General features: G+C 39.4%; 2 protein-coding genes across 3 annotated transcripts; both read left to right on the top strand.

Moving 5' to 3' along the window:
* Nucleotides 1–85,517: 85,517 nt before the first annotated feature.
* LOC145979800 (alpha-tocopherol transfer protein-like) lies at nucleotides 85,518–241,122 on the top strand. 2 transcript variants are annotated; one of them, XM_083112811.1, is made up of 8 exons: nucleotides 85,518–85,618; nucleotides 178,853–179,015; nucleotides 181,140–181,228; nucleotides 183,789–183,939; nucleotides 187,990–188,183; nucleotides 199,639–199,749; nucleotides 235,977–236,121; nucleotides 239,474–241,122. In XM_083112811.1, exons 1-8 carry the CDS (start codon nucleotides 85,592–85,594, stop codon nucleotides 239,503–239,505), a joined length of 912 nt encoding a protein of 303 aa, XP_082968937.1. In that variant the 5' UTR covers nucleotides 85,518–85,591; the 3' UTR covers nucleotides 239,506–241,122. The 2 variants fall into 2 exon arrangements, with proteins under 2 accessions (XP_082968937.1, XP_082968936.1); XM_083112810.1 differs by lacking the exon at nucleotides 85,518–85,618 and adding an exon at nucleotides 141,401–141,644.
* Nucleotides 241,123–250,783: 9,661 nt separating this feature from the next.
* LOC145979320 (clavesin-1-like) lies at nucleotides 250,784–284,660 on the top strand. The gene is made up of 7 exons (XM_083112169.1): nucleotides 250,784–251,026; nucleotides 258,424–258,515; nucleotides 260,450–260,600; nucleotides 268,209–268,402; nucleotides 273,240–273,350; nucleotides 282,232–282,373; nucleotides 284,420–284,660. Exons 1-7 carry the CDS (start codon nucleotides 250,855–250,857, stop codon nucleotides 284,482–284,484), a joined length of 927 nt encoding a protein of 308 aa, XP_082968295.1. The 5' UTR covers nucleotides 250,784–250,854; the 3' UTR covers nucleotides 284,485–284,660.
* Nucleotides 284,661–288,358: the final 3,698 nt, after the last annotated feature.

Here is a 288,358-nt window from a genome sequence, read left to right as displayed (position 1 = left end):
TATGTCCTGAGGTTGTCAGAAAATAAGTCTACACTTCAAAAACATGAAACGCACTACAGGAAAAATAATACAAACAAATAACTATCAAAAGTGCAGAGAGGAGGGCACGACGGGTCCCCTTTCTGCTACCTACAAAGAAGCCTACGCACGCACACAAAAAACAAAGTCGCCACTAAATTTGCATGAAATAATTCCTAGAAAATTCGCCCTTGCCGATATTCGCCTACTTAATTGCCCTTTACGTTAATCAAATTCGCGCCAAGAAATGAATAACGCAAACTCAAAATACTAAATGTCACAAAAATAATAAAAACGCCACAAGAATACACGTAAACACAAAATACCCAATAAAAGTTTAACCAAAGCAATGAAAAAAATCCTCACGCTATCTATCAATTAAAAAAAATGAAAATGTACTTCCCTCGACGAGGGTAAAAGATAGACCGGTCCCTGATCGGGATGCCAAATTCTCACCCTGGGCCCTTTTTACGCATGAACCTACGTTTGGACACTTAGTCCGGAGACCGAAGTCCCCTTCCTAGGTGTCGGGCCCAGCTAACGGTTTTGATTCCAGGGTACGTGTGACCGGATCGGTATTTACCCCCGACGAATAGCCGACTCGTGCATAAAGTGACGTTGAATAATAATAATAATAATCAATAATAATAATAATTGATGTTAGCCAGCAGAAATGCTTTGCTGTCTTAACGTTGACTAAAAAATAAATACCGATAGTTATGAGGATTAGTATGCTATTTGTATGAACACAAATCATAGTCAAATCATAAATAACAAAAATGTATATTATATAACACACAAAAATAGACAGATTACACAACCCCTCACTATCATTCAAGCATTCACACACTCTCTCATACCGCAGGGGAATAATTACATTAAGATAAATACATTGGCCCTTTTTTAGACACCATGCAATATTTAGTTTTTTCATATGAGTATTAAACTGCGCCCGAAGACGTTAATTTGCTTAGAATTAAAGATACTAAACTTTCATCTGCGCGTGCTCATTACATTCTGCCAACGGGCATGACACGTAAACTTTTATATTTTTGCAATTTATTAAAAACATTTAAATAATTATTGTTTAAATTATTACTAATGCGCCTTGAAACTTCAATAACATTAGGCAGGGCACGCAACTCGTGCAACATAGATATCAACTGCAAGGCATACATGTTTACAGAAAAAATGAAGACACTTATGTATGAATATATATTAAAAATAGCACGCAGTTAATTTACTTCCTCACTTAGCAAACTTGAGGGATGATTTCTGCAATAGATACACGATTTATGCAGTTTTAATCAAATATTACCGAGTAAAGCATATAAGGTGACATAAACAAAAATATTACTCAACAGTTCGGCGCAGAGCGTGGAAAAACAACAGTATGCTGTGAATATATCTTCCGAATTAGCAATTGTCGTGAAATTTAGATGATGTTGGCAAGAAATAATTTAATCAATACCTTTGCGACTTTTAACTTTAAATACAGGTATCTCTTCGTCCGACGGCCGATCTTTGGAGGCTTGGGTAGATGATCACTCACACATATAGAAAATTAACAGTAGTATACTATACCATCTCGGCGTTCTAGACGTTTCAGCGACGTTTACCGTAGTCCTCTAAACGGCGGCGGGACGTCAATGCGCGGTCCTCTTTGCAACACTAACACTTCCCCACGCTACTTCTTTGTAGCGGCACTTCGCAATCTTCTTTGACACACCTTCCTTCACGCTTCAAACATCACGGCGATCATCTTGTCGGCCTCGTAATGGAGCGATTAATTGCTTCGCATCGTCTCTCTCTCTCTTTCTGGGGGGACGGCGAAAAACGGGCGAAGTTCCTTTACCGGGGGTACTCGTGGATTCTCGCTGCTAATCTCACGCGGGACGTCGGCGTCGTCTCAAGACGCAGTAGGTGTCGCTTCATTATCTCAATCTCTCTTCTAGACGGTAGATCTAAGTGTGGGCTGGTGTCGCTTCATCTTCCAATTTCTCTCTCTCTCTCTCCGTAGAATTCTCGTCGGGCGTCGGCGTCTCGACTGGCGGCTCTCGGCGGTATCATTTCATGGCTTCAAATCGGGCTGTGGGCGTCGTTTGTGGCGATGTGTCGTTTGTGGCTTTTGTAGCGCTTGTGGCGGCGTTTTAGTAGTGTGGCGTCGCGACGCTGAGCGATGATCTGCTGCGTTGTCGGCTTCATGTAGGCTAGGAAGACCCGTAGGCCTCCTTCTCTTGATTTTAGCCCGCCATAGTTGTATTAATGTTCCTCGTCACAAAACGAATAACGCGAATCCAGTGCACAGGTCACTAATTAACACTGCGTATTCGTACACCTAGTCACTGTCACTCACTCACGCAGGTTAAAACACACGGCGCGGTAGAAAAAAGACAAAGTCCCGAATCTTTACTCCGACTGTCGCAGAGGTGTTGTCGGTTCAAAAACTGGCGGTAGACTGTAAGTGTTTGTTCGTTCTGCCACTATATAAAGACAGCTTGAAACTTCGAGTACAACGGACTGACTTTTAGGCGCGGGAATCTGGAGTTACGACGTTGGTGGTCAAGCGTCCATTTTTTGCCTGGTCCAGCTTCTTCAAGCACACGCGTTGCGTTAGAATGGGGTGAAAAGAATAGTTCTACCCTCATCCGGTACGTAACATGTTCCTCCAGTAATTGGCCTCCCACGTTGACTTTCCGTCGCCAAATGCACAAAAGTCGCTCAAGAACAGTGAAGGATTTATCACAGCATATTGTTGGTCCCGAGCTCCTACGACCGAAAGGGGGAAAAGTTGACAAAAGCAGAAAAACACAAAAGGTTCAGAAACGTGGTGTTTTTCTACCGAAGCTTCAAGCGGATACGAAGTTACAGAAAAATATAAAATAACGAAAACCTAGGATATAAAAAAGTAGGTGACAAAAACTGATTGTCATAAGCAGTGAATTTTTATATTTAAGTATCTAAGTATTCATACACCACAAAATACAGTATTAATATTTATTAAACGCCCAGGCACCTGACGTCTGTGGTTTACAAACGATTCCGGAATACACAGATTAGTCAGCTTCCGGTGTGAATTTGTTGAGATAGACCAAACTTAGTTCTTAGAGGTTATTTCACAGAGTACTTACGTCTTCGATGTAACTACTTCGGTATTTACTTCACTTGGCGATAAACACGCTGAAAAACACTAACGTTGAACACTTAGGGGGAGTTGGGGGGAAAACACAAATCTTGCTAATACCGAGTTCGACGTCTTCAATCTTCTAATCCTCCTGTCGTTGGTTTATAATAAAAATGTAGCCTCTCTTCTTTAGTAACCTTTTCTCAGGTTCTGGTAGATATACTGCACAGGCCGATAGTTCACTCACAGTTCGTTCCTTAGACACTATATCTCTTTCCGGCTGAGATTATGGCCGATAGTTCACTTACAGTTTGTTCTTTAGTCACTATCTGGCAGAGATCATGGCCGTTAGTTCAATTACAGTTTTTCACAGCCCGCGAAACCAGTAACCAACGCAACACGGATCCTAACCGTATCAATGCTTGAGCCGGACTGTCTTCTCTGCAACGCACATCAATCGTCCCCCAGAAAAGACGTTAACGTCTCTTGCCACCCTTTTTCCCCCAGCGAGGGCGGGTCAACATTTATAAGTGGTGCGTCAAGATCGGTTACAAGTGTTGGAACACCCACCGTATAGCCCTGGTCTATCGCCATGCGACTTTCATATCTTTGGTGCGTTGAAAAAGGGTCGGTGCTTCCACTCGAAGAATGACGTCATGGACAGTGTTCGCAAGTGGTTCCGATCTCAGCCAAAGAAGTTCTACGAGCAGGGTGAAACTGGGACAAGAGCTTGTGTAACTTTGGAGATTACGTTTGAAATAAACCTTGTTGATTTCATTTTGTGGCCCCTGTTCCGTTTTCATTTCATCCACCCTTATATACCAGGTGTCCGAATTGAAACACCCTAATTTCAAATACTTATATTAAACATTATATACAGGCAAGAACAGTGTGGTAGGTGGTATATGGTAGCATAGCTGTGAAAATTTTAAATAGGTAATGAATAGTAAGGATTCGTTTCTTTTGTATCGTTCCAGGGGGTGAATAGTGAAAATGACAACCAATGCTGAAATAGCTCAAAACTGTGTGGTGGTCCGCAGAATTGGGATCCATTATTGCAACAAATCCGTTCGTACACAAAATTTGGGGAGAGCAATCTCACGTGAAGGCGTACGACCGGATTTTTTGGGACTTCGCGCAGATGCATCTGCAATGCGCTGAACGTTTTCCTCTGATGTTGGTGATCGGCCACCACCATGTCTTTTAGCGAAAGATTTTGTCTCTAGAAACGCTGCTTTCCACGCCCTGATTCTCTTGGCATCGGGAGGGTCTCTGTGATACTCTGCATGAAACCGTCGTTGAACTGCAATAATGGATCCCAATTCTGCGTACCTCAACACAGTTTGCGCTTTTTCAGCATTGGTTGTCATTTTCACTTTGCATCCCCTGGAACGATACAAAATAAACGAATCCTTACTATTCATTACCTCTTTAAAATTTCCACAGCTAAGCTACCATATACCACCTACCACACTGTTCTTGCCTGTATATTACGTTTAATATAAGTATTTGAAATTAGGGCGTTTCAATTCGGACACCTTGTATAATTAAGGTGTCTTATTCTTGTCGTACATTTACAGTTTCTAGTTGATGCCTGCCATTGAAGGTTCTGGATTCGAATCACAGCTCTAATGTGAATAATGACGCGAAAAAAATAAGAAACCCGGTAAGGAAATGACTTCCCAAAGCTAATGATTGAATTTTAGAGTTGAAAACATGGTTCAATCAGTACTCTTCCACTATGTTTTTGTTTGTTTAAGTCCACTTTATGCACAGATAGGCTAATGTGAACTGCGCTTACAGTTTAATGTGGGGTCCGAACGACTGTGAAATATGACTCCAAAGAATATCGAACCAGAAGCTCCCTGATTACATGGCAACATCGAACTTTTATGCCAGCGAGAAGGTCTATCTTTCTTTTCTGAATCTTGTACCCATGATTCAAATGGGTACATTTTGTAGCCCAGCACATCATGTAATGCTTATGACTAGGGCCCGGAAGTTGAAGTCCTATAAATTGCCAAAAAAAGACCTATAAAAATACCTAAAAATAAAAAAGGACCTCAAAACGAAAAAAAGAACATATAAATGTGATGCAAATTAATTGATAACTTCAGTTTTAATTACATACTTAATGAATAAAAAAAATAAAAAATTCTGGTGGTATGGAACACCCAGTGCGAAAAAACTGAAAGCTTAAAAACAAGAGAAAGTTGCCACTTACAGCGCGACCTTCCAGACAATTTACGGTTAAAGGACCTTGTACCGTACCTGCTTCAGTCGTCCAAAAATATATTTATTTATTTTTATTTCTTTACTACAGAAAGGATGTTTAAGAGGTGATGAACTGATAATGATTCGAATTGAGAATGGGCAGTAAAAACGTAGTCGAATGAAGGTGAAGTCGCAAAAAAAACCGTTAAGACCTAAAAAGAGGCTAAAAAAGGACCAATAAGCCAAAAAACGCCGAAAAAGGTAAAAACGGACCTTTTTCTGGCCTACAATGACCCAAAATGAACATATATTATGTTGGGCCTCGTCTTCGGACACAACGAAAAAAAATGGATTTTTCCTCAACTTCAGGGCCCTACTTATGACAAATTGTAAAACGTCCACTTTTTCCGAATTCCTTTCTTGTACTTTATCCCTCTGGGTTCCATGGCATACACCAGTGGTATTCCCAGGATGAATTTTTATCCCAGTGTTTCATACGGCAGAAATGTGTGCCAACACCAACTTAATAAATATTATTTACAGCACATACGCTCTATTCAATCTATGCTTATTACTAGGGCTGCGATTTTTATAACCTAAAAATCACCAAAATATGCAAAATAAAATATGCTCTTATGACCTAAACTTGTACATAATATGGACTATAATTTGAAAAATATGCCCTTACAACTGGACCGTCTCAAAAATCAATATCTAAATGCTGAGATATTTTCAGTCGTACTATTTTGCAATAGTTGCTGAGTTGCAATGCACAATGAATACTTTCTGTAAATTTTCAAAGGAAAATGAAAACGATTTTGCTGCAGTCCAAAAAAGAATGAAGATAAAACGAGTGAACGTGGGAGTAAGGATGAATCCACTTCGAAAATGACTGTATATTTCTTGAAAAAGCGAAATATGCTGAATATGACTGAAAATCCATCAAAATATGCTCTATCACGCAGAAATGGCTAATTATGTCAAAATATGCCCTTAAGAAGCACCTTAATTTAATTGGTTTCTTCATAATATGAATTTCTTCTTCTTTAGGGAACACATAACTCTTACCAAAATAAATATATTAAGTCATGAATATCCTAGCCCTAGATGATTTAAACTGGAAGTTGGAGAATACTTTTTAAATCCAAGGAAAAAAATCTCTGGGGTACAAAATGCACCCCCATCAGTAGGTTGTTAGAAGGTACTTTTTAACGTTGTAATCCTTAGCGTCGTCGCCTTGTAATCAAGGGGTCCCGGTTTCGACACCCGGCGGAGGCACAAGTGGTTCGGATGCCACTTTAAACTGTAGGTCCAGTCCCTATTACCCTTAATGTGCACAAAGTGGACTACAAATACCAACTCAACTCAATTACCAGGTTAGGTAATTCTCCATTAGCCTATGCAAGTAAAAGCCGTTGTGGACGTAATTCAAAGAATTCTCACCAGATGTCGCACAATTACAAAATCTTAGGGTTTGCTACTAATGGAATACACTCTACCGAAGCGCCTCACGGTGAACTAAGAAGTTACCAGGATCTGGTAAAGAAACGTGACGTCTACGATGTTTGAGGAATGCCTTGCCATCAAAATAGTATGAAAAACTTATCCTCAAGTAGCCATGTAATCTAGGGGTCCCGCGTTCGATACCCGGTTGAGGCATGTAGTAGTTCGGATACCACTTTAAACTGTAGATCCAGTCCCGATTAGTCTCAAAGTGCGTAAAGTTGACTTAAAACACCAACTCAATCAATCAACAACTTATCCTCAAATTGTTACATGCCAGATATCACGTACACTAAGCGGGACGTATTCCAGCAATGCATATTTCAAGGGTTCTGAACTAAGTGTCTCGGAAATAATAATAATAAAGTTTAAATTAATACATTAATAAAGTTAATAGGTATATTCATAATAATAAGTGAATTCATTAGTTATTATTAGGGCTAGAAAAAATTATGAAATATCATATTTTCTTCTGGGCCTAGAAAGACAATGATGAACCTGATAGTAATCCGTTTCCCTTCAATTAGAACCAAAAAACATAGTTTTTATTTTGCATTTTCTTGCATTTTCCTGCCTTTTTTTCTCTTGCTTTGGGTCATTTTTCAGTACTTTTTGCCGTTTTTGTTTCAGTTTTTAAAATTCTTTTAGATTTCTTTTTTGATCCTTCCCTGTTGTGAACTTTACATGCATTTGCAAACATGACTTACATATTCAAATTTTTCATCATGGTCTTTTTGGCAACTAAGCCAGTAATAGAAAATATTGTCAATGCAAACGCACAATATTATTTTCACTGAAATCTTTGGAAAATAATTAAATAGTTAATTGAGGTAAAAGTATTTCTCCTCCAGAGAACTTCAAATACTTTGAGGTTTCCTTGTTGGCTTCTATTATAGCTTCAATCTGTTGTTTTAAACTAAAATTAGTCACAACACAATAATAATAATAATAATAATAATAATAATAATAATAATAATAATAATCTTATGCACACAAAACAATGCTGTATTTTCAGATTCTGCTGACCTAGTCGGCTGTATCGTGCAAGGCCGACTCTGAAAGGGGGTGAATGACACAGAAAAATATTGCGGATATTTTATGCAGTAAAAAGGGATACAATGGGATCCATGAGTATTACCGTGCAAATTGTTCATGACTATTTTCATTAAGTTTTCTCTTACATCATATGTGTTTTTAAGCTATGAATTTTTATTTATGCTGATGCAGAAGTTGTCAAGAGCTTGTTTTGAGTTTTCTTTTAATTCTTGAAGTTCTTATTGGGTCAAATAAAGTGCACGAACATAGTGATGGACAATTTGCACGGTAATACTAATGGATCCAACTGTACATAGAATAAAATACCACCACTCATCGACCAATGTTGTTACGAGCGATTTTAAAAATGATCATTTCTCGCACCATACATCAAATTGTTTACACATTATAAGAAACTTTGTTAGTATTACATTTCAATATTGATGTTTGACTACAATACATACTAAACCAGATTAATTCCTTGCAACAAGATTGAATTTGTATGACTTTGTGTTCGGAAGTTACATTTCCGGGAAAGATGTAGGATCGCTCATGAATTGTTTCAAAAATGAATTACAATAATATAAGGTTTTTCATACAGCGTGGTGTTGTCAGTGCGCAGATCCTCTATATGCACACAAGTATAACTACCCTTAGTGCTATATGATACGTTTACAGATAACAATATGGTGCGGAGGTATTACGCTTGTCATCATGTGAATTATTATTTTTTATCAACCAAATAACAAACACGTTGTATTTAGATTTGAGGGAAATCTCCAAGAAATAAAGATATGAAAATGTAACTATTTATCTATTTTAACTACTTACATTTTTACATTTTGCTGGATTGGAATAAAGTTAATAATAATATTGCTCAGAAAAAAATATTGCGTAGCAATTCGTAACTCTATTCAAAAATAATATAAATAATTTTATAATAATAATAAGTGCTTTGTTTGTACTATTTCAGACACTAGCAAGGGCAGATTTCTTTATTTATTTCAGGTATAGAGGTTCTTGACCTCGCCCATTCTTGAGAGTATACAATCGTTATCCCTCATTCAACGTTGGCCGAATGGTGGGAGGCTGGGTGAGCCCCAAAGTGACTTATACATAGGCATTAATAGATAAATTCCCCCTGGGTTTACACACCACGGAAACGAACGCAAGTCCCCTACGTGACGATCACAAAAATGGGCCATCACAACACCCTATGCAGATGATTTTTAATACTAAACTTTCATTGACATATTTAAGCTATTCACATTTTCTTATTTTTAGAAGAACTGCACGATAAAATCACTTCCCTAAATATTTCGCGTGACTCTACCGAGTCTATTAGATATTTACACTATTGGTCGGTTGCATGTCCACTAAATTACTCAGTACGTGATTGTTAGGAGCGAAATGGCACACACCAAAGGTTATTGATTGAATTAAGGAAAAGGGAGGGGTATTAAGGGGGGGGCGATTTCCGCAAAAGGAAGGAAAAGTCGTTTATCTCAACTGCACAAAAGGTGGATTATTCAAGACGAAATGGTTGCTTTACTTTGCGAACAAGGAAGTGACCGACATGGCTTCAGATTGGTTTGGTTGAAGAAACGAAGGTGAGTGACATTTTTCTTAAAACACGCTATTTTATTTGTGAAACAAATCCACTGTAAATATTGTGCCGTCTGCATTACTTAGTATCTAGAACATTATCACACACCCTATTAGCGATAACGTGAATATTTGTATATTTTTTGTGAATACGCCAGGCACACACACACACATAAGTCTAAGGACCCCATACATTCTAAATTTTGAGCCCTTTTGTGAAAGTCCTGCGATCAGCACAGCGCTCCGGCCGCCTTAAACTCGTAGTGTTGCCACCATAATCGCCCTCAGAGCCGCACCAAGCAGGGATATGGCTGAAAAAGTCACCACCTCATATCACCCAACCCTGCAATCGAACTCCGTTCTTCCGGGCATCAGTCAGACACCCAACCGACAATCCCCAAGGGGTAGTTTTCCCGTCATTATCTTTCTCACTTTATACATACATCAGTTTTTACTCATTTCACTGTTTTCTCATTGAGGACAAACATAAACACATATCTTAAGCGTAATTCGAATCCGGGGCCCCTGGCCTCGTAGCGCTCTGTGCTAACAAATCCTCAACGCAGTATTGAGTTCTTGAATGAATAGGACATAATTGTGATAATCGTGCAGTTCACTAAAATGTGTTGTGGTGGGATGGTAAACGCGTATTTAGTTTTCTCTGTGCTAACTTCTGATCTCCTTTTCTGCTTTCAAATGTATAATACTCGTATTTAATGTTATTATTCTCAACTGTATCTAAGAAACTAAAAGTTAAAATATACAAAACAGTAATTTTGCCTGTCTTATTATATGGATGCGAAACTTGGTCCCTTACATTGAAAGAGGAACATAAATTAGGAGTATTTGAAAATAAGATCCTTAGGACAGGTGAATGGAGAAGGTTACATAATGTAGAACTACATAGTTTGTATTCATGTTAAGATATTATTAGAAGGATTAATCAAGAAGACTTAGGTGGGCAGGCCATGTGGCACGAATAGGAGAGAAAAGAGGAGTTTACAGGATTCTTGTTGGGAAACCTGATGGTAAGAGACCTGTAGGAAGGCCAAGACGAAGATGGAGGAACAACGTTGAGATGGACCTGAAGCAAATTGGTAGGGATGGAAAAGAGTATATAGATCTTGCTCAGGATAGGGGCAGATGGAAGGCCTGTGTTGCTGCAGCCATGAACCTTCGGGTTTAAAAAGGCTAGATATTTAGTTAGTTTACCAATATTTGCATAATTCCCTAGTACACGCGTGGACTTCCAGGATGATGAGTAAAGTAGGTATTTTTTCAGGGGAGCCAACTTGGCATATTTTGCCCTACAATAGAGTTGCTTCCTGAAGAGAAACACTCCTTCAGTTGGTAGTTATCATGTTGCGGTGGGTGGGAAGGGGGAAGCTTTCATAATATAATACTTAACATATTTCTATCATTATAATGAAATTATTTATACGCCTTCATGGCGTGGTGCAATGCACAGGGGAGCGCTTTACTTTTTTTTATATATAATATGTGAAATATGTACTTTTACAGAACGATACACAGGATATTTTTTAGGGGCGGGCCAGATCCGAAAACGTGACACACAGAAAAGCTCTGAAATTTCAACTCATAGAAGGCACCCTATCCCTCCTCCCTCTTCCCGCGGACCCAACAGACATGAACACCGTGTACAAAAGCTGTTACACGGCGTACAGGTTCGTGCTTATTGCTAAATTTAGTTCTCAGAAGTATTCGAATTGTACTTTATTCCTAAAATTAACCATGTTTGCAAATATCCTTCAATTTTATTTTACCAGCACTACTGAACAGCCATGATAATCCTATGTGTAGAAAATAATATATTTATAAATTAAGTGATACGCTTTAGTAATGATTCTTGTAATGAAGAACATGTCTGAATTCGAGTAAGCAGAAAAAGGACCATATTCGCATCATGACTGCAGTTAGAAATAATTCAGGAGATTGATTAAAAATAATGGGCTGTCCTCACTAAATCGGAACATCTGATAGGCTTGTTATAAAACTTTAGTTATAAAACTAAAATTACCAAATATTGCAGCCTGGAACCTGCCTCTCTCCAGAATCAACCCATTCATTAATGCAAAGACAAAATCGAAATTCTTGCAAAATCTGAAAAAAACGTCCATGCTATTTATGTAGTTTTTAATAGATTCGCATGGAAACGTTTTATAGTTTGAGGAGGCATGCCCCTATTGTCCCCCTGAGTACGGCCCTCTACTTTTAACATAAGCATTCATTTCCCTCTTTCCTCGTATCAGTACATCAATTTATATAAACACCATATGAATTTGGTAACAACTGACTTACAACATTCAATTTTAGTTATTCTTTGCCCCCTCCCTTTCCCAACAACATATTTTAACATGTTATTAAATCTTGAGAGACCTTGGGAACTCGTCTGTATTGTTCATACTATTAGAAGTGCATGAACCACAATCTTGAAATAAACACGTTCTGTGCTTCATACAAACAAGTGGCAAACAACTGACTATCAAGTGACTGCTTTGTAGTTACTCAACTGAGAAATCAGGACACTTCGCTACAAACACAATCATTTATGCACTTCACACCATTTTATATGTGAATTGGACATTAGCCATTGGTTGTGTAAGCTAACATGTTGACCTTACAGTATCTTTCTGGAAAGCTTCGAAAGATACTTTTTGAAAGACATGTTTTGACAAACAAGACAGAAGATGCATCAGAGATTGTTAAACATTGTATTTTACTACCTACTACCTTAACGGTGACATACGAGAACTCCAATAAACTTTCAAGGTTTGTTGGGAAACAGTATTTCAGCTGCAAATGATTTTCCGAGAAACAATGTCACTATGCAAGCCATATCATGTAAACATTATCCGTCGTGAAACTAGCGTTCAGTGTTCTGAGTATTGTTCACTCAAGCAGGTATCAACACGGATTTCCTGCCATGTCACAATCCAATCATGGGTTTTGAGCCCTTTCTCATTCACATATTTCGTTTCCTTATTTCTCTTTGCACTTATTCCTACCGATTTGACTTACTAACTTAAAATATTATTGTAATGTTTATGAATTGTAATCGTACATTTTAAACTTCACCGTTTATCGTTTCACTCAAACCTTCAACAACTTTCGAGAGCCTTTGCATTATTTTTAGCAGAAGTGTCTTCATAATGTCATTTCAAGGTTGAGCAGTTAAATATGTTTTAGCTCTGCAAATTTATACCGTCTAGACATTGACGTTCTAACCTAGAATATTTCAAATCTATAACTTACAAAATTAGAACTTTCATGTGATAGAAAATGAGCTTACGGTGCCACGGAACTACTAGGAATATCTAGACAATTGCGAAACCAAACCACAAGAAAATTTGTGTGACTGTACTAGAAAAAATCCTGAAGAAATGGAATCTGTCAGAATTTGGAATATCAGAGCTCGTTTTCGAGAAAGATAAGAATTTTCGAGAAGACATTCCTGGGTCAGTCCATAGTCTAACGTTGCATAAGTTTCCGGTGTCTAAGCAAAAAGTTTTTTTTTCTGGTTGGACCCAACCTTCGATTAAATTTTAACGTGTTTGAAAATTGTAAGGAAAAAATTGCTCTGAAACAAGACATTTTCAAGGTAGTACCTGTCACTGTGCGCATTTGGACAACATTTTAATTGTAATGTTTGGTGATTCAAAAGTGTCTATTACAATTTTATGCGCCTCGATTTTTTTACAGACAAAGGAATACCCCCCCCCCCCACCCCGTGGCTCGTTGTATAAGATTTAGTGATTCGAAAATGAAAAGTAATATTAGCACATTTTACCGTAAAGTTCCGAAGTCTAGTACTATTTCAAATTCTGTTCCAAACCTGAAGACATTGGCAACAGTGGAACTTCCGGAGCTTCAGTGTAGTTGTAGTTCTGTCCAGAGCCCAAGAGATCGAAGGTGTCTAAAGTGAATATTTCTACATTACCGAATATCGTAACAGTGGCACATTGATTATAAAAAAAAAATTATCTACACAGATCAATTAAAGAACAAGTTTTGAGTGATGGTTTACTTGTGACGAGACTAAATTTAATGCATCCAGTCCGAGCCTTTCCTGGCTTAAAATGGACTTTTCAAGACAACTGATTGAGGATGTGGAACCGACCTGCGTATTCAAGAGTTGATTAAAGTTTAACGTCCACTGAGACGCTGAGAAACGCGGCAACAGAACTTCTGTTGTATGCTTTCATTGGAATCAAATAGTGTAACGCCCACTACAGGGAAACGCACGGAATTTCCATGCCAGAAGTCTGCAGGTTATCGTAAAGGTTAATGCTCAGTGGGCGTTAAGCTGAAGAAGATTTTAAGTTTTGTATTTGATTTGCTGCTGAGCTAGCCGACAAGGACAGTCACCTTATTAAATGTAAAGATGTCGTGGATAAATTCCAAACATACTCAAACAGGCTACCACAAAGAGGCAGCCATTTAGGCCGAACATTTTATCAGAGTTGTTGAAGGTCCAGGAAATTTAAATAAATTCAATTCCGGTCCAGGAGAGAAAGACCGTAAAGAACTTTTTTATCTGTAAAGTATATCAATTCGGTCCAGGAACCTTTTGACCAGATAAATTTAAATACGGTCCAGGAACCTATTCCACACTTAATTTTAATTCGGTCCAGAAACCATTTTTCCGGATCAATTTAAATACGGTCCAGAGACATTTCTCCGGATCAATTTAAATACGTCCCAGGGACCTTTTTTTGGATCAATTTAAATACGATCCAAAAACCTTTTTTCAATTAAACAAAAAGCAACTTGGACCGAATTTAAATTGTGCGAGAAAAAAGTTCCGGTCCTGGACCTTCAACAACCCTGCACTTAATGAATATCGATAAAATAAAGCAATAAGATGTTTCCTGTTTAAGCAACGAGCACAGATTAAGGAATAAACAAGGAAAACGCACAGATTAAAGGGTAAAGAAGAAAACAGATCGCCACTCCCACAGGTTATCGAGACATTTGTCTTCTATAGTCACCACGAGCTGTAGCTTCGACAGTGGTACACCCACTATAAGTCTTGAAGATCCACGTCACAACCGCACAGGCCGGCAGGAACCTTCTCAGTTCCGTTATGTAAATGAAAGTTATGAAAATGTTTGGTGAGCTGAGTAAAAGGGAAAAAAAAGTGTCCCAGAAAAATGAGTCTCCATGGACGTCCGAAAGGAGGTGAGGATACCACGGCCCCGTGTAAATTGAATGTCAACCTAAAATTAAATATTTAACACATATAACTTCAATTCAGTCACAGTAATTTATGTTTAATTATTATAATGACGTTGAACAGATAACTTCACAGGAGTTTTGGAATTTTTTGTGAGTGTAACGCTGTTATGGGGGAAAATGTATCGGTAAATTTCTTGTATCGGACAAACAACTGGAATTTGCTAAGAATTTCAATATTCGTACTTACGTATTCTGCATTGAGAAACATTGCTGAAGCTGGCATTTCGCTTATTTCACGGAAATAAGCTCTATTTGCGACATATCGAGTAAGTTTTCTTCGTTTCTTTTTCCCTTCGATAACACGCAAAACGGCGGTCACAGTTTCACTACCGTACTCGGCATGCAGTGTTTCCACCCCACTACACCCAAAAATACATACGTAGCCTCACAAACCATTGACGCATAGCCCCACAAACAATTGAAACATAGCCCACAAATCATTTGCGGAAACGTACCTTCTTCAGTTACAAAAACACGTGTTTGGAAACACTGACCGGCATTGACCGTGATTACGTCATCACACACAGACAACATCCATCTGAAAGGAAATGGATGCAAGAGCTTTCGTGCATCGGTCACACATTTATATCGAAAAATACATGATTTACCAGCAAAATTCAATGAACGATGCGAGAAAACACTTCCCCGAACTTCCACAACTATAAAGAAACTGCATTCGGTAAGTAATTTCTCCTGTAAATTTGAAGAAATCCGTTTGTCCGATACGAGAAATTTACCAATGTATCTTGTTTGCCAAGACAAGTCGAGAAGAGTCGAGTGGTAAAAAACGTCCCGTTTCCTCGTGTTGAAAAAAAATTATAACCTTATACATATCTATACCCCTATGAAAAGATGTTGCTTACCCCCCCCCCCTCAATCACAGGAGATGCCATTTAACTCTTTTCACCATTTTCAAGTTTCGAAGTACCACCACTGACATTGTAGCTCATAGCTTACAAAGTACCATTTCTCTATGGGATCCCCCCGTATGAAGTGTTAATTATAGTTTGTGTAATTCTAATTTCATTTAGAAAGTCTTACTTAACCCAATACCAGTGTGGTACATACAAATATATTTTTTTAAAAAATTCCAGAGGTGGGATTCTAATATTTTTGAAGTACCAGGACAGTATGTACATTTTATATACCGAAGTTGGGAGGCAGGAAGTGCAAAAATCAGAAGGGGGAATTCCTCCTCAAACCCCTTTTCAAACACCACCCTGCCTATTAGGATGTTACAGACTCAGACTGTATATCCAATTGAATCTGAGTAGTTGATTAAACAAGACTCATGGAAGATTTTATTTATGTTTATGAAATTAATGTACCTATACGTACACTTCGCAACATGTTATTTGACCGCCCTGAAAAATTTCAAAGTCCGGAATTCGTAAATTTGGCAGCATAGCGCTTTAGAGCCAACTAAGAGTAACCAACATTGCAACATTTCTTCCTCCTGAATGAAACCGCTCGTGATTTTTTTCATTCTTTCACATTTCATAAAGTAAAGATACCCTAAAGTAGTAAAAGAACATATGAGTAGACAAAAAAATTTTAAGTAGAAATACGAATGTTGAAAATATTTCAATATTCTTTGTTCTGAATTTGAAAATAGTAAAATGTATGTGCATTGTGAAACACTGAACAGGTTCTCATCCACCTGGAAAGAATTGCGGTCACATCTGAATGCACGAAGGCTAATTTATGATGATTTTATGCGAAATGTTTAGTAAAGATACCTTGCACAACACCAAACGATTCTGCAAAGTGTGTCTTTTTCTTGGTTCTTGGCGAAAAATGGTTCGAAACTCAGGCACAATGTTGCTTCAACTGAGATTAACGTGTTTTACTGAGTTTTCTGTTAGCAATCTCCTGGAGTAGTTGGTTAGATGACAGCACTTTCGTATTTTTACTGTTTTCGTCAAGATCGAAACATCGTAGGTTCAAATCCCACCCTTTCCTTATTATTTTTTTCCTTTTTATTTACCGAGTACGAAGTGTTCTAATAGCGTAATATAATATTATATGATATTACTGTAAATATTTATGCGATGCATGCTCAGTAGCGGCGATTGGGTTTCAAAACTGATGGGGCAAGGTGGGGAGAGGGGGGAGGGCAAGGACAGTTTCCCTTGGTAGATAATGTTTAGCATAGTGCTGGGTCATCTGCCCCTCCACACTCCATAATCGTCGCCACTGTGCATGCCTCAACTAATGGTTCTACTAATGTTTTTAATCTTTCATAGATTGGCTGGATTTTAGGAAATACTTTTCCTTTCATTAAGCTGTTATAAGTTAACACATATTAAGAACTTACGTGTCAACTTTCTGCATCCGGAAATGCTGGACATAAATCGCATAAATATCAACGGAAATATCCAAGAAACGTAGATAAGCATTCTCGTCCAAAGCCGTTTACATCCAGAAAATGATTTTGCAAAGAAGTAGGTTTGAACCCATGACCTTCCATTTTATAAGCAAACGATCCCCCTACACCACACGGTTCACGTTATTTTATGCACTCGGTTCGGATCCCACTTTAAACTGTAGGTCCAGTCCCGATTAGCCTTACTATGCATAAAGTTTACTTAAAACACCAAATCAACCAATTCATCTCCTTTCAGAGTGGGCCTTCTATGATACTGTAGTCGGCCAGCATCCGAAAATACAGTTCTGCTTCGCGTATACCAGAGTGTAATTGCATTTAATATTGTGACTAATTTTACTTTAAAACTACAGATTAAAGCGACAATAGTGTTCAGAAAAAGTAAATGCATTTAAAATGCACGAAACAACAGAGGAGGAGAAAAATAAACCTCAAAAATAAGTAAAAATGCAACAAAAACTATTAAAAATACTGACAAATAAACTAAAAGCCAACAAAGGCCGAAAAATGCAAAAAAAAAAAAATGTATAATAGAAAGTGTTCTCCGGCTCTGACTAAAGGGAAACAGACATGATATCAGGTTTAGCATTGTTTTTAAGGGTCAGAAAAAAAGTTGATTTTTCATCAACTTCCGGATCCTAATTATGACCATTGAAAAAGTTGGAGGTAGCTTTCTTAAAATTTTCTTGCTGAGGGATCGTATCGTCCCATATCTCCACTTCATAATAAAGAAAAACATCAAGTTCATATTTCGAAAATGACTTTGAGTTTTGCACCACGAAAATATGTTTTTCATAGTTTGAAGTTCGTTAGTATTATCTTTCAAGGTTTCCATTGTTTTAATTTCGTACATATTTTATATTTCATACCTTCCCCTCTCTTTTCATACAGTGTTTGGAAAAATGCTGAAGTTTCTTGTCAAACGGGGTCTGGTTGAAATGACTTCTTTTCGCTCTCCTGTTCCTACTTTAAACACACAACAAAATACATCGTAACTAAACGATTGTTTGTTCAAAACACGGAATTTTTACACAATTTACAAAATATGACAAAACGCCAATAGACATGTTCATCATTTTTCCCTTTCAGCGTTTCTCGATTTTATCTGAATACGTTTCCTCATGAAAATTGCCATGAGGAAATTATAGATATGACATTATGTGTGCATGGGTTTCTTCAAACTGGTAGCAAATTTCAACTGGAGCTACCTGGAGAAGAGGTAGCGTCCTTGATTCTTACGAGTAAGGTCGTAGGTTCGATTCTCCACCTGGGCAAGTTTTTTTTCAGGAGTATATCTTTGTGTGTAAAGTTTATCCACAGTGCTAAGAAGTTAACATTGGTCTCTGTATTTCACGAGAGGAAAGGAAATAGCAAGAGAAAGTTATTTCGATGATAGGAGGAAGTCATATGCAACGTTGAATACGCAGAATGAAGTTAGTAGAGCTAAGTCTGTGATGGTGGTTGCGAATATTGCAAAGTTAGTTGGGAAACTTGTTCGATGTGATACTCGTAGTTTCTGTTGAAATAAGACAAACATTTTAGATACACAGCAGTGAGGAATTAACGATCATTATGAGGTTTTGAATTTGTTTGTCACTCACTATATAAATACTTATTAGTAGTTTCTTATCGAATCGGCATTCGTAGCAATAACAATTTATTTATGTTTATTTGCGATTTACTATTAGTTTTAGACGCATGGTAAGATGGTGGTGAGGGGATTGACAACAGTCATTACGAAGGAACGGACATAAAATTACCAATCTTAGCAATTTGAACTCATTAAACGCTCTCCTTCTTTACAGTACTCCACTACATCACTACTTAACATAACTGTATATCTTTGTTTAGTACAGTAGAGCGTCGATTATCCGAACGTCGGTCAACCGAACGACCGCTTAACCGAACTGTGTACTCGCTCACTTTCAGATATCTGTAATGAAAAAAGTACGTGACTTAGCTGCTCGTAAGCGTGTAGGCTTGCTTAGACAGACCAAAATAAAGGATTTTTTTAAACGTTAAATTTGTGTACTGTGTGTATTGTTCATGCAAAATGCGTATGTAATATGTACATAACATAACCCCACAGCTCTACAGCACCTTGGCGGGCCTTGGCCTACCTACCGACTGCTGGTCTCCCTCCCACACTGTTCCGCCGTCACCTGTTATAGCGTGGAGGTCTCAGACCAGTGTTGGGGTGACGGGTGATCAGCCCGACGAACCCCCAGCCGTTGTTGTAGGTCTTCTCGACCGGGTTACGCTCACTCACTCACTCGGAGCTTCCCAATTTCCTCACGATGGTGGGTTGCCACCGGCCCTATACGTAGGCCGAATAAATTCCGACCAGAGCCGGATTCGAACCTACGCCGTCCCGCAGCGAGCGATCTCAAGACGAGTGAACGCCTTAACCCGCTCGACTACGGAGGAGGACGTAATATGTACATATTTTTGTTTAATAAACTGTACCACATACTATATATTCCTACTAAAGTTGCCTTTGTACGTTACTTTGTAATACATACTTAAAGAGATGCCTGTTTTTATGAATAAATTTACTGTACAGTACTTCTTTTTGGCAAATAAACATGTACAGTTCGATTATCCGAACAAACCAGTTTTCCGAACACCCATGTCCCCCAATTACTTCGGATAATCGACGCTCTACTGTATATCGAAATCAAATAATCAATATTTTAGGTGTCAGTGAAGAACACACAATACATAACTTAAATAACATTACATTTTGCATCCTGAATACATATATGTGATTTGTGAATTAATCATGATGTGTGTGTTAACACAACATATGAACAATAACTAAAAAGAAAAGTTTTAACTTTAAATCTTGGAAATCTCCAACTTCTAAGGGGAAATATGCGCAGAAGGGACGTCCCTCAAGTGTGCATCGGATTCATTTTTTAAATATTCTAATATCAACGGTATCTGTTCAGCAAACAAAAAAAAAGAAAAAAAGAAAGAGGAGAGGGTGGGATTTGAACCCGCGACCTTTCACGCTTGATGAAAAATGAGGATAGCAGCGCCTAATCCACTGCTCTACGTTAACTTAACGACGTTATACACTTAAAAACATGTTGACGTTTATGAAGACTCCCGCCTTCCTGTGTTTCAAGCACATTTTCTCGACAAGTCGTGTAAAATATATGTTTTTGAGAACTGTTCGATATTATGCAAGGTATTGTAAATAAAATGTCGCATAAACTCCTCACAAATTTGCTTCTTTCTGCACAAACTTGATGGCAATTTCCTCCAGGTGGATAAAAACACTATTCAGTGTTTCAAACCCCCCAAATTTCAAGTCGAGCAAGCAGAATCGTAAATATCCTTCAAGGTTATGTTTTAAATTTATTATTTCTGTTTGATTGTGTATTATAATAGCTGTTTATAGTTTTTACGTTCATGGAAAGTGTTAAATTGAAAACCTATCACCGCAGCGTTTTTCGTCTAGTGGAAGGACCTACTCAAAGTTGTCTACTCTCACCTGGAGCAGAAGTGCAATGTTGCTAAGTTTACGATTTCGGGACTTAGAATTATTTTGGGGCGGTCAAATAAGATGTTGTGAAGTGTACATATACCGTTACTTACACACTGAACCTAAACAAAATTGAACTGTCTGCTTGAACTCCAAGCAAAGAAAACGATAGAAGTAACTCGTTAGTATCATGAGTGAAAGTTTTCGATTCCTTGACCTGGATGTTGCCATTACAAAGCAAGACGCTGCAATTCCTGTTCTTCACTTGTTTCCTTCGAGCTTGACACGAAGCTACAATTTCATGGTTTTCTGTTTATCTACGAGTACTCCGACGGCAAAACATTCCTCTAATTGACGTAATTACATTTCCTCTTCTTATGTAACTCGTAATGCACATGACCTTTGAAGTCGACTGATTCTTTTTATAGCATCTTCGGTTTCGTTGTTTCTTTGCACATGGCGTAACCAGGACTTAATAAGGCCTAGGTCTAGCCTGGAGTCACTGCCTCGTTCTCCTCTTGGTCTCGAAATAAATATTGGGTTGATGCTTAGCGTTTGTGTTTGGTATGGCAACACTGCGGTGTTAGGAGTTTGTTTATCGATTAATGTTCAACAATTGGAGTGCCATTGTTGTGCTTGTGAATACGCATTGAATTTTACAGATTTGAAGAAAGACGGTGTTATTTATGGACTAAAGAACAATAAGTGTCCAGTGGAAAAGAAACATTTCCGACATATTCTTCTGTCTGACAAGGGAGGTTATCTACCTGCCAAGTTTCATGGAAATCGGAGGGGGACACAGGGGTCAGATTCCCCACTTATATTTGTCCTCATCCTGACATTTGAGAGGGGGTTTTGCCCTCTAAAACAGTTTTTTAGCCGAAACAAAAAACACGTATTTCTTCCTTTGGTCCCCTCTATACACCTGCCACGTTTCATGGAAATCGGAGGGGGACACAGGGGTCAGATCCCCCACTTATATTTGTCCTCATCCTGACATTTGAGAGGGGGTTTTGCCCTCTAAAACAGTTTTTTAGCCGAAACAAAAAAACACGTATTTCTTCCTTTGGTCCCCTCTATACACCTGCCAAGTTTCATGGAAATCGGAAGGGGACACTTAGATAACCTCCCTTGTGAGTTTAACATAGGGACAAAGGCAGCGGAGGTGGCTCCAAACATTTGTACAGTCAACGGCAAAGATAATGGTAGGCAATTTGTCCATCGTTAATTCCATTACATCCTGTGTTGTTTTAAGGAATGAAATTATGTTGGTGCGAAACAGACATTGCCCTCTGCTGATTGACATCTGTATTTCAATTCATTGCCAACACATTGTGTAATTCAGACCGAATGAAAATGGTGATGGACAATTAGCCTACTGATTCTTTTGCCGTTGGGTGTACCTTGTACGGGGAGAATGCCAACGGGGAAAGCACGGCAAGAAAATAGTTTTGTCATTACAAAGAGGGCATTTTTGACTTAAGCGTTGCTCCACGTTCAGGAAGATCATCGGGCTTTAATGAAGACAGTATAAACGCTTTAATCCACGAGGATACACATCAGTCGACTCGAGAATTAGCAGATGTGATTAGAGTGCCACACACGTAAATTTGCCGTTGCGTAGAAACGAATTTTCGTTTCGTCTCCCTCTCTCTTAGCATCATGTGTTCTACCCTGCTCGAAAACATTCGCTATTGTTGCCACATTGTCATTCCATTCCTGGACACACTCGCGCAAACATCATTGAAAACAATTGAATAGCGCTCCAGCTCGCGGTTCCCACCGTTCGGTAGGGACGCTGATGTGGCAATATAGCACGGCGTAGTGCTTGCTTCTTTTATGCAGTGCATGTTCATTGGCTAGCTAGTAACTAGTGTTGCCAACTGTAATAATGAAGCACTATTTCTGTCACGGAAGGGGAAAAGGCAGGTAAAGTGGCGGTGAGTTTTGTTGGATTGGAAGCACCATATTTTTATTTTATACTAAGTATTTGACCGGTTTGACGTTGTGTGCGTGTATTGCGTGTGTGTATGTAAAAGTGTGTGTTTGCTAATGAACGTTAAATTCCATAATGCCTCCAGTTCTGTCGAAGTTGAAATCAAAAACCTTGCATAGCCAAGCTCGGGAAAGTCTAAGCAACGTGCACGAGTTCATGAAGGAGGAAGCCAGTCATGGTGTTAGCATCCCAATAAAGCATTTTGGCAAGAGAGCAGCGAACAGCAGCAACAAATTGTTCATATTTCATAATTTTGGAATTATTCAAAATAAATAAATTATGTGGCTCCAACATCATTTCAACTCTGGCTCGGCACGTGTTCTTGTAGAAATTGCATAGAGGAGGCTGTCATTTTTGCTGCTTAATGCGATACATATTGTTTTCTGTGTTAAAATTGCCATGCTTTGATGGGTGACCAAGTTCATAGCAGGGCCGGCGGAAGGGGAGGGCGAACCGTCCCATCGCCCAGAGCGGCAAAATTTGAAGAGAAGAAAAAAATAAGCCTATTGAAAACTGTGATCGAGCGAGATATTCTTTTGCGCTGAATAGTATTGAAATAGCATAAGAAGTCTCATTATTTATTTTATATTTTGATGTTTTAGTTAGGAATATATTGATTTTCAATTTTCCGTTGCTGCGTAATGACCGGGGGGGGGGGGGGGTCGAAATAGAGCGGCATCTGCCGCCACCTCTCAGGGAGGCAAAATGACTAGCGCCGGCCCTGGTTCATAACAAAAGAAAAAGCCGCGCAGCTTATCGTCTAGTGGCAGTATATGTACTTGTTATTGTTGTGGAAGCCGGTGTAACGGGGAATTTGGACTCCGTAGAAAAGTGACTGTACAGTCAATTTTCTACGCAGTCCAAATTCCCCGTTTTCGTGACGGGGAATCTGGACTCCGTAGAAAAATGACTGTACAGTCAATTTTCTACAGAGAAAAATGACTGCCCTTTTCAGTTCCCGTCAATTAAGCAGGGGGTAAAATATCCCCGTAGAAAAAAGACTGCCTGTCAATTCCCACATAAAGGGGGGGTACAAATTCCCCGTAGAAAAGTAACTGCCTCCTTAAATTCTGCTTATATTAGGAGGGGGTATAATTTCCCCGTAGAAAAGTGACGGCCCCTTTAAATCCTGCTTATATTAGTAGGGGGTATAGTTTCCCCGTAGGAAAGTGACTGCCCCCTTAAATCCTGCTTATATTAGGAGGGGGTATAATTTCCCCGTTGAAAAGTGACTGCCCCTTTAAATCCTGCTAATATGAGAAGGGGGTACAATTTCCCCGTAGAAAGTGACTGCCCTATTAAATCCTACTAATATGAGAAGGGGGTACAATTTCCCCGTAGAAAAGTGACTGCCCCCTTATATCCAGCTTATATTAGGAGGGGGTACAAATTCCCCGTAGAAAAGTGACTGCCCCCTTAAACCCTGCTTATATTAGGAGGGGGTACAATTTCCCCGTAGAAAAGTGACTTCCCCTTTAAATCCTGCTTATATTAGGAAGGGGTATAATTTCCCCGTAGAAAAGTGACTGCCCTTTTATATCCTGCTAATATGAGAAGGGGGTACAATTTCCCCGTAGAAAAGTGACTGCCCCCTTAAATCCTGCTTATATTAGGAGGGGGTATAATTTCCCCGTAGAAAAGTGACTGCCCCTTTAAATCCTGCTTATATTAGGAGGGGGTATAATTTCCCCGTAGAAAAGTGACTGCCCTATTAAATCCTGCTAATATGAGAAGGGGGTACAATTTCCCCGTACAAAAGTGACTGCCCCCTTATATCCAGCTTATATTAGGAGGGGGTACAAATTCCCCGTAGAAAAGTGACTGCTCCTTTAAATCCTGCTTATATTAGGAGGGGGTATAATTTCCCCGCAGAAAAGTGACTGCCCCCTTAAATCCTGCTTATATTAGGAGGGGGTATAATTTCCCCGTAGAAAAGTGACTGCCCCCTTAAATCCTGCTTATATTAGGAGGGGGTATAATTTCCCCGTAGAAAAGTGACTGCCCCTTTAAATCCTGCTTATATTAGGAGGGGGTACAATTTCCCCGTAGAAAAGTGGCTGCCCCCTTAAATCCTGCATATATTAGGAGGGGGTATAATTTCCCCGTAGAAAAGTGACTGCCCGTTAAAATCCTGCTTATATTAAGAGGGGGTATAATTTCCCCGTAGAAAAGTGACTGCCCTATTAAATCCTGCTAATATGAGAAGGGGGTACAATTTCCCCGTAGAAAAGTGACTGCCCCCTTATATCATGCTTATATTAGGAGGGGGTACAAATTCCCCGTAGAAAAGTGACTGCCCCCTTAAACCCTGCTTATATTAGGAGGGGGTAAAATTTCCCCGTAGAAAAGTGACTGCTCCCTTAAATCCTGCTTACATTAGGAGGGGGTATAATTTCCCCGTAGAAAAGTGACTGCCCTATTAAATCCTGCTAATATTAGAAGGGGGTACAATTTCCCCGTAGAAAAGTGACTGCCCCCTTATATCCTGCTTATATTAGGAGGGGGTACAAATTCCCCGTAGAAAGTGACTGCCCCCTTATATCCTGCTTATATTAGGAGGGGGTACAAATTCCCCGTAGAAAAGTGACTGCCCCCTTTATTCCTGCTTATATTAGGAGGGGGTATAATTTCCCCGTAGAAAAGTGACTGCCCCTTTAAATCCTGCTTATATTAGGAGGGGGTATAATTTCCCCGTAGAAAAGTGACTGCCGTATTAAATCCTGCTAATATGAGAAGGGGGTACAATTTCCCCGTAAAAAAGTGACTGCCCCCTTATATCCAGCTTATATTAGGAGGGGGTACAAATTCCCCGTAGAAAAGTGACTGCCCCTTTAAATCCTGCTTATATTAGGAGGGGGTATAATTTCCTCGCAGAAAAGTGACTGCCCCCTTAAATCCTGCTTATATTAGGAGGGGGTATAATTTCTCCGTAGAAAAGTGACTGCCCCCTTAAATCCTGCTTATATTAAGAGGGGGTATAATTTCCCCGTAGAAAAGTGACTGCCCCTTTAAATCCTGCTTATATTAGGAGGGGGTACAATTTCCCCGTAGAAAAGTGACTGCCCCCTTAAATCCTGCTTATATTAGGAGGGGGTATAATTTCCCCGTAGAAAAGTGACTGCCCGTTAAAATCCTGCTTATATTAAGAGGGGGTATAATTTCCCCGTAGAAAAGTGACTGCCCTATTAAATCCTGCTAATATGAGAAGGGGGTACAATTTCCCCGTAGAAAAGTGACTGCCCCCTTATATCATGCTTATATTAGGAGGGGGTACAAATTCCCCGTAGAAAAGTGACTGCCCCCTTAAACCCTGCTTATATTAGGAGGGGGTAAAATTTCCCCGTAGAAAAGTGACTGCCCCCTTAAATCCTGCTTACATTAGGAGGGGGTATAATTTCCCCGTAGAAAAGTGACTGCCCTATTAAATCCTGCTAATATTAGAAGGGGGTACAATTTCCCCGTAGAAAAGTGACTGCCCCCTTATATCCTGCTTATATTAGGAGGGGGTACAAATTTCCCGTAGAAAAGTGACTGCCCCCTTTATTCCTGCTTATATTAGGAGGGGGTATAATTTCCCCGTAGAAAAGTGACTGCCCCTTTAAATCCTGCTTATATTAGGAGGGGGTATAATTTCCCCGTAGAAAAGTGACTGCCCTATTAAATCCTGCTAATATGAGAAGGGGGTACAATTTCCCCGTAGAAAGTGACTGCCCTATTAAATCCTGCTAATATGAGAAGGGGGTACAATTTCCCCGTAGAAAAGTGACTGCCCCCTTATATCCAGCTTATATTAGGAGGGGGTACAAATTCCCCGTAGAAAAGTGACTGCCCCCTTAAACCCTGCTTATATTAGGAGGGGGTACAATTTCCCCGTAGAAAAGTGACTGCCCCTTTAAATCCTGCTTATATTAGGAGGGGGTATAATTTCCACGTAGAAAAGTGACTGCCCTTTTATATCCTGCTAATATGAGAAGGGGGTACAATTTCCCCGTAGAAAAGTGACTGCCCCCTTAAATCCTGCTTATATTAGGAGGGGGTATAATTTCCCCGTAGAAAAGTGACTGCCCCTTTAAATCCTGCTTATATTAGGAGGGGGTATAATTTCCCCGTAGAAAAGTGACTGCCCTATTAAATCCTGCTAATATGAGAAGGGGGTACAATTTCCCCGTAGAAAAGTGACTGCCCCCTTATATCCAGCTTATATTAGGAGGGGGTACAAATTCCCCGTAGAAAAGTGACTGCCCCTTTAAATCCTGCTTATATTAGGAGGGGGTATAATTTCCCCGCAGAAAAGTGACTGCCCCCTTAAATCCTGCTTATATTAGGAGGGGGTATAATTTCCCCGTAGAAAAGTGACTGCCCCCTTAAATCCTGCTTATATTAGGAGGGGGTATAATTTCCCCGTAGAAAAGTGACTGCCCCTTTAAATCCTGCTTATATTAGGAGGGGGTACAATTTCCCCGTAGAAAAGTGACTGCCCCTTAAATCCTACAAATATTAGGGGGGTGTACAATTTCCCCGTATAAAAGTGACTGCCCCTTAAATACTGCTAATATTAGGAGGGGGTACAAATTCCCCTTAGAAAAGTAACTGCCTCCTTAAATTCTGCTTATATTAGGAGGGGGTTTAATTTCCCCGTAGAAAAGTGACGGCCCCTTTAAATCCTGCTTATATTAGTAGGGAGTATAGTTTCCCCGTAGAAAAGTGACTGCCCCCTTAAATCCTGCTTATATTAGGAGGGGGTATAATTTCCCCGTTGAAAAGTGACTGCCCCTTTAAATCCTGCTTATATTAGGAGGGGGTATAATTTCCCCGTAGAAAAGTGACTGCCCTATTAAATCCTGCTAATATGAGAAGGGGGTACAATTTCCCCGTAGAAAGTGACTGCCCTATTAAATCCTGCTAATATGAGAAGGGGGTACAATTTCCCCGTAGAAAAGTGACTGCCCCCTTATATCCAGCTTATATTAGGAGGGGGTACAAATTCCCCGTAGAAAAGTGACTGCCCCCTTAAACCCTGCTTATATTAGGAGGGGGTACAATTTCCCCGTAGAAAAGTGACTGCCCCTTTAAATCCTGCTTATATTAGGAGGGGGTATAATTTCCCCGTAGAAAAGTGACTGCCCTATTAAATCCTGCTAATATGAGAAGGGGGTACAATTTCCCCGTAGAAAAGTGACTGCCCCCTTATATCCAGCTTATATTAGGAGGGGGTACAAATTCCCCGTAGAAAAGTGACTGCCCCTTTAAATACTGCTTATATTAGGAGGGGGTATAATTTCCCCGTAGAAAAGTGACTGCCCCCTTAAATCCTGCTTATATTAGGAGGGGGTATAATTTCCCCGTTGAAAAGTGACTGCCCCTTTAAATCCTGCTTATATTAGGAGGGGGTATAATTTCCCCGTAGAAAAGTGACTGCCCTATTAAATCCTGCTAATATGAGAAGGGGGTACAATTTCCCCGTAGAAAGTGACTGCCCTATTAAATCCTGCTAATATGAGAAGGGGGTACAATTTCCCCGTAGAAAAGTGACTGCCCCCTTATATCCAGCTTATATTAGGAGGGGGTACAAATTCCCCGTAGAAAAGTGACTGCCCCCTTAAACCCTGCTTATATTAGGAGGGGGTACAATTTCCCCGTAGAAAAGTGACTGCCCCTTTAAATCCTGCTTATATTAGGAGGGGGTATAATTTCCCCGTAGAAAAGTGACTGCCCTATTAAATCCTGCTAATATGAGAAGGGGGTACAATTTCCCCGTAGAAAAGTGACTGCCCCCTTATATCCAGCTTATATTAGGAGGGGGTACAAATTCCCCGTAGAAAAGTGACTGCCCCTTTAAATACTGCTTATATTAGGAGGGGGTATAATTTCCCCGCAGAAAAGTGACTGCCCCCTTAAATCCTGCTTATATTAGGAGGGGGTATAATTTCCCCGTAGAAAAGTGACTGCCCCCTTAAATCCTGCTTATATTAGGAGGGGGTATAATTTCCCCGTAGAAAAGTGACTGCCCCTTTAAATCCTGCTTATATTAGGAGGGGGTACAATTTCCCCGTAGAAAAGTGACTGCCCCTTAAATCCTACAAATATTAGGGGGGTGTACAATTTCCCCGTATAAAAGTGACTGCCCCTTAAATACTGCTAATATTAGGAGGGGGTACAAATTCCCCTTAGAAAAGTAACTGCCTCCTTAAATTCTGCTTATATTAGGAGGGGGTTTAATTTCCCCGTAGAAAAGTGACGGCCCCTTTAAATCCTGCTTATATTAGTAGGGGGTATAGTTTCCCCGTAGAAAAGTGACTGCCCCCTTAAATCCTGCTTATATTAGGAGGGGGTATAATTTCCCCGTTGAAAAGTGACTGCCCCTTTAAATCCTGCTTATATTAGGAGGGGGTATAATTTCCCCGTAGAAAAGTGACTGCCCCCTTAAATCCTGCTTATATTAGGAGGGGGTATAATTTCCCCGTTGAAAAGTGACTGCCCCTTTAAATCCTGCTTATATTAGGAGGGGGTATAATTTCCCCGCAGAAAAGTGACTGCCCCCTTAAATCCTGCTTATACTAGGAGGGGGTATAATTTCCCCGTAGAAAAGTGACTGCCCCCTTAAATCCTGCTTATATTAGGAGGGGTTATAATTTCCCCGTAGAAAAGTGACTGCCCCTTTAAATCCTGCTTATATTAGGAGGGGGTACAATTTCCCCGTAGAAAAGTGACTGCCCCTTAAATCCTGCAAATATTAGGGGGGTGTACAATTTCCCCGTATAAAAGTGACTGCCCCTTAAATCCTGCTAATATTAGGAGAGGGTACAAATTCCCCGTAGAAAAGTAAGTGCCTCCTTAAATTCTGCTTATATTAGGAGGGGGTATAATTTCCCCGTAGAAAAGTGACTGCCCCCTTAAATCCTGCTTATATTATAAGGGGGTACAATTTCCCCGTAGAAAAGTGACTGCCCCCTTAAATCCTGCTTATATTAGGAGGGGGTATAATTTCCCCGTAGAAAAGTGACTGCCCCATTAAATCCTGCTAATATTAGAAGGGGGTACAATTTCCCCGTAGAAAAGTGACTGCCCTTTTTATCTTTAATATATATGGAGGGGGTACAAATTTCCCCCTAGAAAAGTTACTGTTCTAATAATTAGTTCTTACATGAGAAATTGCATACAAAATGCTACGGAGAAAAGTTGCTGCTTACTTAATTTACTTCACAAAACAGTAGGGAAGTTAGATGTACTATATTGTCGTATAAAGCCTTTATAACTCTGGTATCTGGCTCATCATTGACTTAATTATTACGTACAACTTTCTCATTTGAATGTTCATCAAATCATTTGAATGAGTCTACCATTTGAGTAGGGTGATAAAGGTGTCCTGGGTTCAATACCCGGTGGAGGCACATAGTAATTCGGATCCAACTTTAAACTGTGGGTCCATTCTTGATTAGACTTAGTGTGCATAAATTAAAACGCTAACTCAATCAATCCATCAATCAAGACATTTGAATTGCATTTTCTTGAAACATTTTGGACAACAAATTTGTACACAATGTGTGTGTGTACTGTCACAAATAAATAGGTTTCTCATCATAAAAATACTTCTTATATAATCTATGCATAACTAACAAAAAGTAAAACACTTTGTCCCTTGTGGTAATTATATTTATTTGAAAAGCACGACGAGAGCCCGTAGAAGCGATATTTTAACATGGAAATATTTTATAACTTGTAAAATATAATTGAAAGTGGTTGCTTCCACATATCCGTAGTAACTCTCGAATTTAAAAATTACATTGATGCATTTTATGATAGAACCTTTGATCAATTTTTAAAATAATCGAATACACACGTTATTCGTGTTATGAGGTTTATAAATCATAATTTTGTTACACAGAAACATATATTACATATAAACATACTTACACACACCAACATATTTATGTACACACTAATCATATTTTCATAGGAACAAATAACAAGATACATCTACACACAGACTATAGTTTTAATTGTAACATTTTGATCAGAATCAATACGATTCAGAAACACCAGGAGTACACAAGTCAAATAAAACAATTGTTTTAACTTCAAAAAAATTGAACAAAAAAATAATATACAATGCATATAGCATGAGAATTATGATTTATCACTTTTCACTAAATATGTATTTCAATAATGCTGTAGTGCATTTTAATATAATATGTGATGTATTTCAATTTATACAAAAACTTTATCAAATACAGACATTTATAATTTCGTTGTGGTTTGCAACTAACCTATTACATATTATTCACCATGTTTAACACATGAAGGAGTCAGTGGATGATATTCTTAAGCCACATGTTTGATTTTTATGTTGTTGTTGTTGAACATACCATCATGCACAATAAGCAACCCACTGTCCAAAAAGTGCGAGACATTGTCATTTTTCTTTTCGAATGGCAGTATAATATGTACATCACTGAAGTTTTTGGCTCTCCAACCAGGTGGTCATCTGTGTAGTGATATAGTCATAAGCCACACTTTCCCGCTACGTAGGCTGTACATGCACCGTTAGAAAACATGGATTTTGGAGACAATAATGAAGGAAGTGACGAGTCACATCTTTTTGATAGTAATAGTGGAAATTTCTGGCACCCGTCAGCTAGCAGTTCAGTGTGGAACTCATCCTTCTGTACGTGTAATTATGAAATAGAGTTGTGGTTATGTTCGCTGTGGCTTGTGACTATCCGTTGAAAGTTTATATGCTGCATAAAACATTGATTACTACAATCCTCTGATCACATTAACTAAATATAAAGTATATTCTCAAAATGCTGAGAGAGTATGTAATATCTGCATTCATCTTGAGACCTGGGTGATTTTAATGAACAGAATGCTAAGCTTATGGCTGCCTGGAAATGACGCCAAAGAAAAGCAAGTGTCACAGAAAGATGGAGAACAAACAATCAACAAGATCAGTAAACTTTTCGTATTATCTACAAGTTCATGACCTTAAACTTTTCAATCCGTAAAGAGGTTATTTTGACTGTCCATGATTTGAGAAGGGGTACAATTTCCCCGTAGAAAAGTGACTGCCCCCTTATATCCTGCTTATATTAGGAGGGGGTATAATTTCCCCGTAGAAAAGTGACTGCCCTATTAAATCCTGCTAATATGAGAAGGGGGTACAACTTCCCCGTAGAAAAGTGACTGCCCCCTTATATCCTGCTTATATTAGAAGGGGGTACAAATTCCCCGTAGAAAAGTGACTGCCCCCTTAAATCCTGCTTATATTAGGAGGGGGTATAATTTCCCCGTAGAAAAGTGACTGCCCTATTAAATCCTGCTAATATGAGAAGGGGGTACAATTTCCCCGTAGAAAAGTGACTGCCCTGTTAAATCCTGATAATATGAGATAATATGTTTGACATACATATTTACTAGCTTGAAAGAAAATATACTTTATATTTAGTTAATGTGATCAGAGGATTGTAGTAATCAATGTTTTATGCAGCATATAAACTTTCAACGGATAGTCACAAGCCACAGCGAACATAACCACAACTCTATTTCATAATTACACGTACAGAAGGATGAGTTCCACACTGAACTGCTAGCTGACGGGTGCCAGAAATTTCCACTATTACTATCAAAAAGATGTGACTCGTCACTTCCTTCATTATTGTCTCCAAAATCCATGTTTTCTAACGGTGCATGTACAGCCTACGTAGCGGGAAAGTGTGGCTTATGACTATATCACTACACAGATGACCACCTGGTTGGAGAGCCAAAAACTTCAGTGATGTACATATTATACTGCCATTCGAAAAGGAAAATGACAATGTCTCGCACTTTTTGGACAGTGGGTTGCTTATTGTGCATGATGGTATGTTCAACAACAACAACATAAAAATCAAACATGTGGCTTAAGAATATCATCCACTGACTCCTTCATGTGTTAAACATGGTGAATAATATGTAATAGGTTAGTTGCAAACCACAACGAAATTATAAATGTCTGTATTTGATAAAGTTTTTGTATAAATTGAAATACATCACATATTATATTAAAATGCACTACAGCATTATTGAAATACATATTTAGTGAAAAGTGATAAATCATAATTCTCATGCTATATGCATTGTATATTATTTTTTTGTTCAATTTTTTTGAAGTTAAAACAATTGTTTTATTTGACTTGTGTACTCCTGGTGTTTCTGAATCGTATTGATTCTGATCAAAATGTTACAATTAAAACTATAGTCTGTGTGTAGATGTATCTTGTTATTTGTTCCTATGAAAATATGATTAGTGTGTACATAAATATGTTGGTGTGTGTAAGTATGTTTATATGTAATATATGTTTCTGTGTAACAAAATTATGATTTATAAACCTCATAACACGAATAACGTGTGTATTCGATTATTTTAAAAATTGATCAAAGGTTCTATCATAAAATGCATCAATGTAATTTTTAAATTCGAGAGTTACTACGGATATGTGGAAGCAACCACTTTCAATTATATTTTACAAGTTATAAAATATTTCCATGTTAAAATATCGCTTCTACGGGCTCTCGTCGTGCTTTTCAAATAAATATAATTACCACAAGGGACAAAGTGTTTTACTTTTTGTTAGTTATGCATAGATTATATAAGAAGTATTTTTATGATGAGAAACCTATTTATTTGTGACAGTACACACACACATTGTGTACAAATTTGTTGTCCAAAATGTTTCAAGAAAATGCAATTCAAATGTCTTGATTGATGGATTGATTGAGTTAGCGTTTTAATTTATGCACACTAAGTCTAATCAAGAATGGACCCCACAGTTTAAAGTTGGATCCGAATTACTATGTGCCTCCACCGGGTATTGAACCCAGGACACCTTTATCACCCTACTCAAATGGTAGACTCATTCAAATGATTTGATGAACATTCAAATGAGAAAGTTGTACGTAATAATTAAGTCAATGATGAGCCAGATACCAGAGTTATAAAGGCTTTATACGACAATATAGTACATCTAACTTCCCTACTGTTTTGTGAAGTAAATTAAGTAAGCAGCAACTTTTCTCCGTAGCATTTTGTATGCAATTTCTCATGTAAGAACTAATTATTAGAACAGTAACTTTTCTAGGGGGAAATTTGTACCCCCTCCATATATATTAAAGATAAAAAGGGCAGTCACTTTTCTACGGGGAAATTGTACCACCTTCTAATATTAGCAGGATTTAATGGGGCAGTCACTTTTCTACGGGGAAATTATACCCCCTCCTAATATAAGCAGGATTTAAGGGGGCAGTCACTTTCTACGGGGAAATTGTACCCCCTTATAATATAAGCAGGATTTAAGGGGGCAGTCACTTTTCTACGGGGAAATTATACCCCCTCCTAATATAAGCAGAATTTAAGGAGGCACTTACTTTTCTACGGGGAATTTGTACCCCCTCCTAATATAAGCAGGATTTAAGGGGCAGTCACTTTTATACGGGGAAATTGTACACCCCCCTAATAATTGCAGGATTTAAGGGGCAGTCACTTTTCTACGGGGAAATTGTACCCCCTCCTACTATAAGCAGGATTTAAAGGGGCAGTCACTTTCTACGGGAAATTATACCCCCTCCTAATATAAGCAGGATTTAAGGGGGCAGTCACTTTTCTACGGGGAAATTATACCCCCTCCTAGTATAAGCAGGATTTAAGGGGGCAGTCACTTTTCTGCGGGGAAATTATACCCCCTCCTAATATAAGCAGGATTTAAAGGGGCAGTCACTTTTCAACGGGGAAATTATACCCCCTCCTAATATAAGCAGGATTTAAGGGGGCAGTCACTTTTCTACGGGGAAATTATACCCCATCCTAATATAAGCAGGATTTAAAGGGGCAGTCACTTTTCAACGGGGAAATTATACCCCCTCCTAATATAAGCAGGATTTAAGGGGCAGTCACTTTCCTACGGGGAAACTATACCCCCTACTAATATAAGCAGGATTTAAAGGGGCCGTCACTTTTCTACGGGGAAATTATACCCCCTCCTAATATAAGCAGAATTTAAGGAGGCAGTTACTTTTCTACGGGGAATTTGTACCCCCTCCTAATATTAGCAGGATTTAAGGGGCAGTCACTTTTATACGGGGAAATTGTACACCCCCCTAATATTTGCAGGATTTAAGGGGCAGTCACTTTTCTACGGGGAAATTGTACCCCCTCCTAATATAAGCAGGATTTAAAGGGGCAGTCACTTTTCTACGGGGAAATTATACCCCCTGCTAATATAAGCAGGATTTAAGGGGGCAGTCACTTTTCTACGGGGAAATTATACCCCCTCCTAATATAAGCAGGATTTAAGGGGGCAGTCACTTTTCTGCGGGGAAATTGTACCCCCTCCTAATATAAGCAGTATTTAAGGGGGCAGTCACTTTTCTACGGAGAATTTGTACCCCCTCCTAATATAAGCAGGATATAAGGGGGCAGTCACTTTTCTACGGGGAAATTATACCCCCTCCTAATATAAGCAGGATTTAAAGGGGCAGTCAATTTTCTACGGGGAAATTATACCCCCTCCTAATATAAGCAGGATTTAAGGGGGCAGTCACTTTTCTACGTGGAATATGTACTCCTCCTAATATAAGCAGGATATAAGGGGGCAGTCACTTTTCTACGGGGAAATTGTACCCCCTTCTAATATTAGCAGGATTTAATAGGGCAGTCACTTTTCTACGGGGAAATTGTACCCCCTTCTCATATTAGCAGGATTTAATAAGGCAGTCACTTTTCTACGGGGAAATTATACCCCCTCCTAATATAAGCAGGATTTCAAGGGGCAGTCACTTTTCTACGGGGAAATTATACCCCCTCCTAATATAAGCAGGATTTAAGAGGGCAGTCACTTTTCTACGGGGAATTTGTACCCCCTCCTAATATAAGCAGGATATAAGGGGGCAGTCACTTTCTACGGGGAAATTATACCCCCTCCTAATATAAGCAGGATTTAAGGGGGCAGTCACTTTTCTACGGGGAAATTATACCCCCTCCTAGTATAAGCAGGATTTAAGGGGGCAGTCACTTTTCTGCGGGGAAATTATACCCCCTCCTAATATAAGCAGGATTTAAAGGGGCAGTCACTTTTCAACGGGGAAATTGTACCCCCTCCTAATATAAGCAGGATTTAAGGGGGCAGTCACTTTTCTACGGGGAAATTATACCCCCTCCTAATATAAGCAGGATTTAAAGGGGCAGTCACTTTTCAACGGGGAAATTATACCCCCTCCTAATATAAGCAGGATTTAAGGGGGCAGTCACTTTCCTACGGGGAAACTATACCCCCTACTAATATAAGCAGGATTTAAAGGGGCCGTCACTTTTCTACGGGGAAATTATACCCCCTCCTAATATAAGCAGAATTTAAGGAGGCAGTTACTTTTCTACGGGGAATTTGTACCCCCTCCTAATATTAGCAGGATTTAAGGGGCAGTCACTTTTATACGGGGAAATTGTACACCCCCCTAATATTTGCAGGATTTAAGGGGCAGTCACTTTTCTACGGGGAAATTGTACCCCCTCCTAATATAAGCAGGATTTAAAGGGGCAGTCACTTTTCTACGGGGAAATTATACCCCCTCCTAATATAAGCAGGATTTAAGGGGGCAGTCACTTTTCTACGGGGAAATTATACCCCCTCCTAATATAAGCAGGATTTAAGGGGGCAGTCACTTTTCTGCGGGGAAATTGTACCCCCTCCTAATATAAGCAGTATTTAAGGGGGCAGTCACTTTTCTACGGGGAATTTGTACCCCCTCCTAATATAAGCAGGATATAAGGGGGCAGTCACTTTTCTACGGGGAAATTATACCCCCTCCTAATATAAGCAGGATTTAAAGGGGCAGTCAATTTTCTACGGGGAAATTATACCCCCTCCTAATATAAGCAGGATTTAAGGGGGCAGTCACTTTTCTACGTGGAATATGTACTCCTCCTAATATAAGCAGGATATAAGGGGGCAGTCACTTTTCTACGGGGAAATTGTACCCCCTTCTAATATTAGCAGGATTTAATAGGGCAGTCACTTTTCTACGGGGAAATTGTACCCCCTTCTCATATTAGCAGGATTTAATAAGGCAGTCACTTTTCTACGGGGAAATTATACCCCCTCCTAATATAAGCAGGATTTCAAGGGGCAGTCACTTTTCTACGGGGAAATTATACCCCCTCCTAATATAAGCAGGATTTAAGAGGGCAGTCACTTTTCTACGGGGAATTTGTACCCCCTCCTAATATAAGCAGGATATAAGGGGGCAGTCACTTTTCTACGGGGAAATTGTACCCCCTCCTAATATAAGCAGGATTTAATAGGGCAGTCACTTTTCTACGGGGAAATTGTACCCCCTTCTCATATTAGCAGGATTTAATAGGGCAGTCACTTTTCTACGGGGAAATTGTACCCCCTTCTCATATTACCAGGATTTAATAGGGCAGTCACTTTTCTACGGGGAAATTATACCCCCTCCTAATATAAGCAGGATTTAAAGGGGCAGTCACTTTTCTACGGGGAAATTATACCCCCTCCTAATATAAGCAGGAATAAAGGGGGCAGTCACTTTTCTACGGGGAATTTGTACCCCCTCCTAATATAAGCAGGATATAAGGGGGCAGTCACTTTTCTACGGGGAAATTGTACCCCCTTCTAATATTAGCAGGATTTAATAGGGCAGTCACTTTTCTACGGGGAAATTTTACCCCCTCCTAATGTAAGCAGGATTTAAGGGGGCAGTCACTTTTCTACGGGGAAATTTTACCCCCTCCTAATATAAGCTGGATTTAAGGGGGCAGTCACTTTTCTACGGGGAATTTGTACCCCCTCCTAATATAAGCAGGATATAAGGGGGCAGTCACTTTTCTACGGGGAAATTGTACCCCCTTCTAATATTAGCATCATTTAATAGGGCAGTCACTTTTATACAGGGAAATTGTACCCCCTCCTAATATAAGCAGGATATAAGGGGACAGTCACTTTTCTACGGGGAAATTGTACCCCCTCCTAATATAAGCAGTATTTAAGGGGGCAGTCACTTTTCTACGGGGAATTTGTACCCCCTCCTAATATAAGCAGGATATAAGGGGGCAGTCAATTTTCTACGGGGAAATTATACCCCCTCCTAATATAAGCAGGATTTAAAGGGGCAGTCAATTTTCTACGGGGAAATTATACCCCCTCCTAATATAAGCAGGATTTAAGGGGGCAGTCACTTTTCTACGTGGAATATGTACCCCTCCTAATATAAGCAGGATATAAGGGGGCAGTCACTTTTCTACGGGGAAATTGTACCCCCTTCTAATATTAGCAGGATTCAATAGGGCAGTCACTTTTCTACGGGGAAATTATACCCCCTCTTAATATAAGCAGGATTTTAAGGGGCAGTCACTTTTCTACGGGGAAATTATACCCCCTCCTAATATAAGCAGGATTTAAGGGGGCAGTCACTTTTCTACGGGGAAATTGTACCCCCTCGTAATATAAGCAGGATTTAATTGGGCAGTCACGTTTCTACGGGGAATTTGTACCCCCTCTTTTAAGTGGGAATTGACAGGCAGTCATTTTTCTACGGGGATATTTTACCCCCTGCTTAATTGACGGGAACTGAAAAGGGCAGTCATTTTTCTCTGTAGAAAATTGACTGTACAGTCATTTTTCTACGGAGTCCAAATTCCCCGTCACGGAAACGGGGAATTTGGACTGCGTAGAAAATTGACTGTACAGTCACTTTTCTACGGAGTCCAAATACCCCGTTACACCGGCATCCTTTGTAAATGTACAACAAAGGCAACCGACTGTCGCCGATCTCAGAGAGGAAATATTAATACTGCTTCAGGAGGAGTGTTATGGTGCAATTGTAGCGGTTTAACACGTTGGCATGTTATTATCTGCCGTTGCAGTTCCATACCAGTGTATACGGGTTTTGGGAGTGAAAAGTTAGAACGCCACCAGTGCATTAATGCAATGAAAAATAATATATATATATTTTTATTTTGTTTGAAATCACTCAAATAAGGAATCGTATGAAGAAGTCTTCTTTGCAGCATTTTTGGTAATTTTACTTATGTGTTAGTTCATATTTTGCGAATTTTTAGTAGCTACATACAAAGCCACTTGTTAGTACATATTAATCCTAGTCCTGGTATAATGCATGACGTTTAAAACTCAACGTTAGATAGACCTGAATTCTCTAATTTTATTGTTGTACGTAACAGCTGTGCATCGGCGCACTGCAGCGATTTTTCTATCTGCTCCATTAGCAACACTGCTTCTTTAGTTGTTTCGCGCATCGCACGGCAGAATTATCTGCGCTGGACTCTAACTGTGAGCATTCAACCATCGTGCGACATTTGCATTCCATGCGTAAGGTTCAGGATACCGCACGCTTTAAATGAAAACAACCAAATCAGCGAGTAGCCAGGAAGACAGCATCAAGTGCTGCGACACGATAATGCACACCCACACTCCGCTAACATGACAAAGCTGCTATCCAAGAGCTTCGTTGGGTAGTTATTCCACAACTCCTTACTTCCCCGATCTTGCGCCCTCGGAATGCTACCTTTTAAGCTCTCTATCCATCAATCTTCAAGGAAACTCCTATGGTGACGAAAATGCTCTTCAAACTTGGCTTGACGACGCTTTTAACCCCGAATCAGCTGATTTCTTCAGGCGTTGAATTGAAAAACTGCCCCAGTGTTTTTAGACAGTCATAGACAATGAGGGAAAATATATTACTGATTAATTTTTGTCTCTTGTTCATCTCAAATTACACAGTGAAAAAACTCAACGTACTTATGCATCAACCAAATAGTATTTGCAACATGTACAGTGCCTTTCACGGTGGCAGTGGAGCGACGGTTAGCGCGCTGGGAAGTAAGAGCGCGTCTGCCGACACACTGGATGAGACATCTGCATAAATGGAACCGCTAGCTATATAATGAAATAAGCTCGCACAAGTACATTGACGGTTACAATTTAAAGTGAGCACGTACCTTGTTACAAGAGGTGTTGGAAATGATGTCTTCCTGAATCCACACCTTTACGGCATTCTTTTAGGAAATTTTCACTAACACGTATCAGTATCTCTTCTGAAATCCCTTCAATTTCTCTCCTGATGTTGTCTTTCAATTCTTCCAATGTATGGCTTCGTGTTTAAAAGCTTGGTAGCTCTCCATGAAGACGTTATAAAAAATGTTTGTTTCTTGTTCAAGACGTTGGAGGGATTTTTGGGGAGTATGTTCCAATCGCGCTCCAACATGGTCTTGTTTCTCCTCAGTAAGCCCACTCATTTTTACCCGTAGCTTCTTATCAAAAACAGACCCTATTTCCCTAAATTTGTTCACAAGTATCCAACCACTGTCTCTGTGTGAAACACGAACATCTGGGAATTCTGCTGCAAAGCGTACTCTAACTTCCCTACAGGAATTCTTAATGACGTAAAGTCGTACATAAGAATTCTTTGTTTTACATTCTACGGACAGCATGGCCTTATTAGACTGTAGAAAAGCACCAGTAATACGTAAACTAAATGAGAACAATCTAAAACACTTGTTAGCACCTTAACACTTCACAAAGAGGTGCACACTGGGCACCAGCTATCTGGATACTGAAGCACTGACGCGAAGGCACTGTATATGCCGTGTTCATTGCATACACTTCCACAGCGTATAGAGGTCATTGAGACAAACTTCTTTCCTTTATAACGTTTTTTTTTGTTTAACTTCTCTTTTTGACCGTACTAACAGTCAAAAACTTATTTTATCCTGTATATGTATGAAACCACACAGCACAGGATTTCTTTCTCTCTTCCTTTCTCTTTCTGAAACCCACCCCAGTACCATTTTCTCCCTTTCTGTTCATTCTTTCTTTTTCATTCTTTCGTTCTTTCTTCCTTCTTTCTTTCTGTACAGAGAGAGAAAGAGAGGAACACTCAGTGCGGGGGCAAAAGTGGCAAAGAGTGGGGGTCAGAAAGAGAGAGAGAAAAGAAGAGAGAAAGAGAGAGAGGGAGAAGGGGGGGTGAAACGAGAGAAGTGGCAAGAAAGAGAAAGTATCCTTTTTTCTCTACTACGCCGGGGTCCCGGATTCGAATCCCCGACATCTCCAAGAAAAAGAGGAAGAGAGAGACGAGGATAGACAAAAACAGAGAGAGAAAGAGAGAGAGAGAGAGAGAGAGAGAGAGAGAGAGAGAGAGATCATAATTGCCAGTGCTGGAATCTAATGACAGAAATAATCATGTAAATAGTTTATGCAGGTCACGTTTTGTTTATTTCTGTAATTAAATGCATACGTGAGTAGGTTAGAGTTAGAAGGTCAGGTTTGGTGCTCTATTATGTAGTTGTAACGCTCTGGGGATACAAACGTTACTTAAAGGAATCTTACTCGCTAGAACATAACACAACAGAGGTAGATTAAATATGGTTTATTATATACTGCTATGAACATTGGTCATGTTGCATCGTACAACAATCTAAAGCATGACTCTAGCTAAATAAATGACCAGTTGTATTAGAGAGAGAAAGGAACGTCGTCTTACTCACTTAAGGTAGAGAGGAATTTATTGAGTTTGAGTTTGAGCGATTTTCACATCGAAAGTACCCCTGAGGGACATTGGTGCATGTACATTACAAAATACAACATGTTGACATCGCACATAATATATATCTATACATCAATTTGGCAGAATTTTTTTTATAATAATATAACATAATATAATAGTAAAACATACATTGACAAATTATTTCTTGAAGTGAACTAGTGCTGTAAAAGTACATATTATATAGTGTATGCAATCTAAATTTATTTTATAAAGTTATTTAATTCTTGAAACTCTTGAACTGAATATAATGTGTATTCCAATAACAATTTTTTCACTTTACTTTTAGAGATTGTGGATTTTTCAAAATTTTTGTAACTTTTTGGTAATACGTATATTGTATAACTGGATACCTGAGTAAAAAGGTCCCGTTTGGTATGCAGTTAGCCGCACTTTGGGAATGTAGAAGTTATATTTTTGTCTGGCATTGTAATTGTGAGTGTCTATGTTCTTTGGATAGTTCGATTTTGTTTCGTGTATGAAAGTAAGTGTTTCAAGTATGTACAAACTTGGAAGTGTTAATATACGGAATTTTTTGAAAAGAGGTTTACATGTATCAGTTTTTTGTGCATTTGCCAAAATACGCAATGCTCTTTTTTGAATTTTAAAAATCCTCTGCGATTGAGCCGAGTTCCCCCAAAATTGGACACCATACCTCAAAATACTTTCGAAGTTTGAGAAATAGATATTTAGCTTACATACTGTATTGAAACTATTTTTTAAGGTTCTTAATTGGTAACATACGGTGTTTAGCCTCTTGCATAAATGATCTATGTGAACTTTCCAGTTTAGACACTCGTCTATAAATATTCCAAGAAATTTTGTATTGTTAGTAGCTGTTATAACGGCATGCCCTACTGTGAAATTATCTTGCTTAATAGAAGAGTTTTTGGCTCTAGATACACCAAATTTTATTATATTCGTTTTTTCGTTGTTCATAGAAAGTTTGTTTGCTGAAAACCAGCTTTGTAGTTCAGTAAGAGCTTCTTCCGTTTTTTGAATTAAAGTTACATCAGTAGACCTAGTGTCCGGGTTCTAAGCCATCAATTGGGGCTCGAATCATCATTTGGGGCTCGATCGCCTTAATGGATTTCTCTCGTAAGGCGCAGTGTTGCCAACTTCTTACCCAAAAAAATCACCAAGGTTGTGGCGCTCGTCGTAGCCTTTTATGATGTATATTTTGAGGGCAGAGTTGACAACACTGTGGGGGCACTGTAGCCTTTTATGAGGGGGGGGGGTTTATTGCCCTCTGTTTACATCTGGCAACACTACCGTAGATTTTTTGACAGTGTTGTTAACCTACTGGGTTTTTTCACTGTAAATTTTTATCAAAGGACCTGAGGGGCCTATGTATTTTTATGTCTGGCAATACTGTTGGGGGCCTAGTGTTGGCGACACTGTGGGTTTACTGTAGCCTTTTATGAGGGGGGTCTATTGGCCCCTTTTTATATTTGGCAATTTTATTGGATGTTTTGTTTGAGGCTTGGGTTTTGCCAACCCATCCGAAGAAAATTCCACTATATGATCTTTCACTGGCTAAGCTAACCTACAAATAGGAATTGGCAACACTGACGAGTCTTGAATTATTATTTGAGGCTCGTCGGTGTTGCCTACCCACTCTATAAAAATTCTACTATATGATATTTTGAAACTTTTGAATGCAACTTATCGTAATTTTCCAACTGTGGGACCAAATGTTTATATATCGTGACTTTTGTAAACCTCTTTCGGGAACAATGTGTCGCACACACACACGTGCGCGCGCGTGCCTGTATTGTGACGCAAGCAAACAAAAAAAAACTTTGCGTGTCATTACAAAAAAAAACTTTGACCGTATTCTTAAATAACTAACAAAAACAATGAATCTTTTTGGCTTCCGCAAACAGATCAACATGGAGACTGCACCACCAAATTCCAATAACCTCTTACCTTCCGTATTATCTAAACTCAATGGTTTACTGATTGTTCATCTCAACAGCATTTGGACGAAACTGAATGACGATGTGGGCAAGATGTTTTATGTTTTTAATAACAATTTACATTTTTACGAAATTCCGATCGACGGGAAACTTCAAATCACCGTGAATCCGGAAAACGCAGGCGAAATCAAAATTTCTACCGGCAAGAATATTTTTCGAATCAAGCACGACAAGATGCTTTCTAACATTACGTACGATGTTTCTGCAGGAGATTATTTTTACATAGAACTTCTCGGAGATTACGACAAACTCATTCCTCTTTTTGTAGAATTACGAATCGTTTATCCTATTATAAATAACCGTTAACCAAAAATGCCTAACGACATTTTCGGCAACACCAAGCGTGTAGACCACGCAGAAGAGATTCTCATGTTGGACATTCGAGTTAAGAAGTTGAGGACCGATTTGATTGCTTTGCAGGAGACCTTAAACAAAAGTTTAGAGTCGGAAATCGCTACGCTCCAAACGCAATGTCTCGACCCCATTCTGAAAATCGATTCCGAACTGAAAACGCTCATAAAAAATTATGTCGACGTACCTTCTTACGACAGCGTTCAAAATATACAGTTGAGCGTGGATTCGCTTCAAAATGATTTGGCCAAATTACAGCAATTTCAATCGAAAAATGAAGATTTGGAAAAATTGAAACTCGAAATCGAAGAACGAACTTCCGCAATAGAAAAGAATTTCTCCGAACTTCAAACCGTGGTGAACGATATAGACGCAGAACGCTTGCACGTCGTCGTTTCCAAATTACAAGAAGAATTCACCGGCACGTTGGAAGAAATTAAATCCAAGTTGCAGACTTTGGAAGATACCATGACGAACCTACCATCGTCGGACGAACTGCAGGTCATCGGTAAAAGCGTCGCGAACATAAAAATTCAATTGGAGGCCTATCAAGATTTCGAACACATTCAAACCACCATCGCTACGCTTCAGGCGTCCTTGGAATTGATCAACGAAGAAATTAAAAATATTCACGCTGAAGCAAGAGCGTTGACGAGCATTCAAGACACGTTGAGCACGGTTCAGCATAAAATCGAATATTTAGAAAATTTGAACGTCGAAACGAATCTCGCTCATTTTCATCACGTACTCGACAACATACAGGGTGACTTGGAATCGTTACGGACGAGCGTACCTTCGAGCGAAGATTTGGAAAAATTGAAAACGGCGGTGACGGCACTATCCGAATCGAGCGACATCAAAAGTTCATTGAGCGATCTCGAGAGTAGGGTGGCCAATCTCCCCACCTCCAAAGAATTGCACGCTTTGAAAAGAAACATATCTCGAATGCTGAAACGACTAGAAACGGAAACGGCGAACGTGGAACAGATTCGAGACGAAATTAGTTCGCTGGTGTCGACGCTGCCCACTTCGCAGAGCGTCGCCGACCTTCACACGCAGTTTACAGAGATGCGAAGCATCGTAAACGATCTTACCGAGAAGAGCTCGAAATTGAATCAAGTCGAGAACCTTCAGAACATCGTCGTCAACATCAGAGATCAAGTCGGAGTGCTGGAATCCACGCAGGAATCGACGCTGGCCTCTTTCGGTGCCAAGTTGCAAGAACTCAACGAAAACTACAAGCAGTTGAACGTGGAAGTGAAAATCAAACCGTCGTTTTCTGCCGTAACGGATACCATAATCGAGCATTTGCTGCCCATCGAAAATAAACTCGGACACGTTCACAGTAATCTGCTCGGCGTCGACACTAAATTCGCCAAATTGTTCACCTTGCAAGCCATCGAAATCAACAGCGTTCCCAATCAACAGAGAATCTCCACGTTCGTCGAAGGTAACAAACTGTACATGTTGCATCCTTATCATCCGTACTACAAGTTTCTCCTCGATGGCACGATTCAGATAAACGAATTTTCGTACTGGTCTCACGGTAGAAAAGCTAGCGTTCCCACCATGACATTGATATCGAATCGTGGTGTCCAGAAAGCAGGAAACATTCCTCTGGCACGTTGGAACGAAACGCGCAACATATATGAAATACACGAAGACGAAGATCTCACCGTTTTCGACGTGAGTGCCGGCGATAAGCTGATCATTCAAAACACGAGCGAAGTGCCACCCTCTTTGAATCCCATCACGCTTGTGCTTCTCTTGAAACGTAATCTCTAAGAAAAAATGTCTAGGCAAGCCATCGTCGAAGAATTGCATAAACCTGCACGCCGTAACTACGAACGTTTGGCTGTGGTAACCAAGGGCATCGACGACCTCTGGCAAAGCGACCTCGTGGAGATGAGTAGCGGCAATTTGAAAAACGTACATAAATTGAACAAGGGCAACAAGTACCTTCTCACCGTCATAGACACATTTTCGAAATTCGCATGGGCTCTACCTTTGAAGGCGAAAACGGGAACATGCGTCACGGAAGCATTCAAATTAATTTTTCGCGAAAGCGGCGGCAGACAACCACGGTTTCTGCAAACGGACAACGGTAAAGAATTTTACAACGCCGTATTCCAAAAATTTATTCAAAAACACAAGATTCAACATTATTCGAGCTTCAGTCACATCAAAGCCAGCATCGTGGAAAGATTCAATCGAACCTTGAAAACACACATGTGGAAACGATTCACGCTTCGGGGAAATTACAAATGGGTCGACATCCTGCCGGAACTCGTCGACACCTATAATGATACGGTACACAGAACAATAGGCATGAAGCCAGCCGACGTTACCAAGTCCGACGAGCAGCGTTTAATTTCTACAGTTTACTGTCCAAAGTACACACCCACGACAAAAAAAGCTAAATACAAAATTGGAGACCTGGTGAGGATCAGCAAATTCAAACGCACCTTCGAGAAGGGATTCACAAAAAATTGGAGCACGGAACTCTTTACGGTGGTTCGAGTTTTACCTGGAAACCGACACACGTATATAATAAAAGATAGTAGCGGCGAGATTTTGAAAGGAAGATTTTACGAAGAGGAACTCTCTAAAACGAAACACCCCGACACGTACCTCATCGAGAAAGTATTGCGTAGGAAAGGTGACAAACTGTTTGTCAAATGGCTGGGACTTCCGGAAAAGAGTTGGATCGAGGCGAACGAAGTGATCTTGTGAGTACGTGGAACGTGGTGAAGCGTCTACCGGATCTGGAAAGTCAAACGAGAAAAAAAAAGAACGGCGAGTTGCTTCCCGACAGCATCCGCTGTCTGATCGTAGGTCCTTCGGGATGTGGGAAAACGACACTGCTCGTGGACAATTTTCTCCTCGCACCGAATTGGTTAGATTGGAAGAACAGGCACCTGTACGTGTTCTCGAAAAGTTTGGAGCAATCCAAATACCAGCAACTGATGAAACTGTACGATGGTCTGGACATTGCAACGTTCGCCTCGGAAATAAAACCACTCGACGATTGTCGTGAAAATTCAGTCGTTGTGTTCGACGACGCCATCCTGGAAAATCAAAATGAAATTCGCAACTTTTTCACGCAAGGTCGTCACAAAGAAATGGATTGCTTTTACCTAGCTCAAACGTTTTCCAAAATTCCAAAACAGTTAGTACGCGACAACGCTAATTTCATATGTTTGTTTCGTCAAGATCACACCAACCTCAAGCACGCGTACGATGACTACGTAGGCGGAGACATGAACTACAATCAATTTTCGGAAGGCTGCTCTACTTGCTGGAACGGTGACGATTTCGGATTCGCGACGATCGACATGACGAGGAAACCCAACGACGGAAAATACAGAAACAAAATCAACGACTTTCTAAACGTTGCAACGTTGTGAGAAACGACGTGTATAAATAACGTCATGACGAAACGAAAAATCGAAGACGAAAATCTCAAGCTTCGCGATAACCTCGCGAAACGCTTCAAAGGTTGGAAATCCGAGAATCGCGGATTCTACGAAGAGAAGAAACGTCAGGATCAACCCGTGATCGATGCCATCAGCAGTCTAGGTAAAGAAATTAAAAGTGTCACGGAACAAAATAAAAATTTGATTAATGAACTCGTACCGCTCGCAGCTAAAAGTTACGCCGTACCCACGCCCATTTCGAGCATTCCTTCGACGCCGTTCGAACTGAAGGATGCACCTGCACGACGTCGAGCCATAGGCAGCACGTCGTCTTCGGATAAAATCGAGTTGGGACCTTTGGCACGAGACTACCTGAGCACGGGGAAATTCGACAAGGATGAAGTGTTCGGATTGTATCCCAGCATGGAAACCAGCGAAGGCGGCGGTGTGGTGTGGAAGATTGGGAAATCGAAGGTGACCTTCGAAGGCAACGACATTAAAGTCAATTTAGGCGACAAGGATAGTTGGAACAGGTATCCGGGTACGGTGGGACTGTGGGAACTCGTCGCCAAAAAGCAGCCGAAAGATTACACCGACGAAGATTACCAAAGTTACAAGGAAATTCTGATCATGACGGATGCCTTGTACCAGAACAACGACGCCTCGCAGAATAGGGTGAAATCGAGCAGCGGCGAGAAGTACAGGAATCTCATCAAACCGATTTGGAACCAGGTCAAAACAGGCAGCGGCGCAAACGCTACAACACGTTACCCAAAGAATTCGTTTGGGTGGACGACGTTAGGAAACTCGTGGACCGATTGTTGGTGATAGCCGGCGAAGAGAATGCAGGCAACCGTAATTTCTACAACGAGAAGGTTGGCATCGTGGACATGATCAGCACGAAACTTTCCAACTTCATCGTGAACGACGACAAGGGCATAGGTTACCTGATCAAAATCATCAACACGCTGCCTCCGAAATTCTGGAACGTGGCCGAAGGAAAAGGACTCGTGAACGACATCATCAACAAGTTACCTTTCGAGATGCATCTACCTGGCTACCAGTACTGCGGACCGGGCACCAAACTCGAGAAAAGATTGGAGAGAGGAGACAAGGGTGTGAATCCGTTGGACGCAGCATGCAAAGATCACGACATAGCCTACAACACCACGCAGACGGATCTGGACGCACGTCACGAAGCAGACAAAAAATTGGAACATGCAGCTTTCGAAAGGTTCGTGAGCAGAGACGCATCGTTGGGTGAACGGGTCGCCGCACTGGGTACCACCATCGCCATGAACACGAAACAAAAATTGGGGTGGGGTATATAAATAACATACCGTAAAAAAAACTACACAAGAAAAAATCTCAGAATATATATATAAATAACATACCGTGAAAATAACACATAGAGCATCAACATGAAGCCCAAGGGTGTCGTGTACCAGATACCATACTCCAATCTTAAAAATCTAGGTGCCCTCGATGGGTTACTCACCAAGAAACAACGCGAGAAGAAACGTTCTTGCTTGTCGAAAGGACACGGAATGAAATTGCTGCTCAGCACACCTCAATTGAAAAGATTGCAGCGTTCGCGGAAACAGCAAAAGATCGGAGGTTTCATATTCAGCATCCCGGCCATCCTGGCAGCATTGGGGGCCGTTGGAAGTTTGGCCGGCGGAAGTGCCGCCATCGCGAAAACCGTCATCGACTCGAAGAAGAACAAGGCCGAGTTGGAAGAACAGAAACGTCACAACCTGGCCATGGAGAAGAAAGGAGGAAAGGGCGTGATGAAGAAGTTTAAAAAAAAGAAACAGAAGCACTCACCAACCGAGACATTGAATCTCTGATCGAACCGTTACAAATCAAACACTTCAGAGGAGTTTTCATGTCCGACTCGTTACCTTCAAGCGTTAAAAAAAGAGAATGCGGAGTAGTCAACTTGGACGGTCAAGAAAATCCAGGCACGCATTGGATATGTTACCACAAAAATGATGATAAAGCATTCGTTTTCGATTCTTTCGGAGGTGTCCCACCTACAAATTTAATTCATTATCTGAAAACGAACAAAACCTCTATATACTACAACGACGAACGCATTCAAGATTTCGGAGACGTGAACTGCGGTCATCTCTGCCTCTCCGTGCTCGCGTTTCTCTCTAAAATAAATAACCCTACGATCGAAGATTTCCAGAAAGCATTGTGGAACCTCAAACAGCATCACTAGGATGGGCGTGTTCCATCTCACGAGCGAATCTTCAATCTTGAAACTCACGCTGCACGACGACATCGTCTATCCTAAATCCGTGGCTCTGCGTGCATTCTACAGCATGTACCTCATACCCAATGTTACGCAGCACAACAACAAAATTAGCGTCGGAAGCGAACACATCGTCGTCACGCCAGGACAATACAATCTTTCCACTTTGCAAGCTCAATTACCCAAAGGCACATACCTTTCTCAAAATTCGGTCACGCACAGAGTGGAAATCCTGTCGGCGACGGAGACCGTGGACCTGGGCACCATGGGAGAACTTTTAGGTTTCGAGAACGACACCAAACTGAAGCTGGCATCAAGCACGTAGCAACCAACATTCCTAAATTCTTGGCCATAGAGACTCTGAACGTACACTGTAACGTGGCCGAAGGTATGATCACGAAATCTTCGGACGGATTGTTAGGAAGTCACAAGCAGACGGGAATCATAGCCACTTTCAAACCAAGTTCCGAGTTCATGGAACCGATCATCTACACGCCCTCTTCGCCGATCTATTTTCCAGTATGTCGCAACAGCATAGACGACATAGAGTTGGTGGTGACGAACGAGAAAGGAGACGTGGTGGATTTCGCAGGTGCCACTACGACGGCCATCGTGGAGATCAACATATAATAAATAACCATACATGTAAAATGGAGCAAATCGAAAGTTACGAATTGCAATCTTTCCCTCCCAACCGTCGCACGTTCGCCAATCTGAACGAAGCGAACAGGGAGATCGAATACGACGTGGACGTAGGCGACGGGTTTATTCATCCTCACAGAGCGGACCTCTACCTTCAATTCGACGTGGTGAAGAAAGAAAGCGGAGACGCGTTTCCCGCAGCAGCAAACTTGATACTCGTGGACAACTTCGTGCCTCACCTGTTCTCGCAGGTGGAGGTGAGGAAACACAACACCGTCATCGACAGAATAGATTATCCAGGCATCACGTCGACGGCGGTGGGAACGTTGAAATTATCCAAAACGGACGCAGCGTACTACCAGGCCGGGGGATTCGAAGCCGGAACCAAAATATCGACGAAAAGTCACACGGTGCTCTTTCCCATGCGTCTGCTGCCTGGTTTCTTCTCGGACTACAAGGAGATCATGTGGAAGGGAGGACTGAGGATCACGTTTCGAAGAGCGGCCAACGACAACGACGCACTGATGCGATACGCTACTTTGGGTCCGGACGGCACCACGCCGATAGCCAACACTTTACCCGAAGCGGCGAAATGTGTCATCCGGAGCATGGAATTGAGAATGCCGGTGGTGGAATACGAAACGAACTACGCCCTCAAGTACAAAGCGGAGATCTTGAAAAGTCCGCAGGTGCCGATTCACTTTCACGGTTACCAGTGCGTGCAGAAGATGGCGTCGGGAAGTCACATGGAATTCGACGTGACGACGCAGTTCAACAACATACAGTTCGACATGCCAGATTTCGTCGTAGTGCTTTTTCAGACCGGACGCGATAACGATCAGGAAAAAGATTCCAGCAAGTTCGACGACTGCAAGATCAAGAACGTTTATCTGAAGAACGGTAGGAACGAAGTGTTCCCGCGCGAGAATTACAACCTCGACGTGACCAAAGACGATTACCTCAAACTTTACGAAGCTTACACGGCTTACAAACGCGTGACCGAGGGAAGCGTGGACGTGTACTACGCGCCCAGCGAATTCAAAGCACGGAGACCCATGACCGTCATCAACACATCTAAGAGAAAAAAGGTGGTGGTCAACGATCGTACCAACATCAAGATTGTATGCGAGTTCCACGATGCCTTGCCTGCAGATACTCTGTGCAGTGTCATTCTTATTGCAGAGAAAACATTTGTGTATGACGTCAAGAATGAAAGAGTAACTGAACAGTTTTAAATAAATAAAAAAAAAAGCACACAATAAGAAATGTGGAATTTTATATATATAAGTACAAATTGCAATTAGCAGTTTCCAGAAGTTCAATTTTGCTGTGCCATGCATGCATGTAATTGAGGAAGTGGAAGTAAATTAAAATTGTTTTTTTTCGCATTGCCTATTACTTTTTGTTACACTCTGGGCAGGCCTTACTAGTTTGGAGGCGATAGTGGCCCCACGGAAGTGTATGGACCCCACATTCAAGAATACACCTCTTGTCGTCGTGTGCATCCAGAGCAACTTTCCTGACAATATTAGTTGTAAGCACATGATCGACGCTTTGGATACGATGCTCTTTTTGTAGAATGGGCGATTTTGTTCTGAGGCACTCGAGGTAATCCTCAAACTTGAGGTGCTCCCGAACCACTTGCCTGCTTACACCCTTTGCCTTTTTTGTTACTGAACCCTCAGCCCGGATCGCATAGGCTTTGGCACGAAGTCCAGCAAACTCCACAATCACATCCCCGTCTTTCTCGTCCTTGAGTTTGCCGGGTATTTTTTTGTTCCGGGGCAGAATTCCATACCGGTTTAGCTGGGGATAGCCCGATGTGTCGAAGAGCTTGACAAGAGCTGGAACTTTGGCTATATCACCATACGCATCGGCCGTGCGAACATGGTATACCAAGCTGTCTGTGTCTGTGTAGAGGAGCGAGATATTGTGGTTGTAGTGTGCACGTAGTATGCCGTAATATGTCTCGAACATGCACAACTTGCTCAGATCCAAAACTGCAGCTCCCACATAGATGGGTTTGTTGAGTAGCACCTTGCCCCGGTTCATGTGAATCAGAGACATCTGTTCGTTGTAAATTGTTCGAGACCTGAACAGCGGGCTTGCAATAAGTCGACGACACTGTGTTTTCTTCGTCACCAACCTCACATGAACGCGATTTCGCACATTCTCCATGGTCTTCCCAAATACCGCATTGTTCATTAATTTGAAAAAATCGCGATCAAGTTCCGAAGTGGCATCAGTGCGATGTTTGGTGTTCAGTTCGATGTACGGCTTCAACCATGGAGACTGCCTGAACAAGAGCACGTGGTAAACTGCTTTGACCGAGACCCCTTGCTGCATTAACCACTGGAGGTTCCGGTAGTGTAGCACATAACGCTTTTTGGGCTCCAAGTCCATGACGAGCTTCGGTTGATCCGAGCCAGGTGGGCACTTCAATTCCGGAGCAGGCGAAAGGTCACAGAATGTATCCTGCAGCTTCTCGGGGAAGTCAAGGTCCACCTCGGCAAAAAACCCAAACTCGTCGCACTCTTTTTCGATGTCGTGGTATAAAGGATCAACCCACTTAAACTGTCCTGTTGGGAGTGGCTGCATCATGGAGTGCCCGTAAAGATTATTCACGTCAGTGTACATGATGTAGCTTGATGGTTGGGAGGGGTCGTAACCAGTGGCCATGTGGTGATTGTTGGCGTGTGCGAAGCGTTGCGACACTTGGACCATGCCGCCCCGGATAGCTCTCTCGATGAAAAGCATGATATCATTATCGGAGATAAGTGAAAGTTTAACTTTAGTCAGCAGGAGCATGGCCGACCATGCCAGTCCAGGAAGGCTGTAAAAATATACAGGGTCCAGGTTGTAAATATTTATCGCAGTCGCCCGAAACGCCTGGAACACATCGGCAAGAAGCGTCATCAAGCTTCAGGTATGCATCGTGGTAATCACCGAAAGTTCGGCAACCCAACTTGACCCACATAGACTGAGCATGCTTGTACTCCTCGTCGGTAATACCTGAACCTCTCAGCTGGCTGTAGAACTTATCCTGGGGAGGCAGCAACTCTTCTTCGAACTTGGAAGGGTCTGTGACGTATTCGTAGGGGTAGACCCCTTTACGTCTGATGAGTGCGACATCTAAGTTCGGGAAACTTGATGTAGTAATGGCTAGTTGGTCGTCTCTGAGCTTCCCAGCAAGAGCATCGAGGCTTGCCTGGAGGAACCTCAGAGAGTCGAGGAACCGAAGCTCGATGCTGCTGCTTGAGTTGGGGATCGGCACCCACTTGCTGATGCTAATATAACGCTCCTCGTTCTGTGCCAGGACATTGATTCTCGCATTGTCGTACCCTAGATGTGTGACCAAGTGATGGAAATCATATCCCGAGCCATTGTGAAAAAAGACCGGTATGAAGCGCGGGTCCCTGGCTCTCAAGTTACATCTGTTGCACCACGGGCCAATGTAGCTTCCGGTCCCATAATGGTCATGGTGGTGGACCTTTTTGTTATCGTCAGTGAAGACCGAGTTGCAAACAGGACAATTTAGAGCTATTTCGTGCTGATGCTTGTCTTCCGGAGACAGAGGCAGCATGGGCTTGGGGGCCAACAGCACCTTCCCTATCTTGATGGCTTCCTGTTGCATTCTCTCCAGGAAGTGTTTGACCGGGTCGGGACCGCGATACACATAGGGCTCGGAGGCAATATGTTGGTCTCGCCACACCACAATATAGGAGTAACTCGAGGCCTCGTGGATTTGGAAAGGAATGGTAGAGGATGTTTCGGGGTTGGGCTCGCAGTTAGACAGAGGTTGAAGAAAGGCCTCGAAGTCTGCTACAATATAGGCAGGATGCTTCACCATAGCACTGTGCATGCGAAAGCACTCTACTGCACCAGGTTCGGGCAGGATAATTCGTGCAGGCTCGTTGGTACCACAATAGAACATGTGGCGAGCTAGCTTCTCAGCAGCAATGTTGGGACCTCTGATGCGCCGGTAACCCTGCTGTTCTCGATTATTAAATATAGACAAGCACCTGCGACACACCTCGACGTGGCGACTATCACTGCTCCGTTGGCTCGAAACAAGCCGAGAGAGGGAACGGATAAGGGTGTAATGGTGATGGGTCTCGTCCTTGATGAGCAGGAGGTTGATTTCTCGTACCTCGTTGTTGTTGCTCACGTTGCTCACCCGGATGGGGTGGACCTCATTTTCGTTCTCGGTGAGACCGTAAACATTGATGGCTAATTGCAGGCCCAACAAGTCACGAGCACGAACCTCAAACTTGCGAATATGCGAGACTTCTACAGGGTAGGCAATCCCGGCCATTGCAACCTCCAGTTCCGACTCATACTGCGTGTAGTGGTTAACACGGCGTGGATTGTTTTCCCTAGGTATAGGGTGCAATGCTGCCAGCACCGACCAGAGGAAGCATTTGGTGTCTTTGTTCTGAATATTGAGAACAGCTTTCCTTGCTTCAACCTCGGGTGGCAGGGCAATATAGCTAGACCCTGCCAGTGGCAGGGACTTGCTAAGTTTCAGACGAAGTTCGTGGGGGTCGCCACACAGCGAACCGCCCGAGCCTTTAGCCTGATGCTCCTCATGCTTTGCCACAAACTCCTCGACAAACTTGTCGTAGATGCTGTCGAGGTCAGTGACATCTGCCTGATGCAGTGTTTTTGCTTTTGTGGCATGGAAGAATTTATATATTTCATCAGACGGTTTCTTATACTTGCAGCATAGCACAGCATAGAATTTAGTGGAGTATGTAGCCAATACATCGTTGAGGATGGATATTATCTTAGCTCGCTCGCTCTCCAGAAAACTACGCACATCGCAGAAGCTGTCTGATGTTATGTTAAAGTCTTCTAATAAATGCTCAAACGCAATTCGGTCTGCTTTCTTCGTCAGCTTGACGCGTTTGGTAGGTGGCGATGCATCGAGGGAGGTTACTTCTACCTTTCGCTTGGAAGATTGCGGTAGAGATGTTCCAGTGCTCTTGCAAGTAAGCTGGTGTCGCTTGAAGTTGTCAATAGATTTATTTTTTCCACACTTAGAGCACAGTTTGGTCGCACATATTCGCTTTCCCGGCACACAAGTACGACAGTGTCTTTGAAAACGTTTACTTGACACAGTAATTTGGCACGTAGGGCAATTTTTTTCAGAACGCATAATGCAGAGATTTTTTGGGGGTATGTTATTTAATACCAAATGCTGTGCAATGCAAAATATAATTGCTCACTTTTTTTTAACTATTTTCTATGACCTTATTTGGGTTTTTTCGCCAAATTATATGCTTCTAGTCTCCTATACAATACAATATACGTACAATATATTGTCAACAGTATTATATTTGAGCAGGTCGCTTGTCACCTAAACATTATAGTTCATAGGTTGGGAAAATCTGACATGAAAGCAGATAATACGCTTATGCCTTATTTATATATAATTTTCACGGGGCGTACAATATTGTCAACGGTATTATATTTGAGCAGGTCGCTTGTCACCTAAACACTACAGCTCACAGGTTGGGAAAATCTGACATGAAAGCAGATAATACGCTTATGCCTTATTTATATATAATTTTCACGGGGCGTACAATATTGTCAACGGTATTATATTTGAGCAGGTCGCTTGTCACCTAAACATTATAGTTCATAGGTTGGGAAAATCTGACATGAAAGCAGATAATACGCTTATGCCTTATTTATATATAATTTTCACGGGGCGTACAATATTGTCAACGGTATTATATTTGAGCAGGTCGCTTGTCACCTAAACACTACAGCTCACAGGTTGGGAAAATCTGACATGAAAGCAGATAATACGCTTATGCCTTATTTATATATATAATTTTCACGGGGCGTACAATATTGTCAACGGTATTATATTTGAGCAGGTCGCTTGTCACCTAAACATTATAGTTCATAGGTTGGTAAAATCTGACATGAAAGCAGATAATACGCTTATGCCTTATTTATATATAATTTTCACGGGGCGTACAATATTGTCAACAGTATTATATTTGAGCAGGTCGTTTGTTATCTAAACATTATAGTTCATAGGTTGGGAAAATCTGACATGAAAGCAGATAATACGCTTATGCCTTATTTATATATAATTTTCACGGGGCGTACAATATTGTCAACGGTATTATATTTGAGCAGGTCGCTTGTCACCTAAACACTACAGCTCACAGGTTGGTAAAATCTGACATGAAAGCAGATAATACGCTTATGCCTTATTTATATATAATTTTCACGGGGCGTAAATATTGTCAACAGTATCATATTTGAGCAGGTCGCTTGTCACCTAAACACTACAGCTCACAGGTTGGTAAAATCTAACATGAAAGCAGATAATACGCTTATGCCTTATTTATATATAATTTTCACGGGCGTACAATATTGTCAACAGTATCATATTTGAGCAGGTCGCTTGTCACCTAAACACTACAGCTCACAGGTTGGTAAAATCTGACATGAAAACAGATAATACGCTTATGCCTTATTTATATATAATTTTCACGGGCGTACAATATTGTTAAGAGCGTCAGTTTCCGTAGAGCTCTCTTTTTCCATCTTCCCTCTATACAGTGAAGCTGTAGAAGACACAATTAGCTAACCTAGCATACAACATACTTTCCTAATTAATATGGATATTGTCACACATTCCTCTTATTTTATACTGTTGTAAATGGAAAAGATTATGTACGGTAAATGTTTTGTACATTATAGGGAAAAAATACAAAATATCCCCCAACTTTAATTCGATCCACCTCTGAATCGAATTTTTTACATATTTTCACGCCGCCATATGTTGTTCTATTTTGCTTCTTTTACTTGCCTTGCTTAATTAACTCTCGCTAATTAGCATTTTGTACACGCAAACATTCACATGTGCTTTTTATTATTTTGTGTTCAGTAAGTACAAGTATATTCTTACATAAATTATTGTTTAATTTAATAAATTGTAAACTCGGAGCCTGCTATACTAACATTCCTTCTGTCTATTGAAAGCAAATGTTGCATACATGCGGAAATAACACAGAAAAAAAAGCGGATGGAAGCAATTTAAAATCAGTGGAGCAAGGTCAGTATTACGAGAGCGTAAAAACATGTGCTTTCATTCAACTTCGAAAAATAAGAATAAATGTGTGCATACAGAACACATATGCTTTCTTTTCACAGTTGTAAAATCATATAAATTGTACATGAAGTAAGTTGCGGGAAGGCTCTCTCTTTTATGTCTGTGTATATGTTGTACAATTAGGTACAAGTTGTTGTACAATTAGGTACAAATTGTTGTACAATTATTTCCCCCAGTTGCCCAGTTGGAGTTGGGGGCACAACACTGGTACTATTTGTAATCACAGTGCTTACTCATGTATTTTGTTTAATATTTTATTTCAAATTCACTGTCAGAAACTAGTGTTGCCAGTTCCTGGATGTAGGTTTACCTACTCTGTTGGTTGTCACTGTCAAGCTTCCAGTATTCGTACAGCATAAAAAAGCTATAACCCCCCTCTCAAAATATATACATTGTATACGCCAAGATGCTCAATAGCCTAGCAACACATCATGAAAAAACATGCCAAGAGAACCCAATGGGTTTATAAGTCAGTGCTGCCAACTCATATTTGAGCAGGTCGCTTGTCACCTAAACACTACAGCTCACAGGTTGGTAAAATCTGACATGAAAGCAGATAATACGCTTAACTCTTCCCTCTCTTTCTCTCCTCTCTCTTTTTTTTTTTTGTAAAAAGCTGTAGGTAGGCTGTCGGTTGTTTAACTCTTCCCTCTCTCTCTCCTCTCTCTTTTTTTTGTAAAAAGCCATGGCAAAAGTACCAGTAGGTTGGCAACCTTGCTTTAGGTTAGGTTAGACAAAAAAAAGCTGTAGGTGGGCTGTCGGTTGTTTAACTCTTCCATCTCTCTCTCTCCTCTCTCTTTTTTGTAAAAAGTTATGGCAAAAATACCAGTAGGTTAGCAACCTTGCTTTATGCACTGTAAGGCAAGCCTCAAGCAAGGTTGCCAGCTCCTTGCTTTAGGCTAGGTTAGGTTAGGGTGGGTTAGGTTAGGTTAGGTTAGGTTAGGTTAGGTTAGAGTAGGTTAGGTTAGGTTAGGTTAGGTTAGGTTTGAGTAGGTTAGGTTAGGTTAGGTTAGAGTAGGTTAGGTTAGGTTAGGTTTGAGTAGGTTAGGTTAGGTTAGGTTAGGTTAGGTTAGGTTAGAGTAGGTTAGGTTAGGTTAGGTTAGGTTAGGGTGGGTTAGGTTAGAGTAGGTTAGGTTAGGTTAGGTTAGGTTAGGTTAGGTTAGGTTAGGTTAGGTTAGGTTAGGTTAGCTTAGCCAGTGAAAGATCATATAGTAGAATTTTTGTAGAGTGGGTTGGCAACACCGACGAGCATCAAATAATGATTTCAAGCCTCAAATAATAATTTCGAGCCTCAAAAAAAGGAACATCCAATAAAATTGCCAAATATAAAAAGGGGGCAATAAACCCCCCCTCATAAAAAGCTACAGTAAACCCACAGTGTCGCCAACACTAGGCCCCCAACAGTATTGCCAGACATAAAAAATACATGGACCCCTCAGGTCCTTTTATGAAAATTTACAGTGAAAAAGCTTTCATTTTTCATGATGTCAAGAGCATCTACCTCTAGCGCAGGTTGCTTGTTGCTGACTTACAGACTGATAAGAGCTTATGCAAGAGCACCCTGCTTGGCGAGCTGTAGAAGCCACAATTACCTAACCTATTTTTTTAAAAATATATTTGTAAAATCCATCTAATGTCTGAATTTAAAAAAAATATATATTATATTTGTTAACTGTTTAAGGAAAATTTTTGCAAAATACCCCGACAACGTTTCAGCTACTAGGACCTCATTACCATGAGCCTAATCCTAGTAAGCCACATACACACCTGTTCTTCGTATCGCATATACTAGTAAGTCAGATGACATACTGGGAGAATCACACTTCCCCCAATGATCCCACCACAACAAACGTCGCACATGCTAGAAGAAACAGGATCAGGATATTTTATGCTAAATTTACGGCTGCCTGTATGCAGTTATAGGCAAATCATTAAAAGAGCGCTCTAATATACAATGATTTCTCCTACCATGTACCCTAACATACAATTTAACATAACAAATAAAATTTCGATTCGTCTATATATACCCAACAAAACAAAACTCAAAAACTGTCATACGCGAGAGCTAATATTTTGCAACAACTGTAATTACCCAACACTAGCAACAAGAACAAAAAAAAATATATCAATTATTTGTATAATATTAATTAGTAACTTTAGATAATATTAATTATTAGTTTTCAGTTGTAATTAATTTTAAAAAACAATTAATAACATGTTAGGTGATGATAACCAAGTGCAAAAAGCATTGCATTTTTTTTTACACACAAACAAAACACCACATAGTTCACAAAACCTCTAACAGATGGCAGATAGTTACATGGTTCTAGTTAGGATGATTTTTGGGTTGTTGGATTGGGGTTGAAGAAGACTATTTGTTGTAGTGACCACAGTATTGTTTTTTTTTGTGTGTGTGTGTTTTCTGTTCTCTTACGAGAATTAATATAGGTTGTCATAGAACCCTCCAATTCATGACTTAGGAAAAATCTGTTTGGTGATTCATCACGTACACCTATATGTGAGAAAAAGTATGAATAGTGGTAGTGTTGCCAGATGTAAACAGAGGACAATAGACCCCCCTCATAAAAGGCTACAGTAAACCCACAGTGTCGCCAACACTAGGCCCCCAACAGTGTTGCCAGACATAAAAAATACATGGACCCCTCAGGTCCTTTGATGAAAATTTACAGTGAAAAACCCAGTAGGTTAACAACACTGTCAAAAAATCTACGGTAGTGTTGCCAGATGTAAACAGAAAGCAATAAACCCCCCCCTCATAAAAGGCTACAGTAAAAACCCACAGTGTTGCCAACTCTGCCCTCAAAATATACATCATAAAAGGCTACGACGAGCGCCACAACCTTGGTGATTTTTTTGGGTAAGAAGTTGGCAACACTGCGCCTTACGAGAGAAATCCATTAAGGCGATCGAGCCCCAAATGATGATTCGAGCCCCAATTGATGGCTTAGAACCCGGACACTAGGTCTACTTACATCGTTTACAGAATCTACTAAAGCCGTAGTATCATCAGCGAAAAGAGTAACTTGGGCGGTTTTAACATTTGCTGGAAGGTCATTTATGAACAATAAAAACAGTAGGGGTCCTAGTATCGATCCTTGGGGGATTCCAATAACCACATCTTTCAATTCGGAGTAATATGTTGTTTGCGTCCCATTATTGGATAAGCTATTTATTGCAACGCTCTGTTTTCTATTCGATAAATAGGATTCTATTAATTTATTTGATAGACCGCGGATTCCGTAGTATTTTAATTTCTCTAGTACTATGTGATGATTCACACAGTCAAACGCTTTTGATAAATCACAAAAACTTCCAACAACAGAATACGTTTTGTTTATGGCGGAAAGAATATAATCAATTACATCAAAAATGGCATTTTTTGTTGTTTTCGATTTCACAAACCCATTTTGTTGCTTTATGAGTATCTTTTTATCTTCTACATACTTTATTATCCTATTATAAATTAATTTTTCGAAATTTTTTGAAAAAATTGACAATAAGGAAATTGGTCTGTAGTTTTCAATCTTTGTTTTATTTCCTTTCTTATATAAGGGTATTACTTTTGATATTTTTAGACAATCTGGAAAGCTGCCATTTTCCATACACTCGTTAATTAATTTAGCCAAAGGCTCGTTAATGTACGTGCAAATCTCTTTGATCACGTTAATCGGCATTGAATCTAGCCCTGTTGACTTTTTGTTTTTCATATTTCGAATTATATTGGAAATTTCTTCGTCTGTAGTAGGGGTCATATAAAAAGAATGCGTGAAAGATCTTTTCACGTTATTTAACTTTCCTTTGTATGTGTCCGTTACGCTGATGTTACGTTGCAGGTTAAGTGCTACATTAACAAAAATATTTATTAAAAGTATTAGCTATTTTTTGCGGATCTGTCTCTATTACATCACTTGCTTCTAATATGATATCTTGATTCGTGGTCGTTTTTTTACCTGTTATATGATTAACTATTTTCCATAGTTCTGCAGTTTTGTTTTCTGAATTATTCAACTTTTTATCAACATATAACTGTTTGCAATGTTTTAATGTTTTCTTGTAATTTTTGTTGAACTGTTTGTAATGATCTTTAAGGGTAGGACTGTTTGCATATTTACTCTGTTTATGCAATGATCGTTTTAATTTGCTAAGATCTTTAATTTCCTTGGTTATCCATAGGCAACTGGTTTTGTTGTGAACTCGTGCTTTTTTAATGGGAAACCATTTATTAAAATGGTATCTTACAGTATCAAGAAATTTTTCGCATTTCGCGATTACGTTTACAGCCATATTGTTTATAAAATCCCATGTTTCTGATTTAAGCGCGTTTCTGAATTTTGAAATGTTCTCATCATTGTTTGTGGGTCTAACAAATCTGAATTTTACGCGTGGTTTATGTTTCCTCTTGTCTTCTATTACGTTTACCTTAATAAGCTGAGAATCATGGTCAGAAAAACCTATGCAAAGTTTCTACTGAATATTTATTAACGTTTATATTGGTAAAAATATTGTCTATTGTACTTTTTGTTATGTTGGTGATTCTAGTTGGAGTTGTAATTGTATGAAACAGACCAAAAGAGTTCTTTACATCCAGAAAACTATTTTTTTCTGCTGTGTCTTTAGATACATCCATGTTAAAATCTGGACAAACAACAATATTCTTTTTGGAGCTTTTTGTTACGAGATCTAGTACTAATGTTAACTTGTTTAAGAATACATCCATATTTCCACTAGGCGTTCTATATATTGATATTACACATAAGTTGTAAATAGCTATTTCAATCGCGGCGCATTCAAAGTCTTGTTCTACAGACAACTCAACAACTTGCTTTATTTCAACTACGTTACTTTTAAGTTCATTCTGAGTGAAAATTAAAGACCCGCCTCTTATTATATTTGGCCTACTGTAACTAGATGCAATACATACATTATCAATATAATTAAACTTTGTTTCATCTTTTACTAACCAGTGTTGAGTGCAACAAAAAATACTAATTTCATTATTGTTTTCTTTTTGTTCCTCGAAAAATATATCTACATCTGACGCTTTTGATGTCAACCCTTGAACGTTGCTATGAAACATGGTGATAGTTTCTAATGCAAGGTCTCTGCTCGACGGATTCATACCTCCCCTTTGTCCCGATCTCCCACTCCACAGAATTCACTTGTAGTAGACTGGCAGCGTCTCGGTGTATCGATGTAGGTGAACTCCACCCCGGGCTGTATGGATTATCAGGACTGCACTCTCGACTCTCTGGACTCTCCGAATGAACTTCTCCCCCGACTGCTCCCCGAATTCTATTTCCTGCCCTTTTTATATTTGTGTATTTCCTTTGTCTCACCCTTAGTTCTTCCTTAGGGACACTTGCACTGAGTGGCTTGTATACTTAGTTAGCCCTTTCTAGGTATTAAGGATGTGCAGGTGCCTTTGCACCTTTTTGAGGAAGTGATGGGTACTTTGGTACTCATCTAGTGCACCCTTCCGAGAACAGATGCACTTATGACATCCTGTTGTCTTCAAAGTTCATTTCCAGAATCGCAAGGGCCATATAGCACTCCTGGAATCGCAAAAGCCACAATAATATCCTGTTTTGTGGTTTTTCCTAGTTCACTTGCACCGACCAAGGGAAGGAGTAAAACATTGGCCAGGTTCCAAGAACTGACGATGAGATAAGTGTACGTATGTGTGTGTCTTAATTGGATACAGTAAATGGAACATGCATTATACCACATATGCTTCTACTCATTAAGTTTTGAACCTTACATAAACATTTAATACCGTTAATACACTTCAACATTTAAACCACTTCAACATGTGCACCCCTGGTAACACGCAAAATATCAAGCCGGAATTCGATCTCTTGCCACACATTCTGCAACATGTCTGGTGTGATTGTGTCAATGGCATCTCTGATGCGTTGTTGCAAGGTCACAATATCAGGAACTGCTGTTTTGTACACAATATCTTTCACATACCCCAAAAGAAAGAAATCTAAGGGGGTAATGTCAGGTGATCTCGGGGGCCATGGAATTGGGCCATCTCTGCCAATCCACCGGTTGGGGAAGGTTTCATTTAGATAATCGCGGACTTCAAGAGCCCAATGTGGGGGAGCTCCACCTTGCTGAAAGATGACAGTGTTTTCTTTCCATAATGGGACCTAAACTTTCGCTGCACAGTAATCGGTGATTTGGTTTCTGCAAGCCACACAACACATTGAGCTTTCTCCTGAGGGGAAGCCATTTTTACGAATAGCTCACACAGCGCTCCTTGTGGCGAAAGTGTTGAATGAGACACACCTGTACAGAAACTTCTTGGGTTCCCAAGTAAACCTGTAATAAAAAACCAATGTTAGAATCATAAATATAATAGTTATATAATCCTGAAATCAGGGTAAACATTTATGGACACGGTATTGCAGTTCATTATTTTTTCTTACTCTGTCACTTATTTATATGGAATCTTGTATACTAGAAGTATTATGCTTCAATACAATTATATGTATATATATATATATATATATATATATATATATATATATATATATATATATATATATGGTTAGTTACATTGCTCTATCGAAATAGTCTTTATGTATTTGAGCGTCTATTATTTTCCATTATTTTTCACTTGAGAGGGTCTTTGCAACAGTGGTCTAACCCTCTCCAACAGGCAAATTGAGATAATGTTGCCATCTGTTGGCAATCGAGGTGAACTATCTTCCTACCATGTAGATTAGACCAATTCACCATGTATATCCTGGTTAGAAGCCACTTATTTTTGTCCCCGAACAAAATTCCGTGTTGTTTGAGTGCAACATTGGTCCAACCTCAAACTGCCAATGAGAGGTCAGTGTAATAACATCAAAGATGGCTGACGTTCAGGGTGAAAGTGATGTCTCGAGTAATGAAAAGGAGGAAAATAATGTTGTGTCAGGTATTGTTATTCAGATGCTATATAGCAAGGTACATATGTGAATATTGTTCAAGGACAAAAGAGTAGGGATAAACACGCTCTTGAACTACAACATATTCAGCTAATACCAAAATATTCTAATCCAAGACCAATAAACCCAAAGAAACTTAAAGATATTCATGACCTTTTGAAATATGTTCCACCCATTCACCATTCATTTTACAATAGTCTGGTATCTCAAAATAGAACTGAGGAAGATGAAAATATAGAACATATGATGGAGGATGATAGTGAAGACATTTTTGACATTCCTGATTATGTGTAGTACTCTGTAATCATGCACAAAACATACTGGAACAGTATGCATAACTGTTATGCTTTTGCTCGTAATGATACAGTTTATACCCAAAAACATTTTATTAATAGAACCACATTGTGTACTATCATAGGCGTAGCTATTGGGTGTGCCGGGTGTGCCTAGGCACACCCTAATGGGCTGTTTTATCAAAGAGAATTAAAGACCAATATTTCAATAAGAGAGAAAATATGCGGCAGTTTGTAAGAAGTTGAAAAAGTCATTACTTGGTACAAACGTGTGCATTATCGCTGATGAAACGGGCGTCTATAGTTTTTCGATATTTTGATGTCATTGGAGAAAGAAGATATTTACTGCATTCTACTCTGTACTGCAGCGCCCTTTTTCTATACCTGTCACAAGCTGCACGTGTGAGAGAGCTTTCTCCAAGCTTACCCAAGTTAAAACTAAATTAAGAGCAACTAAGAAGCAGGATAGATTGGAAGCCCTGCTCTTGCTATTTGTGGAACAGGAAAGAGCTTAGTCTATTGATGAAAATGAATTTATTGACGAGTTTAAGAACATTGTACCTTTTGACAGATGTCTCTTGTTATAGATGACGTGTATTTTGATGTATTTGTTTGTATCATTTATGAACATTTTGTGTGTGTGTAATTTCTATGCAATTTGATTTTTTTGTACTACATATAGGCTATTCAGAAATTTTCAACACTGTCATTATTGAATTTATATTCCATTACAAACATCAGAGCAGTTAAAGAGCCAAGTGATTCTGTTGCAAAATATGCTATTAAAAAGGTACAAGACCTCATTTTTTTATTTGTGCACACCCAAATATAAAGTTCTAGCTACGCCTATGTGTACTATGTAATCACTTTAAATAATATTAAAACTTATAAAGAAAATATTAGGATGGAAATATGTTTCTTTGCACTACATTTCTTCAAATTCTTTTTTCTCATGTACAAACACATGTCAATGTAACAGTGGTCTAACCAAGGAAGGGTGTTGCAGGTTCCTCATAAAAATTACAATATATCTAAAACTACTTAACCAAACACTATATATCATTGTAGTTAAGTTAACCAAGCATCATGGCACACACCACTACCAAAAAAATATGGATTTCCAAATTCCAAGAAAAAACACAATTGTCTAACTTTAACTTGCAGTTTCTCTTTTTTATAAAAATGTGGCTTAGACCACTGTTGCGCTGAACCCCTCACTTGAACTTGTTCATCTTGACCTGGAGTCCACTTCCTCTTCCTGATGTCCATTGGAATGGTGATGCGGTTGGTTTACTTCCGGATCCCCGGAGAGGCTGGCTTCGATATTTATAGTTGTCCCAGGCTCTGAAACTGAAATATCTTTAGCAATTGATATATATGTTATTCTAGAATACTTTCGTAGATTGGGCATCGTGGAGCTTCATAATTAGGTTCCTAGTTCACTTGCACCGACCAGGGGAAGGAGTAAAACTTTGATTAGGTTCCAAGAACTGAGGATGAGATAAGTGTACTTATGTGTGTGTGAACGTGTGTGTCTTTTTCTTGTCTTTCCTTACTTCGAGACAATGCCTGTATTATGTAAATACCAGGTTTCTGTACGTTACATAGTACATATCTCAAAGTCTATGGCCAGCCGCTTGTGTTCGACAGAGCTTTAGTTTGAGTTTCAGTCGGAAGATGGCATAATGAATATTGTGCCTAGATTTAACTCAAATAGAGAAACGGTTTTTTGATTGTCATACCTTAGTAGGTAATGTTAAATTGTAGAAAATATACTTCCAATTATTTTAATATATTTTTAAGTTTTGAAGCTGTTTGTTTCATATTGTATAATTCGCAGGCATGTCTCATGTTAGCATCATATCGATTAATATTAATTAATTACATTTCCATTTCTCCTTTGTACTGTCGTTTCCTTTTATACTTTGTATTTTTGGAGGGAGCTAAGATAGCTACCTCAAAATTTCATTTGTAAATGTAGTTACAATAATTGTTATCCATTATAATCTGCATTCAAATAACCAATTATTTGACATTCCTAAACATACTACTGTAACAATCCTAAATGCCTTAATAATAAAGTTATTGTACTCACGACATCACAGGTCAATGCAATACCTAATATTTCTTAATTTAAAGCTGTTGATTTTCACTTCATTACTCTAGAACCAAAACAAAACTGTATTATTATTATTATTATTATTATTTTATTTTTGGACCTAACAGCTTTTAGTCCATTTTTGTCCATTATAATATGCATATAAAACATATATAATTGCTTTACATTACAAATATCAGTCATCCCCCCTATTTCATAGACATTACATTAAAATAGAAAAACATTCCCCTTTACAATTGTATGTTACACTCTTAAAAAATTTAACAGACTATAACCCATCCGGGTGACAACAAAACTTGTAAAATTGATTGGAAGCTGAACTTTTAAATTATATAAAGTTTTGTATAATGGATTTCTTTCCCTATTATATTTCGAACTTTCCGAGTCTGCACTTTCCCAACTACATTCATATATCTAATTGTTCGTTACTGCAATTCTTAATAATTGTTAGGTTTACCTCGATGATCCAGCCTTTGTTAAAGTTTTAGTTTTGTCTTATGCTCTGGCAGGCTAATCGGGACTGGACTTTCACGAACCAGTGTTGCCACACGAAGCGAAATTATCCTCATCGAAATGAAATTCAGGTAGAATTTTAGTCGAAAAGACAAAATTGAAAATTTTATGAAAAGTATCAAATTTGAAGATATCAGACTCGTATATTACATTGACGCTCTTTTGAAGCTTGAAAACTTGATATTTTTAATCGCGTGATATATTCACCTAATTGTAATCTAATTACGTTTATTTTAGCTTGAGAACAATCAGTAACTTTCCATACCGTGGCACCAAAGCCAAAATCACAAATGTGCAAATTTTGACTTCTTCACTTAGTGCAGTTTCTTACTAACTTTTATTGATGGGTTACTATGCTAAGTTATATGAGCTAATAAAGAGCCATAAATAGGTACATATTTTACAGCCGACGACATTTATCCAAATATCAAACCTATTTTTTATCGGGACTTTGCATATTAAAATGTTTTATCTAAATAGAAAGATTTAGCACGCTCATGGTTTTGGCATTGATGCGACGATATTTTTTAACATTATTGTAACAACACGTTTTTTTAACCTAATGCTAGCAGCGGTCATGAAAAATTGCATAGCTACATGTTTCACGAACTTGATACTATTAGTATAATTTTCTTTTGTAATTCCCTCCTTTCCTTCACTCAGTTAAGTATAGTATTTATGTAAATTAGTGTTTTCTAAAGAATAAATGGGAATAATATAATACAGGGTGATTAAAAATTCCATTAACACCCTTACAAAATGTAAAGGAGTTAGCTGGGTACAAATGGTCATCAGGGGAACCATATTGCTATATGGAGGGGATATGACAAATCAAATCCGGCTAGAATTTCACGAGATATGCAATGGTGGAGTTTTTTTTTTATGCATCTTATAGCAGGAAAACATTATTAATGAATTATTGTACAAATTACCTCGTTTTAGAGGATGACAAGTGTCGCATATTCTGTATATAATTCTGACGTGTTAGATACATTTTAATGCTCTTTTCGCACACCTCGGACACCGCCATATTGAATCATTCATTAGTATATTTTTACTGGTTAAGGATTGGTCGAAAAAACCTTCACCGTTACATTTGTTGTGTCATGCTAGCCTGATTTGATCAACCCCTTCCGATTTAAAAATTTTGAGTTGGATTCAATATGACGGGCACGAATATGGCGGACGTCCTCTTGCAACACACTAGCATGGTTCCCCCTAGGCCCAACCTGTTTCTATTATGGCCATTTGTTGTTTTGTATTATATATTGAAGGCGATTTTTTTGTTGTTGTTATTATTATGATTGTCATCCTCATCATCCTCCTTATGAATTGCCTGTCGGGGGGAGTGTGAAACATCAGTACAAAAAATTGAATAATGTGAAAATAAAATCTTTGGAAAAATATTTGGACAAGAGATGAGGAGACAGGAGAATGGAGAAGGTTACATAATTTAGACCTGCATAATTTGTATTCATGTCCAGATAATATTATAATAATTATATCAAGAAGACTTAGGTGGGCAGGCTATGTGCCACAAATGGGAGAGGAAAGAAGAGTTTACAGGATTCTTGTTGGGAAACCTGATGGTAAGAGACCTGCACGAAGGCCAAGACGAGGATGTAGGGATAACGTTGTGATGGACCTAACGAAAGTCTGTAAGGATGTATAAGATTGGATTGATATTGCCTCTGTTGCTGCAGTCATAAACCTTCGGGTTTAAGAATGCTTGAGAGAGGAAGAGAGGGAAATTTGGTAACTTATTTGTTGGTCACCCTGTATTTTGTTTGTACAGATCACTTCATGTTATTTGTTATAGTTTCAGGTGTTGTGCTTAGCAATAACATGTGTGTCTCTAATTTACATTAAAGCATGCAGGACAACATTTCCTTTGCCTCAGTATCCATTCAATGGACGAGACTTCGTGTGCGCAGTAACCATAAAGTCAGCACATTTCTTACTCTTCACAATATCCGGACAAACGTTTACGATGACCTTGGAATGATACGTTTACTTTGCATTATAAGACATCATTCTAAGATTGTGTGAAAAGAGTTCTGAAAAGGTTTTTACGTAATCTATCTACGCGGGTAAATAAAAACTTAGAATCACTTCTATGCTTCTCTTCAATTCACGACACTCTGAAAATGTGTGAAAATGGTTGCTCCTTGACTTCAGTGAACTTCCCGAAAGCCGAAATCGGTATATAATCAGGAAAAGGTTACTCCTATTTCAAGATGGGCTCTTTACATTCGAGATGTTATGAAAATGTTACTAGCCAGTAAGGTATCTCAAAAAAATTTTTACAGGGTGTCCACAATTAAAGTCCCCTTGCTCAGAACCCTCTGTAGACCGTTCGAAGAAACCAATTGAGCTGAAACTTTACATAGAGGTTATGCAGGCCATGGGGAAGCGAATGCCGACTGAAAAAAAAATAGTTAAAATTTTCGCCACCAGGTGGAAATGTGGCGCTGATATAACGACAACCAGAAGTTGATTCTGTCATATATTCCTTTTCGAGTACGCCTTGCGCTCAATTCCATGCACAGCATGTGGTTCGTGCCTTCAAGGAAGATGATATTTAGAGACCATGTCTTAATGCAAGATGGAACATTCCTTTATGTTGGTCAAGTTGACCTGTTTCGTGTCAACTTTGGCGATGATCTCTAGAGGTTTCCCAGATGCTTGGCCATCCCGTTCTCCGGATTTGAACCGATGTGATTTCTGATTGTGGTAGGTCCTGGCCCTTCAAGGACTGTTGCGCAACGTAGTTTAGTTTAAATTATATTTCTGATTGTTGGGGATTCCTGAAAGATCGTGTTTATCAGGAAGGTGTACGAAAACTGCCAGAACTGAAAGCCAGCAAAACATGGCACGTTGCTACCATTTTCCCAGGAAAACCTTGATGCGGCTATTGATCACGCTGCCTTACGCTTCAGGTTGACGGTGCGCATATTGAACAATGCTGTACAGACATCAACTGAAAATAACGATTTACATGCCCGACTTCTGGTAGGCGTTATTTCAGCGCCACATTTTCACCTGGTAGTAAAAATTGGAACTATTTCTTTTTCACCAGCATTCGCTTCCTCATGTTATCCATAGGCTCTATACCAAGTTTCACAGCAATCCGTTGCTTCGAACTGGCTGCAGATGGCTCTGAGTAGGGGAAATTTAATTATATACACCCGGTACAAAACCGACGAAATTTCAGTGTCTAGATAACATCAAGGTTGACACGTCCTTTCCCATTGCACTAATATTTATTGTTATTAATTATCTTTTCTCTTGTACAAATGTTTATTGTTCTTTAATCTTAATTTCTGTAATTTACCTATCACTGATAATGTCAGGATAGTGACTAACCTATATATACACTTATCTTGTAAGGGCTGTTACCATGGCAATTACGAGTGTCTTTTGTCTTGACTGAAAAGTTCGGGCTCGGTTTTTGGGAAATAGAGTGATCAAGTTGAATTATAAGAAGTTTAATTTCTTTGAGTGACATGGATTATATGTTAGGCATATAAGTATTTAGTTTGCAAAGAAGTAAAATCGACTTCCTTTTTCTTAGTGCAAACTTAACTTTGATTCTTATTTTACGAACTAACAGAGAGATATTACCCCATACCCTGAGAGGCATCACGCGAATGCTTTCGAGTCTTTCATGTGAACTACTGTGAAGCCACCAGTCCTTGGCAATCTGCAGTTTTTATCATGTACTCATACACGCATTGTTGCCACTGTCTCTGTTTCACAAAATACTAAAAGTGGAAAGAGAATCAGGGGTGCCCACGGGGGGGGGGAGGAGGGCGGACTAGCCATCGAAATGTGTCTTTAAACTAATATAAAATTCAACATTTACATATTTTTATAAAACATATGTTAGAAAGTTTACACCTTAGGTGCACCATATGTAATCCATTAGATGAAGGAGAGGGTGTAGTTAGGGTAGGACTGCCTAGGTCAAGAGGGGTTGCTGTGGACCGACGGAACATTATTTTTTAATAAAGACACTGCACGAAACTTCCTATTAAAGGTAAAGTGCTCCCCTGTGCTTTGCACCACGTGATGAAGGCGTATAGTGGGTGTGGAGTTAAGGCTCCACACTTTCTAGATCACGGCCGAAGTTGGGGGTGATGTGATCAGCACCACGCCCCTGGCCGCCTTTACCCCCTTCCTCCTGAGTTTCCTCCAGGTACCCACTTTATATGAAGCTGGGTGGGGGCCGGAGCCGCTTGAGCAGGTGGAAAAACCTCTATTTCAATGCGATCAAGGTCTTGTAGTACTTACTTGCTAAGTTCGTCGCTTTGTTTTGCAGCTCATTGACACTCCAAGATCCTAATGATCTACCTGTCAGGAAACCTTGTATATTTTCCTTGTCCGCACAGCCAAAGTTATATTTCTCTGCTTCATATTCTGACTTCTTCTTTTTTTTAGTTAGTTAGATAGTTAGTTAGTCGTTAGTTTCTATAGCGCCCTAGGGTTTAAATCCTCTAGTCTACCCCACGCTACGGGCTTGAGAAAGTGAAGATGAAAAAGTGACTTTCGGTAATAGAAAAGATAGCAATTAAATACTTAATGGGGATTATGACGTGATCTGCGGTGAAGTAAAGTTCGAGTGCATTCGGAACATATCCAGCTGACTGCGCGAGTCTAGCCAGCGATCCTACGAGCAGTGTACAGCGTGAGCAATAGAGTTAGCTGTAGGCGCAGAGTAGAGATGACGTCAGCGGTTCACTTCTTGATTGGAGGCGTCGGGAGTTATGACTCGCTCCCAATGTGCAAGCGCAGAACGGCCAGAGCTGTTACGGAAATAATCTCACTCTACCATTGGCCTTGTAGGAAATGCGTTATCTGCAAGAATCACACAAATATTCTTCTTTTGCAAATTCATCCTCAGCAGACACTGCACGTGAATTAAAATTAACTTTAACATAATGTAAACTTTGTCCGTGGTATCTGAAAAGTAATTCCTTAAACGTGCATGTGAAATGTAAACTGGTTCACCGGGAAAGGAGGGGTGGAGGCTCAATACAATAGGAATTTATATCTTGAAAATAAAATAAAATTCTCACAATATGGGAATGTTCGCCTACCGCCAGTGCCGAACATTCTATATTCCCAGGAGAAGCTAACGTTACCCCTGTCAAGGGGGTAGGTGAACAGCTGATACGGAATAGTATTGTCAACATAGTGTACGCGAAATGAAAGATAAGGTGTCATACATTCATTCATAGTTCCCCCTACCCATATTTTGAAGAGTGTTCGCCACTGTCCACCACCTTTAGGGCAACCACATCAACAATATCCAGCTGCCGCCAAACCAGAGTTCAGTTCAAGGGTTCCAGATAATTTGCAGGTTTCCATATTAACACCCTCACCTTTGCCATTGGTCACATATTACTTAAGTGGTGATGGTTGTTCAATTCCAAGGGGTATTTTAGTTCGATAGGTATATTTCTAAAGTTCGAAAAATTTGCCTAGCCTAAGCCTAAAGTTGTGTGTGAAATATGTGAGTCTTTATAAAAAGAAACTGAAATTTTCAACTGAAATTAATTTGGAAAATATGACATGGCTGCTAAGGGGACCTGAGAAAACAAATGCATCTAACTTCGTCAAAATCAGAGGATGTGGTTCATGATTTGACATTCACATGGACACACAAAGAAATATATACTTTTATATACGTGTACGTGTGTGTGTGTGTGTGTGTAAGAAACGTGCGCTCTCCTTATAGAAAAACGTCTCACTGCCACTGTTTATATGATTACGTATGCCACATGTGATCTACCGGGTGGCCAGAATTAAGGCTACCCAACTCAGAGCCCTCTGTAGCCTGTTTGAGACATCGTAGAACTCTGAAATTTGGTGAATCCACTATGCAGACCATGGGGAAGAGGATGGCGATAAGAAAAACATAGATCAATTTTCCGCCACCAGGTTGAAATGTGGCGCTGTACTACCACGATGCGTTGTAATAATGACGTAAACTGCTCCAATTGGTTATGGATTTGCCTTTACCTTGCAATCTTGCAATAAACGAGAGATTATTTTCTCGCAACTTCCAGCCACTAACAAATGTCTTTCTAATTAATAACTCAGCTAAATCACTTAACGTGAGTGCCGAACAAAAGTTCGGAAGTGATCACCATGCCATTAAATAAGAATGAACGTGCATTGCTGGTGAAGTGGTTTTATCAGAACGGTAGTAATAGTGCAACTGCACTGCGAGGTTATTGCCATGCGAAAGAACTTCATTATTACAGCGCCACATTTCATCCTGGTGGCTGAAAATTGAACTTTCTTTATTGTCATCCTCTTCCCCATGGTCAGCATAGTGAATTCACCAAATTTCAGTTCTACGATGCCTCAAACAGGCTACAGAGGGCTCTGAATGGTAACTTTAATTCTGGAAACCCGGTATGTCATATCATTTGATAATACCCACAAATATATTAATACATTAACTGTTACAATTGTGTCAATCTCCCCGGTTAGATATCAGGTGGAGGCACATGGAACATTGGTTTTGATCCCATTTTAAACTGTAGGTCCAATCATGATTCGCCTTTCCGTTCATACAATGGACTTAAAACAACAATTCAATCATCCGAACGATCAGTTATGTTAATCATAACCTTTGGCTATCGTTTCGTCGCTTGGTTAGTTCTGACTCGTATCTTTAATCACATTCACGTGTCTCACTTTCAAAGTCACTTCTTCGCAGGGGAGGAAGTCCCAATGGGGCTTGAATGCGTGCACTCGTACACACTGAAAGTAAACGCCGTTTCTTCCAGCACTCGTAGCGTCGGAGCTAGGCACCAATGAAGGAAACATCATTGCGAAAAGTTGATCACCTTGATCTTATCTATGCGTTGTGAAAGGTGGCCGATGCAGTCTTGCAACTAACAATCCATCTTGCATACCCCATGATTACCTCGTTGAAAACTTCAATTTATCAGGACTCTTTGAGCTACCGAGCACCCAAGATCTGGCATGCACTGCCGAATTTTACGGAACATCAAAAATTCAAGCGTTATCGAGGCATGCTCTTTGAATCACTGATCAACGAGCAGAAGCAAGATAAATCAACGCATGAATATTAAAAAATCCGTGTGAGTTGCTAGAAATCATCTCCATATCACTTTTAACTTTTCAAACTTAATTATTATTCTAATTTACTGCTCATATTGTTCTATTGCGTATGGTGTTATTCTTATTGTACGTATTTTATTGTTCTTGCTGTCGTCTATTTTTTCGTAATATTGAATTTTATTTTTATATTTTAATCTGTAATTTTGGGGTAGGTGGTAGACCAGAAACAGATGATGCTCCCCCAGCAACAGTCAATTGAATTCAATTTTACAGTTGCATCTTACGACATTGAAAGCATATGAACATTAAAATAAATAAAAATATCACGATACAAACTACAAGAAAGATTACTAGGCATTTTGATATTCTACTCAGACATTCAGAATAAATTAATCTGCCTCAATAATATCCCTGCAAAGCAAAAGTTTAGAAAGTAAAGTAATACATAAAGGCTTGCATTCAACATTTTAGTGACACAAACATCATATTTTGTATTCTACTCTTTCTACACCCACATAATAAAGAGTATCATAAAATATCATAAAATTAATTTAATTAATTTTATTTATGCTATTTAGCGTCGCTTTTCTGCCATATGGCTAATCGCGACGTTGAAGATGAGTGATGATATGATGAAGTGTATGAAAGGACACTCCAAAAGAACACCCGTGACCAGGCCAGGATTCAAACCAGGGACTCCTGGCGTCGTAGCGTGCTGTGATAACCATTCCGCCGCTACGATCTGAACAATTAATTTAACATAGACCAATTAGAACTAAAACATACGAAAAATGGGATATTATAAGGAATAGCATCTGAAAATTCCTATCAAAGCTACTATCAAGTGTTGCCAAAACCAGTGACCATAATTTAACTTTCATAGGTACAACATTTCACTGTTTCATTCAATTTTTTCCTCCGCCTAAAAAAAATATTGAAATTGGGATCAGAAAATATATATGTTATTATTCCCATCGACTCTTCAGGAAACAACAATTTACAGAAATATTATGTTGACTGGTTGGTTGATTTGGTGTTTGAAGACCACTTTATGCACAGAAAGGCTAATCGGAACTGGACCTACAGTTTAAAGTGGGTTCCGAACCACTATGTGCTTCCACCGGGTATCAAACCCGGGGTTCCTTGATTACAAGGCGACCACGGGGAGAGACAGGAATATTATCTTTAACTGAACAAACGAATTTAGGAGGAAATTATAAAATATAAAATTAATAATATCAAGTTGTACAATTCGCGACAAATATGAAAACTTTCATGACAACTGTTAGCATTACGTTAACATTTACTGTGTTAGTACATTTATGGGAATACATTACTCAATGAAAGTAAGATATAACCTTGAAGGTCAGTGTCCTAATTGTGAACACTTGCTTCCTCAACAGGAATAACCTCGAAGGGCAGTGTCCTAATTGCGAACACTAGCTGCCTCAACAGGAATAACCTCGAAGGGCAGTGTCCTAATTGCCAACACTAGCTGCCTCAACAGGAATAACCTCGAAGGGCAGTGTCCTAATTGTGAACACTTGCTTCCTCAACAGGAATAACCTCGAAGGGCAGTGTCCTAATTGCGAACACTAGCTGCCTCAACAGGAATAACCTCGAAGGGCAGTGTCCTAATTGCGAACACTTGCTGCCTCAACAGGAATAACCTCGAAGGGCAGTGTCCTAATTGCGAACACTAGCTGCCTCAACAGGAATAACCTCGAAGGGCAGAGTCCTAATTGCGAACACATTTTTCTGCTTTGAGACCTACAACTTCTTGTACTTCTTGTGTCTTTCCAGCGAATTTGGAATCTAGAAAATTCGACAATATTAAAGTCGTTGTCGAAGTGTATATAATTTTATAATAATAGTGTGCACAATTCTTTCCTGACAAGAGCTTTGTCAATTAACAATAATACAATTATTAACTTTTGCCTAAATTTCAAATTCAAATTTCAAAACATATGACAGTGATCTTAAAAATGATGTCACCAATCTCCTTGTTAGCGATTCTCGGTATCCTTTCGTCCAATAAAGCATATTTCTTCTTCCGCTTTATACCTTCCAGGTTGATTTCCATCTAAGAATCATGTCATTATACTTTCTGCCTCAGCCTTTAAGCATTTTATTTGTCTTCCGCTCTTGGATGTGGCCAACCTAGGTCACTAGTGACTGACCTTGGAGTGATTTACAAAGTAGAGGTCAAACCAGATGCCTCTCTGCGTCACAACTCTTTGAAAAGAGGTTTTTCAGTTCCATGTGTTCGCAATTAGGACATGGAATAATTTCTTACTTTCATGTGTTCGCAATTAGGACGATTTAAGCATTGTTCGCATTTAGGTCACAACCGTACAGTGTGGATAGATATTACGGAGAGAATTAAGTTCGGAAGGAGAAGTAGGAATGTTATGAAGCAAATTTGTCTGCCTTAATCATCTCTATACGCTGTGAACACTAAGCTGACGCCGCTATATATATATTGCTTTATATTTCGTGAATTGAGAAGATATATTTTCCCTCAAGACCGACACCTGAATGGTAAGGATACATAATAAATTTACAGCTCAAGATAAGCACAAGACAGACTTCTTCATGCACAAGACAAAGCGACCCGTTTCAGAGCATCGTTTCGTTTCGATAAAATCCCTAGTTGATTGGTTGATTTGGGGGTTTTAAGTTCACTTTATGCACTGTAAGGCTAATCGGGACAGGATGTGCAGTTTAAAGTGGGATCCGAACAGCTATGTACCCCCACCGGGTATCGAACCCGGGACCCCTTGATTACAAGGCGACGACGCTACCACTGAGCCGTCGGGAAGCCCCTAATCCCAAGTTGAAATGAGACAGACATTTTGGTAGATCTTCTAATTATACTTGTATTGTGTGCTCGCGACATACACTCACCGGCAATAAAAACCTATATCCTGAAATATTCGCTTGCCTGCAAGGCGTTATGCGTGTTGCCTACCTCTCGGCGGTGATTCTTATGTGTTCTATTTGGTTCCGCTGTAGGACCGGAACCTTTTTATCTCGAACAATTTAATTCGGTCCAAGTTGCGTATTGTTTCATTGCAAAAAGGTTCCTGGACCGAATTTAAATTAATCCGGAAAAAATGTTCATGGACCGAATTGAAATACTTGATATATAAAAACGTTCTTTACGGTCCAGAATCCATTTTCGCTTCCTGATTTTCTCTCCTGGTCCGCAATTAACAACCCTGATTTTAATAGCAAATTTTTAATGGCTACTTCTATCACCGCCGAGAGGTAGGCAACACACACAACGCCTTGCATTGAAGCGAGCATTTCAGGATATAGATGTCCCATTTGTATTGACGGTGACTGGGTTCCCCAAGGGTGCCCATCCCCCACAAGGTCTATGACACACTCCCCCAAAAGGGAGAACATCTCCCCTTCCCTTCCCCCTTTATGTCTAATTATTTACTCAATCTTTTTTTTTGTGAGACAAAATTTGCGGAAAATATAATACAGATATATTTAAGCAATGTATGCTTTCTTTAGGTATTGCTTACAATATAGCATTTACAAGTATATTACTTTGACATTAATTGAAATAACATTTTATATAAGTGATGATAACTTCTGACTTTGCAAAGTTTTTGCAACAAATTTATTGGTAATTCTCTCTCGTTGAACCACATTTAAAGCATTGGACTCACAGGATGGTCGGCCATAACCGAACGTAGTCTGTTTTTAATGATTCTTATGACACTCATTGTGCGTTTTGCAGAGCAACTTGTCACTGGTATGGAGATCAAAATTTTATAAAATACGTGCAAATTGGACCTAAAAGAGATGAGGAGACAGGTGAGTGGAGAAGGTTACATAATTTAGAACTACATAATTTGTATTCATGTCCAGATATTATTAGAATAATTAAATCAAGAAGACTTAGGTGGGCAGGCCATGTGGCACGAATGGGAGAGGAAAGAGGAGTTTACAGGATTCTTGTTGGGAAACCTGATGGTAAGAGACCTGTAGGAAGGCCAAGACGAAGATGGAGGGACAACGTTGAGATGGATTTAAAAGAAATCGGTAGGGATGGAAAAGAGTATATATATCTTGCTCAGGATAGGGATAGATGGAAAGCCTGTGTTGCTGCAGCCATGAACCTTCGGGTTTAAGAAGGCTGGAGAGTGAGTTAGTTCGTTACGCGTAAATTTGGAAAGGTCGAAAACTGTACAATAACAACTGGCCAAGCAGACAGCAAGGTTTGACTAACCTTGTATTAAAGCGAACAGGACGCCCCTCCCCTTTCCAAACAGATTCTTAAGGCATAGGAGGTGGTGTTTCATTTCAACTCCATCGCTGCGATCACCCATAGGTAGTAGAAAAACTGTATGGAATAACCAAAACTAAAAATCAATACGTAAATCAAACGAAACAATCTCCCTATTTTTGTGTGGAGAAATCTCTACTGGAGATATAGAGAATTGGCAGCTAAACTATCAAATTTTGTCCCCCAAAAAATTCCCATGACGCAAGCGCGTCATGAATCCCCCCCCCCCCCTGAGGGCATCCCTGCAAGGTAACCAACTCCTCTATTGTGTTTGGTAGAGATTGTCGGCGTTGTAATACACATGTATTTCCCACAATCTGCGCTGTTATCTTTCATCGACTGGCTTTACTCTTTTAACAACACAAAGCCTCAAGATAGTCGGTGGAAATGAGGACAGATAAAAAGACTAATCTTATCGGTGATAGGGCTACCATACGTTACGGTTCAGAGGCAAGTCCCGGCCGCCCGTCGATATTATTTAAAACTGAGGACTAAAAGTGGTAAACGATGTAAGTGCCAAAAGCGAAAGTGTTGGGAAATCGCATCGTTCAGCACATCAGCCCGTAAGAACGTTCACACTAAGGTGCGCGTCAAATCTCCTGCATATGGCGATATCCAATAGCAGCACACTGCAGCGGTGCCATGTCGAAATCTCGCACGGAAAAGATACAGCGTGGTTGAGCGAAACGTCTTGTCAAGGAGAGCACGGCAACCCCGCACGTTTGTGATTCGCTGGTGCTGTTCAGCCGTTCAAGGTCATATGCAGGAGATTTGACGCGCACTCTAGTGACAGCTTTACACGCCCTTTGAACTACTTAGAGGGCTACCAGCCACATTTCACGTTTACCACATTATAAAGCATGGCACATTTCACAGTTTCAAAGAGAGAGAGAAGGGGATAAAGGCGAAAGATCTATCTCTATCTCTCTCTCTCTCTCTCTCTCTCTCCAAGAAAGAAAAAGAGAAAGAAAAGGGGCTTCTTCTTTTCTCCTATTTCTCTCTCTTTCTCTCTTATCGTCACCTCCTTCCCACCCCCAACCTTAGGGGTGCTAGGGGTGACAGAGAAGAAGAAGAAGACACGAGAGAGAGAGAGAGAGAGATAGAGAGAGAGAGAGAGAGAGGGGGGGAAGAAAGAAGGAAGGAGAAAAATAAGAGAACCACCACCTCACTTTTTTACTTCTCTTCCTCTCTCTCTCTCTCTCTCTCTCTCTCTCTCACTCTCTCTCTCTCTCTCTCTCGCACTCTCTCTCTCTGTCTCTTTCTCCTTCTCTCTGTCTCTGTCTTTCTCTCCCTCCCTCTCTTTCAAGAATGAAAGAAAGAGAATGGGGAGAGATTTCACAACCACCCAACCATATTTCCCTTTTCATTTCTCTCTCCTTTTCAACGTGGAAAACGGTGTTTCAATTAATGTGGCACTTACAGCGTTTAAAAATTTTAGTGTTCAAATCACTACTTGTCCCGTTTTATTAAAGTCTATGAGTTGGTTTGAAAACAAAATCTAAATTTGGGACACATTTCTTCCTCAAAGTAGATGCCATAGCCATGGCATCGCCGTGACAAAAGCTAGACTGCGTTTCAAGCACTTCATAACAATCAAAATGTTCCATTGGTTTGAGTTGCTGTTTTAAGTCCACTTTATGCACAGTAAGGCTAATCGGGACTGGACCTACAATTTAAAGTGGGATCCGAACCACTTGTGCCTCCACCGGGTATCGAACCCGGGACCCCTCGATTACAAGGCAATGACGCTACCACTGCGCCCTGGGGGAGGCCCTAAATCTTCCCTTGGCGTCGGAACTTTACTGTGTACAATAGTTGTTCCGAGTTGTTTTGCTTTGTGTGTGCATTACGTAGTTTGTACAGCAATGAATACGCATGACCAAGAAGCGTGCGTGTAGTTTCAATACGGACCTGCAAATATCTATTATATAAAAATGGATGTAGCCTATATGCATGTAAGTATATTCCGGCATAAGTCTAACGCCTGAAGCAATTTCGACCAAACTTGGTACACATATGACTTACAAGCTGGAAAGAAATGCTGTGCGGGTAAGACACCCCTGGCACCCCTAGGGTTGGGGGTGGGAATGGGGTGACATGTAAAAATAATCGAAAACGACCGATATTTGTGTGGAATCCATAGCTTTCGGGGTCGCTAAGATGAATACTGACACTCCGAATTCCGATTAATTTATTTATTCTTGCTCCTGGAGGTGAAACTAAAAATGTTGTTTATAATCAAGTTTTAAGTTAAGTTAATATTATAGTCAATTTGTAAAATATTTTACTTTATAATTTGTATACTGTACTTATACTTTTAAATACCAGGTGGTTATAATTAAAGTGACGGTGTTCAGAGTGGTACAGCACGGGCTGTAATGAGAGTAGCAGTCTGAAACTTCGTAGATATGCTAATGAAGCAATGCGCTCGGGAATTATGAAAAAAAAAAAATAGTTCCAATTCTCGCCACCAGGGTAAAAAATGGCGCTGTAAGCAGTCGAAACGTGGAATTTTCCGTAACTCTGACGTCAAAGTCGGTGACATTGCCTAACCATTGTGTGAGCTCCCTGGTTGTCATTGGTGACGCTTGTTGCTTTTTCCTTTAGTAATGTTCATGTAATTCGAATAGTGAAATTGTAGCGATATTTTATTACAAAGAGTATTGTTTTCTGCGATTTATAGTGTTTTTCCTGTAACTATACCACGTTTTGACTGCTTACAGCGCCATTTTTTTACCCTGGTGGCGAGAATTGGAACTATTTTTTTTTTTCATAATTCGCGAGCGCATTGCTTCATTAGCATATCTACGAAGTTTCAGACTGCTACTCTCATTACAGCCCGTGCTGTACCACTCTGAACACCGTCACTTTAATTATAACCACCTTGTACCTGTAAATAAAATTAGTTATATTTCACACTATTGTTAGAATTCATTATTTTCTTGTCTAATAGAAGATTGGGACACATAAATACCGGGGCAACGCCGAGTTATCAGCTAGTGTAGGAAAGGGAGGGGTAAGGTTAAACGAGCCTCCTTGGGGTGTCCCTTTTCTGGGTCCAAATAGTATGGTCTCCCTAATTATCACCCATAATCGTGCAATGTTACAAGTTAGATGTAAGACGTTACGTGATTGGTTGCATCGCATTTTTTTCAGTTATCACTTAGGTTATGCTGTTAGTATGATTTGCTAGTAGAACAATGTAAAACGTTATAGACCAATTCTTGCAAAATTTGGATTTTGGATGTGTTCCTGTAAATACACAGACGGGACTTGGGAAAGGGAAGAAAATGCATTTCTATGAATACTTTTGAAAAGCAATCTCTTCAAAAATACGCATCTTCCCCCACATGAGGCGAAATTTTCCATCAGGTACGAAATTCGAGTAGAATCTTAGGTGACAAGTGAAAGAGAAATTTCATGAAAAGTATGAAAATTGAACCGAAATTAGAAGACATTTGGTTTACATTAATTTAAAGTTTATTCGAGTGTGAAATGCATTTCACTCCCCCAGGAACCAGGAATAAAATTAAATATTTTCTTGCAACCAATTGCAATCCATTATCATCCAAGTTTTAAAATTATTGTAATAAGACAGCTATGAAACTAATATTTATAATTTTTCGTCGTATATTTTCCAAAATGTGTGCAAATTTACTATAAATAATCTTCATCATCTAAAAGATGAGAATGAACCACATTGTCATCCATTCAATGAATGTTTTTCCTATCCAATTATGCTTTCTATGAGTCTATAGAAATAGTAATAATTCTACGAAGAAATGTTAATAATAATATACGAGGGCTGTTCAATAAAGAATTATCATAATTTTGTGATAACAAGATACCTTCACGGATCGTCCAAATTTTGGTGGTCCCTTACAAAGTAGTTCTCATGCGATGCAATGCACTTGTCCTACACTTTTTTCCATTCTTCAAAGATATGCTGGAAGCCATGTTTTGATAGGTCCTTGAAATTCGTCTCCGCTGCCTTCACCACTGCTTCTGATGATGGAAAACGCTTTCCACGAAGGTGTTTCTTCACATTAGGGAATAACAAAAAGTCAGAAGGGGCTCGATCTGGACTGTAAGGGGGATGAGGAACACATGTCACATTTTGTGTGGCGAGATATGCAGTAACAACATCTGCGATGTGCGGGCGAGAATTATCGTGGTGCAGCATCCAACCTGATTCTTTCAAATGTGGCGTTTTGCGATTGATATGGACTTGGAGAATTTTCAGTACATCCCTATAGTATGCTCCAGTTACAGTTGTATGTGCTGGTACGACATGCTGATACACCATTCCCTGAAAATCCAAAAATTGATATGTCCATAACCTTCCTAGCAGAAGGCAGAAGTACTAGTTTTTTGCTTTCTTGGGTGTTGGTGATGACGGAGATTTACACACAGAGCTTTGCTGTTTGCTCTCTGGATCTTAATAGTGTAGCCAAGTTTCATCTGGATTGATAACTTTCGAAAGAAACACCTCATCTTCCTGTAAGATCGCCTTCAACTGCGCACAAACCTGCACGCGAACGTCCTGTTGTTCGGGTATGAGGCGTAGGCGATACTGAACGTGTCAGAATTTGCACGGCTGCCACTGACATACTACTGGCAAGAAATAATTGAAACTCTTACCACATATTCATTATACATTAAGCTAACAATGCAACAATGCAAATTTGTATAAAATACATCATCAGTATAAAAAAATTATGATTATTCTGCATTGAACAACCCTCGTATATATTATTATAATGGATACAATTTTTGTTGAGCTTCAATTTTTCTACGATGCAGGGAAAATTTGAATAAAAGTGAGCAATTTTCCACCGTTAAAAGAAAAATTGTGTTTGTTTAGATGTGGCAACACTGATGCAAAGGATGTTACACCCGCGACGTAGCACTAAGGTGTATGCCATGCGACAACCTTTGTCTGTAAAAGATTGTGTTGCCGCTTGTAGGATCAGGAAGAGTCTATTTCAGTTACTTTGGACCAGAATATTGCAGCTCTAAAATTGTACATCTAGCTGCACTGTGTGCGAATTAACGGGGGAGATGCCGGGGGCAACTCTCCCAGGTCACAAAAAAAAAAAAAAAAAAAAAATCCTCGGCAAAAGAAAATTATTTTGATTACTGCCAGAGATGTTTTGATCCCCCTGAAAGGAAATGGAATTGATATCATATAGTGTATCATATGTGTGTATCATATGTGACAAACAACTAAAAAATCATTCGTGTCCATTAATGGTCTAATCATCAATGATTTCCCTTGGAGAAATATGCAGGATGTGGATTGAAGAAGGGCACCATTCTGCAACTGAACAATCTCACCGAGTCAGCAGCAAGCTGTTTAATCCATAAGTTTCCATGGCAAAGTGCTGATATTTTACAGGTATTAAAGTGTTCTGAAGAAACTTGTAGGAACGATAGAACTTGGCAATATAAATTTGGCCAAGTTTTCGGTGTTATTAATCCAATAGCTCTTGTATTCGTTTAGGTTCTCTTAAAATGTAAATTTATTTATTTATTGAACTCGACAGGTACATACCTAATTACAGAGCCCATATGAAGGATACATAGTGAACACAATTACATATATTTCAGTAATATAGAGATAGATATATACACACACACTTTATCAGACCATTTCGTTAGGAAATTATGTGTTTAAGCTCAGGCCATTGTGTTAATAGTGGCTTTACTGAGGTCCCTTAGGTTCATAGGAAAGATGTCAATCGTGTTATTCTTGATTAGCAATTTATTGTAACTGGTGCACATTCTCTACAATGGAGATTTCTTTATAATTTCGGTTCTAGCCTTCTTTATAAGAAAAACTTCATTTTTGAGTCTAGCTTTCGACGACGGGATTCGAAAATTTATCTGGCAGAGTAGATGTTCAGCATCTACTTCCTGATATAACAACTTCCACAAGAATACTATTTCATGTAACGTTCGTCAGTGGCACAGCTTTGTAAACCAACTTTCATATATTAGGTTGTCGTAGTGTTCAAATTGGGGTAAACTTTCTGAAATTTGTATTTTAAAAATCTAAGAAATCTTGATTGGACTCTTTCAATTGCTATACTGTACTTTGCTGTGTCTGTATTCCATATAACAGATGCATATTCGAGTTTTGGTCTTATATATGAATAATACAAAACTTTTACTGCTTCAGTACTCTTAAAATCCCTCACCATTCTAAGAATAAACCCAAGGTTCTTGAACGCTTCACTAATTATTTGCTCTACGTGTTTATTTGAAAGTAATATTTGAATAAAAAATAACCCCTAAATTCTTGACTATAAAATTTCTTGCTAGAGTATGGTTGTATATTTAATGCTGAAATTCAACTGGGTTTTTCTTTCGAGTAAATATTACAAAATGGCATTTATTGATATTTAGTGTTAAATCATTGTTTAGTGTCCACGTTTATACGAATTGTTTCTAAATTACATGTAGAGGTTGCATAAAATTTATTGAACTAGGTTAGAACCAATATTCTTAGGTATACTTAGAACCACAAGGCAATAGATTAGTTTTCTGACGGGCTACAAATAGAAATTTGCTACTCCTGAAATAAAATCTCAAATACGCCACCGAGTGGACATTCCCTAAAAGCAGAAAGCTTAATTCGCATACTATTGCTGCAATACCAACACAGTTTCGGTTGCCACGTCTAATATTCCAACAGAATTTATGATCGTCTCTTTGTTCCACATTTTCCAGACGTGACTCCCCCCCGAAATCTGGGTACGGCCTGCGCCTAGTCTGTTCGAACGAAGAAGGTTTCGTTTGTTTGTCTCAGGTCCTCTTGATGTTCTGATTGATTAATCGTTGCTGCGTCTACACTTTGTAATGTGCATCCACCAGGGATCGAACCCGGAAACCTTCCGATTGTAACGATGTTACCCCGACAGCTCTCGCGACAACTTTTTGTTGACCAGTCCACCTCGGAGGTCGACATAAATTATGTCGATTTTTTTTGTGGTTGTTTTGTTTCAACCTGTGGACAAACACCGTTAAATACCAATTGGGAAGAAAAAGAAAAAGAGGTTTCCTGCAGGTGGAGTTATGATATTCTGCGGTTGAGCTACGTCCGGGTGTTTAGGCGTGCAGAAAACAAACTCCAGAGTCGACAAGTGCCCTGCAGACCAGACCAAAGCAAGGGGGAGGGGCGCCGGGGAACCTCAAGGTCAACAACCAACGAAGCACTCATCGCAGGCGAAGGATTACAGGAATCAGTGTTGCATCATATGCCTCGCTGTTAGTCACACGCTGCACGTAATGGAGGGTAGCAACGGCTTCTCAAAGGTAAGTCTTTTCCATATTTTCTAGCAGATCTGTGTTTTCAGCTTGTCTGTTTTTGTGATTTTTCCTGCTTTCAAGTGTTAGCTAAATATAGCGGAGCGTCGTAACCGTGGGCGGGTCCACACATGAATGACAGTGGATTCTTCGCCGGAAAGTAATCTTCTTAATCCTTCTCTTGCTCAGTAGAACAACGACAGACACATCTTTCGAAAAACGTTACCATTCATTAGTACCAAAAATCTCTAGGCTTCCCATTCCCAAAGGCTTGCTACAACAACACGCATCCTAATGTGCCTCTCCGCGGTTAAATCAAATCAGTTTTGACAACCTTTTGCTAGTTTACGTCAGTGCAGCACTACACTTCCATCCATGGTGCAAATAGGATAGGGCAGTGGCGCAGGAACAGCGGGTGCATTGTGGCCCCTCAAACTTTCTGGAGGAGGTACAGTACCCCTAAACGCAAGAACCCAAATTATATCCCTTTTACTGTATCGGGAAAGCCAGAGGCGCAACCACGAATTTTTGTCTGGGAGGGATAAGTAACAGGATAAACGTACCACTAATAATAATAGTAGCAGTAATAATGATAAAATTTTTAATAATAATATTATTATAGCATTTTTACTATTGATTTGCTTTATCTTACTTCGCTTCTTGTGCCACTTTTGGCTAATTTGCGAAGATGGAGATGAGTGATGATATGATGAAATTGATGAATGGGCACTCACAAACATCCATGCCCAAGCCGGGATGCCAACCCGGGACCAACATTGTTATTATTATTAGTAGTAGTAGTCGTTGTAGCAGCTGTAGTATCAAATACGTTATTACCCTCGTAAATTATGCAAAAAGGTGTAGAAGTTTGTACTAAAGCATTTGTTTTCAAACAAACAATTTGAATTATTTTTTCAACACCTTCAATTTCACATTAATAACGGAAAGCAAGCACACAAACTATTTTTGAAAGACAGAAAATGCTTGATAAATGCATTCCATTCTTTTTTACATTAACATGTATAACTTTCATGCACGATATATGTTTCACTTATATGCAACATGGAAATTTAGAATGCATTACAGAGAAGAACGATATATTACGAAGCGAGCAAGAACATTTTTGGATGCAATTTTTTTGCAGGCTGTAATCAATATTGATTTAATGGGGCGCAAATAATTTCACGAGACGCCAATGGATTCACTCCTTTACAACTTTTGTGCCTCGCCTATGGTGTAGTGGTAAGATCGTCGCCTTGTAATGAAGGGGTCCCGGGTTCGATACCCGGTGGAGGCGCATGGTACAGTGGTTCGGATCCCACTTTAAACTGTAGGTCCAGTCCCGATTAGCCTTTCAGTGCGTAAAGTGGACTTAAAATAATAAAAAAAATCAATCTTACAAGTTACTTTCATTTAGATCATTCTGCGCCAAGGGCCGACTCCCGGCGCCACCTAGCAACGTTTCTGAACTTGATAAGACTAAGAAGGAGATATTACGAGCAAAGCGGGCAAGAAAATTTTACGAAAAGTATTTTCATTTGCATAAAATTTGAAGGTTGCGGGCGGTAATTGCCCCCCTGCAGGTGCACTTGCCCGTCAACCCCCTTCCACCCCCTCTAGAACTCATTTCAGTCCAAGGTTGTGGTTGCGCCACTGGAGAAAGCGCAAACACTGCAGTTGGGAGCATTACAATCTGCTCAGCTTTATCGCACGAAATCCACAAAAATTGTACAGTATTCACCCCCTCCCCCAATTTTAAGGTTCATATTTTGAAGATTGTGACTTTTTTATAATAAGTTTCAAACTAGTGAAAGTTCTGATACAATTGAAGCTAGATATTCACACATGACGATTGATTGATTTGAATTCTGTCCCCTTCAGTCGGAAACATTCCGTGGCAGTGTGCTACGAAGGCAAGAGGACCCGGGTTCGAGTCCCGGTCTGGCAATGAGTGTTATTTGCGGGTGTCCTTTCATCAATGTCATCATATTATCACCCAACTTCGCGATTAGCCAAATGTGGCAGAAAAGAGAAGTAAAATCAATCAGTAATCCTGTCACGAAGGAAAAAAAATATTGTTCCTGACAGGAATGATTCTGTCCTCAAAGAGAAATATACAAACCGAATCTAATATTGTGATTTTTGGGGGGTCAACAGGAGAACCTTGCCACAGAACGTACTGGGTTCGAGTCCCTTTCTGAGCATGAGTGTTCCTCGTGAGTGTTCTTTCATCAATTCCAGCTGTCACTCATCCTGATGGTCGCGATTAGCTAAAAGTAACAGAGTGACAGTGTCGGCTATTACGGTAAAAGGGGGCCAGTCCCTCCAATTTATGCTCCCGCACTAATTTCTTCTCTACCAAGAGAAAGTAAACTTTCTCCCTCTCCTCCAGATATGATACCCAAACTCCGCCACAACTGAATCACTTTATATAACAAAAATATGTTCAAAATTTAATGAAAAATGTCACAGAATCAGGGGCGTATATTCTAGGCTAGCTACGCTATGTGCGAAGCCTGAAGTCTAGAGAATAAAATACAGGAGGGGAAACCGATCAGAAATTGTAAATAGAATTATTCATATCAATGAAATGATGATGGTGATTCTGGATTTGGCAACCTGATTTCTTATGAGTTGGCAACCTGATTTCTTAGGAGTTGGCAACCTGATTTCTTAGGAGTTGGCAACCTGATTTCTTATGAGTTGGCAACCTGATTTCTTATGAGTTGGCAACCTGATTTCTTAGGAGTTGGCAACCTGATTTCTTCGGAGTTGGTAAACTTATTTCTATTCATAGCCTAGGACCACGTGACATAGTGAGATAGCCCAGATCTTGGACTCATTATACGCCACTGTACAGAATGTTTAATAATTGCACCTTTATAACATTCCTAGTTTCTTTATCCTTGCATTAAACCATTTCTATCGATTGAAGTGATCATCAATTTTCGGAAGATCACATGTTATCAGATCCCAGGATCTCTACTAGTTAAGAATGTCAAGGAACTCAAGTGAAAGTTAAATAAATCAACAGATAGGTCCAAAAAAAGTCAAGAAATTATGCTTGTGGTCAAGATACAGTATAGTGAATTTACATTGTTATATACGTGTACTGGGATTTGATAAAGTTGAATATTTCGAAATCTGAACTTGTATTGAGTTGTGATTAACATTGGCTATTTTTACAATACCGGACCCTTCCGTAATTTCTATCCTACTTCTTATACTCACGAAATACGTAGTCCCGATGAAGTATCTGAGGTTAACCTGTGGGGTGACGTGTTGAAATTGTTAATTGACGTGTAGAAGTTGTAAAATAAGCTTTCCAATTACCGCGATCGTTCTCCGTATTCAAGCATGGAAACCAAGTTTGTTCAACGTAGCGTTCGCTTGTTCAGTAATCTGCGTCTTGCGCGGAAGATGGCGACTTTGAAGGTAGGAAATAAAGTTATTTCTTTCGTAAATTTTCTTTCGTAACTTTTAGTTGGGTACATATTAATAATACAGGGCATTCGTTCATATTTCGCATAGTCAATAATTAGGACACTTGATCACGATTGTGTAGTTAAAATTTGTCGCTCGAGAGCTACGAAACTGATTTTTTTTTACGGTGCCCCACAAACCATTCACGCATAGCCCTAAAAATCATTCACGGTAAGGTTAGGTTAGGTTAGGCAAACATAGTTAAAATTTCGTTCTAACACGTAAGATATTGAAATAACCATTGTTTTCGTGGAGAAATCCAGGGTTTCTGTTCCGATCGCGGACCACTCAATTTAGCTTATTTTGCAATTTCTACACGTGACCCTCAAATTTTAACTTCAAATTCGTGATTAGGAGGCCTCAATTAGTGAGTATGCGAAATATTACAAAAAACGGGGAGGGTTCCGGTATTGTAAATTCGCTCCCATTAATTTTTACAGGTATTAATTTAAAGCAAGTATAGATCTCCTGTAAAAGTACAGTTACAGTTTTCCACTTTCATAAATCACCGTCAGTGAGTTCACCAGAGCCATGAAGAATCAGCTGTTAACATTTTAAAATTACACCTTCTAAGGCCAGTGGCTATCCCAGATCTTCCGATGCGGGGCCACCCTGGACGGCTGTCAAAAAATTGGGCGGTCCACGTCTTTGAATGAAAATATAGTTCAATATTTGCATTGATTATGATGCCAAACATGGATGTATTAACAAATATAATTTAAAGTTAATATTGGAATAAAAACAAAACTCAAATGTCGGATTGAAATTGTGTTAAGATTTTAGGTTCGATTTTATTTCGCAACGGTATTCATTCACAATAATTAAAAATTAAAAACTTATTGACAGTATAATGTGTTAATACAGTAAAACCTCGTTAATCCGGACTAATCTGGAGGGGTGGATAAATGGATTGGATTAACAAAAGTCCGAATTAACTGAAATAACTTAAAAGAACCGTAGAAAGTGCATTAAAACTCCGTTTGTAGCAACAAAACACGTACGTTAAGGTGTATTTAAAGGGCATAAACCTGTACGTACACTATACAGTACAGTACAGTACAAAGTCCGCGAGAAACAGAATTTCATCAGTGGTTGACTGCCTTTTCTTTGGGAAGTTCTCTTGTTGACTTCTAGCCACATTTAAAACCTTGCATTCTGCTTTATTTTTTCTTTTTGCCTTTTGCCTGTCCGGATTAAGCGAAGTCCGGCTTATCTCGGTCCAGATTAACGATGTTTTACTGTATTATAATACTGCAGACCTCCATGATCCATGGGTTAGCAGATCACGCTCCCATATTAGAGATCCAGTCTACGAATCTTTAAAATGTTTCCCATTTTATTATCATTATCTGAGCACTGTAATTTGATTTTATCACGAAATTACCCTATTATGTTTTGATCTGGGGGCGAGTAGGTGTGTCAGTTCTAGTTCTATATGAAACGGTTACATTTTCTCCAATTGACACAATTGCTATTATATGTGCTGCAGAATTCAATTCATGAATAGCCTATCAAAATTGTGTACAGACAACAGTGGAAAGATCTTTGAGTGATGAAATTAATACATATATTACTTTTATTCTAGTTTTTAGGCTGAATCTGCCTCCGTCTTCAGGGTAGCGTGTAGTCTGTTAGGTCACATAAATCGTTGCCTAGGAGGATTATTCTTGGTGGCCTAGGCTCCACCGCGTCTTGTCAGTCACAAGCATGGACGTCCGCAGGATTTTTTCCAGGGAGGGGCAAGGAAGGTATTTTTTCCAGGGGGGGCAAACAAGGCACATTTTCCCCAAAAATAGTGTTGTTCCCTAAAAAAAACATTGCTTAAATTTGAATTTATGGTGTTCATGCAATAATTAACACATATTATTGTGGCTAAAATGAAATTATGTGTGTGAAATACATAATTTTTGGTTGACTTTCATTTTCCAGGGGGGCCACGGCCCCCCCTTGCCCCCCCTTCCGGACGCCCATGGTCACAAGGACCTCTCTATATAAAAAGTTGCCAGGTAGGATTATCAGTGCCCCAGGCTCCACTTCGTCAGATGACCACGTGAAGGTCACGATCAAGCTTTTGTGTGGCACCGTTAGGTTTCCACCTTGATCCCCGGGGACTGGACCGCCCCGGATTGCACTCTTTAAAAAATAAAAGTGGTTAAAAGTCCAAAAACTAGAATGAATAAATCACCACTGATTAGCTACAAAGAAGATTTCGCTTTTACCTCATTATAATTTTATGTTTCATTTATTTATAATAGAAATAATATATACTTATCTCCCTGTAAAGATAGTGCAACTGCATACATTTTCTGCGCACGAACACCCAACACATCCCCCTCCCCGCCCCCCGAAAAAAAGTTCAATTTGCACACATAAGAATGTAACAACTCGTGAAAATATTAATGACAAATGCAAGAAGGGTTTACTTGTCCCAGAGATATAGAGGCTCAGTCCACCCCTACATGTTAAAACAACTCGTATTCAATCTCTTGCCCCGACGACGTGACACCTTTAGTGTATTTTTAGGCTAGTGTTACTTGTTATTGTGATCAAATATCTTTGCCTGTGACTACGTGCAACGAAAGGAGGACCCAAGGTTATTTTTCCGTTGATGATTTCATCTGACAATACACAGACTGATGTAAGGGGTCAAAGTCCTTATCCCGTTAACAGGTGTCTGAATATTATTAACAGTTGATTCGTCATGCCGCTGGTGCAAGCTCTAAAAGTCAAATATATTATATTTTTATTTTAAAGTTCTTTTTGCTGTAACCGCAATGAATTCTCAAACCTTCTTTTCTCTGACTACGTTCAAGGTCGGATGTTAAGTGTTCCTGCCCGTAGCTTAGTGTAAAAATACAGCTCTTCCGATGCCGGGAATTCCCCCCCCCCCTCTCACAAAAAAATATCATATGCAAAACAAATTGGGATCTTTTTATTCCCCTGAATGAAAATGGAACTGACTTATCTATGAAACAAACATAATTGAATAATCATTCGTGTCCATTAATGGTAGAGTCATCAAAGATTTCCCTGCCATAAATTATGCAGCCTTGTATACTCTGTCCCTGTTATTTCTGGAGCAAGACAGCGTATAACGGTAGAGAAGAGGGTGGGGGATCGAGTGGCCAGAGCGAAGCAGTACACGCTGCTGTAAAGGTTGTTAACTGCATTTGATTTCCCCCTCCACACAATCCCATTCCCTCTCGCGTGTTCATTGGTGGAGTCGTCTCGCGTCACTACCTGCGCAGAGACATGTTTTCGTTGCATTCCTCCAGAGATGTTAGCAACGCCTTGAGGTTATACGTTTTAGTTGAGTCAAGGATCGCCAAAGCGAAATCCTCATCTTCGTACTAAGCCTGTTTGCATTAAAATTGCAATAAATAAAGAATAAGTCCTTTCGTTTTGCCTACTGCAATAATGTGTTTTTATTCCTCTGTGCTGTGAAGCATTGTCTTTGCCTAACACTATCCCTGTACTTCACAGTCTCATCGCTCACCGCTGAGTAATACTGAGTTATTAATAATAAGAATAATACAACGATATAATACCAATAATAATTTAAACGTTTTGAAAACCTTGAACGTATCAACCAACGTCACGGAGCCAAGACAACAGCAAGCTGTTTTCCACAAAAAAATTCATCGCATACTGCTGATATTTTTCATGTGTTAAAGTGTTCGCAAGAAACTTGTAAGAAGGTTAGATAGACATTAGCTTAAGTTTGAACTTGGCAATTGAAATTTCTTCAAGCTTTTGGTGTTATTAGTTAGATAGCTCTTTTTGTGTACGAGTCTTGGTTTTCTTGTAAATATGTAAACATATTAAGTGTTTCTAAATTACGTTTAAATGTTATCATAAAAATTAACGAAGTAGGTTAGAACCAATATTGCAAGGTACTTTGAACCGCAATGCAATAATTTCGTTTACTGACTGCTCACATATATACAAATTTGCATACTGAAAAAAGCTACCTTCCAAAATTAAGTCACAATTACGCCACTGAGTGGGCACCCCCGCACCCCCGGCCAAAAGAAAAAGCTTAATTCGCACTGTGCTCTTTCCAGAATATTTCCGTTAAGCCGATTAGCCTTTTTTAAGAGTAGAGTAGACTTACAATACATATTGACTATATATTTCAACCGTCACAATTGTCGTATGGGATAAAACAAATACATCTCACCTTATCTTTTCTGGACTAGAAGCATATACTCGTAGAATAAGACTGCCACTTCAATATTTAATTATCTTTCCGAATCTCAGTCACCAGACTCGTTAACAATGGGATATCGAATCCCATTTATTCTGGTTAGATTACTCGTTTACAAATATACTACTCTGGCTCAGTTGATAATAAAATAATATTTAGAAATGCAAAAAGTTCAGGTATGTGAGACTGTACTGTTAGTTTAACATTTTCCTTGCAGTTCGAAACTTAAAGCTTAGAAGAAACAAGTGAATATCATTTTTCATTTTATGCCCCTCTGATCGCGCACTGGTAGTGTCGGCACCTTGTAATCAAGGGGTCCCGGGTTCGGAACCCGGTAGAGGCACATAGTGGTTCGGATCCCACTTTAGACTGTAAGTTCAGTCCCGATTAACCTTAATGTACATAAAGTGAACTTAAAACACCAAATCAATCAATCAAAAAAATATCTTTTCCTTTTTTTTATTAACCTAGATTATATGAAATGTATCTTCTTTACACTTAATAGAACACTGCATACATACACCCCATAATTCGTACAAATGTTTTGTTAGAAATAGTGTATAGTGGTAAATAACTTGACTTTCTTAGCAGGATTAAACATCTTGGATAATAAGCTGTAGTATACTGAGAAATTCATGTTCAGGGCTTCTACCCCACAGTGTTTCGACTTTTATATACAGTATTATGTATATTATATATTATATTATGTAATATATAATTATATATTATGGCTGCTGATAATTGATGAGCTCTCCTCCGAAATAAAAATCTGGCTAAAATCCTGAACACATCACCTCATCGAGTGGTAAAACGAAAGCATACTGAAACACGGGTAAGGATCATATTTTAAATCTCCGACAATTTTCTATGTGTTAACGAATAAGAAAATACATGTATATACAGGGTGAGTCAAAAGTCCCTGACCACCCCTTTTAAAATAAAAGTGAGCGTAGATTGCACCAATTGGTCATGGTAGTAATATGTTAGGTCTAGGGGGAAACTTTTTGGTGCATGTCATGACACCGTCCGCCATCTTGGATCCAACTTCATTTCTTTAAATGGGAAGATGGGCATGTGGGGTATGGTTTTGGGCTAGAATTTCACCAGGAATTCAGTGGTGAAGTCAGATTTATGAATACGTTAATGACAAGGAAGTTATGAGCATATGAAAGTTACACAAGTTGTCCAATATGCTGCCCTTATTGTACCGTAACACATGCGTCGTTATAATGGCGTCCATACGGAAAGTGAAAAGCCTTGTTTGTTATCTGCCAGGCACCAGCAAGAAGAAAACTATAAACAAAGGACAAGGGAAATGATTCTATCCAGCACCATCTTCTATCTACACCACTAAGTAAACATAAGAAGCAAAACAATTACAGAATTGTAAGGTTTGTCCGATAAGATATATTTGCTGGTGTTGATAATGTACTTATATAATATTTGCCAGTGCTGATAAGTGATGTTTTGCCCATCTGTTATTAAGGACAAACGTGTTATGAAGGGGGTGAATGATGGATAACCTTAATCAATGTATGTGACCGTGGCTCACGGGTGAAAAAACTTAATATTTCCCTGTTATTCTTTTCCTTAGAATCGATATTACTTTTCTCAGTTTTCGGTGATAATTACAAAAAAATCGCATAAAAAAATAAAAGTGTGGTCAGTTGTCCGTGAAGATATTAACTGTTGGATTTTCGAAATAGACAGTTCCTCTCTGTTTTTGCTTTCTTATTTCTTCAGCCTCCATCTTCTCTTTCCCGTTCTTCTGTCATTCTTCTTCCTGGTGGTTCCCGACCTTCGTGGCGGCGTGATTATGACACTGCACTACAATGCCAAGGGTCCCGGGTTCGAATCTAGACCAGGGCATGGGTTTTCTTTGCGAGTCATTTCATCGTATCATTACTCATCCTCATTTTCGCGTTTAGTCAAAAGTGGCAGAGAAATGAAGTATCTCTCCTCTTTCTATCTATATCTCTCTCTCTCTTTCTCTCCCTCTTTCTCTCTCTCTCATCTTTATCTTTCCTTCCTCTTTCTTTCTTTCTTTCCTCGTTTCTCTCTCTCTCTCTCATCTTTTTCTTTCCTTCCTCCTCCTTTCTTTCTTTCTTTTTCCTCGTTTCTCTCTCTCTCTCATCTTTTTCTTTCCTTCCTCCTTCTTTCTTTCTTTTTCCTCGTTTCTGTCTCTCTCTCTCTCTCTCATCTTTTCTTTCCTTCCTCCTTCTTTCTTTCTTTCTTTTTCCTCGTTTCTCTCTCTCTCTCTCTCTCATCTTTTTCTTGCCTTCCTCCTTCTTTCTTTCTTTTTCCTCGTTTCTCTCTCTCTCTCTCTCTCTCTCTCTCTCTCTCTCTCATCTTTTCTTTCCTTCCTCCTTCTTTCTTTTTCCTCGTTTCTCTCTCTCTCTCTCGTATTTTTCTTTCCTTCCTCCTTCTTTCTTTCTTTCCTCGATTCTCTCTCTCTATATATAGGAAAGAAAGAAAGAAAGTAAATCAAATTAAGTATCAAACTATTAGAAGATAATATTCCAAATTAACGTTTGCTCTACTTACAACTTTATTTATATTACTTACATATAAAATGAAACACGTTGCAATTTTATTGATTACGAAAAAGAAAACTCGCACAGGGGAACTGCGAGTCATACTTACGTCGCCGCATTGAAATCAAGGGTTTCCGGGTTCGATACCCGGTGGAGGCCCATAGTGGCGCGGATCTTACTTTAAACTGTAGGTCCAGTCCCGATTAGGCTATCTGCGCACAAAGTGGACTTAAAAAACTACTCGGGAAACTGAAATTTATGTCATACCTTCGTTCTTGAGTTAAGAAGGCGTGGCATGCCTTTGTGAAATGGTGCTGTAGGTAAACATGCGTGTAGTGACGTAATTACATGGAACTTGCTTCAAGAAATTCTGGACCAGTTACGTCAGGTGGGTAACTGGTCGCCAAGGTCGTTTTAGAGGCCACGTTGGACCAAGGCCGGGTACCTCAAAGCACGTGATGGAATCAATAGCTACGGTGCCCTTGTCCCGAACGAAATACGATTTCAGCTGGAGTAAATTTTAAATACTAAGAAATCAGACTTGGAAAATACAATGTGCGTTCGTTAATACGCATCATTGAACTAGTTTTGTTAATTAATGTGTATACATAAATTAATTCCAAGAATAATGCCTTGACTTAACATTGTATGGAAATTCAAATGTCACTTGAATCATTCATGAAGTAAAATGTGATACAAAATGTCGGTAATTGAAAGTTAATAATCAGCTCTGTGTTCGTTCCTACACTGAGAGCACTAAATGCATCATATAGATTGATGCACCAGAATGCATCCATTGATGCACTAAAGTGTGTTTTATGGCTTCTTCAAAGAATCAGATTCACATTTGATGCATTTGGGTGCATTTTTGTATGTCGTGAAAGAAACACCAAAGTGCATCAATTAATTCAAGTGAGGATTTATTTCAATCGAGATGCACTTCGATGCATCAGTTCATGTGTTTTGATGCACCTTCCTGCATCTTTTTTGATGATGCATTCTGGTTCATCAAAACGCATCAAGGTGCATCAAAACGCATGAACTGATGCATCGAAGTGCATCTCGACTGAAAGGAATCCTCACTTGAATCAAATGATGCACTGTGGTGTTTCTTTCACGACATACAAAAATGCACCCAAATGCATCAAATGTGAATTGAATTCTTTGAAGAAGCCATGTGACACTTTAGTGCATCAATCGATGCATTCTGGTGCATCAATCGATATTATGCATTTAGTTTTCTGTGTGTAGAAATCGGCAGCTAAATTCCAAAAGGGGGATGCATTTCATATCAGTACAATATTTTCCTATCTAGACTCCTTGAAAGTTTAGGGTTTCAAGGGATGACCCTTTTTCAGGACGCCTCAAGTGCCCTCATTTCCATACAGTGCACCCTGGATTTAATTTTGCAGACTAACGAGGGTCTGGCATCTGGACTTTGTGAAAAGTGTCGCCCCCCCAATCCCTTGTATTATCCGGCCCTCTGGGTTACTTCCTACTTTAATCCTTCAAATCTCTCCTTTCACCTCACCCTGGGTGCCAAGCGAGCAGATTATATTTGCGCCGGAATTACGAAAGGGGGTTTCACATAACAATTTATATTTTTTAGTCCCTGGTTCGTTTACACATGTACAGCAAGTGAATATACAACTGGTTTAAAATGGATAGTACCGTAGTTCTCGGAATCATAACATTCTAGTAGGATATATTGGTTTATTATACGTAGTTATATATATACAAATTTACATAGCGTTTCCATGTGTGTCTTGCATAGACCAAATTAACAAATCTCTAAACAACATAATTGCGCACCTATGGCTTACACCATCGGAACTTCCTTTACCGCAGAGTTAGCATAACCATCTCTGCGGGCCTACCCTCAGCTTAAATGATATTCCGTTCATTACAAATGCGTTTCCTTACGCTTTCACTCTTTCTTTTGGGCATCAATTATTCAATACGGAAATATCCACATATTCAAAGCTTTTTTCTAAAAGGGGACTTGGGACAGCAACAGGGGTTGGCTTACACCAAATGCTACATTATTATATTAAGTCTAGACACCAAAAGTGGACTAAACTTGAGGAGACGTTCCTCTTCGTCGATCAATGGGGAAACACTGTTGTTTTGCTAAAGCCCACTGGCCTTTTTTATAGTCGGGGTAAACGTCCGTGGACGTGGACCCCGTAGCGTTGGAAAATTCCACTGTAACGGTCTTTTGAAAGACAGCTAGCTCCCCCTACCGGGGAGATAATAAAACAGGGGAATCTAATATCCAGTAAAGCACATACACTTACATGCAATAATAACATAAAATTACACTCATGGAAACATATTACTTAACCCTACACCTTGTAGCTGGCCAGCAATTAATTAATACAATATACCAAAACCAGTAATGGTCAATCCGACCATTACAACCTATGGGCTGTATAATGGGGCTCTTGTTGCGGATGTGCTGTCCATATGTGCTCGTGATTTCCCTTTCATCAATTTACTCATGTCACCGTTCATCCCCATCTTCGCGATTAGCCAAAAGTGGAAGGAAAGCGAAGTAAAATAAACAAATCTATCAAAACTTACTCTGGGCCCTATTTCTAAAGTTTAGTTCTTTCTAGGAGGGCGCTAACCTTCCCCCGCCCACCCCCTTAATGCCCTTATGCGTGGATGGCAGTATTTCTTCCGGTCCCTTGCCGGATCGGTTAGTTTAATGAGCTATGAATCTGGAGGTCTCAGGTTCGAACCTTGGTTAAGGCACCCAGGGGTTCCAATCCCCACCAAAGCTTATGACGCACCCTACCAAAGGTAGAACATCCCCCTTTATACCGAATTAATTACTATTTTTTCGATCAGATAAAATTTGGGTAACTATATAATACAGACATATTTAAGCAATATATGTTTACTTTAGGTATTGTACATTGTGTATTACTTTGACGCTGATTGAATTAACATTTTACACAAATGATGACAACGTCTGACGTTGCAAAGTTGTTGCAGCAAAGTTATTGATAATTTCCTCTTTTTTAACCTCTTTAAAATATCAGGATGGAATTACGGTAGACATTAACCATTCATCGGGCATACACGATCGTAGAATGTTTCTTATAATTTTTATTACACTTAATGTGCGTCCTGCAGAGCAACTTGTCACTGGTATGGAGATCAGAATTTGGTATCAGTTCGTTATATCGGAGACACTTTAAAATCTGATATTTTGTGTTTCGTATGGTTCTTACTTACTAATTGTGTATTGCGGAACATATTTGAAGGTGCAATTAAGGTTTTCACACGATTAGAAACATTTTTCACACTAAAATAAGCCATTTCTCGAAGTGTTACGGAACGCACATCATGGTGCGAGCCCCACAAACCATTCACGGATAGCCCCAAAAACCATTTGGGATCGTATAACCATCCACGAATAGCCCCAGAAACCATTCCCGGATAGCCCCACGGACCATTCACAGAAGGTTAGGTTAGGTTCAGTTAGGTTAGGCAAACATATTTAAATAACGGCGTGGTTACGTTTTCGCTTAAATTGAAGCAACGGGAATTGTTTTCCGGCTGAAATAGATTGAAAGATGAAAGAAAATACCTCGAAGAACTTCGACAATGCTACAGAAACTGATTTCCTTAAGTGGTTTCTCCTGTAAATTTGAAGAAAAGTGTCTCCGATATAACGAACTGTTACCCAAAATTTTATACAATACCTGCAATTTTGGAAAGGTTGAAAAGTGGACAACAACAATTGGTCTGACTAACCTTGTATGAATGCGAACAGAACCCCCCTTTCTTTCAAACTGATTCTAAAGGCATAAGAGGTGGTGTTTCATTTCAACTCCATCGCCGCGATCACCCACAGGTAGGTAGAAAAACTGTACATAATAACCATAATTAAAAATCAATAAAACGAGACAATCAACCCTATTTTTGTGTGGATATATATAGAATTTAGTAGCTAAACTATAAAATCGTCTCCCGCCGAAACGAAATTCTCATGACTCAGGCACGTCATGAATCCCCCCTGTGGGCACTCCTGAAGGCATCGACGTATCTGTCTTTGTTCCGCGGTCCATTTGATCGTTTATTCTCGTCGTCACGATGAACCCAAGAGAAAAAAAACTACATTAAAATAACAGAGAGAGAATCTAGATAGCTACATTCTGCATCGCTAGGAACAGTAGAAATGATAATTATTATTTTAACATTAAATCAAGAAACCAGTTTTATTCCAAAATTATCATCGTCGTCATCACCACCACCATTACACCCTTGGGCAGACTTTTCTACTCAATCCACCAAATGAGTGAATATACATTACAACTAGTTTTTATTATTTCTTTTACATCTAATGCATTTAGTACACTGAAATACATAGTTTGTCTAGGTTGTTATTAAATTTTGCATTCCTCGTTCAACAAAAAGCTTTATGGTAGTGTTTATGTAGTGTGACCTTTCACATTAAATTCAAACTTTTGGAATTTTGAAAACTGTAAAACCATTTTTTCTTTGTTTAAATGGTAGAACATGAAAATATAAAGTTATTTCTGTATTTTAGAGTAGCTTTTTCGTTATTCTTTTGTAATAATATCGTCGTCGCCTTGTAATCAAGGGTTCCCGGTTTCGATACCCGGTTGAGGCTCATAGTGGTTCGGATCCGCTGTAGGTCCAGTCCCGATTAGCCTTAATGTGTATAAAGTGGACTTAAAACACCAAACAAATCAATCAATTTTGTGATAATATCTAACTGAAGCTTGTTTCTGTTTTTAACAATAAAAATAACAATGAAACATTAAAATCCTGACCAAGGCAATATATATTGTATAAAAAAACGTTACGTTTTTATATTGTATTTTTTATACAATAAATTTTGGAAACAAAGCTTAACAGTGTTAAAAATAACACGGTTTCTCATTTTGTGGGACTTGAACTGAACAATGCTAATTTCCAAAGGGGGTCGATGGACCTGTTCGACCACCCCCTTCCCGACGCCAATGTACTGTATGTACAAGACAAATTGTCTCTAAACCCTACCACTAGCAATTTTTGCAAAGCTCCGAGCTGGCAAATGTGAGTACACGTCATAAAACCAACTCTGTTTTCCTTTATTACGTGGTTATTATGAGTCAGACATGACTCTTCATTTTTCCTTGAAAGAGGAAAGATTGGAGCCTATGTTCTGCAGGCCTTTCACATTGGTTCCAAACCTTGCCTTCCTCTGTTATCGTATTCGGTTCCGTGGGAAGAACGCAGTGATGTAATTTGAGAGAAGAATATATGTTGTTGACGTCACATAATTATGACCTTGTACTGCACATGCTTTAGATCTTAGGAGTTGATTGGTTTGTCCCTGAATGCAGATCATACATAGTTCTCCCTTTTTGTTTCGAAGAAAGATACCTTGGGAATATTTCGGTGCAGTAGTGTCAGTGGAAAAGTACCAGATGCGGATTTAAACAAGAACGCTGCATCAAGGAAAAAAAAACAGAAGTTACTTTCTTGTTGTACCTAACAGTGGCGGATCCAGAAATGACACTGTGGGTGAGCCGGTAGCTCAACAAGCCGAATATATATTTTAACATTCATTTTTTTAAAATGTATAAAGTACATTAATCTTAAATTTCTCTCTCTTTTTTCTTTCGTGTTACGACATCCATTTTACTGTTTAAACTTTCATGAAATAATACTGTTATTTTACCCCATCTTCTAGCACACTGCAACCTTTATTTGTTACTAATATACAGATGTTCAATTACTAGCATATAAGAGGTTACCTGCAGTGGCGGCGATTGGGTTCCAAAACTGGGGGAGGGCAAGAACAGTTTACTTGCTCTTGGTAGATAAGCTGATTAAGCAAAAGTGGCAAAAGGTTGGGGGCAACTGCCCCCTCTCCCCCTAATCGCCTCCACTGGTTACTTCTAATAATTTCTTTCCTGGAACTCCGCATCAATCTTGGTCCACCATGGCCATGAGACGTTAACTAGATCAGGCTTCAAAGCCTCAAACATGTATAATTGAAAGTATCAATAAAGAAGGAGGAAAATAAAAAAAAATTAAAAACTCAATATGCTCTATATAGGAAAAGTAAAACGGGAAACCGAAATTCCGCGGATCTGACGCCCTGGTTTATTTCAAAGTCATCAGGGCCCTAAGCGCCTACCCCTGAATGTATGCGGGTGGATGTTCAGCGCATAGGCGTAGCTAGAACTTTATATTTGGGTGTGCACAAAGAAAAAAAATGAGGTCTTATACCTTTTTAATAGCATATTTTGCAACACAATCACTTGGCTCTTTAACTGCACTTATGTTTGTAAAGGAATATAAATTCACTAAATGACAGTGTTGGAAATTTCTGAATATATGTAGTAGAAAAAATCAAATTGCATAGAAATTACACACACACAAAATGTTCATAAATGTTACAAACAAATACATCAAAATACACGTCATCTATAACGAGACGTTTGTCAAAAGGTACAATGTTCTTTAACTCATCAATAACTTCATTTACGTCAATAGACGAAGCTTTTTCCTGTTCCACAAATAGCAAGAGCAGGGCTTCCAATCTATCCTGCTTCTGAGTTGCTCTTAATTTAGTTTTAACTTGGGTAAGCTTGGAGAAAGCTCTCTCACACGTGCAGCTTGTGACAGGTATAGAAGAAGGGCGCTGCAGTACAGAGTAGAATGCAGTAAATATCTTTTGTCTCCAATGACATCAAAAAATCAAAAATCTATAGACACTCGTTTCATCAGCGATAATGCACACGTTTGTACCAAGTAATGACATTTTCAACTTCTTACAAACTACCGCTCTTATTGAAATATCTGTATTTAATTCTCTTTGATAAAGCAGCCCATTAGGGTGTGCCTAGGCACACCCGGCACACCCCGTAGCTACGCCAATGGTTCAGCGTCTTACTTCAATAAAAAGTACAGGCCTAAACTCACAGCCATGAAATTAGGCGGGTGGCAGAAGTTCGCGCTGTTGCCACGTCTGAGCACAACCCCGTGTGTTCGGAGGTTTACGAGAATGAAAGATCTCGTTGTAGAGTTGGTCTTTGTAATCCATGTGATACAAACTGACAGTATTTGCTCGAAAGGTCTGGGATGACACAAAAGAGTGAGGACAAGCCGGTTGACGTGGCCACACAGTGCGCGGGAACCAGCTACTTTTACTCTGGCTTTGCTGTTCCCACATGTGGCACCAGCGCAATTCTGCCTATTTTCATGGTCGTGCGTTTAGTCAACCCGACGTATTTGTGGAATAGCGCTCTAGTATGCATGTGCGGACTGAGGGAGCAGCGGCACTGTTGCGTTGTAAGAGGGGCAGAAAGGAAGGAGACAGACGAAACAGGAGATGGGCCCGTGCACCTTTCCCCGCAGTTATTTTAACCCGTTAATGAAAGAAACACCCCTATTCTTGCTTTGCTACTTACTGGCCGTAAGGTTCAGCGTGCAGGCGAGAAGCTCGCACCGCACGGAGAGTTAGCTGGACTCAACAAGTGCAAGCGAGATGATCAAGCCCTAGTATATATAATAGGCGTCAAATGACAAATGGCAGGGAAAAATCTTCTAGGCTGTCTGTTCCTTGTAGGTTCTTGGTCAAGGATTGACTGATTAATTTACTTTATTTTACTTCGCTTTTCTGCCACCTTCGGCTAATCGCCATGATGATGATAAATTATGATCAGATGAAATTGACGAAGGGGCAAACACAAATGAACAGCACACACACACAGGCCCCACATAGGATTATACTGGGCGTGAGTCCAGTCGCCAGAGCCTCGTTAGTCTGCTAAATGCAATCCAGGATATACTACGTGGAAGAGAGATTGACAATTGGGTGTATCTTGAAAGGGTCGCCCCATACAGCCCTTGGTCAAAGACTACAAGAGGATCGAGAGCCCTCATCTCTAAATCACGTCGAATATTGCATCGATTCACAGGTTCGTTTAGCCGAGTCTAGTCAGACTAATCATCCGGGTAACGCTCCAGGGGCGCACGTTACATCAACGAAGTTTTGACACTGCTCACTCCTATAAGTAGACCTCGGATTTTAAGTTTTTAACCTATTTTTCCTTTTCAGGTTTCGTCTTTCTCTGTCTCTCTCTGTCTCTGTCTCTCTCTTTCTCTCTTCCTCTCTCTCCCTCTCTTTCTCTCTCCCTCTCTTTATCTCTCCTTCTCTCTCCCTCTCTCTTTTTTCTTTCTTTCTTCCTTAACCCCCTCCTCCTCTCTCTCTCTTTCTTTCTTCCTCAGCCAACTTCTCCTCCTCTCTCTCTATTTTTCTCTCCCCCTATCTCTCTTTCTTTCTTCCTTAACCCCCTCCTCCTCCTCCTCTCTCTCTTCTTTCTTTCTTCCTTCCTTAACCCCCTCCTCCTCTCTCTTTTTCTCTCCCCCTCTCTCTTTCTTCCTTAACCCCCTCCTCCTCTACCTCTCTTTCTCTCCCTCTTTTCCTTCTTTCTTCCTTAACCCCCTCCTCCTCTCTTTCTCTCTCTTTTTCTTTCTTTCTTCCTTAACTACCCTCCTACTCTCTCTCTCTCTCTCTGAGGGAGGGAAATACCCCCACACCCCTTGGGACTCCTTCGCTGCCCCTTCTCACCCGCAAGGGAAGGCTCTCTCCCTCTTCCTTCCTTTCTCTCTGTCTCTCTCTCCCCTATCTCTTTCTCCTCTTATTTTTTTCTTTCTTCTTCTTTTCTCTCTCTCTCTCTCTCTGCCCCTCTTCTCTTTCCTTCTCTCTCTCTCTCCTCTTGGACCGCCAGCCCCTCTCTTAAGTTATGTCAGCGTTTCGTTCAAAAACGCAACAACTGATGAAGTTTCCTAAAAAAATAGTTTGCTTCTTAGAACCTATTTTATGTTTATGTGCCTTAATTTTTTTTTTTTTACGTTTTATATATTTTTAAAGGTTTTACAGGATTTCTATGACACACAGAGGCATTTGCTTTGTTTGATCAATGACAAACGTGTTTGAGACGTACTCTCTGTCGATTTCCCTTCCTCCAAGTCCATGGTGATTTTTCAAAGCTGGTACCACTGTTACGTGTACAATCCAAAGTTGTCTGATCTGTGTGATCTTGGTTTCTTCCCCGTCACTTCGGTACTTTGTGGCATTGACTCCTTGCAAACTAACATTTCAGCATTGAAGTTTACACCACTGACTATGTTTTTGTTGAAAGGTTATTTTCACATATAAGATGATCCTCACAGACAAATGGCCAGTGGCCGCGGTGGCTCAGTCGGTAACGCGTCTGACTACCATGCTCAAGGTCCCGGGTTCGATCCCCGGCCGGTTCAAATCCGGGAACTTTTCTAACGGTGGAAGCGGCCCCGGCGCCCACCCAGCGTCGAATAACATGGGTACCTGGGGGAAACCCTGGGGGGTAAAGGCGGTCAGGGGCGTGATGCTGATCACATCACCCCCACTCACGACCGGATCAAGAAAGTGTGGGGCGTTACCCCCACACCCCCTATACGCCTTCATGGCGTGGTGCTATGCACAGGGGAACACTTTACCTTTTTTTTTTTACCTTTTACCTCACAGACAAAATTGAGGAGTTTGACTGTGGATAACATGCAAAAAGATTTTTGCCTAACTATACGGCGAAGAATGTTAAGTTCTGCCATTGCAACACACATAACGTTATGCAAGATAGTACGTATTTCAGGATATAGGCGACTATCTAATCAGCATATTTTCAGGAATTTTGAAGTATGTCAAGTTTTTTTGAACCTACTTCATGATTTTTGGAGCCTAACTTAAGAGTTCTAGGACCTATTTTAGAATTTTTAGAGCCTATTTTAGGATATTTATAGCCTATATAGGAACCTAAAAGCACACTTTTGAAAAGCCTAAAAATCCGAGGTGTACTAATAAGTTACCAATGAACATGTAGTGGTTATACAGCATGAGCAAGTTTCTCAGGGAGGATGAGGACCGATCGTACCTCCCAATTATTGAAAATAAGCCTTTGTGGTATATAATAGAATGATTAGTATTATTGGTGACTAAAATTCCTTGGCCTGATTCAAATTTCTCACCGTCTGTTGGTTTCACAGGAACGCTGTTATTATCGACGTCACCTTAGCTTGCTTCACTTTTGGCTACTCGCTACGATGAGGGTGATCTGTCGAGGGTTCCGAATCCACTGTGCAATGTGCCTCCACCATGGATCGAACCCGGGAGCCCTTAATTACAAGGCAACAGGATTGCCACTACGCCACTGTCGAGGCACTCCGAGGCCAAAGGGTGATTGTCATCATTCAGAAGGAGTATTCAGGATATTCAAATGCCCGGGCCAAAACTTGAACTCTGAATCTTCGGTATCAAGATCGTGCATTGACCACTCAAACACTCACACTATTACTCGGCATGTGCCTCGACACTGCGCGCTGCGACGCCAGGAGTCTCGGGTTCGAATCCCGCCCTCTGAATACGTGTTCTTTGTGAGTGTTTTTCACCAATTGCATCATATTATCACTTAGGCCTATGTTCATCTTCGGGATAAGCCAAAAGTGGAAGAAAAACGAAATAAAAGAAATCAAGCAATCATTGCGAATATAAATGGCTGTCACATGTTTCATCTGGTTACATGATTTTGATGGGTATTGTTTATAATTCTTTATATGTTTAATTTTACCTGACCAGTTACCTTCAGTGCAAAATGGAAGTGCAAAGCACAAATAATTGATGAATAATTTAGACTTCTAACCACTCTACCTTACATGCACACATAGGCGCCGACACCATGTGGCTTGTTTGTTAACGATGTGGGGTCAGAGCCCCCCAAATAATTTTGCTTAAGATGATCCAATGTATATTTTTCTTCTCTTGTAAACTTTACTCTGAATTGTGCCACAAGAACTTAACTTTAAATAGACATTTGAAATGTTGTAGACCATCAACTTTTGGGAGCTGAGACCACTAAACCATCAACTTTGAAGGGGCTATGACCAGATACAGCAAAACACATGACTTATTAATATATACTAAGTATATAATTGTGAGTATTGTTAACATTTTTACTAAAAATAGTTTCAAAAGAAGATGTGCATGAACTAGGAGAGTGAATGGGACGTTCGGGCTACAAATGGCTCATACATGACATTCAGAACGAGATTATTGATATATAAGGGAGATCTGTTTTGCGCTCTATGGTAGCAGATATTAAAAGTCGGGAATATTTTGCTATTATGGTTGACAAAACTTGTTACATATCCATCCGTGAACAATTGACATTCTGATTCGAACTGTAAATGAAAATTTTAATATTTATGAGGAATTCATGGGCTTTTATGAGATTCTGAGCACTGAGGCCAAAACTTAAAAAAAGGAGTGAGTGAGTCATTCATTAATTTATTTGAGTGATCAGAGGCCCCCCCCATAATTTTGACAAGTCGGATGCACACACAAACTAATACGTGTCCTCCCATTTTCGCCTTATCCCATTTTGCCTTATTGCGTTTTCACCTCCCCCAATACAATTTCAAATGATTTATGTGACAGAAAAATTCCCACCAGGGGGATATTATCGACTTGAAGGGTAATTCATAATTGGAGCGCAGAGCTTGTGATGTTGTCTACCTTGGGTCCCCCCCCCCCACGACCTCCAGGAGCACCGAATAGGTTAGGTTGATTGTAAGTCGATAATATTCCCTGGTGGGAAATTTTTTGTGTGTAAGGCGATACAGGATAAGACGAAATGGGATATCCGGTTTTTTCGCCTTAGAAAGTTAGTGACAAATCAATTGAAATTGTATAGGGGGAGGTGAAAACGCCCTAAGGCGAAACGGGATACGGCGAAACTGGCCGTAACCCACCGATAGTACATATCAACTGTGCGACCACACGTTATCAGATGCTTACATGCGTCGCAATGAAATAAGTTAATTTGTTTTTTTATAACAGTAAGTTCTACATATTTCCGGAACCCTTTTAAAAAAGCAAAATTATAAGAATCATAGCTCCATTAACGATTATCAAGTCTATATATTATAGATATAAGAGAGAACTTTCAACGGCTTGCTTGAAAAACGAAACTATTGTTGTAGTTATTGGAAAGACACGGTCTGAGGTGACATCTGTTGGTCAGGGCAAAACACTTAACAAATATAGAAATGTGGAAATAAATTTCTAAACGCCAGTTTTCATTGTAGGTGAGCCATTGGCTGGCTGTCATAGATTTTGGGCCGGCCACATCTTAACATAAAAATTAATTTTGCATTGTTATTACATGATCCAAACATGGATATATTATTAATGAAAGGATTAAGAATTGCAGTAAAAATTATGCAAATACAAATGTTGCATTGAAATTTCCAGTAGACTACGCTCCGAAATCAGTCTCTCTGGGTTTATATAATATTTATCGTTATCTATGTGTTTGCGTTTAATTTTTGGGCCTCTCCAATGACATAGTGGTAACGTCGTTGTCTTTTAATTAAAGGTTCCCGGGTTCGATACACGGTGGGGTCACGTAGTTGTTAGGATCGCACTTTAAACTGTAGGCCCAGTCCCGATTATGCTACTTCTGCAGAAAGTGGACTTTAAAACTAAAACTTTTTTTTTTTTTATGATATCTGGCAGTCTCATTTTGACGGGGTTGGCAACCTTGATTTTCGTTGTGCCATAGCCCACCATTGACGTTGCTACTGTTCGTTCCTCTCCACCCCACCTCGTTCCTATATTGTTTGCTCTTCGAACGCTGCTCATGGAGCAAAACAGGAGCTAGATTACATTGCAAAAGGGCTGGCTGGTTATCTGCACAATATGTAACCTGGCAACACTGTTTTAGAGCTTTTTCCGCATGTTTCTTTTCTTGTGGCTGGCTCAGATGGTGCAATGACTGACTCATTATATCACATGAGACCAATCTGCTCTCCACGCCCACACGACGCAGTTTGAAGTTTGTTGACAAGAGGTTGTCGGCCCTTGCTTGCTCCAAACCTGGGAACAACCATGTTCCGGCGTTTACTGTTACATGCATGGACGCCCACAGGGTGCAGCAAGGGATCAATTGCCTACCCTCCTGGATTTACCAAATGGAATAATTGTTAGAGGGACTGTTGCCCTGACAGAAGTTTATTTTTTAAATCAACATTTCAATAAATGGCTAATTTTTCTTGCAGTATTGACACTTAACATTTATTACTTGTGACACATTTTTCGATGTAATCCTTCACCCATTGTCGGCCATAAGGGGGTGGGGTGGCAGTTGTATCCCCAACTTTTTGTCACTTTTGCCTTTGCACTATGCTAAACCTTACCACCAAGAGAAGGTAATCGGTTTTTGCCCCCTCCCAGTTTTGGCAACTTTCCCCCCCAGTTTTGGAACGCAATCGCCGCCACTGCCTTCCTTTTATATAATGCTCTTTACCGTAAGCTTTTTTTGTTCGACTCTACAACTCATTGCATACAGTCGACACGACACGTTAGCTACGTTAACGACCGGCTGGCTTTGAAGTCAACGGAGCATGCCCACCAGCTTCAACAATCACATTCAACCCACAGTGTTGCCACACATCTACTCTACGCCACTTTGTTCCTCCGTCCACAAGCACCTTCCCAGGGTCTTCACATTGAAGTTGCAAAGTACGGCAACAGCGTATCCGCAGTCATGTGACTGAGACTCCACGTGGAGTAGACGAGCAGAATGGCAGCTGCGCCTATTGGCTGAACGTTGAGTGTGATTGGACGAGAACAACTCGTCCGCTGTTTATCCCCACCTACGTTCGTGGCGGCAGCTCTCTTCAGATCTTGGACGTTAACCAAGTAAAAGCGTCATCTATACCTCTTGCATTCCTTTATTTTACTAGTGTATTTTTGAAGCAAACCTGTATAAGCAACAAAGTCATTCTCAATGTTCTTTCAATAATTCGTTATGAAATCAGACCCTGACGTGGCGAATATATTGTCAACAATCTATGTTTTAAGAAGATACCGCCGAAACCACTCTTGCTAGCAGCAAATGAACCTGGCACATTTTATTTAATGTGTGCATTTGTTAGGTTACTTAATTTTGTATTAAAGAATTGTTTCCTCCTAGGAGTACCCACATATCGAATGTTATAATCCGTTCAATTATATCTAGTTATCAAATTTGGGGAAATAAAACTTCAGTTTTATGTGAAGTATTATGTGCACACACGCATCGAGTTATGTGTGTGTGTGTACGCGACTGCGCTTTTGTATGGACCTTCTGCCCCTGGAATATATACTGTGGGCGCCGGCGCCCATGCTTATATGCGTTGTCTACACGTGTTACAATGTGCAGTGTACATTTGCTAATACAGGGTATCTCAAAACTAACACAGGTGAAAGTACACGATAATAGAAGCAAAAAAGTCTCAGTAAATGTGGGTCCGCAAACGAGCCGTTTTCGAGATAATCGCGAATGTGTGCTTTCAAGCCGCCACTGACTTCATTGTTTGTAAACGTCGTCCTAGTTGGTAAAATGCTAATAATGTGTGCGAATGTGTGGTTAGAAGCCGTCACTGATTGCATTTTGTAAACAGCAAGTGCTTTACTCCTTGCGCGTTCCGAGGTTTGCTATTTGTTTACAAAACAGAACATTTCCGAGAGGTGGCGTTGGAATCAAACAGGATGGATACAATCAGTACACAGTCTAGCAATGAGATATCCAATGACTTTTCTTACTGTATTATTAGCATTTTACCAACTAGGACGACGTTGTTTACAAACAATGAAGTCAGTGGCGGCTTGTAATCACACATTCGCGATTATCTCGAAAACGGCTCGTTTGCGGAATCATGTTTGCTGAGACTTTTTTGCTTCTATTATCGTGTACTTTCATCTGTGTCAGTTTGTGCTATTACTTATGAGACACCCTGTATACACAATGTAAAAATTCCAATTCGTATGCATTTGAAAGGAATAAAAACATATATAAATTATTAAAAAATCCTGTGAACATAAAATATTTTAAGTGCACTACTAAGTGCTGTAAATTTAAACTTTTGATCTGACATTGTTACGGCTCCTTAATACCTTTGGAGATATGCAGCCCGCTATATTCCAGCAAAATCGGCCAGTCCTTTCAAGTTGTTGATCACACAGTGTGTTTCAAAAGTTGCACAACCCTATCTGTGATAAGTGATAACTTTACGATATGTCACACAAAGGAATTGTAATACCAGCGATAAAATGCAGGCTCGACCACGATCTGAACCCGGATCTCTGGAATGCCATGCCAATGTTCATGGCGGTGTGACCCAGGCGACTTCCTCTGACGTTGCCTTGTGGGAACCGCCAAACCAAGGTGTTCGTTCCCCTTGACTAGCGTCCAAACCTTATTCTGAGTACATGCGCGTGGCGGCGTTTATTTTTAAGCCCACTTTATGCACAGAAGAGCTGATCGGAACTGGATCTATAGTTTAAACTGGGATCCGAACCACTATGTGCCTCCTCCGGGAGCGTGGCTATTTGCTTCAAAAAGAGGTCTTATTGTTGACAAGAATTAATTGAAGTTACTGCTGCATAAGATAATAATAATATACATCAAACGTGTTCTTTAACAGTAACACTTATTTTACAGGGTGAGTCAAATGTCCCTTAACACCCCCTTTAAGAAAATGTAAAGGAGTTAAGCTGTGTACAATTGGGCATGATAAATGAAGCATGTTAGGCCCAGGGGGAACCATAGTTGTGTGTGTCAAGCTAAGGTTCGCCATATTGTTGGCCTCCATATTGAATTCATCGAAATCAGTGTTGTTGTCATGACCAGTTCGAAGTCGTGAAGAAAGAAAAGGAATTATCACTGCACGTTGATTTTTTTAATTTTATTTTACTTCGCATTTCTACCACTTTTGACTAACCACGATTTCCTGTGCATAACTAAGGGTTGTGTTTTATTTCTAAATATCAGTTGATTTTTGAAAGAGAATGTGGTGTTCTTTGTTGTAAATAAGTTTTGTTTTCAATGACACTAACATTACATTGTCTACATATTAGGGTCTCCACGATGGCGCAGTGGTAGCGTCGTCGTCTTGTAATCAAGGGGTCTCGGGATGGAGGCACAAGTGGTTCAAATTCCACTTTCAACTGTAGGTCCAGTCCGATTAGCCTCAAAATGCATCAACTGATACATCGAAGTGCATCTCGACTGAAATAAATCATCATGAATCAAATAATGCACTTTGGTGTTTCTTTCACGACATACAAAAATGCACCCAAATGCATCAAATGTGAATCTGATTCCTTGAAGAAGCCATAAAACACACATTAGTGCATCAATCGATGCATTCTGGTACATCAATCGATATGATGCATTTAGTTCTCTGAGTGTAGCATAATGCATAGGATACCCTCCTGCCAGAACAGTGGTACGCATTAGCATCCACAGGACGTAGTGTTTAGAAGTCAAGAAATTTACTTCGATACCATATACACTAGTCTGACCCGTGAAAAGTTATTTCCATTGGTTACAGAAAAAGCTTTCTTTTAAGTAGAATGTAGAGCGTGTCGTCAAGAATTTTCAGTAAAGTTCCAGTAGTATGGGTGCAGTAAATGTTCATGCAAATTCTGCTAAGAACCAACGTTTAGAAGATTGATTGATTGATTTAGTTTATTTTACTTCGCGTTTTGTGCCTCTTGGCTAATTTGCGAAGATGGGGATGAGTGATGAAATGATGAAATTGATGAATGGACATTCACAAACAACCAAGCCCGACCGGGATTCGAACCCGGGACCCTTGGCGTCGCAGCGCGATGTGCGAACCACTCGGCCACAGGGTCGGGCAACGACGTTTAGAAGAACAAATACAAAAATGATGTTCTCACATACCTTTTTATAAAGAAATCAATGTAGTCTTCCAGAATATATTAAGCTAAATGGTAAAGATATCACTCGGAATTTTATTCCCGCCGGGGGGGTGGGGGCACTCGCCCCCCTGAGATTTCTGGAAAGAGTTTAAGTAATTCGAATGTTGAAATTGTAGAGATATTTTATAACAAAATTTGTTGTTTTCTGTGACTTACGTACAGGCTGTAGGTTACAGTAACTAGAGGAAAAGGTCTAAATATGGGCCTCCCTTTTTATGTTGTCATTTTCGGAGGGAAAAGAATAATATATCAAGCTCTTGCCTTTAAAATGCATATATATACTTAAATGTAATAGCATGCTAAAGTATAAATGGCCTCCATTTTTTTTAAAAAAAAATCAATTTCCAAAAAAAATGGTAAAATGATGTGTTTCAAAATGGAGGTCTAAATATGGGCCACTAGTGGCAATATCACAAAAAGCAATTAACATTTAAAGAAACAGTCATTTATCGCTAAAACATTATAAAATTCATATTTATGAATAATCTGTTGTTTTGAAAATCACGCGGAATGGGAAGAAAAACATCCAGATATTTGTTGAAAATGGATCTCAACATTAGACCTCATGCCATAGCCCACTCATATTTAGACCATCACGCTGTTTTTCTTCTTAAATTTATTTTCGCTCTCTGTGGTACATATTTCACAAACAAATCGTGGCATTATAAAAGCCCATATTTGTTTTATGTACCGGTAATATCATAACCGAAACAAAGCAGATGAGAATTCAGAAGACGCTGAGTTAAAACGTACCTGCAGAAAGTTTTCTGTAACAGCGTCCAAGGCTGAAACTAACGACCACTTTCTCTTGCGAATTGGCGCCGCAACCTTTGTCCTTGACAGATAACCAGTTCCAATAACCTCTGCCAGGCTGCAGCACCCGGGAGCGCTGATAACTCCAAAACCCATATTTAAACCTTGGCCCATATTTAGACCTTCTCTATTGTTATTATTATTATTATTACTATTATCATTATTATTTGAAGTATGATTAAAAACATAAGTAAGTAATAATAATAACAAAATAATAGCAACAATAAAAGCAGTAATAATAAATAATAATAATAATATAATAATCGTACTGCTAATAATAATAATAAGTTTCTATGACCTTGCCCCCCCCCTGAGAAAAATCCTGCGGCCATCCTTGCCTGTGGGGGCTCGTAGTGGAATGTAGATCCATTCCAAATTAGCTTATCTGTGTATAGAGATGGACTCATAACAAAGCACAAAGAAACAAAACACACACACGAAGACGATACCGAGAATAAAAGAGGCATTTGCAACGCGAGTCGAGGCCCAGACTGCTAACGCTTTTCTCGATACCGTCTGTACTCGTAACCTGAAACTTTGCTACAAAAAGGCAAAGAAGAAGACTGGATACAAAAAATGCGGCAATTAAGGGTGGCGAGGGAGCAGTTGCCCCCCACTTTTTGACACTTTTCCCACCACACTATGCTAAACTTGGTAAATAAACTGTATTTGTCCCCCCTCCAAGTTTTGGAACCAGTCGCCACCACCGCCTGTGTAACATTCGGAACGAATACACATTGCAATAAGTTTTCTGTCAGTTTACACAAGTAGTATATTCACTTGGTGCCCTACCGGTTTCAGATAGCGTCATTTGTTGTGCATTAGTTGGGCTTTTTTTGTTCCCAGTACGATCCACGCAAGGATAATTATGGGAACGCATGCTTGGAATTTTCCCCAGAAAAGTCGTTAGAGAAAGGACTGAGTCACTTTCCAGCACTCGTCATGTTCACGTCCTTCTCTTCCTTCACGAATGCACTGAGTTTCGACACGCACATGATGCAATTACAAAAACACAAGGTTCAAGGAGTTCCACTCTATATTATTTATATCTCTTTGTAGTCCAGCACTTGAGTGAACAGTTTGTGCATTTGCTAGGAGTATAAAAAAAGACTGGTAAAATGCTACAAAATACCAGCGTGAATATTTCGTCAGATAGTGGCACTGCTGAGCTTAATTTTGTTTTCCATTGTACGTCATGCTTGTAATTCACGACTTGGGTATCAGCTGGAAGAAATCTACACTGTCTCAGAGTTAAGTCAGCGTTGCCAACCCATAGATAAGTCAGCGTAGCCAACCCATAGATAAGTCAGCGTAGCCAACCCATAGATAAGTCAGCGTTGCCAACCCATGAAAAACGTACATACATGACAGACAGGACCGTTCATTTCAGATATTTCTATACAAGTTGGCATTGTAATTATATCTCAATATGTGTACTATTGTTTCCTTTGCTGGTTGTTGCAGTTCATGTTTGTGTGCAAACCGACAATTGTTTAATAAAGAACATAATAACCCGTGGATCTAGAGCCCTGGAAGGGCCTTGGCCTACCTCTCGACTGCCAGCCTCCCTCCAACAATACTACATATCAGTGTTGCCACAATATGAGCGCACAATTTCCCTTTCCAAGGGGCAAAATTTCCCTTTTTGAACCAATTTTTCCCACCACCTAAGCAAATCATACAATAATAATAATAATAAGTATTTGTACTGGTAGTAGCAGTAGCTGTAATTATTATTATTATTATTATTATTGTGGTGGAGGTGGTGGGAACAGTTTTAGTAGTATTTCCGTTGGTCCATGTCCGTGTGAATAAAAAATGTTACATTTTTTACATACATATTCACCTCGCTTCCTGACCAGATGTACCAGATTTGGATCCTGGTCAGCAATCCATTTAATAGTTAATCCTCATCGTTACTATTATCCGAAGGTGTAGAAAAGTGATGTACTTAACAGAGATATAAACTGATAGAGGCTATATTCAAGGGAGCAGAAAAAAGAACAGAAAAATTGAAAATGTGAATACGAAACTGGAACTTAACATAAACTGTAATAATGTAGTTAGATGTCTTTAAACTTCCCTGAAACTGTGGTATTTTTAATCGAAATTCCCTTTTCCCTTTTGGCTAAAATTTCGGTCCGAATTTCCCTGCAAAAGGGAAATTTTCCTTCATGTGGCAACACTGCTACCTATACTGCAGGAGGAGGCCTTAGAAAGAGCGTTTCGCTGTCTAACGGCAGACGTCGCTCGCACACTGTTGCCGATTCTCTCGTGTCGTCCAGAAGAGTGCAGCGAGCTAGCTGTGGCAACCGGGCTCGCTCATTCGCGAACCTGATTGGTTCTCGCAGACACAGCTCCATTTTGTCGTCTGCTACACGCCCGCGAAGCTATCTTTTTAAGGCCTCATGGAATATAGAGGTGTGGAGATCTTCAACCGGTAATGGGATGACTTGGGATCAGCACGTCGAACCCTCAGCCGTTATAGGAGATATCCGAGACCGGATTACGCTACTCACTCGTAGCTCCACAATTTCCTCACGATGGTGGGTTGCCACCGGTCCTGCACACATGCCGAAGTCGGAGCCCAAAGCACAGCGCCTTAGTACGCACCGCCACGGAGTTCATTATTCTGTTAAAGTTCTTTATTTGCGAAGAAATGCTTATTGATATTTTGAAATATTTAGAAAGAATTTCTGGTTTTTCTCCTCAGGTGGCAGAATCAGAATTAGTACATCTTGGTTCAACATTAACATATCGTTGCTCATTTTCTTCTACATATATTAAAAATTGTCTCCGACCAGGACTCCACTTTTAGGCCACGGTCCTATTCCCGTCCCGACCAAAACTTTTCGTTCCCGTTCCGCACATCTCTTGTTACGACAGTCGAGATAGTTCTAATGCCTGTGGTGAAAACGTTATTTCGTTAGACATTGCAATATTGCTGCAATAATAAAATATCATCATTCGAATTACATTCTATTTTCCCAGATATCTCGAGGTCACCTCCTCCCCCCCCCTTACGGGCGCCCATGAATCAGTGTCTTCCCAGTCTTGTGAGAGGGAGCATTGTTCTGCAAAAACAATACCTTTCAACAATTCTTCTCCGCATGACTTAACATAGAAAGAACAGTGTTATGCCCTATTGTCAACCTCCCTCCCACGTAGTACACCTGGACTGCATTTTGCAGACTAACGAGGCTCTGGCGTCTTGACCTACGGCCAGTATATTCTTCGTAGGACTGTGTGTGTGTTGTGCTGTGTTTTGTAATGAATTGTGCTGAGTGTCCCTTTACAGCCTCAGCTATTAACCCAAGTAAGAATATTTTAGTTTTCACAGACACGTTTTTATTTTTTTGTTATGGTAAGGGGCTGTGCCCCTTATAGTGTGACGGGTGCGAAGTAGCCTAAATGCTGACGCATCCAAAATTTTATATTCAAATTCAAACACTGTTATGGTCCTGAGAATTCGCAAATTACACTATGACATGACATTCTTTACAGCGACAGTGAGAAAATTACATGTACATTTTGGAAACGGGTCGAGCCGTGAACTTTTTAGGAGCCCTGTCGTGTTATAGAATCTTTAGGATTTAATTTGATTGTAAGAACAACGCTAAATATAACAACATTGGTTTAGCACATCGCGCTACGACGCCAGGGGTCCTGGGTTCGAATCCTGGCCTGGGCATGGATATTTGTGCGAGTCCATTCATCAATTTCATCATATCACTCATCCCCATCTTTGCAAATTAGCCAAAACTGGCACAAAAGCGAAGTAAAATAAAGCAAATCAATCAATCAATAACAACATTGAAAGAGTGGGCAACTTCAAAACTATTGATACAAATGCTTATCTTCACATAGGGCCTCCCTGATGGCGCACTGGTAGCGCCGTCGCCTTGTAATCAAGGGGTCCGGGGTACCAGGTGGAAGCACATAGTGGTTCGGATCCCACTTTAAACTGTAGGTCCAGTCCCGATTATCCTTACTGTGCATAAAGTGGACTTAAAACACCAAATCAATCAATCAATCAAGCTTATCCACACATGGTGTCATTCAGAAGTGGCACGAGGGAAACATTCGCTATGCAGCCCAAGATTTTCAATGGAAGACAAGTGGCGCCACTCGCCCTCGGTGGATGGAGTGAACCTGCCATTCGATATGCACACTCGGCTCAGTAGTGCCGCAATTCTTTCCAAATTTTTGTCCAAGGCGCAGTTTTATCGACATCATTCAATTGTTTTTGAGTACAATTTTGTCTTCCTTCTTGTAATTCGTCTTTATTTCTTATAGCCTGGTGCAAATTCTCAGAAATGTGGCTGTAAAAAGTGTAGGAAGCATTTTTGAGGAAAAGCGGGCAAACAACATTTTCTGAATGTAATTGATGTGCTGATTCTGAATGTTTTGTTTGCCACTCTAGATTTTTATGTTATGTGCTTCAAATCGCTAAAAAACAAAATGGCAGCCATACGAAATGATCTCCAAATAACTTTTGAAGGAACAGAAACAAAATAGTGATCTTGGTGTCAAACATTATGTTTTTGGGTAAGCTGAATCCCAATATTATGTTTTGTAATATGAAATTTGAAGCTATGTGCTCCAAATCGCTAAAAAACAAAATGGCGGCCATACGAAATGAGCTCCAAATAACTTTTGAGGGAGCAGTAAGAAAATAGTGATCTTGGTGTCAAACATTATGTTTTTGGGCATGCTGAATCCAAATATTATGTTTTCTAATCTGAAATGTTAAGCTATGTACTCCAAATCGCTAAAAAACAAAATGGCGGCCATACGAAATGAGCTGCAAATAACTTTTGAGGGAGCAGAAAGAAAATAGTGATCTTGGTGTCAAACATTATGTTTTTGGGCATGCTGAATCCAACTATTATGTTTTCCAATCTGAAATTTTAAGCTATGTGCTCCAAATCGCTAAAAAACAAAATGTCGGCTATACGAAATGAGCTCCAAGTAACTTTTGAGGGAGCAGAAAGAAAATGGTGATCTTGGTGTCAAACATTATATTTTGGGGTATGCTGAATCCGAATATTATGTTTTCTAATCTGACATGTTTGAAAATTGTTGTAGTTTTTTCCTCTTTTTAAACAAAAGAACCACAAAAATGACTAAACCTATGACACATTTTTTTTCTTTTTTTACTTTATTTCAGAATGATAGAAACATAGAACCGTGGATCCACTTATAAATTTGAAAAGACCTGCACCTGTGAGCCATCATCTTAAGATGTTTCTTATCAGTTCCTTCAGAACATTACCACAAACAAAGGATTTAGCTACTTCAGATATTCAAGATACTCTCCTCAAAGCTGAAACACTGGGCCAGGTAAAGCTAGACACCTTCGTGAAGGAAAAGATGAAGGCCCCTGGTAAAAGTCACACACAAGGCAAGTTAAGTGATCCTCTACATAAGTCAAATGCAAAGACCTTTAAGTCCCTCTATGAAGTTAAATTGGTAGTAAGTGGCAAGGAAACCAGTTTGAAAACTGCCAGGAATATTCTCCAGCGCCTCGTAACTGCTATGAGGCAGGTCATAATGTGGATCTAAATCGCATTTTGTGTCATTGATCAACAATGCTCCTGAAGACAAAATATTTATGGTTTCAGGTGGATTTCACAAGGAGGATGACGTACGAACAAACAATCGTGATTTGTCTATTGAAGGATTGCAGGCAAGCCACGAAGTGTATAGTGCAGGAGGCCTTAGAAAGATCGCTTCGCGGGCTTACAGCAGACGACAATATGGGTGTGTGTTTGCGAGAACCAATCAGGTCTGCGAATGAGCGAGCCCGGTTGCCACAGCTAGCTCGCTGCACCCTTCTGGAAGGGTGAGTGACCTCTGCCTCTTGCTACTTCGGCCTGTTTGTTCGGCTGAGGATCAGACGACACGAGAGTATCGGCAATAGTGTGCGAGCGACGTCTGCTGTTAGCCCGCGAACCGCTCTTTCTAAGGCCTCCTGCACTATATTTCACTGTCTTAATTCTGGTGCTGATAACATTGTTGTCTCAGCACGTGATGCAGATGAATTAGTGCAATTGGTAGCGTTATTTCACAAGATTAGATGTACGAAATTGTGGTTGCGAGCAGGAACATAAAAAACATTCCAGTACATGAAGTCAGGCAGAAGCTTTCATTTACGGATCCTGTCTTCGAAACTCTCATCCCATTCCACGCCATAACAGGATGCGACACAGTATTCTACATTGCTGGGATCAGTAAGAAGACAGCATGGAAAATATTTAACACTAATAATAATGATCTACTAAATCTTGGTGTTGACGAATTGAAACAAGAAACAGCACACAAGGCAGAGAAGTTCATATGCAAGTTGTATGGTGTACCGAATGCAAGCAGCTGTGATGAAGCCAGAGTAAAGCTGTTCAGCAAAGGAAAAACACCACAAGCACTGCCCCCCACTACCGATGCTCTACAGTTACATGTACAACGGGCCCACTATTAAGCCATGGTGTGGAGGCAGTCAGTCATACCAAAACCTGTGTTACCAACACCTACTATCTTGGGATGGAAAATGGTTGATGGACAGCTCGTTCCAAAACTTCAATCGCTGCCACCAATCCACAACCCTGCTACGACATTGTCACCTGTGGATGTTTGGGTGGTTGTATATCCGCTACATGTTCCTGCAGGAAAGGCCAGCTTGTATGTACTGCAGCTTGCAAATGTGCAGATACTGGCACTAAGGAGTGCATGAATATTCGTGACTAGAAAAATGTTATACTATTTTTGTAGGCAAAATAAGGTTGAATAAGGATAACGTGCGGATTTATCATACACTGGTACTGTTAATATTTCAATATGGTCTTATGTTTTGAGTAATATTATTATTTTGCATCTTTACTTCAGAAATGTTCTATACTTTTTTTCTGTATTAAAAACGTACTGTTACACTGTTTTATTCCTAGTTCAAAAGTATGGATACGAAACATTGCATGGATGCACGTAGCCGCCATTTTGTTTTTTAGCGATTTGGAACAAACAGCTTAAAATTTCAGATTAGAAAACATCCAAGATGGCGGCAACTAGTAGAAGCTGCGCTGATCGTCGTCCCGTTTTTCGAGAATTTTCAGTGTTCTTTCTGAGTTTATCTTTAATCCTGGTGTACTCGTGCCTCCGCTACAGTGTTTCCTCACCGATGTCAAAGGATTTTCATGATCTATTGCGATGGAGATGTGCTGAGAGAGACTTTTCATTTTCGGCACTCGCGGCAACAGGTATGCGTGTCTCCGCCATGGCTTCACCCAGCAGCAGGGAGCAGCGCTCGGCAGGTAAGGGGACCCCAGCCCGGTACTTTCACTTCCTATGCGTGGCTTTAATCTGTGGGGACATACAAGTGAATCCAGGACCTGTGAAAACGTTGGCAAATTTCTCTGTGTATTACCAAAATACACAGAGCATTAAGAACAAGCTTTCTGACTGTGCTGCTTTTGCGTGTGAGCTAATGACATACGATTGCTTGATATTTACGGAAACGTGGTTAACTGAAAATGTTAGTGACAGTGAACTACCATTCGCAAGCCATTTTAACATATATAGAAAAGATCGTGCGACTCGCGGGGGTGGCGTAATGATATGTGTTAGCACAAAATGGCCCAGTAAAGTACGCAATGACCTAAAGCGGAACTGTGAATTACTGTGGGTCGAGGTTTCAGTATCCAATGCAAATAATCTTCTCCTTGGTTCGTACTATAGACCGAATAAAAATAGTCCACTGTACCTTCTCGAAGAATGTCGAGATTCGTTACTTGCAGCAATTGCCTTGGGGGACGTTGCACTTTTCGGAGACTTCAACCTGTCTATTGAGTGGCAAGATCCTGGTCATGGAATCGCGAAGTGTGCAAATGACCTATGGTTCATCGAAACTTTCATTTCTGGTTTAAAGCTAAGGCAGCATAATTTATTCAACACCAGGAAGGACAGTAATCTAGATTATGTTGTGACCACATTGAACAATGTAAACATTACGCCGCGTAAGAACCTCCTCAGTTCTGACCACGATAGTTTGGACGTGTCCATTTCCATCCCCCCACCTACTAAAAGAGGTCATCGCCCATCGATCCAGAAGAAGCGCCACCTATGGAACCGAGCACCGTGGGAGGAGATAAGACGTACCCTCGAATGCTTCCCCTGGGGGCTTTTGGAAGACGGGACAGTCGACGACGCAGGTGAGCTATTTACAGCTGCCATTCATGCAACGGTGAACGACCTTGTTCCTTCGGAAAGAATAGCATCTCGCCGATTTCCAAGTTGGTTCGACTCCGAAGTGCGTGCTGTACTGGCTAACAAGAATCGAGCCTGGCAAGTTTGGAAGGACTTCCCGAGTGAACACACTTACAATACTTTCGCTGTTCTTCGACGGCACTCAAAGTACCTTCTCCGAAACAAATACAAAGAATACATAAACAGTATCAATGCAACAATCCAGGAAAATCCAAATAACTTCTTCAGTCTAATAAACTCGAGAAGAAACAACAGCAGAATTCCTCTTGAAATTACACACAATAGTGAAAGTGCGAAAGGTGACCGAAGGGCTGAACTCTTAAATGCTTATTTCCACGGCAACTTCTGTCCGCCTGCCCCCCTTGCAACGTTGCCAAACGTAAGATCAGTCTGTTCTTCCTCTCTAACAAAGCTTGCCACTACAACCGATGAAGTGAAAAGTCTATTGTCGTCTCTCCCAGCTCACCGTGCCCTAGCGCCGGACAATATCACCACCATGTTCCTAAAGAAAACTGGGGAATCCCTTTCTTATCCCCTCTGCGTTCTTCTGAATAGATGTTTCTCGGAGGGCGTCTTTCCTCACGCTTGGAAGCAAGCTAACATCACTCCCATTCACAAAAATGGCAACATAAACCGTGGTTCTTCCTATAGGCCAATCTCGTTACTCTCTCCTCTGTCCATCATTTGTGAAAAAATCATCAAAGACAGGCTATATAAATTTGTTTCTCCGTACCTTAGCTCAAATCAACATGGTTTTCTTTCTGGTAGTTCTTGTCTTACGAACCTGTCTGTTTTTCTCTCACATGCTATGAAATGTATTTCAAACAATTCACAATTGGACGTTATATATTTTGATCTAGCCAAAGCTTTCGATACTGTCAGTCATCGTCTTTTGATTCATAAATTATGCAATAGATTCAACATTCATGGAAACTTTCTTAACTTGCTCACAGATTACCTTAGCGATCGCCAACAACGTGTAGTCCTTCCAGGAACTCTATCTAACTTTCTTCCCGTCCTTTCTGGAGTACCACAGGGCAGTGTTCTAGGACCCCTCTTGTTCATATTATTCGTCGATGACCTTACCGACCATCTCACAGCCGCCTCTAGTAATTACCTTCTCTTCGCAGATGACTGTAAGATCTTCAGAGAAATCTCCACTTCCAACGATGCTCATCTTCTCCAGAATGACATAACAACGTTTTTTTCATGGTGCTTGACATGGAAACTTACTTTAAATCCTGAAAAATGTACTACTCTCTCCATCTCTCTCAAAAAGAACCTGTTAAAGTCATTTTACTCCATCTTTGGCAATAACATCAAAGCAGTATCCTCTCATAAAGACCTAGGCATTGTTTTCGACCAAAAGCTCACATTTGAAGAACATATTACAGGCACGACAAAAAAGGCTATGCGTCTCTTAGGTTTACTCTACCGTTTCACCGAAATTAGTGACATCTCAGCCCTCACCTTGTACTATAAATCATTCATCTCCCCAATAATAGAATACTGCTCTCCCGTCTGGTCCATGGCATGTCCCACTCAGCTCTCCAGAATTGATTCTGTTCTTAACTTTTTCCTGGCTATAGTTCGTTACAGGGTTCCCGGCTATAGTTCGTTACAGGGTTCCCTCATTACGCAACTTTCCAACACCACATCACCTGGCCTTTCTAAACCTACAGACTCCCTATCAGCGCCGTTTACTGAACGATTTTAGGTATCTTTACAAAATTGTCAATGGCAAAATCCGTTGCAACACACTCCTCCAGGAATTCCACTTTCGAGTGACTATGCGCTCAACACGCAACACAAATCTATTTTACACAAAAAAGCCAAGACTGGAAATTCAAAAAAGATCGCTCTTCCACAGACTTCCCACTCAATATAACGACCTCCCATCAAGTGCTGATGTATTTTCCACAGAATATGCCTTTCGGTCAACCATCAGAAGATATGTTGCTAAATAATATTTAATTGTGCTATCTTGACTTATTTATATTAATATTTTGTCTTATTTTGCTATTTTTATTTTTGTTCTTTTTTGTTATTTTCATTGTTACTGATTTCAGTGTAAAATGGCTACGTGTTGTATCTGAAATTTTCTCAATAAATAAATAAATAAATAAATAAATATTTGGATGCAGCATACCCAAAAACATAATGTTTGAGACCAAGATCACTATTTTTTTCTGCTCCTTCAAAAGTTAATAGAAACTCGTTTTGTATGGCCGCCATTATGTTTTTTAGCGATTTGGAGCACATAGCTTAACATTTCGAATTGGAAAACATAATATTTGGATTCAGCATGCCCAAAAACATAATGTTTGACACCAAGATCACTATTTTGATTCTGCTCCTTCAAAACTTAATAGGAACTCATTTCGTATGGCCGCCATTTTGTTTTTTAGCGATTTGAAGCATATAACACCAGAATCGAGAGTGGCAAACAAAATATTCGTAATGAGCACATCAAATACATTCAGAAAATGTTGTTTGCCCGCTTTTCCTCAAAAATGCTTCCTACAGTCAGAATTTTCGAAAATTGTCCCAGTCTATTAGCGAAAACTGTGGTAATTAATTTTACAGAACGTTAAAATGAGTGTAAAATTCCATTGTACAAATTACACAGCACTACTACGTAATATATATAAACACTTTACAAACTAACCATTTAGTAGTTTCGTGGGAAGGTATTAGTAGTGCAGGTGCCCCGGTTCTAAATAATCTTTTGAGGCTCGAATCATCATTTGAGGCTCGTCGTAGCCTTTTATGATGTATATTTTGAGGGCACAGAGTTGGCAACACTGTGGGCCCACTGTAGCCTTTTATGAGGGGGTCTATTGCCCTCTGTTTACATCTGGCAACACTACCGTAGATGTTTTGACAGTGTTGTTAACCTACTGGGTTTTTTTCACTGTAAATTTTCATCAAAGGGCCTGAGGGGTCCATGTATTTTTTATGTCTGGCAATACTGTTGGGGGGCTAGTGTTGGCAACACTGTGGGTTTTTACTGTAGCCTTTTATGAGGGGGACCTATTGTCCCCTTTTTATATTTGGCAACTCTATTGGATGTTTTTTTTTTTAGGCTTGGGTTTTACCAACCCATCCGAAGAAAATTCCACTATATGATCTTTTACTGGCTAAGCTAACCTAAAGGTAAAGGTAAAGTATTCCCCTGTGCTTAGCACCACGCCATGAAGGCGTATAGGGGGTGTGGGGGTAACGCCCCACACTTTCTTGATCCGGTCGTGAGTGGGGGTGATGTGATCAGCATCACGCCCCTGACCGCCTTTACCCCCCAGGGTTTCCCCCAGGTACCCATGTTATTCGACGCTGGGTAGGCGCCGGGGCCGCTTCCACCGTTAGAAAAGTTCCCGGATTTGAACCGGCCGGGGATCGAACCCGGGACCTTGAGCATGGTAGTCAGACGCGTTACCGACTGAGCCACCGCGGCCACAGCTAAGCTAACCTACAAATAGAAATTGGCAACACCGACGAGTCTTGAATTATCATTTGAGGTTCGAATCATCATTTGATGCTCGAAATCATTATTTGAGGCTCGAAATCATCATTTGATGCTCGTCGGTGTTGCCAACCCACTCTACAAAAATTCCACTATATGATATTTTGAAGCCTTTCACGGTGTATGTTAACCTCACAAGCAGTGTTGCCAACTCGGGGCGAGGCGTAGCCTTTTATGGTGTATGTTAACCCTACCAGCAGTGTTTCCAACTCGTCGTAGCTTTTCACGGTGTATAATTTTTACACGCGCGCGCGTGTATTGTGACGAATGCACTCTCTCATCCTTGAAGGATGAATGCATCTTATCGTAATTTTCCAACTGTGGGACCAAATGTTTATATATCGTGACCTTTGTAAACCTTTTTCGGGAACAATGTGTCGCACACGCGCGCGCGCGTGCCTGTATTGTGACGCAAGCAAACAAAAAAAAACTTTGCCTGTCATTACAAAAAAAACTTTGACCGTATTCTTAAATAACTAACAAGGACAATGAATCTTTTTGGCTTCCGCAAACAGATCAACATGGAGACTGCACCGCCAAATTTCAATAACCTCTTATCTTCCGTATTATCTAAACTCAATGGTTTACTGATTGTTCATCTCAACAGCATTTGGACGAAACTGAATGACGATGTGGGCAAGATGTTTTATGTTTTTAATAACATTTTACATTTCTACGAAATTCCGATCGACGGGAAACTTCAAATCACCGTGAATCCGGAAAACGCAGGCGAAATCAAAATTTCTACCGGCAAGAATATTTTTCGAATCAAGCACGACAAGATGCTTTCTAACATTACGTACGATGTTTCTGCAGGAGATTATCTTTACATGGAACTTCTCGGAGATTACGACAAACTCATTCCTCTCTTTGTAGAATTACGAATCGTCTATCCTATTATAAATAACCGTTAACCAAAAATACCTAACGACATTTTCGGCAACACCAAGCGTGTAGACCACGCAGAAGAGATTCTCATGTTGGACATTCGAGTTAAGAAGTTGAGGACCGATTTGATTGCTTTGCAGGAGACCTTAAACAAAAGTTTAGAGTCGGAAATCGCTACGCTCCAAACGCAATGTCTCGACCCCATTCTGAAAATCGATTCCGAACTGAAGACGCTGATAAAAAATTATGTCGACGTACCTTCTTACGACAACGTTCAAAATATACAGTTGAGCGTGGATTCGCTTCAAAATGATTTGGCCAAATTACAGCAATTTCAATCGAAAAATGAAGATTTGGAAAAATTGAAACTCGAAATCGAAGAACGAACTTCCGCAATAGAAAAGAATTTCTCTGAACTTCAAACCGTCGTGAACGATATAGACGCAGAACGCTTGCATGTCGTTGTTTCCAAATTACAAGAAGAATTCACCAGCACGTTGGAAGAAATTAAATCCAAGCTGCAGACTTTGGAAGATACAATGACGAACCTACCATCGTCGGACGAACTGCAGGTCATCGGTAAAAGCGTCGCGAACATAAAAATTCAATTGGAGGCCTATCAAGATTTCGAACACATTCAAACCACCATCGCCACGCTTCAGGCGTCCTTGGAATTGATCAACGAAGAAATTAAAAATATTCACGCTGAAGCGAGAGCGTTGACGAGCATTCAAGACACGTTAAGCACGGTTCAGCAGAAGATCGAATATTTAGAAAATTTAAACGTCGAAACGAATCTCGCTCATTTTCATCACGTACTCGACAACATACAGGGTGACTTGGAATCGTTACGGACGAGCGTGCCTTCGAGCGAAGATTTGGAAAAATTGAAAACGGCGGTGACGGCACTATCCGATTCGAACGACATCAAAAGTTCATTGAGCGATCTCGAGAGTAGGGTGGCCAATCTCCCCACCTCCAAAGAATTGCACGCTTTGAAAAGAAACATATCTCGAATGCTGAAACGACTAGAAACGGAAACGGCGAACGTGGAACAGATTCGAGACGAAATTAGTTCGCTGGTGTCGACGCTGCCCACTTCGCAGAGCGTCGCCGACCTTCACACGCAGTTTACAGAGATGCGAAGGATCGTGAACGATCTTACCGAGAAGAGCTCGAAATTGAATCAAGTCGAGAACCTTCAGAACATTGTCGTCAACATCAGAGATCAAGTTGGAGTGCTGGAATCCACGCAGGAATCGACGCTGGCCTCTTTCGGTGCCAAGTTGCAAGAACTCAACGAAAACTACAAGCAGTTGAACGTGGAAGTGAAAATCAAACCGTCGTTTTCTGCCGTAACGGATACCATAATCGAGCATTTGCTGCCCATCGAAAATAAACTCGGACAAGTTCACAGTAATCTGCTCGGCGTCGACACTAAATTCGCCAAATTGTTCACCTTGCAAGCCATCGAAATCAACAGCGTTCCCAATCAACAGAGAATCTCCACGTTCGTCGAAGGTAACAAACTGTACATGTTGCATCCTTATCATCCGTACTACAAGTTTCTCCTCGATGGCACGATTCAGATAAACGAATTTTCGTACTGGTCTCACGGCAGAAAAGCTAGCGTTCCTACCATGACTTTGATATCGAATCGTGGTGTCCAGAAAGCAGGAAACATTCCTCTGGCACGTTGGAACGAAACGCGCAACATATATGAAATACACGAAGACGAAGATCTTACCGTTTTCGACGTGAGTGCCGGCGATAAGCTGATCATTCAAAACACGAGCGAAGTGCCACCCTCTTTGAATCCCATCACGCTTGTGCTTCTCTTGAAACGTAATCTCTAAAAAAATGTCTAGGCAAGCCATCGTCGAAGAATTGCATAAACCTGCACGCCGTAACTACGAACGTTTGGCTGTGGTAACCAAGGGCATCGACGACCTCTGGCAAAGCGACCTCGTGGAGATGAGTAGCGGCAATTTGAAAAACGTACATAAATTGAACAAGGGCAACAAGTACCTCCTCACCGTCAGAGACACATTTTCGAAATTCGCATGGGCTCTACCTTTGAAGGCGAAAACGGGAACATGCGTCACGGAAGCATTCAAATTAATTTTTCGCGAAAGCGGCGGCAGACAACCACGGTTTCTGCAAACGGACAACGGTAAAGAATTTTACAACACCGTATTCCAAAAGTTTATTCAAAAACACAAGATTCAACATTATTCGACCTTCAGTCACATCAAAGCCAGCATCGTGGAAAGATTCAATCGAACCTTGAAAACACACATGTGGAAACGATTCACGCTTCGGGGAAATTACAAATGGGTCGACATCCTGCCGGAACTCGTCGACACCTATAATGATACGGTACACAGAACAATAGGCATGAAGCCAGCCGACGTTACCAAGTCCGACGAGCAGCGTTTAATTTCTACAGTTTACTGTCCAAAGTACACACCCACGACAAAAAAAGCTAAATACAAAATTGGAGACCAGGTGAGGATCAGCAAATTCAAACGCACCTTCGAGAAGGGATTCACAAAAAATTGGAGCACGGAACTCTTTACGGTGGTTCGAGTTCTACCCGGAAACCGACACACGTATATAATAAAAGATAGTAACGGCGAGATTTTGAAAGGAAGATTTTACGAAGAGGAACTCTCTAAAACAAAACACCCCGACACGTACCTCATCGAGAAAGTATTGCGTAGGAAAGGTGACAAACTGTTTGTCAAATGGCTGGGACTTCCGGAAAAGAGTTGGATCGACGCGAACGAAGTGATCTTGTGAGTACGTGGAACGTGGTGAAGCGTCTACCGGATCCGGAAAGTCAAACGAGAAAAAAAAAGAACGGCAAGTTGCTTCCCGACAGCATCCGCTGTCTGATCGTAGGTCCTTCGGGGTGTGGGAAAACGACACTGCTCGTGGACAATTTTCTCCTCGCACCGAATTGGTTAGATTGGAAGAACAGGCACCTGTACGTGTTCTCGAAAAGTTTGGAGCAATCCAAATACCAGCAACTGATGAAACTGTACGATGGTCTGGACATTGCAACGTTCGCCTCGGAAATAAAACCACTCGACGATTGTCGTGTCGTCGTGTTCGACGACGCCATCCTGGAAAATCAAAATGAAATTGGCAACTTTTTCACGCAAGGTCGTCACAAAGGAATGGATTGCTTTTACCTAGCTCAAACGTTTTCCAAAATTCCAAAACAGTTAGTACGCGACAACGCTAATTTCATATGTTTGTTTCGTCAAGATCACACCAACCTCAAGCACGCGTACGATGACAACGTAGGCGGAGACATGAACTACAATCAATTTTCGGAACGCTGCTGCTCTACTTGCTGGAACGGTGACGATTTCGGATTCGCGACGATCGACATGACGAGGAAACCCAACGACGGAAAATACAGAAACAAAATCAACGACTTTCTAAACGTTGCAACGTTGTGAGAAACGACGTGTATAAATAACGTCATGACGAAACGAAAAATCGAAGACGAAAATCTCAAGCTTCGCGATTACCTCGCGAAACGCTTCAAAGGTTGGAAATCCGAGAATCGCGGATTCTACGAAGAGAAGAAACGTCAGGATCAACCCGTGATCGATGCCATCAGCGGTCTAGGTAAAGAAATTAAAAGTGTCACGGAACAAAATAAAAATTTGATCAACGAACTCGTACCGCTCGCAGCTAAAAGTTACGCCGTACCCACGCCTATTTCGAGCATTCCTTCGACGCCGTTCGAACTGAAGGATGCACCGGCACGACGTCGAGCCATAGGCAGCACGTCTTCGGATAAAATCGAGTTGGGACCTTTGGCACGAGACTACCTGAGCACGGGGAAATTCGACAAGGATGAAGTGTTCGGATTGTATCCCAGCATGGAAACCAGCGAAGGCGGCGGTGTGGTGTGGAAGATTGGGAAATCGAAGGTGACCTTCGAAGGCAACGACATTAAAGTCAATTTAGGCGACAAGGATAGTTGGAACAGGTATCCGGGTACGGTGGGACTGTGGGAACTCGTCGCCAAAAAGCAGCCGAAAGATTACACCGACGAAGATTACCAAAGTTACAAGGAAATTCTGATCATGACGGATGCCTTGTACCAGAACAACGACGCCTCGCAGAATAGGGTGAAATCGAGCAGCGGCGAGAAGTACAGGAATCTCATCAACCGATTTGGAACCAGGTCAAAACAGGCAGCGGCGTCAAACGCTACAACACGTTACCCAAAGAATTCGTTTGGGTGGACGACGTTAGGAAACTCGTGGACCGATTGTTGGTGATAGCCGGCGAAGAGAATGCAGGCAACCGTAATTTCTACAACGAGAAGGTTGGCATCGTGGACATGATCAGCACGAAACTTTCCAACTTCATCGTGAACGACGACAAGGGCATAGGTTCTGATCAAAATCATCAACACGCTGCCTCCGAAATTTTGGAACGTGGCCGAAGGAAAGGGACTCGTGAACGACATCATCAACAAGTTACCTTTCGAGATGCATCTACCTGGCTACCAGTACTGCGGACCGGGTACCAAACTCGAGAAAAGATTGGAGAGAGGAGACAAGGGTGTGAATCCGTTGGACGCGGCATGCAAAGATCACGACATCGGCTACAACACCACGCAGACGGATCTGGACGCACGTCACGAAGCAGACAAAAAATTGGAACATGCAGCTTTCGAAAGGTTCGTGAGCAGAGACGCATCGCTGGGTGAACGGGTCGCCGCACTGGGTACCACCATCGCCATGAACACGAAACAAAAATTGGGGTGGGGTATATAAATAACATACCGTAAAATAAACTTCACAAGAAAAAATCTCAGAATATATATATAAATAACATACCGTGAAAATATCACATAGAGCATCAACATGAAGCCCAAGGGTGTCGTGTACCAGATACCATACTCCAATCTAAAAAATCTAGGTGCTCTCGATGGGTTACTCACCAAGAAACAACGCGAGAAGAAACGTTCTTGCTTGTCGAAAGGACACGGAATGAAATTACTGCTCAGCACACCTCAATTGAAAAGATTGCAGCGTTCGCGGAAACAGCAAAAGATCGGAGGTTTCATATTCAGCATCCCCGCCATCCTGGCAGCATTGGGGGCCGTGGGAAGTTTGGCCGGTGGAAGTGCCGCCATCGCGAAAACCGTCATCGACTCGAAGAAGAACAAGGCCGAGTTGGAAGAACAGAAACGTCACAACCTGGCCATGGAGAAGAAAGGGGGGAAGGGCGTGATGAAGAAGTTAAAAAAAAAGAAACAACAGCACTCACCAACCGAGACATTGAATCTCTGATCGGACCGTTACAAATCAAACGCTTCAGAGGAGTTTTCATGTCCGACTCGTTACCTTCAAGCGTTAAAAGAAGAGAATGCGGAGTAGTCAACTTGGACGGTCAAGAAAATCCAGGCACGCATTGGATATGTTACCACAAAAATGATGATAAAGCTTTCGTTTTTGATTCTTTCGGAGGTGTTCCACCTACAAATTTAATTCATTATCTGAAAACGAACAAAACCTCTATATACTACAACGACAAACGCATTCAAAATTTCGGAGACGTGAACTGCGGTCATCTCTGCCTCTCCGTGCTCGCGTTTCTCTCTAAAATAAATAACCCTACGATCGAGGATTTCCAGAAAGCATTGTGGAACCTCAAACAGCATCACTAGGATGGGCGTGTTCCATCTCACGAGCGAATCTTCAATCTTGAAACTCACTCTGCACGATGACATCGTCTATCCTAAATCCGTGGCTCTGCGTGCATTCTACAGCATGTACCTCATACCTAACGTCACGCAGCACAACAACAAAATTAGCGTCGGAAACGAACACATCGTCGTCACGCCAGGACAATACAATCTTTCCACTTTGCAAGCTCAATTACCCAAAGGCACATACCTTTCTCAAAATTCGGTCACGCACAGAGTGGAAATCCTATCCGCGACGGAGACCGTGGACCTGGGCACCATGGGAGAACTTTTAGGTTTCGAGAACAACCACCCAAAACTCGAAGCTGGCATCAAGCACGTAGCAACCAACATTCCTAAATTCTTGGCCATAGAGACTCTGAACGTACACTGCAACGTGGCGGAAGGCATGATCACGAAATCTTCGGACGGATTATTAGGAAGTCACAAGCAGACGGGAATCATAGCCACTTTCAAACCAAGTTCCGAGTTCATGGAACCGATCATCTACACGCCCTCTTCGCCGATCTATTTTCCAGTATGTCGCAACCGCATAGACGACATAGAGTTGGTGGTGACGAACGAGAAAGGAGACGTGGTGGATTTCGCAGGTGCCACTACGACGGCCATCGTGGAGATCAACGTATAATAAATAACCATACATGTAAAATGGAGCAAATCGAAAGTTACGAATTGCAATCTTTCCCTCCCAACCGTCGCACGTTCGCCAATCTGAACGAAGCGAACAGGGAGATCGAATACGACGTGGACGTAGGCGACGGGTTCATTCATCCTCACAGAGCGGACCTCTACCTTCAATTCGACGTGGTGAAGAAGGAAAGCGGAGACGCGTTTCCTGCAGCAGCAAACTTGATACTCGTGGACAACTTCGTGCCTCACCTGTTCTCGCAGGTGGAGGTGAGGAAACACAACACCGTCATCGACAGAATAGATTATCCAGGCATCACGTCGACGGCAGTGGGAACGTTGAAATTATCCAAAACGGACGCAGCGTACTACCAGGCCGGGGGATTCGAAGCCGGGACCAAAATATCGACGAGAAGTCACACGGTGCTCTTTCCCATGCGTCTGCTGCCTGGTTTCTTCTCGGACTACAAGGAGATCATGTGGAAGGGAGGACTGAGGATCACGCTTCGAAGAGCGGCCAACGACAACGACGCACTAATGCGATACGCTACTTTGGGTCCGGACGGCACCACGCCGATAGCCAACACTTTACCCGAAGCAGCGAAATGCGTCATCCGGAGCATGGAATTGCGAATGCCGGTGGTGGAATACGAAACGAACTACGCCCTCAAGTACAAAGCGGAGATCTTGAAAAGTCCGCAGGTGCCGATTCACTTTCACGGTTACCAGTGCGTGCAGAAGATGGCGTCGGGAAGTCACATGGAATTCGACGTGACGACACAGTTCAACAACATACAGTTCGACATGCCAGATTTCGTCGTAGTGCTTTTTCAGACCGGACGCGATAACGATCAGGAAAAAGATTCCAGCAAGTTCGACGACTGCAAGATCAAGAACGTTTATCTGAAGAACGGTAGGAACGAAGTGTTCCCGCGCGAGAATTACAACCTCGACATGACCAAAGACGATTACCTCAAACTTTACGAAGCTTACACGGCTTACAAACGCGTGACCGAAGGAAGCGTGGACATGTACTACGCGCCCAGCGAATTCAAAGCACGGAGACCCATGACCGTCATCAACACCACGAAAAGAAAGCAAGTGGTGGTCAACGATCGTACCAACATCAAGATTGTATGCGAGTTCCACGATGCCTTGCCTGCAGATACTCTGTGCAGTGTCATTCTTATTGCAGAGAAAACATTTGTGTATGACGTCAAGAATGAAAGAGTGACTGAACAGTTTTAAATAAATAAAAAAAAATAGCACACAATAAGAAATGTGGAATTTTATATATATAAGTACAAATTGCAATTAGCAGTTTCCAGAAGTTTAATTTTGCTGTGCCATGCATGCATGTAATCGAGGAAGTGGAAGTAAATTAAAATTGTTTTTTTTTCGCATTGCCTATTACTTTTTGTTGCACTCTGGGCAGGCCTTACTAGTTTGGAGGCGATAGTGGCCCCACGGAAGTGTATGGACCCCACATTCAAGAATACACCTCTTGTCGTCGTGTGCATCCAGAGCAACTTTCCTGACAATATTAGTTGTAAGCACATGATCGACGCTTTGGATACGATGCTCTTTTTGTAGAATGGGCGATTTTGTTCTGAGGCACTCGAGGTAATCCTCAAACTTGAGGTGCTCCCGAACCACTTGCCTGCTTACACCCTTTGCCTTTTTTGTTACAGATCCCTCAGCCCGGATCGCATAGGCTTTGGCACGAAGTCCAGCAAACTCCACAATCACATCCCCGTCTTTCTCGTCCTTGAGTTTGCCGGGTATTTTTTTGTTCCGGGGCAGAATTCCATACCGGTTTAGCTGGGGATAGCCCGATGTGTCGAAGAGCTTGACAAGAGCTGGAACTTTGGCTATATCACCATACGCATCGGCCGTGCGAACATGGTATACCAAGCTGTCTGTGTCTGTGTAGAGGAGCGAGATATTGTGATTGTAGTGTGCACGTAGTATGCCGTAATATGTCTCGAACATGCACAACTTGCTCAGATCCAAAACTGCAGCTCCCACATAGATGGGCTTGTTGAGTAGCACCCCGCCCCGGTTCATGTGAATCAGAGACATCTGTTCGTTGTAAATTGTTCGAGACCTGAACAGCGGGCTTGCAACAAGTCGACGACACTGTGTTTTCTTCGTCACCAACCTCACATCAACGCGATTTCGCACATTCTCCATGGTCTTTCCAAATACCGCATTGTTCATTAATTTGAAAAAATCGCGATCAAGTTCCGAAGTGGCATCAGTGCGATGTTTGGTGTTCAGTTCGATGTACGGCTTCAACCATGGAGACTGCCTGAACAAGAGCACGTGGTTAACTGCTTTGACCGAGACCCCTTGCTGCATTAACCACTGGAGGTTCCGGTAGTGTAGCACATAACGCTTTTTGGGCTCCAAGTCCATGACGAGCTTTGGTTGATCCGAGCCAGGTGGGCACTTGAATTCCGGAGCAGGCGAGAGGTCACAGAATGTATCCTGCAGCTTCTCGGGGAAGTCAAGGTCCACCTCGGCAAAAAACCCAAACTCGTCGCACTCTTTTTCGATTTCGTGGTATAAAGGATCAGCCCACTCAAACTGTCCTGTTGGGAGTGGCTGCATCATGGAGTGCCCGTAAAGATTATTCACGTCAGTGTACATGATGTAGCTTGATGGTTGGGAGGGGTCGTAACCAGTGGCCATGTGGTGATTGTTGGCGTGTGCGAAGCGTTGCGACACTTGGACCATGCCGCCCCGGATAGCTCTCTCGATGAAAAGCATGATATCAACATCGGAGATAAGTGAAAGTTTAACTTTAGTCAGCAGGAGCATGGCCGACCATGCCAGTCCAGGAAGGCTGTAAAAATATACAGGGCTACAGGGTCCAGGTTGTAAATTTTTATCGCAGTCGCCCGAAACGCCTGGAACACATCGGCAAGAAGCGTCACATCAAGCTTCAGGTATGTATCGTGGTAATCACCGAAAGTTCGGCAACCCAACTCGACCCACATAGACTGAGCATGCTTGTACTCCTCGTCGGTAATACCTGAACCTCTCAGCTGGCTGTAGAACTTATCCTGGGGAGGCAGCAACTCTTCTTCGAACTTGGAAGGGTCTGTGACGTATTCGTAGGGGTAGACCCCTTTACGTCTGATGAGTGCGACATCTAAGTTCGGGAAACTTGATGTGGTAATGGCTAGTTGGTCGTCTCTGAGCTTCCCAGCAAGAGCATCGAGGCTTGCCTGGAGGAACCTCAGAGAGTCGAGGAACCGAAGCTCGATGCTGCTGCTTGAGTCGGGGATCGGCACCCACTTGCTGATGCTAATATAACGCTCCTCGTTTTGTGCCAGGACATTGATTCTCGCATTGTCGTACCCTAGATGTGTGACCAAGTGATGGAAATCATATCCCGAGCCATTGTGAAAAAAGACCGGTATGAAGCGCGGGTCCCTGGCTCTCAAGTTACATCTGTTGCACCACGGGCCAATGTAGCTTCCGGTCCCATAATGGTCATGGTGGTGGACCTTTTTGTTATCGTCAGTGAAGACCGAGTTGCAAACAGGACAATTTAGAGCTATTTCGTGCTGATGCTTGTTTTTGGGAGACAGAGGCAGCATGGGCTTGGGGGCCAACAGCACCTTCCCTATCTTGATGGCTTCCTGTTGCATTCTCTCCAGGAAGTGTTTGACCGGGTCGGGACCGCGATACACATAGGGCTCGGAGGCAATATGTTGGTCTCGCCACACCACAACATAGGAGTAACTCGAGGCCTCGTGGATTTGGAAAGGAATGGTAGAGGATGTTTCGGGGTTGGGCTCGCAGTTAGACAGAGGTTGAAGAAAGGCCTCGAAGTCTGCTACAATATAGGCAGGATGCTTCACCATAGCACTGTGCATGCGAAAGCACTCTACTGCACCAGGTTCGGGCAGGATAGTTCGTGCAGGCTTGTTGGTACCACAGTAGAGCATGTGGCGAGCTAGCTTCTTAGCAGTAATGTTGGGTCCTCTGATGCGCCGGTAATCCTGCTGTTCTCGATTATGAAATGTAGACAAGCACCTGCGACACACCTCGACGTGGTGACTATCACTGCTCCGTTGGGTCGAAACAAGCCGAGAGAGGGAACGGATAAGGGTGTAATGGTGATGGGTTTCGTCCTTGATGAGCAGGAGGTTGATTTCTCGTACCTCGTTTTTGTTGCTCACGTTGCTCACCCGGATGGGGTGGACCTCATGTTTGTTCTCGGTGAGACCGTAAACATTGATGGCTAATTGCAGGCCCAACAAGTCACGAGCACGAACCTCAAACTTGTGAATATGCGAGACTTCTACAGGGTAGGTAATCCCGGCTATTGCATCCTCCAGTTCCGACTCATACTGCTTGTAGTGTGAAACATAGCGTGGACTGTTTTCCCAAGGTATAGGGTGCAATGCTGCCAGCACCGACCAGAGGAAGCATTTGGTGTCTTTGTTCTGAATATTGAGAACAGCTTTCCTTGCTTCAACCTCGGGTGGCAGGGCAATATAGCTAGACCCTGCCAGTGGCAGGGACTTGCTAAGTTTCAGACGAAGTTCGTGGGGGTCGCCACACAGCGAACCGCCCGAGCCTTCAGCCTGATGCTCCTCGTGCTTTGCCACAAGCTCCTCGACAAACTTGTCGTAGATGCTGTCGAGGTCAGTGACATCTGCCTGATGCAGTGTTTTTGCTTTTGTGGCATGGAAGAATTTATATATTTCATCAGACGGTTTCTTATACTTGCAGCATAGCACAGCATAGAATTTAGTGGAGTGTGTGGCCAATGCATCGTTGAGGATGGATATTATCTTAGCTCGCTCGCTCTCCAGAAAACTACGCACATCGCAGAAGCTGTCTGATGTTATGTCAAAGTCTTCTAATAAATGCTCAAACGCAAACCGGTCTGCTTTTTTCGCCAGCTTGACGCGTTTGGCAGGTGGCGATGCATCGAGGGAGGTTACTTCTACCTTTCGCTTGGAAGGTTGCGGTAGAGATGTTCCAGTGCTCTTGCAAGTAAGCTGGTGTCGCTTGAAGTTGGCAATAGTAATATTTTTTCCACACTTAGAGCACAGTTTGGTCGCACATATTCGCTTTCCCGGCACACAAATACGACAGTGTCTTTGAAAATTTTTACTTGACACAGCAATTTGGCACGTAGGGCAATTTTTTACAGAACGCATAATGCAGAGATTTTTTGGGGGTATGTTATTTAATACCTAATACTGTGCAATGCAAAATATAATTGTTAATTTTTTTTTTAAAAAAAATCTATTTTTGAAATATTCTCTATGGCCTTACTTGGGTTTTCCGCCAAATTATATGCTTCTAGTCTCCTATACTTTGGTGGAGCCCGTTCAGGTTCTATCCCCCCCCGTTATGTGGGTTCCTTTGTTAATTTAGTAAAGGTGAGATTTAGACAGCCAATAGAAATCTTGCTTACTTAAACCAATCAGAAAACACCACGTATAAATTATTAGCCAATCAAAATCTCTGTTTTTTACTCGAGACACTAAGCCAATCAGAAAACAACACAACTGATATGACATCATTATATTACGTAATAACTTGTCACCTAAACACTACAGCTCACAGGTTGGCAAAATCTGACATGAAAGCAGATAATACGCTTAAGTCTTATTTATATATAATTTTCACGGACGTACAATATTGTCAACAGTATCATATTTGAGCAGGTCGCTTGTCACCTAAACACTACAGCTCACAGGTTGGTAAAATCTGACATGAAAGCAGATAATACGCTTAAGTCTTATTTATATATAATTTTCACGAACGTACAATATTGTCAACAGTATCATATTTGAGCAGGTCGCTTGTCACCTAAACACTACAGCTCACAGGTTGGCAAAATCTGACATGAAAGCAGATAATACGCTTAAGTCTTATTTATATATAATTTTCACGGACGTACAATATTGTTAAGAGCGTCAGTTTCCGTAGAGCTCTCTTTTTCCATCTTCCCTCTATACAGTGAAGCTGTAGAAGACACAATTAGCTAACCTAGCATACAACATACTTTCCTAATTAATATGGATATTGTCACACATTCCTCTTATTTTATACTGTTGTAAATGGAAAAGATTATGTACGGTAAATGTTTTGTACATTATAGGGAAAAAATGCAAAATATCCCCCAACTTTAATTCGATTCACCTCTGAATCGAATTTTTTACATATTCTCACGCCGCCATATGTTGTTCTATTTTGCTTCTTTTACTTGCCTTGCTTAATTAACTCTCGCTAATTAGCATTTTTTTGGAAGAAGTCAAATAGAACAACATATGGCGGTATGAGAAATATGCAAATTAAAGAATATTTTAGTAATATAAGGGCCCTAGCAATTAGCTTCGTCGACTAAGAGTACTCTTTTAAACGTCTTCAGCTAGATCGTATTACTACGCGAGGACGTTTAAAATGTTTGGGTGTTGAAAAAGTTTGACCCTACTCCTTATTTCTATTGTTTGCTAATAGATGGCGCTAATAGTACCCCCTCCCCTCCCTCTCCCCTCTTCTCCCCCCTCTTTCTCCTCCTCCTCTGCTGTATGACAAATAGCACAAACATAAAAATCAAGATTTTGGAGAGCAAAACATAAAATTTGCATGCATCTGATGTCGAACTAGGAACTTTTATTTTTCGGGGAGTCAACATTATTTTTTTACTCAGTCGTCATATAACATGAACACACGCAAATATTCACATGTGCTTTTTATTATTTTGTGTTCGGTAAGTACAAGTATATTCTTACATAAATTATTGTTTAATTTAATAAATTGTAAACTCGGAGCCTGCTATACTAACATTCCTTCTGTCTATTGAAAGCGAATGTTGCGTGCATGCGGAAATAACACAGAAAAAAAAAGCGGATGGAAGCAATTTAAAATCAGTGGAGCAAGGTTAGTATTACGAGAGCGTAAAAACATGTGCTTTCATACAACTTCGAAAAATAAGAATAAATGTGTGCATACAGAACACATATGCTTTCTTTTCACAGTTGTAAAATCATATAAATTGTACATGAAGTAAGTTACGGGAAGGCTCTCTCTTTTATGTCTGTGTATATGTTGTACAATTAGGTACAAGTATTGTACAATTAGGTACAAATTGTTGTACAATTATTTTCCCCAGTTGTCCAGTTGGAGTTGGGGGCATAACACTGGTACTATTTGTAATCACAGTGCTTACTCATGTATTTTGTTTAATATTTTATTTCAAATTCACTGTCAGAAACTAGTGTTGCCAGTTCCTGGATGTAGGTTTACCTACTCTGTTGGTTGTCACTGTCAAGCTTCCAGTATTCGTACAGCATAAAAAGCTATAACCCCCCTCTCAAAATATATACATTGTATACGCCAAGATGCTCAATAGCCTAGCAACACATCATGAAAAAACATGCCAAGAGAACCCAGTGGGTTTATAAGTCAGTGCTGCCAACTCCTATTTGTAGGTTAGCTTAACCTGTGAAAAATCATATAGTAGAATTTTTGTAGAGTGGGTAGGCAACACCGACGAGCCTCAAATGATAATTCAAGACTCGTCGGTGTTGCCAATTTCTATTTGTAGGTTAGCTTAGCCAGTAAAAGATCATATAGTGGAATTTTCTTCGGATGGGTTGGTAAAACCCAAGCCTCAAAAAAAAAAAAAAACATCCAATAGAGTTGCCAAATATAAAAAGGGGACAATAGGTCCCCCTCATAAAAGGCTACAGTAAAAACCCACAGTGTTGCCAACACTAGCCCCCCAACAGTATTGCCAGACATAAAAAATACATGGACCCCTCAGGCCCTTTGATAAAAATTTACAGTGAAAAAAACCCAGTAGGTTAACAACACTGTCAAAAAATCTACGGTAGTGTTGCCAGATGTAAACAGAGGGCAATAGACCCCCCTCATAAAAGGCTACAGTGGGCCCACAGTGTTGCCAACTCTGTGCCCTCAAAATATACATCATAAAAGACTACGACGAGCCTCAAATGATGATTCGAGCCTCAAAAGATTATTTAGAACCGGGGCACCTGCACTACTGGTATTCTAATGCCAGATTGAGACGAAAGCATTTCCTGTAACATTTTTGCTAGCACACATGCTATGTAAATGCTTCCAAAAATCTTATAGCAGGTAGTATTTTACACGAAAACATTTCATGGAACATTTCGGTTAGCTGTTGAGATTACATTGTATGATACATACAGCACGATAGGCACATTGAGATACATCATATATGGCGAGTGCACGGTGTTTACAATTGAAAGAACACTAAAATATTCTTCCATACGTGTACAGTAAACGTTGTAAAGTATATATTTAATCAGCGCCATGCTTCTCTACCCAAAACAAATTCATACGAAGCTTAATTCCTTTTGGTTGAATAATTATCGTGTTTTAAAAATGTGAAGTGATACGTTGTTTACATCTCACGCGGCCGCCATTACAACTGCACTCGTGACCTAGAGGTCGCTTCTGATTGGTTATGCTACAAAAAATGCTACCGAAATAACATCCTATCCTTGAGAAATTTCATGAAATATGCCAATGCCATAGCATTTCTCACTTTACACGGTAGCATTTTGGTCATGGCAGAAATGTTAAGGAAAATGATAAAAAAATGCATTCGTCTAAAGCGGGCTTAAGCACTGGCAGATATATCTTGGCAATAGCCATCCATGCTGTCTATCCGTCCGTGACAACTGTTGCCCTCCCTGCTTGCTACACACCGTTGCGAGGCGAAACGCGGGAAACTGAAGAGGAATTTGCTACACAAGGGCCAAAACACAATGGACGTCGTTGCGACAGAGCGTTGAAGACCGGAACATGCAATGCCCAACTGCACACGTACGGGCGGCGGAGGTGGAATGCTAAGCGCAAAGAAAGCGCTGGATGTGTCCTCGTCTTGCACCACTCTTTTCCACGGTAATGTCTTTGAGAACGTGGCTGGTACAAATCTGCAAGGGTTCTCAAGCACAACGCTCCGTGAAACATTCTTGTTGCTGAGTGAGAGAGGTGAATGAGCCAAGTGTCAGAGTGTTTTGTGCTGCTTGGAAGAGTGACGTGTGTTGATGTACTTGATCGTGTGTTGGTTGAATATTTCGCCATTAAAATATACCTCAACGTAAGTACGTTTCTTATGATCAGTTTGCAGTTTTTATATTTTCCTTATATTTTTAATACGTTTCTGCTCAGGCCCGTGCCCCCGATACATGAAATATTTAAATGTAAACCTATAAAAAACTACGAAAATAACATAGATGATTTTTCAAATTTGTAAATATTTCAATCTTGTTTTTGCATGAATGAATGTGTTTGTCTTTAACACACTCAACAAACATTTCTACAGTATATGTATATGTACAGTATCAGAAACAGGAAAATGTGTATCTACATGTAATTTTTATTTGCCTTAATCAAACTGTTCAAATATTTTATAGGGCCGTTTACCAGAAGAAGCATTTCTATATTAAATATAATATATAATATACGGTACACGTACGGTACCAAAAACATACAAGGAATTTTAAGCATGCTTTTTTAAAAAAACAATAAATTAACTAAAATCACAAAAATTCAATATTATATAAAAATCATAAAAAATATTTTTAAAGAAAAATCATGATTTATCCACGCTTATTTCAATTGTTTTGTAATCTCTCTCTCCTCTCTCTCTCTTTTCTCCATATATATACGCACACATACATACATACATACGTACATATATATATATATATATATATATATATATATATATATATATATATATATATATATATATATGTATATATGTACGTATGTATGTGTGCGTATATATATGGAGAAAAGAGAGAGAGAAGAGATATATATATATATACACACACACACACACACACACACACACACACATATATAAACACATTTTCGGTCTGGCCCCTCCCTCAAAACAATCCTGGGTACGGGTCTGTCTGCTTCTTTAGACTAATTTCTATGATGGGGATGAATGATAATTAGGTGGAATTAAAGAAGGGTTACAATCAAAGGGTGGTTGTACAATAAGAACTATAGGGCAACATAAATTACAGCGCATCGAAATTTAATTACTTTTGAGTTACACAGCATACGAAATGCCATTATGTGTCAATCAGCGGTGCATTTTTAATTTAGGGGTACAAAGTTCAACTTCCACAATATGAATTTTTGTGTAGCTATGCGTGTATTGCCGTAGAGGCCCCTATTTATAGGTAATCATTTATAGACCACAATATTTTCACTAGTTCTCATAATGAACACACCAACTTTTACGTACAGTACAGGAACCTTCCTTCCAAGTCCAAATTTCAAGTTAAGAATTTAGGTACCGAAAAGTAACAAAAATTTACTCTTGATAACGTTAATTCTATTGACGAAAAGTATCTCTGTTACAATTACAGTTACTTACTTCTAAAAATAGCTTTTTACAGTTAGAATTTATGAAAAAATTAACTCTTATACAAATACTGAGTTACAGTAACTAGTTCAGAAATATATTCTCTGTAAGTGGCAACCCTGAAATTACTCCTAACTCTTTATGCAACACACGAATGCATTGTGTAAATTGAGTATAAAACGTCGTTGTTTGGAAACTGAGTGAAAGTTATAGCTTATATTTTAAATTATTAGCCTCGAACATTCGTCTTGTCTCTTTCTCGATCTGGCCTGAACCGTTCTCTGGAATTGCCACGTTCTTTTTCTCGAATTTTAACGATGGTCTCGTTTTTGTCTCGTTCTCGTTTCGGTACAGTGGGATCAGGGCCGACGCAAATTATTTGGGGGCGGATGCCACTCTCTTTCAACTCCCCCCCACCTCCGTGATTACGCAGCAACGGGAAATTAAACATCAAAATATTCCTAAGTAAAACTTCAAACTATAAAATAAATAATGGAACTTTTTACGCTATTTCAATACTATTAAGCATAAAAGGATATACAGGGTGGTCCATTTATAATGATAGTATGGAATATCGCATGCAGAATCCCCCCTTAGGGTGGGGGTTAAATGTGAAATTTCAAATGGAACACCCCCATTCATTTTACATATTTGGATTCCGTGTTGAAAAGGAAGAACTTTTTTGTTCGAAAAATTTCGTAAAAAAATTGCAAACTTCGAACGTTTATAAACATTTGGTAGTTTCAGTCTCATTTTGTTCCCGTTATGTAAAAACAGTTTTGATTTCCGTTGAGAACATTGCAAAAACGAATTTTATTTTAAAAAATGTGTACAAAGAATTCGGCAAAAGAAACTTGTTTGCAATTTATGTCTTTGTGCAACAATAAATAATATTACTTTGTTCCAACTCTTCGGTTTCAAGGAACAATTTCATATGAACAACAAAATTAAGTATGTTACTACAAATTAGTTATCATTTGAGGTACACAAATAAATGTTTAAATGAGCAAATGTTCAAAATGATGACCGTTCCCTTCAATGCATTTCAAAACACGGTGCCTGAAGCTCCACACTGTTCGTCCCAAAATCTCAGGAGTGATAGAGGCTCAAGCATCAATAATTCGTTGCCGCATGTTTTCTGGCGTTGTTGGAACAATTGTTTGGAGACAGGGTTTTGTAGACACTTAAAGAAAAGTGCTACCACGAAGTTCCAACAACGCCAGATAAAATTCGTTTTTGCAATGTTCTCAACGGAGACCAAAACTGTTTTTACATAAAGGGAACAAAATGAGACTGAAACTACCAAATGTTTATAAAAGTTCGAAGTTTGCAATTTTTTTACAAAATTTTTCGAACAAAAAATTCTTCTTTTTCAACACGAAATCCAAATATGTAAAATGAATGGGGGTGTTCCATTTGAAATTTCACATTTACCCCCACCCCCCTAAGGGGTGAGTGGCGGCGACGAAATTTTTGCGGCATTGACTTACCCCCTCAATAGTATGAAACTTTTATTCTGTGCAATTTTTCGATTGGATGCATTGTGCATGCGATATTCCATACTATCATTATAAATGGACCACCCGGTATAGCTCGACCAGTTAATCTTTAAACAATGCGACACTAATTTCATATTATTATTATATTTTATGAAAGCTCTCTCTCTCTCTCTCTCTCTCATAAACGTATCTTAAATGTAACAAGTGTTAGGAAAGAAATAAAGGCTTCACTTCATATGTTTACCGTTGGATTTTTAAAAGAATTACATGTAATATTCCCAGATCTCCGGCGTGGGTGATCTGAGGTCTGAATTCTTTCCTGCGTTGTTCCCGCATAAAGCGGTTCTGGGGTTCACCCAGCCTGAAGTTAGTGGGTACCTGGGGGTAACCCTGGGAAGTAAAGGGGCCGGAGAGTGGTGCTGGACACATCACCTCCAAATTGGCCTAGATCGAGAATGTGTACCCCAAAATCCTCTAAATGTGCCTTCATGACATGGTGCTATATGCATAGGGAACTTTACCTTTGGATGTAATATTCTTATTCGTATAATGCTATCTTGCATAAAATGGAAACAAACATGTTTCAGACTTGAGTGACCAAAGATAGCCTTTAATTTCCAAAACAAACTTTGTTCGCCACTTGCCACGGTTACCGACAAAGTCAATATATTCTAAGTTCTACACTCACATGAGGTGCAAAATCATGACCCTTTATCAGATTAAGGTCTCCTTTGGAGTAATTGTTTTATTGTAGCCGAAAGCACTTTTAGTTCATCTTTTAATTCAGTAGCCTTCATGTGCTAACATTCCGGCCAGTTTTCTACACTTTTCAGACAAGAGATCATTGAAAATTCACTATGTTGTTTAAGCTGCTCAACTCTTCCTCTTAGAGCTGATATAATCGTCTAGGACCTGGTCATAAACATCATCTTTGTACCGTTTTTGTGGATCTTCAAAAGCATCGTCTGCTTCTTCTTTCGATTTCGGCCCTGTACAATGTTCCCTATCTTTGGATCATCTATATCTAAATTAGAAGCTAATTCTTTCTCATCAACCGGGACTCACAGGTCGCCGCCTCCCGACGACGCTTCCACGAGTGGATGGAGAGAGGCCCTACCAGGCTGCCAAGTGGGCGTCTAAGAAACTTTGAAATGTTTCATCACTCCTACTTATTTTGAAGTGCTGATGTATTTGCAAGAAATCTAACGGCATCTAACACATTAATTAATGTTTTGAAGACATTTGCTCATTACATTACGTGGAGTAAAGAGTCATACCAGATAACAAGTGAGCACAGGAATGTAAAGCCACGCAACTGGTTTGCAATACACTGAGCCTCATGTGCGACCATTTGGACAGTTTTATTGTCGCCAGTTATTTGAAGGAGCGCGTCATAGACCTCTCCAACATGATATCTCAACGAAGTTAAGGCATCGAATATGCTTTCCCCCCTTGTGGCACTCAGTGGTTTTAAAGTGAGACTACTGATATGTTCCTTCACAATGGTGGGTTGACATATATTAACTCCCAAGTTATACAGGGTGTCCGGGCTAGAGGCATACAAAAACATCTGTTTATATTTTAGTACCTATAAGATGTATTTTTCCAACATTGTACACAGTAGCTCAAACAATTTTATGCATGTTGGTACAGTTCAATGTGGTATCTTCATTCACATGCTTTTAGGATGTTTTCCAGCTTGTGAAATCACACTTCCCGTTTCTCGTAGAGTTTTGTCCCACTGATAAATGGACTTACGTGTGGGAGAGTCCACTTTCCATCCTCTTCTTGCACGCCGCTGAACACGTGTTACTGATTTGATCTCTGCTAACCATTGCACACACTGCACCGTTCGTTGTGGCATCCACATGTCTGTCAGGCGTACGCTGCTTAGGACTTGCCAGAGCGCGTCACATTGAACATTTGTACGGGGAGATTTTCTATCGATTGAACATTTGCCCAACAACATAAAATGTATAGTTATTTCTTTATAAGCATATAATTTTGGATACCTCTAGCCCGGACACCCTGTATAATATAACTTTCAAGTTTTCAATAGGCTTATTTTTTCTTCTCTTCCAATTTTGCCGCACTGAAAACTTGCCGCTTGAACCTCACTTTAAACTGTAGGCCCAGTCCCGATTAGCCTTTGTCTGCATAAAGTATACCTAAATCTCGAGCCACCGCGATTATACCCATCATCGCGAAAACACGGTGATGGACAATTTGCTTCGTAAAACTAATGTACCCCACTCTAGCAATCCTAATTTCATCATTCTTTCGGCTTCCGTGGCGGAGTGGTTATCAGCGTGCTACGACGCCAGGGATCTCTGGTTCGAATCCCGGCCTGGGTGTTCATGTGAGTGTCCCTTCATCAATTTCATCATATCATCACTCATCAGGTCATCATCACGATTAGCCAAAAGTTGCAGGAAAGCGATGTAAAAACGAAATTAATCAATTACCCCACTCTGAATTTTTTTAACAAAAATCGTATGATTTTAATTCGATAAGTGATTCTGGAAGTATTTTGAATGCTGATCAGGCACATAGGGGAACAGTGGTCTAAAAACTAAGATTCATGTAAAATTGTGCAATACAATTTTTTTGAAGTATTTGTTTTACATAGCCTATATACTAACTACTAACTAACTCTCTAGCCGTCATAAACCCTAAGGTTCATGGCTACAGCAACACAGGCCTTCCATATGTCACTATCCTGAGCAAGATCTATACTCTTTTCCATCCCTACCGATTTCCTGTAGGTCCATCTCAACGTTATCCTTCCATCTTCGTCTTGGCCTTCATCTTATCATCAGGTTTCCCAACAAGATTATTTTTTTTCTTGGGAACATCCATGTGAAAAAAAATGTTATTTGTGAAATATAAGATTAGTGACAATTTTAGTTTGAGTCCGTGTTGCGTTTCTTATTTAAACACTGGACTGATTATATACACTATTTAATGTACACTGACACTGGACTACATTGGAATGGAGTCGACCACCGTGTAGCAATGTCTCTCGCTGTTCTCTCGTACACTCAAAATCGAATGAAACGCCCCCCCTTACGGTTATGCAACCCGGAATTTTATATCATCTAGTTTCGCCAGGAATATCAGCTCGCGAGAAGCGTAGTGTTTCCAACTCTTGAATCTAGCCACAGATTCACGCGACCGGGTGGAGATCTTGCTTTCCTCTTGATTTGATTTTAACGGACAAGAAGTTTATTTTGAGAATGTCTCTGGTAATAATAACAAGTGTTATTAACATTTATGCTTGAGTTTTTTATTATTCTTTTACCACTTCCGAACGAATATGTGAAGATTTTTTTTTTCATTTTGCAATAACGCTTTCGGCATTTTTCCTTCAGAGTTATTCTTTTTGTTTTTAAAATTTTGGCGACATCTGATTTGGAAAAAGTTCCACGAAGTTTGTTTTAAGTGTAAATGCATCTGGACATACAGTGTAGAGTGGGATTCGAACAACAAATATGAGCTTCCGTCGCGAATCGAACCAGCGCTCCTTTCATTATGTTTTCTTTCCACGTTTATTAAAATTTGCTTCCTTCAGCCTACTTCCGATTGTCGTATATTTCAATTCGTATTCCCGTTTTTTTTCATTTGCATTTTTCGAGCAGTGATAACTTTCTCTCTTAATCTGGTTATTCGAATACTTTTATACTTAATTTTTTTTTCCTTTTCTCGATTTTCCCTTCGCACTCATTACAGATTTTGGTATCGCGCTTTTCCATATTTTCAGTAATTTAATTCTTTGACTATTTTTAATTTGCCCTTAGTCCGAATCAAGAAAATATGTTGGGAAATGTTTCCCGTGTAAATCTTATTGTATGGTGGTGTAAAATTGATGCCAGCTTTTTCTTGCGATAAGGGTTTTGAAAGTGCAAGGGTCCCATTTATTAACCATGGTGGGATGGGGAGGGGGCGGAGGGGTGCCAGAAACCTTCCAGTCGGAATATGCCTGAAACGAAAAGTATAGATCGACCAAAACGAAAAAAATCCTTGGGACGAAAAGTACCCGCGCATATCTCCCTTCTTCCCTTCAGTTCGGGCCATAAGGAAGCATGGTCCACTCTCCCCCGCCCCTCTTCGCGGGAGTACGGTGCACAGGAGTCGTGGGTCTGCGCAGGTTGTTTTGCTTGTGGTTCCACTCTTCCATCAGCAGGTGCGTGCTGAGAAGGCTATGCTATCTGCGAGTGAGGGGGAGGGGGTGACGAGCAACACTGCCACAGCGAGTCGCTGTAAATGATTTCATTGTCTGTGCTGGGTGAAACCGGTTCTTGGTGCTCCTACACTTTTCCGATACATTTCTGCCAGCCTTTCTAGCGAAGCGAGGTCATATGTTCCAGATTCGAACTCTGTTCAGGCATGAATGTATCACTGAGTTTGTCCCGTCACAATTTTATAAATTGATAATTTATCCGTATTATCGCGATTAACTCAAGAGGCAGAAGAGTGATGTAAAATAACCGAAATAGAAATTGATGCATTTGTGCCTGGTGCTAGTGTAACGACGAAGTTAACTCTTTATAAATGATGCAATAGGTAGCCCTTGCGCTCAAATACACTTATACCTTGCCACAAAAAAAAATCTAACTTATCGCTGATCTCTTACTACATTTGGAATACAGCCAAGAGCAATGAAAAGCAATGCAATTACATTGTGAATGTTTCACATCCTATAGTCTATCTTTTTCTCGTAGGGGGGGCGGGGGTTCATTCATTACAAATATCTAGGAATGGATTTAGCAGCAATCCGTGATATATTTAAATATCATAACATGCTGCGTAGCCAGGGTTCTTGGGTCCTAGCCTCTGATAATGAGTTTTTCTTTTTCGTTGTTTCTTCAATCTTCATCAATTTCCCTGAAGCATCATTCATCCTCTGTCGCCATTGGCTATATGTAAAAATTGACATAAAATTAGTAAATTTTGAAAAGAAAACACAAGGATCTGCTTTTCTCATAGCTCGCCAAACATGCCCATTTCTGTATTTTATGCTTTCAGCGCTATCATTATTCTTGGCAGGCAATGGAATTGAAGCAACTCTCACAACTAACGTAAACTACATATCACTCAGGCATGACAATTCTCGCGGGCAAAGTGGATTTCTTTGGCACATGGTAGCGCAATATCTATCTTCTGGCCTAGATTTAAATCCGTACTTTTTATTCCAGTTGAGTGATTGACTCACAATTTTGCCATTGAAGATTTGGGTTGTATTTGGGTTATACGTATTGTGTTTTTGGTGCGCTAGGAAAAAGCAATCCCAAATGTTCGCACTGAACAGAAAATTGTGTGCTTTTCCTCTCTCTCTCTCTCTCTCTCTTCCAACTCCGTCCCTCTCTCTCACCCGAAGTCCCCACTATTTAGGTGAATTGTTGTTAGAAACATATTTTCCGAAGAATATCCACATTGAAAATAATATTCCTCAATTGTTTTGATAGGGCATTTCTATTGCTCCGAACGAATTATCTCCGTAAGAGGACTAGGGCCTCCCCTATGGCGCAATCGTAGAGTCGTCACCATTAATCAAGGGGTCCCGGGTTCGATACCCGGTGGAGGAACATAGTGGTTCGGAACCCAATTAGCCTTTCTGTGCATAAAGTGGTCTTAAAAAAACAACAATTCAATTCAATTCAATTGAATTATCTTATCAATATATTTAAATCTGCATGCACCTGCTTAATTTAATAGATGCAGTAACTTCACGGTTGCCTTTTGCCACCACGCTTTGGCTTTAATTCGAGCCCCGGTGGGTGCTTCGTTTGAGATCCTGCAGCAGTTTTACTCGTATCTATGCCTTGAGCATGCCACTTGCAACGGAACCTATAAAATGAAACTTTCTGCCCCGGAATGGGCGTGAAACTCTACATGCACCAATGATAAGGTGTTTTCAAGAGGCATGTGCCACGTGCAGCATGTCCCTTCGGTCCGAATGTTCCTTTACGATATCATTTCATCATGCCTTACTTTCGGAATTTACAAGAGAGAAGATAGTCAGCATGTTCTTGTGCGGCGGATCTGCTGCACTACATGCTACGACCCTTGGTGTGGACGATTCATGCGTCAGGCGTTGGATTCGGTGTTACGAGGAAGAAGGTGACCAAGGAATGAAGTGAAGACCCAACAAAGGCCGGCCGTGGAAGGCAACCAGGGAAGAAGATGCAGGCATCATTGAGATGAGCGAGGGCAATCCCTTCATGGCTACAACGAAGATTCGCCAAGAGTTGAAACTGGAGTGCCATGCTGCAACAGTTCGGCACCGTCGAGCGGCAAAGAATGAAGCAATGACGCATTTCCATCACGAAGCACGGATCAGTTTTCTTTACAATATTTACCAGCTCATCAAGAATTTTGGCAGAACGTAATTTTGAGCGACAAAAAAGTATTTTCGTCTCACGAAAATGGTCAGGTTTATGTTTGGAGGCGCAACAAAACTCGCTACGGCCCCGAGAACATTTCTACCCATTCTAGGAGTGGCAGGATATCCGTGGCGGTGTGGGGATGGATCAGTTCGTCTGGAGTAGGTGGATTGGTGGAAGTGTCCTCGAGAATGAATTCGCAGGAATACATCGCAGTCCTGGAAAACCACACGCTTCCCAGCGTGCGAGAGAGACACCTTGAAGATGAGATTTCGCACGTGACTTTCGATCAAGACAACAGGAGCGTCCATACATCGAAAGCGAACACCACCTGGTTTAATCAGCACCCAGGAATTTCAAGAGTAGATTGGCCAGCGAAGTCTCCCAATCGAAAACATTTTCACGTGTTTGATGTTTGGGAGAGTTTAAGGAGAAGACCAAACATCTGCTCGTGGAATCCTTGCCTCGTCGACTAGATGCAGTGCTTGAATCCAACGGCGGGTGGACACAGTATTGAAACCCCGCACGGTTTAACCGATGTTCTTTGCTACATCCCAGAACAAAACTAATTACACACATCTCCATATGCAACTTATGTTTCGAATTCTTTTTTATTGATACCTTGGTGCTCATGGTTACTTTTTCACACACCTGCACCATTATATTATATTCTATAATATTAATATTCACATTATTGACAGATATGATTCACATAAAATTCAAATGCGCAGCACACATGCACCCATCCCTAACACTTAACTATTAGTTACATTACACCTATCACGTTGTCACAGTTCTAAATCAGTGGTGCCCAGGGGGAGGGGCATTATTGCACAGACTGTGATGGAAATTTGACTGAGTAAACAGGGAACAAGTTTAATTACGTTATCAATTAGCCATTGCTGTTATACAAATAGTAATTTGTAGATTGTCAGGGGAATTGTTACGGGTAATAAGTAATATTGGTGGGGGGGGGGGGCGATATCCAACTCTTACATATTAGGCCTTAGATTGATAGGGACATTATGGTGGGCGATTAATGAAGTTAGTGGGATTTTCAGGTAGCTGGATTGATAATTATTTTGAGGGCAGGGAATCCCAACTCTTGTGTATTACTATTACGTCTTAGATTGCTTTTTTGGAGGGAGCAATATCAACAGGAAGTCTAACATTGGCTTGGAAATTTGGTTGGGAAGATTGAGTATTAAATTTGAGGTGGAGGAGAGGTGAATAAAGTTTTGATAAAGTGTTATGTCTTAGATTGTGAAGGGACTCGAACCCGGAACATTCGGTGTCTGGATCGTTAGTCCATCACTAACTGCGCTTGGCCGCAGAGAAGGTTCTCTTTGGTGGCCAAGCGCGTTAAATAGTCCACTTCCGATACCACGAAATTTCCGGGTTCGAGTCACGGCTTCAGTATTGGTATCATGGTGTCAATTTAATCTAATCGTCACTCATCCTCATTAGCCGAAAGTGGCAGAAGAGCGACTTAAAATAACAAGAGGTACAAAAACAACTTTAACCCTCTAGTAATTTCTGATCAATAGATGCGTATTAGCTTTGATTGTTGACTCTTTAATGATAAGCTTACGATTATTATTGTTAATATGGATTGCCATCCATCAACAGAAGGACGGACCAATCGATCATTTAATTCATGACGTTTTTTTTGGTATTTGTGTCCCTTCGGATCAGCTTCGAAACCTAAGGAAATGATTAGATGTCTGTCTGAAGTTAGTGACAATGGTTCTTTAATTTTCCGTCGCTCTTTCAGCCGGCGCGGGAACCACCTTTATGGCAGTGATCCTCTGTTGCCGCGTTTACCTACGAAGGAACTCGTGGCCAAACAACGAATTAGGTCTACCGCTTGGGCAAGAAGCGGCAACTTCACAAAGCCCTCTTCTCCGAAGCAGCCAGCCGGGAAACAGAATTTTGTCAAAATAACCCTTCTGCTCTGTGAATGAACATCGGTTCTAACAGCGTTTCTATACTTAATTGGACATTATCCATTGTTTTTCTTTTTGATTGACTATATATTCTATCTATATATTTCGAGATATATCAAGAGATCACCTCTTCTCTCATCTTCAGGCGATCAATTTTTGCTATGTCTGTAGTGTGATTGGAACTATGACAGTCCGTGATTTTTTCCAAATCCGGTCCGCTAAGCAACCAGTCTTAGATGCCCATTCGAAATCGACAGCTATAGAGCAAAATATGTTTGAAGTGAAGATTCTTATTGAATGAAACATAGCTCGACTCACCCTCACATTTGAATTTTTTTAGATAACTTGCTTGCACTTCGTATAGAAAGCACCACGAGACTGAAAATTCACACTATTGTCATGGCAAATAGACCTTATTCCAGCTTCGCTGAAAGTTCGATGTAGTTGTCAGTCATTAAGTTCAACGCTCTCTGCGCGTGTGTTGTGATGGGTTACCGTGTTCCAATTTTGTTTTAATTCCATTTCATGCTCAAAAAGGCTACCCGAAGTGGGACCTACAGTTGAAAGTGGGATCCGAACCACTAGGCAGTTGTGTCTCCACCAGGAATCGAACCTGGGACTCCGTGATTATAGGGGGTTAACTCGTTCATGTCTTTACAGTTTCGTGAATTCAAGGAAGCCAAGGTGAGAAAAATGTGAAGAACTATCTTCTACACGGAGCTAACTGTGTGTATGTATGTAAAACTTTCTAGCACATCCATTTTCCTACCTTCATTTTATCATCATTACGTTGAATTTTGCACCAGTGATTTTTCACTACGTTCTAGGTCACGTCACTTTGAGTCGTAAAGTATTGTCTGTAATTCAGTTTTAGTATAGTTTGTAGCCTCTCACCCAAAAATTTTTAAGGTGGGAGAAGGGAGGGGGAAAATAGTGCGAGTTCAATTGAGAATACGAAAATAGAGCGGAATGATTATATTGCTACAATATCTTCAGGAAAGTGAAGCGTAAAATTGAATTCTGCCTCTGAGTGAGTCCATGATATTGTTCATGTTTGAAGGTAATATATTAAACATGACTATCAGCATAACCGGACGCATATAATGAGATGATTTAATAGTGTTACCAGACTAAAGGTGTGGAGTGCGGCCTGTTGCCTCGTTCATTACGGAATTCTACATGTAAAAATTGATCAGCTCTTATTGCTAGTAACCATTATAGGCTTAAACCAAATTCTGGCGTTTATATTTCAATTCACTTCCTCAACAAATCCTTTCTCGATTGACTAGATTTTAAGCGGAGCGTCATTCAGTTGTTTGTGAGTGTTCTTTTTGCAGAAGCAACAGCAGCTCGCTCGCACCCACAGTGCCCCGCCCACTCGACGAGACGCGTGGTCTGTGCAGTGCAGAACAATGACAGTGTTGCCTCTCTATTCGATCTTTGTATTCTCTTTTGCCTGCCACTACACACACATTTCAGACAATTCTTCCCATACAACAAATGGAAAAGCAATCAGGCAACTGTTAAATGGCTCTTTTCTAGATTTTCTATTAACACTTTCCACGGCCAAGATATGTTAACTTGGTTCTGTTTCGTATTCCCACAATTTAGCTTCGTGCAGTAGGGCTTTACATTGCAAGCTAAAAAAAACAACGTAGGCAGGTATTTTAACATTTTAATTTTCATCCGTTTCATGATTGTGTGAAAGAATATGGTGGAAAAATACACTACTTGAGACAATATCACTAATAATAATTGGCCGCCGCTGTGCCCGAGCGTGGTAAGCCGTCGGCTTTTGATCTCGCTGCCGAAATTCCCGGTTTCGAGTCCCGGCCTGGGTATGATTGTTTATGAGTGTTCCTTCATGAATTTTATCATACACTAATCCTCATCGTTGCGACTAGCCAAAAGTAAAGTAAAAAAAGAGAAAGATATTAGTAATAATAAAAATATGAATCTAGCTCCCCATGGTTCCTTTATGACTGTCCTTTTATCAATTCCATCGAGTCATCATTCATCCTCATTGTTGCGATTAGCCAATAAATGGTAGAGAAGCTGCGAAAAATAAGATGTAAAATAACAGAATTTTCTCCACAGAAGGAAAAATAAATGCTCCAGAAAACATGCAATACAGTAAAAGAGTGTCCTGTAATGTGAGTCTGTAAACCAAATGTAAATCACGAATGAAGAAGTTACGTGAAGGTTTCGTCTTCTACGAAGCAATACAGGCTTGGATGGCGTAGTGGTAGCGTCGTCGCCTTGTAATCAAGGGGTCCCGGTGGAGGCACAAAGTGGTTCGGATCCCACTTTAAACTGTAGGTCCAGTCCCGATTAGTCATACTGTTCATTGTGGACTTAAAAACACCAAATCAACAGCCAACCAACCAATACGGGGTTGGAAACACTACGGTTATAGGTTTGGAAACACTGCTCCTCTCGGGAACTACTCTACCAGGCGATACTAGACGATATAAAATACCGGGTTGCATAACCGTAAGGGGGGCGTTTCTTTCGAATTCCTCTGTACAGTGCGGGTATTTTCCGATATGCACCACGCCCTGCACAGTCTCCGAAGCAGAGTCTGCACTGCCCTGCCACCTAGTGGCGACAAGTATAATGAATACTTAAGATACACAATTTTTCACACATTGATAACACAAATAATAATACATACACTAATCTATCCCAAGCAGTCCGTGTCGCTTGCGCAGAGTCATTTCCGCCGAGGCTTCTTATCGGTTCATTTCCGCCGCGACATATGTCAAGACCTTCCTTGCTGGGTTTTCCCACAATCAAGTGTCATTACCGCCGATCATGATCATGGCAAAAATGCACAAGAATGTCATCAAAACTTGCCTGAAGCAACAATAACTAGCCTTACCAGGTGGTTGCACAATGGTGACAATATCGGGAACCCAGCATGATGCAATTTTCCTCGTGTTGAGGTGGTTGTTCTCACGGACGCATCGCAACCTTCTAAAGAAATTCACGTACCCATTATGCAACCATTAGATACGGCTAAGTATTGTTGCTACAGGCTTCATGCAAGTCTTGCTGACATTGTCGTGCATTTTGTCCACAGGTAACCTGGATTTTGATCCACAATCACCGTTCTACCTTTGAAAACATGTTCTAGAGCAGAACAGAAACTGGTGTTTATTTCAACGTCCTACATACACTTGCACTTGCTGTACCGACCACTTTTGGCACTCCACACATCAGCATGGCTCCAAACTAACATTCCTCACTGCCTGATAGCACATGTACGCAGTGGCGGCAATTATGGGGCAGTTGCCCCCCCCCCTAGTTTTGACACCTTGCCCCCCGGTTTTGGAACTCAATCGCCGCCACATAACGCCCGGACACCTTTAACTCATTTATTTCCTTAATTTTACCACTGGTACTTAACTTTTCTGCATTGCGGAACATTCTTTAAGGTGAAGTTATGCCTTTTTCCATAAAATAGTGTCAACTTTTCATATTACGAGTGATTATTTGTCTTCCTTGTTCCGCTTGGGTAACAGACAATATGGCATCCACTCGTCATGGATCATCGCGCCGTGCTTGTGTTTGGTCGTTTTGGAGTGGGTATGCAGTGTTTCAACCTTCTTTAACCGAAAAATACCTACTTTCGTGTTCATTATGTCATCACAATCCACTGACGGATAGCCCCAAAAACCATTCACGATAGCCCCACAAACCATTGCCGGATAGCCCCAAAAAACATTCACGATAGCCCCAAAAACCATTCACGTTAACCCCAAAAACCATTCACGTTAGCCCCAAAAACCATTCACGATAGCCCCAAAAACCATTTCTGGCAAGGTTAGGTTGGGTTAGCGTAGTTAAAAAAATAAAACAAAATTCTCGTAAAAATAATGTACGTTTGGAAACACTGACGAGATCGTGTGACTTTCGACGCTCTCGCCATCTGCACGCACGATATGGAAACAACGGCATAATATGGCAGACAATGCAAGTTCCTTACGTAAAAAGTGATTAATTCTTGTTCGGCAGCATTCAAGTACGAAGTTTTTAGTTTCCCGTGAAAGAAAATACCTCCAAGAACGTCCAGAATGCTAAAGAAACTCATTCCAGTAAGTACTTTCTCCTGTAAATTTGAAGAAATCCGTCCGGGCGATATCGCATATTTACTGCCGCCACTGCATGCACGGAATCACCTTTTCCTGACAGTGTTGCCACTACTTTATTTACAACCCACGTATATTGTATTACTATCTTACCTATTTCAACACATAAAGGCCTAAAATTTAGTCGAGACAGCACGCCGAGAACTATAACACAAATAAAATGAAATATCTCCTACCAGACTGCACTGACAACAGCCTACTCTTTGCACCTGGCGGAAGACACTGGCATCACGTAAGCAGTACTGTACGGTGCTGCTACCTTGCGTCAAATCCTGGAAAAACTCAATAGGCCGTACCGCCCACTGGACCGTACTGTCCGCCGTTACCCTAATATAAATTTTCCTCAATCAAGTCAGAATTTTGCTCAATTTCACAATCAAAATTCTCATATACGCCTATTACAGAACGCAATAAAATAAATTTAAAATAAAAACCTTAATAAATTTAAAGGAAATTTAGGTTGTTTACAAACCAATAGATGATTCGGAAAGAATTTTGAACGCTGATGACGTATGTGACATAAATTTCCTCATACCATAAGATTTTTCTCCACGTCTTTAAGTTCAATCAACCCACTACATTATAACATTTTGTAAAGGAAAATTTTATGGGTGATTTTGAAAATGGAATGAAGATAGAAGGTGCATTAAATACTTACTATTCTATGTATTATAGTTCAAAATTGGAGGATTTGTATTGTAGAAAACCAATATTTTACCATCATCTATAAACAGCGCCATCTATTGAGGAAATGGCGGAACTACACATTTTATTGTGAAATTAAGGCAGTTAATATTGCAAGTTAATATATTGCTATTTTCTGGGAAAGAAACTACACGTGATGGGTGAAAATGGATTTAATTTTTGGAATCCGCGTGCTGAAATTATTCAGAGACAACAGTCATCTGTGAGTCATCCAAACCTATGCTTGTGTTGTCATTCATTCTCGTCGTCTCGATGAACATGAAGGTGTAGAATAGCGACGTTAAATACAGTAAAACCTCGTTAATCCGGACTAATGTTGGGATAAGTTCACCGGTTTAACGAAAGTCCGGATTAACTGAAATAACCTAAAAGAACAGTAGAAAGTGCATTAAAACTCCGGCTATAGTAATAAACACTATTATTATGGTGTATTTAAAGGGCATATGCCTAAATACACTATACAGTACACTGTACAGTACAAAGTCTGCAGAAAACAGAATTTCATCAGTGGTTGACTGCCTTTTCATTGGGAAGTTCTCATGTTGACTTCTAGCCACATGTAAAACTTTACATTCTGCTTCTTTTTGCCTTTGGCAAGCGAAGTCCGGCGTTATCGGGGTCCGTATTAACGAGGTTTGACCGTACTTGCAAATGCACACGGTGGCGTGCCCATGATTTTCGAAAAGGGGCGATGTTGCGTAGGCCTATATTTTTTTGTAACGGTCAAGATTCATTTTGCAATCTTTCCCTGCCTTTATGTTTCTTTTGTGATTATTGGGCTAAAGGGGTTTGGTTATGACCCCTACCAACCCCCATAGGGCACGCCACTGAATGCACACTTTAAAAGAAACGTCACGATTTCCTGTACTGTGCGGTTCCCAGTAGCAGCAGTTGGCAAAGATTCCGAGCGACAGAAGACTTTTTATGCCTGTGACGCCTCGGGCTACCGAAGACAGTGAAATCTGCAGGACATTGACCTTCTTTTGTCGTTGCATAATACGTAACAGGCAGGAAGCTTCCATAACAACAGGCGAGTTACCCATTCCAGCAATTTATTTTCCCGGCTTCTTCACTGATGTCTGCTGCACAATCGTTCTTTATCTTTCTGATTCAGCTACGCTTAATCATGTTAGCGTACGCACTTCATAATCTGATGTATTCGTTGTGCAGTTGGGAGAAAATTTTTATAATTTATATTGCTTTTTGTAGACAAGGCCAGGTAAGAGCAAAACCCATAAGTGAATGCACGCTGCATTTTTCAGAAAAGGGTATCGGTTGTAACTATCTCACAGTGTTGCCAAGTTGGCCCTTTTGAGTACGTACTCAGCCCCAAAATTCAGCAAAAGCCCCGAGGGCTTTTTAGCCCTACAGAGAGAAATCTTGCTACAAATCTAGCCCTTTCAGTAATTAAATGTGTTTGGTATTTCAGTAAACTGCAAAGAAGAATTCACTTAACCGACCCTCCTCTGCACCTGCAAGTTCGTCCTGCGACCCCTCCTGGGGAGCAGGTAGCAAGTGCACATTGTCACTTTATCCCCTTGTTTCTGGTTTTGGTATGCTGTGTAGCCCGAGGCGAATTACGGATAACGTCGATTCCAGAAAATGCGAATCTTCGTTCAGTTGCATTGCATCTGGTCCTTGAAAGTAGTGATGGGTTATGGTTGTTCCTTTTCGGGAGTCAGTTCACCGGAGCTCGCTCACCGCATGGAGTCGTTCACGAGGAGTCGTTCAAAGGAACGAATCAGCTCCTTTTGCGAGGCAGTTCACTGGAGCTTGCTCACTGAGGGAGTCGTTCAAAGGAACGACGGACAACGCTCGCCGTTTTTTTTTTCGTGCAGTTGAGCGAAGGGGATGGGGAGGATTGTTGCTGGAGTTATTCTGAGTGAAAGGAATTAGGGAGGGAGGGAACTTCGCTACTCAAGATGAAAGAAAGGGGAAGAGAACCTACACAGCAAGAAGGAAACAATGTACCCGTGAGGGTAATAAATCATTGAAGACTGATGGGGAGGGGGAGGAAGATCTTAATGTATTTCAGCTCGGAAGGCTGGAATCCTACAAATGTGTAATTTAAATAGCGTATTATGGCAATTAATTTTACTCCCTTAGCAAGATTAAACATCTTGCATAATAAGTTGTAATATACTGAGAAATTCATCTTCAGAGCTTCTACACCCTTTTTTCTCCTTTAGATGGCGGCTGCTGATAAGATATGAGCCCCTCCCCGAAATGAAATTTCTGGCTACGGGTCTCGTTGGATTCGTTGCTTACGTTTTCGTACCGTTAGATTAACTGTGACAATTAAACATGAACGTACGCAGTATTCTTTTTCTGGAGGGAAGCAAACGAGTCATATTCCATGTAATAATGGGACAGTCCTTCAGTTTGAAATTGTCATGTTCCTTCTACACCATTCTAATAATGAACAAGTTACTGCGACTGAAATAAAATAATATATATTGAATATATAATTGTATTCCGCAAATCATTTTTCAGGGTGCCGTCGCCCCCTTGCCCCTTCACTTACGGATGTCCATGCAATTGGATAAACGGCCAAACAAACACCCATAAGAGAATGGAGGACACAACGCTAATACTTGGATTGCAAATAATAGCACTTAAATTCACACGCTCTCCCCAGTTCTTCCGCCCCCACCTTTTCTTTACGATAGTAGTTCTGCCGATTGAAAGACATTTGAATAAAGATGAGTACAGAACAAGAACCCTGTGTGTTTCATCGGAGCTTGTTTCCGAAGTTCCTTTTATAGTTATTCTCACGTTGCGAAAACATGTCACAGTAAGTGTTAAAAGCGAATAACCAGCCAATCCCCCCTTCTCTCCCTTGTTGTTCAGCTATTGTATTGTTGTTATAAATAGAGTTGCGCGCATTTCTCTGTGGATAACCGCCACAACAATAAGGCAAGCAGAAACAAAACACGGTCGCTCTCTCTCTCTCTCTCTCGCAGGTACTTGGGAGTGAACGACTGCGAGCGGGAACTGCTGGAGCGGCTGGCAACACACGCAAAGCTCACGACTCCGAGGAACGACCACAGAGGAACTGCTCGTTCACCCCGAAGGAGCGAGCAGTTCACAGCTCCCAAGAGGGAGGCGTTCAAAAGGAACGACTCGTTCACGAACGACCCATCACTACTTGAAAGTTCACAGAAGTGCGGTGCGGAATCGACGAATCGTTGGTAACAGTGAGGCTCACTCAGAGACTAGTTCGTGCGTGCGGCCGTGTGTGTGTGTGAGTGTACGTGTGCATATATATGAAGGAGGAATATGCCGAAAATGTGTAATGCTTTTTGTGTAATCTACTGCACCACAATTTAAGGGGGAAATAAATTATTCAAGTTAAGACAATTTAATTTGGTTGTGCGTATGCCCCTCATCTTGACAGTTGATTAGTTGTGGTTCTTGAGTTTCAGAAATTTTGCACCAAAACACCCAAGAATTAAGAAGCAGATTTTTTTTCAGTGCGCAGCCGCACCTTTGTAAATCTAGCCCCTTGGATGTGAATTTTAGCGCCATTTTGGGTGCGATTTAGCCCGTTTTTCTCTCGTGCTGTTGGCAACACTGCTCAGCGACCATTTGCGGCGAGTGTTTGGCAAGTCAGTAACAAGGAAGGAAATTGTACTGTTTTGTCCCCGTCTCTACTTCCAATCCTTTAGACATTTGATCGTTTGAGTTATTACCAGTCACCCCTAAAATGCAGATGTGACCTTCACTTCTCCAGATATCCTTAGACAACGTGGTGCATATCCTTGCCTAAAGTAAATACTTAAAAACGGAAGAACCTCATTTGACCTTCGCTTTGTGTACTCTGCAAACAATTCCGTCCATGTTTCGTTCAATCACAAGTTATGCTCCGGTAGGTTAATCTTTATTGGACCCACAGTTTAAAGGAAAAGGAAATTGAGTGTGAGGAGTTAGTTATTTCTTTCGATTTGTAACTGGCTACCCTCGAAATCCAGGGTCTTTGCATTCGAATCCTGTCGAAGACATTGTTCCCTTATGAAGCTTCAGTCATCATTAAACCTATAAACTTAAAAAAGAAGCAACAATACAGCGAAGTGGTTAGCATTGCGCGAATTCCTGCCTGGGCATGGGTGTTCTTTGTGAGTGTTCCTTCATCAATTTCATCATATCATCACTCATCTTCATCGTCGCCATTAGCAAAAAAGTTGCAAAAATGCGACGCTAAATAACAAATGAAATCAAATGAAAAGGCAGAGTAGCTATGTTCGCCCCTCCAGAAAGATTTCGCCTTGATTATCAAATCGGTAGAGTGTATGACCACCATGTTTCATACCAAAGTTCGATTCCTGGATGATGATGCAGGGAGGAAGTTTTTCTTTAATACCTTTGCACGAGTCGCTCAAAAGCTCACCCAGCCACTGATCAATGGGTACCTGGAGTTGAATCAACTGTAGAGTAGATGAGGCCTCCCTGATGGAGCAGTGGTAGCGTCCTCGCCTTGTAATCAAGGGGTCCCGGGTTCGATACCCGGTGGAGGCACATAGTGGTTCGGATCCCACTTTAAGCTGTAGGTCCAGTCTCAATTAGCCTTACTGTGCATAAAGTGTACTTAAAACAGCAATTCAATCAATCAAACACCAATTTGAGGAGAGATCGATTTTGATTTGAATGATTTGGTTAACTTTACATCTCATTTTTTCCACTTTTGAATAATCGCGAAGATAGGAATGAGTGATGATGGTATGTTGACATTGATGAAGACACACGTACAACGAACACCCATGTCCAGGTCGAAATTCGAACCCGAGACCTCTGGCATTGTAGCTTGTGATATTCGTTCTCCCTTCTAAGTTTTTTCTCAGATTTATTTCCAAGGAAGACCTTATTTCACTGGTAAAAATTCGTCCCCTCCCCCCTCCTGGTAAATGTTTGTTTGTGTTTCAGTGACGATTATATTTCACGGTTTGATATTCGTTCCCCCTTCTAAGATCTTTCGACTTCTTTCCAACGGGGATCATATTTTGCTGGTGAAATTCGCCCCCCCTCCCCAGTAAATGTTTAAATTTGTTTCGCAAGCGGTACCACTCTCAATTTGCATCTTAATGTCAATGGGTTTTATAGGAGACCGTATTTTGTGGGGGCGGACCAAATATACGTTCCCCCTTGCTGTGAAATTTAGTCTGGGGGGACCATATTCGCTGATTTATTTTGTCCGGCCGAACCATTTTTTGGGGAGACCATGTAAACCGTGATACCGGTTTGACGGAGATTGAAAGTGTATGTCAAATTGTTAATGGCATAGTTTTACTCGAACACAAGAGTAATACGAGTAGTTTACCGATAATCTTGGAGTCATAAAACTACAGAGGTTGTTCGCTTTATATCCGACCATTTTTGACGGATACTCACCTTAAGAGATACCGCGCCGCCACCACCGATCATGTTCTATTGGACCCCCAGCATTGTGGGCTATCGCCCGGCATCGCAGTTTCCATTGCAGCAATCTCCGGCGCAGGAAAGGCATGGGAATTCTGTCCCACTCCTCCCTGCAAGTTTTCCATAGACCATCCAGGGTGCGCGGGCGGCGATGTTGAAGACGTTTCAACAGTTCAAATGCGCAAAAATCCATTGGACTGGCATCTGGGCTTTTCACAGGAATGTCTTCAAACGGAATGACACGAATTCCTAATTCTTCTGCCATTTCCTGATAAAAACGTAGTGATATTCTGGCGGTATGACTCGAAGCCTTGTCCATAAGGATCATCACCTGGTTCGCGTCCATTCCATACAATTGTGGGATGTCTCTCCGATAGATAGGTGTCAGAATGGAGTCTTGGAAGTATCTGGCATTCACCTTCACGTTTGTGTCCACCTTGCGTATCATCAACTTACCCTCATATCCGAATCCCGTCACAACCATAAAGCCACGAGGGAAACTTTCCCTGCACTGACGAACAAAGTTGCTGCGCCTCTTGCCGTCAATGTCACGGTATGTGATCGCTTTAATGTGACCACCAGATGGACATATGATTCATCCATTGTGACAACTTTCTTCCATTTGGAACCCACCAGGTACTTTTCATACAGTTTCCTGCAGTTCCGTCTTACGTTCGGCAATGTGACACGGTAGAAGGTGGTGTACACGGCTTGCAGTCCTTCTGGTGGTTTTCGTGGGTGAATGTTTCGCAAGGAGAGCCTGTTGTGTGTAACGGGCCACAATAGCTTTCGCAGTAGTCACCCCGAGTGTTAACCCATTCTCCCGACACTGTTTCACAATGCGTACGTATGAAAACTTAGCATGGAAAAGGGCCAATACGTAACCCTCCCAATACCGGTTGATTTTCGGCGCCATTTGATAACACGGGAACTTGGATTGGTAAGGGAGAAAACATGGGGTATGTTGAGAAGGGTTAAATACTGGGCGACATTAATATCGAGAAGGGAGAACTCGGTAAAAGGGCAAGCGCTGATGCAACAGGTACAAGGGGAGGAAATGGGAACATGGGCGAAAGAGATCAGAGGTAAACTATACGAAATTGGACTGGGATGGATCTGGGAGGGGGAACACGTCGACCAGGGGACATTGCAATTAGTGAAACAAAGATTAGAGGATATAGATAGGCAGGAAATAATAGCGGAATGTGAAACCAAGAGATCGCTCGAACTCCAAAGAAGGGGACCGCGGGAATGGGGACAAGTACCGTACATCAAGAAGGTGAGCATGGTGGCAAGAAAGGGGTTGGCATGGATGAGGCTAGGGGGATGGAGACACAACACAGTAAAAAATGAGGAAGGGATATATAAATGCGTATTATGCAATGGTGATGATGGGACAGAACATTTATTCCTATGTCAGGACACGCGCGTTCTGCAGGAGGAGAAGCTACGCAACATCAGCTTAGAAACTATGTTCAAATCAATCGTAGTGCAAAGAAACATGGAACTATTGGAAAAAGTGGGGGTATATTTACAAACAGTTAGGGGGAAAAGAAGTGTTGCACAGAGACGGGATAAGGAAAGAGGATAGTGTTAGTTTAAGTGAGTACAGTTAAAACTACCAGAACTGCTATTTAACATCTATACGGAATGTAATGGAAAGTGTAGTCTGTAAGGAAAAATCATAGTTGTGTAATACAAATAGATGTAGTGCGCACAGCCGATGGCTCGCACATGAGATAAGCAATAAATACTTACTTACTTACTTACATTCACTACCAACACTCACGCACCTAGAAGGTCAGGCACAACACAACTCCCGCCAGCAGACCCATAGTTCCAGCATGATACGCCAGGTGGCAGAACCGGATCGAAAATGGTCGGATATAGAGCGAACAACCTCCTTATAACTTTATACCAAATTGGTCTGGGTACTATTGCCGCTGGTAGTACAGTATATATCAGTGGTCCTGGTGCCACGTCTAGATTAGTTTCAGGATCGAGTCTCGGCTAGTGTAGTGAGTGCTGCTTCATCAATTTGATCTCCTCTGATCTTACGAGGGCCATTCGGAAAGTAACTTCCGTTTAAGTATAAAAGAAACACCAGGACATTGTGAGAGTTTTTATTATATACAACTGAAAGAGACAACTCTAAGCTATTTTTCTACATAAGCACCGTTTCTGTTGAGACACTTATCATATCGACGAACAAGGTTTACAATACCAATGTCAAAGACATCTGCCGCCTGTGCGCCTGTTCGCCGATATGATAAGTGTATCAACAGAAACGGTGCTTATGTAGAAAAATAGCTTAGAGTTGTCTCTTTCAGTTGTATATAATAAAAACTCTCACAATGTCCTGGTGTTTCTTTTATACCCAAACGGAAGTTACTATCCGAATGATCCTCGTACATTGGACTACAGACCCATAAGCCGATGATGAGGAGAGCCTTTTCTATGATAATTTTATATAACTATTTTGTAGGAAATACAGTTATGACCAATTAATATACAGATATTTGCGTAGTTATAAGTTAACTGCGCCTCGAGGAGTGATAATTATGAGGTCGCAATTACATAAAAGCCTGCCCGATAAAGGCGGTTGCCTAGTAGTCAAGGGTCCCAGGTTCAATTTCCGATGGGGTACATTGTAGTGTAGTTCGAATCCACTTTGAACTGTGGGTCTAATAAAGATTAACACCTCATCATATCTTGTGATTAAACGAATCTTCGACAGAGTTTTTTGCCGAGTACACGAAGCGAAGGTTGAGTGAATTTCTTCCGTCTTTAAGTATTTACTTTAGCCAAGGATGTGCACGACGTTGTCTAAGGATATCTGGAGAATTGAAGGTCACATCTGTATTTTAACAATGACTAGTCATAACACAAACGATCAAATGGAAGCAGAGACCGGGGCGAAACAGTACAAAGATAAATTTGAATAATGTCGTCTTTTTAATTGTGCATCTGGTTATGTTTCGTTGCTCTTATGTATCTATTAAGACTAATGATCAATTGATGACGTAGATGACACGCGTGCACCTTGTCCAGGATTTCAATGAAGGCTACCGCGCTGAGCTAACAACCATTCATTCAAGAAAGAGAGTGTCAGATGAAAGAAAAGATATAAACTTTCCGGCTCCAACTGAAAAAGGGATCCAGGAGTGAGTACAGTGTTGTCGTTTTACCCTCAGTGAAAATACGATCTGCAGACAGGCAGAGCAGAGGCATTCCATGAAGTAACCCCCTCCCCCCCCGCTAAACTCTTGCTACTGCAAGGTTCCGACAATGAAGTACAACACCATGAAATCGGCTACAGGGCAAAGCGCCTTCCTTGATTTATATTTTATACCGGGTGGTCCAAAAGTCCCAGAACGATCACATATCGTGAGAAATACACATCGAATCTGAAAACGAAAAAATACGTTTTGAATATGTGAAAGAAAGCTATTTAATGATATCACACTTGATTCCCCACCCCCGCCCTTGGGGGTGGGGGGGCAACTGTGAATCGGAAATAGGACTTCATTCAGAGTTCAACGAGCTATCGACCATCCTCCTAGCTCAATTAGATATGGCAATTTTAAATTTTCGGAAAAAAGGGGAAAAAGTGAAAATTTCATAAAAAAAAAACAAATAAAAAACAGAATCTGCACGTCAAGACCTTTCAATAGAGTATATGGAAAGGGGTGTGTGTGTCATGCAGATCCCGAATCTGCAATCGCTTTTACTCTAGCTCAAGTAGGGGCAGAGATACGTCCCTTTCAATTTTTTTGGGGTTTTATGAAATTTCCACTTTTAAATTTTTGCTAAAAAAATCGCCATATCTCCGTTCCTAATTGAGCTAGGAGGATGGTTGATAGCTCGTTGAACTCGGAATGAAGTCCTCTTTCCGATTCTGCAATACAAAATGGGGGTTTACATTTAAAATTTCACAGTTGTCCCCCGCCTCACCCCCAGGGGCAGGGGGTGGAAATCAAGTGTGATATCATTGAACAGCTTTGTTTCACATATTCAACACGTATTTTTTCGTTTTCCGATTCGGTGTGTATTTCACACGATATGTTACCGTTCTGGGACTTTTGGACCACCCGGTATATATATATTTACATGCATAATTTATATATAGTTTTTAGTTATTTATTTTATTTAAGTTTGAGAGTTGCCACAAGCTGAAAGCATGTCAAAATGTACGTTGCAATTATAAACTGAATAATGGTGTACATTTAATTATTACAACTTTAATATTTAAAGTTAATTAATAAAACATGATTTGTCATCTATTAATAATAATGAAAACATAATTAATAATGATGAATATTGTCTTTATAATAACCACATTATATTCTTGCATACTTTAATTTTCTCATTTGGTACAAAATGATATCGATTACATATCTATTTATTTATACGTTATTATATTAATTATTACTATCACTCCTTGGGTCTAGGATTCGATTCCCGGACTGGGCATGGTTGTTCTTTGTGAGTGTCACTTCGGGAGAATACACATCAAAGCGACAAGCGACACTCCGTACTCGGTTCTGATTTGTCTAGGGGTATCTTTCGTTGTACGACGTTGCAACAAGTCAACATAATTATGTAATTAACTACAAAATTCCACGAGACAACGGCTAACCTTTGCGAAACCATATTGTTATAGGGGATAAATTACCTGCAACTGTGAAATTAATATCAGAATTTTGGTAAATTTTCTAGTTTAATTAACGTAAATTTAATTATATACAAGCAGTATCCGAACGTTCGTTTCTCTAATTATAGTGCCAAAAACTCAAATTTTGTGATGTTGGAAATCTCTTATGTTTGTACCTGGATGCTTTACATTTTATGAATTACATCGAGAGTACGCTTGTTACAAGGTAGACTCGCGATACCCCAAGAAACGTCCCTCACAGGCGCCAGGTCGCCCGACGTGCACATTTGACAACACTCCACGGTGACAAGACACTAGGCTGCCCGGCGCATCGTAATTGCTTCCGAATAACATCCAGAACAAACTACCTTTTACCTGTAAATCTGACACCAAGGCACTAGCCTGCCCGGCAATCCAATTCCTTACCACATCCGTTGCGGGAAATCTGTCCTCCGGTCCGAGCTGACCGAAGCGAAACAGCCTCTCTCTTCCAAGTCACAGGTCCAACAGCCGACTACCCCCACTCTTATTTGGGAGTTTTTATACGTTTGGTTGGCGTCTGTTGCCAACGGTCCTTTTTAGATTTTTAACAGCTAAAAACGCCCGCCTTTTCCTGAACGTTCGAGACATGATTGGATTGGATTGATTTGGTGTTTTAAGTTCATTTTATGCACACTAAGGCTAATCGGGACTGGACCTACAGTTTAAAGTGGAATCCGAACCACTATGAGCCTCCACCGGGAATCGAACCCGGGAACCCGTGATTAGAAGGTGACGACGGTACCACTGGGCCATCGGGGAGGCCTCGAGACACGGAAGAAAAACAGAGTGCTTACAGGGTTACTATACAGGGAATATATGAAGCTAAAAAATGAGTTACAGTAATCACACATACTGTACATATACATGTAATTATTACCTAATTGATTAACAAGTTAATAAAATATTTAAATAAGAAAAATCACTGTTTCCCTGACAGGGAGCAGTGTGAGAACGTTTCACAACGGCAAGCCTTTTTGATTAGTAAAATCCTCAAGTGACACTTGTCACCAGTGGCGTAGCGGCCCCGAGGTGTAGGGGCCCCGCAATTTTTTGTAATTTCAGAAATTCAACACATAGTGTCGGTTATTTTTAAAAAATACATAATGGACAAATGTAGGTCAACAATGACATAATTTGAGTTCACTGAGGTGAGCCTTAAATAGAAACGCCCGATGGGTGAACTTAGAATACGTATCAACAGAGTTACTGTAATATACGAGTCAGTGGACACCACAAATAACGTTACGACTCTTTTATTTATTTATTTTCATGTGGAAGGTGGTCGAGTGGGTTCCCAGTAACATATCATAACACAATGTCTGCGATAATAAGCATGGGCGTACTGCCTCAATCAAAGGGGCCCTGGCAACTTAACCTATGGACCCTCAGAAATGCCATATTAATTTAAATAGGAACTAAATCCCTAGTTTCACACCTTTCGTTTGTCGGAATCTTTTGGAGTATAAAGTGTCTGCAGTTATGAATCCAGTAGGAAGATTCATTTGCTCGGACAGTCTGTTTTTTATTGCCACACAAACACGAAAACTTGGTATGTAATTCATGAACTTTTACCACTAATATTATTTTTATGTTATATTTAAAAATGTAACTTCCCACCAAATATTTTCGAAGGGGGCCCAAGCATTTTCATATTCAAATAACGAGTGAGACAAATTTACCACATACTCTACACCTGTTAAGTGTTGCAGATTATTTTAAATTTTTAGCTATACTGTGACATGGAAGTTAAATTTTCTTATAATTGTTAAACACTTCAAAGGGGGTTAGCAACCTGTTGTACGCCCGTTACCCTCTGACGTCATGGATGATAAATATTCGTTGTAGTATTTTCGAAATTTGTTTTTCCTAAGGGGCCCGCACCCAGGCCACTGCGCTACGCCACTGCTTGTCACCTGTGGCTTCAGTGTGAATTCTCCCGTCAACAATTTGATAACTCATTCCCATCGTCGCGATTAGCCATAGGTGGCAGAGAGAGCAACGGTAAATAAGAAAAAGAAATCAATTATTATTATATTAATCCACATGGCTGAGTAGCAACCCACAACTTCTCCTGATTTCCACACACTAGAATTGAGCATTAAAAGTGAGTTAAAAATAGTCTTTGTCCAGCGGGCAAACAGGCGTGTATTCATGTGACCTTGGAACACGACTTTTTCCTTCCTTTATTCTTCTTTTTGGATGAGTAGACTTTCACTTTCTGTCGTGCAGCCCGGGGCAGGGAGTATTATCAAGGTTGGCTCATTGTCCTCGTTCTGGATGCACCGTTTGTCGGTCAAGGACATTCGACCAACGGCACTCGCGTTTTCCAGATGCAGTTTCGTTTTCTGCTTACTTTCACTGTTACATTGACGTAGAAAAGGACAATTCCACTTCTTCCTACGAATCAAGAGTTACCTTCGACGCCAAGCTGAAATATATCCGCAGTAGTTGCTTGAAACTTTCGTCGACTGTATTTTTTAAGGAGAATAATATTGTTTAGTAACTGTAATAATATTTCTCTACACTAAATTTCTAAGTGAGAGTATTAAGAGGTAGTGGCGTCGCGTACGGTTCGCATAAGAGTGTTCGTTCACAATAATGTTTTTGTACTGAATGTAGATTTACTCCACTCCCTTGTAACTTCATATTCAATAAAAAGTGAGAATAACAGTTAAATTTATTTTCAACAATTTTCCCCCAAAATCACGCTACATTTGATACAAGAAGGACCTAGGGAAAATTGTCCCTTTCCCCCTTAAAATCGCCGGAATTGCCGCTCAAGTCTGCAACTACAGTATGTAGCACAGACCTTCTCGAATCCCTGTAAACATGCCTTGTATATGCTGCACTCTGGTGCCGAATGGAAGAAGTATTGTCGCTTGCATCAGTGTTCGCACAGCGAAGTGAACGTCTTCGGGGTATAGTGGCCAACAGCCCCTTAGCTGTCAGCCCTATGCAACACGCACAGCAATTGTGTTCAACGCCCTCCGTGGAACACCGTGGGAGTCAGTGTTACCAACTATCTAAAAAAGTTATCATACGTGAAAGAAGTCGTGTCAGAGTAAATTTTGTGTATATACTCGTACAGCAAACATAGTATTTTTTCGAATAAAAATATGTGCGTGTGTGTGCATTTAATATGTACGTAATTTAAGATACATGAGTGTTCACGTGCTCATGCGAACATTATCAGGCGACGCTCTTGTTAAGAGGGGCGACTGCCTCCTACCTTCTGGTTTCCACCTATTGGGAAAATATCAATATTTCACATAATTCTCTTGTAAGAGGTATTGTACGGGGTGTTAAGTCACCCTTCAATTTGATCTAAGGTTTCAAATGTAATCGCAATTATCCACCCGCTCTTTCACTTCCTCTGTTCATCGCAATTGTCCGGCCGGCCCCCGTGGCGGAGTGGTTAGCACATCGCCCTACGACGCCAGGGGTCCCGAGTTCGAATCTTGGCTGGGCATGGATGTTTGTGAGTGTGCATTAATCAATTTCATCATATCATCACTCAACCCCATCTTCGCAAATTAGCCAAAAGAGGCACAAAAAGCGAAGTATTGGGTTTATTGCGGCGATGAGGATGAATGATTAATTGAGGAAATGGATCATGGGACAAGCATATTTATACATCCATGCCTTAAACCAGGGTTCGAACCTGGGACCTCTTCCCAACGCGTTTCAACGACCACTTCACTGCCTCATACTGTGTATGTGTTTTATTTCATTAGTGTGTCGTCGGACCGTCTAGCTAACTAATTAGCATAATGCAAAACTTAACCAAAGGTTCCGTGTTCGAATCTTGAGTAAAATATAGATATGTTAATACCGATGTCATATCATCCATCTTCAGCATTGGAATTTACATGCAGAACTGAAATGCATCAGTTCAAGGTTGATACACTTAAGGTGCACCATTCGACACAATTTTGGTTCCTTTGAAAAAAATCGTGCCTGATCATATCAATTGATGCATTCTTAGTGCAATATACAGAACAGCATCTCATAAAGGTACCCTTTGATGCAATGGCGGCGTTTGGGTTCCAAAAACGGGGGGCAAGGTGACAAAACTGGGGAGGGGGCAAAGACAGTATATTTCCCTTTGTAGATAAGGTTTAGCATAGTGCGGCGACAGAAGTGGCGAAAAGTGAGGGGCAACTGCCCCCCCCCAATCGTCGCTACTGCTTTGATGCATTTTCCTGTTTATTTAGATGCACCCAAAAGTGCATCGTTACCAGTTTATGCACATGAATATGTTACTTTAATCAACATATTTGGGTCAATTGACATATTGTAGGTTCTGTGAGTATCCACAACATTAGTGCGATCTCTCTGTATCTAATGTTCCTCTCTGGGCTTTGTAAAGAATGTCCTTTTGTATTTCACTCACGATTAACGCAAAGGTCGAGATAAGTAACGTAAAAATAAGCAAAATTCTAATTCTAATGTTGAAACCATATGCAGGCATTGATAATATGTTTATTTTTTTACATCCATATGCTCTGTGTGAACATGGTATAAAGATAGCAACACCATAACACATGGTTGTGAAAGTTAATTGTTGTAAGGATATTATAGCAAGGATTAGTTTGAGGAAGCATTATCCTGGTTCAAATGGTATATGTCGTTCTATTTCCGATTTTTCTTCAGGTTTCTTTGCGGTTTTTCTAAGTACAATTAACATTTAAGGTGCTTCAATACATTTGGATACTATTACCGTTCAACTTTATGTATGCAGGGTGTCCGAATTGAAACGCCCTAATGGCAACTGGCTGTAACTTCACATGCATTTGTTGTATCCAAATGAATTATCTAGGGATGTGCCGAAGCCGATTACAGATGTATGAAAATCGGCCGAAATTGACACATCGGCATCGGTACCGGAATCGGCAAAAATCCGATATTTAAACCGGTACAGATTATACTAGAGTTTTTACCTTCTAATAAGTTTTATATTCTAGTTTTGTAAGATTTATTGAAAACTTGGTTATGATTCGTCATTATTGTAGAGTTTTTGTAATAAAATTATTGCAAACTCATTCAGAAGATCAACCTAACTATAAATCGGAAATAAAACAGTACATTGCTGAACCAGGATCTCCTGTTGTATTGGGAATTCAAAAATGAATATTCAAACCTGAAGCAAGTTCTGAGAAAATACTTGGGCATACCTGCTGCATCAGTATTCAGTGATTGAGTGTTCAGTGTTGCTGAACAGATTTGAGATAAGATAAGAAGTAGGTTACTTCCAGAAGTGTTTCCAAATCTCGTGTTTCTGAAGTTGAATCTGGCAGAACAGGAATTCATTTTGCATTTCAAACAACTGCTTGTGTACTAATGTTTAATCTCTTGAGAATCCATGTTCTTCTTAAAGGTTCACATAACATTTTGTAGATGCAAATGTACATTCGTATCTCTTGAGAATATATATGTATATATATATATGATATGCAATAGAAACGTACATAGCAAATTAATTTTTGTCATAACAGCAGAAAATAACATCCCATTTCTGTTTAATAATCTTATGTATCGGAATCGGTTAAATATCGGCATCGGTATCGGTTCCAAAAATTATCGGTGAGTACATCGGCATCGGTAAATTTTCAGCTTCGTCGCATCCCTAGAATTATCCATCAATGAATGTACATAGTCAAGAAGTTTATGTGAGCAAAGTAGTAATTAATACATTTTTAGTACATTTCTGCATTCATCTCACAAATCACACGGATGATGTCCAGCCGATAACCGATTTCCCGTCATGTTGACTAGCATGTGTGGTGTGACTGTCCCAATGTCCAGAGTAATACTTTCACGAAGCTGTTCCTCTAGTTGTCATTTTGGTTGAACACGCTCTGGACATCCACCGTGCGACTAGTGGAGCGCAAGTAGAAATGTGGACCTCCCCGATGGCGCAGTGGTAGCGTCATTGCCTTGCAATCAAGGGATCCCGGATTCAGTATTCGGTGGAGGCACATAGTGGTTCGGATTTCACTTTAAACTGTAGGTCCAGTCCCAATTAGCCTTACTGTGAATAAAGTGGACTTAAAACACCAAATCAATCAATCAAGCATGTAGAAATGCACTAAAATGTACTAAATGCACTGTTTGCAGTTACATTCTTTCAAATTTCAAGGAACCATTACATACTCAACTACATAGTGGGTGTTTCACATCCTACTTCTTTTATATTATATACTTTAGGATTAATGTTTCTATGACGTCACTCAAATGCACAGACATCTAATATCAAGATGGAATAGTATATTGTCTCACCATTCGTCTATTAGAAGCCTCAAAATACAAAATGAAGACGAGATTTAGCGTTTAATGTAGTGTTTTTCTAATGGTGCGAGGGGTGTCAGGTGTGATCTTTTCCGAAGGCACTGAGGTGTCAACCCCCCTTCCACCCATAAAGAACAACCACGCGCAGATCGGGATTCGAATCCGTTTGTGATACCAAGAACACTTCTGAAATAATAAAGAGAATTATTCATCGTATTTCTATCATATATTAGTTTGTATGTAATCCTTGATTTGCGGGACCCCTGGCATTGTAGCGCGCTGTACTAACAACTCCACCACCGCAGATCTGTGAAAACTTTGTAGGAAACATGAGTACGTAAAACCACTAGCATCATTTTACATGTCCACTCTGAAGGCTAAAGAATTTATATCGCTATCAACATGTATTATAATAGTCTTCAGAATTTGTGTGTTGTTTATATCTATCTTACTGCCAGATACTGGTTTCATTTTGCTTCTTACGTTCATTATTAAAACAAGTCACAACCAATGTAGAAACACTTTGAGACATTAACGATTACGTGCAACCACGTACTTGCAATAGAAGATCGCTTGGTACAAACGTGATTGTTTCGTGCTGTCCTTGGCATATAAAGTAAGCTGGCACTTATCTAGAAATACGTTTCGGCGGGGGGGGGGGGGGATCCGAACCAAGTGTCTCAGGGATAATAATAATAATGTTTAAGCTAAATTACCATACATAAATAATATTATATTATTATTACACGAATAGGTAAAAAGACTGTATATTCATTACGTAGTTTACCTGTAGTTAAGTTCGGAATAATTTACATAAAAACAAGTGCTCTGGCAATGATATTAATGTCAAATAGATGAACAATTGAACGTTGATCGAATAAGAAAAATGATGTTACATGTAGTTGGAGAAAAGTAAGTTTCCGATTAATATTTTATGCATATTATTCTGAGTAGTAGTGTACATAAATCTTCTTTGTAATGTTCTTCAAAGCCGTATGATCCCAATATAATCCTTGTCTCCCAATAAGTTCAGAGGAAATTATGCTACAAATCCTAAAAAAGAAATTACGTTATTTAATTTTCGTACTTAATAAGTCTTTCGGGTGGGAGGGGGTCCGGACCCCCTAAATACGCGCTTCCTGTCTATGAAAGCCATATGATCCCAATATAATCCTATTCTTCCAATAAGTTTAAAGGAAATTACACAACAAACGCTAAACGAATATATTTTTCATTATTTTATTTTAGTACTTGATAAGTCTTTCGGGGGAGGGGGTCCGGACCCCCTGAAACCCCCTAAATACGTCCTTGACAGTAAGTGTTTCATTTCGCTGCACAAGAGCTGATGTCAAATTTGCCTCACAGTGCTGTTTTGATTCGTCAGGAATTGACGCAGTCATGGTCGAATCAGAACATCATCACAAACACAAAACAGGCAATCCGTTACGTGCAACAATTCGTCGCAGTTTTAGTGCGTTTCAAAGTTCTCGGAACACACACGAGCAAATGCCCCGTTTGCTGCCTTACAAACCGTATCGTGTATTGCAGTCAAGTTTTCTAGTTGGCTAATTTCCCTTATTGTATCAACTCTGTTTCCTTCATAAAGGAACCATAATACTGTATATCCTACAGCGATATTCGTATTATCCAAATTATCCGTATATTCGGCATTATCCGGAATGTTCTTTGTTTATCCGTTTTACGGGCTGTCCACATGTTATTCCTTTATGAGAGCTGTCGCCACGAAAACAATCCACTCAAGATCACGCCACGCACCTACAGTGTTGCCAATTAGCAACAATTTCAACCCACGAAATCAACCTCATACGTACAACGCGTGAAGTGTCGACCGAGCAGCTTAGAAGCGTGGCAACACTGGAGGGCCAGGGGTGTGGAGGAGGCAAGGGGAAGCTCAAACCTTGACTGGGCTGTTTTCGTGGCGAGAGCTTTAGTCATTTTCGTGTCTTACTGAACGATTTTCCATAAATCTGTTCATCACATTTATCCGGATTATCTTGCATCGTATCTTGTGGCCATCCCTAGTTATAAATAAATAGATATTTTATAATAAATAAATTGAGTTTTGAGTTTGAATTGGTGTTTAAGTCCACTTTATACACAGTAAGGCTAATCGAGACTGGACCTATTAGCTGTGTCATTGCGATATGTTTAAGTATTATAACATGGATAGGTATTGATTGTTCCAGAGACAAGTTAAAAAAAAAATTAATTGTAGTGTATTAAGGGGTGAGTATATTACGTGCCAGAAGAGAAGAATATCATATTTCAAATTGTCAAGGGCTTGAATATTCCCTGTAATTTTGATATAATACATAACATTTCTGATTTCTTGTTGCTTAAAATTTTACTCCATTCTTCTGGGAAATGGGAAATTTCACTTCCATGTATCAGTACTAGTTTTCGACTGCAGCAACGAAACCGACGAAGCCTCCCGGCTCTCTCAATCCATTCTTTCTACCCCAGTATCGATAAGCTTATCTGGACATAAGAGGACTTGAAGAGAAATGCACTTGGAAATTCTGGATACTACAGTTGAGTTCCTCAGCGAGATTGCACATAGCTCTGGAAAGTCCTGAAAATTACTTCAGAACTCACTTGAATGTAACTGGTCTCCCTTACCGGACATCATATTGAACACCGTCGTCTACTCACGTCACGATAAATGTTTTCGTTGTTAGGTTAGGCATGTTAGGTTTAGAGCTCTTGGTATATATAATGTCTTCTTGGTCAAGCCCTGAAAAACTGCAGTGTATTTATGCTATAAGAATACTAAAACGTAACAGACCTAACCTAGCAACAAAGACATTCCATGCTGACGTCAGTTCACGACGGTGTTCAATACATTGTGCAATAAGTGAGACCGTGATGGAACTTGCTTACTCTTGAGACTTGCTAACATCTCTGGCTGGTGTTTACGTGCAGCTTGGAAGCGAGCCATGACTCCCGTAGCACCCAATGAACAAGTGTGCCGCTTACGTCATTCTAACCCAAGCACCTATCGCTCTCTCTCTTTCTAATGCTCTACACTGTTGGTAGGCTCGCTAGCAAGACTCGCGGTCGGCCGGATATGTTGGAAGCGAGTCATAACTACCGAAATCACCAATCAACAGGCGAGCCGCTTACGTCTTCCCAACCCAATCACCTATCGCTTTCTTTCTAATACTCTACAGTCTACACTGTTGATAGGCTCGCTAGCTGGCCTAGCTCAGTCAGCTGAAGATGTTCCAAATGCAATGACTACCACAAAGTATGTATATTCCTCGCACTGATTTCAAAGATTATATTTGCCCTCAGTAGCGTACGCAGGATTTTATCAAGGGGAGGGGTTATTTTTAAAACTTTCTCCAAATTCACATTATCATTGTTTTATTATGCTTTAATTAATAATACTCATAATTATTTAATTAATATTTTTTAAATTAATTTAATTATTAATAATAATACTACTGATGCTTATACTGTTACGACTATTACCAATACTACTATCAAGTGGTAGATATCTACATAAATATATTTATGAAAGCAATAAAACAAAATTACTTTCTAGTCATTCGATTTTTAACAAATTCTGGGAGCATTTTTTTGTTTCATTGTTACGAAATAATTGTCTGGTCAACTAGGTGAGACATTTTAAGTGTGAAAAAAATCAATAAAAACAAGAAAATATATTAAAATAAATTGAAATAATCAAAGTATGGAACTCATCCAAGGAGCTGCGATGGTCTGGTCGGTGGAGCATCTGACAACCACGCGAGAGATCCGAGTTCGATTCCCGGAATTGTTTGGAATTTTTCCGGCTTCTTCCCCGCATAAATGTCCCCGATAATTCACATCTGGATTGTCTCGTTGTTCTTACCAACAAAACATTTTACAATAGTATAGCTTATTGTCGTTTGAATAATTGTCCAGTCAACAAGGTGAGACATTTTAAAGAGAGACATTCAAACTTGCTGCGGTAAACAATGGGAAGGCAGACTGGTGACTGACTGTATTGTTGTCCGCCTAGCCTTTGTCTATACATTAGCCGCTTAAAACGAACCAAAAAATTTTATTAGTTAATCCTCATTGTTCACACAAAAAAATACATGTTCATTGAACACTGGCGTACGTAGAGGGGTGGCTGATGGGGTTACAGCTCCTACCGAATTTTTGAGAAAATCAGAATTTTCAAATAAAAATTCGTTAAGAACTTTAAAAAATCAAAATGTGTAAACGCGAAAACTCTTTTAAAGTGAGTCCCGATTAGCATTTTTGTCTTTGATTACAATTTTAATAGACTGAAAAGCTCTAAAAATACGAAATATTTTACTATGCATCCTGCCCTCCAAAACAAAACCATGTACTATCCACATTTACTATTACAACCCCTACCGAAAAAAACATCCTGCGTACGCCAGTGTATTGAATGTTGCAACTGAGATACAAAACAACTTTTTCTCTTTAAAATCATAGTTGCCCTCATTTTATTTTCAAGAATTCGTGTTTATTTTCAAGGCATTCACTCTGAAAGACACGTGTGTTTGGAATGCTGTGCTTTTTTTCGTGCTGCATAATAATAATAATAAAAATAATTCAAATTATTATTATTATTAGTAGTAGTAGTAGTAGTAGTAATAGTAATAGTATTGTCGCAGATCTTTGACTGTGATAAATTGGCCATTTTAATTTTTTTCCACAGTATTTTTCATATTATTTCACAAGCTAAAGGGGGGTTTAACCCCGTAACACCCATTTAAACGCCACTGTTTACCCTGTTTTAAAGATAATTGTAAATGCTATAGAAGCGTGCATGTTCTTGAATGTTCCTGTCCTTTGTTTTGCAGGAGAACACAATGTCCATGACAGACAACGAAGAAGACCAGGTGCTGGTGAGGATGGACTTGGAGGAGCCTTCGGAAGAGGTCATGGAGTATGCCAGGAAGGAGCTCAACGAAACACCGGAAGTCAGGAAAGCAGCAGTACAAGAATTTAGGAAACTAATCGAAGGTAAAATAAAATTAATCTTCAAATTGAGTTGGAATGGCGTCCCTTCTGTTTATTCTTTCCCAAGTCAGAAATCTTTGTAAGGGGAGGGGGTCAAGCCAATGATAAAAGCTGAATGTAAAAATTATTATTATCATGATTATAATTGTTATTAAATAACAATAGCCATTATAAACTGATATTGTATTCGAAATTATTATTACATACATTTGAGAAGATTCTTGTACTCGATCCAGCAGATCCAGCGCAACTTTTTCATTTTTTAAAAAAAACATTTGATACAGTCAGTGTACTGATGTGCGTAGTTATTCTATTTTGTTACTAACATTTACAAGGAGAAAATTTTAGTCATAAAGTTTATGTGATCTCGCATGAAAGTCAATTTTTTGGAATTTTCAAAATTGGGGAACTAATTAATCATTGAATTAAGTGGTAGAATATGTAAATATAAGCTGGTTCCTGCATTTTAGACTCTACTTTTCGATTTAACTCAGGTTTTGCTAATTGAATCTTTGTTATGAACAATAAAACTAACACGCTTTCTTCATTTTTGTAACTTGAAATGAAATATTCCAATTTCCAATGGGGGGAGGGGGAGAAACCAATAGACCGGTTCGAGTGAGCGACAGAGTTTTAAGTCACTTTATGCACAGAAAGGCTAATTGGGACTGGACCTATATCTTAAAGTGGGATCCGAACCACTATGTTCCTGCACTCGGTAATACCGGTTCGACCTCTCCTCCCGATGCTCATCCTCTAGGTTTTGACTAAAACCAATGGCCCGAACTCAAACCAGGAAGAACAGCACCATTACACTACCGCCACGTTCACTTGGGTGTCCGGTGACGTTTTTCTATGTAGTGTACAAATCATACAGCTGTTTCTGATAAACTTATACATCTACCGTAAATCAGTAGCGGCTCGTGCCTAAAATAACAGGTGAAGAAGTATATTTATAGGCAATGAAAACAAATAGTAAGTGCCAGTGCCCCCCCCCCCAATTTAAAACGTCTTTTTTGTCTTCATCCGTCCATCTGGAAAATGGTGTCAGCTCAACACATGAACACAACACACGATAGGAAACGCGAAACACACACGCGGAACAAGATCTCGCGAGAACGCGAAGATTTTGCCACAAGCACTGGATGCGATGTTTTCTCCGACGAGAGAACTGCTTCATCTAGAAGGCGACACCCGTTCAAGGCCAACGCTAGGTGACGTCACCGTTGCCATGACAACCGGCTAAGTTTTCCGCAACCTAGCGGTGTTTGCTCTTGGGTTGGGACGAACTCAATACGTGCGTAGCGCCGAGCGGCGTGTTATTTGAGTATTATCGTGTGCGTTCTGATGGGAAATAGTTTAATTTAACAAGCAAATGAAAAATGTCAATATTAATTTGAAAATTAGGTGAAAACATCTGCACTTGTTGCACTTGGCCAGCCGCCACTGCTACCGTTACGGTCACTAAGTGCCAGACTTCTGTATCAGGTGACATGGTTGTACTGAAAGGACGAATTACTACCCTTTTTTCATATGGATGTTCATATTAATTTGTCCATCACCTGCATATCGCCGTACAGTCTTTATACTTGATTTTTAGTCCTTTTGTTGGCAATAGTGAACAACAATAGTTCATTCACTTTGTTTACGAATGTAAACCATCAAGCAAGAACTATCACAGTTGGGAACCAGGAAACTGTGTCTTAATTTTTGTTGTTATTAAAACCACGCACAAATAATACAAATCTTCCAAAATCTCATTATCCGTTTTCCCGCTCTAATATTTATTTTCGCTGACCAATTCGATAATTCTGCGTGTGAAACTGTACCAGCAGAGTGACGATTTCTCTGATGCAATGTAACCACCACATCGTCAGAAAAGTTCGGCCGAAACCGTATCCAGCGTGATCGCACAGTAATACAGCCACTGCTCAATAGAAAAAAAATTAAACATTTCTTGAAGCTATTCCACTTTTTAGTGTTCAATAGCACATACTGTTCTTTCTTTTGATATATCTGCTATGTTCTGACAATTTCGATGAGGTCACAGTTAGAATTTTGGAAGTGTATCATTATTTGTAATTATCATACATGAAATTTATTAATGCATTATTTTTTTTTTTTTAGAATCCGGCATGATTTCTCGGACAGACGACAAGTTTCTTATCCGTTTTCTACGTCCTCGTCGTTTCGACGTCAACAAAGCCTTAGAACTAGTAAGTACTACAATGGACAAGTCTGGTAATTATTTTAATTGTTGTACAAACTATTGAAAGTATTATTGTGAGTCCTTTGTTTCTCTTTGATAAATTGTGTTTTACCAGAGCTTTAAGTAGAAATTTTTTTTTAGCCACTAGGCATAGAGAAAAACAAACGTCCTCTTTAACCATTGTTTGCTACTGGTCTCGGGCCACTACGAGTGACTTGCACGAACACACAGACAACAAAATTTCATACTTTGAACTTTTGAAAAACATTGGGAAGGCTCGAACACTTGAGTTACAAAATTCAGCAAAAAATTTCATAAATCCTCTCTTCCAAGAATCATGATGTTAGTACACACCAAGAACGAATGTTTACTTATTTTTTAAAAATCTGTTATTTATTTATTTCAATAAGGTATCCAACACTATAACAAATACAGTGCGTTCGTTTTGGCTCTGGGTCGAAAAAGTGCGTGAACAACTTTGAACTACTCTTATAACACAAATTACTACTCGTTATGCAATATGAACATAATTGTCCACATGCTAAAGATATGTGTCGATACCTGTCGATTGCTGGGAAACTACTGGAGACGCAAACATAATACGTCGAGTACTAAAAGAATTACTAGACTCTAGTATAATGCGATATTTAATATCCCGATTGATTTGTCTTTGTTAGAGAGAGTAGAAAGATTAAAGTCAACGCGCTAGCTACGTTAACGACCGACTGGCTTTGAAGGAGCGCGCCCACCAGCTCCAACAATGTGACCGAGACTCCACGTGGAGTAGACGAGCACAATGACAGCTGCGCCCATTGGCTCAAGGACTCCATGTGGAGTAGACGAGCACAATGACAGCTGCGCTCATTGCCTGAAGGTTGAGTGTCATTGGACGAAAACAACTCGCCCGCTATTTATCCCCACCCACTTTTGTGGCGGCGGCTTTCTTTGTTCTTCGTTAACTGTTCTTCGACGTTAACGAAGTAAACGCGTGGACTATAACAGTACCAGTCATCTTTTATTTCTAATTTTTCTTTAATATATAAAAATGGATGGATGTATGTATGTGTGTTTGTTCCGGCAAAATTCTCGAACGCCTGGAGCGATTTCAACCAAACTTGGTACACGTATCACTTGCAATCTCGAAAGAAATACTGTGGGTGTAAGACACCCCTGGCACCCCTAGGGGCGGGAGTAGGAGGGGGTGACATGCAAAAATAATCGAAAACGACCGATATTAGTGTGGAATCCATAGTTTTCGGGACCGCTGAGATGAATAGTGACACTCCCAATGCCGTTTAACTCCTAAGTTCATTTTACACTACAGTTAGAACTCATTATATTCCTGTCTAATAGAAGATTGGGATAAATGAATGCCCGGGCAACGCCGGCCAATCAGCTAGTTTATTTACTATAAGAACGAACAACAGTGTAATCTTACGTCCGAAACAAATACAAATATTGTTATAACGCAGCAGAATTGTTCCCATATACTCGTAATAATTAGCTAAACCGTTCTGAAAATTACTTACCACATCATTACTTTAAAGAACCCATCTTATACTTGCTCACACTAAAGGCATGTCCATATAATAATTGTTTATTTGTATTCATCATCATACCACCACCACAACCAACAACAACAACAACAACTTTATGGACTTACAGCTTTACATTTGTCTACAGATACACTTTGGTATAAATTTCTGCTCATTATGTTCAAACACATTAGGTATTAAATATCCAGTTTGCATATAACTACATTCACTTATTCATTATAATTTTTTAAGCTTCCTTACTTCGACAGATGTGAAAACATTGCTAATCAATTTGGAAAGTTGTTTCACATCAGTGCATTTGAAATATGTACATATTATTGAAAGTTTACTAAAGTATTTGCATTAAATTACACAGCCTGAAACCTTTGCAATACTCATTGTTACTGACATGAAGGCAAAGTTTTATTATATTTGGCAAACATGTCAAAATAATTGTAATGTTTTCTAGAGTGAGATACCAATATGTTAACACTGCCTGTTCATTCTCTAAAATGGGACATAATTAGAATACTAGATAAAATATAAATTTACAATTTTCTGTTAAATTTGCAACCAATAAATTGCGAATGTCTCGTTGCTCTGATTAGTATACATGGAACATATGAAGGTTACAGAGTAAATTTAGCTCCAATGTATTTCCATTTACAGCAACCAGAAATATTATCCTTTAGTACCCCCAGTGCTGCCATATGATTTGTGGTGCTTTAGTAAGGATGAGCACAAAATCCGGTAACGGATATCCAGATTTTAAATTATCCTATATCCGTTTCGGATCCAACTGATAATCTGGATATCCGATAATCGGGATAATTAGGATAATCCTTATATCCTGATACCATAATATCGGGTATTCGGATAGAATTTATCCGATATCTTGATTTGGTGATCTTTACTTTAGAGCAGCTGTGGTATAGTTAGTCATAAATGAACTTGATAAATGCTCACATACGTTAACTGTAATATTTTTAATGGTTTCTTATGTGACTATAACATTGCATGTTCCCATTGCAGTTGCAAAAGTACTTTGAGTTCCGCGAGGCCAACAAGTCCTTGTGGAGAGGAGTTAATCCTAGAGACCTCATATACCTTGGCGAAGACAATGTCATGGCGGTCCCTCCATACAGAGATCAGGATGGCCACAGGATAATGATATTCAGGATAGGTAAATCAAAATTCTCACTCGTTATCATCCATTAAACCTTATTCAAGTGTGAAAAAAGCCAGTGCCTAGTAATGTGACTTATTTTTAAATTTCATATTCGGGACAAATGTACTCTTTATATTCATGTTAACAGTACTACAAACTTCATTATTTTTTAAAAGAAACTATATTATATTCTACGTAAGAATTTTTTTTTTGTTTAGTTCTACTATCCAGCTACCATTTCTCACTAATAGATACCTGTTAATTGCCTTCGAAATTTTATTTTACATTAATATAAACGTTTTCTATCTTCATATTGAGTTTAAGACTAATACAAAACTATTCGTTTGTTTTAATATTAAGTATAACACTGAAAACTAGAACATTAGATTCTTTAATATTCAATTTTGCACTAAGACAAACTTGTTATTTGCTATTAAATGTTGAATTTTACACTGATGAAATCGTATTCACTATATTTGTCATGAATATTAGACACACAGAAATCTACTTTTTCGTGCCTAGCTATATCGAATTTTATTTTTATAGAGTTCCTAATCATTGTCACTCATATTCACTGTTATGCTGAAAAAGAACATACTAACCTTTTTAAATGATAGTATCATTTATCCCAGTCTTTGCTACTCTTCTGTATAGGTCATGCATATCACCACAAAGTATATCACCCAGGGAAATCATGTTCTTAGTATAAAATTAATTAATGAGTAGTAGTATAATTAATAATAGCAAATACCTTCAGTATAAGAAATACCGAAATTTGGATGGTAAAGTTCCCACATTGGAGGTATCGAGAATTCATTTTGTCCGTAGGATGGCAGCACTGTACTGAATGACCACGCAGTGGGATAGACTAATCTATCCATCAGTTTGTGCACAGCAGCAGTTTACGTCAGTTGTGTTGATGAGTGTCCTGCGATTTGCAGAATGGAGAGAAATATCGAGCAAATAATTTTTTTGTGTTACCAACGGACTGTCGTGTGCTGAATTGTTGAAAGTGCCACAAAAGGCCTTTGGTGATTCGTGTCTGTCGAAACCACAAGCGTATGCATGGTACAAGGCTTCGAAAGAAGACAAGTTGTTGCTGATTTGCCACGTTCTGGTCGACCTTCCATGTCGACGACAGACGAAAACTTGCGGAAAATCAGGACAAAGGTGCTTGAAAATCGGCGTGTGAGTGTGTGAGAGATGGCTCGTGAGCTTGGCATATCGCACATGTCCGTTCACAACATTTTGACTGATGTGTTGGGCATGAAACGCGTCGCGGCACGACTTGTTCCTTAGGAGCTGAATTTCCTGCAAAAAGAACATCGCAGGGATGATGCTGAAGACATGATTTCGCGAGCCTCTAGTGACTCAACCTTCATGAAACTGGTGATGAGACATGGATGTATGAGTATGACATGCAAACAGGTCAACAATTTTCGGAAAGGCGCTTCGAAAATTAACCAAAACCCCCCAAAAAATCACGCCAAAGTAGCTAAAAAATTAATGTTATGCTCATTGTTTTCTTTGAGATTATCGTGGTGTTGTGCACTAAGAATTCCTTCCAGAAGGACAAACTGTGAATAAAGAGTTTTATGTGACCGTTATGAGGCGTCTGCGTGAGAATGTTTGCCGGAAAAGACCAGAGTTACGGAAAAACAATTCTTGGATTTTGCACCACGATAGTGCGTCGTTGCACACGTCGTTACCACTTCGGGGAAGGCGTTTTCAATCAATTGAATCAATTAAAAGGAAACTCGCAGAAGGAACTCAGGACGATACAGTCTTCTGCCTTTGAAAAGCGCTTTTGAAGACTGGGTCAAGCGTTGACATATGTGTGTTGCATCTGATGGGGCCTATTTTGAAGGCGATAAAATAAATGTTGATGATTAACCACGTATTTTGTGTTTTATTCACAAATTCCGGGTACTTTTCGTACGTAGTAGTATTAATATGAGAAAATATTTTTTGTTGCTATTAAACTCTTTAGGAAATAATTCAACTGGATACATTATGTGTAGATAAGCGAACATGTGGCACAGTTGTTTCTCTCTCGCTGTTTGCAATTTCAAACCATTAACATAGTGAAAGGGATATATTGTTATGACTTTAACCAACACCAAGGAAAATTTTGAAAGTTATAGTCAAGATATTTACGTTGTTCTCACATAAAATAATCACTTTTGAATTTTAGTAAAGTATACTATGGAACCATTTTTGTTATGTGAAGTGGTGAAATATGAAAGCATCAAGTTTGGACTTTGTTTCTACATTTAACATTCTACGTTTGCTTGGGTTATTCTGTCATTAACCAAAGTATAGTCCATTTATTTTATCAATCAATCAAATGAATTTTATAATACATGAAGCGTTTTGGTTTTTCTAAAATCAAATTACAGGGGTATGCTGTTTGTCTATTTCAAACCCTGTCACGGTGGCCATGTTGTTGATGCTATGTGTTTTCTGTTTGTACAGTTATTTAGACAATGTACGTGACATCCTGCATGAATCCTCCAACGTGTTCATATCTCACTATACTGTGTACGCTTTTAGAAGGAACATGAGTTCAGCCAATACGCAGCCGCCAGTGCTATTGTGCTGTTTCCAAACTATCTGCTAGCGGAAGGAAAAGACAGATATTTCGCTGTGTGTCCAATATTCAACTGTAAATGTAATCCTCTCACAATTGTTCTTTGTGGCGAGTAAACGATAAGGAAATAATTTTACACCGCCCTCGCTATACAGAAACGCTTGCTTGCGTGTTGTGACGTGTTGTTTCCCAGTTTCTTCAAGAAACTATAACTCCGGCTGTAGGCGACGGAAATTTATGGGACTTCGACAGTCAGGTTCAAAATGGTTCCTTAAAGTGGGGAATTTTATGAAAGCTTCTTGCGCGCAAGAAAAATACAGGACACTGCGTTTATCTTGCGCGCGACAGTTTAACGTTTAACTGTACAACGTTGAACTCCTGCCATAGGCTGGTCGCCACGGACACGCTCTGCGTGGCCCCATGCGATATCGCTTCTAAAACCATACCGTTTAAAGATATATGCCATCTCCTAAACAAATTAACTCTTCTGTTTTTCTAGACTCGAAAATAAGTGTAGTGTCAAGTACAATAATGGTGATATACTCAATATTGAAAAAGTACACTTTCTACCAGTGTCGGCCGGCGGCAACTATGATGGTTAGTGCCAACGTGATCAAGAAATCGAAAAAAGAACCCTCAGCAATGCCCACCTCCTCCTTGAGGTTGCGTCACCGGCCAAGATGTTTATTCTCGTGGAAAACAGTGTGTGTAATAAGTAATAACGCACTAATCCGATTCATCTTCACTCACTAACCTATCTGTATACACTACAGGACACTTCCCTAAAAACACAACAATTACAAGAGGAAGGAAAAAAAACAAACCCTTTCACCTTCTCCTCCCCCATGCACACGTATTCGAACTGGATGTCGAAAATATCCTAGTTCTCCAAAAGTAAGCAGAAAAGTATATAGTACCTTTCTCAGGAACTACTTCCCCAACGGGTCTTACAAATCAGTCGTATTTAGCGACTTATCTCTGAAGGTGGCAACTGTGTCAACACTGCGAAAGTTCCCTAGCCCTACCAGGCGAAAACTGGCACGGCTGGTGTCTTATGGGCTAACCCCGCCCCCTGCCACTTTGTTCCCGGATCATGGTGGAAATGTTCCCCCACTGAGGCTTCTTCAACCCTCTGCACGTGTGTCAACTTGGTTAGGCCAGCTCTTGGGCGGCACGGACTGTTGCCTCGCGAGGGTAGGAACGAAAGAGCTGGCGATGCAGTGAGGAGGTTGGGGCGGTCGTCACGTCAACTTGACCGATTGCAAGATTCGAATCTCCTTGTCTATAAACTATCAATGTATTAATTTGACAATACTTGGGCGAGGTATACGATTCTCCTTTTAAGGGTAGTGCCATGGCACGGCCTCCGCTGCTTTCTACTGTTATGATAATTTTAGAAATCTATGTAACACACTTCATGCATATGTGATACGTTGTACATGTACTTCGACTATAATGTACGTTTCCTCACACAGGAAACTGGCAGACAAGCAGCTACTCTGTGGATGAGTTGTTCAAAGCAGCGCTAATTGTTATGGAGCTGGGTGTATTGGAACCAAAAACGCAGATAAAAGGTGGAATTGCTATTTTCGACATGGGAGAAATTGGTTTGTCACACGCTTGGAAACTTACACCATCTGTTGCGAAACGAATGGTGGATTTAGTTACGGTAAGATTCACTATAGTAGTTAGTCATAGAACAGCAAGACCACACTAGTGAACCTGATCTCTGTAAAATACATTTGATGGCATTCATGTGTCTGTCTATTTATGGTTAGTTTTAGTCTATTAGTTTACACAGGAACTACCTGATTTTATTGGCATTACCAAGAAAATGTTGCTAGAAATTTCGTTTGTTAGTCGTTGCCGATGACATAATTTTAGTTATAGGGGAGACGAGGTCAAAGCTATCCGTCTTAGGGAGATTTCAAATCAAAGCGACAAATGCTTGGGAACGAGCCAATCAACAGCAACGTTTCACACGGAAGCGGTATGTGAGGCCACACTAGCCTGCGTTCGGTTGGTGAGCTCCTCAAGCGACACGTGTCGCCTGTCGCTTGTCCGTTTGGTGTGAAATCTCTCTTAGATGTAGTGAATAATATTGAGCAGTATGAATTTCACAATGCACTGAAGACCAATACCAATGCACATTTATTCATTTTTAGAATTGTTTTGATATTTTCAATGGAAATATAAAACAGACGAAATGAAAAAAAAAATGTACAACGTCCGTCAACCTGCATCTTGGGCAAACATGTTGTATAAATAAGTGAATTACGGCACTATTAAGGAAGATGAGTGTTCAGCCATAGACACTTCTGGGTTGCAACGATTCAATTGAAAGTTAATGGGATTGTTCCAGTCCAGAAGTATCCGTGACTGTACATATGGTCATTTTGTCCCGAGTCTGCATGGAGTAATATGATCTCTGATCTCTCCTTTTAGGTAGTTCAAGTTAGTTCCTAGATATTTTACGACACTTGGTCATGTGTTTGAGCAATTTATATTTGAAGAAAAGGACCCTAGCAGCAGAACAAGAAACTAGACAAAAATGCAATAATAGGAAGCTGGAAAAAGTATCACATCAAGAGGCCCTGAAATTGCCTTTTATTCACTAAACTTTTACGAAAAGATGCAGAACGAAATTAACTCACGCCGGCAGTACTAACCTCAACCGAAGAACTGGTTCATGACTTTATCACATGTGGCACAACTAACCAAGCAGAAAATAAGCATAATTGCTTTGACCCATGGGGGGGGGGGAGAGATAATTTACCCTCGCCTCCCCTATCACAATACATTATTTTTTTATTTCTGGAATACTAAAAAAAATATCAGACACAATTAGTCATTACTGAACAAATTGGTACATGTATAAATGAACAAATAATTACTCCCTCTGTCCCATAATTATTGTCCGGTACACGTTTATTGGTTGTCTCATAATATTTGCCCGATATTCAAACTGTGACATTGGTGTATACAGAAGAAGAACATGAAACAAGGGAAAGAGTCACACAACTTTACTACTCAAGGATCAGTACAAATTGTGCTTTCCATCTGCCTCTTCGTCTGTCATTCCTGTACTACCATTTTGGAATACCGGACTATAATTATGGGACAGAGGGAGTAGTTAGTTTCACCAAAATTAATAGTAGCAGTATTCATGAGGATAATTTTAGAATGTTAATTATTTGATACATGTTCTTTCTGGGAGTCGTCACTCAAATTAAAATATAATGTTGTCGCCTAAGCATTGCTGGAACTTACTATGGGCATAGGCGCCACCAGGGGAGTGGGTGCACACCCTTTGTTTTCTCCCTTCTACACTCCAAGCCAACAAGCCAGCATCGTCTCTGTTGATCGTGACAGTCAGATGCCTTATTGACTCGTCTACTGCAAATCAGAGTTACTACAATTTGTATTTGTGAGCAAGAAAATAGTGTACACAAACGAAACTGGACTTCATTGTGCTACCGGTAATATTGTCGCCTTGTAATGAAGTTGTCCCAAGTTCCATACCGTGTCGAGGCACATAGTGGTTCGGGTGCTACTTTTAAATGCAGGTCCACTCCCAATTAGCCCTGTCTGTGCATAAAGCGGACCTAACAAAACTTCAATCAATCAGAAAATTCAGTCAAGTGTGAAACTGGTGAACAAATTTATTTTCGAATTTATTTTAGTTCCAATGACAGTTCTTTATTTTATCCATTGAAAAAATCTGTAATTATCAAGTATTGCATACTTTAAACAACTTACATGCACAATGATTGCAAGAAGCAATGAATGATATTATCAACACGTTACTAAAAGAAAATACCACATTCATACAAATTAAAATGAAAAAATCTTCATAAATGCAAATAATTTTAATTGTATTGCAGAAAGAACTATGCAAGGATTTTGTTGTGAACAGAAACTACAAAATGACTAACTTTATGTACCAAATAATAATAATAATAATCATGACATGTTAACTTTCAATATAAAACACATTCCTTCTTACGTCATTTGCACTTCTGAATTTGTTTGCAATTTTGGTAATGTCAATATTTTTAGTCATTTCTTTATGAACATGCAAAATTGCCAAATCATTCAATATTTTTTGGGTCGTTGTTGACCGCAAAATCGTTTTCAATCGTCTAAGTGCTGAAATTGACCGCTCAGAGGTACAGTCATGTTAAAAAAATCTGTCGCATGGATTTCTTCTAAGTGCAACGTCTTACGAAATTATGTTGGTAGCTCTGAAACAAGGAAGTGTTGTGAAATATACGATCCTCCAATCAGAGTGAAGTTCGATTCGGAGGAACAGGAGGCGTGACTCACGGTCTTGTCCACAGGAAGTTCAACCAATGCAGCATTTCCAAATACGAGATAACGTCCCCATTGGTTAAATATTGTTTCAATAATGCGAATCGGCAGAAAGATTGCGCAAAAGTTTACTTTGTCGTTTTAATTGCCTTTAATTGTTTCAAATTAGTATTAAATTTTCCCAATTATAGTTCACGATCTTAATATAATGTATTCATGTATGTGTTTGACAATCATATATCACTCATTAGAACAATTTTCACATTGTTTTCACTACGTGAGATGACATTTCATTTACATTTACGATAAAATAGTGGTTTGGGTGTAATAACAGTTTTCATTAATTAATTTAGAGATGCATTTTTATTTGTTGAGTTAATGATTAGGTTAATTCGTTATTTCTCGCGAAAAGAGGGAACCACAGCTGAAAGAAAATACACAACTTGTATTATTGAGGTCAAGAGTTCCTTTTAACATCACTTTTTGCACACATAGGCTAATCACGACTCGGGATACATTTAAATTGGAATCTGAAACATTATGCGACCTGACTGGAACTCGGAAAAGGACACACTGATTACAAGACGTCGATACATTACCACTTGGTCTGGCGAACGCCAATAATAATGAGGGGTTGTGGGAGTGGGAGAGGGGTGACGGAAAGTAGAAAAAAAATAGTATTAGACCATTAGAGTGACAACTCAGTGCGATAACCACTACCCCACGAGTTTGTTCCTTTTTATGGCATGATTATGAGATAAGACCAATCGTTCTATATGCATTAGAAATATAATCCCCACCCGCCTCTTTATAAACAACACACCCAAACGCTCCTTTGTAGCAAATGAAATAAAGGTGGTATGAATGTCGCAAAACATTTAAGCAAAATCTACTATATTTACGACGCAATCGTTTTACATGGAGAGGCTACAGCTTCGAAAATTGAGGTTGTGACGTGGCTTCTTATAGTGGTAGGGTAGATATTCGTATGGCAAGGTTCCAGCGTGCACTAGCCAGTAATTTCCGAGAGAAAAACTTCAATTATTTTTATGATGGTAAATTGGTTCGGTGATAGGCTATCAGTATTACACGCCGAAGATTATAGGTTTGACTTCTGTTCGATTACCCCTATTATTATTATTATATAGCAACTAAGTATTGTATTTAATTAATAATTTAAAGAAATAAAAATGTTATATATTTTTTTAAAAAAATAACACTCCTTTCTAATGATTTGTCAATGTTATTTTTGAAAATAATTTTTCAGAATATGTTTTTGAATTTCTCATCATTTTACTAGGATTTGCATAAAAATGATCCATGTGTCATATTCGACGAAATGTCGTGTACAGCGAAAGTTATACATTTTTATTTTAGGGAGAATTATCAAGAAACAAAACAAATAAATACTATTGACATGTGAATAGTATTTATTTTACATTATTTTTTGTTCACCATGCATAGTTCTATTCTTGTAAAAAGCATGAAAAACAATATATTCTCTACATTTCGCAAAGCAAATAATGTACGAATTTTCGTAATAAGTAAAATGCAATAAATAATTTTTCGGTTTAATAAGAAATAAAAATCGCAGAGTTAACCGAACGGTGAATCGAACACAGAATTTTTCAACCCATAAAATGCCTTGTAGCCTTTGCAATGAAGTGATGTAGATTCAAGTAATAAAATTTCATGCAAAATCGCACGTTATAAGATTGTTGAAATATATTAAATTAATGTGTCCATAAGTTATTATACTGTCAGCCATTTGCCACATCTCGTTACAAAATCTCAGCACATCACCATTCACTAGTTAATCGAATTGAATATTGATTCACTTCACAGTTCAATGTGCAACAATAGTTTCGACTCATATCACGTGAGATGTAAACTCAATTCAATTCTCTCATTGTATTTAACTTGTGTGTTGAGCTCATGTAGAAATATCAATTATGAGCTCTAAGCTAAATTTGATGCTACAATCGCTTGATCAACTCTTGCGTCTCGCTGCCAGACATTCTACGTTCCTGTTTGCTCCAGGTCGCTTCTGCATTTCATTATCATTGTTTTTACCTCTGTTTCATTCTCATCGTCGTTATAAACCTACGTAATTTCTACTGTTTACAGTAGACAGAATCTACTGTTATCAATTGTAGTACTCTACTGTGTCTCTCGGAAATCTACTCAAAATCAATGATTTCCTACTGAACACTTTCAGTAGGCCTAATGTGTAATTACAGTTGAGGAACTACAAGAGAAATATTCTCTTCAGTACTACATGTAATATTACATGTAGTGTGTTTGAATTTGAATTCAAAATTTTGGGTGCGTCAGCACTTAGGCTATTTTGCACCTGTCACTTTATACGGGGTCCAGCCCCTTACCAGAACTAAAATAACATAACTGTAACGTCGTGTTGTAACTAACATATTAAAATATTCTGAATTCGGTTAAAAGCTGAGGCTGTAAAGAGGCACTCAGCACCCACAAGGACCAAATACAGGACAACACAGAAAATTATACTGGCCATGGGGTCAGTCGCCGGAGCCTCGTTCGTCTGCAAACTGAAGTCCAGGGTGTACTATGTGGAAGCAACAGTTGGGTGTACTTCGTGGAAGGTCATCCCTTACACCCTTGTAGTGTGTTTAGCTCAGCATGTTAGCTGTAAATATAACTTTTTATTCCTCCTCACTAACAATTTGTTTTTATATCTATTTAAAATTTAAACCAACCTCACTTCCATGTAGTACACCCTGAACTGCATTTTGCAGACTAACGAGGCTCTGGTGACTGGACCTACTGTTAGTATAATCTTTGTAGGACTACGTGTGTGTTGTACTTGTTTGTGCTGACTGTCTGTCGCTTTACAGGCTCAGCTTTTAACCCAGGTAAGGATATTTTAGTTTTCAGACACGCTTTTATTTTTGTCATGATAAGGGGCTGGACCCCGTATAGCGTGACGGGTGTAAAATACCCTAAGTTTTCAGGCACACAAATTGTAATTCAAATGTAAAAAATCTTAACATAGATGTTTCAAAACACCTATTGATCTACTGAAACCAGTACAGTAGAGAAACTGCAAGTGAAATTAATTTATTCAGTATAGTGTATAATATGTTAAGTTTAATATTTTGGCTGTAAATATTAATTTCATACCCCCTTATTATTTTTTGTATTTATATCTTTTTGAAAATCTGAACACAGTAGATGTTTCAAAACACCTATTGATCTACTGAAAACAGTAGACAAAAGTTTCTTTGGAGTAAGTAGAAAAGAGTCATGAAATAATACCCAAGGAAGTCAACCATTATGAATTAATGTTACATACTTTTTTTTATTTCACTTTCCAAAACCTAGGAGCTCGAAATAATACATGGCATGCGATTTACTAGACAGTCTGCTTTTCTGTGATTGATTCGTCGTGCCCAGTCGGGGATTACTACCGTTCAAGGTAAAAGGGGAAAAGGGGAAATCCACCACAGTACCATGACGTATGAAGTAACATGTTCACAGGCATCCAATACAACTGATAAGGGTTCACCTGACCTTGGAAGTGTGGGAAACACGTTTCACGCTGGTTTCCAGAATGCTGTCGCTAAATCTGGAACTAACGGTAGAATAAGAAATAGTTTGTAACATTTAACAATGACATTTCGCATTTACAAAATATGAGATATGTAGACTTTGATTTATTTATTATAGTAGACGGTAAAGAATTACTTACCACGAAAGTCAAGTTCTAAATTGCAGACATCAAAATCTACTCAAGGTTGTAAAATACATTTGTGATAGACAGCAGATAGGTTAATAAGGTTTACAAGATTGCTAACGACTCTTAAGACAAACGTTCAACGAAGGTTATTGAGTGAGAAAATGGGAAATTGTTAAAAATATCGGCCTAGTTGAGTGATGATCGAAGGTTCGAATCTCTTATAGAACCGGCTATTTTTGGACACTAATTTTTGGTGCGTAATATATTTAATGTATTGTCGACATTTATAAGAAACAAATTATGAAAAATCTCCTCCTCCGTAACGGTGCGGTCTAAGACTCTGTGCTTTGGACTCCGACTGCAGCGGGACGGCATGGATTCGAGTCGTCCTGGGTTCTCGGCCTGTTATCTGTATAGGACCGGTGGCAACCCACCATCGTGAGAAAATTGGGAAGCTAGGAGTGACTGGTGTAACCTGGTTTCAGATATCTTCTATAACGGCTGAGGGTTCGACTTGCTGACCAACGTCACCTCGCTGCCAGTTGAAGATAACTCTAGGTAGGATTGTGGAAGGGAGACTGACAGTCGGGAGATAGAACAAGGCCCTTCGAGGTTTTAAAATATGAAAACTATTACTTTCTTAAATCTAATTTCTCATCATTGTCACTTGAGATTTCTTTTCAGTATGACTCCTGCAATACTAATTAGTTCCTAAGTAGGATAATGAGATGGACAGAGAGATATTAAATTATGAGTTCACTGCTTAAAAAATAAGCATTAAAACATTATTATATTCACATACCTCCTTACAAATTCCTGAGCACGTCACTAAAAATGAACCAATCTAGTGCACACTAGAGCCTTGGCTTATCGATACCTATGGGGTATCCTACAATTACAGTCAAACCACAACCTCAATTCTCGAAGCTGTAGCCTCTCCATGTAAAACGATTGCGTCGTAAATATAGTAGATTTTGCTTAAATGTTTTGCGACATTCATACCACCTTTATTTCATTTGCTACAAAGGAGCGTTTGGGTGTGTTGTTTATAAAGAGGCGGGTGGGGATTATATTTCTAATGCATATAGAACGATTGGTCTTATCTCATAATCATGGCGTAAGAAGGAACGAACTCGTGGGGTGGTGGTTATCGCACTGAGTTGTCACTCTAATGGTCGTAGGTTCAAATCTCCACGGTGGCAAAAACTTTTCGTAAGCTTTATTCATTCCCATTGTTACTATTTGAATTAGTCTTCTTTGAAACTAAAAACGAAAGATTATACAATTAACTCTCTCTCTCTTTCAAAATGGTAATATGAGGACAGGTTTCTTATTATAAGAATTGGAAATTTTAGTGGTCTCAACGCATCTAAAATCCAAAATACTAGATCGACGTTATTTTCTACTGAATTCTAAATCCACGTTATACACAGATAGGCTAATGGGGCCTGGACCTACAGTTTAAAGTGAGATACGAACCACTATGTGTTTCCACTTGTTATCCTGCACTGAACGTAAAACAAACAGCTCCCCGCCCCCATTTTTAAAACAAATTTACATTAAATATGGTATTTATAAGATAATCATCATTGATTTGATTGTTTTTATTACTGAACGTCAAATAAAACATTTTCCACAATCACCTTTTCATCCCATCTCTCCCAATATCTTTCTGTCCCTCTCTTTTCCCCCTTCCCCACCCCCACACACATGCATCAAAATAAATATTTTCTTAGGTTTGTATGTGTATAAATATAACATTAAATACCCCCCAAAATACTATTTTTTTTCTACTTTCCGTCACCCCTCTCCCACTCCCACAACCCCTCATTATTATTGGCGTTCGCCAGACCAAGTGGTAATGTATCGACGTCTTGTAATCAGTGTGTCCTTTTCCGAGTTCCAGTCAGGTCGCATAATGTTTCAGATTCCAATTTAAATGTATCCCGAGTCGTGATTAGCCTATGTGTGCAAAAAGTGATGTTAAAAGGAACTCTTGACCTCAATAATACAAGTTGTGTATTTTCTTTCAGCTGTGGTTCCCTCTTTTCGCGAGAAATAACGAATTAACCTAATCATTAACTCAACAAATAAAAATGCATCTCTAAATTAATTAATGAAAACTGTTATTACACCCAAACCACTATTTTATCGTAAATGTAAATGAAATGTCATCTCACGTAGTGAAAACAATGTGAAAATTGTTCTAATGAGTGATATATGATTGTCAAACACATACATGAATACATTATATTAAGCTCGTGAACTATAATTGGGAAAATTTAATACTAATTTGAAACAATTAAAGGTAATTAAAACGACAAAGTAAACTTTTTCGCAATCTTTCTGCCGATTCGCATTATTGAAACAATATTTAACCAATGGGGACGTTATCTCGTATTTGGAAATGCTGCATTGGTTGAACTTCCTGTGGACAAGACCGTGAGTCACGCCTCCTGTTCCTCCGAATCGAACTTCACTCTGATTGGAGGATCGTATATTTCACAACACTTCCTTGTTTCAGAGCTACCAACATAATTTCGTAAGACGTTGGACTTAGAAAAAATCCATGCGACAGATTTTTTGAACATGACTGTACAAGAAGTAACAGGTATAGTTACAAACTTCACAAATTCTGTGAGCATTTCACGCATGGGACCACTGTTTTCTCTTGTCCTTGTGCAATTTTTGCTTGTCTTTATCAAATTCTGTCCCATCTCAATGTTTTAATTGCTTATTATTTTTTGATATTTTATTTTGTGTTTATCAAACTAAAATCTTGTGGGTGCGGCGCACCCACAATATTATTTATGTGGCTGCTCGAGCCCCGGAGCACCCACGTAGTCGGCACGCATGACCACGTATCGTTAAAGTGAATGAGGCGGACATGATTGGGAATTTTTTACTTTCACATTTCCCTCTGGGCGAAACGGTAACAGGCGAAACGGTACTTCAGTTCTGGCGCGAGTTATCACTTGGGCCAATAAAACAAGTTCTTCTGTACTGGGCGAAACGGGAATGGGCGGAACGAGCATGAATCATGCAACATCGCACCCGGGGTGCGAAATCGTGGGAGGACAGGGGGATTTCCCCCCACCAAAAATTTTCCGGGGCGGGGGGAGAGTTTTTCTTGTAACAACAAAATATAAGCAATTAGTATTTACTTCTTATGTTTACTAAGGATAATATCGAAAACACACAAATAGTGAGTGCAGAATGCTTTCGCTTTTTTCAAGAGACTATTACTCTGTCTACACCAATAACAATATGCGTGCAATAAATGAAGAATGCAAGTCAAACATAATTACAAATTATAATAGTTTGGTATTAATACAAAAACTAAACGAAAGCTTCTACATAACAAAACAATTTCGTAATTTATTGACATCTTTAACCTTAGTAAAGGAATTAATTTGCTATTTTACACATATCTGATATATATAAAAGTAACTAATTAATGACTTTGTGTGTATTTGATAATAATGGTTTTTTAAAAATATTTAGTAATATTTATTAATAACATTATAAATATCCATATCATAATAATTTATGTAATATAGTATATATGTGTGTGTGTGTGTGTGTGTGTGTGTGTGTGTGTGTGTGTGTGTGTGTGTGTGTGTGTGTGTGTGTGTGTGTGTGTGTGGGGGTGTGTGTGTGTGTGTGTGTCTTCAATGGTTTCGCACTCACAGGCTGCCAGTAATGGATTGACATTGTAATTTCTAAACAAAATATGTCTTAGGTCCTCCTCCGTGGCCGTGCGGTCTAAAGCGCTTTGCTTTGGACTCAAACTGCGGGACATTATGGGTTCGAACCGCCTGGGTTCAGTCTCTGGGTTTTCGGCCTGTGTACAGGACCGGTGGCAACCTACCATCGTGAGGAAATTGGGAACCCACCATCGTGAGGAAATTGGGGAGCTACGAGTGAGTAGCGTAACCCGGTCATGGATATCTTCTAGAACGGCTGGAGTTTCGACGTGCTGACCTCACGTCACCACAATACAGGTTGATGTCCACACTTCTAGGTAGGATTGTGGGAGGGAGACTGGCAGTCGGTAGATCGGTCTAGACCGTTCAAGGGCTGTCGAGCCACCTTATTTATATTTCGAAGAATGAGTCTCTAACGATGGTCTCGTACACTAAGTCTCTGTTGGTCTCAGTTTCTTCAAGGAGGTGTCGGTCTCGGCACCTTCAGAAAGTTTTCACACTCATAATTTCCAAGAAAAAGGCAGGTGATTTTGGGAGTATCAAGTGTGTTTGCAGTTAGGTAGCTTTGAAGTAACGATGTTGACTACCAGATTTCAGAAGTACAGATAACAAGATATCGTTTATGTCCGCCAAATTGCACAGAGACCAATCAGGGCATGTGCTTTCAGTATGTGGACAGTGTTCTTACTTATATATGCGGCATTTTGTGTGAGAGGTTTTACTTAGAAATGTCTGTTCAATTGTTAATAGCCTAGTAGGCTGCTGCCAGAACTGCACACAATGAAGGAATACACAATTTCTCAAATTAGATGAAAGTAGCTGGAAACTTAAATACCAATTTTGAGCATCTCAATTTTACCTTTCAGGATAGGATAGAAATGAGGGAAGAGAGAATGGAGATAGAAAGAAAGATAGATAGAGAGAGAGAGAGTGAGAAATAACGAGAAATGAAGATACATAGGAGAAGAGGTGGGGAGAGAGAAATAGGAATAGAAAGAGAAAGGGGTAGAGAGTAGAGAGACGAAGAGATAGAAAGGAGAAAGGTAGAGAGAGAGAGAGAGAGAGAGAGAGAGAGAGAGAGAGGAGCAAATTGGACTCTTCATTTTCTTCAATTCGAATTCTAAACACAGTGTTAAAGAATCGTGGAAAATTTCTCAGAGATGTTTCACTACTATTAACTGTATAATTGGAAAACAAATAAGAAGAAAGACCTGTCTTTTACATCTCTAGGTATTTTCTTGATGGTTAGATACTAATAGGGGCTAAATTTCCACATTTGGTTGCTCTTGAAAACAGAAATATATGGAATATGATTCTCAAACAGTGGAAATTCTGTGATAATGTTTTTCATTTTTACAAGCATTTTTCTATTTTCTATTTTTTTTATTTTTCAGTACTGCTTCCCAATGAGGTTTCAGGCATTTCACATAATAAACCAGCCTTTTATTTTCAACATGATTTTCGCCATGTTCAGCCCATTGTTGGACGAGAGGATGAAACGCAAAGTAAGTAATAGTTTGTCAGAAACTAACTTTTACGCTAATTCTAAAAATTAAAGTAAATAATTGAAGTTTTCTAAATCAATTAAGATTTATGGTAGCTTTATCAAACAAGAACCATAATTTAGCAAATTTTCTGCATCTTCACTTTTCGAGATATTTTTTATTTTGTAATTTTCAAAGTGCATTGTTGGCGCCATTTTAAAAGATGGCGGTGAACCTACAGGTCGGAGAGTGGTAAACGTTTCAAAATAGGATTTCTGTTGCAACTAGTTCCTCAGATGGCCAAAAATTTCCACAATTTTACTAAACAAATGCCTGTTTTGTTGGACGGTGCGTCGCAAGTACATAAAGTAAGGAATAAAATCGGTAACATTGTTATGGATCTCGCATCAAAGTAAGACTGAAGTGTGGACACTGGGCATTTGTTTGTGATATTTAGGGCCCGGAAGTTGAGGAAATATCCTTTTTTCCTAGTGTCCGAAGACGAGGCCCAACATAATTTTGGGTTATGGTAGGCCAGAAAAAGGTGGGTTTTATTTGTTCTTTTTTGCCTTTTTCGGCGTTTTTTGGCTTATTGGTTCTTTGTTAGCCTTTTTTAAGTCTTAACGGCTCTTTTCAACTTTACCTTCTTTTGAATACGTTTTTACTGCCCATTCTCAATTCGAATCAACATCAAATCATGACCATCACCTCTTAAACATCCTTTCTGTACTAAAGAAATAAAAATAAATAATTAATATATTTGAGCCATCCCTGAAACGAGAGAAGAACATTTTTGGACGACTGAAGCAGGTACGGTACAAGGTCCTTCAACCGTAACTTGTCTGGAAGGTCGCGCTGTAAGTGGCAACTTTCTCTTGTTTTGAAGCTTTCAGCACGGTGTATAGGACCATATACATTAAATATGTAATTAAAAATGAAGTTATTAATTAATTTGGATCACATTTATACGTCCTTTTTCAGTTTTAAGGTCATTTTTATGATATTTTTACGTCTTTTTATAGGCCATTTTTTTGGCAATTTATAGGTCTTCAACTTCAATGCCCTAGTGATATTCAATTCCACTCCTGCATACACCTGCCCGCAGGCACTTGTATGTTATACATAGCATACAGTGCTTTTGTTCTGGCTCTGGGTAGAGATAGCGCGTGGACAACTTTGAACAGGTTAGAACTCGTTATGCAATATAAATATAATTGTCCAAATGCTAAAGATATGTGCGTAAATAAGGGAGACGTTACGGAACAAAAATGCCGGCATCTGCGCCATGTCACACGCATCTCGGCCCAGAGTCAAAACGAACGGATTATACTTGTAAGCACATATGTAGAAATATAGTTCGTGATTTGTCCTCGCACAAACCCAAGTGTCACACATGTAATAATAATTATTATTACCAGGAATTAAAATTTTAGTACAAAAAGTAATACATATTGTTAACAATAATCTATAAATGTATTATTATTATTATTATTACAGTAGCAATTAAAGCATGATGTTATGATATTGAAATAACTGATTCATTATTCATCTAATTTTTAATTAAGACCACTAAATTCGTATAAAATCAGCAGTTCTACCAAGAATATTGATACCAAAATAACTAAAAAACAGCAAAATTTATAGAAGAAGAAAAATTTTATTATTCCAGCCAATGTGAAGATACTGTTATTATTTTATGAACAATGTGATATAATAATGATAACATGTATTTTTATTTATCTTCGTGTCGTCTTCTACGTAGTAAATATATAAATAAATGTTGTTATTCATTGTTTTACATTAATTGTCGTAGAGGCCTGTCAGCACAAAGCTGATTCACAACGAACGGCAACATTTATTTACATTTACTGCATGGCAACTTCTTTTTTTAAGGGGGGGGGAGGTGTTGAACCCTCTGCTGCAGATTTTAACATAATTAACATGATTCATAATCTTGTAGTTTACATAACATATTCTACATAGCCTAGGTTTCTTAAATTCCGCATGGATCCAATTTGTCGCTTGGAGTGGGATAGGCCTGTCTTATGCCAGTCCCTTCAATTAGTGCTATCTTCAAAAATGGGCAGCCAGGAAGCAAGTAAATATTAGAATATGGAAAAAGTGTTAAGTATTTCCTAGCTACTTGATCATTTTTTAATATGTTTTAATCCTGTGGCCACGTGCCTATGCCGGTAAATCCGCCAATGCATTCAGCCCCTTGTTACACCACGTAATTTTGTCAGAAATGTCCATGTGCTAATGTTTCTCAGCGTTGCCACCAGATGGTAGCAGCTCGCTCACTTGCCTATTCAAAGTGAACCCACCAGCACCTCCTAACGGATGAATATCAAACTAGCATGACTAAACGTGATGAAATCTGTCCGCTACGAACCCTGTTACTTAAAGCTGGGAAAGGTATACTAATTTTGATTATGGTACTCCAGGCACGTATCCAGGGGGAGGCTTAGGGGCTCGAGCCCCCCCGAAAATTTTCGGTTTACACTAGATAAAATTAGGTTTTTTGTTTCTTGTGGTGTGAAATAAGATAATGTGACGATAATTTAAGGAGAGAAATAATTATCGAAGCAATACGGAGAATGTTCTGTATCCCTGTTATTGTTACTAGCGCGTATCCAAGGTTGGAATCAGGTGGCTCGAGTTCCCCCTCCCCAGAAAACGAAATTTTCCAGTTTACACTAGATAAAATTAGGTTCTTGTCTTCTTGAATAATCTGACGATAATTTAAGGATAAATAATTATCGAGGCAAGACGAAGAATGTTCTATAACCCTGTTATTGTTAATAGCGCACTCGAGGCCCCTCCCCCACACCTTCAGGAAATATTTTTATTTACATTAGATAAAATTAGAATTTTGGCTTCTTGAATAATGTGACGATAATTTAAGGAGAGAAATACTTATCATGGCAAGACAGAGAATGTTCTATAACCCTGTTGTTGATAATATTGCACGTAAATTTTTCTTAAGCTTTCAGTGTTGTCGCAGCAAACTTGAGCACTGCCTAGAGACTTGTCAGCATTTGGAAGCTGCACAACAAAGGTAGCTCCACACGCAGGGCGATTCGTTGTAATTTCTAATCTCTGGAAGGCGCGAGAGGGAATGTTCTTGAATAAGAGGAGTCGAACTACTGGCCATATTTACGAATCGTTTCTCAGCGGAACGTTCTAGAATATAATGAGGATATAAAGAACCAATTAATTAGAACCATTCCTAAATAGATATTCTTTGACCGAATCTTATCAAATGAGAAAAATTGTGTTGTCTCTGACATCATAAAGTGTTAGGCGTGAATATGAACAATTTGGCGGGTTTCGGCTTTTAAAAGAGCTGCAAACATGGGAGGACAAGACACATTAGTGGTGTTCAGGCTCGAATCGGAGAAATATTCGAGAACTGTCTGCATCCAGTTTGCAACACAGTTTGAATCTCGTGTTGTCGAGTGGATTGTCCATCCCGTGCAACAATTTCGTAAAAACACTTTTGGTTACCTGGTACACAGATGTTTTGATGCCTGATGTGAAGAAATGGACGAATACACATACTAAGATAGTTAATGGAAACTGAGGAGTCGAGTGGTAAAAAATGTCCGGATTTCACGTTCTTATTAAAATGAGAGCCTTAAACAGTGGTGACGATTTAGGGGATAGTTGCTCCCCATTTTTTTGCGTCCATACTATGGCCTCTTAATCCTAAGCCTTGTCTAACAAGAGAAAGTAAATTTTCCTTGCACCCCATCCTCCCCTCCCCCCCCGCCGACTTTGGAACCAAATTGCCACCACCGACCGTAAACATATAATTATCAGGTTCTATCTATACCCCTTAAAAAATGGTGTACAGCCCCCTCCCCCGAAAGGAATTCCTGGATTCGTGCCTGGGTACGTCACTTTGCTATCCCTCAATGTTTGTCATGAATAGCGTATTGATACACTCGACGATTACAGAAAGATTACTGTTGTGCACTTTAACTGTAGATCAGTTCCGATTAGCTTTTCTGTGCATAACGTTGACTTAAAACCGAAACTCGAAAGTTCGTAATGCCTGTGCATGTTCATTGATTGGTTTATCTTACTTCGTTTCTGCCACTTTTGGATATTCGCGAGGATGAGGATAAGTGATGATATGATGAAATTGATTAAGGGGAAATTCGATCCCGGGACCCCTGGAATGGTAGCCGGCATTGAGGTCGGCGAGGCATGCTTGTTCATGTTTCACGTAGGATTTCAGGGGCGTACTTGCATAGCCAGTAGGAAGGGCGCCAACAGGATTTTTCTCGGGGGGGGCATTCACGGAAACTTATTATTATTATTACTGCTATTAATATTGTTTTTATTTTTGTCATTATTATTATTACATTACTATTACTATACTACTGATTTTTTAAAAAAATTACATACATTTGTAATTTCCATTTCTATATATCTATATAGTACAATTTTCATAACTGTATACTTAACATTAATTCATGTAGGACAAGAAACTGTTTTTTATAGTTTGATAATCAGTGTAAATAGACTGTAAGCTTAAATTTAACCATACTTCAAATAATAATAATACAATAATAATGATAATGATAATACGGCCTGTAAGTCACAGAAAACAATACTATTTTTTAAATAAAATATATCTACAATTCACCATTCGAACTTCATTTATGCTTTCAAGAAATCTCAAGAGGGCAAGTGCCCCCCTGGCCCTCCTCTGCGAGCGCCCATGACCAGTAGCGTCCGAGGAGAATGGTTTGCGGGGTCACAACATATCAGTCTAGAATTAAGTACGTGCCACTTAAAAACTTCGTGCTTAACGTTCCCTCATTTGGAGGTCTTTGTTTGATTTAATAAGTGCTAAGTCCACTTCACGCAGAGATAGGATGCTAGTGACTGGAACTATGTGAGTCCAACGAGTACCGAACCCCCGATACCCCGTGAAGCAGAGGCGAAGCGTCCGGTCATCGGGAGATGCGGCGATGACAAAGCAAAATGATAAAAAAAAATTGCTTTTTAAATATTTTAGAGAAGTAAAAAATAAGTCAGAATACTCGCATATTTGAGCGAAAATAGTCACTCGACGCCATGAAACAGCTAGAAATACGCAAGAGATGCGCTACGTTTTCTGTTGAGTGCAATGGTGTCAGGCGGGCCAACTCATTGCAGAAGGTCTGCGAATCCAAGGTCCCCCGCTCTTGAAGGTCTGGCCATAACAGGCCCTTTTTCAGCCTCCTTGTTTACAAACACGGCAGGCTTTCAGTGACGTCATAAGTAATCAAAAGCATACATTTCCCCACGGTTAGTGCTAGAAAGAGCTGGGGGGAGCAGTTCTGGATCCATTGTATTTCCTTCACAGTATTTCCCCTTTTCAATTTTTTTCTTTCTTTTGATCCTGCGGTTCAAATATAGTTTTCTGAAAATAATGCTCTTACTTTACAAAAGACGAAGTACTTCAATGTTGTTGTTTGTGTTTACTATGCATACGAATGACAAGACTGATCAAGATTTTTGTTCTCGAGGTGACAGACATTCTTACTTAGACAGAATCTTTTCCCTAACAAATCTTACTTTCACACCAGGGATGGTCAACAACATCAGGATTTCCGGAAAATTTAAAATCTCGATTCGGAAATTTTACTACCCGGATTTCGGGGAGAGAAGTTGGCCATCTCTACTTCACACGTCTGTACGAACACTGCTATCATCATTATCATTATCAATGTAGAAATCTCACCTCCCCCCTCCACGGTTGAAAGATTGACCATGACGTTTGGCAAGTCTTGCGATGACTACGTAAAAATGTCACGCTTCGCCACTGCCGTGAAGATTTTCCTTTTGCATCCTCCGTGTTTCTAAGTACTGGCTTTTTACATCTGCTGGCGCAGAGGTTGTCGGTAGCTTATTTAGCGTTTTATTTCAGTTCTTGGATCTCTCATTGCGTAAAACAAAACAAACTGATGATAGATTTGGTTAGTAATACTTATGCACTCCACTCTAAATTATTACTAGAAACAGGCAAAACTATCATAGCTACTAAATGTTATAATACTAGCAAATCGTCAAAGTGACGTAGAAATTTTTCTCTAAATACTAAAATACAGGGTGTTCATAATGTCCCGGTACCATTATATTACCCTGGCCACCGCGCTCACCTGATATCGCACCCTTGGATTTCTTCTTCTGAGTGTACAGTCCGGCCAAGGAAGACGAAACTACCTCGAAAGGACGATTCCAAACGCGAGAGGGGAAGCAGGGAGAAGCAAGCACTAACCAACTACCTTGTGGTATTTTGCTTGCGTTTATTACCGCTTGCTGTGTTGGGTTTGTGATTTGAGATGGCTCTTACAATTCACAAGAAACAGTTTCGAAGTGAAATAAAGAAAATTGGGACGTTTTGGTCCCCTGTTGGACATTCTACAAAACGCCCTCGTTATACTAGAAAGTGTCACACACCATTCAGTTACTATATTTATATTTATAATACTATATACAATAACACTCTTATTAGCGAATACTATCCTGATTAATGCTGTATACATTTGTGCTAATTATAATATTTACTAAGGATATCAATTTAATTGATTGATCTAAAACAAAGTTACTGGTTTACAAACAAGTTTATCTACTAATGTGACGTCATGAATACTTCCCTGATATGTTCTGTTTGCTGATATAGTATATCGATGGCTTTAATTTCGTTCTGAACCCTTACATAATTCGTAAACACCTCTCTATGTATTTTGGCAGCGATATTACTGCGCTGAAACTTCATTCTTGTTTCCACAGCAGACGATTTTCGAGGAACCAGTTTCCTGGCCAAAGTGCCGTCATCCCTATTTAACTACTAAACACGTCCGGTTGGCGCATGCGCACTTCCGTTAGTGGTCTCGGCTGAGAAAGCCAGACTGTATGTGTTTACCGCACTCTTGTTCCAGATGTTGCTACTCTTCGAAGAAGAATAACGGACAGTGTAACTGTTACTGCTGATATGCTGGGGCGAGTATGGGCAGAAGTGTATTACCGCCTTGATGTTCTGAGAGCAATTAGAGGGGTGCACATTGAGGTGTATGGCATGTGAACGTGGAGAGTTGTAGCTCATTTTGCAATCAACATCATTGTTCTATTGCATGTAGTTTATGAGCTATTTTTTTTGTAATGGTACTGGGACTTTATGAACACCCTGTACTTTTTCGTGAGGAAAAAAAAAGTCTAGATTTGTAAGAAAACTGCCGAAACACACCCTTACTCGTGTACGGTTAGACTAGCAATATACAGTGCGTTTGTTTTGGCTCTGTGCCGAGATAGCGCGTGAACAAATCTGAACAATTCTTATAACTACACCTCGGATTTTAGGTAAGAATTAAGTTACGTCAGCGTTTCGTTAAACAACGCAACAACTGATGAAGTTTTCTAATGCCTAAAGAACAGGTTTCTTAAAGGTACAGGAACCATAAATTCGAATGGGTTCTATTGGATACAGGACCGGAATCTTTATTCTCGCACAATTTCAATTCGGTCCAAGTTTCGTACTGTATCATTAAAAAAGTTCCTGGATCGAATTTAAATTGATCCTAAAAAAATAAGGTTCCTGGACCGTATTTAAATTGATCTGGTAAAAAGGTTCCTGGACCGAAATGAAATACTTTATACATAAAACAGTTCTTTTAGGTCCAGAAACCATTTACGCTTGCCGAATTTCTCTCCTGGACCGGAATTGAATTTATTTAAAATCCATGGACCGGAATTGAATTTATTTAAAATCCATGGACCGGAATTCAATTTATTTAAAATTCCTGGACCTTTAGCAACCCCGCTTTAAACCACTTTGTGCCACTTTCTTTCCCTGCACTATGGCCTCTGAATAATAAGCCTTATCTACCAAGAGAAAGTAAATAGTTCCTGCCCTCCCAGTTTTGACAACCAATCGCCTTTACCCACTGGTTGCTTTCTGTGTCAGCGATTTTCATCGTAAGTCTGGTTGTAATAGCTATGGTTATCAGATGTTCACTATTTTAGCGGATATGGCCTACTATTTAACATTACCTTTGGCGTCCGCGAGGATTTGAAAGAAAGAATTGTATCCTCTGTCCCAGCTAACTGCAGAGAAGGGTCGCGCATAGCTGCAGAGGAGGGGGAAATCGAGTAGTGAAAGCGCAGCGTTGTCAACCAAACGTTCCTGACCGTACATGTACAAACATTTCATGGCATATACGGACGTACGGTTCAGGCCTTAGTCCGTACGCTAAATGCACGGCTTGTCAAAATTTGCTCTTGCAGTTTTATCCCTAATATTTCCCTAAGAAATTCTTAAAAAAATCGTACGGACCTGGAGACAAACATACGGTTTGCCACGTGCGTACCGTATTATCGTTTTCAAAAGTTTGCAACACTTACAGAACAAAGAACGAAATCGGGTAACTCCAGTCGCCCATTACGCAATCCCGTTTCTCTATCTGTTCATTGGTGGAGCCATCTCGCGTCACCACTTGCGCAGAGACTTGTTCTCGTTCGCCTTGTCTACAGTTAGCTGGTACGTACACGTTATAAGTAGCACTTCTTTAGCTTTGACCCTTCTGGCACAATCTTTTCTTTGAGACTATTACTGAATATTTGACCGTCGACTCAAGATAGGGAGGCAAGGTCCATCAAAACATCCTCGAAGATAAGGAATGACATGTGATGCATATAATCTCTCACATGACCTATGCTGGTGATTTGGTCTTGGTATACAATGAGTACGCACACATTATTTCCACTCAAAACGTGCTATTCTCATCGGAAATGAGTGATAAAATATGTCTCCTTTTTGTTCTCCCAGCACGCTCTGCTTATGCGATTCCTGTGAGTATTGGTTTTTCAAGCAGCAGGGAATACCATCCACCTACCGTAACTGACCTTAGCTATAGCCGACCTCCGTGGCATAGTGGTCAGCGTAAAGCGTTATGAAGCCAAAGTTCCCAGAATCGAATCGTCGATATGGCATATACAGGGTGCCGCAAGAACAAATAGCCCGATTAAGTACCATTTGCTGCTGTAGCTATTTATACTTACTTCTGTCAGAGTTGTTAAAGGTCCAGGAATTTTTTAAGGGCCTCCAAGATGGAGTAAGTATTATCTTCTTAAATGTTGACCTCCATGGTGGAGTGGTTACCTCAGCGCACCAAAGAGTCAATGGTCCCGGGTTCGCATCCCAGGTAAGACATTGACGTTTGTGTTTGTCCCATTGAGAAATAGAAAAATGAGGAAGCAAATGACAGAGGAAACTACCGCTTAGGAATTTCCCTTCTTAAATGAAAAAAAAAATGTAGAGGTAACACTATCTCCTTGTAATCGAAAGGTCCTAAGTTCGATGCCTGTGAAGACTATGTCGTTCGGGTTCCACTTTAAAATTAATCCAGGCGCGATTAGCCTATGTGTGCGTGAAGAAAGAGCCAGTTAGTTTTTGAGTAACGATAACTGGTTACATTTTGTAGTAACAGTAACTGGTTACCTTTATTAGTGACAGTATCTGGTTAGCTTTACTGGTGGTAGACACTGGTTACCTTTTCTGGTGACAATAACTGGTTACCTTTTCTAGTGACAGTAACTGGTTATCTTTCCTAGTGACAGTAACTGGTTATCTTTCCTAGTGACAGTAACTGGTTACCTTTTCTAGTGACAGTGACTGGTTACCTTTTCTAGTGACAGTAACTGGTTATCTTTTCTAGTGACAGTAACTGGTTATCTTTTCTAGTGACAGTAACTGGTTTACCTTTTCTAGTGATAGTGACTGGTTACCTTTCCTAGTGACAGTAACTGGTTACCTTTTCTAGTGACAGTAACTGGTTATCTTTCCTAGTGACAGTAACTGGTTACCTTTCCTAGTGACAGTAACTGGTTACCTTTTCTAGTGACAGTAACTGGTTATCTTTCCTAGTGACAGTAACTGGTTACCTTTTCTAGTGACAGTAACTGGTTACCTTTCCTAGTGACAGTAACTGGTTACCTTTTCTAGTGACAGTCACTGGTTACCTTTTCTAGTGACAGTAACTGGTTATCTTTTCTAGTGACAGTAACTGGTTACCTTTTCTAGTGACAGTAACTGGTTACCTTTTCTAGTGACAGTAACTGGTTATCTTTTCTAGTGACAGTAACTGGTTACCTTTTCTAGTGACAGTAACTGGTTATCTTTCCTAGTGACAGTAACTGGTTACCTTTTCTAGTGACAGTAACTGGTTATCTTTTCTAGTGACAGTGACTGGTTACCTTTTCTAGTGACAGTCACTGGTTACCTTTTCTAGTGACAGTCACTGGTTACCTTTTCTAGTGACAGTGACTGGTTACCTTTTCTAGTGACAGTGACTGGTTATCTTTCCTAGTGACAGTGACTGGTTATCTTTCCTAGTGACAGTGACTGGTTTCCTTTTCTAGTGACAGTGACTGGTTACCTTTTCTAGTGACAGTGACTGGTTACCTTTTCTAGTGACAATAACTGGTTACCTTTTCTGCTGACCATAACTGGAATTAGTTAATTCTTCTAGGTGTGATTAGTTTTTTAGTAACGGTACTGCTTACTTTTATCACAAACGAGATTAACATATTCTTTTGTTTAAGTATTCCCACAGAAGAGAAACATGTCTTGGAGCAAATAATTAAATAACTAAATTTTTGCACAGATGTGGTTTACATTGAATTTTCTTAATGATTGATTGATTTGGTGTTTTAAGTCCGCTTTATGCACAGTAAGGCTAATCGGGACTGGACCTACAGTTTAAAGTGGGATCCGCAGCACTTGTGCCTCCACCGGGTATCGAACCCGGGACCCCTTGATTACAAGGCGACAACGCTACCACTGCGCCATCGGGGAGGCCCTGAATTTTCTTAAGTTTTAATTTTTAGTCTAATTGCAAGTTAATGAGTGTGTATTGAAGAATGCAGCAGCTATCCCGAAGGTTGGCAGGGAACTGTCGGCTACCGTCCGTTACTCCTTAGGAACGGAGGGCAGCTTTACAAGGAAGGCACAGATGATGAGGACATTCTCTCACGATAGCCACCAAAATTGGTGCAACACAACTTATATTCCACTGTTAAAGGCCTATGTAGTTGGTGTCCATTGATGACATGTTGAACAAACTTCAATTCAGATTTCATACCTGGTCTGTTACGTGAGTATTTGTAAGACCACGATTTGTGTTATTCTGCCCCACAATTTTTGCAGGGTGCGATGCCAGAAACCCTAGGTTCAAATAAAGTTTACGATATGGATGTATTCTTGTGTATGTCCCATAATCCATATCCTTCTTTCATTGCTCATCCTCATCGTCGCGATTAACCCAAGCGACCATGGGCGTAACCTGGGACCTAACTTTGGGGGGGGGGTGCAAAATTGAACTTGGGGCTTAACTTTGTGAGGGAGGGACAGAATCCAACTTGGTACTTAACTTGGAGGGGGTTGCAGAAACGAACTTGGGACTTAACTTTGGGGGGGCAGAATCAAATTTGGGACTTGACTTTTTTGGGGGGCCGGAATACAACTTGGAATTTAACCTTGGTGCGGGCAGAATCAAAATTTGGACTTAACTTTGGGGGAGGGGCAGAATCAAACTTGGCACTTAACTTGGGGAGGGACAGAATTAATAAGTTTTCCATCCCATAAAAATCCAGAAATATTTTTTTTCTGTATAGCTTACATTTGCACAATCATAAAAATATACACTTCACTACTTCGCTACTCAGGCCGCAAGAGGTTAACAAGAGCATCATTATCTTTTAAGTTTAGTAGCCTGAAGAGTTGTTGGAGGAGGCAAGTGCCCCCCCCCGCCAAGTTAGTGATCCTTTCATCATATCATCACTCATCCTCATCTTCGTGATTAGCCAAAAGTGGCAGATATCCAAGTCAATCAGTTGATGACAAAGTCCCTCGTCATGCTTTCTCGTATGTCTCAGTACGCACCTTACAGGATGTGGGAAATTAAGGGGAATCCTTTCCTTAAGGATGAACATTGGAATCCGTCATCGTGTGACCGAGAGTCATGCGCCACCCGCTCTTTCGCCATCTGACCCCAGCGCATTCGACCTTCAGACCCATCATACGTTAACGCTCGGAAAGGATGCATCCTTCAATACGCGACCGACTTGTGTTTTTATCTAGGAAATTTGGAAAGATTTGGAGCAAATAATGACAAAGCTGAAGACTATTCGGCTGATTAATGATTTCGATAGCTTTTACAACTCTTCCATCAGTAAAGTATAGACCGTAGCTTGTGAAGCGAAGAGCAAATGTAGTGGATTACACAAATTGTGCCAGGTGGCGTTCAAGAATTGAAAGAAAAAGCACGAACGAACACAGAAGAGCCTCCACTGCAGCACAATTACCTTAGACAGAAATGGCAGAAAAGCGAAGTAAGACAAACCAATCCAATCAACCAATGAAATAAAATATATTTTAAAAAAAGCTTTGAATGGCGCGCTCTGTGAATAGCGCCATAGGCTCCCCCTCCCCCGGTGCTACGGGCCTGAAGGAGAGAGGCGACCTAAGACACCAGAATATTAATTCTCTCACGGGTTTGCCTGCGCAAATTATTCCTTTCCTTCAGTTCTCGCCAACTATAATATATATATATATATATATATATATATATATATATATATATATATATATATATATATATAAATGAGCCGACAATGTTAGGGTTGACTCAGCATGATGGGGACAATATTTCAAAGCAATGTAGGGGGCTTTAGGGTTGAAAGGTAATTTCTGCCACCCAAAATGCCTCAACAAAAGTGTAGTTTGTCCTAATATTGCCCCCCCCCTTCGCCTTCCCCTCTTCCCTTGCTTTCCCGTACTTCATCCTAAATTTTCGTTGGACATCCGTTGCACTCTTTGTTTTGTCAAATCCTAGCACGCAGAAAGCCTTCTCAGCTCCAGAAAGCGCCATCTTGATTATGACACCACCTAGCGACGATATATGGAGCTACACGTAACACCTCCAATAAGAAAAAAAACTTACAACTTTACTCTTTGAAATGATGTAGTTTGTCACTTTGTAATGCTACTGGTTTCGTTACAATATATTTTTTAAGTGTTCCTGGACTTTTGTTACACGCTGTATTTCAAATTGAGAAACATTTTATGTTTGAAATGTACTAAACAATCACATATTTGGAACAATCGGGCACCGCGGCGTACACTTTGGGAATCACTGCATTAGATGAAGAAAATAAAATGTGTAAGGGTATTATCGAAGCGGAGGGGGCTTTCAGAAATATCCAACTATTACATATTAGGCCTTAATTGACACGTGGCTTCTTGGAAGGATTCTGAATTAAACTTTGGGGGGGGGGGCTAGTATCCAACTCTAGGTCTTAGATTATGGCGGGTGTTTTAGTTAGAGGGGGATTGAGCATTAAATTGAGGGGATATCCAATTCGTGTGTATTACTATTGTCTTGGACTGTTGCGGAAATTCTGGTGTGGAGGCTGATAATTATTTTTTTTGGAGGAGGCAATATCCACTTATCAATATCAACAGTAAGTCTGCAATTGGCATAGAAATTTTTGTGGTATTATTGAGTATTAATTTAAAGGGGGGGAGATAGGAAACTCTTGATAAAGTGTTAAATCTTAGATTGTCAAGTATTTATGTAGTGGGGAAAGAGTTCGAACATTATATTTTGGAGACTTTATTTATCGATATGGTATCCACACGTTTTCGACCCTGAATGTGCCAATAGAGAAGCTGGAAAATACTAAATATCTCGGGATCCTAAGAATGTATTGACACCCCATTAAAATAATATTCTTGAACCTGCAAAGAAATGGAAGTAAAAATTTTCTAGCTCGCTTCGCTCGCATTAATGCGTTGCTACAGCCGGGAAGGAATATTTGATTTGATATATTTTTTGTTCCAAATGATGCACCTTCTTTAAACGAAGCAGTATGCCAACACTAAGCATTATAGGTATTTTAAGAAGTGATGTTATTAATGAATATCGAGAATATCGCTTATGTCTTGTAATGCAGCTATAGTATAAAACTTCGCCTTCACCTAAGTGAATAATCTGTTACGGAATGCGTATTTGGCGTTTTACTTAGGTGAATGTGGAGTATTGTATTAAAGCTACATTAAAAGACATAAGCAATATTCTCGATATTCATTAATAACATCACATCTTAAAATATAATGCTTAGTGTTGGCATACTGCTTCATTTAAAGAAGGTGAATCATTTGGAACAAAAATATATCAAATTAAAACTTCTTGTAAAAGGAAAATTTTACTTAAACAAGTTAAATTTGCACTGAAGATAAAATCCACGTAATTATTGTTCTGGTTTACTAAAATAATTATATTTACCCCAAGAAGACGAAGTTGCTGTGCACTTCGCGTTTTGTCCTGAAGTAGCAGACGGAAGGTACTATGTCGAGACAATTTGAAATAAATTTGACCATATGATATCCGTCCGAAAATTAGTAGTTTTCGAGATAATCGAGTTTCTATTGGTTTTTTTTAAAAAAAATGACAATTTTCCACATAAAAAGATGAATTGAGAAAAAACTGCTCATTGTATGGAACTTATTTCAGCGTTTTCTGATAGCTAACAAATAAGTGGTTCGTTGAAAAAAAAGTTTTCCCCAAATAACAATCACATGTAAGTAACGGGTGGGTCTAAACTTACAAGTGATGATAAAAAATGCACTCTTAGTTTACTTGGCAACGTATTAATTACAAAAATGGTATGACACGAAGCGTACAAATTACTTTAATTACTTCCTTGTGTCATCTGCTATCCAACAAGGTACAAATGTTACTAACATTCACATTTGTGTACAAGAAATAATACTTCATTCATCTTCATGTGAATGGAATCAATGAACAATACAATTAAAGAACATTAGTAGAGACAATTGGAGAGTTCTAAATCCTCTTTTGAGGCTCGAATCATCATTTGAGGCTCGCAGTGTTGCCAACTCCTTACCCGAAAAAATCACCAAGGTTTTTGGGGTAACCTAACCTAAAGCATGGAGCTGGCAACCTTTTTCTCGCAGTGTTGCCAACACTACGCCCGAAAGTAAAGCTCGGTGGGGCTTGCTTTAATGGTTTGCTCTTGTAAGGCATAAACCCCCCCCCCTATTTTCGGACACAGTATTACCAAAAATTTTACTCCAAAAAAATCACCAAGATTTTTTTTTTGTCTAACCTAACCTAAAGCAAGGAGCTGGCAACCTTGCTTGAGGCTTGCCTTACAGTGCATAAAGCAAGGTTGCCAACCTACTGGTATTTTTGCCATAGTTTTTTACAAAAAAAAAGAGAGGGGAGAGAGAGAGGGAAGAGTTAAACAACCGACAGCCTACCTACAGCTTTTTTTCCTTGGTCTAACCTAACCTAAAGCAAGGAGCTGGCAACTTTGCTTGAGGCTTGCTTTACAGTGCATAAAGCAATTTTTGCCAACCTACATATACTGGGCAAGGAGAGCCGGCACTGCCGTAAAAGAGAGAGAGATGGATGGATGGCAACACTGCACGGGTTCAACGCCAGAAAGTGAAGATCGTCTTAATGGTTTTCTCTTGTAAGGCATGAGCTCATTACTGTTGCCAGCTATAGGTTTTTCTCGCAGTGTTACAGTAGAGACAATTGGAGAGTTCTAAATAATTTTTTGAGGCTCGAATCATCATTTGAGGCTCGTCGTAGCCTTTTATGATGTATATTTTGAGGGCACAGAGTTGGCAACACTGTGGGTTTTTACTGTAGCCTTTTATGAGGGGGGTCTATTGCCCTCTGTTTACATCTGGCAATACTGCCGTAGATTTTTTGACAGTGTTGTTAACCTACTGGGTTTTTTTCACTGTAAATTTTCATCAAAGGGTCTGAGGGGTCCATGTATTTTTTATGTCTGGCAATACTGTTGGGGGGCTAGTGTTGGCAACACTGTGGGTTTTTACTGTAGCCTTTTATGAGGGGGGTCTATTGCCCTCTGTTTACATCTGGCAACTCTATTGGATGTTTTTTTTTTTTGAGGCTTGGGTTTTACCAACCCATCCGAAGAAAATTCCACTATATGATCTTTTACTGGCTAAGCTAACCTACAAATAGAAATTGGCAACACTAACAAAACTCGAATTATTATTTGAGGCTCGAATTATTATTTGATGCTCGAAATCATTATTTGAGGCTCGAAATCATCATTTGATGCTCGTCGGTGTTGCCTACCCACTCTACAAAAATTCTACTATATGATTTTTCATAGGTTAAGCTAACCTACAAATAGGAGTTGGCAGCACTGACTTATAAACCCACTGGGTTCTCTTGGCATGTTTTTTCATGATGTGTTGCTAGGCTATTGAGCATCTTGGCGTATACAATGTATATCCTATCCGCGACGGAGACCGTGGACCTGGGCACCATGGGAGAACTTTTAGGTTTCGAGAACAACCACCCAAAACTCGAAGCTGGCATCAAGCACGTAGCAACCAACATTCCTAAATTCCTAAAATCTTGGCGTATACAATGTATATCCTATCCGCGACGGAGACCGTGGACCTGGGCACCATGGGAGAATTTTTAGGTTTCGAGAACAACCACCCAAAACTCGAAGCTGGCATCAAGCACGTAGCAACCAACATTCCTAAATTCACCTAACCTAACCTAACCTAACCTAACCTAACCTAACCTAACACATAACCTAACCTAACCTAACCTAACCTAACCTAACCCACTGGGTTCTCTTGGCATGTTTTTTCATGATGTGTTGCTAGGCTATTGAGCATCTTGGCGTATACAATGTATATATTTTGAGAGGGGGGTTATAGCTTTTTATGCTGTACGAATACTGGAAGCTTGACAGTGACAACCAACAGAGTAGGTAAACCTACATCCAGGAACTGGCAACACTAGTTTCTGACAGTGAATTTGAAATAAAATATTAAACAAAATACATGAGTAAGCACTGTGATTACAAATAGTACCAGTGTTATGCCCCCAACTCCAACTGGACAACTGGGGAAAATAATTGTACAACAATTTGTACCTAATTGTACAATACTTGTACCTAATTGTACAACATATACACAGACATAAAAGAAAGAGCCTTCCCGTAACTTACTTCATGTACAATTTATATGATTTTACAACTGTGAAAAGAAAGCATATGTGTTCTGTATGCACACATTTATTCTTATTTTTCGAAGTTGAATGAAAGCACATGTTTTTACGCTCTCGTAATACTAACCTTGCTCCACTGATTTTAAATTGCTTCCATCCGCTTTTTTTTTCTGTGTTATTTCCGCATGCACGCAACATTCGCTTTCAATAGACAGAAGGAGTGTTAGTATAGCAGGCTTCGAGTTTACAATTTATTAAATTAAACAATAATTTATGTAAGAATATACTTGTACTTACCGAACACAAAATAATAAAAGCACATGTGAATATTTGCGTGTGTTCATGTTATATGACGACTGAGTAAAAAAATAATATTGACTCCCCGAAAGATAAAAGTTCCTAGTTCGACATCAGATGCATGCAAATTTTATGTTTTGCTCTCCAAAATCTTGATTTTTATGTTTGTGCTATTTGTCATACAGCAGAGGAGGAGGAGGAGGGAGAGGGAGGGGAGGGGGTACTATTAGCGCCATCTATTAGCAAACAATAGAAATAAAAAGTAAGTCAAACTTTTTCAACACCCAAACATTTTAAACGTCCTCGCGTAGTAATACGATCTAGCTGAAGACGTTTAAAAGAGTACTCTTAGTCGACGAAGCTAATTGCTAGGGCCCTTATATTACTAAAATATTCTTTAATTTGCATATTTCTCATACCGCCATATGTTGTTCTAGTTGACTTCTTCCAAAAAAAATGCTAATTAGCGAGAGTTAATTAAGCAAGGCAAGTAAAAGAAGCAAAATAGAACAACATATGGCGGCGTGAAAATATGTAAAAAATTCGATTCAGAGGTGGATCGAATTAAAGTTGGGGGATATTTTGCATTTTTTCCCTATAATGTACAAAACATTTACCGTACATAATCTTTTCCATTTACAACAGTATAAAATAAGAGGAATGTGTGACAATATCCATATTAATTAGGAAACTATGTTGTATGCTAGGTTAGCTAATTGTGTCTTCTACAGCTTCACTGTATAGAGGGAAGATGGAAAAAGAGAGCTCTACGGAAACTAACACTCTTAACAATATTGTACGTCCGTGAAAATTATATATAAATAAGACTTAAGCGTATTATCTGCTTTCATGTCAGATTTTACCAACCTGTGAGCTGTAGTGTTTAGGTGACAAGCGACCTGCTCAAATATGATACTGTTGACAATATTGTACGCCCGTGAAAATTATATATAAATAAGACTTAAGCGTATTATCTGCTTTCATGTCAGATTTTACCAACCTGTGAGCTGTAGTGTTTAGGTGACAAGCGACCTGCTCAAATATGATACTGTTGACAATATTGTACGCCCGTGAAAATTATATATAAATAAGACTTAAGCGTATTATCTGCTTTCATGTCAGATTTTACCAACCTGTGAGCTGTAGTGTTTAGGTGACAAGCGACCTGCTCAAATATGATACTGTTGACAATATTGTACGCCCGTGAAAATTATATATAAATAAGACTTAAGCGTATTATCTGCTTTCATGTCAGATTTTACCAACCTGTGAGCTGTAGTGTTTAGGTGACAAGCGACCTGCTCAAATATGATACTGTTGACAATATTGTACGTCCGTGAAAATTATATATAAATAAGACTTAAGCGTATTATCTGCTTTCATGTCAGATTTTGCCAACCTGTGAGCTGTAGTGTTTAGGTGACAAGCGACCTGCTCAAATATGATACTGTTGACAATATTGTAAGCCCGTGAAAATTATATATAAATAAGACTTAAGCGTATTATCTGCTTTCATGTCAGATTTTACCAACCTGTGAGCTGTAGTGTTTAGGTGACAAACGACCTGCTCAAATATGATACTGTTGACAATATTGTACGCCCGTGAAAATTATATATAAATAAGACTTAAGCGTATTATCTGCTTTCATGTCAGATTTTACCAACCTGTGAGCTGTAGTGTTTAGGTGACAAGCGACCTGCTCAAATATGATACTGTTGACAATATTGTACGCCCGTGAAAATTATATATAAATAAGACTTAAGCGTATTATCTGCTTTCATGTCAGATTTTACCAACCTGTGAGCTGTAGTGTTTAGGTGACAAGCGACCTGCTCAAATATGATACTGTTGACAATATTGTACGCCCGTGAAAATTATATATAAATAAGACTTAAGCGTATTATCTGCTTTCATGTCAGATTTTGCCAACCTGTGAGCTGTAGTGTTTAGGTGACAAGCGACCTGCTCAAATATGATACTGTTGACAATATTGTACGCCCGTGAAAATTATATATAAATAAGACTTAAGCGTATTATCTGCTTTCATGTCAGATTTTGCCAACCTGTGAGCTGTAGTGTTTAGGTGACAAGCGACCTGCTCAAATATGATACTGGTAGCCATAAAACTGAATGGGCACTTGAGGATTCTTCAGGATGTCGGCTTTGTACTTGAGAGCATAGTTTGATTCGTATTCTACCACTGGCACGCGCAGCTCCATGGACCTTACAATACACTTGGCAGCGTCGGGTAGTGTGTTGGGAAGCAAGGTAGTCCCGTCCGGGCCCAAAGTGCTGTTACGCATCAGTGCGTCGTTGTCGTTGGCAGCTCTGCGAAAAGTGACGCGCAAACTACCCTTCTACATGATCTCCTTGTAGTCCGAGAAGAAACCGGGCAGCAGACGCATGGGAAACAGTACTGTGTGACTTTGAGTTTTGATTTTTGTACCTGCTTCGAATCCCCCTGCCTGGTAGTATGCTGCATCGGTCTTGGAGAGTTTCAGTGTTCCCACGGCAGTCGAGGTAATCCCGGGGTAGTCAACCCTATCGATGACGGTGCCGTGCTTTCTAACTTCCACCTGCGAGAATAGGTACGGCACAAAATTATCTACGAGTCTTAGGTTTGCGTTGGCAAGAAATGCTTCGCCGTTGTCTCTCTTCACTACATCAAACTTGACGTACAAATCAGCTCTGTGAGGGTGAATGAATTTATCCCCGACGTCCACATCGTATTCTATCTCTCGATTCGCTTCGTTAAGGTTGGCAAACGTGCGACGGTTGGGAGGGAAGGACTGCAACTCGTAACTTTCGATTTGTTCCATGATGGTTATTTATTATATGTTAATCTCCACGACGGCAGTGGTCGCGGCTCCTGCAAAATCAACTACCTCCCCCTTCTTGTTTGTCACTGCTAATTCTATGTTGTCTATGCGATTACGAGATACAGGAAAGTATATCGGTGGGGAGGGTGTGTAGATAATTGGCTCCATGAACTCAGAGTTTGGTTTGAACGTAGCGATAATACCTGTCTGCTTGTAACTCCCTGGGATGCCATCAGAGGATTTGGTGATCATACCTTGATCATTTTTTTACAGAGCAGTTCGGGTAGGTTGTTATTTATAGACCCCACCCCAATTTTTTTTTGTTTCGTGTTCATGGCGATGGTCGTACCTAATGCGGCGACCCGTTCGCCCAGCGAGACGTCTCTGCTGACGAGTCTCCCGAAAGCTGCGTGCTCTAACTTTCTGTCAGCATCATGACGTACATCGAGATCGGTATTGGTATTGTAGGCAATATCGTGATTCTTGTATGCAGCATCCAGGGGATTCACACTCTTGTCGCCTCTCTTTTATTCGCTGTTCGAGTTTGGTACCGGGGCCGCGGTACTGGTAACCTGGCAAGTGCATCTTGAAGGGTAGCTTGTTGATGATGTCGTTCACGAGACCTCGGCCTTCGGCCACGTTCCAAAATTTCGGAGGTAGGGTGTTGATGATTTTGATGAGGTACCCTATGCCTTTGTCGTCATTCACAATGAAGTTGGCAAGCTTGGAGCTAACCATGTCCACAATTCCTACCTTCTCGTTGCGAAAGTTGCTGTTGCCTGTATTCTCCTCTCCTGCAATAACCAACAACCTGTCTATGAGCTTGCGCACGTCGTCAACCCACACAAACTCTTTGGGCAGGTTGTTGTAGAGTTTGACGCCGCTGCCTGTTTTGACCTGGTTCCATATCGGCTTGATGAGGTTCTTGTATTTTTCGCCGCTGCTAGATTTGACGCGATTCTGCGTAGCGTTGTTGTTTTGGTACAAGGCATCCGTCATGATCAAAATTTTCTTGTAACTTTGGTAATCTTCGTCTGTGTAATCTCTTGGCTGCTTGTTTGGTGATGAGTTCCCACAGTCCAACCGTGCCGGGATACCTGTTCCAGCTGTTTTTCTCACCCAAATTGACTTTCATGTTGTCACCCTCGAACGTGACTTTCGATTTTCCGATTTTCCAAACCACGCCCTCGTTGAGTTCCATGGTTGGGTACAATCCGAAAACCTCGTCTTTCTCGAACTAAACTCAACGGCCTGTTGATCAATCAATTTTCGGAACGCTGCTCTTCTTGCTGGAACAGTGACGATTTCAGATTCGCGACGATCGACATGACGAGGAAACCCAACGACGGAAAATACAGAAACAAAATTAACGACTTTCTAAACGTTGCAACGTTGTGAGAAACGTTTCTCACAACGTTGCAACGTTTAGAAAGTCGTTAATTTTGTTTCTGTATTTTCCGTCGTTGGGTTTCCTCGTCATGTCGATCGTCGCGAATCTGAAATCGTCACTGTTCCAGCAAGAAGAGCAGCGTTCCGAAAATTGATTGATCAACAGGCCGTTGAGTTTAGTTCGAGAAAGACGAGGTTTTCGGATTGTACCCAACCATGGAACTCAACGAGGGCGTGGTTTGGAAAATCGGAAAATCGAAAGTCACGTTCGAGGGTGACAACATGAAAGTCAATTTGGGTGAGAAAAACAGCTGGAACAGGTATCCCGGCACGGTTGGACTGTGGGAACTCATCACCAAAAAAGCAGCCAAGAGATTACACAGACGAAGATTACCAAAGTTACAAGAAAATTTTGATCATGACGGATGCCTTGTACCAAAACAACAACGCTACGCAGAATCGCGTCAAATCTAGCAGCGGCGAAAAATACAAGAACCTCATCAAGCCGATATGGAACCAGGTCAAAACAGGCAGCGGCGTCAAACTCTACAACAACCTGCCCAAAGAGTTTGTGTGGGTTGACGACGTGCGCAAGCTCATAGACAGGTTGTTGGTTATTGCAGGAGAGGAGAATACAGGCAACAGCAACTTTCGCAACGAGAAGGTAGGAATTGTGGACATGGTTAGCTCCAAGCTTGCCAACTTCATTGTGAATGACGACAAAGGCATAGGGTACCTCATCAAAATCATCAACACCCTACCTCCGAAATTTTGGAACGTGGCCGAAGGCCGAGGTCTCGTGAACGACATCATCAACAAGCTACCCTTCAAGATGCACTTGCCAGGTTACCAGTACCGCGGCCCCGGTACCAAACTCGAACAGCGAATAAAAGAGAGGCGACAAGAGTGTGAATCCCCTGGATGCTGCATGCAAGAATCACGATATTGCCTACAATACCAATACCGATCTCGATGTACGTCATGATGCTGACAGAAAGTTAGAGCACGCAGCTTTCGGGAGACTCGTCAGCAGAGACGTCTCGCTGGGCGAACGGGTCGCCGCATTAGGTACGACCATCGCCATGAACACGAAACAAAAAAAAATGGGGTGGGGTCTATAAATAACAACCTACCCGAACTGCTCTGTAAAAAATGATCAAGGTATGATCACCAAATCCTCTGACGGCATCCCAGGGAGTTACAAGCAGACAGGTATTATCGCTACGTTCAAACCAAACTCTGAGTTCATGGAGCCAATTATCTACACACCCTCCCCACCGATATACTTTCCTGTATCTCGTAATCGCATAGACAACATAGAATTAGCAGTGACAAACAAGAAGGGGGAGGTAGTTGATTTTGCAGGAGCCGCGACCACTGCCGTCGTGGAGATTAACATATAATAAATAACCATCATGGAACAAATCGAAAGTTACGAGTTGCAGTCCTTCCCTCCCAACCGTCGCACGTTTGCCAACCTTAACGAAGCGAATCGAGAGATAGAATACGATGTGGACGTCGGGGATAAATTCATTCACCCTCACAGAGCTGATTTGTACGTCAAGTTTGATGTAGTGAAGAGAGACAACGGCGAAGCATTTCTTGCCAACGCAAACCTAAGACTCGTAGATAATTTTGTGCCGTACCTATTCTCGCAGGTGGAAGTTAGAAAGCACGGCACCGTCATCGATAGGGTTGACTACCCCGGGATTACCTCGACTGCCGTGGGAACACTGAAACTCTCCAAGACCGATGCAGCATACTACCAGGCAGGGGGATTCGAAGCAGGTACAAAAATCAAAACTCAAAGTCACACAGTACTGTTTCCCATGCGTCTGCTGCCCGGTTTCTTCTCGGACTACAAGGAGATCATGTAGAAGGGTAGTTTGCGCGTCACTTTTCGCAGAGCTGCCAACGACAACGACGCACTGATGCGTAACAGCACTTTGGGCCCGGACGGGACTACCTTGCTTCCCAACACACTACCCGACGCTGCCAAGTGTATTGTAAGGTCCATGGAGCTGCGCGTGCCAGTGGTAGAATACGAATCAAACTATGCTCTCAAGTACAAAGCCGACATCCTGAAGAATCCTCAAGTGCCCATTCAGTTTTATGGCTACCAGTATCATATTTGAGCAGGTCGCTTGTCACCTAAACACTACAGCTCACAGGTTGGCAAAATCTGACATGAAAGCAGATAATACGCTTAAGTCTTATTTATATATAATTTTCACGGGCGTACAATATTGTCAACAGTATCATATTTGAGCAGGTCGCTTGTCACCTAAACACTACAGCTCACAGGTTGGCAAAATCTGACATGAAAGCAGATAATACGCTTAAGTCTTATTTATATATAATTTTCACGGGCGTACAATATTGTCAACAGTATCATATTTGAGCAGGTCGCTTGTCACCTAAACACTACAGCTCACAGGTTGGTAAAATCTGACATGAAAGCAGATAATACGCTTAAGTCTTATTTATATATAATTTTCACGGGCGTACAATATTGTCAACAGTATCATATTTGAGCAGGTCGCTTGTCACCTAAACACTACAGCTCACAGGTTGGTAAAATCTGACATGAAAGCAGATAATACGCTTAAGTTTTATTTATATATAATTTTCACGGGCGTACAATATTGTCAACAGTATCATATTTGAGCAGGTCGTTTGTCACCTAAACACTACAGCTCACAGGTTGGTAAAATCTGACATGAAAGCAGATAATACCTTTAAGTCTTATTTATATATAATTTTCACGGGCTTACAATATTGTCAACAGTATCATATTTGAGCAGGTCGCTTGTCACCTAAACACTACAGCTCACAGGTTGGCAAAATCTGACATGAAAGCAGATAATACGCTTAAGTCTTATTTATATATAATTTTCACGGACGTACAATATTGTCAACAGTATCATATTTGAGCAGGTCGCTTGTCACCTAAACACTACAGCTCACAGGTTGGTAAAATCTGACATGAAAGCAGATAATACGCTTAAGTCTTATTTATATATAATTTTCACGGGCGTACAATATTGTCAACAGTATCATATTTGAGCAGGTCGCTTGTCACCTAAACACTACAGCTCACAGGTTGGTAAAATCTGACATGAAAGCAGATAATACGCTTAAGTCTTATTTATATATAATTTTCACGGGCGTACAATATTGTCAACAGTATCATATTTGAGCAGGTCGCTTGTCACCTAAACACTACAGCTCACAGGTTGGTAAAATCTGACATGAAAGCAGATAATACGCTTAAGTCTTATTTATATATAATTTTCACGGGCTTACAATATTGTCAACAGTATCATATTTGAGCAGGTCGCTTGTCACCTAAACACTACAGCTCACAGGTTGGTAAAATGTGACATGAAAGCAGATAATACGCTTAAGTCTTATTTATATATAATTTTCACGGACGTACAATATTGTTAAGAGTGTTAGTTTCCGTAGAGCTCTCTTTTTCCATCTTCCCTCTATACAGTGAAGCTGTAGAAGACACAATTAGCTAACCTAGCATACAACATAGTTTCCTAATTAATATGGATATTGTCACACATTCCTCTTATTTTATACTGTTGTAAATGGAAAAGATTATGTACGGTAAATGTTTTGTACATTATAGGGAAAAAATGCAAAATATCCCCCAACTTTAATTCGATCCACCTCTGAATCGAATTTTTTACATATTTTCACGCCGCCATATGTTGTTCTATTTTGCTTCTTTTACTTGCCTTGCTTAATTAACTCTCGCCAATAAGCATTTTTTTTTGGAAGAAGTCAACTAGAACAACATATGGCGGTATGAGAAATATGCAAATTAAAGAATATTTTAGTAATATAAGGGCCCTAGCAATTAGCTTCGTCGACTAAGAGTACTCTTTTAAACGTCTTCAGCTAGATCGTATTACTACGCGAGGACGTTTAAAATGTTTGGGTGTTGAAAAAGTTTGACTTACTTTTTATTTCTATTGTTTGCTAATAGATGGCGCTAATAGTACCCCCTCCCCTCCCTCTCCCTCCTCCTCCTCCTCTGCTGTATGACAAATAGCACAAACATAAAAATCAAGATTTTGGAGAGCAAAACATAAAATTTGCATGCATCTGATGTCGAACTAGGAACTTTTATCTTTCGGGGAGTCAATATTATTTTTTTACTCAGTCGTCATATAACATGAACACACGCAAATATTCACATGTGCTTTTATTATTTTGTGTTCGGTAAGTACAAGTATATTCTTACATAAATTATTGTTTAATTTAATAAATTGTAAACTCGAAGCCTGCTATACTAACACTCCTTCTGTCTATTGAAAGCGAATGTTGCGTGCATGCGGAAATAACACAGAAAAAAAAAGCGGATGGAAGCAATTTAAAATCAGTGGAGCAAGGTTAGTATTACGAGAGCGTAAAAACATGTGCTTTCATTCAACTTCGAAAAATAAGAATAAATGTGTGCATACAGAACACATATGCTTTCTTTTCACAGTTGTAAAATCATATAAATTGTACATGAAGTAAGTTACGGGAAGGCTCTTTCTTTTATGTCTGTGTATATGTTGTACAATTAGGTACAAGTATTGTACAATTAGGTACAAATTGTTGTACAATTATTTTCCCCAGTTGTCCAGTTGGAGTTGGGGGCATAACACTGGTACTATTTGTAATCACAGTGCTTACTCATGTATTTTGTTTAATATTTTATTTCAAATTCACTGTCAGAAACTAGTGTTGCCAGTTCCTGGATGTAGGTTTACCTACTCTGTTGGTTGTCACTGTCAAGCTTCCAGTATTCGTACAGCATAAAAAGCTATAACCCCCCTCTCAAAATATATACATTGTATACGCCAAGATGCTCAATAGCCTAGCAACACATCATGAAAAAACATGCCAAGAGAACCCAGTGGGTTAGGTTAGGTTAGGTTAGGTTAGGTTAGGTTATGTGTTAGGTTAGGTTAGGTTAGGTTAGGTTAGGTTAGGTTAGGTGAATTTAGGAATGTTGGTTGCTACGTGCTTGATGCCAGCTTCGAGTTTTGGGTGGTTGTTCTCGAAACCTAAAAATTCTCCCATGGTGCCCAGGTCCACGGTCTCCGTCGCGGATAGGATATACATTGTATACGCCAAGATTTTAGGAATTTAGGAATGTTGGTTGCTACGTGCTTGATGCCAGCTTCGAGTTTTGGGTGGTTGTTCTCGAAACCTAAAAGTTCTCCCATGGTGCCCAGGTCCACGGTCTCCGTCGCGGATAGGATATACATTGTATACGCCAAGATGCTCAATAGCCTAGCAACACATCATGAAAAAACATGCCAAGAGAACCCAGTGGGTTTATAAGTCAGTGCTGCCAACTCCTATTTGTAGGTTAGCTTAACCTATGAAAAATCATATAGTAGAATTTTTGTAGAGTGGGTAGGCAACACCGACGAGCATCAAATGATGATTTCGAGCCTCAAATAATGATTTCGAGCATCAAATAATAATTCGAGCCTCAAATAATAATTCGAGTTTTGTTAGTGTTGCCAATTTCTATTTGTAGGTTAGCTTAGCCAGTAAAAGATCATATAGTGGAATTTTCTTCGGATGGGTTGGTAAAACCCAAGCCTCAAAAAAAAAAAACATCCAATAGAGTTGCCAGATGTAAACAGAGGGCAATAGACCCCCCTCATAAAAGGCTACAGTAAAAACCCACAGTGTTGCCAACACTAGCCCCCCAACAGTATTGCCAGACATAAAAAATACATGGACCCCTCAGACCCTTTGATGAAAATTTACAGTGAAAAAAACCCAGTAGGTTAACAACACTGTCAAAAAATCTACGGCAGTATTGCCAGATGTAAACAGAGGGCAATAGACCCCCCTCATAAAAGGCTACAGTAAAAACCCACAGTGTTGCCAACTCTGTGCCCTCAAAATATACATCATAAAAGGCTACGACGAGCCTCAAATGATGATTCGAGCCTCAAAAAATTATTTAGAACTCTCCAATTGTCTCTACTGTAACACTGCGAGAAAAACCTATAGCTGGCAACAGTAATGAGCTCATGCCTTACAAGAGAAAACCATTAAGACGATCTTCACTTTCTGGCGTTGAACCCGTGCAGTGTTGCCATCCATCCATCTCTCTCTCTTTTACGGCAGTGCCGGCTCTCCTTGCCCAGTATATGTAGGTTGGCAAAAATTGCTTTATGCACTGTAAAGCAAGCCTCAAGCAAAGTTGCCAGCTCCTTGCTTTAGGTTAGGTTAGACCAAGGAAAAAAAGCTGTAGGTAGGCTGTCGGTTGTTTAACTCTTCCCTCTCTCTCTCCCCTCTCTTTTTTTTTGTAAAAAACTATGGCAAAAATACCAGTAGGTTGGCAACCTTGCTTTATGCACTGTAAGGCAAGCCTCAAGCAAGGTTGCCAGCTCCTTGCTTTAGGTTAGGTTAGACAAAAAAAAAATCTTGGTGATTTTTTTGGAGTAAAATTTTTGGTAATACTGTGTCCGAAAATAGGGGGGGGGGGTTTATGCCTTACAAGAGCAAACCATTAAAGCAAGCCCCACCGAGCTTTACTTTCGGGCGTAGTGTTGGCAACACTGCGAGAAAAAGGTTGCCAGCTCCATGCTTTAGGTTAGGTTACCCCAAAAACCTTGGTGATTTTTTCGGGTAAGGAGTTGGCAACACTGCGAGCCTCAAATGATGATTCGAGCCTCAAAAGAGGATTTAGAACTCTCCAATTGTCTCTACTAACATTACACGTCTTGCTCAAAGTGGGCACCTCCGTTACGAATGCAAGCACGCAGGTTTTTACGGACATTTGGTCTCTTAACTCGTGATGTGATAGTGTCCTTGATGTGTTGACCAGCTGTTAAGATCCTCTCCCTGAGCTCTTCTTGCGAGTTTACCGGTGTCTTGTCACGTCAAATCAATCAGGGGATCGAGCTGGCCAGCCATCATGCCGGTAAATCATGTCACGTCTTGTAGCTAGAGTCACATCCTCCAACAACATTGCCATCCCGTTCCTAAAAAAATGTTCATAAGTGATGCTATTTAATATTTGGGGCAGGAAAAATGGCTCGATCAAATGATTGTTGATGACGCCCATCCATACTTCTGCCTGGGCGTGCGACAGTGGCTGGATTAAAATTACCCAAAGAAATGGATTGGCCGAGGCGGCCCGATTCCATGGCCGGCTCGATCCCCTGATTTACCGCTTTGCGACTTCTACATTTGGAGCCACATGACAAGAGACAGGTAAACTCGCAAGAAGAGCTCAGGGAGAGGATCTCAACAGCTGGTCAACACATCAAGGACACTATCATATCACGAGTTAAGAGACCAAATGTCCGTAAAAACCTGCGTGCCTGCATTCGTAACGGAGGTGCCCACTTTGAGCAAGACGTGTAATGTTCTTTAATTGTATTGTTCATTGATTCCATTCACATGAAGATGAATGAAGTATTATTTCTTGTACACAAATGTGAATGTTAGCAACTTTTGTACCTTGTTGGATAGCAGATGACACAAGGAAGTAATTAAAGTAATTTGTACGCTTCGTGTCATACCATTTTTGTTATTAGTACGTTGCCAAGTAAATAATAATAATAACAGCAATAATGATAAGTAATACTAATAATAATAATTTTGGAACAAATTGGTTCATTATCATGAAATTTGAATTATTATTACATAATAATAATTATTGTTATTTATATTATTTAAATTTCTGGTAACGCCCATGGGAACAATTATGAGTGACCCTCCCCCCACCCTTCGATTTTTTTGCTGGCTACGGCCATGGGGTAGGGCGTACCGTTGTGTACAGCCAGAAAAAGAAGCACTGTATCTCGCTTCTATATTTCTCTTCTCCCATTCATTTCTCTACATTTCTCTCTTTGTTTATCGATTCTTTTATGTCTTATTTTTCCTCTGTTTTAAAAACTTTCTATTTGTTCCGGTAAGAACGTCGACTTGGTATCATTACGGATACAATTCCTCGATTTTAACTACTCTTGCAACTGGTACACATGAAGACATCAATAAGACACCGTCAAAGGAACACCCAGGCCGGGTTGGAACCGGAAACCTTCGGTAGTGAGGTCGTGAGAATTAAAGTTATCATCGTTAGATAACTGGGTGGATTCAGTATGTAATGCTCATGAATGAATATGGGGTGTAAGAGATTACCCTTCCACGTAGTACGCCCAATTGTCAACCTCACTTCCACGTAGTAAACCCTGGACTGCATTTTGCAGACTAACGAGGCTCTGGCGACTGGCCCTGGTCAGTATAATTCTGTGTGTTGTCCTGTGTCTTGTCCGTGTGTAACCAAAGTCAGAATATTTTAATATTTTAGTTATGACTAGGGGTCGGAAGTTGAGGACAAATCTCTCTTTTTTTTTTCCTAGTGTCCGAAGACGAGGCCCAACATAATATATGTTCCAGGGGCGCCGACATGTCAAAATTATTGAGGGGGCTCTGATCACTGAAATAAATTAATGAATGACTCACTCTCTCCCTTTTTTAAGGTTTGGCCTCAGTGTTCGGAATCTCATAATAGCTAAAGGTGTGCGGGATCCCGAAAAGTCCGGACCGGGATCGGTAAAAAAAAATTCCCGTCCCGATCCCGACTTCGGGAAATGATTTCCCGACTTTTCGGGATCCCGAGCAGTCTGGAAATACCGAATGCTCATTTTAAAATGTCGTTATTTCTCGACATTTTATGCATTGTGAATTTCTGGAACTTATCGTAAATTGTTAGTTTTTAATCCAGAAATCACTTAAAAGTGAAAATGACGTGTAGAATTCGAGATTTTCAGAGCTTCGAGAAATGTCGAACATTTACGGTTCGAAAATTTCCCGACTTAGTCCGGAAATTGAAATTTTTTCCCGTCCCGATCCCGTCCCGCACACCCCTAATAAAAGCCCATGAATTCCTCAAAAATATCAAAATTTTTATTCACAGTTCGAATGCAGAATATTAATTGTCCACGGATGGATGTCACAAGTTTCGTCAACCATAATAGCAAAATATTCCCGACTTTTAATATCTGCTACCACGGAGCGCAAAACAGATCTCCCTAATATATCAATGATCTCGACTGAATGTCATGTGAGAGCCATTTGTAGCCCGAACGTTCCATCCACTACCCTAGTTCATGCACATCGTCTTTTGAAACTCTTTTTAGTAAAAATGTTAACAATACTCATAATTACATACTTAGTATATAGTAATAAGTCATGTGTTTTGCTGTCTCTGGTCATAGCCCCCCCTCCAAAGTTGATGGTTTAGCGGTCTCAGCCCCCAAAAGTTGATGGTGTAGAACATTTCAAATGTGTATTTAAAGTTAAGTTCATGTGGCACAATTCAGAGTAAACTTTACAAGAGAAGCGAAATAATACATTAGATCCTCTTAAGCAAAATTATTTGGCGGGCTCTGCCCCCACATCGTTAACATTGGGGGGGGGGGGCTCGAGCCCCCCAAGCCCCATGGAGCCGGCGCCTATGATATGTTCATTTTGGGTCATTGTAGGCCAGAAAAAGGTGGATTCTATTTGTCCTTTTTGTCTTTTTCGGCGTTCCTTGGCTTATTGGTTCTTTTTTAACCTTTTTCAGGTCTTAACGGCTTTTTTTGCAACTTCACCTTCTTTCGACTACGTTTTTACTGCCCATTCTCAATTCGAATCATCATCAGTTCATCACCTCTTAAACATCCTTTCTGTAGTAAAGAAATAAAAATAGAGGGAGAAGTAAATATATTTGAACCGCTCCCTGAAACGAGAGAAAAACATTTTTGGACGACTGAAGCAGGTACGGTACAGTCACGGACACTGCCGGCTTGTAACGATTCCATTAAACGTCAATGGTTTTATTACAAGCCGGCAGTGTCAGTGACTGTACAAGGTCCTTTAACCGTAACTTGTCTGGAAGGTTGTGCTGTAAGTGGCAACTTTCTCTTGTTTTGAAGCTTTCAGCACGGTGTATACGACCAGACAGCAGGGGCCTGCAAAGATCTGAAGTGAGATAAGGAGGTGCCGCGCAGGGGGAGGGGTGGTAAGGTTAAAACTGAAGTTATTAATTAATTTGGATCACATTTATACGTTCTTTTTTTCCGTTCTAGGTCATTTTTTTGACAATTTATAGGTCTTCAAGTTCCGAGCCCTACTAATGATTATTTTTGTTCTGTTAACCTAAGACAGAATATTTTAGTCTCCCAACGTTACATATATGTTATTAGTTACATTGTAGTTCAGGTAAGGGGCTGGACCCCGTATAAAGTGACGGAATAGCCTAAGCGCTGACGCACCCAATATTTTAAAATCAAAATCGTGAATGAATACCGCGAAGGATTTCTACTGGCAATTGGTTGGAATAATTTCCCTCCGTAAGAATGTTGTCATGCCATCCTTTTCCTTTGTGACAGCTACAATATGATTCTCTGTGCTGACGCAGCAGATTTACGTTTAGCTGAGTTTTGCTTTCCGCTGACTCAATAGTCCAATCCTCAACTACTCAGGAATGCCAAATGATTCGCTCTGAACCTCGGCTTGTGTGTGGAAATACAGACAAGAAAGTTAAACACATTGATTAATGCAAATTAATGTATAAAATGCATCAGATATTGGATAAGCACTAAAATGCATCTGATTTTTATGATTATTATTTATACTGTACTGGTCGACTAGTTAAAGTGCATAAATTATTTCGTAAACTTATTTCTAACAAAACAAAGTAATTTTTAAATCTTGATTCGTTCATCTGGATGTTTTAGTAAGGTTTCTGTTTACGGAATATTTGCATATCGTATTTAATATTGATGGTTTTTAACTCGATAATGAGAGCAACAGCAAATTAACTATAATACTATTAATAAATGTTAATATAGGGCCTTCTCGTTGGCGCAGTGGTAGCGTCGTCGCCTTGTAATCAAGGAGTCCCAGGTGCGATACCCGTGGTTCGGATCCAACTTTAACCTGTAGGTCCAGTCCCGATTAGCCTTACTCAAGCACAATAAGTGTTAATAAGGTAAACAGAAAAATGCACTAAAATAAACCAGTCGTATGCACTATGTGGGGTCTTCTCGATGACGTAGTCGTAACGTTGTTTTCTTGTAATCAAGGGGCCCTGGGTTAGATATGAGGTGGAGATTATATGTGTTGACGTCTTTCTTCTTTTATCTGCGTTTTATCATTGGTTACCTTTAATCTCTCTCCTTCAACACCTCTTCCCGGTGCCTTGAGATCAGATTAATATCCCCGGAACTTTATACAGGGTGTTCGTAAAGCACCGGTACCATTACAAAAATCATAGCTCGGAAACTACATACAATGGAACAATGCTGTTGATTGCAAAATGAGCTACAACTCTCCATGTTTATATGCCCACCATAATTTTTCAACAAGACGGGTCACCCCCTCATTGGTCCAAGGATGTCCGAGGTCTTCTGGATAGGCATTTCCCTGGCAGGTGGATAGGCCGTTCTGGATAGGTTATTCCCTGGCCACCGCGCTCTCTTAATATCACACCCTTGGATTTCTTCTTCTGGGGGTATGTCAAAGATTGTGTTTACCGCACTCCTGTTCCAGATGTTGCTACTCTTCGAAGAACAATAACGGAGAGTATCCTAACTGTTACTGGTGATATGCTGGGGGCGTGTATGGGCAGAAGTGGATTACCGCCTTGGTGGTCCGAGAGCAACTAGTGGGGCGCACAACGTGGAGAGTTGTAGCTCATTTTGCAATCAACAGCATTGTTCTATTGCATGTAGTTTCCGAGCTATGTGTTTTTGTAATGGTACCAGGACTTTAAAAACACCCTGTGTATCTAGGTTCGAACTAAATATACAATACAGAATATGAATGGATGACTTAAATCGGCAACTTCCTTGATTAGTAAGTTGTCGTTAATTCAAAACATTATTTCTGTAGGTGATTAATTCATGGTTTATTACATACTGCTTCTATTTACATATTTATAATTCCTCCACAGGGGCATTAGGAAGCCCAGGTGATCTAGACAGTTGGGTGTCTGACTGCACGCAGGATACTCGGGTTTGATTCGCGTGGTGGATGATCTAACGTTGGAATTTTTCCGTCCTTCTCTCCGCATAAATGCTGCTCTGGGCTCACCCAGCCTTAAATCAGTGGGTATCTGGGACAAGTTTGGGGGGGGTAAAGGCCGCTGGAGATTGATGCTGATCACATCAGCTCCAAAATGGCCGAGATCGAGAATGTGTGGGGCCCTAACCCCATATCTCCTAAATGTGCCTTCATAGCACTGTGCCATATGCACGGGGAACTTTACCTTTACCTACAAGGGTATTATTCAAAACTCATCCACTTCTCAAATTTATCAAATGCACGTCTATTGCTTACAACATTGGTCCTTCCATAATCTCAGAGGTGGCACAACAACCTCAGTGGGCCTTGAGATTTTTTGGAGGCTTTTGATGTTGAAAATCATTAAATTGTTGCTGTGGTTGCTTCTGGAATTCACTAATTCTACGCAGTTACCGAACAAAACAGGGAAATCTAGACTGGAAATAAAAGATCCCTCTTCTACAGACTTCTCACACAATACAATGACCTCTCATCAAGTGTTTATTTATTTATTTATACATACTCCCAATAACAGAGCTATTGCTTAACTTACAACGGGGGTTTACAAGTAAATAAGTTTACATAGTACATAATATTCTTATAGATAAACATAAATATGAACGTATACAAACACACAAAACCAATTACATATACACAAGTAATTAAATTATATCAATGCCTATTTTCAGTTGTATGATACATACACAAATTATATTTAGCATTAATCAAATAATTTAAAATATAAAAGTATCAAAGCACAAATTTTGAGACAAAATTTAATTAAAAATAAATTGTTTAATAACAAATACATAATTTGTATCAGACATAACAAAATCGATGTTAACATTATTTTGAATTAGTACATTATGAGCTTTACATATTTTAACAATTACTGAATTTTCATGTACAATACTGTTAGAATTAACCAAAGAAATGGCAAATAAGAGCGAAGCATTCTAGGTTTAATTGTGAATCTTATCAAGTGTTGATATATTCTCTTCTGAGTATAACTTTCGGGTTTTCATCAGAGAAAAATGCTAGTAAATAATATCAAGGAACGGCCTCAACCCACAAAAAAATTATCCCCGGAAAATTAAAATTATTGACACTGTCTGTTGGCAAGTCTCTCTAACCTGGTCCACTTGTGCTACTAGCTTCTCCTTTATGTACGAACCCTGTTTTGTGTGCGTGCTGCCGAGAATTGAATTGAAAGCTTGTAGTATACCATTTCTTACACAATTGAAAATCATTCGGCAAAAAGTTATTTAACTTATAATACAATTGCATCCTATTTCTTGTCGGAAAGTCTATTTTTTTAATAGTTCAGTGTTGCACAACAAATTGTGTCATATCATATGTTCGCATTGAATTTGATGGTGAACCTTGCAATTACTCTATTGATATTGTTATGTTAGTGTCCCTCTCAGGTACGTCTCTTGTAGGTAGGCTTATATCGTGCCTATGCCGGCGTGGAATTTCAGAGGACATATTAAAAAAGCAAATAGTTAGATTTGCATCGGAATCAGAATAGATATTCTTATAAAATCTGGTCTCCTTCTGATGGATCAAAAAATGAAGTATTAAGATTTCGGTCTGTTAAAAATAATAATAATACGGTGTAAATGATAATAATACGTCAATAATAACAATAATTTATAATTAGGCCTAACCTACTTTCAAAGGAGCGGTAAACTGGTCAAAATATTATGGTCACCCTAATTTGAAATGATCTCACTAAACAAATAAATAAACCAGTGCATTGTGAGGAATGGCTAAATTGAAAAAAAGACGGAAGCGGTGATACCATAATTTCTTCATCGGAATAGTCAAACATAGAAGCCAAGGCCATGCTTTGTTTGTTTGTTTGATTTGGTGTTGTAAGTCTACTTTTTGCACAGTAAGGCTAATCGGGACTGGGCCTACAGTTTAAAGTGGGATCCGAACCGCTATGTGTCTCCACCGGGTTCGAACGTGGACCCCTTCATTGCAAGGCGACGACGCTACCACTGCGCCATCATTGAGGCCCCAGCCCTAGTAAACTCATCCAAACATGGATTCTATCTGCTCTTCAAATTCATGATCTTTCTTTTTGCCGTCAAGTTTGAACATCTAGATTTTTCAAATAAATAAAGCGGACTTAAAACAATTTCAAACATACTCGGCACCTCTACACTTTCGTCCATTCCGACATGGCCCTTTTCAATAGTGTGGCTACAGATCGCACTTTAAACTTTAGATACAGCCTCGGTTAACACAACATTACTACAGTGAATTCGGTGGACTAACCGGTGTGGAATCACAGCGCCAAACGGTTATTTTGACTAAATTCTCTTTCCCTAATGGCTGTCTTAGAGAAAGGGAAATTCAACATTGTCAGTTCTTGCCCAAGCTGTAGGCGTAATTGGCTGTTTGACCGCGAGTTCCTTCACAGGTAAACGCGGCAACAGAGGGTCACTGTCATAAGAACTGGCCCGGCGGTACTGTAACTGAGAAATTACTTTTTTTATCAATAAAAGTAATTGCTTCAACATATACCAACATTAAATTGATGTTCTGTTCATTTTGCAGATATTTTTCCACGGTTCAGACATGGACTCTCTACACAACCACATCCAACCAAAATATCTTCCTGAAGTCTATGGAGGAACGAGGCAAGAATATAGCTACAAGGAATGGTTGCAAGTACTCGAAGGGAATCAATTCATAATCCAAGGTGAGTGAGAGTATTACAGTACTGAGTTTTTCCCTGTAAAAATTGAGAGAATACAGTGTTTGAAACTCAAAACATTGCCATTCCTCACAACAGTCCAGGAAGCGTGTGGCTAAGCTCCGCTGTTAGATGTGTGACATGAAACAAACTAATGCCCGTTTGCACCGACATTGAATGCCCGTTTGCACCGACATTGAACTAACTCGCGAGTAAAAAGATCAGCGGGTCAGGGTAATCCTCGAGTAGCGATCATCTTCTGTTGCACCAACGTGTAAGGTGCGATGAACATATCGATTCACGAAACTCTCGATTAACCCTAGGAGGGTAGCTAGCCTCTAAGCAAGTGCCTAGACGTCATACAGATGGAAGTGTGTGATTGGTTATCTCTTTCGAGAAGGCGTGGTCGGCACGGTTCTACACGTGGTGTGGTTGGAAACAAGGAATGGAAGTAACGGTACATTGGTATCATAAACAGTTTCAAGCAACGGGCACGAGAAAATTTCAACACGGAATAAAGATTGGGGAAAACATATGTACGTGAATAAATTTTGATATATTAGTGGTGCTTGCAATCGTAGTAAGTAGTGTTACAGTTATATTTGTAGTAGATTTATATATATAATATACATGTATCTCCGCGTAGCAATCACGATCGTTTCATAGCTAATGTTTACATCGCTACGGCCTTGTGGGTGTGTGTTTACGTTTGTATTGCACGTTCAGTTTTACGAAGTCTGTACTGCAGAACGTGCACAGTAAACATCTGCCAAAACATATATTTAATAACATACTATATATTTCTAGCTTTTTATATACACAGCTTGAGTCTATTACTTCCCATTTTACATTTATGTAGTTTTGAAATTCTCGCCGATCTCGGAGGAGTAAAGTTCACCCTCATTTTACTCCTAGCTTACCCGGCGTTCCTGTTGGTGCAACAGATAATCAGCCGATTCGTGAGTTAACCATGAGTTTATTCTTACTCGCGAGTAAATCGACGTTGAATGACTTGTGGGATGGTATAATTTGCAACTTCTTATTTGTATGAATGTACGGAAAGGAGAGGGTAGTATTCTGTGGAAAAGGACAACAAAGATTTCTGACATACGACTTACTTCTCTTTTGGACTTTCAAATTAATTTCGACCCGCAATTCAGCCTTATTTCTTTGGTACGTAAATGTGTTAGAGCGAAAAATCGGGTTATTGGGGCAGGTGGCTCCGTCCAGTTTCTAACATACCTTCAAAAGGGACTCTACATAGAAAAGCGGGGCCGCGGTAGCGGTAGGAGGCGGTATGTAAATTACCCCAGTTGCGGAGCCCGGAATCGGTGGGAAATTTGGACACAGCAACCACCTCGCAACTTGAAACGGCTACATCTCAACTTCAAACGGCTGTACAGTTGTAAATACTTATTTCCGCGCTCCAGAATTTTATTATTCACACGACCTGAGCCTTCAACACCCCATGATCACAATCGAAGGAAGACTTTGCGAGAAGTGTATTGGACAATGATAAGTAGAGCCCGGATTTTATGTAATATGAAAGTACAAAATATGTAACAATAATTGATAAAATATGTACCTAAATATGTATTATCAAAAGAATATGTAGCTAAATATGTAGTATCATAGAATATGTAATATTAATAATAATCGAGTATCCAAGCAATTTCAAGAATTCCTGATAGATATTTATTTTATTAGAAACAAATTCAACGTAATTTTAAAGACATGAGTTGTTCAAATTAAAATTTGTATCAAATTTATAAACTCAAAAGAGCACAGCAACGTGCACATATTTAAGAAACCAATTTTGTCAACTATTAATTACTTTTCACATCGAAAATTATTGTGGAATATGTAAATATGTAAGAGAGCTCTTCGTAACTTTCGAAACAAAAGCGTCTGCAGAAAGAATAATCGAATGAAAATACCGAGCTACTTTTGTACTTGCTTGTACAAGCTCGCTACCTACGGGACAGTATGGCTTTCTTGTCCGTCGATGCCACATTTCTAGGTACTTTGCCTAAACCTTAAAGCGAGACGATAATATGCAACCAGAAAGGGGAGGGGAGAGAAACTACAGCATGCCAGTTCCAGGTTGTTGTTTTTTTCTTCAGCCTGTCGTTGGACTTGGCAGTCAATTTTAGATGACTGTAATCACTATGCAAGTCATTGATTAGAAAATATGACATCACATGAGATGCAAATGCTCTTCATCCTGTTGAGACCGAAAATATAGGAAAAAGGATCAAGATAGAAAAATATGCCGAAATATGATGTTTTATGTGAAGTAAATTAGCAAATATATAAAATATGTAATATCCTGGCAAATAATATGTAACAAAAATATTATGCAAAATGGTGTCAGTTACATAATTCGTTGACATTTTCGTGTTCATCAAGGTATGTATCTATAAAGGAATAGTATATGTAATTACATACAAATTCTAACTCTAATGATAAGTGACTGACTGTAATGGAATTCGAGCATAAAATATGTTTCTCAGAACCATGACCCGCCATCTCGTAAAATCCGTCTCCAACATCCAAATGCATATATACTGAGTACTGTCTGTGACGAAACTTTGAGAATGTCCCCATGATTATAAATACCATACATTTCATGAGCTGCCCAGAAGAAAATATATTGATTCCCCGACAATAATTTTGAATAACCCTGTATTAGTTACCATTAATACTCCTTTTGTTTGTTAATAACTTTCTGTTTAATTTTAGTGGTAATGCGTTTCAACTAACATATTACACTATTTATTTTTTCGGTTGAATAGTGAAAATTAAAAAATGCCTCAGATATTCATGTGAAGAAAGCTTTTGCTTTATTAAGTGTATTATCGGTAGCGTCGTCGCCTTGTAATCAAGGGGTCCCGGGTTCGATACCCGGTGGAGGCACTTAGTGGTTCGGATTCCACTTTAAACAGCAGGTCTATTCCCGATTAGCCTTACTGTGTATAAAGTGGACTTAAAACACCACCTTAATCAATCAATCAATTATTAAGTGCATTATTGATTTAAGGGCACAAAATTTACAAAACACATAGCTAATGCAATAGGCGTTTATGTAGAAAGTGAAGTTAGCTCAGAAAAATTCAACAGAACTTTTTGGAATAACTTCCAGTTTATTCTGGGGTAAAATAGTGATAACCACTTCTCCAAGGTTTACAATATTTTTCTTATCATTTGTGGATTTGTTAAGTAAAGTAAAATAAATAAAAAAGTGGAAGAATCCAATAAAAGCAAGTGGTAATGAAGTATTTTTTTTGTTTCAAATGTCAGTTTTAACTAATACTGTATATAATAATTCCCTAATAATATTTATCATTCTGTATTTCAGAGCTTAACCGACTTGGATACCACTCGGAATAAGCACACATTTCATGGAATTCCATCATTGCACAAGTGGAGGGACATGAACATAATTCTCAATCATACACAAAGACTATACAAGCAAGAATCAGCAAAAAGTGGTGGCAATATGTTCAGAACCCTTAGTGAAATTTTACGATAAACTGTAAATTTTCCTTTTTAATTGCATGTTATGTTAAAACTTATACATCTTTGAAAGGTTTGTTTTCTCTAATTAAATCGGCAAGATTTCTATTCATACACCAAAGAGGCAGGTTAACTTATCATTGCAATGCTTTATAATACATTTCGCAGGGAACGTAATTTGGGAAAAACTGTATTTCTCAGTATATTTGTGACAATGTTATTCCTAAGTACATAATTTTATTCACAATATTATTCCAAAGTATCTAATTCTCTTCACAATATTATTCCAAAGTGTCTAATTATCTTCACAGTAGTACTCCTAAATATCTTAATTCTCTTCACAATAGTATTCCTAAGTATCTTAATTCTCTTCACAATATTATTCCTAAGTATATAATTTTATTCACAATATTATTCCTAAGTATCTAATTCTCTTCACAATATTATTCCAAAGTGTCTAATTCTCTTCACAGTAGTATTCCTAAGTATCTTAATTCTCTTCACAATATTATTCCTAAGTATCTAATTCTCTTCACAATATTATTCCAAAGTGTCTAATTCTCTTCACAGTAGTATTCCTAAGTATCTTAATTCTCTTCACAGTATTATTCCTAAGTATCTTAATTCTCTTCACAATATTATTCCAAAGTGTCTAATTCTCTTCACAGTAGTATTCCTAAGTATCTTAATTCTCTTCACAGTAGTATTCCTAAGTATCTAATTCTCTTCACAATATTATTCCAAAGTGTCTAATTCTCTTCACAATATTATTCCTAAGTATCTAATTCTCTTCACAATATTATTCCTAAGTATCTAATTCTCTTCACAATATTATTCTTAAGTATGTAATTATCTTCACAATATTATTCCTAAGTATCTAATTCTCTTCACAATATTATTCATAAGTATCTAATTCTCTTCACAATATTAATCCTAAATATCTAATTTCCTTAAATAGAGAGTATTAAGAAAGAAAACAGCATCTAGTATTTATAAAAGCATTAAAAACTCTTAGTATTAATTTGTTAATACGTTGCTTTGATATTGTTATCGATTTTGAAATGTTTATTTATTTGTTATGCACTAAAGAAGTTTATATCCATGTGCTATGTCGAGAATAGTGTTTTCTTTAAATAAAATCGTTGTTAATTCCAACACTAGTATTTTCAGAGGTAAGATGTAAAAAGATACCTTTAATGGTAAGAGGATGAAATACTAGAACAAATTTAGTTAAGGGGTTTTCGGCAGTTTTATGTTAGACAGTTGAGAAAATCTATGATAATTTTAGATAATTTTCTTTTATAATATTTTTTTCTGGAAGAAGATTGTTCTTGAATTATATATGCTTCAATGTTATTTTATTGTATACATGTTATAATCCATTCCGTATAAATGAGTGTGTGATTGTTTAATATAGTAATTCAAATATTTTATATTTAAAATGTTCTTATGTACATACATATATTTTTCCACAGTTGGCAATAAAATGTTTGTAATAAAATTATTTTCTGTATTTTGTAAATATTTCTATTTATTACGAACAACAGAATATTATATTAAATAACACAAATATGTTTGAATTCACTTCTTACACAAACTATTTGTCGGTTTACCGAGATAGGAATTGTCTCACATTTTTGTAAGAAACGAAAATGAAATGTTACTTTACCATGATGATTCTAGATCATGTATTAAGAACGGTTCCAAATTATTGCGCTTCTAGTGTTGGAAGCATAAAGGCTGAACAGCATTGGTATTTTGCTTGTCTATAAACTTTTGCAGCGTATACTTTAAGAGGGAATTTAATATTTAAGTAGTTGTATTTGTGGTACTATGAGCACAAAATCATACAAATGAAGAGCTCATATGATTAAACAGCCCGATTTGGCTATACTTAAAACAATGTCAAGATGCCCATATGCCCCAATCGGCCAAGTGTGCACATATTTAAATCTAAAGAATCTTGAGCCTAGTGTACAAATGAAGAATCACACAGTGTACAAATGAAGAGCTCATATGATTAAACCGACCGATTCGGCTATACTTAAAACAATGTCAAGATGTCTATATGAATCAATCGGCCATGTGTGCACACAGTTAAATCTAAAGAATTTTGAGCCCTAGTGTACAAATGAAGAAGCCTCAACAGACAGATTTGCCCATGTGTGCAAAGGCTGAATCTGTGAGATTGTTGTCCATAAGCTTGTCAAAAATATGCCCCTCTTGATATTATTATAGCTACACTTAAAACTAAGCCAAAAATGCTCATATCCTCATGCTCTACAACTTACAGATCAATACAATACAGGATTACTTGGATAAGGGTAGGTTGCAAATTGAAGTTTCATGTTCTTCCTAATCTTTGATCAGTTTCATGCCCAGGGCAGTAATTACTTAACTCAGCAATACATTAATCTATCAAACAGTTTTGATCGGGAAGACTAATGTATTGCTCTCCCCGGGCAATAAATTATGCACGCCTGGGGGCTTTCATATTACATTATTGCTAGCACGCATGGGATATAATCTAAAAAAAAAATAAGCTGAAAGGGGGCATTAATGATATTTCTGTATAATTCTAGGCCTGACACATGGCATTGACTCCAATTCACTGAAAGGGCATAAAACTTCCATTAATATTTCTGTGCAATAGGAGGAATTCTTAGTAAAAGAACATTACCCCCTTGCATAACAACATGCAAGCCTGAATCCAATTCTAAATAGCCTTGCTCTGCAATAATATATACACAAGTAAGACTTTAAGAATATTCACTGCTAGCTGATATCCAGCTCAGAGGCTCCCGGGTTAGAAAACCGGTAGAGAGTGTGGGCATAGCCCCATAGCTTATATGCCTTGTAATCAAGAGGCTTCCAGGTCTGAAACCTGGTAAAGTGCGGGCATAGCCCCATAGCTTATATACCTTGTAATCAAAGGCTTCTGGGTTTGAGGCCTCTCCATGGAGACGTGTTAATATTGCTGCCTTGTAATCAAGAGGCTCCCAGGTCTGAAACCTGGTAGAATGTGTAGGCCTCCCCTGATGGAAAAGTGTTGGTATTGCTGCCTTGTAATCAAAGGCTTCTGGGTTTGAGGCCTCTCTATGGAGAAGTGTTAATATTGTGCCTTGTAATCGAGGGCTCCGGGTTTGAAACCTGGTAAAATGTGTAGGCCTTCCTCATGGCAAAGTGTTGGTATTGCTGCCTTGTAATCAAAGGCTTCTGGGTTTGAGCCCTGGTAAAATGTGTAAGATTGAAATACATGTGGCAGAATAATATCCCCACACGTGAGACTTTGAGATTATTTTCTGCAGATTTAAAGTACAACTTTGAACCCCAAGAAATTTTATATAAATACCAAAGCCAAAAATATTAACACACATACACACACACACACACACACTAAGTATACAAAGCACACTGCTGAACCCAACTGATATTTTTTATTAAGCATAGAATTTTGATTTGAATCCCAAGAAATTTTATATAATAAACCAACAACAAAAATGCCAAATCAAAAATATTGTAATCAATGCAATAAGAATATATCCAGCCCCAATTGGGTTAAGCACCAAAAGAATTGTAATCCAGATAAATGCAAAATTCTCACAAAAATATGCCCAAAATGCCATAGAAAATATAGCATGGAATATTTCACATATAAACATATAGATACTTGTTCTGCACAGTCATCAACATTGCCAAACAAAATTGATTGGAAATATTGGTGTGATTGCTCTGTATAACTTAGATTGCAAGGCTAAGTTTTGCAATTTTCTAGACCAGGAGATAGATATTGCACACCAGAAACAAGCCATAAAATGCCTCCCCACAAATTATGTGAGCATCATGGAGCACACAATAGGATTTTAATCCCTACCTTGTACAAGTGACCATGATTTGTGGTAACAAATTCAATATAACTATTTATTGTTTTCCCAAAAATTTTCTTCAAAAATCTGTAATGCACCCAATTTGCACTCTAATCTGCAATAATATATATAAGAGCTGTCCTTTTGAAAGCTAACAAACATTCCCACAATTCTAGATCTGTTGTATACAATTCTTTCAAACTTGCTGAGTATTTTCAGGGATATGTATTGAAAAACCCTGTTACTGGCACAAAATTTACACAGCCCCACATAACAGAAACTGTATCTATATATTCAAATGCAAATTTAGACAAAATAATAAGCAGTTTGATAGAGCAATTGAATATTAAACACTCTGAATTTGCATTTGAATATATAGGTACAGTTTCTGTTATGTGGGGCTGTGTAAATTTTGTGCCATTTGGCTTCTTATATTGTGTAAACAATTTGAGGGACAGCTTATAAGAGCCATTTTGTGCATTTAGAATTGCCTGCATATCAGGATTTATACTGTTCAAAAAATTCTTAATGTCACATCTTGGCTCTGATACAAAACTGTAATCCCTAAGTTGGCCAGCAAAACTGCTATGGGTAGGTGGTGCATAGCGTGGCTGCTTTGCCGGTCTAGCATTAACAGGTGTTTCATGCTTCCTTTTCAGACCAGATGTAGATGGCTGTGAGGGCAATGTTGATGACTGTACATAACAAGTACACTTATGCCTATTGTAATATGCTTTGCTTAATATTTTATGGCATCTTGGACATATTTTTGTAGCCTTTCTGCATTTCTTAGGATCACAATTATGCCGGTGCCTAGCCCAATTAGAACTAGATATATTTTTATTGCATTGATTGCAATATTTCAAGTTTGGCATTTTTATTGTTTGTTTATATAAAATTTCTTGGTCAAAAAAAAACAGAACTATGGAAAATATGCCAAAACAATTATAACAGCAGTTAGTGGCTGAGCTGATGCTTTTATACCCAGACAACAGCAGTAACTAGGCTCTGGTGATCCCCGATATAAAATAGTTTTGCTCTATTATGCTGTTGTATAACACACTTTACCAGGTATCAAACCTTAGCTGTATATCAGCTAGCAGTGAATATTCTCAAAATCTCACGTGTGGGGATATTATTCTGTCACATGTATTTCAATCTTACACATTTTACCAGGGCTCAAACCCAGAAGCCTTTGATTACAAGGCAGCAATACCAACACTTTGCCATGAGGAAGGCCTACACATTTTACCAGGTTTCAAACCCGGAGCCCTCGATTACAAGGCACAATATTAACACTTCTCCATAGAGAGGCCTCAAACCCAGAAGCCTTTGATTACAAGGCAGCAAATACCAACACTTTGCCATCAGGGGAGGCCTACACATTCTACCAGGTTTCAGACCTGGGAGCCTCTTGATTACAAGGCAGCAATATTAACACGTCTCCATGGAGAGGCCTCAAACCCAGAAGCCTTTGATTACAAGGTATATAAGCTATGGGGCTATGCCCGCACTTTACCAGGTTTCAGACCTGGAAGCCTCTTGATTACAAGGCATATAAGCTATGGGGCTATGCCCACACTCTCTACCGGTTTTCTAACCCGGGAGCCTCTGTGCTGGATATCAGCTAGCAGTGAATATTCTTAAAGTCTTACTTGTGTATATATTATTGCAGAGCAAGGCTTTTTAGAATTGGATTCAGGCTTGCATGTTGTTATGCAAGGGGGTAATGTTCTTTTACTAAGAATTCCTCCTATTGCACAGAAATATTAATGGAAGTTTTATGCCCTTTCAGTGAATTGGAGTCAATGCCATGTGTCAGGCCTAGAATTATACAGAAATATCATTAATGCCCCCTTTCAGCTTATTTTTTTTTTTTAGATTATATCCCATGCGTGCTAGCTATAATGTAATATGAAAGCCCCCAGGCGTGCATAATTTATTGCCCGGGGAGAGCAATACATTAGTCTTCCCGATCAAAACTGTTTGATAGATTAATGTATTGCTGAGTTAAGTAATTACTGCCCTGGGCATGAAACTGATCAAAGATTAGGAAGAACATGAAACTTCAATTTGCAACCTACCTTTATCCAAGTAATCCTGTATTGTATTGATCTGTAAGTTGTAGAGCATGAGGATATGAGCATTTTTGGCTTAGTTTTAAGTGTAGCTATAATAATATCAAGAGGGGCATATTTTTGACAAGCTTATGGACAACAATCTCACAGATTCAGCCTTTGCACACATGGGCAAATCTGTCTGTTGAGGCTTCTTCATTTGTACACTAGGGCTCAAAATTCTTTAGATTTAACTGTGTGCACACATGGCCGATTGATTCATATAGACATCTTGACATTGTTTTAAGTATAGCCGAATGGGTCGGTTTAATCATATGAGCTCTTCATTTGTACACTGTGTGATTCTTCATTTGTACACTAGGCTCAAGATTCTTTAGATTTAAATATGTGCACACTTGGCCGATTGGGGCATATGGGCATCTTGACATTGTTTTAAGTATAGCCAAATCGGGCTGTTTAATCATATGAGCTCTTCATTTGTATGATTTTGTGCTCATAGTACCACAAATACAACTACTTATTTAGTTTGTGGACGAAGGTATCTTTTTGATTTGGGTTCCTTATATATATATCCGATTGTCCAACCAAGTAAAATTTTCGGCGACAGTGAAATTCCCGTTTCGATGAATGACCGAGAGGCACCTTTATCCGATTTGCCACCCAAGTGAAGAGAAATCCAATTTCGCCGAATCCACTTTCGCCTAATATTTTGAAGCGAGGGAATTTACCCTTTGAGTGGAAATTTCAGAGTACTTAATGCCATACCATCTGTGAACTGGATGACCACCTGTGAACAAGTACGGGTTCAGAAACTCATGGTAACTTTTGATTGGATGCTGAAAGTGAACATAATTTTCTTTTTGTTTCATGTATAATTTAAACGAAATCTGATTCATGCATTGGTGGAGAAGTTTCTTTTAATGTCGCTGCAAATTTGATATATAGGAAGGATTAGTGTATGACATTTGTAAATGAGTGCTGGGCAGATCCTATTGGAAGTGTAGGAGTGATTGTAATGCATCAGTTGCTCTTCATAATGCATCATTTGTGTCTAAAACTGTAACGAATTCATCCAAACCGAACGTGTTTGCATGATGAATGTAAAATGACTACATGGTGAAATCCTTTACTGTGACTCTGTAAATAAAACAGGCCTCCTCGATGTCGTAATTGTATCGTCGTCGCCTAGTAATCATTAGGTCCCGAATTCGATACCAACTGGAGGCACATAGTGCTTCGGATCCAACACCAACTCAATCAATGTAAATAAAACATTCTTTACATTTACAATAAAGTTTCTGAGTTTCCACTAGCCGAATCCTAGTTAGCATTCGCTTTTATCAGCCAATGAAAATTAGTTTCGGACTTCGTTCAAATTATATTTCACTTCAGTCCCAGTGGAGGGAAAATTCCCATCGTTCAAAATATTAGGCCAAACCGGAATTCCTCTTTTGCTGCAAATTTTGCTTAAGTGTTATATTTTTCTCTGGGGCATTCGGTGACAGGGGATTAAATCTCAGGTTATTTCGGTAGATTGCAGCCAGGGTTGTTAATGGTCCAGGAAAATAAATTGAATTCCGGTCCAGGAGAGAATATCAGCAAGCGTAAATTGGTTCTGGACCGTAAAGAACCTTTTTTATCTGTGAAGTATTTCAATTCGGTCCAGGAACCTTTTTCCCGATCAATTTTAATACGGCCCGGGAACATTTTTCCGAACCAATTTAAATTCGGTTCAGAAACCTTTATTCCAGAATAAATTTAAATACGGTCCAGGAACCTTTTTTCCATAATGAATTTCAATTCGGTCCAGGAACCTTTTCTCCAGAATGAATTTAAATACGGTCCAGGAACCTTTTTTCCATAATGAATTTCAATTCGGTCCAGGAACCTTTTTTCCAGAATGAATTTCAATTCGGTCCAGGAACCTTTTTTCCAGAATGAATTTCAATTCGGTCCAGGAACCTTTTTTCCAGAATGAATTTCAATTCGGTCCAGGAACCTTTTTTCCATAATGAATTTCAATTCGGTCCAGGAACCTTTTTTCCAGAATGAATTTCAATTCGGTCCAGGAACCTTTATTCCAGAATGAATTTAAATTCGGTCCAGGAACCTTTTTTCCAGAATGAATTTAAATACGGTCCAGGAACCTTTTTTCCATAATAAATTTCAATTCGGTCCAGGAACCTTTTTTCCAGAGTGAATTTCAATTCGGTCCAGGAACCTTTTTTCCATAATAAATTTCAATTCGGTCCAGGAACCTTTTTTCCATAATGAATTTCAATTCGGTCCAGGAACCTTTTTTCCATAATGAATTTCAGTTCGGTCCAGGAACCTTTTTTCCATATTGAATTTCAATTCGGTCCAGGAACCTTTTTTCCAGAATGAATTTAAATACGGTCCAGGAACCTTTTTTCCATAATGAATTTCAATTCGGTCCAGGAACCTTTTTTCCAGAATGAATTTAAATTCGGTTCAGGAACCTTTTTTCCAGAATGAATTTCAATTCGGTCCAGGAACCTTTCTTCCAGAATGAATTTCAATTCGGTCCAGGAACCTTTTTTCCAGAATGAATTTAAATACGGTCCAGGAACCTTTTTCCATAATGAATTTCAATTCGGTCCAGGAACCTTTTTTCCATAATGAATTTCAATTCGGTCCAGGAACCTTTTTTCCATAATGAATTTCAATTCGGTCCAGGAACCTTTTTTCCAGAATGAATTTCAATTCGGTCCAGGAACCTTTTTTCCATAATGAATTTAAATTCGGTCCAGGAACCTTTTTTCCATAATGAATTTCAATTCGGTCCAGGAACCTTTTTTCCATAATGAATTTCAATTCGGTCCAGGAACCTTTTTTCCAGAATGAATTTCAATTCGGTCCAGGAACCTTTTTTCCAGAATGAATTTCAATTCGGTCCAGGAACCTTTTTTCCGGAAGAATTTCAATTTCCCGCCTCAGTTTAAATACTGTCCAGGAACTTTTTTTTTCAGGAACAATTTAAATACGGTCCAGTAACCTTTTTTCAATGTAACAATACGCAACTTGGACCGAATTTAAATTGTGCGAGAAAAAAGGTTCCGGTCCTGCAGCGGATCCCAATAGAACCAATTAGAATTTGTGTTCCTGGACCTTTAAAAACCCTGATTGCAGCCAGTGTGTGTGTGGGCCAGTGGATGACTTAAAGTATTTGGGTAGGCCCCGCCTTCAGAGAAAAATATATTTTGATATTCATATATTGCTATTATGTGATGAAAACAACATTTTGATTTAATTTAACATACAATTTACCTATTATTTGATTTTGACAGGGTGGGCATTCAAGTGGAATGGTAAAGTGGCAGACTTACATTCAGTGGCATAACCATTTAAGACGATCGTCATTGACTTACACATCACTGTTACAACAATTTTATATGATTTGCCAATTGTGTAAATAATGCATTGATTTTTTCAGGTTTGTCATTACTGAAATTACTTTAGCGTTCCTCTTCATCATCATATTTGAATTAGTAAACAGATAAGAATTAGGTTCGCACACTAGCGTAAGCAGGATTTTTTTCTGGGGCTGCTGGAATTGTAAAGGTGGATAGTACATAGCTGCTTTCTAAGGGAAGCATACACAATAAGATATTTCGAATATAAAAAACTTTCCACTTTCAACAATGGCAAAGTGGGTAATTTTAAGCCGAATTTGCACTTATCACTGTTTTTTTCCCTAGTTCTCCACTAGTTTTGTTTGAAAATGTCGATTTTCTCAAAATTTCGGAGGGGGCTGTAGCGCCTTCAGCCCCTCTCTGTGTACGCCACTACTGTCATGTAGAAGCTATGATAGTATGTGGTTAAAAGAGTTCCCGACAGAGACATAAGATGGCACAGTTTTCAAAGAAATATCTTTACATAGGTTCGATTCTTCAAGTGTTCCAAAGTCGGACCCATCCAACTTTCATAAAATATTTTGACACAGCCTTTTATCATCGTTCACTTTTATATGAATATTCAGAAACTGAAATTAGATCGAAGATACTCTTAAAACTAAAACAGATATTGCCTTTTTATTGTACTTCTAAAAACATTAATTTAACAAATTTTTATAAATTTTACCAAGCTCTCAAACATTTATTACAAAATCTAAGGTTCTTAAATTTTTCTCAGTAAAATAAGTTATACTTTTGCGTCTTTTGAGGAACAATCATTTGATTTGTTTCGATTTTTGTTAGTTAACGTCGCTTGTATTGTCACTTTTGGCAAATGGTGACAGTGAGGATGATATGATGAAATTTATGAAAGGACACCCATGGCCAGACCGAGATTCGAATCCGAGATCCCTGACGTCGTAGCGCCCTGTGCTAACCACTCCGTCACGGATATCGGCTAAACAAAAGTCATTCCTGATGCTCCTTGCTAAATTTGATGGTGTACATATTAGTATTTCTTTATATGTATTCAGTTTTCGTCAAGTAATGCACAAATATTTTGACACTAACTAACTAACTAACTCTCCTGCCTTCTTAAACCCGAAGGTTCATGGCTGCAGCAACACAGGCCTTCCATCTGTCCCTATCTTGAACAAGATCTATATACTCTTTTCCATCTCTACCGATTTCCTTTAGGTCCATTATGTTTAAAAGTGGTACTTTTCACAATTAAATTCTTTGAGGTTTTGACACTGAAAAGTCAATTTCAACTTTATGAAAACAAAAATATCCGAACACAGAGCAAGTATAAAACGAAACATTCTCTCAGAATTCACTTAACTTTGAACGTTGACAGGGCACTATAATTGTTTCCATTCTATATAAACCAACATGTTAATGGCAGACCATAATTGTTGATCGACAAAAGCCAGCCCCCGTGGTTGAATGGTTAGCACATCGCGCTACGACGCCTGGGGTCCCGGGTTCGAATCCTGACCTGGGCATGTATGTTTGATAGTGTCCATTCATAAATTTCATCACATCATCACTCATCCCCATCTTCGCAAATTAGCCAAAAGTGGCACAGTTCTATCTATCGAACAGATTAAATATACAAACGTTCAAATGTGATACTGCACGCTTATTGTAACAGAAAACCTTTATATAATATTGGTTTCAATGTTCAACTTTTTATCATTTCTACACATTAATGTTTTTCTTTCCTTGCCGCGTCGGTACAATCATCACGGGATTTGTGACGTCATTGAGTTTTGAGATAAACAGTTCAGCACATTCCGAGTTTGTCCCACTCAGCGGATTAGACACGGAAGTGAGGGGACACAATCCATCCACGCCACACACTGCATGCGACAGCTGATTCCTGTTCCTAGAAACATGAAGATGCCAGGGGAGCACGATACCCTCTTGGAGCTGGAGAATCCTCCAGCCGAGTTCCTGGAACGGGCAAAGGTGAAGTACACGGAGACTCCAGAGTTTGTCAAGAACAACGTGGACCAGCTTCGGAAATTGGTCACAGGTAAGGATTTTCCCCTCATTCTGGTTGTATGCATATCTTTTTGGTTATATTTCGTCCCTATTTTACCTCTCCAGGTTAATCGTGACTATGAGGATGAATATTGTAATGAAACATTGAGTTGGTGTAAGTCCACTTTATGCACAGCAAGGCTAATCGGGATTGGACCTATAGTTTAAAGTGTGATCCGAATCACTATGTGCCTCCATCGTATATCGAACCCGGGATCCCTTGATTACAAGGAGACGACGCCATCGGGGAAGACTGTAATGAAAGAGATGATTATGCAAATACATTACTTCGATATAGAACCTCTTTGATGGAGCAGTGGTAGCGTCGTAATCAAGGGGTCCCGGTTTCGATACCCGGTGGAGGTTCATAGTGGTTCGGATCCCTCTTTCAACTGCATCTCCAGTCTCAATTAGCCTTACTGTGCATAAAGTGGATTTGAAACACCAATTTAACCAATCATTACTTAGATAATATATTAGGGTTGATGTACAAATAATGTATCATTGTATTGATTGACGAATCCACAAGCCAAGCCCGGTACACACAGAAAAATAAATGCATCATTGGAAAAAATGCATAAAGCCTGTAGTTCAGACCAAATGTTTAAGTGCGTCATTAAGAAAGATGAAGCATCAAGAAACGAACAAATTGATGCATTTAAATAGGGGCCAGATCCAAGAGAGAGAGAGAGAGAGAAAGAGAGAGAGAGAGAGAGAGAGAGAGAGAGAGAGAGAGAGAGATAGTGTGTGTGTGTGTATAGAGGGAGAGAGATCTATTACAAAATAGCTCAAATAGTTCAGTGTTCGGCAAATTAGAATCTTTTGAAATTTCCTTTAATTTTCTTATGCCAGCGCCATTGAAAAGTCATGATAATTCTATTTTTAGAAACTAATATATTTACCAAATTAAATGTTACGAATTCGCAATTATTACTACAATAAAGAACATATCTGAATGTGAGTTAAAAAAATAATAATATAGAGACATTTTCGCATCACGAAAGTCGGTACAGGGATTAAACAAAAAGAGGTTTTGATAAAAAGTAATGTTCATGATTAATATTTTATGCATATTCTCATGAATAGTATTGTGCAAGCATAAATCTTCGGTATTGTCCTTCAAAGCCGCATGATCCCAATACCGTAAAACCTCGTTAATCCGGACTAATGGGGTAAGATAAGTTGACTGATTGAACGAAAGCCCGGATTAAATGAAGTAACCTAAAAGAACAGTAGAAAGTGCATTAAAACTCCGTTTATAGCAACAAAACACGTTTATTATGGTGTATTTAAAGGGCACAGGCCTTAAATACACTATACAGTACAGTACAAAGTCTGCGGGAAACAGAATTTCATCAGTGGTTGACTGCCTTTTCTTTGGGAAGTTCTCTTGTTGACTTCTAGCCACATTTAAAACCTTGCATTCTCTTTCTCTTTTTTTGCCTTTGTCCTGTCCGGATTAAGTGAAGTTCGGCTTATCGGGGTCCGGATTAACGAGGTTTTACTGTATAATCCTTGCCTTCCATTAAGTTCAGAGGAAATTATAAGTATCGATTATACAACAAATGCTAAACAAGTATATTTCGTTATTTAATTTTAGTACGTGGTATGTCTTTCGGCGGGGGTCTGGACCCCCTGGACCCCCTCCCCTAGACCTGTCCTTGACAGAAAGGTTTGGGAGAGATGCTTTTAATGCTCATCAATCAGCACATTCTCGTCCGCTTTATCATTCCCGCATTCGCGTAGGATGCAAGGCTCTACATTGCAAAGCTTACGGTGATAATTAGAATTCTCTGATGGATACCTGAATAACAAACTGTCCTTTCAGCATTCTCTTACTATACTCTGTCCCAGCTAACTGTGGAGCAGGCAAACGAAAACAAGTCTCTGCGCAAGTAGTGACGCGAGACGGTTCCACCAATGAAAACGTAAGAGGAACGGAAATGGGTGGAGTTGGGGAAAGCGACTTCAGTTACCAACCTTGACAGCAGCGTGTACTGCTTCGATCTGGAAACTCGATTTCCTTCGATTCTCTGATGCTCCACAGTTAGCTGGGACAAGGTATACTACTATTGCGTCCAAACTATTATGTATTTTCCCTTCATTGCTTGATAACATCTGTGGAGCCGATGTGGTGAAGTTATGGCGTCTAAATCTTACACGGGAGACCCAGATTCGATATTGGTGTGTTGACCTTACGTGGGAATTTTCATGGACCTGGTTTTTATCTCGACCTGGGCATGAATGTTCTCTGTGAGTGTTCCGTCATCAATAGTCTTCGCGATTAGCCAAAGTGTAAGGAAAGCGAAGTACACACAGAAATCTAAATGCATCATATCCATTGATGCACCATAATGCATCGATTGATGCACTAAAGTGTGTTTTGTAGCTTCTTCAAAGAATCAGATTCACATTTGATGCATTTTGGTGCATTTTTGTATATCGTGAAAGAAACACAAAAGTGCATCATTTGATTCAAGTAAGGATTTCTTTCAGTCGAAATGCACTTTAATGCATCAGTTGATGCACCTTGATGCACCTTCCTACAGACTTTATAAAGCTCAGACGAAACGTTTATGTGCATCATCAAAAAATATACATTCTGGTGCATCAAAACGCATCAAGGTGCATAAAAACGCATCAGCTGATGCATTAAAGTGCATCTCGACTGAAATAAATCCTTACTTGAATCAAATGATGCACTTTTGTGTTTCTTTCACGACATACAAAACTCCACCAAAATGCATGAAATGTGAATCTGATTCTTTGAAGAAGATACAAAAACTTTAGTGCATCAATCGATGCATTCGGATGCATCAATCAATATGATGCATTTAGTTCTCTGAGTGTAAAATTAATGGAATCAATCAAGAACACGGGATAAATACAAAAAATAGCGTGTAAATGAAAACTGGTTTCCCTGTTTTCATAAAATAGTATACAATGTGCAAATTCGCTGTATATGTCTTATTGCTGATTTATGTACTGGTTCGACACCCAGTGGAGGTGCACTGGACCACTATAAACTGTAGAACTGTAGGTCCAGTCCCGATTAGCCTTTCTGTGCATAAAGTGGAGTTTAAACAACAATTCAATCAATCAATTGAATCAATAAATCTACTGTTTCATATCTCAAATTCAATCCACATCTTTTATACGGGATTGCACACATTGACGAATTTAGTGGGGTGGGCACGTTCCACCTACCAAATTGGATGACAAGTTTTATTGTAAAAAGTATTGATACTACTATATTACCGCGAACAAAAAATGTTACAGTAATCCTTTTCCACACGGTAAAATAATAAAACAGGGTTTAAGTTAATCGAGACTAGATTTAGTAGCCTTAAAAAAAGTCGACATCGAACGGCAATAACTTTAACTGATGGTTAAATTTTCCCCATGCTTGGTACAGTTTGACTAGATAAATTAAATTCTCAAGGTTATTGTTCCATTCTGTAATCATTGTTAATATAAATATCGTAGACATGCTTTTACAGTAAATTACAAGAACGTATTAAAGCTATCACCTTATAATCAATAATCAAATGATCTTGGGTTCATTTACTGGTGGAGGTAATTTGTAATTTAGTTCGGTACGTACTTAGAAGCTTCAGTCCCGATTAGTTGTCTGACCATAAACTGGATCCAAAACGAACCCTTGCAATTGTCTTGATGTGAATACGCAGGCATTACAATTCATAACTGACCCACTCACGTTTTTCTTAAGAACCTCCAAAACATTTATACTCAATGACCATTAATAGTGATAACTAAGGGCCGGATAATTATATAATAAACAGTAAAATATGTACATATATATGTATTTAAAAATTCAAAAATATATACTGAAACCTTTCATAAATAAGAAATATGTAACATCAAAAATATTGCGTTACTAGTATATTCGTCGTATTTCTTAAACAATTTGTTCAAGCCAGGCAAACTAAGAAGAATACAATAATTTACATATTTTTGTTGATTTTCCAATACACGATTCCCGTAACAGTAAGGAACAACAAGTGTGTTTTATGTTTACTAATATGAAACTGCCGCTGTCGTAGGGGGGAGGGGGTCTGCATTGACTATAGAGATTCTCAACCTTAAAACTCAGTATGGGTTAAATGGAGCGCGGCGTTGCCAGATCAACAAACGGAGTCCCATCGAGTCGCTGTTAGAGTCAGATTATTTTCATAACAACTCCAGCTGACCGCGCTAGTCCAGTTAGTGAGCCTACCAACAGTCCAGAGCGCGAGCAACAGGGATAGCGATAGGTGCTGGGTAGAGATGACGCCAGCGGTTCGTTTGTTGATTGGCTGCTCCCGGACTTATGACTCGCTCCAAAGCTACCAATGCAACACAACCAGAGATGTTACGAAAGTAATCTCACTCTAATCGCTAATGATTGCGACAAATTTACTTCCTTAATACCGTATAGGAAATCATCAAAATCTATGTATTTGATGAATTTTGAAAAAGAAAAAAAAATAGTTACCTCAAGATTTACATGTAAATGTTTATATTTCGACGTAACTATTTACCATTTTACATTTGCATTATATGTGTAATACACGACGCATTCGTTGAATGTTGTATCCTTTACATAAACATGATTAAATACATGTAAAAACAAACATTAAGATACATTTTTTACGGAAAATAAAGCACACTGTACTTCCTACCAACCGGGGCACCTGCATGTAACTGAATTGTAACCTCGGTGGCGCGCAATGAATTCGATACGCGAGACAACCCGCATAAACAAATTACGATTGCGGAATAAATAACGGTGCTGTGGAGTAACAATGCATTCTAAAAATAACTTCAAACAATGGTCAACACTTTTCTCACTTGGTCTGCATATGTATCGCGACAAACCGAAAAGTTTCTGGCTAACCAACTTTTTCGTGTTACGGTCTGATGATTTATACAAAATATCGAATGTGTGTGTGTGTGTGTGTATATATATATATATATATATATATATATATATATATATATATATATATATATATATATATATATATATATAAAACTCTCCTCGTAAGCAAATTAATTCACTCAGGCGAAGAATATCATATCTACAAACATCATAGATCCCGTAGAAAAAAAACTGTTGTTCAAGCGGTTTGATATTTATGGCTTTTGAAGTATTTACTAGAAAAAAATTGTCCGTTTTGCAAAATTGCATAATTATGAAAAATTCAGATCACATGAATTTATGACAGGTTATATAATTCCGTCAGTAAATAGAGCATAAAAAACTCTACAGGATAATGATTTCACTGTTTGAAATTTTTGACTCTTACATTTTGTAAATTTTATAACATCTCGCAACGCAGCGGCGGTAGAGAAGGACAGAGCTATTGGCAAAACTTATCTTTTGTAAGATTACTTATCTGCCTTCTGTAATTGGAGAGTTTAACTCTGTTGAGGTAGTAATTGAATAAATAAATAAAAAGGTTGCCATAAACAGTATTTTATATATGTTAATATATATAATATCTGCGCCTATACATGAATTTTTTGGGGGGCAGAAAGTGCCTTGTCCCCCCTCCTCAAAGTCGTCGAATATATACAGTATCCTCTGTTTTCTCCAAAACGAAATACATATTTTCTTCACCGCTTACCCAAGTGATCCTTTCACAGTTTCCAGAGAAAGGGCTGTTGAGTGAACAATTTCAAGTCTGTCTGTATATGTCTTAAATATGAGAATGTCATGATATGTGTACTGGAGTACAAAAATGTTTATATATGTTGTTACAAGTAAAATATGCATTTATGTTCATACATAATGGGCATCCCCGATGGCGCAGTGGTAACGTCGTCGCCTTTTACTCAAGGGGTCCCTGGTTCGATACCGGTTCGGATTCCACTTTAAACTGTAGGTCTAGTCCCGATTAGCCTTACTGTGAATAAAGTAAACTTAAAACAACAAATCAAATCATACATATTGATTCATTCTGATTGGGTCTAAACATATTAATACTAAAAAAGTGCAATTACATATCTATCCTGGCCCTAATAATAACATTATGCGCACAACATAATGGAAATTAAACAATGGAAGATTAACATATATTTTTTGTTGCAGTTAACAACATATAAAAAAATTCAGAATAAGAAGTTCATTGCTAAGATTTAAAAATTAAGAGGAATGTGTCAAATTAGTAAAGTCTTTATGCCTACTAGTAACAACTGTAACCAATCATAATCGGTAATAAAGAGTGAAGATTGTATAAACTGTATTAGATAAAATATTGAAAATATCTCTTCTATAAACTATTTGAAATAAAGAAGATTGCCTTGCATAATGTACATCAACAATTGCTTCAAGCTTCAAGCTCCCCCTTAAACCAGGGCATCAGCCTTTCATAATATCTCTTAACGTCGATGCATCTAAAAAATAGCTCATTGGATATTCACTAATCTTTTGCATTGAGTAGAAGAGTCGCCTTAGGTTATAATAATACCATTAATAATAACTGGGCACAAAGTTATTTACAGTTAGTGTTTGTTTATAATAATAATTCATATGGTCATTATTAATTTTAATAATAATAAAAAAATTCAATTTTGTTTCAAAAGCCTTACCTCCCCTACAAAAAGTAGGCGACGCCGATGCTTGGTACAGTTGTCCCAAAAAGCAATTTTCCCCCCAAGTTATATTGTAAATGGTATCATAACTACAGTGCGTCCATTTCCTTGCTAGGCCGAGAGATCGGGAGAAGTGTGGCGGGCGACGCTAGCGGAGATGCCGACATTTTCGACCAGTAACGTCCCGCTTATTTTTATGGACATATCTTTAGCATGCAGATATTTATATTAATATTGCAGAACGAGCACTAACCTGTGTTATAAGAGTTGTTAAAAGTGATGTCCACCTACATTCACACATTCCTGGCATCGTTTGATGAAATTTTGATTCACACGCAAACGTCCTTCTTCCGTAATTCTTCCAAGTTCTGCCCTTATATTGTCTTTTAGTTCGTCGATATTTGAATGGTTATTTCGGTAGGCTCTATTTCACACAGTACGAAATGAACACGCTCTTTTCAAGGTCTGTTCCTCACTTCATTCGCAGCTCTGTCCAGGGTACCTGTAGTCGCGATGGAAAGAACAACTCAAGCTGTGAGCTTTCAGATTGCTCACGAGAACCATTGACTTTTAACGGTTTAGTCTGCAACGTAATCTTCATACAGTGTTTCACATTTGAAACCTCCCTTTCGAGGGTAAACTTTAGCGAGACGTTACTGGTCGAAAATGTCGGCATCTCCGCTAGCGCCGCCCGCCACACTTCTACCGATCTCTCGGCCTCGCAAGGAAATGGACGCACGGTAGAATCACTGTTTTTAACGAGTTTTACTATATTATTCCTGTCTTTTTCAGACGAGAAGAGCCTGCAGGTTCGAACAGACGACGCATTCCTCATTCGATTTTTGAGGGCGAGACGACATAATGTAGACTCAGCATTCAAACTCGTAAGTAGACCATAAATGTCGCAACTATTGATCAGCATTCTTGGAAATTGTATTTAATCCATTAAGCCAGGATTGTGGTCGAGGGTATAACCCCCCCCATGTATCATCTCGTTATAACTTTACTCGTTATGTTGATATTCATTAATGCATTCTGGTCATTCTTCCAAATGAGCTAATTTCGTTGAAATACTTCAAATGCGTCAGCATTTTATGCCAATCATTTCACTACAGTCTAATAATTTTGAATGACTGTGTACAGTTAATTTTAACAGAGCTTTTGCTAGTTTGATGAGATCTGCATTTCCTTAACAAAAGCAATGTAGAAGTTTGGCTTGCCAAAGTCTCAATAATACAGGGTATCTATAAAAGAACTCCTGGGTTTTGAAGCTAAATGTTTTATTATAAACTAAAACTCAGGAAAAAGTAAATACATATTTTTGAAGGTAATGTTATCAAGTTTTGTTTACAATTTAGTAAATTCCGATGTGTGCCCCGTTTGTAGCACGGCACAAATCCAAACAATAATCGATTTCTTGCCACGTCCTGGCCAGCATGTCTGGGTTGATGGTTGCCACAGATGCGATAATTCTTTGCCTTAGATGGTTGACATCTTGAATTTTCTCCGCATAAACCATCTTCTTCACATGTCCCCATAGGAAAAAAAGTCTAAGGGAGTAAGGTCCGGACTTCTTGGAGGCCATGGAATAGGCCCTTTCCTTCCAATCCACGCGTCCAGTTTCTTTAAACGCCTTAAGCCATTGACGAATGGTTTTGTCCGAAGGCTAAACACCACGATACTCGCGTCGAAAGTTCCGCTGTACAGTAATACCAGATCCAGTTTCTACAAGCCATATCACACACTGCGCCTTCTGTTGTGGCATCGCCATTGCACTGAACTGCACTGACTGTGTTCGACTCGGCTCGGCCACTTCAAGGTCAACGCTGCGCAGTGTTGCCAACGTTTGTTGGAATAAACTCCAAACGGCGTGAATAAAACTTGATGAGCCACTGATTTCAAAGTAATTAATTAACCTGAGTTACCTAGTACCGTTTGCGCGCTATCATTGTTTAAAAAAAGACACCCTGTATATTTGTTCATTTTTTTCGGCAACAATTGGCGACAGGGCTATAAAGTATCTTTAAACCTGACGATTGTTGTCTCTTGCATTTCAGTTATAAACACTGGGACAACGCAAAAATAAAATTGTTACTCTTTATTGTTCATTTTTCCCCTTTTTATGAGTGTTTTTTCAAGTTTCAATTTTTAGTATAATTAGCCGTATAATTAAAGTTGTTAACGTTGTTAACAGTATACAAAAGTACAATGCACAAAAGTAATATCAACAAGATATTAAAATACCAAAGTCTGCTGTGCTGTAGCCTATAAAATACTACTGTAGCCTTTATATTTAAATGCAATAAATACAATACGCGTGTCATTTTATTTTTATTTCAAAATGTATTCTCTGTTGTATAATATGCCTCCCTATCATTATTCTATCATGAATTACATTTTCTGTAGAAAGTAAAGGCTTTCCAGCTCCTTAGATAGACATTTTGGAGTGTAAACACTTATTTGGGACACCCTGTATAAGATCCTTCTCGGATAGAGTCCGCACAGGGCCTCAAGCGTACTAACGTGTACCTTGATGGGGAATTTCCTTTGTTGGTAATGTAGGGGTGGTACGTTCAAGGAAGGCCAATTCCTATTATTTTACGAATACACTACACGAATGCCCAAGTCAGCACGAATCCCTTAACTTATTCAAGCAACTATTTTACAGATTATTTGTATATATTTCGCAGATATAATAAAATAGCAATTCGTACATTACATATAACAATATAGTGAAAAATAATATTTTGACATTGTTAGAACAAATGTATAGAAATCGTCTCTATATTTTATTGTTGTACGATTCCTTGCCTTCCAGGTTAAAAACTACAATGAGTTCAAGGTTAAAAACTCCGAGTACTATAAGGAAATAGATAGGGAGAAGATGAAGAAGGTCGTGGAAGGAGAAGTTGTTCAGGTGGTGACAAACAGAGACAATTTGGGACGACGGATCATAATACAAAGAATAGGTAAGATGTACAATCATGGAGAAAAATATTTCCCCCATAGAGCCTTAGCACAAGTATTCTTATGGGGGAAATATTTCTTTCCACAACTGTACAAGGCATTTATTTCTCTTCCTGATGCTGACTTTTCCTGTGATTTAATCCTTACTTACCCCAGGAGGGGAAGGGGGCTATCATGCCCACCATCTCTTCTATTTCCTTTCCTATAATAGTTTTGTTACTAATATACAGAGTAATTCAAAATGAATGGTGCAAATTTACACAGCTATTATGACGTCACTATTTATGATAGAAAAGCATACAAGGCATCGATATAAAGAAGAACTCTGAAAGTTTTACTCACATGACACATTATAAAGATTCAACATGGGAACCATGTGTAACGAGGAAAAGGTCCACGATAATCAAGTACTTGCTATGCACGAGACAGCAAGTCATTGTCAACTGTTTCGAAGGCACTAACAATTCGCAGTTGTAACTTTGGCCAGATCTTTTGAAAGGGTGAAACATATGCACTACTACCGAAAGGCATGCGGAAATGTCTTTGCACCATTGTGATTGAATCAGTTCTCGATAGCTCCAACACACAATACGCCTTCTACTGGTCATTAGCCATTTTGCGACACTGGCGATCCTGGTGGAGCATCGGCTAAGCAGAAGAAACCTGCTAAGTGGGAATAAAACTTCCACAGTTTTTCTTTATATTGATGCCTTGTCTGATTCTCTATCATAAATAGGAACGTCATGATAACTGTGTAAACGTGCACCATTCATTTTGAATTACCCTGTATATTAATCTATTCCAAAATGGTCGACTCTTTTCGAGCCAAGGTTCAGGGTTCAAGTTCATCATCACTCATCCTCAGCGTAGTGAGCGTAGCGAACTGGTTGGAGATTGTTTTCCCGTCAAGAGTCATTGAATTCAGAGCGTACTTTGGATTACTTGTAGCGTCCCCGTGAGAAGTTTATTCTCCATATATTTGAACGGAATGAAAATGGAACCAACTTAAACCTTTAGGCTCTCGGAAGTTAATCTGTATCAGCATGGATACCCAGAAAATCTGGAGGGATAGGTATACCTCACAGAAAATCTGCAGGAGGAGGTGTTCCTCGCAGCTAATCTGCAGGAGTAGGTATTCCGCACAGACAATCTGCAGGAGTAGGTATTCCGCACAGACAATCTGCAGGAGAAGGTATTCCGCACAGATAATCTGCAGGAATAGGTTCTCCTCAGAGATAATCTGCTGGAGGAGGTATTCCTCACAGAAAATCTGCAGAAGTATGTTCTCTTCAGATAATCTGCTGGAGGAGGTATTCCTCACAGAAAATCTGCAGGAGTAGGTTCTCGTCAGATAATCTGTTGGAGGAGGTATTCCTCACAGATAATCTGCAGGAGTAGGTATTCCTCATAGATAATCTGCAGGAGTATGTTCTCGTCAGATAATCTGCTGGAGGAGGTATTCCGCAAGATAATCTGCAGGAGTAGATTCTCTTCAGAGATAATCTGCTGGAGGAGGTATTCCTCACAGAAAATCTGCAGGAGTATGTTCTCGTCAGATAATCTGTTGGAGGAGGTATTCCTCACAGATAATCTGCAGGAGTAGGTATTCCTCATAGATAATCTGCAGGAGTATGTTCTCCTCAGAGGTAATCTGCTGGAGGAGGTATTCCGCACCGATAATCTACAGGAGTAGGTATTCCTAATAGATAATCTGCAGGATTAGGTTCTCCTAAGAGGTAATCTGCTGGAGGAGGTATTCCGCACCGATAATCTACAGGAGTAGGTATTCCTAATAGATAATCTGCAGGAGTAGATTCTCTTCAGAGATAATCTGCTGGAGGAGGTATTCCGCACCGATAATCTACAGGAGTAGGTATTCCTAATAGATAATCTGCAGGAGTAGATTCTCGTAAGAGGTAATCTGCTGGAGGAGGTATTCCTCAGCAGGAATAGGTATTCCTCCCACACAATCTACAAGAGTAGGTATTCCTCCCACATAATCTGCAAGATTCCGCATTCATAATCTGCAGGAGCAGGGGTCTGCAGAAAAAAATGGGCAGAGATAATCAGCATGTACAAGGATCTGCAGGGATAATGTGTAGCAGTAAGGTTTACGGTTCCGCGGGAAAAAAAATCACCCAGTCATCTTAGTGGACCTAAACATCATTGCACAGAATATTGGCCACGTTCCATATCATGGTAACACGAATTGTGTGTCCAATATACCATGGGGAGTTATTTATGCTATTGCATTCCTATTAGAGCTATTATCCTCATTTTCTAGACTAGACTTGACAGTTGCCAATTATATTCATTCAATTTTCAATCTAAATCTGATGCTTTCATAACATTTTCTAAATAAATAATAATTCACAATTGTTCATATTTTACAAATGTTAAATTAAGTCAATGGGAATAATTATAAATATTGAGAAAATATATTTGCTACTATCGTTTTTGAACAAATAACTTTTATTACCATAAAATAAACTTTTTTCGATTGGCGGCGCTCCTGGTCAATTGTGACGTCAGCCATGGCTGACAATAGCTGCTCTAGAAGAAGAGACAAGATAAAGTTCAATGCAGAAGTATTTATATACTTCAATGCAGAAGTATTTGATCCCTTGTCCCCTCCCTGGAATGCAGACGCTGCACTTTTGCATGGACGTGTGCCAGATCAAGACCATCTTGAGGTTCAGGCCGCAGCGCTCAGTCAACACGTCATCATCTGTAGGCGATCGTCTTAACGGTCGTGTAAACCCATTGTCGTATTTTTATTGTAGAGAATTAAGGCATATTTATTTCTTTTATGATGTTAAATTTTGACATTTACCCTCCCGACGAAAATAGTAGAATATTGAATATTTACACTAAAATTTTTATTCAAGAAGTCACTATGGCCATAACAAAAATTCCTACCATAGCACAAAGAAAGAGTTGAAAACCGTTAGAAACTTCCTGGCGGAAAAAATTAAACATTGTATTTCTTTGAAAAATATTATTCGGAATATTTGTCAGCTACAGTAAAACTCGTTACAGCTTTTGTATGAACTTTTGTATGTAAAAATCAATTGATTAAATCAAAATCCCGCATGTTAGGTCGACCGTAAACTTTCCAAGATACCTAATCAATTAAATTTTCTTTAACTTTACCCAAAATTAATCAACCAGATAATGCAGATATTCTGTGTAGCTATACAATCTCAATACAAAAACTTAATTTCTATAACCTCTCATCAAATGTGAAAGAAATTGGTACAAGGGCAATGTTACATTTATGTGAATAAAGAATAAAGACTAAATCTAAATCACTTGTCACATTGTAATTTCGACCCTTTTGACTTTATTGAACGAAATATAATAAACAAATTGAATCTTTTCATTGTCGTTAGTAGGATGTGTGACAGAGTTTCAACATTTTTATTGAAAAAATACAGATTAATATTTCGATCTTAGCGTTAATTTAGAAAAAAAAAACATTTGCAATATTTCCTTACACTGTGTTTACACTCGGTTAATAAAATCGTGAAGAATGTTAGTGAAATATGAAACATTAACACTGATTTAATAATCAAAATTACGAACGTCGAAGCTTCACAAGGACAAAATATAGAATAACAGTTCACATGAAACAATTTTATAAAATGTATTATACTTGTAGTTCATATTAACATAGCTAGGTAATAAAATGCTTTCTGTATGAAAACATTTGTGTTTGAAACATAAGTAATATATTCTTGGATAATTTTGCACACGAATATTTCATCAAAGTTCTTGTTACACATCGTACTCTTGTATTTGAATTCATAACATATTCGTATCTTCCATTAGCCTTCGATTAGCTTAAAAAAGCATAAAAGCGGAATAAAATAAGAATGTAAATGTACACATGTATCAATTTGGCCCAGTTGTATAGCTTTCTTTCATTAAGCATACTTTGAAACTGAAAATTTGTGTAAATTATATGAGTATTTTATCGAATGCTTGCATAACAGTTACACTAACAAACTGCTTTGGTAGATATGACCGTAATATTTTAAACGTTGACTAAATCTTGAAACAAATTATTTTGCAATCATAAGCAACAACACATCTTAACGTTGTAATTCAGATTTAGATTATTTGAAATGTCTAAAAAACTTGTTGACCAGAGACTAAAATTGACCAATTCCAAGAGTATACTCGTATTAGATGCCTATTCCGGACACATGAAATCTTTACATCATGAACTATTTCTGTTATTAATTTATGAGTATGAAACCTTTGTTACTTAACTTGCATTTTTTCGTAGGAATCACATGGAATTGCCCTACACATTTCTCATTTTCAGCAACATCTTGAAGAAATGTGAACTTTACTCTTACCTTTTTCAACATAATTGCCCCTGCAATTGAGCACACAACACTTATACACCATACCTTTTGTACATTTAAGCATATTTACACGTCATGTAAACTCGAATACAGTTCATAAATTGTCATTACAATTCCACATTCACTAAAAAGATCCAACATTGATTCCCAAGAAGCAAATCAAACATGGCGGCTATCTCGCCTCCAGTTGCTGACGCTTAGTCACGTGACCAGAGCAAGCCATCAGGCTTTCAGATAAAGAAGGTAATGGCCAGATCAGCAGTTGTGCACGCGGCGGTAACGACCCTAAAGAATTCAAATACAAATACAAATATCACACTCCAAAATTTTAATTTTATCTCTTCTTTCTAATTAATGAATAGCAATCAGTGTGGGCGCAGGATGCGGCCTTTCTTTGGGCTCCCTGCTCTGGTATGCCAGACTGGGGTTCTGGACTTGTGAGTTGGGCTCTGTGGGTTTGATGAGGAAAATAATCTTGTACATCAAACCGCTCTGGAATGCCGGAACGGAATCTTCTGCGACTCCAATATTATGCATGCTTGTCTCACTGCCAGGGAAACGTTATCGAGAATGTTATTGAAGATGTTCTTCATGATGTTGTTGAAATAATATTATTAATATTGTTATGTAATGTAATGTCATGTCATCTGTTCTGGATTCCAGAACAGAAATAATATCACATAAAGTACATCAATTATATCATGTGTATGTTCCTTGTATAACATTACAATTTATTATTATTATACCTATTTTAAAATGCAAATAGTAATAAATAGAGGAAATAAAGTCGGGGGAACCGTCAAATTCGGAGCAACTGACGTCCTGGTATATTTTTAGGAACCAGGACAATAAGACCATACCCTCGAATGTAGGCGGGAGGAGCCGGGCTTACTTCGGGGGTTCCCCCCTTATTACATGTATTGAATAGCTGTATATGTGTGTATGATTGTTGCTTATAGTTGATAATTGTCTAAATTATATGATAATGCAAATTCAGTATGTAATGTAATAATGTAATAAAGGGAATTATTATTTATAGCCATCGCTGACTGGCTCTTGACAATTTATACAGTATGTAGTTTAATGTTATCGTATTAATTGTATTGCATCGTGTATTTCAATTCAGTAATTTCATCAAGAGTAGTGTGTGAATAGAAATTGGCACACCAAATATCGTTTTCTTCCATCTGAAACAAATTGAAAATGATTTTCGGGGAATCCAGACGAACTCTATTTTGAATGCATGCATACAGAGCTTGTAAATGAGTGAAATGCAATGTAGTTTTTATTTCCCCAACTGTACTTTCGCCTAGATATCCCTCCCCCCTTCTTAGTCTATTTTTTATTGTCTCTTTTTGTCTCATCTTCTCTGTCTCTCCAAGTTTCTCTTTACCTTACCCTTCTTTTCTTTCAAAGATTCTTGCATTCCTACTCTTTCTTTCTTTCCAAGTTTCTTTCTACATACTCCCTCTTTTCAAGTTGGTTACTTTCCTATTCTCTCTTTTTTCGAAGTATATCCTTTGTTAGTCTTTCTTTCTAACTTTCTTCATCTCTCTTCCTCTCCCTTTCTATCTCACCTTCTCTTTCTCTCCAAGTTTCTTTCTATCTTACTCTACTTTCCTTTCCAAGCATATTTTTTCTTACTCTTTCTTTCCAAGTTTCTCTCTTCATTCTTCCTTCTTTTCAACTTTCATTCATTCTTAGTCCCTACTTTTCCAACCTTCTTCCTTGCTTACTAGCTCATTCATCCAAAATTTCTTACTTTCTTACTCTGTTTTTGTTTCCACGTTTCTTTTTCTATCTCTCCCTTGTTCTACCCTATTTCTCTGTCTATATTTCTCTCTCCAAGCTCTCTATGTTTCATTCTTTCTTCCTATTTTTTTAATCCATGGCTCGACAAGCCTGGAAGAGCCTTGACCTATCTTCCGACTGCCAGTCCCCCTCCCACAAACCTACCTATAGAGGTGTGGAGTTCTTCAACTGGTAATGGGGTGACGTGGGGCCAGCACGTCGAACCCTCAGCCGTTATAGGAGATTTCCGAGACCGGATTACGCTACTCACTTGTAGCTCCCCAATTTCCTCACGATAGTGGATTGCCACTGGACCCAGAGACTGAAATCAGGCGGACTCGAACCCATGCCGTCCCGCAGCCGGAGTCCAAAACACGGAGCCTTAGCCCGCACGGTCACTGAGGAGGACTCTTTCTTCCTATCTATAATTTGGATTCTTCAATGCTGTTTCTAATTTTTCTCTATCTCTTTCTGTATGATTGTTTCTCTATTCGAAGTGATTCCGAAAATTTCTCGTGTAGCCTATTTGTGTCTGCAATTAGGTCTGCTTTAAACGAGACCATTTTCCTTAATATTTCTGCTACTATCGAACTCTACCGTGTGCAGTAAAGAAATCATATAGCATTTTGATGCCGTAGCAAATTCCATCGCATATTTTTACTGATAGAGTCGGTCCTAATTTTCCAAACAACAAGAAGAAGCGAACAATTGCAGATGACACGGTAGACGAGTGAGATGTAAACAATGTATCACTGCACATTTTTAGAAGCCGATAACTCTTCAACAGAGGGGGAAAAGTTTCTTAGGAAACGTTTATAGATACAAAGCAATGGCATTGCTTACATACATACTTCATAGCAGACCCAGTACACGTATAGAATAATACATTAGTTGTTTCAATTGTAAATTCATTGTACTGGCTAATCGGGAGAAATATCTCAATATGTAAGTGAAGTTGATGGTTACTTAATATTATAAAAAAATGTGTAGAGATTAAGGTTGTTTGCACGATATCTCATTAATTAAATTCTTACTGTTTCAAATTACATCTCATCCTCCTTAAAATTATTACTTATTAAATAAAACCCGCGTTAACTCAGTATGTCTTTCATGTCCCATCTATTGTTCTTTGCAGGTTTCTCATAGCAATAGAAAATGCTAAACGGAATGTTACTTGAAATGATTTTGTGTATAGTAATGTCTACTATAACGAATGTTGTATGATTTTTGGAAGAATTTACTCTGTAACGAAATAGAGGAAAATGGAGCGATTAATAAAAAAACCTCGGCCTAGTAACCTCAAAAGTACCACCTTTGAGCATTCGAGCGCTGAAGGCACTGAGGACATTTATGTCGAAAATGCGGATAATTTTTTACATCCCCTTGTAACAATTTAACCCAGTGATCCTTTATGTTGTACTAACGACAATTCTTGTAACGTTGAAGGCTTATGGGACCCCTACGAGATTTCAGCGGACGATATGCTCCACGCGGCGATGCTGTCCATAGAGATTGGGATGATGGAGCCGAAAACGCAGGTCGCAGGTGCAGTCGCCATAATGGACATGGAAGGGTTTGGATTCTCCCACGTGAGGAACGTCACACCGGCCTTCGCGAAGAGGATGATTCAACTACTTGCGGTAAGTTGTTTAACCGTTAGTTCAAGGTAGCCTCCCCTCTGGAAGCCTCCACGGACGGCGCGCGTTTTTCAAATATGCATGTAAGGTAACTCGAGAAAAGATGTCTAATTCAACGTTGGTTTAACATGGAAAAGTGAACTGGAAAAATATCTCAATATATTGCTTGTTTAGCAAAATTCGTGTGAGTATTTATGTGTCTGACAAATTTACAATTTATGATGGGTTAAAACAAGGAGATGCGTTATCTCCATTGCTCTTTAATTTTGCCTTAGAATATGCTGTTAGGAAGGTAAAAGAAACTAAGGAAGGACTAAAATTAAATGGTGCGACTCAGTTGTTAGCATATGCAGATGATATAGACTTATTAGGGGATGATATAAATACAATTAAGAATGATTCTAAAATATTTTTCAAAGCAGCTAAAGAGATAGGTTTGGAAGTTAACAAAGAGAAAACTAAATATATGCTTACAGGCCGAAACCAAGTGTTAGGTAATAATCAAAATCTAATTATTGATAACAACTCGTATGAGCCAGTTTCCAAATTCAAGTACTTAGGAGAAAAACTAGCGAATGAAAATTATATTAGAGAGAAAATAAAAAGCAGGGTTAATTCAGGAAATGCATGCTACTTTCTTCTTCATAAACTTTTGTCTTCTCGTTTAATATCTAAGAAACTAAAAGTTAAAATATACAAAACAGTAATTTTGCCTGTATTATTATATGGATGCTAAATTTGGTCCCTTATATTGAAAGAGGAACATAAATTGAGAGCATTTGAAAATAAGATCCTTCGGAAAATATTTGGACCTAAAAGGGATGAGGAGACAGGTGAGTGGAGAAGGTTACATAATTTAGAACTACATAATTTGTATTCTTGTCCAGATATTACTAGAATGATTAAATCAAGAAGACTTAGGTGGGCAGGCCATGTGGTACGAATGAAAGAGGAAAGAGGAGTTTACAGGATTCTTGTTGGGAAACCTGATGGTAAGAGACCTGTAGGATGGCCAAGAAGACGATGGAGGGATAACGTTGAGATGGACCTAAAGGAAATCGGTATGATGGAAAAGAGTATATAGATCTTGCTCAGGATAGGGACAGATGGAAGGCCTGTGTTGCTGCAGCCATGAACCTTCTGGTTTAAGAAGGCTAGAGAGTTAGTTAGTTAGTTATCGCTTGTTAATTAACTGTTAACCGGAAAAGTAATATTTTTTTTCATTAAATATGAAAAGGTAAAGAAAGTGCAACTAAATTAAATGCGCCTAAATGTCCTTGTCTATCACAATAAATTGAACTGGAGATGGATGATGACGAATCCTTTTTCTCTCCTGATGGATCTTCTTCCCTCTTTGTAGTTAGAGGAACGGTCTCCTTCCTTCTTCCCTTTGAACGTCTCTCATTAGTACTTCAGCCGATGGCTTCTTTTTACCTGTTGGCTTCGGTTATCAAATGTTCGGTATTCGTATGCATTTATATTATTTTGTATAAATTTCATATGAATTAATTACAATAAAATTTGCATAATACCATAAATTAAGTTAATACGTAAGTAAATAAATATTTTGGATGTCAATTTTAATTATTTAAACATTTATTGCAGAAACATGTAATTAATTAATACGTATTCTATAGTTAACTTATATTATCCCCCAGAGCTTGCTCTACGCTACCTGGTGTTGACAAAGAAACATGTGGCAAAATATGATGGCTAGATTATGTTTCCCTTAACGCATACCCTTATTTCTACCCGTATCTCTCATATACTTCGTATGTGTCACGTAAAATATTCAGTGTGAGTCACAAACAACACTAAACAAGCAAACGAAGTAACCTGACGGATCGCGTATTTACAAACCCTATAGTGCTGCTGAACCTCCAGCGATATGTGGCTTCTGATTGGCTCTCATTCCGGAAGTTAATCCAGTGTTCCCTAAAGATAACGCTAGATGGCAGGGTTTAAATTGACAATGTTGATTTAAGACATCCATCCCAACAAGATAAGAAAGCCCTTCAAACTGAGATTAATTTTGAGCACTTTTCTTTTGAGCCGCGGTGGCTCAGTCGGCAACGCGTCTGACTACCATACTAAAGGTCCCGGGTTCGATCCCCGGCCGATTCAAATCCGGGAACTTTTCTAACGATGGAAGCGGCCCCGGCGCCCATCCAGCATCGAATAACATGGGTACCTGGGTGAAACCCTGGGGGGTAAAGGCGGTCAGGGGCGTGATGCTGATCACATCACCCCCACTCGCGACCGGATCAAGAAAGTGTGGGGCGTTACGCCTTCATGGCGTGGTGCTATGCACAAGGGAGCACTTTACTTTTTTTTTTTTTTTTAAATTAGGATTTTGAAAGACAGAAAATCAGAACTCTTCTAGAAGTTAATGGTTTTCTTATTTAAAGTCATATCAGTGCAAACATTGTAACTACTTATGCCTATATATTTTCTATGTCACGTCCATGGTTGATTATACAGAAATGGATTTATTTAGTATATTTCAAGATTCCAAGATATGAAATTTCTCCTTTAATTCAGTAATCACTTCGTATAAGCTACAAGCGCTTTCAGAGATATCAACATTATTATTCACGATGGTTTCATTTTGATTTTAGTCACCTGAAAACGATTCAAAAACATTTTTAACATTTTTTCCATACAAATATATATTTCTTAACAGAATTTCGACAATTTGATTACAAATTTTATTTCTAAACAATCACGAGCCTGATCTTTCAATGCTTATCCTGCAAACAGACAAACAAGGAACGACGGACAAGGAACATAAACTCTTCCGGTGCGCGCACAGCCAATAAGACAACGTTGTGTACGTCTGGTTCTGCAGCATTCTAGCGTTTGTAAATACGCTGACGGATATTTTGAACATTTTCACCCAAGTGAATATATTACATTACAGCTATTTTAGATCGCTTCATCTGCTCAGAAAACCCAACGACGAAACATTTTGATCAACATGAGCGTTGCAGCATAGAATATAGCGTTACGTACTGAAACACTTGTGAAAAACTTCATGAGCTTGGATTTATGCTCGGATCAGCATAGATGACGGCCGCACATTCTTTCTCAAAGCGGAAGAGGTGTAGGATTCGAAAGAGTGACAGTGAAGAGTAACCAGTTTTGAAGCTGGCGAGAAAATGAAATTATTTCGTTGTAAACATTCATGATGAAATTAACATTAGGGCTATAGAGATATTTCGCAATACATTTTTCTTTTCTTCACAAGGATTATACTCTGTCCCCGGAATATGCAGAGCAAGGCCGCGCTAAAGGGGTGGGGGGTCGAGTAGTTGGAGCGAAGCAGTACACGCTGCTGTAAAGGCTGGTACTGCAGTCGCTTTCCTCCTCCACGCAATCCCGTTCCCTCTTGTGTTCATTGGTGAAGCCGTCTCGCGTCACTCCTTGCACAGAGACTTGTTTTCCTTCGCTTACTCCAAAGATACCCGGGACAGAGAATAAGTAACATAATAGGAAGAATGATCTTCTCCAAGGGTGAGATAGTGGGTTCATCATTACATTATTCAACTATTGAACGAAGTTGAGGATATGAAATAAAATTTATATAAAGGGTGTTCCGTATAGGACTCCGAATTTGAATCTAGTGCTAATTGTTTTGTTTCGAAGTTGGCAGAACTTTTCTTACCAATGTTGGTATTTGTTTTCATGACGATTAATGTAGCCTCAATTGTTTTCACTCGTTTGTTGTGGTTACGATATGGAACTCCATGAAAAATTCCCGCAACGAGTGAAGTGATCTCTTTGCACGGTGACGAGGAATGGCCGGCAAGGTCATGTGATCTTACACCCTGTGATTTCTTCTTATGGGGGTTTGTGAAATCACAGGTGTACGCCAACAAACCACGAACCCGTTTGGAATGAAGGCGGAAATCATACGGGTGATTGGAGGCATCGGGACAGACATCTGCGGGAGGGTTATCAAGAATTTTGTGGAGCGTATAAATACATGCAGATTCAGTAGAGGTGGACATAAGCCTGGCATTGTTTTTCATACGTAAATGGGAGATGTTACTGCTTACATATATATGAAATATAACTATTTTCATGATATTTTCCCTATTTTTATCTAATTTTCTAATTCGGCGTCCTATACGAAACACCCTATACATATAAATAGTATGCATAAGTATTACCAACCCCGTATTTATCCTGTTAGTGTTCACACAAGGTACTTATTACATCAGTATTATTCTTTGGAATTTTATATTTATTTTGTTTACATTGCTTTTACATGTTATTTGCTTATATACTTATGTATACATTAGTGTTGTTCTTTAGCGTGTGATATATATTTTGTTATTTATTACTTTAGTATTATCTTCTTATTCATTTGTTATATTATTGCAATTTTGACAGCAAAGTCTACACAGAGACTAAGAAGATTTCGTTAATACACTTGCCAAAGAACACAAGAAGATATTCATAGTGTAAGCGAGTGATATAAAAACACAAATATTTACTAACAAATCTACAAGAAATGTAGTAAAGATGATAAAAATTTAACCCATAGCAGAATTTCGATCTTAGTGAATATTCGTGGGAGTAACAAGGTGATATAATCTGGAATTGTATAAAATGTTGTCACGAGGATATTCAATAAAAGTGGAGGGCCTCCCCGTTGGCGTAGTGGTAACGTCGTTGCCTTGTAAGTCCAGTCCAGGTTAGCATTTCTGTGCATAAAGTGGACTTAAAGCACCAACTCAATCAATCAATCGTAGTTCAGAGGTCAATATTTTATGATCGAGCAATTTGTGTTTACGTGTCGTAGACGCATCTAAGATTAATTGAATTTGTGTTTCAGGAGTGTTTTCCAGTGAGGATTCACGCCATCCACATAGTGAACGAGCCAGTGGTGTTCGCAATGGCCTACGCCATCTTCAAAAACTTCCTCAACGAGAGGATGACGGAAAGAGTGAGTACATAGAGTCTACGGCCAGTGCGCCATGTTTCAACTAGTCTCCATCCGCTGTAAGGATGAAGGCAGTCAAATCAAATGCATGTCACCTGTGAGAAATTCTATTGGTTAATTCTGACGTCAAGGTAACAATATAGAGTGAATAATTAGACCGTGCTACTACATTGAAGTTTTGCTATCGTAGTTTATGAATTATACACTTATAGATGGGCTGAGTTAAAAATAAGCTACATATCAAGTCATGTTATTTTGTGTATATTGACTTCGTTCTTACATTGGACGGAGAATAGTCTGATGGAGCCATCTACGTAAATTCATATTTTATCCTTTATTGGATTACGTATATCATTTTTTTAAAAAATCATCTCTTCTGCCACTAAGAGCGCTGTGTCTGCTATTGAGTTAAAATTGAATTTCCTACAGAAATCGCTTCATTTTTATTTTGATTTTAAGTACATATTGTCAAAATTCACGTTTTTAGTTTAGCATTGACACGTTTTTCTCTTCTGAACAAAGTAATAGTTGTTATTTGGAAGGGTAAAAGTACATAGTTGTTTTCTTTATTCGTAATTTTTGGCCTAGTTGATATGACGTCAAAGCATGTTGAAGTAGCTAAATCTCTATATCTCCTAACCTGCTTATTGCCTTTGCAATTAGTGTTTTTTAATTGAAATAGTATAAAACAAGGAATATATATTGATGTAATACTCAACCCGCTTAGAAGAATAACTCGTAATACCATAGAAGCAGAAAGAACAACAACATTCAGTAAGTGATAATGAAGGATCTCGGCATCTTTGGCTAGAAATCGTTAAGAAATAGACGGTCTGAGCCAACAAATTGACGTCATTTAAAAAAAATGATATAAGTAGTACTGTGATATTTAGAGCAGGATTGTTAAAGGTCCAGGGACCCATAAATTCTAATGAGTTCTATTGGATTCCGCTGCAGGATCAGAACTTTTTTTTCTCGCACAATTTAATTTTGTCCAAGTTGCGTATTGTAGAAACCGTAGCACAGGAAACAAATCAATGACGCTGTTGTTCTCTCGTGGACCAGGTTCAAAAACCTCCCTCGTCGAAATGTTATATAACGCAATGGACCATATTAGTGTCACGTCACATTGAGTTCAAACAAACCCGTCACGTGTTGCTCCGGCATCCGATCCAAGAACCACAGCCAATAGGAGGCGTGGATGAGGTAACGTGAGTCTGTTGTGCTCCCAAACAGCTATCACAACCGGGACAGGAAATTTGGAGCAAATGATTGCCAAACTTTTCTGGTGCCAACGCCACGCTTGTCGTGTCCGTAAAGAATTTCGTTCGTCACTTGGTTGCCCTAAGATTTACATTGCAGCGCTATGGCTATTTAAACGTTCTTTTCAACGAAGGCAACAAGCAAGCTAACGAAAGCAAGTCTCTACGCAAGTAATGACTCGAGAGGTCTCAACGAAAGGAAGCAACACGCGCCAGAGAATGGGGCTTCATGGAGAGGAGTAACCTGACTGCAGCGTTTGCGTTTCGCCCATTCAACCGTTATCCGCTGTCTTGTTTCTTAGATTCTCGAGACAACCATCAGCTGGATTAGTTTTTCATGCTCACAAGTGGATAATTGTTTTCCGTCCGGTCCGCAGGTTTGTTCAAGGAACTTTTTTTCTCGCACAATTTAAAATTCGATCCAAGTTGCGTATTGTTTCATTTTCAATACGGAACTTGGACCCTATTTAAACTGATTCTGAAAAAAAGGTTCCTGGATCGTATTTAACCCTTAACTGGTAAGGTGGGGTTTGAGCTACCCTACGAATATTTTGAAGTGATTGTACTTACATATTAATCACATCCGATACCTGGAATGCTGAGTACCTTTCAGTCAGTTCTCTAGCAGCTGTGCGAGGATTAGGTTGTGTTGACCTGTGTAAACAGTCCGGTGAAATATTGTTTGCTTATACAGAGTGGGGTGGACTAAACCCCACCTCACCACTTACGTAACATTTTTTGTGCATTATAAACTGCATGAAAAATGCATCAATGTAATCTGATTGTAGAATATTTTTATTATTCTTTATATCTATGTCCTAATAATCAATATTTTGTAAGAATTTGGATTTTTTCTTTCTTTATGAACTGAAAAAAATTAAACAAATGTGAACGTGTGCATTTTGTGCTTTCCATTTTGCATTTTGAAAGAAAATAGCGTTTATGTGTATTTTCTCTAATGTTTTGTCTAAATAAGTGATGTAGTTATGTTAATTAAAATCAACTTCATTCACTATTTTATTATTTGAGATATATTCACAACCATTCCTTTGTGAGGACATTTTTTTGTTCGGGGTTTGTCTCACCCCCCCCCCCTTCTCTCGAGTTACGTCCAAAAAATCCACTGAAAAAAAGGTTCGTGGACCAAATTGAAGTACTCTACAGATGAAAAGGTTCTTTACGGTCCAGAACCCATTTACGCTTCCTGATTTAGTCTCCTGGACCGGAATTGAATCTATTTAAAATTCCAGGACCTTTAACAACCCTGGTTTAGAGCAAGGATTATCTATTATAAAGATAAGTATAAATGCGTGGAAAAAAGAAATACAGTTACATAAATTCCATAAAACTTGGGCGTTTCATGTGAAAGTGCACCGAAACTCAATTATTAAAATTAAATGCAATGCAGTAACTTTATCATTTTTTGTGAGCGAACGATCTAAAATTGGCTGTTCGATAAAAAATCATACATTTATTCGTTTATTTGAACTTTTTGACTTAGTTGTCCCAATCGCGACACCAAAGAAACAATTAATTTCTCATTTAACTGTTACATTTCTTCCTCAACTCCACTAGAATAGAATATTCAAAGGTCAATTACCTTCTCTCATTGTCTTACATAATTTGTTTTTCACCATATAACAATCCACAGATTTTACAATAAAACTTCTTATTAAGTGAAGAGGCAGCGTTTGATCTGTCCCACCCGTGACACTAAATTGTTTACTTGTAGCTACAAATCTGTTAAAATATTTTAAGGGTACTTACGTTTAATCAACAGTGTTAAGTTTCATAATTCATTGCACAGAAACTGTGAAAAAAATGTTTCTTAACCAGTACAATAGTTAGTTTAATACAAAAAGAATGCAGTCCGCGTGACCCACCCATAACAATAGAATGCCCCATTGTTTTATATCTGCTAGTTAACAAAGAACAATTTTCCGTAATCTGAATGGCTTCTTGTGTGTACTGAGGAATGTCATGATCATGTTTTGCTATCTGTGTAACGGCATCTATGTTGAAATTAGTTTAACGTGTCAGCATAAATTTGTGATGAACGTACGAAACAATGTTGCTGTTTGAAGCTTCCATACTACGTATTACTTTAGAAACAAGTTTCATTGACTACCAACGCACCAGTGCATAGTAAAAGATTGATTGATTTGGTGTTTTAAGTCCACTTTATGCACAGTAAGGCCAATCGGGACTGGATCTACATTTTAAAGTGGGATCCGAACCATTCTGTGCCTCCACGGGGCATCGAACCCGAGACCCCTTGATTACAAGGCGACGACGCTACCACTGCGCAATCGGGAGGCCCTCATAGTCAAAGAATTGTTTACATTATTGAAATATCCAGCCCAATAATTTCTTATTATGGGGAAGGGAAAGCAGGAAAATATTTAGGTTATCTTTCTTCTCCAATGCTTCCAAACATGTCGCCAGACTTTTAGGAATGTTCTGTGGTGATATCCATAGGCGGATCTTGAATTTATTTTCTGGGAGGGACACAGAATATGCTATAATCATGTGATATACATAATCACAGACATATGTGTACATAATACACATATACCGGTTGGCACTGTGCAACACCAACATATTTTCACGGCTTCTGTACTTCGTCCCAGAAACCTGTGGATCAACGCCGGACTTGGCGTAGTCACGTTTCGCCTAATTCCTTCTGAGCACAATGATCCATGACGTGACCGCTATTTTAGGCGGAATACGATATCCCCTTTCCCCAAATACCATTTCGCCTAAACTGGTTTAAAAATAAATGTTTCAAATGAGGAAAATTAACGGTCTCTCTACTTGGAGAATGAGAAGGTAAAGAAAGCATTTAATTACGATTGGCAAAAATGACACAGAAAACGTAAATGATGCTTCAAAGCAGTGCTGTATCCTCTACACTTCATGTTGTAACAGGCTCTCTCGGGGATGATTTGAAAATAAAGTAATTCACCTGAAGCCCTTACTTGCAAACATGGGCGTATTCAAGAGGGGTGTTCAACTGATCCAACCCTCCCCTTTTAGGTTCAATAAAATTACCAGATTACCTGTTCTATCCGCTATGCGCAGAGACTTGTTCGTAAAAATTTCTTCAGACTTGTTTTATTCTCATAAATGACAAGCGTATAGAACGGTATACGAATGGGAAAGAAATTTATTCCACACACCAGATAGGACTGCAAAGCAAATGTCTGCAATTTCCTGAAAGTTTCGGAATTTCTCTGGAAAATACTCAGAAAGCTCCTGACATTTCACAAATTCTATAATGCCACATGAAATTTCTGCCCGAAGCAGCTGCTTGTGAACCTATAGCGCGAACATTATAATTTCATTAGAAGTTCCCGATATGGTTTGTTACCATTCAAGATTTAAGTATTCCTTAGGTTCTAATTTTTTGATAATCTCAAATTTCCCAACTGTTTGATAATCCTGAAAGTCGATAAATCATTTTCCAAACTTTCGATCGGAATGGTAAACTTGTCCCTATTGGAGATTGTAACTGCATCTGGGTTAGCTTCAGCTATTAGTACTTCTACTCTCTCTGGGTTGAGTGAGTGTGGATTTAGGAAAAAAAATAGTTGGTGAAGAATACGATGGTGCTGATTTAATGGGTGGTGAAGTTAAGGAGGTGATATAGATAGATAATTTCAGAGAAGTGTCCAAAAGCAATTTTTGAATATTGTTCATCACTTAGTTTAACCCTGGCTATTGCCCATTTATGTGGATTTTCTGCGATATCAAGACTGTCAAATCAGTTATAATTTTTTCCCTCGAGTCTTCTCAAAGGAACAGCCCTCCGTGGTTAGCACATCGTGGGTCCCGGGTTCGAAACAGGTATGGGCGTGGGCGTTTGTGGGTGTCCATTCATCAATTTTATCATGTCATCACTCATCCCAATCTTCGAAATCGTATATACTAATAGTAGAAACTTTACTGTTGTCCATTTTTGGACCATTTTGTAGTAGAAATGAACCCAAGTTTCTCTGAACACAGTCAACACAATGAAAAATTGCAACAACTTATTCCAATATGTAATGCCTCTTCCTCATTCATTGGAACAGTGTGTCAAAATGTTGGATGGCCTGGTTGATATTTTTTACATTTTCAAATCTGAATGAAAAATGTGGCAAACAATAATTGAAAAGACATGTCCAGGATCTGCATTGTAGGCAGTAGAAAATTGTGACAAGCCCTTGTACTCAAATATGCACAAATTGTTGGTGATCTTGGCTACACTGCCAGTTTGATCTTCAACACCAGAGTGGATTTAAGGAGGTTGAGATATTGTCCTGGCAATTCAACGGGAGATCCTCGACTAATGGACCCTTCACTGTTAAGTGTGCATACATACGAATATTAAAATAACACCGATGATGTTATTTTCAATTTTGCAGCAAGGAGGAAAATACTAATTGTAATTGTTTTTTGAAAGAGAAGCTGGGATTAGCTCTTTCAAAGCATTTTCTGCTCATTTTATGTAGAAGAGTTAGAAGTTCGTAGATAGAATTAATTTAATAAATGTGGTGGCAGAGTGAATTTTGATAGGCAGATCATGCCTAGGAACGCTATACGTCCCGGATTTTCAGGGACAATCCCAGAATGGTATAATTTGTCCCGTTGTCCCGAATAGTTTCTTCGGGAAGCACCAATGTCCTGGAATCGGGTGGGAAAGAAGAAATGATTAAGACTATACTTTCCTGAACTTTATTTATATTTTAAAATTTTGCGTAAAATTGGACGTGATTTTAAAATGCTTATTTTACAATACAATCTAACTCTACATTGAACCATTCCCTCTCCATAATAGAAGAGTTAACGAGATACAGACTGTACTGCAAACATCTTTGACTTCACGATGGCGCCACCGTCTGCTAGCAGTGCTGAATTTCAGTTACGATTCTCTTCCGTTGTATAGTAACCTGCTTACTATAAAGAAAAGTCAGTGCTTGGGTGCCTATATGTTCAGTCCGCAGTTTTCAAATAAAGTTTCCACACAATGTGGATATACATGACAATTATGTTGTACATACATACAACTTTATCGGGTCCAGCTCCCCCCCCCCCCGCTCCCTAACAAGCTACCGATCAGTAGTGTCCCGGATTTTCAGTTATGAAATATAGGAACCTTAATTGAACCAAAAGTTGAACACTTCCCCCCGCCCCCTTACGTGAGTTATATATACGCCCATGCTTGCAAAGCTGGGGCAGGAGGAAAATGCAAACATGTCAATTCCGTTTAATTATAATAATAATTACAGAAAATTCTACACAAGTCCACGGCTGCTAGACTGTGTGACAATGCTCCTTTCTAGGAACAAGATCTGACTATTTGCCTCATGTGACTGTTCGAATTTAGCATCGGCGCATGTTCCGAATTAATTCGTGTTTACGTCGATCGTCGTCAAAATTTCCCTTCTAACCGTTTTAGGCGAAAGCAGATTAGGCATAACGGGATATCCCATTTCGCCTAAAATGGCAGACTGCTGTCAGATATGATTGGCAAAGAAATGGAATTAGGCGCAAAGGGATGCGGTCCCGCCCATTACGGCGAAGGGGGCAAAGCGAGTGGGCGGGGCAAAGCAGTGTGTGTTGCTGCAAACGGCCAACAGTTGAGAACAATTATTGGGAGGAAATTTTCGTGACATTGTTTCAAATTATAATCTAATTTAATATAATTCATCTTATGTAATAAGTTGTACCTCTCATTTTAATTTAAATTAAAGTTTTATTCTAACTTAAATCTCCTTAATTAAATTTCACATATGTATTTATTAAAGAGAGGTAAAATATTCCGCTAACTTCTGGGGGTTTATTGGTTGAGGATTGGTTTGTTTAGTTTAATGAAATTTAGATTACAGGATTTTAATTTTTAATATTATTGCCCGGCCAAATTCGTGCCAGCTGCCGCGGTTAGATAGAGGGGCATAAATGGAGATTTGGTTTGCTTAATTGTAGTAATAATTAATTTTTGGTTGTTTATATGTTATTTGTTATGTGAAATTTTTAATATATATCCGTTCTTTATGTTTATTAATTCTATGAAGGTGATATGCATAGACTAGGATTAGATACCCTATTATTATCATCACTGTTAATTTAGCTTTAGTAGTACAGTGCGTCCATTTCGATCTGCAGCCGAGAGATCGGGAGAAACGTGGCGGGCGGCGCTGACGGAGATGCCGACATTTGAGGCCTGTAATGCCCGCTTATTTTTGTGGACATCTTGCAAAACGAGCACAAACCTGTGTTATAACACGCAAAAGTTCTTCTGTAATTCTTCCAAGTTCCACCCTTATATACACAAATAAATACGCTTTAGAAATTATATTAAGAGCCACAGATAATACTCTGTAAAACATTTTAATCATAGTTTTGACCAGTAACGTCCTGCTTAAGTTTATATCCTTGAAAGAGTTTTGTGTCGATGGGGATCATTTGGAGGTTTCGAATGTGCAACACTGTATCAAGATTACGCTGCAGACGAACCGTTAAAAGCTAATTGTGTTCGTGAGCTTCCTTGCAATCCGAAATCTCCTAGCTCAAGTTTTTTGTTCCTTCGCGACTACAGAGCTGTGAATATAGTGGCAGGCAGATGTAAACCAAGAGCGTGTTAATTTCGTACTGTGCGTAAGAGTGTTATTCTTGGTTACTTGCCGTTACTTGTTTGTGTTATTGCAGTGTGTATGTGTGTTGTGTCAGTCAGACGATTGGAATGCCAGCCGCAAGGTTCACGTTAGAACAAAGAATTTTTATGTATGACACTTACGTGAAAACAGACTCGTGTCGAGACGTGTGTAGGCAATTTGTACAGAAATTCCCAGGCGTGTAGGTGGACATCACTTTGAACAACTCTTATAACACAGGTTAGTGCTAGTTTTGCAATATTTATATAAATGTCTGCATATGTCCATAGAAATATGCGGGCATTACAGGCCGCAAATGTCGGCACCTCCGTCAGCGACGCCCGCCACGTTTCTCCCGATCTCTCGGCTGCAGATCGAAATGGACGCACGGTATTAGTTATGATCTTGAAACTCATAGAATTTGGCGGTGCTCTATTCTATTTAGAGGAACCTGTTCCGTGGTAGATATTCCACGTTTTATTTGTCCTATTTTTGTACATTGTTCAGTTTGTATACCGCTGTGATTTTGAGGGTTTAAATAAATAATTTCTCCTTTTTTCTTTTATAAGATATTTCAGGCCAAGGTTCAGCTTATTATTAGGAGGAGATGGGTTACACTGTGCTGATTTGGATAGTATATTGAAAATATATATTTGAAATTGGATTTGATTGTTGTCTCCTCCATGCAATCTCTTTCCCTCTCACGCAGATAATTTGTTTTTGTTTGCTTCCTCCAGATTCTCCTAGAACCTAGGGCGTACATCAGAACGAACAAACGTTCTCAGTAAAGTTATGTTAATAACACCTCGTTTTGAAGCTACGAGCACCCCAAAAAAATCCCATATTCTATCCTCTATGTATGCAACCACGCACTGCACATTTGCAGTTGTCACTTATTTTTTCCGCCAAATGTTCCGGGTTTGGAGTCCCTTCTTTGCCATGGGTGAGCGTCTTTTCAGTGATTTCGTCTATTTTTCATTCTTTCAGATATTTTGCCACGGGAGTGATTGGGAGTCCCTGCACGACCACATAGACCCGGAATACCTCCCCGAGGAGTATGGGGGAACCTTCACGGAACAGGACAACACTCGGTGGGTCAAAATAATGGAGCTGGATATCGTACGAGAAGGTAATCCTATCATTTCCATCATAAAGCACTTTTATTCTGGTTTTTCATATTCTTAGAGTTTATTTCCCAGAAATTATACAGTATTGAATCTTCAATCACTTGTTTAATTAATTTAAACTACTCTTTGAAAATGGATGTCCCATGGTCAAGGGCACCCGCAGATTTTTTCTCAGGGGGGCAATGTCATAGAAACTTTTATTATTATTATTATTATTACTGTTATTATTAGTTATTGTTATTATTATTGTTATTATTGTTTAATCGTGATCATCATCATTTAAATAAGTATTATTATTATTATTATTATTAGAACAATACACAGTTAATTGCACAATATTATATAACAAAAACAATTATTAGTATCAGAGATATAATAGATGTCGTTGAAAACTGTGACTTGAAGTGTAAATATGCTAACTTGTTATGTTATGTTATTCTACAACTTACGTATTTTGTTCGTGTAACTTTGTACTTTTGTATTTGACTTAGTGCTGTATTAGGTTTCATACTGTGCTTAAAATAAACGATTATAATTATTAGTAGTAGTTACTACTACTACTACTACTTTGTAAATCATAAAATTCAAATTGAATTGAAAATATCATGTACTTTGGAGTTGTATCCAAGTTCAGATAGAAATTGGATTCGCTTTGCTTTCATTCAGTAAACATCTACCACTTTGTTGATGAACAGTAGTTTGCCTTTTTGTACTTTTTCACAAAGCACATATATGTAATCTACTGTCCTTCATGGTACCTCTCATCCATGGTTTTACGTGCCGAAGGGTCGAAGGGTACTGTAAAATAATAATAATAATAATAATAATAATAATAGTTGCTGTATTGTATATTTTTTGTTATAAAATATCGCTACAATTTCCCCATTTGAATTACATTATTTTTTTTCTGAAAATCTCAAGGGGCACGTTCCACCTCTGGCCCCTCCCTGCCGGCGGCCTTGGTCATGGTTCCATATAAGATGGAGCTAACAAGTGCAAAACCATCCTCATTTTGAAGTAATTGTAATATCAAAAGGATCAAAATGATTTCGAAAATTTTGTAGTTTAGTCCTATTATTTGTCCACATACCTTATCAAGACACCTATTATTTGCCACGTTTGTAGTTTTTGCTTAATTTACAATCATTTTTGTTAGATTTACAGGCTGACATTCTAAATTCCGAATAAGAATATTTTGTTTCGTCGTTTTCGGTAATGTGGTTATCAGCATACGTATTTCATGGCAGACAATTTGTATCACGGGCAACTAGAAAAATCTAAATGCAAGTGACATTATGTAGAAATTCAGGTAAAAAATACAGACTCAACGATGATTCGAACCTGGGTTTGTGGCATACCATGCTATTGATCCACGAAGTAAGCCACCGGACAAGCTCAGGGAAATGAAAAATAGGCTCAAATCAAGCACTTTACTTATGTTTTCTAAGTTTTACTTAGCTAACTAAAGTTTATTAACTTCTATATTACACAGAGTGCTACGAAAAAAGGTCCCGGGTTGTAATCCTGACTTGGACATGTGTTCTTTGTGAGTGTCCCTTCATAATTTCATCTACTCATATATTCGAGATTAGATAAAAGTAGCAGAAAACGAAATAAAATAAGACAAATTAATCTATCAATCAAAGCAAAATTGAACTTGATAAATCGTCAGCCATTTATTTCCACATGTTCAGAAAAATATTGAAATATAATTGCATTACACATTTTCTTTGCCTATTTCATCGTAATGTTTTCTACATCATCAATTTTTTTTCATTTCAAATAAAATAAAATTCTTGGACAAGATAAGTGAGTGAACAATTATTTAGTGAAGTCCTATACACGAATTAAACATTTTTAAAATGTTGTATATGAAACACAACACGCATTAATGTCAAAAAACAGAAGACAAACACTGAAAAAAAAACAGGTAAGCGTAAGACTTCATTTTATTTACTCAACTTCTTAACAATTTATTGAAAAGATAAACGTGTATAATATTAGTAAGAGCCACTATTAATATTCTAATATTTTATACATATTTCCAGAACTTCTTAGTCTTGGATATGTGGAAGTGGAACCAAAGCCAGACAGTGAGAGTGAAGAAGATTGAACATCTCTTGCTGGAACACTGAAGGAAATGCCTGTGTTGTTTCAACAGGCTAAAGCCTTTAAAGTTGTAAAATATGTTTGTAAATAGAGCATTCTATATTGTAGGCTGAATCTTTTGTTTCCATGTAACAATGGACTGTCGTTTGAAGACCGATAATAAATTATCATTGGGTTTAATGAGGAGTTTTATGTGGATATAGATTTGATTTTACCTATGCTTCATGCAGTTACAAACTCAGAATGTGAGTTTTAATGGCACGAAACTTTGAAAGGTTACTTGCACTCACCTCACTTCCTGAATAGTCAGACTTTGATCGAGAATGAATCTCTGAAGAAATCATATTTAGCTATTGTGTTGGATGAATATGGTGGAAATGATGGTGTAATTGCAATGACAAGGATGATAATGGGAAAACACCATTTTGTTATGCAAAAGAAGAGAACAAATCTGAAATAGTGAAAGCACTTAATACTCTGGCAGTTTACTTCTTTATACAACATATTTGCATAAGATACAATTAAACCTTCAAGTGTGTCAATATACGCTGCATAAAACACAACTTATTACTAAATTCGTTGTACGTAAAACCTATAAATGATATATTTATGTGTAGGCCCGTACCCAGGATTTTTCTGAGGGAGAGGCCAAATCCGAATATGTGCTTATAAGTATACACAGAGCTTACAAAATAGTTAAATGTTTTTATTAGATTTTATTTAATTCTTGCTTTCTGTTAATAATGAACAATAAAATTTCATACCTACATTATTCTTGCGTTCGTGTTTTATCTTTATTTTGAAAGCTTTATATGTTGCTATAAGGCCCATATCCAGGATTTTTTAAGTGGGAGGGGATGGATCCGAATATGTGGAACAAAGGGTAGTTCAGAAATGCTGTGACATTGATGGAATTATGTTATTTTGCGTTGCCTTTCTGCCAAGTTTATCTAATCGCGGCGATCAGGATGAGCGATGATATGATGAAATTGAAGGAACAAACTAACAAAGAACACACATGCCCAGGCTTGGATTCGAACCCTAAACCCCTGGCCAGGCCCGTGCCCAAGCGGGGTCAAGGGAGCCATGCCCCCCTCCCCATCGAGCCTTTAATGCGAACCTATAAAAACATACAACAATAGCACGAACGATTTTTAAGATTTTGCAAGAGTTTCTATTTCGGTCTTTAATAAATGAATGTGTTGTTTCTGGAGAGAGGCTGACTCCAGAAGTCTGCAGTCTACTATATTTATTAATTTTAGTTTTATAACCATTTATGCGAAGGTACCAAACGTCCCAATTTGGTCGGGACAGTTCACCATTCTTACTCCCTGTTCTGACTTTTTTTTTCGAACTGCAGTCTTGATGAGGAAATGTATTTTTTTTTGGTTAATTCACATTCAGACATGTTCTTCATTATATGGATCATTCCATAGCTTTGGTGGTCACATTCAGGATACTAATTCACATGGCGGAAGGAGAATCTCTCCCCTTTCCCAAAAGATCTGGTCCTATTAAAATGTCCCCCCCCCAATCAAAATTTTCCGAGGGTAAGAATTTGTGTTATAACAACAAAGATAAGCAATTAATTTTGACTTCAAACATTCTATACTAAGAATAATATCATAAACACATACAAAGAAGGAATGACAAAGATGATGTCAGCCTGTGTGTGAATGTTGCATACATCTCTTGTTCTCTCTCTTTCTCTCTTTAGGGCTGGTAACAGCATGGGGTAAAACATACGTCTAAATTCATAGAAAAGATTTTAAAATTATATCCAATTGGACTAGTAAGAAATGGAGCCGTAGCTGCGAAGGTGGTTGTCATTGTCACCCTAGGCCCCTGGAACATAGAAAGTATACCGTACTGTTATTTATCCTCCATTTCTCACCTACTTTCGTCGGAAATAAAACATAGCACTTACATGTTAATTTAATAGGAAACAAATGTCTTCTTAAAGTATCTAATTTTTTGTCCCTCCACCCAGTAATCTTTAATTTGCAATCAAGTTTGAATGAACATGCTATGGGATGTACAACCGAACCGACTACCCTTTTATTAGTCACATTTCTTGAATGCTAAGTTTTCTTTTCGTCGGATTCAACGGCAAAGATAATGGGGGGGGGGGCAAATTATCCACCGCTATTTTCATTACTTTTTTATTCTACATCCTGTGTTGTTTTATGGAATGGAATTATGTTGGTTCGAAGCAGGTATTGTTCTCTACTTATTGAAGTTATTATTTCAATTCATTGTCATCATATTGTGGAATTCAGACCGAATGAAAATTGTGGTGGACAATTCGCCTACTGTTTCTTTTGCCGTTGGATGTACATGAAATTTATTCAATGTCTAAGTATGCCAGTTACATCTAGGTGGGGAGGGGGGTGATGCAAATTCGGTGCAGAGGATGCGAAAATCTATTCTCGTCCTGGGCGCTGAAATCTCTAGCTTCAACTCTGATAAGGAAATGTTTCCTTTCGAGAGACCATTATAGAAACATAACACAATAAAAGTATGAAAATTTAATTATCATTATTAGTAAGGAGCAATAATTAAATAAAATCTAACACTTATTAAAAACATTTCACTTATCTTTTAATTTCTTGACATTTTGAAGCAGTTGTTAAAGGAATTAATTTGCAAGTTTATGTTGCAAATTAATTTGTTTATATATGTTTATAAATATAAATATATATAAATAAATGGATTAATCAATGTTATTAATTAATAATTTCATAATTGTCATATGACAATTATAGTACATGTAATCATCACCACGGTTTCGGGCTTGCCCCCCCCCCCTAAAAAAAATCCTTGGTACGGGCCTGCCCCTGGCATTGTAGCGTGTTGTGCTAACCACTCCGCCACGGAAGTTTGAGAAATGCTGTTGGAGTATTAGATGTGACCACCAATACAATGGTAATATTGCAGCTAGAGTTAAACCTACAATTGTACTAGAGTTGCAACATTATGGTCCAATTTAAAGGGGAAAAAATTAAATCACCGATATCCCCCCTCCCCCATTCCCAACAATCAGCCACACAGTCGCTTACAGGCAAAGGTGTCACATATCGTACAGTTTAGTGCTTTATAGTTTACATTCAATTCTCCGAAGTATTCGAATAGTTCTGTGTTCCGCAAATTAACAAATTTTCAAATTTTCTTTAATTTTCTTATACCAGTACCATTGAACAGTCATGATAATTCTATGTTCAGAAAAATAATATATTTAAAATATAAATTATATGTATTAGTAATTATTATTTAATAAATAACATGTCTAAAAGTGAGTTAAGAAAAGAAGAGATACATTTTCGCGTCACACTGCAGATCAAAAGAAATGGACTATCCAGACTAAATGGGTAAATGTATTAGCCTTCCATGAATGGTTATAAAACTAAAATTACGCAATAAAGCAGACTGCAGACTTTTGGAGCCTGTCTCTCTACACAATAAACACATTCATTTAAGCAAGGACAAAATTTAAATTTTTTACAAATTTGAAAAATCATCGATGTTATTTTTGTACCTTTTTATAGGATCATATTTAAATATTTCACACGTCGAATGGGAAGGCATGGCCCCCATGGACCCTCCCCTGGGTACGGGCCTGTGTATGTGTATAATATTGTGGAAGTGAATATTGGTGGAATTAGCAGAGGTCAAGGGGGCATGCGTTCCACCCAAAAGGAAACACTAAATAGCATGGAAAATAATGATATCGTTTTATCCCAACCAACAAAAAAATGTTCGAGCAACACCAGGTAGAATTCTTGCACGATTTCCATCTATGATATTCTTTTGCCGTTAGCCAAAGAATAAAACAAAGTTTAGGACAAATAAACTAATTGCAACTTTGTTTCTGGACACTG

Source organism: Lepisma saccharinum, chromosome 26 (assembly GCF_977018435.1).
Source record: "Lepisma saccharinum chromosome 26, izLepSacc3.1, whole genome shotgun sequence".
Lineage (NCBI taxonomy): Eukaryota > Metazoa > Arthropoda > Insecta > Zygentoma > Lepismatidae > Lepisma > Lepisma saccharinum.
Note: the sequence above shows the minus strand (reverse complement) of the source record. Positions and strands in the feature narration are given on the sequence as shown.

What these genes read in the sequence shown, in the direction of transcription:
- LOC145979800 (XM_083112810.1), top strand. Translation starts at nt 141,540, where the DNA reads ATGAGCCAAGTGTCAGAGTGTTTTGTGCTGCTTGGAAGAGTGACGTGT. An exon ending in ATTTAGGAAACTAATCGAAG is followed by an intron (nt 179,016 to 181,139) that starts GTAAAATAAAAT and finishes TTTTTTTTTTAG; the next exon opens with AATCCGGCATGATTTCTCGG. An exon ending in ACGAGAGGATGAAACGCAAA is followed by an intron (nt 199,750 to 235,976) that starts GTAAGTAATAGT and finishes TTCATTTTGCAG; the next exon opens with ATATTTTTCCACGGTTCAGA.
- LOC145979320 (XM_083112169.1), top strand. Translation starts at nt 250,855, where the DNA reads ATGCGACAGCTGATTCCTGTTCCTAGAAACATGAAGATGCCAGGGGAG. An exon ending in TAGACTCAGCATTCAAACTC is followed by an intron (nt 258,516 to 260,449) that starts GTAAGTAGACCA and finishes CTTGCCTTCCAG; the next exon opens with GTTAAAAACTACAATGAGTT. An exon ending in GCTGGATATCGTACGAGAAG is followed by an intron (nt 282,374 to 284,419) that starts GTAATCCTATCA and finishes ACATATTTCCAG; the next exon opens with AACTTCTTAGTCTTGGATAT.